Source organism: Sus scrofa, chromosome 2, assembly GCF_000003025.6.
Source record: "Sus scrofa isolate TJ Tabasco breed Duroc chromosome 2, Sscrofa11.1, whole genome shotgun sequence".
NCBI classification, from domain to species: domain Eukaryota; kingdom Metazoa; phylum Chordata; class Mammalia; order Artiodactyla; family Suidae; genus Sus; species Sus scrofa.
This window is the reverse complement of record NC_010444.4, coordinates 17436765-17719932: the sequence shown is the minus strand read 5'-3', so window position 1 is coordinate 17719932 and position 283168 is coordinate 17436765. Positions and strand designations below refer to the sequence as shown.

The following is a 283168-nucleotide window of genomic DNA, read 5'->3' as shown; positions in this document are numbered from 1 at the left end:
AAAAACAAAAAAAAACCAAGGAAGGTAGGGGTTTGGAGCCCGAGCCTCCTGACTCACATCCGAATCCAGCACTCCTTCTCCTGACCACACTGCTTTTCTGGCTGCTGACCAGAGGCGGGTGGGACCCCCAAGAAGGCTAAGCTCATGGTTGGTGAAGAGGGGCCCTCCCCAGGCAAGAGCCACACGTTTAGCAAGGTCTCTGGTCATTGAAGGCTTCCCGGGGCTGAGCCAAAGCAGGAGCCTGTGGCTGGGGCTTCTGGTCAACCCTAGAGGGAGGGGACTAGAGTGGGGTGGCCCCACTCCAGCGGGCTCGTCACTGCTGACAAGTATGGCACCCTCTCTGGGGACCTCATATAGTTACTCTTCAAATTGGATAATCCTAGAACCAAGCTCGCAGGCCAGCGGCGAGGATGGAGTGGGATGAAGCCAGAGCCCTCAGCTCCGAGTGGGGCACAGATGCTCCTCTCAGCTTTAGGATGAGGAGGAAGAGCGTGGCTACTAGGGTCGTTCCCTCACCTCCGCCCTGGCCTCGTCTTCTCCACAGCACCATCAGGATCCGACATTCTGCCTAGTTTACTCACCTCTTTCCCACCTCTATCCGCAAGATAGTCCACAAAGCCAGGGTTTTTTTTGTTTTGTTTTGTTTTTCTTTTTATGTTTATTTTGTTGTATTTTATTTGTCTTTTTAGGGCCGCACCTGAGGCATATGGAGGTTCCCAGGCTAGGGGTCTAATCAGAGCTGTAGCCGCCGGCCTACGCCAGAGCCACAGCAACGCAGGATCCGAGTGGCATCTGCAACCTACACCATAGCTCATGGCAATGCCGGATCCTTAACTCACTGAGCGAGGCCAGGGATTGAACCCAAGCCCTCAAGGATTCCAGTCTAGTTTGTTATCATTGAGCCACATTAGGAATTCCAAGATTTTTAACTGTTTTTCTTCACTGCAAATTCCCAGCACCCAGAGTGATGCCTGGCACAGAGGAGCTGCCTTGTGGACTTGTAGAGTGAATGAATGAATGCATGAATGAGCAAATGAACCAAGCATTTCAAGTTTGGAGCTTGAACACGCCACCCATCGCGGCTCAGGGAAAAGCTGTGGACCGAATGAAGGAGGGAGTGGGAAGGACGGAATTGAGTCCGCCCAGGAGAATGTTAGGGTCTAACCAGTCTCCTGGAAGGTCTCCAGCTCCATCAAGGGGACAGGGATCCGTCCGAGTGGAGGAGCTGGGGGAGGGGCTCCTGGTGTCCAGCTAGGTTTCCAATTAGGTCATTGCCTGGCGGTGGCAACAAGCCCCAGAGTAAGTACCCCTTTCCACAGAACCCTGGGTCCCAAATGGGGAACCACCCTGGGAAGGCTCTCTGCCCTCTGCCCCCTGCCCCCTCCCCGTCCCCCACCCCCCGCCCCGTGCCCCCAGATCCCCTGTGCTTCTGGCTGCCCCACCAACATGACAGCAGACCCCCACGCTCTGGGTCTTTCTCATGGCTTGAGGGCAGGGACTAGGGCAACCAGGTCCTAGCATAGAGTTGAGGCGTCCCTGCGACCCAAGGCATGTTGGAGGTGTCAGTGGAGCAGGGAAGGAATAAGCCCCGCCCCCCCACATGTCCCCGCCCCCGCCCAAGATGGCGGCCTCGGCACCTGCCGCCCGGCCCTTGCTCCCCGCCTCTGGGGTCACGGCCACTCCCTCGCTCAATGGGCAGCCTTCGGGAAGCTCACAAAGCCACATCTGTGAGCACAGTCCCTGCCTCGTCTCCCCTGTCTTCCTCCTCCCCACCCCCAGGCCTGGTCTCAGCCCCTCCTTCAGCTCCCATTAAAAACAACAGGCCTTTAACGGGATTTCCTCAGGGCGCCTCCTCCTCCCAGGGAAGCCCCAGCCCTGGCTTGGAAAACTGCCTTCCCACCTCTGGGTTTCCTTTTCCTTGTCCTTTGCCTTTTCCTTGCTGGGGGGTGGGGGTGGGGAGACCCAGCTGGGCCCTTCCAGCTGTTTCCTCAGCAGCCTGGAGCTGCTTCCGAAATGAGGTGACAGCCAGCACCCCCCCCCCCCCCGCCCCAACCCCCTGCAGGCAGGCAAGGATTAAGTTAACAGACTGCCAAAGGTTTGGGGCGCCACCCCTGGCCCCTGGGCTGGGCCGCTCGCTGGGGTCGCCCAACTGGTGGAGGGGGAAGATGGGAAAAGAGGGGAGTCCGCTCCCATCCGGCAAGGTACCCAAACATCCCAGAGCAGGGCTTTAGGGGCTTCCTTCCAGCTGTTTCCCTGGCCACCCCCACCCTTGACCTTGTTTCTGCTGCCGCTTTAGTCACCAGGGCGGCTGTGCTGTGTGGCCTGGGCAGACCTCTAATGTCTCAAGCTGCCCATTGACCTTCTAGAAGGTGGGGCCAAAATAATGAGACTGAGAGGTCATTGGACCTCCCCCACTGTCAAAGTCCCTTGGGACTCTGAGGTCCATCCATCCATTGCTGGCTTCACGCATTGGTTCATCTAGCAAACATTTTCTGGGCCTCAGAATGTGCCAGACCATGCGGTAGGTAAAGCAAGGGTGAACAAAACACAGAGCCAGCCCTTGGGGAGGCAGGAGGGGAAGAAACGCAGAGAATTCAGTGCTGCAGTCAGGACTCCTGAAGGCGGGGAGGGGGCACCGAGAAGGGTGTCTGTTCCTGGTGTGAGATCAGGGAAGGCTGATATTTGAAAGACAGTCAGCAGTAGCCAGTGGGACAAAGTCATCATGGGACCTAAAACCGCCCTGCCCTGTGGCCGGGACGCCCCTGTGGCTTCTCAGCAGGGACCTGGGCTTCCCGGTGTCCATCTTGCCGGAGGAACTATTCCTGTTACAACCATCTGTCAGCTTCTTTGGGGTCTTGAACGCCTTTTTGCCTGCGTTCTCTGGAGAAGCAGAACAAATAGGAGATAGGTAAAGAGAGAGAGATAATAGATTTACTACTTAAGAATAGATTTACTAGTCTTATTTACCAAGTAAGAATAGATTTATTATGCTTATTTACTATAAGAAATTTGCTCATGCAATTACGGGGGGCTGAGCAGTCCCATCATATGTCATCTGCAAGCTGGAGACCCAAGAAAGTCAGTGGTGATTCGGTCCAAATTTGAAGGCCTGAGACCCAGGAGCGCTGAGAGCAGGAGCTTCCCAGCTGAGCAACCCGGCAGAAAAGGCGGAATTAGTCCTTCCTCTGCCTGTTTGTTCTCCTCTGGCCCTCAGGGGCAGACTGGGTGCTGCCCACCCACACTGGCCAGGACAAACTGCTTTAGGGAATCCTCTGATTCAAATGCTCATTCCATGCAGAAACACCCCCACAGACACACCCAGAAATAATGAGTAGGCAACTATCCAGGCACCCCTGATGGGGTCAGGCTGACATGTACCATGAACCATTTAACCCTTCTGTTTACTTCCTTTCTCGCAGCCACCTCCTTCCTCCCTTTTCTTCCGTGTGCAATTTAGTATTCTCCATGGTCCACCCTTACTTGACCCTGGGGGGAGTTCTTGAATCCCCCTTTCCCGTGTATCTTTTGCACCCACCTGCAACATTCCGACCCTAGATGAGTTCATTCTCAGCTTCCTCTTTATCTGCACCAGACAGAAGGCAGACATCCTCTCCTAGGGCGGGCTGTTCCCACTGCAAATGCAGGAGCCTCGTAATACCCACTAATGCCCTCGTGTATCTCTGGACCACTCGTGCCCCCAGCCCTGTCATGTGTATTCCAGTTCCCACTTGCAGCATACCCCAATCGCCCAAACTCACTGGCTTAAAACAATAACATTTATTGAACTCACACATCTGCAGTTTGGGGCAAGGCTTGGCTCTGCTCCCTCCAGCATCATGGGGCAGCTCACTGGGGACTGGAGAATTCATTTCCGAGGGACTTAGTCATGCGACTGGTAAGTTGGTACTGCTCTCAGCTGAGAACTTGGAAGAAAGTGTGTGTGTGTGTGTGTGTGTGTGTGTGTGGCGCGGCGCGCCGCGCGCGCTGCGTGTTGGGAGGTGGGGGTGGGGAAGGAGGGAGGGATGGTACAGCAATGGGATTAAATGCTTCCAATAAGTGGAACAGGTCTGTGAACGCTCTTGGTACTAGCTTTATTATTACAACTTTTTTTTGTTGTCAATTTGATGTTATTTCTGCATAAAGGGTTAAGAAAATAAAAGTGTATTACGTAACTTCTAAACCTTTGAAAATGTTGCAATTATCATAAGTGATTTCACTATGGTCAAAGACCAGTTTGTATTCTCTACTGTTTCCATCTTTGGAAGTTTTTTGAAACTGATTTTATGGCCCAGTAGAATCCTTTTGGCAAATTCCACATGCTTTTGAAAGTAATTCTGTTACTATTTGATGTATTTCTCTTTATATTTCAGACATTGCTTGTTAATTCTGTTAGGTATATCATCTACGTACTTGTTGATTTCTTTGGCCACCCTGCTTTGTGAGTTACTGAGGAGGGGGTGTTAAAATCTCCCACTAAGGTTATTGACCTGTCTATTTATTTTCATAATTCTCTACTTTTTGTTTACATATGACTAAGTGCACATAAAAAACCAAACAGATGTCAACAACAAAAATAATTCAAACAAAGCACCTTCCCTCCCCTGTCCTCGCTTGCTTCCCTCAGCCAATCAATCTTCTCAAAAGACTTGTCTACTGCAGTGCAGCTCAGGGTGGTCTGAGGACCAGCGGCAGCAGCAGCAGCTGGGAGTTTGGCAGAAAGGCGAGTTTTCTGCTCAAGACCTGCTGAGGGAGTTCCCATCTTGGCTCAGCGGAACCGAATCTGACTAGGAACCCTGAGGACGCAGGTTCGATCCCTGGCCTCACTCAGCGGGTTAAGGAGCCAGTGTTGCCGTGAGCTGTGGTGTAGGTCGCAGATGCAGATCGGATCTGGCATTGCTGTGGCTGTGGTGTAGGTTGGCAGCTACAGCTCCTATTCAACCCCTAGCCTGGGAACCTCCATATGCTGTGGGTGCAGCCCTAAAAGGACACAAAAGAAGACCTGCTGAATCAAACCAAACCCTTGTAGGTGAGCCCAGGAGTTGTCTGGACAAGCTCGGGGTGGTTCCTAGGCATGTTACACATCTGAAGCACTCGGCTTCCTTGCTCGTCTTGTCTTCGCCTCCCATTCATTCCTCTACCCACCCAACCTGTCTCCTGCCCCTCCCTTCTCTAAAATGATGGCTTCCATCAGGCCCCCAAATGACCTCCTAGCTACTAAATGCTGGGGAGTTTACCCCTCCGCAGGGCGCCATGTTGACCATTTCCTCCTTGACTTTAAAGAAAAATTCCTTGTTTTCTGTGAAAAATAATGTATATGTTTGTTATAAAAATGAGTTACAGGGAGTTCCCTTCGTGGCTCAGTGGTTAACAATCCGGACTAGGATCCATGAGGATGCAGGTTCGATCCCTGGCCTCGCTTAGTGCGTCAGGGATCTAGCATTGCCGTGAGCTGTAGTGTAGGCAGCTTGGTTCCTGCATGGCTGTGGCTGTGGCTGGGATGTAGGCCAGTAGCTGTATCTCCGATTCAACCCCTAGACTGGGAACTTCCATATGCCACGGGTGTGGCCCTAAAAAAAAAAAAAAAAAAAAAAAAGTTACAGAATATCGACCTGAATCATGTTAAAAATAACCCCAAATCCCGCCATCCAGAAGCAACTGTTATTAACATTTGGTTACTACAGGAGTTCCGGTCGTGGCGCAGTGGTTAACGAATCCGACTAGGAACCATGAGGTTGCGGGTTCGATCCCTGCCCTTGCTCAGTGGGTTAACGATCCGGCGTTGCCATGAGCTGTGGTGTAGGTTGCAGACGCGGCTTGGATCCCGAGTTGCTGTGGCTCTGGCATAGGCTGGCAGCTACAGCTCCGATTCGACCCCTAGCCTGAGAAACTCCATATGCCGCGGGAGCGGCCCAAGAAATAGCAAAAAGACAAAAACAAACAAACAAACAAAAAAACAAAAAAAACATTTGGTTACTACAATTGCAGACCTTTTTTTATTCATACCTATGGAGAGAAGGATGAGATCCAGAACTTTCACTCTCAAAGACGTTACGAATAAGCTGGGGAGCTGTGGTGTAGGTTGCAGATACAGCTCTGATCCAGCGTGGCTGTGGCTGTGGTGAGGCCGGTGGCTACAGCTCCAATTTGACCCCTAGTCTGGGAACCTCCATTTGCTGCAAGTGCGGCCCTAAAAAGGCCAAACAAAAAACAAACAAAAAAACTGAAAGGCTAAAGAGGAAACACAATACACAGACACTATATGTCACTAATTTATTTCCCAGGGGGTCTGGGTTATTCATTCTCTGTACTAGAGGTGTCTGCAGCCACCTGATTCCTTCCATTCACATGACCTGAGATTTTTACCTTGATGCCTGTGTGATTCTTTTTTAGCCTGGAGTTTAGTAGTCGATTAGAATATCATGCTTGATGCTGATGATTCTGGATCAGTTCTGTAACTCTGTATTCAAATTTTTTTTTGCTTTTTAGGGCCACACCTAAGGAATATGGAAGTTTTTCCAGGCTAGGGGTCAAATCTGAGCTACAGCTGCCTGCTTAAACCCCAGACACAGCAACGCTGTGTATCATGTGTAACATGCCTAGGAACCACCCCTGAGCAGGGTCTGTGAACTACCCCACGGCTCATGGCAACACTGGATCCTTAACCACTGAGCAAGGCCAGGGATTGAACCCACATCCTCATGGATATATGTCAGGTTCTTGTTTTTTGTTTTTTTTTTAATTTTATTATTTATTTATTTATTTTTAGGGCCAGACCTTCGGCATATGGAGGTTCCCAGGCCAGGGGTCAAATTGGATCTGTAACCACTGGCCCACGCCCAAGCCACAGCAACGTGGGATCAGAGCCGTCTGCGACCTACACCACAGCTCACAGCAACACCAGATCTTTAAGCATTGAGTGAGGCCAGGGATCAAACCTGTGTCCTGATGGATGCTAGCCAGATTCGTTTCCACTAAGGCACGACAGGAACGCTCCACTATGTCAGATTCTCAGCCCACGGAGCCGCAACAGGAACGCCTACATTAAAATCTTAATTTCAGGAAAATTTTTCCCCGTCATGTCTGAATATTTTTCATCATCATTCCATTGGGTCTAGTTTTTCTTCTCAGGAACACCGATTGTGCCAACGTTGTATCCCTTGGGTCTGTCCTCCACATCTTTTCAACTTTCCTGTAACTATTTGTTATGGGCTGAGTTGTATCCCCTCAGGAAGATATACTGATGTCCTTCCCCCCAGGACCTCAGGACGTGACCTTGTTGAGAAGTAGGGTCATTGCAGATGGAATGAACCAAGATGAGACCACACCGGCTTAGAGTGGGCCCTTCCCGCAGTATGACTGGTGACCTTAAAAGACGGAGAGAGACCCAGAGACAAGACCAGCGTGTGTGATGGAGGCTGAGACTGGCGTGTGTTACAGCCGCAAACCAAAGAATAGCAAGGATTCCAGCTGTCCCCAGGAGCAGGAGGACAGCTGTGGAACAGAGTCCCCGCAGAGCCTCCCATAGGAGCCAGTTCTGCTCAGACCTGGGTTTTGGACTCTCAGTCTCCAGAACCATGGGAGACATTTCTGTTGGACACCCCATGGGTGGTACTTTGATACAGCAGCCTTTGGAAGCGAATGTCCTGTATCTCTGTGTTTCTTTGTGCTTTTCCATTTTTTGTGTTTTCTCCAGGTACTTTCAATATGTGCCCTTTCTTGGCTCTAGGTTTCTGTTTGGTCTGAGCTGTTTTTCTTCTTTTGACTATGTCTTCTTAATTTCTAAAGGTCTGTAATTGCTGCTCCCCCTTCTTTCCCAAGTGCCACCAACTCACTCTTTCTGTCTGTGACCTCACAATCGCTTTAAGAAACCTGGACATCTCTTAGCTCATTCAGAGTGGTCAGACTGCCTGCAACCTGAGTCTTTGGAAGGCTGCGCCTGAGCTCCGTTTCTGTCTGTTAAATAATTCCTCTTGTGATGTCAGCTCCTGTGCCTTTAGCTTACCTCCATTTCCTCTTTTTCCCCTCCCCCAGTCCCATGATGTTCCTTTGTGATTATTATTCATCTTGGAACAAGCCAGCAGTTTGTTGAAAGAGGCAGGGTAGGGAGTTCTGGAGTGATGAGGCTTTTTGCTCTCCAACGCACTCCTACCAAATCCTTCCCCTCCTTTTCCGGCAGCACAGTCTCTGCCCTCATGGCTCTCAGATGCTCAGCAAAGGCCTCTGGGCTGCCAGGCTCCAGAGTTGCAGTCTTTGGCTTCTAGCACCTTCCCTCCTTCTCCATCTCACCCCAGCAGACTCCTTGTCGTCGTGTCGGGTGGTGTTGGGTGCTGGGCCGGGAGAGTTGGTGAGTCAGCAAGCTCCCCCCCCCCACCTCACCCCACCCCAGTCCTGTGGTATTGAGCTGGGTCTGGTCAAGGAAGCAGCAGAGGGCTGCATGGCCTGTACCCTGTCCTCCACTGAGCAGACCTTGCAACTGTGCCATCTGGAGAGACAACCACTTTCTCCTTGGACCTCTGTGTCCTCTCGTTTGCGATCATATTTCAGAGCCTTCCGTAGGTATACTTTCTGCCTTAGTAAAAAATGGAGGAGTTCCCATTGTGGCTCAGTGGGTTAAGAACCCAGCATAGAGTCCTTGAGGATGTGGGTTCGACCCCTAGCCTGGCTCAGTGGGTTAAGGATCCAGCGTTGCTATAAGCTGCAGGGTAGGTTGCAGATGCAAACCGCATCCCTTGTTGCTGTGGCTCTGGCACAGGCCTGCAGCTGCAGCTCCGATTCACCCCCTAGCCTGGGAACTTCCACGTGCTGCAGGTGTGGCCCTAAAAAAGAAAAAGAAAAGGAAAGAGAAAGAAAATAACGGATCTCCACAAAGTCTAGAAGCGTCGGCAATAAGGATATGTGTACATACACATATTTAACAGATGACTATGTCCTCGCAACTTTCTGTGGAGTTACAGATGCTCTGTACCATAGAAATGCATCCTGCGATAATTTTCAAAAAAATGTTTGCATGCTTCTGTTTTGATGATAAAATCTAAGAAATGGGTTCCTATACCTAAAAGATCGAGAATTATATCTGGCACATGGTAAAGGGAGTTATTTTTAAGGAGAAAAAAAAAAGGGCTGTTGCTTTTTCTCAAGACCATCATATCTCCCCTCTGCAATGACAATTTACAGTGAAACGACATTTTCCTCAAATGTGACTTTAGTTCTTCGGCCAGTATGTGGCAAATAGGGACCTGTGGCTCTTAGAATCCCCAAGGTGTGGTTTCTCCCATCAAAGGGCCTATGATATAGTCAAGCCTAAATGAGAAACGCAGGCTCAGAGCCCTGGAAAGCGGGGGCCGTGGGCTCCCTGTACCTTCCCCTCTGCTCTCCCGGCTTCCCCGCAGCCGGGATGACTCGCTGATTCCTGAGGTTGGCGGGGACCTTGGAAACACACGTACCTTTCCTGGGAAAATGAGTCCCCGGGGAGGCCTCCCGGCCCACAGGCGCGCTCCGGCACCTGTGTCCTGTAACGCGGGCCTAATTGAAATCACATTACCATTGTGATTCCATTACGGGGAACAGGAGGCTGGCTGCAGGAACGTGCCCCGGGGGGCCTAATCAGCTGGACTGGATCGTTTATAAAGGGCTGTGCATCTGCCTGGAGCTTGTGTTAAGGAAGGCAGACGGGGGCCTATTCATTATTAACAAGGCTTTATGTCTTTGGCCAGGCAGAACTACAAGGCTGGCCCGGAGGAGGGTCTGACTGCAAACGCCCCAGCCGCCTTGCCCATCGGTGGAGCCCAAGATGCGTAGGTGACTCCAATCCCCAAAGCCTTGCCTGTGGCAAGCCCTCCTGTGGATGGGAGAGCCCGAGTGACCTGCCTGGGGTATCAAACTATTGTGTGATCGAGTCAGAATTTGAATGCGGGCAGGCTGGGTCCGGAGCCCGCAGGCTTAGCCAAGCTGCCGCACACTGTCCAGCCCTTGGCAGGTCACACTCCTCCGGGCTTGTGGCATTGTGCCACTCAGGGTGCAACTCCAGATCTCTGAGGTTATGATGTAAAGGAAGGGGCGCTGGAAATCAGCACAGAAAGTCAGCAAGTACGATTGGAGGTTCAGCCTTTCTCCTTGCTTCTTCACTGCTCTAACGCTGAGCACCAGAGCCATGACAGGCCCTGCGCTCAGAGCCACAAGTAAAAAGGTGAGTGACACCCAGTCTTGGTCCAGAGACGCTCAGAGCAAACTGCAAAATAATGTGTAGAACCCATAAGCAGAGAAACTAATGAACTATAAGTGTTCCACTGTAAGTATATACAATTAAATACTAAATTAACTAAATATGCCTGGAGGTGACATTATATGATGGTTGGAAATACAGGTGCTGGACTCTGACAAGACTCAACTTTTTTTTTTCTTTCTTTTAGGGCCACAGGTGCGGCATATGGAAGTTCCCAGGCTAGGGGTCGAATCGGAGCTGGGGCCGCCGGCTCCTTAACCTCCTGAGTGGGGCCAGGGATTGAACCCCCATCCTTATGGATGCTAGTCAGGTTCGTTTCCACCGAGCCACAACAGGGATTCCACAAACTTCAAATCTAATCCCAGATTTGTTGCTTAACCATTATGTTGACCCTGACCGTGTCACTTCAGTGCTCTGGGTTCACCTGCTGTCTCGTGGCGTCCTGAGTGTGGGGGGTGAGGGGGAGGGGCCGTCATATGACATCTTGTAGGAAGGGCCTTGTGTCGTATTTACAGCTTTGGAGCTAAGGAAGGAAATATTGCTCAGCACAGCGTGATGGTTGAGAATATGAGCTTTAGAGGGTCTAGAAGGCTCTGATTACTGGATCTCGTTCCAACACGTGGCTCTGCTTAGGAGGCTGTGCAACCCTGGGCAAGTCCTGCATTAGGCATCTCGAAGGAATCTCAGTTTCTTTTCTTTCTTTCTTTCTTTCTTTTTTTTTTTTTTTTTGACTTCTTTTTCTTTTTGCGGCAGCACCTGCAGAATATGGAAGTTCCTGGGCTAGGGATAGAATCAGAGCTGCAGCTGCCAGCCTTCACCCCAGCCACAGCAAAACCAGACCTGAGCCACATCTGCAACCGACACGGCAGCTTGTGCCAACACTGGATCCTTAACCCAGTGAGTGAGGCCAGGGATCAAACCTGCATCCTCACAGAGACAACATTGGGTCCTCAACCCGCTGAGCCACACGGAAACGTTTTTACTCACGAAGCACTTCTTCTGCAGGTGCTACACTCTGCACAGTCTCACTGAATCCTCGGAATGTTCCCGTGAGGGGGTACTCCTGTTACCCCATTTCACAGATGAGGCAGTCGAGGTTCTACAGGATTAAATGGCATGTCCCTAAATGCACAAGTGGCAGAGCTGCAGCTCAAACTGCCTGTTTTCTGAGGTCCAAACCTGCAGTCTCCACCTCCCCCATCTACATGGGAAGGGCTTCCAGAGGCCTTTCTCATGCTGGGGTGGCAGCAGGGAAGCTCCTGGGGATGGGACAAAGGCGGCCCCACAGGGAAGACAGAGGCAGAGCCTCCTTTCAAAGCCACCCAAAGCACCCAGCTGTCTCCACCCAACTGGCCCTGATTAAAAATAGAGCTTGTGAGCCTGGCTGCCCAGCAGCCGAGCCGAGATCAGAAAACATTTCCAGCAAGCCTGGGTCTTTCAAGTTACTTATCTGTCTGCATTTTTCATCATTTGCCATTGATTTGCAAGGGCCCTTCCTGCGAGCCCTTCTGGTGCCTGCCTGGCAGGGTGGCTGGTTTTTGCCTCCCTCACCCCTGGGTTCTCCTGCTTTCCTGCGAGGCAGCCTGGCACCAGCTGCCAGCTCAGTGGCCTCCTGCACCTGGGTTCTCCGTAACCAGAACCACCCGGGGCCGGGAGGGGTCTTTGGCTCCCCCTCCTCCCCACCCACACCTCACAACAACAGGAGGCTGGGGAGTTCCGGAGCAAGTGGATCTGAGCCAAAAGTGTCTCCAGCCCTCCCCTCTGGCACCCCCCCCACACACACACACCTCCAGGCTGTGCCCCTCCCTCCTGGCCCCAGGAGGCCAACCTCTAAGGAATGCATCTCCCAGCTCCCCTACTCTCTCCACCATGGGTGGCCTGAGGTACTGGGAGACCCTGGCGGGAGGGCAGAGTGGGAGGAAAGGGGGCATTTCCACTGAGGGCTTGGCTGTTACTTCTGGAGAGGCAGCTCGGTGGGCGGCCTCTCCTTCACCCCAGCCCTACCCTTTTCCTGGGTCATGGGCGCCTCTGAATTCCCTTCGCCTCGGTGCACAGCTCTGTAAAGTCCCTTCATTAAATCCTCCTCAGAATCCTCTCCGATATGATTTCTGCTTCCTCCCAAGATCCTGAGTGATCCAGGAAACTCCTGGCTCCAAGAACTGGAAAGAGTGGACAAAATACAAGCGCTCAGGGTAGCGTTGCCAGCGACCCCGGAGAGACTCACATTTATCCCCAGTTAGAGGACACAGGTCTCCACGCACCTTGGGTGGGATGTCTTCACTTCTCTCCCTTTTTCTCCCTCTTTCTCTTCTTGATGGATAAACAGAGAGGCTCTGTTTTATCAACACGCTTTTGATAGCTGCTTTGCCTAGAAAGGTCTGAGACTGGATTCGCACCTCCTGGATGGAAGGGTAGAACCTCCTGATGGGAGAGTGGGCTTGGGCCACAGAGCTCCCCGACTGCGCTGTGGCCTTCCACTGTCCCTGGCCAGAGCATGACTTTCGGCAACTCCAGCAAAGACCTCCTGGACAAGTCATTTGGCACGCTTTGCCTGCAAGTGATAAGCCAACAGAAATAGCTTGGATCAGGAATTCCCATCATGGCTCAGTGGGAACAAATCTGACTAGCATCCATGAGGACTCAGGTTCGATCCCTGGCCTTGCTCAGTGGGTTAAGGATCCGGTGTTGCCATTAGCTGTGATATAAGTTGCAGACTCGGCTAGAATTCTATGTTGCTGTGGCTGTAGCATAGGTCAGAGGCTACAGATCCAATTGGACCGCTAGCCTGGGAACCTTCATATACCATGGGTGTGGCCCCAAAAAGACAAAAAAGAAAGAAAGAAAGCTTGGATGTATTGTCTCACAAGATGTCTGGAATGAGTGGTTTCAAAGTTGGTGAGGTCAGCAGATCAATGGAAGTAGGACTCTTACTTGATTTCTTGATTATGCCCTCAGGTTCCCCCCCATGGCCACAATATGGCTGCCACAGCTCCAGACATCACAGCAGGATCTAAAGCAAGAAAACCCTGTATCAGGTAGGTCAGCTACTATAACAAGATCCAAAAGAGCAGTGGGTTAAACAACATAGAAATCTATTTTCCTGTTTCTTTACAGTCTAACACCTGTTCAAGGTTAACATGGCAGCCAGTGGAATTGAAGCCTAGATTTTTCTACCTTACTGACTTTATCTACAAGGCTGAAGATGACTCATTATCCGGTAAGTACTCTAGTCATCAGGAAGGAAGAGAAGAGGGATGTACCTCTTACACACAGAGCCCCAGAAGTCTCACACATCACTTGTACTTGTATCATTGGTTAGAACACAGCTACATGGCCAAGTCTAGCTACAAGGGAGGCTGGGAAATGCAGTCTTTGGCAGGACAACCACGTGTCTAGTTAAAAACTCCTCCTACATGGAAACGGGGTAAAACATATAGAGGCAGATAAACTGTCTCTTCACAGGCCTGTCCTATGTCACCTTTGAATAATAGAGAACCCCCCGCCAGCCCCAGGTATCCCCTACCCCCACCATCAGATTCTCCCTCCATCTCATTGGCCAAGCTTCATGCTGGACTAATTGCCTGTCTTTAAGGAAGCCTGATTGAGATATGATTCTGCATTGCCATGAGCTGTGATGTAGGTCGCAGATGTGGCTCGGATCCGTAGTTGCTGTGGCTATGGCATAGGCTGGCACCTACAGCTCTGATTAGACCCCTAGCCTGGGAACCTCCATATGCCTTGGGTGTGGCCCTGGGAAAAAAAGAGAGAGAGGGAGAGATTCTGCCAGGAAAAAAAGGAGGGCAAGAACTGGAAGTTCCCTTGTGGTGCAGCAGGTTAAGGACCTGGCATTGCCACAGCTGTGGCACATAAAACAGCTGTGGCACAGGTTTGATCCCTGGCCTGGGAATTTCCACATGGCATGGGTGTAGCAAAAAAAAAAAAAAAAAAAAAAAAAAAAAAAAAAAGGCAAGAATGGCTAGTGAATGGTCAACTCAAATTGCCTTCCCAATGGCACAGCTACAGCCTGGAAAACAGCTTCATTCTTGTGTTCTTCCCTACCTCCTCCTCCTCCTTTTTCTTTTCCTTGGTCTTTGTGGCCAACAGCAGAAACTGGCTCTGCTTAGCTAGGCCGACAGAAGGAGGAGTGAACAAGCAACCAATGAGAATGGTTGTCCCTGGATCTCGGGGACCAGAGCAGAAAATCAAATGCCACAGGGCTGTCTTTTCTCTCGTTGTGGGCTGTGCTCTTTTCTTCTTGCAGACCGAGTCGTCCACAGGCCAGCAACACAGGCAGCCAGATCTCTGGAGTTACATCTCTTGGTCCCCTCCCCAAGGAGGAGCCCTTCCTCCCTGCCAGGGCAGAAGCAGCACTCTGATTGGCCCAGCTGAGATCAAATACCCACCAATCAGCAGCCATCTAGGGATCACTGATCTGGGGCCCTAGAAGAAGAGGGCAACCCCTCCTCAAAGCCAGAGACAGACTTGGGAGAGGGCAGGACCACCAGAAAGAAGGGTCAGGGTGGAGCCTGTACTAGGCAGAATAGGTGAGCATTTCCATCCTTTACTGAAGTTAAGTGGGTGCAGTGAGGTAGCGTTGGGGGTGAGGTGAGGATGATGGGATTTTAGAAAGCTGCTGAGGTCCCCGGAGGTACCGTCCCTGCTTAAACTTTATGTGGGTCATTGTTTTCATGTATATTCTGGTTCAGGTACAAATAGCATGTGGAGGATTGCCTGGATACTGGTTCTCAAACTGTGCTCGGAGAAACTCTTAGAAGCTGGAAGTCAGGGATGGCCTCACTGGAGCTAGAGAGGCAGTGCTGTTTTTACCTGATTCATCTGCTTTGATGTCTGCATCTTTATTTTTATTTCTTTCTCTGGCCACACCTGTGGCAGACAGACATTCCCAGACTAGGGGTCAAACTGGAGGTACCGCCAAGGCCACAGCAACGCCGGATCTGATCTGTCTCTGTGATCTACGCCGCAGCTTGCGGCAATGCCGGATCTTTAACCCACTGAGGGAGGACAAGGATCGAACCCGAATCCTCACAGAGTTAGCATTGGGTCCTTCATCCACTGAGCCATAATGAGAAATCCAGTTTCTCCATCTTTAAATTGGCAATAATAATAGTAGCTACATACCCATCAGATTATTTTTAGGATCAAATGAGATAATCTGTGTGAAGTGCTTAAAAGACAGGGCCTGACGCACAGGAAGTGCTCACACCTTGTTGGCATGTGTTGTTATGATTTTCTGTTTTGCATAAGATAAACTGAAATACGGGTTCTGTGATAGAGGAATTGGAAATGACTGGTCTATTAGACCAGAGAGTGTCCAGGGGTCCGAAGAACTGTGACCTGTCAACTGAGTGACACAGGGCACACCTTGGCCTCCTCCAAACTGGACCTTCCCACTCAGTGCCCTTGTGCCACCAGGGAAATAGGCCCCTCCCACCCCCAACCCTGCGACACGGCCCCGGGCCAGGGCACGAGACAGGTCAGCCCCCACCTGCAGCTTGAGGTGGGTGCCTTTACTCAAGGCAGAGCCTGCCTGTCCTTCCGGCCTCAGTCTCCTGTTGGGTTAGGTGGGGGGGTCCACACAGCGCCCTGCTTGTCTATCAGAGTGGTCGTGACTGACGAAGTGGCAATGACCATTCCAGGGTTTCGAACCTGCTGTGTCCTTGTGAGGAGGAGTGGAATGACAGCCACGGTGAGCTGACAGCTGGGAGTCACAGGTGACGGGTGAGCAGGAGCCCCGGGAGGCTCAGCCAGGATGGGCCCTTGCCTGACCTCTGGGAGAGGCGTCGGGGAGTGGTCCATCTGCCACCCTCCGCAGGGCATCACCCCAGGGATGACAGACCCTGCTGATCGACTGGTCCCCAAGCCCCACCTGCCGGGGCCTTTCAGATGAGGCCTTTGACCTCGCGTTCTGTCCGGGCTGCCAGACAAGGGGAGGTGCAGGGAAGGGAAGCGGGACCTAATGGCATGCAACCTCCGCCAGCCCAAGGCAGCCTCCCACCCGTCCCCCACCTCCGAGGTGACGTCCGTCACAGGGAGCCCTCCTTCCCTCCTTCAGGAGCTGCAGCTTTATAGATGTCGGACAGTGTTGCCTGCTACTTTCTAGCTTTCTCTAAGTTCTTTCGACACCCCACTGTAAGATTTTCCGAACGAGAATCACCCAGGACACGTGACAAAAGTACAGCTTCCAGAGCCTCGTTCCCCTTGCACTCAGACCTAGTGAGCTGAGGCGGGGCCCCGGAATCTGCATTTTACCAGCAATAAAGTTGGAGAGTCACATCGCCATTGCGATGAAGGGGGCAGGCTATGGCTCATCCCTTCTGACCTGAGTTAGACGCTGTGTGATCTTGGGCAAATGACTTAACCTCTCGATGCCATCTGAGACAAGATGGGGACAACAGAGTACCTACCTGAGAGGGTCATTTAACACCTGAGACCAAGCAGAGAGATCTTTTGTTTATTTATGTGTTTTTTTGCTTGTTTGTTTTCATCCTTCCTTCCTGACCACACCCAGGCATATAGAAGTTCCCAGGCTGGAGCTTCCCAGGTTGAACTGGAGCTGCAGATGCCAGCCTACACCACAGCCACAGCAGCACCAGATCCGAGCTGTGTCTGCGATCTATACCACAGCTCACGGCAACGCCGGATCCTTAACCTACTGATCGAGGCCAGGGATCAAACCCGCATCCTCACGGATACTAACCCATGGTTCGTAAGCCACTGAGCCACAACAGGGACTCCCGGAGAAATCTTTTAGAATCTACCCGCTAAGCATCAGCTGATGGTAGTGCTCATTATTCTTTTTGTTATTATTATTAATTTCATACCGATCCTCTGCCTGAATAAGGACACTGTATCTCTTAAGTGAAGGGGGTGGGGGCCCACAGGGCATCTTGCCTCTTCCCAGGACTCCAGGATGGGACTCAGCCCTGTCTGCCCTTAGGCTCTGTTAATACCCTGAGCTCTCTGGCCACACCCGCCTCCTGCCGCATTCAGCGCCTCCCCCTCCCCAGAGCCCTATCAGGCTGCCCGCCGGCTTCTCCCATCCAGGCTAAGCCCCTCTGCACCTTGGGGTGGAGGGTAGTCATTCAGTCCCACTCTAGGTCCTGAATGGAGAGCAGCCCCAGCTGGGGGCTGGAGGGGATGTGGGCTGGGTAGGGAGTAGGTGGGCGGCCGAGGGCTCCACTGGGATGATCTTCAGTTCAAGGTCAACCCTTGCTGGCTGGCCTAGCCGCTGAGCCCCACACTCTTACCTGGGTGGTACAGAGGCTGGGACAAGGTGATCTAAGTGGAGGGGAGCCAGGTGGGGGGGATATAGAGTCCCCCACAAGCCTGTGCCCCCTCTTCCCTCTGCCTGAAGATGTGGGGCCCCAAGATCAGAAACCAGATGTCTTCCCCTGTTACACGGCGCGCTCCGTCTCAGAGGAGTCACCTGCCATTCTCTCACCTCCATAGGATTTCTGGGCAGGTCCATCAGAATTGAGGGCCTCCAGCCCCTCGTCCCCACCTCAGCCGACGGAATGGGGATGCCCCGGGGGGCTTTGGGTGAGTTGGTGGCTGCAGGCTGGGTGGACAGGGTCCAGGGTTCAAGTCTGATTCCTCCATCACTCTCTCAAGGCCTTGCCCACCCTGTCTCATTTAATCCTTGCTGGACTTTGTGCTGGAGGCTCGCTAGTACCCTCTTACTGCCCAGGCAGCCAGAAGCTCAGGGGCTAGAAGGGAGCCGCTCAAGCTCACACAGCTAAGTGGATTCAGGCAGAGCTGCAGGGTTCTAGAGCCTGGGTTCTAGAGCCAAGGTGACTTAGGGTCAACTTGACCACCATGTTGACCTTATGTTGGGGAATCTGAAGCCCAAGGAGACTGGATTCCCTGTCCCCTGGGTCACAGCCCAGCTCTGAGATGCCATCCCCAGCCTGCCCTGCCCGCTCAGGCAGACCTAAGCCCCTCCTCTCCAATTTCCTAACATCTGTCGCTCCGTGTCCTCATCCCACATGTAGACGGACGCAGGGCCCACTGAGGAGCTGGTGACAGCTGAACTCAGGCTCTTACCTGCGGATGCTGAGTGCAGTGGCTGGCACAGGGTAAATTTGGTAAATCCTTAGCACATGAGGATTTTTTTTTCAAGATTACTGGAGTTCCCTTGTGTCTCAGCAGGGTAAGAACCCGACATAGGGTCCATGAGGATGGGTGTTTGATCCCTGGCCTCGATCAATGGCGTAAGGATCCAGTGTGGCCGCAAAAACCTGCAGCGTAGATTGCAGATGCAGCTCAGATCCGGTGTTGCTGTGGCTGTGGCGTAGGCCTCAGCGGTAGCTGCAGTCGGACCCCTAGCCCAGGAATTCTATATGCTGCAGGTGGGGCCATAAACTTTTTTTTTTTAATTTAAAAAATAAAAATAAGATTATAATCTTGCACTGTGTTTCTCGATCTGCAATATGGGAAGAACTGAGCCTCAAATGAGCCAAAGGGCGTATCCATGCTTTAGAAATCCTAAGATTGAAACAGTCCCCGAGAGAGACTTCCTACAAGCCAGTGCAGTGGAGAACACAGACCCTGGGGCCAGCTGGGGCCCCAGTCCCCACGCTGTTACATAGAAGCATCTTGGGTGAATTCCTTAACTTTTCTGTGCCTCCGTTTCCTCATCTGTAAAATGGGGATAATAATAACAGTGGCCACCTCCTAGGGTTGTTGATAGTATTTAACAAGTTCACCTCTAGGAGTTCCCTTTGTGGCACAGCAAAAACGAATCCGACTCACATCTATGAGGATGCAGGTTCCATCCCTGGCCTTGCTCAGAGGGTCGGGGATCCGGTGTTGCTGTGAGCTGTGGTGTAGGTCACAGATGAGGCTTGATCCTGCCGTCGCTGTGGCTGTGGCTGAGCCCGGCTGCTGTAGCTCTGATTCAACCCCTAGCCTGGGAATTTCCATATGCTCTGGGTGCGGCCCTAAAAAAGGAAAAAAAAAAAATTAAAAATTTTAAAAAATGAAAAAAAAAAGTTCACCTCTTTGTGAAAGGCTTTAAATGATAGGGGAGTGGTTAAGGGCTTTGTAAAGTGTGAGCTTGCTACCTGGAAGTCTGGTTATTAACCTCTCTTTCTAACTGATTATAGTTACAGTATTAAAATAGGAAGCAAGTGGTATTAATCTTGGCAATATAAGAGTAAAATCACACAGCCAACACAGCTTAGGGATAATTTCCTCACCTTTCTTGGAAGCTCATCAGTTAAGATTCCCTAAAAAAGAAAAGTGGAGGGAGAAGAACATATTTTAAAAAGTTTAGTTCAAAAAAAACAAAAAGCAAACTTGGAGTATTTGGGGAGATAGAGAAATTTACTTTTTATTATTATTATTTTTTACCATATGCATGCATTCCTTCTATGAAGGGGGGAAAAAAACATTTAACAAAATTTCAAGGCCGAATGCATGAAGTACATCCACAAAATGACAAGCAGTTGCTCTGTATGTGCTGCCTTGGAAAGTTTCCTCAACACGATATTTGGTGCAAAAACAAACTGCAGAAGATTCGATTCAATATGATCTGGGTTTTGTAAAGGAAAAACACAATTTTAATGAGTGGATTGAGTGTCTGGCAAAAATATGGAGAAAGGCACATGCTCAATTATTAACGATGCCTCTGGTTAGTAAGAGAGCACACACAAGACAGCATCCCCGCACCGCCTGAGACGCTTGCCTATAAGGAGAAAATATGTCAAGAAAGAAAAAAATTTGAAGCAAACGTGATTTTTTTTTTTTTCCCCCTTTGGTCTTTTTAGGGCTGCACCTGCAGCATATGGAAGTTCCCAGGCTAGGGGTAGAATTGGAGCTGCTGCTGCCGACCTACGCCACAGGCACAACATCTTGGGATCTGCAACTTACACTACAGCTCATGGCAATGCCGGTTCTTTTAACCCACTGGGTGAGGCCAGGGATCGAACCCACGTCATCATGGATGCTAGTCAGATTCTTAACCTGCTGAGCCACGGCAGGAACTCCACACGTGATGGTTATTCCCAGCAGGAAGGAACGTGACACCCAGAACCATCATGACATCTGCCCGGATGTGATGTGATGGGCAGGAACCCCCACTCACATCCCGGGGACACTGCAAAGATCCGGAAGGTGGGACAGCACACCTGGTCCTTTTCTGGCTGGGACTTCAAGTCCAGGTGGCTTCGGCTCAGGGACTCTGTAGATGGAGCTAAAGTTATCCCGAGCAACTCCCTGACCCCGCAAGGAGTTGGCCACCAGGACAAGGAAGCCTTGTGCTCAGCTGGCCCCACAGAAGCTCCTGAAACTGGGAGCACACAGGCAGCCCAAGCCAGGGGTAATAAGAGGCACACCAGAGCGCCTCCTTCAACAACATGTCACCAGTCATGCGTATGTTCACCCACCGAATGGGTGCTGGGCCCCTGATGATAATCTGAGTTCTGACGGCTTGATGAGTGCTCCCCGTTCCCGGCTCTCAGCCCTCTCCCATGATGCCTTCTTTATGTTAACATGTGTAACGTCCTCTTTAGTACTCCGAAATGAACCCCACGGATACTGTAGCCTACCTGCACACTCTCAAAAAAAAAAAAAGAAAAATCTGTATATAAAGTCCCAACTGGAAGGTAAAGCAGAAATGGAAAGAACTTCATGTAACATAAAACCTGCACGTGTAAACCCTCAGCTGCAGCTGTTCCAGAAGATGCGGTGAACGTGTCAGGAGCTCGGGGTCCCTACAGAACCACCAGGAAGGTGGCAGCTGTGGATGTGGGGTTCAGGGCAGAGACCCCAGCACCCCAACAGGGTCACTGCCCCAAATCGTCAGCAGCTCCTGGCATGTTCTGAATAAAACTCAATGTAGATTTCTCTTGTTTTTGTCTTTCGCTAGTTGCACCCCTGGAAAACTCAGTGTATATTCAAACGGCAAAAATGCTTTCTATTTACATGTAGAGCAGAGTTAGTTAAAGTCTGGACTCATGTAATTACAAACATCTTTCCTCCCTACGTGAAAGTCATGTGGATTGTGGGACATTTCTCACTGAGCATGACCGGCCCATTTTTCGCTCACCACCTGCCCCTCCCACCTGTTAACTAGAATGGTGCTCCTGGCCTGCCCCCAGCTCTGTGACCATCCAAAATGCCACTGTGCATTTCCAGAACACCCCCTGGGAGCAGTGCCTTCCCATCAGCCACTGCATCCTCTCAACAAATTGATGTAAGAGGCACTAATATTATTCCCATTTTATGGAGGAGGAAACTGAGAGCCCCCAGGTAGGAGGGGCTGAGCCAGGACCCTCACCTGAGCTTGTCTTGAATCCACCCAGTGGGCTACACTGCCTGCCTTCCTCTCTGTCCTGCCTGGGCTGGCACGGGGGGGTCCAAAAATGAGAAAGACATTCCTCTGTGAGCGATTTCGGAGGTGGATGAGCCGGGGGGAGGCGGGGAGGGTGTTCCTGGCAGGGGGAGCTGCATAACTAAAAGCATACGGGACGAGGGGCATGGACAGCTCCTAGAGTCAAAGGCTGGTACAGGGACACAGCCTGACAGGTATGATGGGAGGCATCCAAGAGGATGCAGTGTGGTTTTGGTTGGGTGGGCAATAGGGAGCCACGGGAGGTTGTAGAGCAGGGCAGCTACATCAGGGGGTTGGTTTAGCACAATCCGTAGGAGCAGGGAGGAGGCTGAGCTGGAAGGCGGGGAGATGAGCTATGGGACCAGAGAAGAGGTGTCTCTACAGTTCAGGCTGGGGATGGGTGCGGAGGGGAGAGTGATGGCAGAACCATTTCAGAGGCAGAAATCTCAGCCTTCTGACAGGATGCAGGGCCCTGTGATGAGGCGCCTCAAATGACTTGGGAAAGCAGGCTAATAGCCGGATGAAACATGTCCAAGTTTTTTTGAGGGGGAGGGTTTTTTTTGTTTTTTTATTTTTTTCTCTTTAGGGCCACACCTGCGGCATATGGAGGTTCCCAGGCTAGGGGTCTAAACGGAGCTAGAGCTGCCGGCCTATGCCAGAGCCACAGCAACGCAGGATCCGAGCCGTATCTGTGATCTACACCATAGCTCACGGCAACACCGGGTGCTTAACTCCACTGAGTGAGGCCAGGGATCGAACCTGCAACCTTGGTTCCTAGTCGGAATGTTTCCACTGGGTTGGGAGATTTCGATGTGGAACTTTCTCCCACAGCATCTCTCCACCCGCTGCTCCGTCTACCTGCAACTGTGTCCCCCAGTTTCCACCATGGCTGGAGCTGTTAAAGTTCCGCTCTTGAGAAACACTGTCCTGACCACCCTGTTTAGAGAAGCCACCATCATCTCCTGCCTTGGTGCTCTGCTTGCTTCCATTATAACACTCACTCCAATCAGTAATTAATACTATTTTTTTTCTTCTTTTTTAGCACTGCAGTTGCGGCATATGGAGGTTCCCAGTCTAGGGGTCCAATCACAGCTGCAGCTGCCGGCCGACACCACAGCCATAGCCATGCGGGATCTGTGCCATGTCTGCAGCCTACACTGCAGCTCACGGCAATGCCAGATCATTAACCCACTGAGCGGGGTCAGGGTGGAAAACATTTGTTGGGCGAAAACATGAGATACCGGAAGGCCATCAGGAGAGAAATGCCCAGAATCACTCAGAAATGCCGCTGCAGCCTGCAAGCCACATTTGGGCTCTTTCCATGTCAGCCCAGCCCTCTCCTCGCCGCAAGGTCCTTTAAAGTCACAGAGGAGGATGCCGGCACTTCCTCTAAGCCACACCCCTGGGAAGGGGTGTATCAGGCTCTTAGTGGAAGCCTGGGATGGAGTTTCTGTGCACCTTTCTCTCACCTGTCACAAGAGGAGCGAGAGGAAATTCCCTGAGTCCCAGCTCGATGTGTGTGTTGGGTTGGGGGGTGCGGATTGTGAGGGGTGGGGGCTTAGCAAGCCCAGAGCCAGGAGCCCAAGTCTTTCCTGGAAGCCAGAGGCAGGATGCCAGATGTGGGCATTTGCAAGCAATTCACGGACTCCTTCCGAGATGCCCCATTCTCTTCTTTTGAGATAGAAATTAAGCATCCTCGGTCATGCTGTGGCTTCCACTGTCTCTCTTCATTCCCACCCTGGGCTCTGGGAGACGGGCCCCGTCACCAGCCCCATCTCACAGGTGGGGAACCTGAGGCTGAAGGGGGCTCTGACTCAGCAGAGGCTGCAGAGCCCAGCGGAGGGAAGTTACGTGCTCTCAGCCTCTCGCAGCATGCGCTGTCATCACCACCCCAGCCTCACATGTCGGTGTCCCACACATTTGTTCGCCCATCGTTGGCCTTGGAAAGTGGCCTCAGGTTGCAGGGGTGGCCTCTGACCTAAGCAGATCCCTCCCCACTGGAGCCTCTGAGAGCCTTGCTCCTGTTGTCACAAACCCTCGCAGGAGGGTCTGCCTGTCTCTCCCTATCTCCTGGGTCAGGAAACGTGCCAGGAGAGATAAGAAGGAAAGAAAGGAGGGGGGAGAGGCCTCTGTGGAGGGGGGGCTGCTGCCTCCCCATGATCAGGGCAGAAGAATGGAAGGAAACGCCCAGAGAGAGGCAAGTGTTAGCTTGAAGTTGCCGGGGGCGGGGGGAGGTTATCAGCTATAAATAACCCTATCTCAGGCTCCCCGGGAGAAGGGGGAAGGGGTTGAGGTTAGAGGGTCTGGTCTCTGTGCCGGAGGCGGGTGCAGTGGTCATTAGTGTCTGTCTGGGATTCAGATCAAAGAGCCGGGCTTGACCCAGGACCCACCCCCTAGCTTCCTGCTAGAGATAATGCTCCGACCCTATAGTGGGCCAAGCGGGTCACGTGTTTTTGCACCTTCTGTGAGTTCCTGGACCCATGCATCCACCTGCCCGTGCAATCAGTCATCCATTCACCCCACCTGCTGATCTGTCTCTCTACCCATCCTCCCCTCCTCCTTGCCTCTGAGCCTTCCTATCTGCTGTTCCTCCTGTTCACAACACTCTTCCTTCCCCCTTCGCTTTGCTAACTTGTCCTTTAGGTCCCAGCCTAGCACAACATCCTTCAGGAAGGCTTCTCAGACCCCCAAGTCCAGGGTAAGGAACGTAGCCCATCAATTCCCACCACCCTGGTCTTCCATGTCTGTGGCATTTATCACAATTGTAATTTCACGCTTGCTTCCATTTCCCCAGCTCTCTGAAGGGGCTTGCAATTCTGCAATACCTAGAACGATGCCTGGCACATAGTAGATGCTCAGTAAAGACATCTGGTGTATTTATGTCCAGATCTGTCCTCTTTCTCCTCCTTCCTTCCCTCCTCCCTTTAAGGCTTCTTGAGCCCTGACTTTCGGAGCCAGGTCTGACGTTTGCCACTGCCCTGGTGGAGGGCAGAGCCTGGTGTGGGCATAGAAGAGGGGGAGGAGAGGGAAGGGAGGGTTCATCCACGATCACATGACACAGGTAGAAAGAGAGAGGGGGACTCCTCAGACCTCAGGGGAATAAGTTACCAGGAAGTAATGAAGGTGGGCTTCAAGGAGGAGGTGGCCCTAGAGCCAGGACTTGACTGTGTGGACAGGGCAGTGGCAAGCTCAGCTGACCCAGGAGACATAGAGGTGGGGAAGTGCCGGGGGCATCGGGGGGGGGGGCGGGGAGGCGTCTGGAGGAAGCCTCCTGAAGCAGGGAGAGCAGAAGGGAGTAATGAAGCAAAATGGGGGGGGGGTGAGAGAGGTGGGCTGGAGTGGGGGCGGCGGGGGGGTGGAGACCACAAGACAGTATTACCCAGAGAGATAGCAACAGAATGAGAGATGACCCGAGACCCCCTTACAGGTCAGGGTACGTGCTGGCGGAAGCCAGATAATGGTCCAGGTGCCTGGACAGGGCTTGTCCTGCTTCCTGCGTCTGAGAGAGGGGATGGACGGCTGGCTCCTAATCTCCTCTAGAGAAACGGTCATGGTCATGCAGCCTTAATGGAGCCGATGACTCACGGCTGGAGTCTGCCGCCTTGTGCGCCTGTGGCGGGGGGTATGGCCCACACAGAGAACAGAGCCACGGCAGCGCAGGCTCCAAGGACGGAATGTTGGAGCCAAGGCCGGCTGCCCTGGGGTCCGCCTACTACCTGGACGCCTCTGCCTGGTGGAGCCCAGTTCTGAGTCTCTGGCTGGGCTGCACCCTCCTCCCACCCCCAGCCCCTTCCTCTCTGGGCCTGGTCTCTTCCCTAAGAGGACTGGGCTTCTGCAGGTGGGGCCATGTGGGCAGAAGCACAAATCCCAGGTCACTCTGGGTGCAACTGGTCCAGGGCCCAGCGTGGGATCTGCCGTGTCATAGATGTCAAGGTGACCAGGAGGCCCCGGAGCGGGGCAAATCGAAGCAGCCAGGGATATTCCCGTCCTTGGAGCAGGAGGGCCAAGCCTGGCCTTTCTAGACCCAGAGCTTAACAAACCCATGTGTCTTTCATGCTTGAAGTCCAAGGAGTACAGGTTTCTCATTTGCCCTCGGGGAGAACTTCTTTATTAAAGTGAAGACAGGGAGTTCCCATCATGACTCAGTGGTAACGAACCCAACAAGTATCCATGAGGATGTGGGTTCGATCCCTGGCCTCGCTCAGTGGGTTAAAGATCCCATGTTGCCCTGAGCTCTGGTGTAGGTCGCAGATGTGGCTCAGATCCTGCATTGCTTTGGCTGTGGTGTAGGCCGGCAGCTGCAGCTCCCATTCGACCCCTAGCCTGGGAACCTCTGTATGCTGCACATGCAGCCTTTAAAAAATAAAGAGAAAAGAGCTACTCCTATTTATTGAGGACTCACTTTGCATCAGGCTTGTGGCTACATATCTTATACGGAACATGACATGTTCCAAAACCCCTGGCAGTGGTGCCCACAAGTATTCTGGCCTGTGTTAGTTATGTATTGTTGGGTAGTAAATTACCCCACATCTCAGTAGCTTAAGAGAAGATACATTATTGTCTTGTAGTTTCTGTGGGTCAGGAAGCTGGGTAGGACTTAGCTGGACCCTCTGCTTTAGGGTCTCTCCTAGGCTGTCAGCTGCGGCTTCTGTCTCATCTGAAGGCTCGACTGTGGAATGGGTCTCTGTTGCCACTCACTCGGTGGCTCTCTGCAGAATTCAGCGCTTTGTGGGCTGCGGCCAGAGGCCCCCCTCGGTTCCTTACACATGGGCTCCTCTCTTCTTCAACGTCTGCAAGCCCAGAAGGCAGTTTCCTAGCAAGATGGAACTCATGTTCTTTTCTCACGGGATCAGGGACACGGCATTTCTCGGTGTGGCCCCTGCCTACGGGTTAGAAGCAATTTACTCAGTGCTGAGGATTATGCAGACCACAAACCCCAGGAGGCAGGGTCTCGCATGCCATCTCGGGAGGCCAACAGCCACACTCCCGCGTTATAGAGGCAGAAAGGGTGGATATGCAATGAGGTCCTGCTGTATTGCACAGGGAACTCCATCCAATCGCTTGTGAGGGAACTTGATGGAAGATATTATGAGAAAAGGGATGTATGTATATGTATAACTGGATCACGTCGCAGCGCTGCAGAAACTGACAGAACATCATAAATCAACTGTAATAAAAAAAAAAAAGAAATGGAACCATGAGAAATGAGTCATCCAGAGTCACAGCTAGTAAGTGGCAGGGCCAAGACTGGGATGTGGGTCTGTGATCTCCAATCCACAGGGATGTCAAGCCCAGGCTCTGCAAACAGCCTGGCTCCCCCCTTGCTCGTGGTTGACTTTAGCCCAGCAAGTTACCGCACAAAGCCTCAGTTTCTTCTTCGGTAGAATGGGAACAACAACAATCTTAATGGAAGAAAGTCTCAGATGGCACGTCCTGTGAGAAGTGTATGAAGCTTCTGGGAAATTAATTCACTTTCTTCTTCTTCTTCTTTTTTTTTTTCCTTTTTTTTTTTTTTTTTTTTTTTTTTTTTTTTTTTTTGTCTTTTTAGGGCCAAGCCCGAGGCATGTAGAAGTTTTTAGGGCCACACCCATGGCAGGCTAGGGGTCAAATCAGAGCTCCAGCTGCTGGCCCATGCCACAGCTACAGCAAATCTGGATCCTTAACCCACTGAGCAAGGCCAGGGATCGAACCTGAGTCCTCATGGATATGAGTCGGGTTTGTTACCGATGAGCCACGTAGGGAACTCCTGAAGTCACCTTACCCCTGCAAACACCATGCGGTATGGGCCCTTCTGTTCTGCCCACAGCAAACTGGACCACGTCGTCCCCCACTCACACCTGTCAGTGGGTTCTCTTCCCACTCCAAGTGAAAGCCCAAGTCTTCACCATGGCCCCCAAGGGCCCCCTGGGATCCTCACCCACCCACCCTGGCTTCTGACTGCCTCTCAAACACGCCAAGAGCCCCTTCTCCTCCTGGGGCTCCTGCATGCACTGTTCCCTCAGCTTCGAGCTCCCTCCCTTCCCGCTCCTCCCTAAGTGTCATCCCTCAGGCTCCGCTGGACCCCTGATTTAAACACCACTCTCTCTCCTCTTCCACCCCCTTACCCTGCATCTCCTCTCATCATGGCACCTGACCTGACCTTCTACGAATACTGGTTGGTTTATGCATTGTCTCTCGTCCCCCCTGGATTGTAAGCTCCATGCAGTCAGGAGATGGTTTTGTTCACCACTGTCCCACTGGAATCCAGAATAGTGCCTGACCTGCCTAAAGGCGCTTGATACATGCTTGTTGAATGGATGAGTGCCCGGATGAGTCACTGATGGATGATTGAATGAAAGCATTTGGCCTGGAGAGGCAGAGCCGTGAAAGGCACCTCTGACCCTCTGTTCATCCTGGCTGCACCTCCCCCTTCATTCCTTGCCTTCTCCCTTCCAGAGACCAATCAGGGTGAGAAGTAATCTTCTGGAAATAGCTGAAAACAGCTCAGAATAGGGACACAGTCTACCCCCCAAAGGGCTGTACTCCAGAAGATCCTTCTCTTTCTTAAAAAAGGAAGAGCAGGAGGAAGAGGCCCGCTCTCTTCAGGTCTGTAGACGTTGTTTGAGCGTGTTGTACCTGGAGCTCCTGCAGCCATTTGGATCCATGAGGCAAGCAAGGATGGCTGAGCAGGAAAACGGAGGAAACCTGGGCTTTTGATGTCATCACTGAGCAAAAATTCTGTAGTCTACTCTAGTCTGCGACCTACTCCACAGCTCACGGCAACACCGGAGCATTAACCCATTGAGCAGGGCCAGGGATCAAACCCCTGTCCTCATGGATCCTAGTTGGGTTTGCTTCGGCTGAGCCACAATGGGAACTGCAGTCTTTTTAAACAGCGTGGTCACCGTCCCAGCTGCTGGGGAGCTTACTTGTGTGTTGTGATCATTGCCTCTCCCCCCGTAAGAATATAAGCTCCCTGAGAACAAGATGCTGTTTTGTTCACTCAAATCCCCCAAATGCCTAGAACAGTGCCTGATGCATCACAGGGACTCGAGCGTCACTCATTGGACGAAGGGCTTGGACAAGAACCTGAGAGGCCACCTAGAAGCCGCCGTGGTTCCCAGAGCTTTGTGGCCCAAACAAAGTTCCCATAGAAGGGATGACGAGAGAGGATATTATGGAGTTAAAATGGACAGGAGGTTGTGGCTCTTAGATGATTGAAAAATGGGTGTCGGGAGAGGGGGTGGATGAAAGGATGGGTCATTCCAAAATTTTCTAATCTCTTTCTGGCTACTCAGTGTCTCATGGCAGATACTGCTGGTTAACTCCCCCAAATCATGCCCAGCCCCCCTCTTACCACCAGAGGGGAGAAGTCAAGAGAATCAGAAAGGCTGGCAGCCCTGATGTTGCTGTGACATTAACACAACATCAGCCATCCCTCCCCAGAGACCTCTTCCTGAATCCCAGTTATGCCTGTGGGGTTTCTTTCTTTCTTTTTTTCTTTTTTTTTTCCTATTTTCTAGGACTGCACCTGTGGTATATGGAAGTTCCCAGGCTAGGGTTCCAGTCAGAGCTATAGCTTCCGGCCTACGCCAGAGCCATAGCAATGTGGGATCCAAGCCACGTCTGCAACCTACACCACAGCTCATGGCAATGCTGGATCCTTAACCCACTGAGGGAGTCCAGGGATCGAACCCAAAACCTCATGGTTCCTAGTCGTATTTGTTAACCACTGAGCCATGACAGGAACTCCTCCTGTAGGGTTTCAATATACAACATCACAGAGCTGCTTTGCTACCTGAAACAAATTCAGTATACCTCGGGGAGTTCCCATTGTGGCTTAGCAGTAAGGAACCCAACTAGCATCCATGAGGATGTGGGGTTGATCCCTGGCCTCCCTCAGTGGGTTAAGGATCCAGGGTTGCCGTGAGCTGTGGTGTAGGTCGCAGATGTGGCTCAGATCTGGTGTTGCTGTGGCTCTGGTGTAGGCCGACAGCTACAGCTCCAATCGGACCCCTAACCTGGGAACTTCCATCTGCTGCAGGTGCAGCCCTTAAAAAAATAAATAAATAAATTCAAGAAATATGTGTCTGGATGAGGGCGATCAGAGGCAAGGGTGTGATTTTAAGTTTGGTGACTGTTATGAACGGTGTCCTCTCCACTAATTTCATTTGTTGAAGTCCATGCATCCCCTGGAACTTCCAAATGTGACCTCGTTGCAGATGTAGTTAGTTTAATTAAAAGGAAGTCAGAGGGAAGCAGAGATCTGTCTATAAGCCAAGGACTATCAAAGGCGGGCAGCCAACCACTCAAACTAGAGAAGAGCATGGAAGGGATTCTCCCAGGTTGGCAAAGGCCAACCCTGCTGACACCTTGATGTTTGGCTTTTAGCCTTCAGAACTGTGAGACAATAACTTGCTGTGGTTTAAGTCACCCAGGTTGTGTCGCTTGGTGATGCAGTTCTAGGAAACTAGCATAATGACCAGGTAAGCCTCATTGAGATGATGACATTTGAATGAAGAGGTGATAGAAGTGGGCGTGAAGACAGTACTGGGTACGTGGGGGAACAGCACACAGGCAGAGGGAACAGCCAGTGCAAAGGCCCCGAGGCAAGTGCTCACCTGAAGTGTTTGAAGAAAAGAGGTCAGAAGGTAGTGAGGGAGGGGTGCGGTGTTGCAGGAGAGGAGATGGGACAAGGGGTAGATCGTGTAGGGTCCTTGGACCATTGCACAGACTTTGGTTTTTACTCAGCATGAAATGGACCCGGAGCAGAGTTTTGAGCTGAAGAGTGACGTCATCTGACTTCCTTTTTAATAGAAGCACTCTGGCTGCTGTGCAAGAAGAGACTCCAGGGGGTGGAGGGAGAAGAGAAGAAGGGGAAACAGAAAGTTAGGGGGTTTGCAGCAGCCCAGGCGAGAGATGCTGGTGTCTTGGATGAGGATGGTGGTGCCGGAGGCGTGAAGAAGTGGTTGGATTCCAGGCACATTTTGAAAGTGCAGCTAACAGGATTTCCTGACGGATCCAATGTAGGAGGGGAGAGAAGGGGCTGAGTCAAGGATGACACCAGAGATTTTGGCCCGAGCAAGTGGAAGGATAGAGTTGCCATCAGTGGGGCAGAGAAAACCATGGGGCTTCCCGCTTCCTGCAGGCTTGGGGGGAAGTTGGGGATGATTGAAAGTTCAGTTCTGGGGAGTTCCTCTTGTGGCTCTGTGGGTCGTGAACCCAGCTAGTATCCATGGGGATGCAGGTTTGATCCTTGGCTTCAATCAGTGGGTTAAGGATCTGGCGTTGCCACGAGCTGTGGTATAGGTCATAGACACAGCTCGGATCTGGCTGTGGCATAGGCTGGCAGCTATTGCTCTGATTTGACGCTAGTCTGGGAACTTTCATATGCTGCAGGTGCAGCCCTAAAAAGCAAAAAAAAAAAAAAAAAAGTTCATTTCTGGACCTGTCAGGTTTACAAGTTCCAATTCTTATTCATCTTCAAAACAGTTGCCAGAGTGAGTGATGGTTCTTTAAAAAGCAAATAAACAAATGAATGAATAAGCAAACAAAAACTCAAGGGGGCTAAGTCCTGAAGTCCCAACTCCAGCATGTATGGAAGAAGCTTTAATAACATCTGACCAACATATCTTTGCAGCTCTTCTCCCTCGACCTCCTTCATGCTCCTTACACATCTGGACTCCAGTGAGCCTCCGACAGCTTAGTCATTCATTCACTCATTCATTCGTTCCTTCACTCACTCAGCGTTTGCTAAGCATCTGCTCTGCCAGGCACTGGATTAGACATCAAGGCTACAGCCTCGTGGAATCACGCCATTCTATATACCACAGCACCTTTGCACAAACTGAGCCATTTACCTCAAATCCAAGTCACCCTCTTTCTCCTACCCCTATTTACCTTCTAAGGCCCAGTTCTTATCCTTGGAAACTTTTTGATGTCCTAGACTCAAGGCTGTTGGTGCTTGCAGAGTCCTCTCTCCCGATCATATGCAGAGTTTTCTCAAAGGCTGGGACCTGTTTTGATTCATTCTTCTATCTCCAAATGTTTGAATAAATGAATAATTGAATGAATTGTGTAATTAAGGATTCCAGAGCTTTAACCTTGGTCGGACCCACACTTGGCCAATGGCATCCTGGTCATGAACTCAGCTGAGAGGAGCTAGCCTTGGGTCGAACATCTGTTTCCAAATGAACTATCAGTTATGTCCTTCTGAGACCAGAAAGGCCTCTTAGAGAACTACAGTGGCTTCTTTAGGCTGGAATCCCTTGGACAGGAGGATAGAGGCCAGTTAAGGAGGGACACGGGAGCCAGAGTGGTGTTTCTGGTCCCAGCTAGTCCAAGCCACCAGCGCCAGCCATCCCCTCGGAGGAGAGCTGAGGTAACCATGGCAACCAGGCACCCGAGCCCGGAGCAGAATGGAGCCAGGCCGGGCTCCGTGGCCACTCTGTGCATGTGTCAGGTATAGGAGGAAATGCCAGGGTGCCCCAGAGACAGGGGGTGAACCAGCGGTGGGAAAGGGGGGGATCTGTAAGGCCCAGATTCAGGGCTCTGAGCTGATTAGCCTTCCTTACGCTTCATACAGGGCAGGGTTCTCTGGGTCTCAGCCCCCTTCTCTGAGAATCAGGAAAGATGGGGTGAGAGGTAAGGAGATGGACACCGGGAAAAGAGAGGGAGAGATGCAGGGAGCCCGACACTGAGAGAGGGGAGGGGGGCTGGAGGGACAGATTATTAGGTGGAGGAAAGGCAGAGAGAAAGGGCAAGCAAGAGCCAGGCAGAGTCCCACCAGGAGAAGGTACTGGCAGGAGACAGAAAGGAAGACAGGGACGCAGAGACTGAGAGACACGCAGCGAGGGATGGATGGAGAGGCAAGGGGAAAAATGCTAATAAGAGTCAGAGACGGGAAGAAAAAAAGAGAAGGTGAGACAGGGTGAGGGGAGGAACTAGGTACAGGAAGCAAGGGGAGGCGGGAGAAAAACCGGGCGGAGTCAGAATCAGCAAGAGGGTAACACCGAGAGAAGGTACTGCGAGAGACCAGCAGAGAAAAAGAAAAAGAGAAAGCGTCAGAAATAGAGAGGTGTGGAGTTCCTGTTGTGGCTCAGCAGAAATGAGGCTGACTAGCATCCGTGAGGATGCAGGTTCAATCCCTGGCCCTGCTCAGTGGGTTAAGGATCCAGTGTTGCTGTGAGCTGTGGTGTAGGTGGCAGGTGCCACTCAGATCTGATGTTGCTGTGGCTCTCGCGTAGGTCAGTGGCTATGGCTCTGATTCTACACCTAGCCTGGGAACTTCCATAAGCCAAGGGTGCGGCCCTAAAAAAAAAAAAAAAAAAAAAAGAGAGAGAGGAGAGCAGCAAAGGGAGAGGGTGGATAGAGGCTGGAAGACGATCGGATTGGCAGAGGGTGCCCAGCCTCTGCCCAGCAGGATCTGAGCCCTCATTCCTCGAAAGTCCTGCAGGAGAAGGGGGAGAAGCCCAGCAGTCTGCTCCTGGAAAGATCCCCAGGACTCTGCCCCTGGTCCCGCCCCAGGAGAGCATCCAACCTACTATCGGTGTCCTGAGGCCCAGAGGCGACAGTCCGGGCTATTCATCGGGGACCACAGGAACAGTGGTGGTGGAGGTACAGCCGCAGGTTGGCTGCAGAAGTGTTTCCGGGCAGCGGCTGCAGTCCCCGAGGCCTCCATATGTCCTATCCATATGTTTACCAACCTGCCTCCAAACTGGGAGCTGTATTTACACCCAGGGCTGGTGACACTGTATTGTCAGAGCAAAGAAGCTGGCAGTGTTTTACATTTCAAGGTGGTGTTGCCGTCTTTGCAAGTTGGGGTTCCCAGGCAACCTGCGGTGCCTGCTTAGTGGAAAAACACGACCTACTGTTTTGCTGCCAGGAGAGGAATTTTTCCCAGACGGTGGTGCCAGGAAAGAGATTTTTCTCTTTTGAAGAAATTAATGTGACTTTTTTTTCCCTGAAAATAAATGAGAGCTACAGAACCCAGTGTCTCCTTTTTGCCTTGGCTGCTGGGAAGCTCAGATGGAAATTGTAGTAATTAAAGCATTTATGACCAGTTTTACAACCAGGGCTTCTTAGCTTGAAGTTTATGGATCACCAAGTCTTTCTAAAGCCCCTGACACTGTATGCAAAATTATTTCATTGGCTTGGTAACAAAGTGACGAAGCTTGGGTGGCTGGCACAGCATACTTTATTTTTCACAGTTCTGGAGCCTGGGAAGTTCAAGATCAAGGTGCCAGCATATTCAGTGTCTGGTGAAGACACCTCCTTCTGGCTTGCAGGTGGCTGCTTTTTCCACTTTGTCTTCACCGTGGAGAAAGGAAGTTCTGTCTCTTCCTCTTCTTGTAAGGGCTCTGATCCCATCATAGGGGTTCTATTTAATAAACCTAATAACCTCCCAAAGCCCCACCTCCAAATACCATCACAGTGGGGGGCAGGACTTCCCCTTACAAATGTCGGCAGACAGGTTCAGTCCATAACAGCTAAATGTATGTATATTTTTCAGGGGAGGGCTCTTCAGCTTTCTCAACAGTCTCAGAGATGTTCATGACCTTTAAAGGGTTTAGAGTTCCCTGGTGGCGTAGCAGGTTAAGGATCCTCCATCATTGCTGTTCACAGGTTCGATCCCTGGCCCAGGAACTTCTGCATGCCTCGGGCATGGCCAAAACAAAATAAAACGAAACAAAACCATGGGAGCAGCCAAGGTTTGGCTTATACTGTCCATTGGACAATCAACCCTCCCTTCGATGCCACAGCATCTATGAGGGGGGGTCTCACAGTCGGAGTGGCTGATAGGAATTGTCACAAGGCTTAAGGGAGCTGACACACATCGATTGGGGCAGAGTGATAGGAATTGTCACAAGGCTTAAGGGAGCTGACACACATCGATTGGGGCAGAGCCTACTAGGTCCTGATGGCCTTTGATTGTCCCTATTGTTTTACCAAGTTGCCTTCTGATGTGACATCTAGCATGGTGCATTGTATACAGTAGGTGCTCAATAAATGTTTGTCTGCCTAACTCGCTAGCTGAGCTTCTCAGTGTCCCCAGTGCCCCTTCTGGGCCTCGGTAAACATGGGCTGAATCGGAGGAAATTGAGAAGAAAGGGCAGGTATAAGAAGACTTAAAAGAGGAGTTCCTGTAGTGGCAGTGGTTAACGAATCCGACTAGGAATCATGAGGTTGAGGGTTCGGTCCCTGCCCTTGCTCAGTGGGTTAATGACCCGGCGTTGCCGTGAGCTGTGGTGCAGGTTGCAGACGCGGCTTGGATCCCACGTTGCTGTGGCTCTGGTGTAGGCTGGTGGCTACGGCTCTGATTTGACCCCTAGCCTGGGAATCTCCATATGGGAATCTCCATATGCCATGGAAGCGGCCCTAGAAAAGGCAAAAAGACAAAAAAAAAAAAAAAAAAAAAAAGACTTAAAAGAAAATAAATCCAGGTTCCACCTAAGCCCCTCTCACAAAGGGACACCCCCCGCCAGGCCAAGCAAGCTCACCTGCCTGTCTCTCTATCCTTTCACTTACTGTACTGGGAACTTGAACCCAGGTAAGCAGACGAGGTCCCCTGGGAGCAAGGGCTGGGCTGCCTCCCTCTGCCAGGAACACTGGAACCAGTCCTCAAGCAGAGGCATTTGTGCTTCACGATGGTGGTGCCTCCTTCCCAGGCAGAGGGAACAGTGGTGCAAAGGCCCTGGGGTGGGAATATGTCTGGCCTGCCGGTGTGGGAGCAGAAGCGGGGACGTGGTGGATGGAAGGGGGGAATACAGGCAGTGGGTGGGGAAGGCCATGTTGGGCCCCGCATGTCATGGTCAGAACTGCAGCTTTTACTCTGAGAAGCAGCAAGAACAAATGCAGGCCTGCCCTTTGGTCAGCATTCTACCCTGTTCTCAGAGGTCTGTGTCGGGTCGGGGTGCTCTGTGGGAAAACCCCTGGTGGAAGCAAACCCCCCACGGATGACAGAGAGAAGGGGCCTCGAACACAGTCTCTGGCAAGCCACAGGATGACCAGGTGTGCAGAGGCCGGGGTCTACCTGAGCCTGAAGCCCCGGTGCTCCCGTGCCTCTGGACCCAGCCCTGGCATCTTTGCCCTTGGACTTGTGAAGGCTGGAGGTTCCTCCCAGACAGGGGTTGGCTGAGTGTTTTGGGCTCGATGTGGCCCGGGCTCCCCTAGGAAACTTGCATTTGAGGGCAACCGCACACTGCTGAGAATGACAAGGGACAATCCAGGCAGGATCCTGAGCAGGGAGGGGGATGATGGGTGGAGGAGTACGGAGGGCAGGGAAATAGAGGTGTTTGTGCAGCCGCAGGCCATCTGAGCTGGAAGGGACTCAAGGCTCATCTCATCCAACCGGATGAGACAGAAAGGGCAGGGCTTTGGCCAGGCCACCAGCGTGTCACTAGCAAAGCTCCAACTAGCGGCTTGATCTGCTGATGTCCAGCGTGGTCAACCCCCCTCCCCCACCCCACATGCCGCTGTCTCCAGGTACTGGGAGTATTTGGGGCTCCATGGAGCCCTCTTGAGATTTAATTGTTCCCTTGAGTTCTTGTTTGTTTGTTTTGGGGGGTAGCAGTTCTAGGCAATAGAAAGTGAAGGACAGATTGCATGGTGGGTTTTTGGTTTTTGGTTTTTTACAGCTGCACCTGTGCCATATGGAAGTTCCCAGGCAGTTTCTGAGCCAGGGGGGCAAATCAGAGTTGCATTTGCTGGGCTGCGCCACAGCCATAGCAATGTGGGATCCAAGCCACGTCTGGGACCTACACTGTCCTTAACCCACTGAGTGAGGCCAGGGATAGAACCCGAATCCTCATGGACACAATGTCAGGCCCTAAACCCTCTGAGCCACAGCGGAAACTCCCTGCACAGTGATGTTTTTTCTCTATTAATAAAATTCTTGAGTAGCAGCAGTGGGGTGGCGTGGGGGTCACCCTCTAGTCCCATAAGCGGGCTTCGGGGTCTTTCCCAGCTGTGGAACCTGAGGAGGGAGGGGGGCCACTTCTGCACTCACAGGGCAGCCTTGCGTCCAGCAAATCCCAAAGTTGACCGCTTTCCCCCTGATCTGTGAGCATCACAAAAGCAGAGGCCACATCTGTCAGAGTCACGGTGATATGCCCATGCTGATATGCCCTGGCACCCAGGCAGGACTCTAAGATATTGACTGGATAATGAAACCTCTGAATTGAGGGATCCTGTCCCAGAATGCAGCAGCATGTCTCTGAATTCAGGGGGCTCAGAGGCACAGATCATCAGAAAACAAGATTTTTTTTGGCCAGGAGGAATATGCTGTTTGAGTTTCTCCCTTTAGAGGATTTAATCTCGTAATTCTACTTTGCTAAAGCCAATAATGATTTTATTTTATTTTGTCTTTCACTAGGGCCGCACTAGCAGCATATGGAGGTTCCCAGGCTAGAGGTCCAATCGGAGCTGCAGCTGCCGGTCAATGCCAGAGTCACGCAGGATCCGAGCTGCGTCTGCAACCTACACCACAGCTCACGGCAACGCCGGATCCTTAACCCACTGAGCGAAGCCAGGGATCGAACCCACAACCTCATGGTTCCTAGTCGGATTCGTTAACCATTGAGCCACGAGGGAAACGCCTAATGAGCAGTTATTTGTTTCACTCCTTCTTTTACTAGGTATTTATTGAGCCCCTACCAGGTGCCAGGTGCTGTGAATAATGATCGGACAAAGCCATCCCGAGGTGGCTGCTTCGCGCATCCTCCATGTGAACCGCTGCGATCCGCCGCGGTGCGACGGTCTGAGTGGACCCCGGGTCTTATCACAAAGGTCAGCCTCTTAAAAAGTGGAACCACAGACAAAAAAAAAAAAGAAGGAGTTCCCGTCGTGGTGCAGTGGTTAACGAATCCGACTAGGAACCATGAGGTTGCGGGTTCGGTCCCTGCCCTTGCTCAGTGGGTTAACGATCCGGCGTTGCCGTGAGCTGTGGTGTAGGTTGCAGACGCGGCTCGGATCCCGCGTTGCTGTGGCTCTGGCGTAGGCTGGTGGCTACGGCTCCGATTCGACCCCTAGCCTGGGAACCTCCACATGCCGTGGGAGCGGCCCAAAGAAATAGCAAAAAGACAAAAAAAAAAAAAAAAAAAAAAAGTGGAACCACGATGCAAACATTCTGGGGGAGGTTTGTGGAGTTAAGCTTTTTATGCTGGGGAAGCATTTCTACAAACTGCACATGGGGTCTTTTATCCACCTTATAATTGGCTGGGGCTCCTCTGTAACTGGGGAAAAACCAGGCATAAGCCTGTCTCTAGGTTTATTAGAGGTTTACATACTTGGAATGAAAAGTGCGGGATCTGGCAGGCAGTAGCAAAGAAAGAGGAAAACCGGAAGGAGAAGTGGCCAGCTGGACCGGGGGTCTTGCCCCCAGTTCTGCTGCAAATCAGTGGGCGACCTTGGCGGCTCTTAATCCCTGTGATCTGCGGGCTTCCTCATCGGCACAGAAGGTCGATTGGGTAAAATCACTTGTGATAAACGGTGAGAGTCGGAGTTCCTGCCGTGGCGCAGTGGTTAACGAATCCGACTAGGAACCATGAGGTTGCGGGTTCAGTCCCTGCCCTTGCTCAGTGGGTTAATGACCCGGTGTTGCCCTGAGCTGTGGTGTAGGTTGCAGACGCGGCTCGGATCCTGCATTGCTGTGGCTGTGGTGTAGGCCGGTGGCTACAGCTCCGATTCAACCCCTAGCCTGGGAACCTCCATATGCCACGAGAGCGGCCCGAGAAATGGCAAAAAGACAAAAAAAAAAAAAAAAAAACAAAAAACAAAACGGTGAGAGTCTTCCTCTCTTCTGGGAGTTTTTATTCCCCATCTTCCTTAGCAAGCTCTCATACTTCCTCTTTTGTCAGAATGCTAGACGGAGGTCAGCAGAGAGCACCTCGAAAACCAAGAAAAAGTCAGAGACGAGCTGATCACAGCCTCGTGTCTGTTAACTCAGGAAGGAGCTCCCCTCCGTATTTTGTTGGTGGAAGGGCCTTGAGGGTCAGTTCACATATCAGCACATGGACTAGCTATTCCCATTGAGTGAGTCAGTCAAAACGTGAACCTTAATTTGAGTCAGGGATTCAGCCTCTCTGGAAAAAGAAAAAAAAAAGATGCCATTAAGCAGTGTGGACTGTATCAACAAACACACACACAGACACAGGCACAGACACACACACGGATACACAAGCACAGGCATATACCATCACAGACACGGACATGTAAACACGCAAGTACAGACACGCACACACTCAGCAGAGGGCTAGCCAACCATCCCAGTTCCTTCCAGCACTGAGGTCCTGTGAGCTCCATGGTGGAAACTGGGATCCCAGTGCTTGAAACAGGGCGTGATTGTCTTCCCGCAGGTGTTAGCTGTTCCCATTTAACAGGTAGGGAAACTGACACTGCGGGATCAAGCTATCAGAGGCAGCGAGATAAAGTGGTTAAGAGCTTGGATCCAGGAGCCAGATTGCCCAAGTTTGAATCCCAGCTCTGCCACTTGGCTGTGCAACATTTGTCCACTTACTTAGCCTTTCTGTGCCTCGATTTTCCCATCTGTGAAATGGGGATAACGATCGTAGTAAACATTCAGAAAGCTCTTAGATGAGCACCTGGCACATAGCAAGTGTCCTGTAGTATTAGTTAAATCAGGAACCTGTTTCCAGGGAGCAAGAGAAGCCTCTGGAGCTCTACTCTGCTGTTCTGGGGACCGCAGGCACGGAGCGCATTTGTCAGTGAGAATGTGATGTACGATCTTGCCTTTTGCGCCTGGCCACCCTGACTGTGTGTGCTCAGAATATTCAGGCTTGGGTGTCAGGGGCGGGGGGAGTAGGGGCGGGCAGTGAAAAGAGGATGCATATTCATTTGCTGGGGCCACCATAACAAAGAGCCACAGACTGGGTAGCTTAAAAGAACAGAAAGTTCTTACCTCTGTTCTGGAGGCTAGAAGTCTGAAATCAGGCTGCAGGCAGGGCCACACTCCTTCTGAGATGTTGGGGAGAATCATGCCTTGGCCCTTGCTCACTGCACCTGCGGCATATGGAAGTTCCCAGGCCAGGGCTTGAATCAGAGCTGTAGCTGCTGGCCATAGCCACAGCCGGATCCTTAACCTACCGAGCGAAGCCAGGGATCGAACCGAGTCCTCATGGTTACTACTTGGGTTCATTACTGCTGAGCCATAACGGGAGCTCAGGCCCTCCCTCGCTTCTGATGATGGCCAGAGACCCTCCCTCAGCCCACTTTGGCTTGCAGGTGCATCCCTCCAAACTGCCTCCGTCGTCACCTGGCTTTCTCTTTGTAAAGACTCACATTATCTGTCTCTGTGTCCAAACGTTTATTAATTTGTTTATTTGTTGGTTTATTTACATACGAACCCAGTCATATTGGAAGAGGGCCTACCCCAATGACTTCATCTTAACTGGGCATCTACAGAAATACTATTTCCAAAGACGGTCCCATTTACTGGGGGTTAAGGCTTCAGTATCTTTAGGGAACACATTCAACCCATAACAGAGGGAGAGGGAAGGAAGGGGTGAGAGGGGGAGGCGAAAGGTGGAGAGAGCAGGGGAGCAGGAGCCATCCCGGGCTACCTAGGTAACAGGAGCAGGGCCTGTGCTGAAATGCAGCCCTGTTGTGGTGACAGGTGCCCATCTGTCCCCAAACTCAGAGTTGGCCTGGCAGGGAGCCAGGTTTCTCAGCCCTGCTCCCTGCGGCTATGTGGCACCCCAGGACATGGTATGGGCCTCAGACTCAATGACCACGAGGTGGCTTGGTTTCTTGTCACCACACCCAGCACACCCCCCCCCCCAGTGGCCTGAGAGTCCTCATGACTCCTGTGGAGTCACTTAGCTTCAAAGCAGGCAGCTCTTCCTGGCTACAGGGAACTTGTAGGCCTGTCACCTGCCCTCTGTCACAAAAGTCAAGGCCATTGCAGTCAGAATATCTGGGTTTTTTTTCTAGTTCTGCTGCTGCCCTGCACGGTGAGTTATTCCACCTCTTTGAACCTCACTTTGCTCATCTGTCAAATGGGACAATATTAATAGCCACAGGCTTATTGGGAAGAACAGACAGATAATGGGCACGAAGCAGAGAGTCAGGCTGTAAAAATTGGGCTCTGGAATAGGACTGACCGCCCTGGGGTTCAAATTCCAGCTCTGCCACTCATCAGCTAGTATATCAAGGACAGGCAACTTAATCTCTTTGAGCCTCAGTTTTCCCCTCTGTAAAAGGGGGATAATAATAGGTCCTTCCTGCGAAGTATTTTTTTGGTGGGAATAAATAGAGATACAGCGTTTGGCAAAGTGCCCGGGGTTATTAGTAAGAGCTCATTAATGTTCTTAGCTGTGACCTTTGTGGTTTAGCCTTCCTCTAAGCACACAATAGGCTCTCAATGCTTCATGTATCAATGAGACTTGGTCTGTAAACAGGTAGAAGAGGCTCGAATACTAACCTGTGCCCTCCGAAAGCACTTTACATGCGTTATGTCAATGAACCTTCCGAAAACCCAAGGCATGGTTACTATCTCCATTTTGCAGAGAAGGAACCAGAACTTCAGGGAGGTGAAGTCACAGCTCAGGTCTAGGCTTGGGGTCCAAGGGCGGCACTATTCTAACACTGCAAGAAAATGGATTTTAATCCCCTTGACTTTTCTGCTGGATTGGTGCCCCTGATGATGGTCCACTGCCCAGGGACAGAAGAGCCCTTGGTCATAGATGAATCTCTAGGGCTTTTTCTGGGACAACTCCTGGATGTTGCCTGAGGCCCCCGGTTGATTAACAGCATGCATTGCCAAGTCCTTCTTTGGGAGTTGTTTGCATCAGAGTGCAGAAAGGGTGGATGCGAGGTCCTAGGTTTAGGGAGCAGAGGTGGGGGGGATTAATAGTTCACAGAGGGGAGACAGTATCCACGAGCAACTGAGGCTCGGAGAGCAGAAAATGAGGCAGGTGGTTTGGTCAAAAGAATACTGATTTGGAGTTCCCACTGTGGCACAGTGGGTTAAGGATCCAACTGCAGTGGCTCGGGTCACTGTGGAGGTGTGGGTTTGATCCCTGACCCTGCACAGTGGGTTAAGGGTCCAGCGTTGCTGCAGCTGTGGTATAGGTTGTAGCTGTGGCTCAGATTCAATGCCCAGCCCAGGAACTTCCACATGCTATAGGTGCAGCCAAAAAAGAAAAAGAAGAAAAAAAAGAAGATTTTTTTTTTTTTGGCTACACCTGCAGCATATGGAAATTCTTAGGCCAGGAATCAAATCTGAGCTGCAGCTGCACTCTGCACCACAGCTGCAGCAATGCCAGATTCTTAACTTCCTGTGCCACTGTGGGAACTCCAAAAGAATACAGATTTGAGAAGCAGGACCCAAACTCCACTCAGCTCTGAAGTCACCTTACAGGTAGATCTTGAATAAGTGGCCCCTGCTCGCCCTGGGCTTAATATCATTGTCTTTATCTGTAAAGTGAGAGGGCTGTTGCATGAGATGCGTCTTTAAAAAATTCTCTAATTGTGCTGATTATTTCCCATCAATCATACAAATGAAGGTAGGGACCTATTCTTACTCAGGTTTGGGTGTCCAGGTCTGCGAGGAGGTTCTGGGCCCACAAGTGCACCTTCATAATTGTTTATTGCTTGACTGAATTGTACCAGGGGACCCTGGGTTCCCAACTTATAATCTCAGCAGCTAAATACAGATGCTTGGAGTTCCTGTCCTGGCGCAGTGGTTAACGAATCCGACTAGGAACCATGAGGTTGCAGGTTCGGTCCCTGCCCTTGCTCAGTGGGTTAACGATCCGGCGTTGCCGTGAGCTGTGGTGTAGGTCGCAGACTGGGCTCGGATCCCGTGTTGCTGTGGCTCTGGCGTAGGCTGGTGGCTACAGCTCCAATTCGGCCCCTAGCCTGGGAACCTCCATATGCCGCAGGAGTGGCCCAAAGAAATGGCAAAAAGACCAAAAATAAATAAATACAGATGCTAAAGATGATTTTTTTTTTTTTTTTTTGGAATCCGAGTGCCAATAATATGAATTCATCAGGACAAAGCCTTCTGGTGAGGTTCCTTGGAAGGATATCAAGGTGCCTATTTATTTATTTGGCTTTTTAGGGCCACATCTGCTGCATATGGAAGTTCCCAGGCTAGGGGTCAAATCAGAGCTACAGCTGCCGGCCTACCTCACAGCCACAGCAACACAGGATCCGAGCCACATCTGCGACCTACACCACAGCTCATGGCAATGCCAGATCCTTAACCCACTGAGGGAGGCCAGGGATTAAACCCACATCTTCATGGATCCTAGTCAGGTTCATTAACGGCTGAGCCACGAAGGGAGCTCCCAGATAAAGATGATATTAAAAAAACAAAACTTAGATTCGTCCTGTGCTCTTTGCGTTTCAAAGCTCCTTTGCAGATGTCATCACCTTTAGTGTTTACAACTGCCCTGTGGGATAGATGTTATCAGCTCCCTTTGCAGAAGAGGAAGGAGGCTCAGAGAGGTTAGGCCACTTGGCCAAGGTCACACAGCCAGAAAGTTCAATGCCAGGATGGCCCCAGGCCTCGTGATCTCTCCCCTGCCCACCACTCTCTTCCTGTCTCATGAGCATATGGTCCTAAAGGCAGTGAAAAGAGAAAGGTCTGAAGCCCTGTTCTTTCTCTTCAGGCAACAGGTCTCTGAGCTTCCCTCTCTGCAAAGCCCACTTCCTAGCCATCCTTAAATTTTTGGCGGCTTAAGTGAGCTGGTGCTTTAACAGCCTTATCACAGTGCCTAGCATACAGCATCCATCCCTCATGGTAAAGATTCAGCGTCTAAAGCTCAGAGAGGGAAAGTAACGTGCCAAAGCCACACAGCTGGTAAGCAAAGGAGCCAGGCTTGGAACCTGGGTTTATCTAACCTCACCACCTGAGCGTCTACCCAAGTAAGCACCCCCAGGAATGGCAGCTCTTAGTACTGAATGATTTCCTATCAGTTTATAGAGAAAATGAAGGTGAATGATGAAGGTTCAGAAGCAGCCTCACCTGGCAGGACCTATTCCGGGGGAGCTGCCTTCTGGAAAGCTGGGCTGCAAAACACCCAGGGGAAGCTTGGCCCTGGGCCCCTCCCAGCAAAACCATCCAGAATCCACCTCTTTTCCTGCAGAGGGTGGGGGGAGGCAGGGCACTAGTCCCTTTCTTTGCAGCTCCCGGCCAGCGGCATTCCTGGGGGCGGAGGAGGGCCTTGGCAGGCAGGCCCTTGGGTCTGGTGCTGAAAACACTCTGAACGGCTGGCCAGTGTCTGTGGGTAGTTTGTTGGAGGGAGAAAAAGAGAGAAAGAGGAGGGGACCCTGTAACTGGTCCAGGCCCAGGAGGGTCAAAATCATATTCATCCAAGCCCCAAAGGACGTTCCTAGGATTTGCAAATGTATTTCTATGACAATCACAGCAAAGATAAACAAGTTCGATCACACTCAGTTGGTTGTACGTTTAATGAACTGTCATTTCTGGGGAAATGATTGCAAATTACATATAAAAAGAGAGACAATTCGGGGAAAAAATCAGAGAGGCAATGATTAAATATTTAACAGGGCAGACTGCCTTGGAAAAACTCGATTTTAAGGTTAAGATGCCTCCTGGGGAAAGGACCTCGCCTGGCAAGCATGTGCCCAACCATCCGTGCACACATTAGGCTCACCTTGATTGAGCATTTATTATACGCCAGGGCCTTTCCGCGAGACTCTCACAGCCACCCGATGGCAGAGGTGCCTTTATATTCCCGTCTAGACAGGCGTCAGCTCACTGAGCCTCCGAGAGTGTATGTGGGCAGCTCAAGGCAGCACAGTTAGGAGGTGGCATCTACTGTTCCCTGAGCACCAGCTCTGCCAGATGCCAGAGACCCAGAGGTGAACTCGGCAGGGCCTCAGTACTTGAGGGGCGGGACCACAGGCTAATCGGCCGTAAATTTATAAATGTTAGGAACAAAAGGTCAGCCCTTCTAGTGATTTCGAATTCCTTTGACGTGAAGGAGACTTTCTCCTTGAGATCTTATGTAAGACACTAGCGTACAGAACAGATGAAAAGGGAGCTGGCGTCTGGCTACACTGAGAAGCTGAGAGGGACGTTTCCTTCTCCCTTCCACGCTCCTAGGTACCCGGGAGCGGGAACTGCCAGCCTGATTTGAAATCCATGGAGCCCATCCAAACATCCCATTTTACAGATGGGGACACTGAGGCCCACAGAGGGTAGGGAATGGTCAGGTGGCCTGTCCACTTGGGCCTGTGACTGGTGGTGTGGGGCTCTCTGGTCTGCATTTGTGTCCCCAGGATGCCAGGGTGTGGCTGTGCCCCGCAGGCATCCCATGTCCAGGGACTCCCGCTGCTCAGCACTGACCACGCTCTGGCGGGTTGGACGCTTTCATGCCAGTTCATCACTTTTTTCCGGCTGACAGAAAAAAATGAAGTCCGAGAGCCCCTTAGAGGAGTGGGGAGTGCAGGTTTTTGGAAGAAACATTTCTACGAGAACCCCAAACACCAGGGGAGGAACAAGGGCCCTGGCCCTGGAGTCTGGAGGCCTCCATCAATGCCCGGGAGCTAGTCAGTGATTCTTCCTCAGTTTCCCCATCTTGAAAATGAGATGACTGGATGACAATGAATTCTCCACAAGATTCCTTCCAGGGTGGGCAGGTGGGGACTCTAGAACCTTCCAGGCCAGGCCCCTTCTGGGTTTATGACAACCTAGGCTCCAGTCGGCCAGCAGTGGCCTCAACCCAACCTTCACTCTCTCCTGGGGACGGCTGACTCGGGTCCATCCTCTCTTCCAACATTTGTCCCCCTTTCCAAGCCTCCCCCACCCCCCACCCCTAGTAAGGTGGGAGCCGTCTCCCTCTCTGTTTCGCAGCAAGCCACAACCTTGGTTCCTTTCTTGCTTTTATCAAAGGCTGCCAATAGGGATCCTAGAAGCCATTTGCCCTGGCTCCTCGTGGAGACACGGAGGCCAGACAAGGCAGGACGTCCCCAAGGCCAGCCTGTGAGAGGGAGGGAGGCCAGCTCGCTGCAGTCCGGATTGCCTTCTCTTGCCCAGGACTAAATTCTTAGGGTTCCTGACCCTTGCCAAAAAGGACTTTTTGCCTTATTCATTTATTTTCCTTTTTAGGGTCTCGCCTACGGCATAGGGAAGTTCCAGGCTAGGAGTCAAATCAGACGTGCAACTGCTGGCCTACACCCGAGTCAGAGCAACACCGATCCCTCACGCACTGAATGAGGCCAGGGATTTAAACCACATCTTCGTGGGTACTAGCTGGGTTCTTAACCCGCTGAGCCACAGCAGGAGCGCCTTACCTAATATATTTAAAATTGTGTTTCCCAATCGTGGGACATCAGAGAGCTTCAAGGAGGTTTAAGGCCCTTCATCCTGGGACCTTCCCCCACCCCGACCCCCCACCCTCACTCCCCCACCCCCGGGAGGAGGAGGATCGGGGGTGGGGGGTCCCTCTCCAGGTCTCTCTCAGCCCTTTTGATCACAACTTGGAGTCTCAGTTTATTGCTGCTGTGTCCTTAACACCTTTCTGTCCTCGTTAAGCTCCCTTTTCCAGAGAGAGTGGGGCCTCTGGCTCAACACCTTTCCCAGGCGGCAGCAGTAGCTCCTCGGAATTTTTTTTTTTTTTATTGTGGTTAAATATACATTGCTAGAATTTAATAACACTGTTTTATTTTCATGGTATTCATTTTTATGGTTACCTTCTATTTATAGTAACACGGTGCCAGTTTTCCATTTATGGTCGTGATATAACATTTCTTTGTCAAAACAAGTGAATCTAAGTTAAAAAAAAAAAAAGATAAAACAAACAAAAAACCCCAGAGTTGATTTAAAGAAAGCTATTAAGCAAATGGTTTTATCTGGCGTGCAGATAGGGCCAGATTTTCAACAGAGGCTGCAGAACGGCTGAGGTCTGGGAAACGCTGACTTGGAACTGAGCTGTCCTCCCAGCTGGGTGGCTGGACTGTCCAATTGACCTGCTCTGTCCTCATCTCCCTGGGGTCCCTTCTCCCACCTCCTCCTGCCTGCTCCTGCCAATCCCCTGGACCCTCAGAAACTCCGTCCATCCCTCCCAATGCCTCTGGCCTCCACCTCCCAGGCCCCCAGCACCCTGCCTGTGGCTTCATGATTTTTTTCCCTCCTTAAATTTACGTGGCGCCTTGCATCCAAAGAGGCCCACACAGAAGGCCTCTTCCAGCAGCATTCCAGAAACGCAGAGCCTGTGGGGCTTCTCGGCAAGAAGGGTCAGCCTCTTCCCCAATCCTGTTTTGGCAACTGAAGAAGCAAATATGGAACCTGAAGCCCTTTCAAGTTTTCTTTGTCCTTCTTCTACAGAAATTGCACGGATAGAGACACCCCCCCCGGGGGGGGGGGCAAGCACTGCTCCTGCTGGGTCCATTTAAAACCTGTGGATTCAGGGTTTTTTCTCCCAGTCACACTCTGTTAGTCCCACCTCAATTTACTCAGTGAAATGCTTGAAAGGACCAGACATCCTCGAAGTCTTAGAAGGATATCTCCTTTTCCGGGAATGTGGGCAAGGAAAGGTAGCCACTTCCTGCGCCTGCAAACGCTGCCCTGTGGCCTGACATCATGAGCATTCCTATCCAAGGCTGCAGTACTTTCAAATCCTATCAGTCATTCACTCCTTAGTGAGAATCAGTCGACCAAAGGAGCCTCCTGCAGAGCTTGTGTGTCTTTGAGTGTCCCGGCAGGCGGGCACCAGAACTGGAAGCTTCAGAGCTGGGACTCAGACAGTTGTTGTCCAGGGAACAGGAGTGGGCAACCCGAGCCCCTCTCCTCTGAGGGGCTAGCAAGCGCTTTCACTTGGGCTGTCTGCTTTGATCTGCTTACTTGTCCATTTTGTCTGGGGCGGGCGGATGGAATAGCTGCTTCACAGAATAGGTTCAGAGGTTAAATGGCTCGGTGAAGTCATGTGTCAGTGGCTGGGGAGGGGATGTGTGACTGAGGCCGAGGGACAGAGATGAAAAGATAAGGTCTGAGATGGAGACACAATCGGGTCATCTGCATCTGGCCTGAAGTTGGCACCCCCCCCCCAGCGCCCCCCACCTCCTGCTGCAAACCCCTTCAGCATCCTCTATTATCTGCGACAGTCCAAAGCAGCCCAGGGAGGGTGAATCCCGCTGGCTTTCAACAGGTACTTCCAGGGTAGCGGGAAGCCGAGGACCAAGGTCCAGATGGAGGATTATCCCCCCGCGGCCCCATAGTCCGGTTATGGAGGTGGGGGCAGCGTGGAAGTTCGCCTGGAATAAATGTTCCGATCTAGCCGGCCCCACTCCCCACTTCCCCACCGGATCCCCAGAACTGACCCGAAGCGAGGGCCAGGGAGCAGAGCGGGGAGGCGGACAGAGGAGAAGTTAGGGGAGAAAGGCAGAGGGTGGCTGGCCCCAGCGGCCCCCGGAGCGAGGCCTGGTGGCCGGACTGAAGGCGGAGACCGAGGCAGGGAGGGGGCGAGGGGCAGCGGGCCGGAGGAGACGTGCCTTCACGGCGGCCGCCACGGCAGCGGTGGCGGCGGCGACTGGAGAGGGAAGGGGAGGAGGTTTGGGGAGGGGAGGGAGCGCCGGGGGGGGGGGGAGGAGGGAGGGACGGAGCGGTGGCGGGGAGGTGGGGCCGGCGGACTGGCGGGCGGGCGGGCGGCTGCAGCTGCCGCCGGCGTCTCGGGGACTCCAGGCTGCAGGGCGGACGCAGCGCCGAGCGATCCACCGCGGAGCCGCGCGAGGCCGCCCGAGCCCAAGCCCCGGCCCCGGGCGAGCGCCGCCGCCTCCGCCTCGCGCCAGCGGGTCTCCGGACGCGCCGCCGCCGCCGCCGCCGCCACCGCCGGGAAGGCAGCTGGCGCCGAGCAAGTTGCGAGCGCGCCTCTCCTCCCAGGGAAAGTTTCCCCCGCGGCCGCCGAAGGGAGTTGGCGCGGGGTCTGGCCGCTGCCGCTGGAAGGTAGGAGCTCCGCACCTCCGTGACCTCCGTGCACCCGGCCGCCGCGCCCCCGGGGATTTGAGGACCCAAGCGCGCTCCCCCTGAGAGACTGTTGGGCGCGGTGGGGGTGGAGTGGGGGGACCCCAGGACGGTTCTGGGGAAAGCCGGGAACCAAGTTCTACTTCAGCTAGCTCGGGGAGGGGGCAGGAGAGACGTGCTCGCCCCCCCATTCCTGCCCCGAATCCGCCGAGGGCCAGGGGCTTCCCCCGGGACAGGTGCAGCGCCAGCCCAGCGCTCCCGGCGGGTGAATGGGGGGCGCCTGCAGAATGGCGGGGTGGCAGGTGTGATTACAGGGTTGGGGTCTCGGCGAGCGCTGCGTCCTGGGGTGGGGGGAAGCGTTGCCCCGCACCATGCCACTCTGGAAGGGGGCAGGCTGGGACTAGGGATTACAAAGGAGGATCCGGGCCGGAGGATCGCCGGGCCCAGCAGGAGCACTGAGAACCGGTCGCCTTCGGGGTCCCAGGAAGCGGGGCGGGGCGGGAGCGCCACGCTTTCCTCCGGGGCCCCCTTTACTCCGTACGCGGTGTGTGCGGTCTGGGGAAGCGGAGATTCCCTTGGGGGCTCGGCGGATCCGAAGCTCGAGCAAGTCCAGGTTTAGGGGGCGCCGTGGGAGTCCGCTTGCCGGGTTGGCAAGGGTGGGTTCGCGCCGGCCCTGGGTCCCGGCTGAATTGAGGTCAGTTGGATCCCGCCAGGGGGCGCCCTTCCCTGGCCCTTTCGGCCACAGGAAGACGAGCCCCGGTTCCTGAGAGACAAATACATCGAAATCCAGAACAGATAACCGCAGACTGCCCCTGTCCCCCCCGCGCCCCAACAGGCGCTGGGCCGGCCCTGAGCAGCAGCCACCCCCAGCCGGAATCGGGGAGAGGGTCCGAGTGGGAGGCTGGGACCCCCCAGTTATAACTGTGCTGTGTACTGGAAAGCTTGGCCGTCAGGAGTTGGTTTTTCTTGGGGGAGCTGGCAGGGTGTATGGGTGAATAAAAAAATTCACCCCCAGAAAAACAAAAAGGAAGGGAACTTAACGTCAACAGCGAATTGCTGTGGAGGAAGTGGATGGGAGAATGAACTTTTTGAGGTTTCTTTGGAGTCTGAAACCCAGCCTGCAGAATGTGCCTCTTTTGTAAAAGTCCTACCTTTGTTCCACGGATCTGGCCGGATCCCCTTCTCGTGTGGGTGGGAAGAGGGTCTTGGGCTGTGTCCCCTCCTCTGGGTTCAAAGAAACTGGGAAGCACAGGGCGGGGATGATGGGGGTCCCTTAAAGACTTTAGCAGTCCAGGCTCAAGTGATAAATAAATCTCTTAGTCAACAAGAGCCCCTCCTCCTGGGGTCTGGGGTCTGCAGGCCACATTCATCTGGTCACTTCATGGTGACTGGTGGAAACCTGCTACCGGTCCCATTGTGTGACCTCAGGGGCCCTGTGTGTTGAGTCTGTGCATCCATGCCGAAGCCTTGGGAAGCCAGGCTGCTGGCGTTTATGAAGAGCTTCATCTTGTCATGCATGGGGCTGTTCGACATTGAAGGGACACTGAAGGGACTGTGGCCTCATCTTTCTAACTCCTTCCCTCCTCCTTGCTGCACCCCAAGTGAGTCCAAATGTGCAAATCAAAGAACGCAGGCGGTGGCCTCATAGGGGCCAGTGGAAGTTTTCCTCTTTCTCTGGGCTGCAAACCTTCGCCCCTTAGGTTGCCCCCGCTTCCTCCCATGTCCCCCGAGTCCCCTGCAAAGGCGATGGAAACTGGGTGGCCCCTGAAAGAGAGTTGAGGTTCTTGCTTTCAGTGTAGCCCTCAGCTGTGTTTGTTGGATGCTCTAGGCCAAAAGTTGCCGTAAAAAAAGATCAGCATGCTTTTTATTTCGAATAGAATAGGACGAGTAGGGAGGAGACAGCGGAAAGGGTGGAGAACCCCTGTCTCTGGATTTGTCTTCAAGACATTCCACGGGGCCAGAAAACAAAAGGAGTTGTCTGGAGGGTTTTTTGGTTTTGTTTTTATTGAGATTTTCTTCTGAGGGAAGCCTGCCCCCAACCCCTGCCCTGGGAACCTGGGCGTGGGTGGGGTAGGGTGGGGTGAGGCCTGAGGGCTGGCATCTCTGCCCCCCACCCACACCCTACCTGCCCCGAAGAGAAGATGGAATTGAGACCCCGAGGCCTGCTGATGTTCTGTGGATTTGGAACTTCATGTGTGAACTCACACAGCTCGCAGGCAAATTCTGAGATCTCTGATGCAGCAATATTTCCAGTCTTGGGCACCCTGTCTGCTGGTCCTTCTGTCCCCCAATCCATTCAAAGGACAGGCCCTTGGGATATCTTTATCCAACCCAAGGCTGAAAGGGTGGTATTTCAGTGCAAGTTCCAGGCCACGTTCTAGTAGCATCGATTCAACTGGAGTTGGATTTAAGACACCTTGCATGGATCCTGGAAGTACCCCGTCTCCTTTAAAACCTGCCCTTGTCAGCCTGAAAACAGCTCCCTGAATTACTGAATGAGTTTTTAATGGTCTGGGGTGGGGTGGGGGTGGGGCTGGGTTGGAGGACTGGGTGCCAGGCGGGGACAGGTGTGTGTGTGTGGGGGGTCAAGGTAAGCGAGCATGGCAGGGGTTTGTGGGAGGGGTTGGGAAGGGAAGGAAACAGCAGATTTGTGATCCAGCTCTTTGGGGTTCTGAATGTGGTTCGAGGCGAGTCACTTTTCTTCTGGAACCTGCTTTCCCAGTCTGTAAACTGAGGGGGTCGGTCTGGGAGATTCTGGGGCCCTTGCAACTTAAAGTCAGGAAAGTAAGGTTTTAGGGCCCTAGGCAGCCCTGCTCTGCTTTCCGCCTCTCCTTGCTCTGCCCCAAGCAGCCCTTACACTGCACGTGGACCAGGCACCCACCCTCCGTCGGACCGAGAATGGAGGGTGGTGCGAGTGAGCTGTTCCTGCTGGGAGCCCCATTTCTGTCTCCAAACTTGCACCTCATCCTTTTTCTGGATGCCCATCTGGCCCTGGGAAGAGTAAACGGTGGTGGCTGGGCTGCCCCTTTAGGGACCCCTCTTTGCAAAGGGCTGCTCTTCTGGTCTATTTCACCAGCCATTGGGAAGGAAAAATCAGGAACATTTGTTCATGCTCAGCTGGGACACAGCAAAGGAGGCGGGGGCTTGGAAACCAGCACTTCGGTCCCCCGGAGCAGATGAGCAGTTGATGGGGTATTTTTGCAATCTGATGCCGTTCAGTAACCCGCCAGCCTGGGCTCCTCCTGCTGCACGGGCTGCCACCTTGGACCCGCATCAGCGCTCCGATGGAGTGTGAGTGTGTGTGTGTGTGTGTGTGTGTGTGTGTGCGCGTGCACGCACGTGCAGATTGTGAAACACTTATTAAAAAGAGGGGGAGAGGAAGATGAACCCCAGTGTTTGCATCTGGCAAAGCAGGTCTTTCATCTCAGCACTTGTTATCTTAAAGTCCAACCCTTGCCCCTTGTCTGCACCCAAGACTGCTGGTTTAATTAGTAATTAAACAACTCAGAGAGGACAGAAACATGTTCACTGGTCGTAAGTGTGTACACGTACTGATTGGCAAGAGGATGGAGTGGAAAGGTCACTGGACCCACTGGATCAGGAGAAGGACGCTTGTGTTCTAGCCCCGAGTCTGTGGCAAGTGGAGCTGTGAGACCTCGAATGAGTCACTGCCCCTCTCTGGGCCTCAGTTTCCCTCTTTCTTTAGACGCAGCCTTGTGAGGAAGCCGGGCTTCCTGGGTTTGAGTGTTGACTTTCTCCCACTTATTAACATGTAACCGTAGACCATTCACCTTCTGGTGCCTCAGTTTCCTGATCTGTAAAATGGGACTAATACCACTTCATCAGATCGTGATGAAATGGCAGTGCAATTAAACATGTGGAACACTTAGCACAGTGCCTGGCAGGTAGTAAATGCTCAACAAATAGTCGCTATTATCACTGTCATTATTATTATTACTGTTATTGTAAACTGGGAGCGATCAACTACCACCCTTTCCAGGTCTGGTATTCTGGGGCTCTGTGGGTGGGTCTGCTTTTGAGATGAAGACAAGGGCGAGTGAAACAAATTGCTTTCCTTGTTTTTGTTTTATTTCCCCCCCTCCCTTCCTTTCCCTGCCTCACAGAGGGACTCCTGAGTTAAAATCTTGCGAGTGTGCTCATGATAGCCCCATCCTTGTGGCAGGAAGCCCAGTGTGACGTCACTGAAAATATCCTGGTTTCTGGCACTTGAGGGATGATATTTCATCAGCTCGTGTTTGCCCATCCTTTCCTTTCCATCCTTTGTTTCCTACCCTTAACCATAGTACGAAGACCATATGTGTGGATAATGAGTTTAAGCTGATAAACAACTCGCAGATTCACCCAAATAAAAGGCCGTCCTCCTGCAAGACACTTTCGACTTTAACATAAATAATCTGGCTCCTTCGCTGCATTGCACTGTGTCTGGCTGGCCCTGCTTCCCTCTCTGGGTTCTGCCCCTTGGTCTGTGGCAGGTCTGCGGTCTGGGCTGTGTCAGCCAACCTGGCTGGGCAGCCTCAGGCTGCACCTCCAGCGAGGCCGGTGCTCTGGGCCAGTGACAGACGATTTGGGGAGTGCTCCCCATTGGCTGGGAGCCAGACCACGCCTGTCACCTCCGCTCAGACATTATCCCCATGTTCCAGATTAGGAAGTAGGGCTCAGAAAAATCAAGAAGGTGACGGGTGGGACTGCAGTTTGATTCTAGGTTCATCTGATTCTCCAGCCTGGGCTCAAATCCAGTCTGTGATATTTCCTCTCCTATCAAAACACCCTATGAGCCCAAAGCCCTAGGAAAAACTTCCCTAAGATGCCATCAGGCCCCTTCCTCCCTGCCTTTGCTCATCTTCCAGGTGCAGAGTGCCTTATGAGATTCTCTTTTTCCATCCTGCATTGATTACTCACCCATCCTGGGGACACTGAGGGGTAGGAGATTTTGGGGACAGGGTTGCTTACGGGAAGGGAATGATTTTATTAGGCAACAAAAGGTTGTAATTAAACAAGGATGCATGTTGGAATCACAGATGTGAACTTGCATCCTGATTCTGCCATGTATTGTTCCTTTATTTGTAAAAAGCAGAATAATTACAACAATAACATTGTTAAGTAACACCAGTAGCCACAGCAGGCAACCCCAGACTCTCAGTGGCTCTCAGATCCATCAGTATGGATCTCTGCTCCACACAGTAACTCAGGGACCCAGGCGAATGGTGACGCTTCCATCTTTGTAGCTGTATCTCCTGGATGATGTGATATCCATGGTTACTGCAGGGGGGAGGGAGAGAAAGATGGAAAAGGTGCACTAATGCTCGACTGCCTCAGCCAGGAGGTGACGCACATCACCTCAGCTCTAGTACCTTGGTTGGAACTGTCACATGGCCCCAAACCAGCTGCGAGGGAGGCCGGATGTTTGCTGAGCATTAACACCCTGCCTTTATATTTCCCGGATAGAGTACTTTGAGGATTAATTGAGATGATGCATTTAAAGCTTCTGGCTTAGACCTGGCACAAAGTCAGTCCTTAACTCATGGAAAGTTACTTTCCTTAATGATCCCCGACGTGCACTGATTGCACTTTAGAGATTACAGGCTGTGTACATGGCAATGATCTCTGGACAGACCATAAAGTGCCTATAGTACACTGGAAGGAGGTGAGCTCAGAGAGGCCAAGGGACTGGCAAGTGAGCGCACAGCAAGGGCACGAAACCAGGTGCTTGACCTTCAGCCAAGGGCTCCCTTGGCTTCCTCTGCTTTACTGAAATGTACTGCTCTGGGAACATCTTCCAGAACCCTCCAGAACCTATTTCTGGTCCTATCTCCTTGACCTATATCCTAATGGGGTGAACCTTCCATATTCATCCTGGGTGTGCGTATGGGCAGGGGAGAGGGCAGAGGAGGGGGAGCAGGCTGGGCTGAGGCTGCAGGAACTATCTGGAAGCTGGAGAAGCAGTGTAGGGGCATGAGAAGCCTTAGATTTAGATATTCAGAGTGAAAGCCATAGGAATTTGGGCCCCACATTCACTGCTTTGGGAACTGCTGTGCATTCAGGCATTGAGGTGCCTTCAAATGACTCAGAAGAGTACCTGGTGTTTTCTGTCCCACCTCTGTAGTCCCTGCTGGCCCCTCTCGCTCCTTGTGGGATTGGGCAGGTAAAGAGAGGGGAGCTGATGAGGCTTTTCCAGCCCTGTTTTCCGAGATAGTCAGATGGTCAGACCCAGGTTTGAATCCTGCCTCCTCTACTTAGCACTCCATGGGCGCTCTGGCCTCAGTTTTCTCCTCTGTAAAATGGGAACAACGAGGAAAGCTATAACGCTGATCAAGTGCCCAGCAAGTGGTAGGTGTCAATGTGTTTGCACATCTCTCCCCGCCTACTTGAGTAAGAAGGCAGAGATTGCTTGGCAAGCGGCCAGCACCTGAGGCCAATACTCCGTCGCTCGGGGGTGGGGTGGGGTGGGGAGGCTCTGGGTCCCCATCCTGGGTGGCCTTGGGCTGGGCTCTCATGATGAACTAATACTAATATGGCTTCCATGTGAAATGGGAGAGGAATCTGGAGCCCTGGCCCTGGGATGCAGTCCCATCTTTTCATGTCTCATTACCACTGTGGGCTTGGGGCCTGGGGGCGCTGCTGAGAGCGCCCCCCCCCACCTCCTGTGTTGCTGGGACAGATTGCAGTGCTCTCAACCTCCTGGGGAGCAGCCCGCCACCACCTGGCGCCTGACATTTGTGGCGAGCCCAGGGTACTCATCTCGTCTGAGATTTTAGCCCCCAGGGGAATGAGGGGCTTCCAGGAAAAATACAGACACCCCTGGAATAATGGGGATTAACTGTCCCCCCATAAGACCCCACAGGGATAGCTGGCAGTCTGGACACTGGGGCTGAGGGGGCTTTGAGAGAGTTTGGTTCCCCAAGATGGGGTTCTGAGGGGGCCCACGGCCGCCCTGGGCATAGTGGACACTTTTCCTGGGGCACCGAAGAGAGTGGCCTTCCAGTGCAGCTGCCCACTAGGGAGGCATGCCGGCTCCTGGCTTTTCCAGGAAGCACTGATGGAACGCACTGATGGAACTGGGCTGCGTTAGGCCTATGAGTTGGGCACCATAGGGTCCCTCAAACACATCTCATTCGCTGCTGCCCCCTGACCTCAGCTTCTGCAGGCCCCCCCCCCCACAAGCCAGGGAGCTGAGCTTTGGATCCGCTCAAGGGCCCCCTAGGGTGGTGAACCGGTTTCCTAGGGCTGCAGCAACAAGTACCATTGACTGAGGGCTTCAAACAGCAGACATCCATCCTCTCACAGGTCTGGAGGCTGAAAGTCCAAATTCAAGGTGTCGGCAGGGCTCCAGGGGAGGGTCCTTCCTTGCTCTTTCTTTGCTCCTAAAAGCTTCCTTTCCTTAATGAGCCCTCGTGCGCACCGATGGCTCTTTAGGGGTTACAGCCCATGTACATGGCAGTGATCTCGGGACAGATCGGGTAGTGCTTACAGTACTGGGGGGAGCTGAGCTCAGAGAGGCCAAGGGGCTGGCAGGTGAGCGCACAGCAAGGGCACTTAGCCAGGCCCTTGACCTTCAGCCCAGGGCTCCCGCGGCTCCCGTGGCTGTTGGCAATCCCTGCTGTTCCTTGGCTGTCTCTTCCTCGGTCATCACAAGGTGCTCTTCCTCGCTCTGTCGGCTTCCTTCTCATGAAGACACCAGTCATGGTGGATTAGAGCCTGATGACTTCATTGGACCTGGATGATGTCTGCAGAGACCCTGTTGCCGGATAAGTGCACGTCCACATGTATCATGGGTTCGGATGTCAACATAGCTTTGGAGGGCACGCAATTCAGATCCTAACTGGGTGGGTCCTGTTATCGCTCCCTTGTACCACCAGCAAAACCAGCCCGAGAGGCCAAGTCATTTGCTCAAGGCCATACAACCATACACCTAATGAGTAACTGGTACATTAATCTCTGCTCATTTCAGTTTTCTTATCAATCAAATGGGGATTTATGCCCGTCTCGTGACCTAGTTATGAGCATCACATGAAACGTCTGCATCCAGCACACTTTGTCCACAGCTGACATTTATCAGATGCTGTCTTCTCTATTTGCGCCCTCCCAACAGCCCCGGAAGGGTGCTAGGTGTTCCGTATGTGGTTAAGACACATCGCTGCGTGTGAATTGTAACCAATTGCAGGCAGATGTTTTTGTAGAAATACTGATTTGAAATGACTGCCCGAAAGTTTTTTCCAACGTTTCTTTCTGAAGTTGGCGGCCCTCGCCCTCTCCTCTCAGACTGAGAATATCTGGTCCAGATGAATGGTTCTAGCAAACCTTTAGCCCTGGAACCACTGTGACGTTTGCAAGGTGGGTTCAGGAGGACATGTTGTCCTCCCTGGGGACAACATCTGGGCTTCTCTGCATGGGGAGGGGGCTTAGGAGGGAAAAGCACAAGGCTCTCTGCTTCAGGGCCCATCCCAGAGAGGCCCGGGGAGGTTTGGAGGCTCAGCCGTGGAGGCCAGGGGTTCAGATGCACAGCCTCACCCCCATGCCCTGAAAGCAGAATGGGCCACACGCCATCCATAAAGGCTCAGGTTCAAGTCCCAGTTCAGCCACAGTCCATGGCCTTGGTTTAGCCTTTGACAAAATACTTAACTTCTCTATCCTACCATTTTACTTCATGAGGTTTTGGGTTTTTTTTAACATTTTTTTAATAATAGTTGATACACAATGTTCTGTCAGTTTCTGCAGCTCAGCAAAGCGGTTCTGTTGTATATACATTCTTTTTCTCATATTATCTTCCATCATGCTCCATCACAAGTGATTAGATGTAATTCCCTGTGCTGTACAGCAGGATCTCGTCCCTTATCCACTCCAAGTGCAATAGTCTGCATCTAGTAACCCCAAACTCCCAGTCCATCCCCTCCCTCCCCCTTGGCAACCACACGTCTGTTCTCCATGTCCGTGAGTTTGTTTCTGTTCTGTAGATGGGTTCATTTGTGCCGTATATTAGATTCCAGATCTAAGGGATAGCATACGGTATTTGTCTTTCTCTTTCTGACTGACTTCACTTAGTATGAGAATCTCTAGTCGCATCCATATTGCTGCAAATGGCATTATTTTGGTTTTTTTTTTATGGCTGAGTAGTATTCCACTGTGTATATGTCCCACATCTTCTTAATCCATTTATCCGTTGATGGACATTTAGGTTGTTTCCCTGTCTTGGCTATTGTGAATAGTGCCACAATAAGATTGTTTTTTAAATTGAGGAGTAATTGCATAAAACATATTCATTTAGGGTATACAACATAATTATTCAATATTTGTGTATTTTGCAAAATGATCACCTTCAAAATGTTTTATGAAGGTAAAATAAGATTAAAATGCCTAAATGTGTCTTTGAGGCTTGAGTGTGGCACTTCAAAAGTCATCCATGAATGTTAGAGTTATTCTAATTATTTTATTTATGATTTGTTTCCTTCAATGGAATGAGGGCTGAGGCCTGCCTGGCTCGTTCTCCCTGGAGCCTGCCGTGTGCAGCTTAGCCCCTGGGGTCGAATAGATGTTCATAGGTGTTCAGACATGCTGAACGAATGAGTGAATGAGTGAGTGAGTGAATGAATGAATGAATGCTTAGTCACAGCTTCTTTGGGATCACACCCTTCTTTGCTATGCACCATGGCCTCTACCCCAAGCCCCCTTATGTGAGGACACGAGGGATAGCTTGAGGACAAACCCGGTGAGGAGCCAGAGGGTGGCAGGACAAACTCATGAAGGGCCCTTGCATCCAGGGGCAGGGGCAGGGAAGGCCTCCCCATGGCAGTAGGTACAAGTTGAAGCTTGGGAGAGGAGGACGAGCTGGGAAAGAGGAGCCTGGAGAGTTGTGGTCACCAGGACTCAGGCTGTGGTGGCCCCATGGGGAGAGTCAAGTCCTTGGTGTCAGGTGTCCCCACGACTTACGGGGGAACAGACGGCCACGGCCAGCAGAGACACTCGCCCACCCTGGGTTTATTCCCGAACAGACGTACCTCACTCGAGGCGGCCGGCCGGATCTCTGAAAGTGCCAGCTGGATCGGAGGATCCTCGTCCCATTTACAGACAGATTAACTCTCAGATTCCCCTCCCTCCTGACTGCCTGAAACCTAAAATTCAATTTACGGAGGTTCGACTTACACTTTTTAGGGAAAACATCTGTTGTGTAATGTGGCCATGCTGGCCACCTCGCTCTCACAAACCCTTCAGTAAATTCTCGCTTGTGTTCCAAAGGCCTTCTGGCAGCCTCTGCCCCCCCCCGCCCCCCAGCCCTGCCTCCCTCTGCTCCAGCTCCACCCCCGCCCCCCACCTGCTTCCTTCTCTTGCTCCCACCCATCTAGGACGGTCCTGCACGCGCTCTCCTGCAGTGCTTTCCCTCCTTCTTCAGCTACCCATACCCAATTCCTCCTCCTCCTCCTCTCGAGTCCATCACCTCCTCCCGGAAGCCCTCCTTGACTCCCAGGTGGGCCAGATTTCCCAGCTATGAGCTCTGATTGCTCCACCATCCCCTCCTTCATGGGAGTGTGTCACCATTGGCCCATTGTTGACTTCTCTGTGTGATTATTTAATGCCCGTGTCTCCCCCACTCCAGTGTAAGCCCTGGAGGGCAGGGGCTTATCCCAGGCACCTGGCAGCTGCTCCCAAGATGCTGCCCTCCATTTCTCCCTCTGCAGATCCGTCATTCTCAGGGTGTTTTGGGTAATGAGTGCTGCTAACATGTCCTCATCCCTTCCTGGGTGCCAGGCTCTTTGGGGTCTGATCTCATCAGACAGAATGGTTTACAGCCCCAGCTTTACCACTCCCCAACTCTGCAGCCTTGGGCAAGTTACTCACCCTCTCTGTTCACCCATTTCTCGTCCATAAAATAGGACTAAAAATAATATCTACTTTCTTAGGTTGTTCTGAGGATTAAATAAGTTAATTCTTGTCAAGTTTAATTTCTCATAGTTTTGGAGCCTAGAAGTTCACAATCAAGGTGCCAGCAGGTTCGGTTCTTTCCGGGGTCTCTCACCTTGGCTTGCAGAAGGCTGCCTTCTCATTGTGTCCTCACAGGGCCTTTCCACTGTGCACGTGGTACCTCTGTCGTCCCCTGGGGGGTCCAGATATCTTCTTATAAGGACATTAGTCAGATTGGATCAATTTAATGTAATCTTATCTCTTTAAAGACCCAAGCCCACTCTCAAGCATCACACGATCTGTTCCCTGACTCTGCTCCTCTGTGAGACACCAGGATCTTCCCTGTTGGAGCCAGTTCAGGTTTTTGTGGTTTTTTTTTTGTTTTGTTTCTTTTTTTTTGCTTTTTAGGACTGCACCCACAGCATATAGAGGTTCCCAGGCTAGGGGTCAAATGGGAGCTGCAGCTGCTGGCCTACACCACAGCCAAGCAATGCGGATCCAAGCCATGTCTGTGACCTACACCACAGCTTACGGCAAGGCCGGATCCTTAACCCACTGAACAGGGACAAGGATTGAACCCGTGTCCTCATGGATACTAATGAGGTTTGTTACTGCTGAGCCCCAGTGGGACCTCTCCCAGTTGAGGTCTTAACAGCCAGAATGGGAGGTGATCAGAATATGGGATCTTGGAGGCATCTCACCTGGCCCTTTGCTCCCCTCTAATCCCCCGTTTGGTGGCAACTGCCAACGTTGTAAGGGAATTGGGACCTATAGTCTCAGCATGTGGCGGCTGGGAGGGAGAGAGGCCAGGAGGGAGGCCAGGCCACGGGGAGGTGAGAAGGAAGTAGGAGGGTCCTAGGAAGTGCGAGGGATTATCGAGTCTGGGCTTTTCTCCCTCTCTAGAGGGCATTTGATTTTCCAGGAGTTATCAGAGGCTCTTTGAAATGCATCACCTTTTACTTGTGAAAGACCTAGGGAAAAAAATAACCAGAGGAAACCTAGTAAGAGAATATGGAAAGAGAACAAAAGCAGATTCAATGGAAACTGAGTCTTAAGCCAGTGTCCTCATCCAGAGACAGTCAGTGTGAGCAGCCCCCTGTCTCTGCTGAATTGTTCTCCCAGAAAATGAGCGAAGCTGGGCAGATGGCACCCACCGCGCCTACATCCCTGATGGCCTTTCATCCCTTCTACTTGGCATCTTGTGTTTTTCCCCATGTTCTGTCGTAGCACATACGCTTCTGTCTTGGTTTAGCTGGGTGTCTCCAAAAACAGACCCCGAGCCAGGGTTTGGTACTGTAGTTTCTATATGCGGTGGGGGGGCATTGAGGGTCCATGTGCTAATGAGCTGCCTCCCACTTTGGGCACCTGGGGACCCCGTCCCTCGGGGCCTCTCCCCGGGACAGTGTGGAGCACACCTCAGCGTCAGCCCAGTGAGGGGTCACCAACGTCTGTCTGTCATTGGTGGAGGGTTGCTCCTGGCGACATCAGCTTCTGGAAGCTTCCAGTCTGTCTTCAAGCCAAGAGACTGAAGGGGGTGCTTGAGTAGGGGCCCCCGGAACTGTCCCCTGAAGCTGTCGGGGGTGTCTCCAGGGTGGACCACGGGGTATGGGAGAGGCTTGGCTCACGTGTCAGTGACTTACAGCATCCTTTTGTGATGGGTGCCTAGTTTATCCCTGTGTGGACAGCTGTGATGCTTTTGCCTGGTCCCCACCGGTGAACTGGCCGCTTTTCTGGAACACACCTCTTTCCCGCCACTCCATCCAGCAGACCGAGTGTGGAGTGGCCAGCTGGGTCGGTGGCCAAATTCTCTCTCCCATGGTTGCGTGGCCCTCTCTGGCCTCTTCCTGCTCCCTGCCCATCCCCGCTCGGTCCCCACAGAGGTCATTTTGACCCTTTCCTCTCATGGGGTCCAGGAGCCTGGGTGAGGTGGGGTCTGGGAGAGACCCTGGGGCCCTTGGGAGAGCACTTGTGAGAGGGAGGCCAGAGGTCGCTGCAGAGGGTGGCCTCCACCTTCCTCCAGGGTCGGTCGAGGATGTCTGCTGGCAGATCAAAGGGCTTTTGTTGTTGTTTTATTTTCCTTTCCAGCAGTTTCTTGCTGGGGAAGCAGGCTGTGGAGCCAAGGCAAACAGCACCCTCTGAGCCCGCTGCCTGCTGGTTCTGCGAGGCTGGGGAGAGGGAGGCTCTGCAGCTGTGGCCGGGACGGGCTAGCTGGGCTGCTTTCCCGGGGGGCCTTTCCCTCTCTGAACCCAGAGACCGAATGGCAACGCTGGGGGCTGAGCTCAGAGCCTGATGGGCCCAAGGAGGCCTGAGAGTTGGGGGAGCAGGGCAGAGGCCCCAAGAGGGCTGGACCGCAGACCAGACTCAACCCCTGAATTGCCGTCCTTACTGCACCCCAACTGAAGAGATGGGGAGAGCCCTGGCCTGGGAGTCCAGAGAGTCAGGGCCGCCGGCGCCAACCCTGTTTGCCTCGTGTCCCCTGAGGACCTCTGACATCATGTCCACACTCTGGGGAGGGGTTGCTCCCTGTCCCCCAGTCTCCTTCGGAGTCTCCAATGCGGAATAGCCTGAAAAGCCTTGAATCCCCTGGAGAAAAGCACTCAGGAAGCTGAGGCGCGGTTGTTGATGAAAGTGGGGGTGTTGTTTAAATAAATTAAAAGTGCAAGAGGAAAATCCATCAGCATTATTCTCCGTCGCTGGGATGATATGCATAGCATTTCCTCCCTTTCATTTGCTCATTTTCTCAAAGCAGTGTGAAGAAAGAAAGTGTCTGATGATTGGCCGCATAATAAGCTCAAATAAAAATCCTCTTTTTAAAAAAACTGGTTGCTATGTAATTGAATCGAAATAATGGGCAATTTTTGTTTTTAAGTAGCCCTACCACTCACAAAGTTCTATTCAAACCTGTTGGAGAGATACGTGTGTGTTTGCACGCAAAGAAAAAAGATCTCACTGATAGAGAATCTTTGGAGCAAAACAATAATAACGATAACAATATTATTTAAATTAAGTTGTGGGCCTATCTGCTGGGGAGGAAGGCATGGGATTAAAATCAAATGCTCTTCTAGAAGGAAGATTTCCGAAGGCAGCTGTGGAGTCCAGGTGGCATTTGAATGGGGCTATAGGTGAATGGGAATTGAGTTCAAATCCTGGCCCAGTTCCTCACCAGCTGCATAACCCAGATAAGTTCTTCTTCTTCTTTTTTTTTCTTTTTTTGTCTTTTTTAGGGCTGCTTCTGTGGCATATGGAAGTTCCCAGGCTAGGGGGTGAATCAGAGCTGTAGCCGCCAGCCTACGCCACAGCCATAGCAACACAGGACCTGAGCCACGTCTTCGACCTACACTACAGCTCACGGCAACGCCAGATCCTTAACCTGGTGAGCAAGACCAGGGATTGAACCCTCAACCTCATGGATACTAGTCAGATTCGTTTCCGTGGCGCCACGATGGGAATTCCATTGGCAAGTTCTTGATCCTAACTGAGCATTCCCCATCTGGAAAAAAGGCACATTTTCCTCATCTGGAAAAAAGGCACATCCAGTCCATCCCTGGGCTGGATCCAGAATGTGCCTCGGTGCTGGGCATGGAGTGACCTGCCATGTTGGCTCTCTTTCCTTCCCTTTTCTCTCCAGAAGCACAACAGAGTTTTCCCATGTACCCAGCAGACCCATAGATGTAATCTCATTTGATGCTCTGTAGGCTGATTGGAGTGAGATTTAAAAAAATTTTATTTTTGCCATGCTCGTGGCCTGTGGAAGTTCCCTGGCAAGGGATTCAACCTGTGCCACAGCAGGCCCCCTCTGTCCCTCCCTCTGAGGACACAGAATTTCTGCTCTCTTGGTCTCAGCTGGTGGATGCCCGCCACTTCTATGGGTGACTCAGGCTTGGTACTGCTGCCACTCAGAGAGCGATGGGAACACAGCCTCTCAGGCGTTCAACGCACCCTCCTTTCCTGCCATACAGGGTCGCCCTTTGCCAGAGACGCTTTCTTACTGGACCTGGCTCGGCTCCTGGCCCTCACGCTCCTGATGCTGCTGGATTCTCTGAGATTGGCTTTGCCTCGGTTCCTGGAGGTTCTTGAGACAACAGTGTTCTTCAGATCCCTCCTCGTGCCCCTCTGTAATCTTGTCTCTCCTGTCCGTTAACAGGGGCCTGTGAACAGAAACAGCACTCCCTGCCCCCGCCCCCCAAGAATTCAGGAGCTGGGGAATGTCTGAATATGTACACACACGTGCCCTTGTGTGGGTTCTGCTGGGCCATGAACTTGGGCCTCAAGGCAACACCAAGGGCCGTGTCAGACAGAAGTGTGACACTGAAGGCAGCTGATGACCATATCTTTGGGGTGAAGAGGAACAGGATTGGGGCAAGGTCTATTCCGGCCAGTTCAGCAGGTGATGGGAAGAGAGCCTTGGGGTGGGGGTGGGGGTGGGGGTTAGACCCTGGGCCTGGGGTGTCAGGGCATCCTGGCCCTGCCACTTCCTGGTGTGGGTGACCTTGGGCTGGTTAAGTCTTGATACTTCTTTCCGTCCTGCGTGAAGCTAGATACCAGCAGTGCAAGCTGGTGGGAGACAGAGGGGCCGAGCTGGGCTCCGCCATGGACAAGAGGCTGCAGATGTCTGGGGAGAGGCGTGCGCAGGAGTTGAAATTCCCCACATTTCGAGTTGCCCTTGGGTCCTTTTCCCTGTCGCATTAGTCCTGCCACCTCTGGGAATGGTGAGAAGTCTCCTACATGCTGTAGCCATTTCTGGTCCTGCCTTCACTTCCCGCCGTGGACGTGGACGGGCGTGCTGGGCGCCTTCCTCTGCTGTCCCCCCGAAAGCCCCAAAGCCCCACGGAAGGCAAAGACTTTGGAGGTGAAGATACAGCTGTTTCCAAGGGAGGCGATGCTGCTGTGACACAATCGGAGGACTCAGTTTCGGGCACCTGTGACTAAAAATGGCCTCAAAAGGCAGCTTTGCAGATGTTAGGGAACTTCTGGTATTTTATTTATTTTTTTATTTTTTTAAATTTATTTTTTATTTTTATTTATTTTTTATTTTTTGGGGTCTTTTTTGCTATTTCTTTGGGCCGCTCCCACGGCATATGGAGGTTCCCAGGCTAGGGGTCGAATCGGAGCTGCAGCCCCTGGCCTACGCCAGGGCCATAGCAACGCGGGATCCGAGCCACATCTGCAACCTACGCCACAGCTCACAGCAACGCCGGATCGTTAACCCACTGAGCAAGGGCAGGGATCGAACCCGCAACCTCATGGTTCCTAGTCGGATTCGTTAACCACTGCGCCACGACAGGAACTCCAACTTCTGGTATTTTTGAGCTTTAAAAAAAAAAATTCTAGTATGAGCGTGGGGAGAAGAGCAAGAAAGAGCCATCTGTCCTGGTTGAGGGGAGAAAATGAGATGGCTTGGTTTTCATTTGCAGCAAGGCACACTGTAAGTTTTTCTGCAAATGTTAATAAAGACGGAAAGCGATGGGACAGCCCAGCCCCGCCCCCCAACCACTGGGCTGGGAGCCCCGCCCCAGGTTTGTGTTGTGTGTGTTACCGCTTTGGAAAAGGGCAGTTTCCCCTGATGTCGGATCACCAGTCTCAGGCGCATTAGGGAAAATCTCTTGGAGCCCAGGGATCAGCATGAGAACGGCTCTTGGCTCTGGCCTTGTCTCTGAGCTGAGAACCCAGCCCGCGGCCAGCTGGGCACTGCTTCCACTGTTTACTGCTTCTCTGGGGAGACGCGAACCAGATGTGATTGGTTTGAGATGAATGAGGTTCCCATCATGTTTCTGGCTTCTCCAGTAGTTCCCCTGGAGAAGAGTGAAAGAGCCTTGGATCAAGGTCCCCTCGGGCAAGGCATTAGCTCTCTCTCTGGGCTTGTGTGCCACCCTTAAAACCTGTAGCCAAAACCGCAAAGAAACACCCCAGAGCAGAGATAAATTATCTGCACAGCAAGCTTCTAGGGTTGTGTGGGAATCACAAGCACATGGGCTGAAGAAGGGGGCCAGGCTTGGGTCTGGTTCTTTCTCTGCTTCTTACTCCTCCTGGGTAAAGCGTCAGGGACCCATTGACTGAAACCACCCACCTTGGCCAGGGACGATAATAACTGCTTGCATGAGTTGTCCCACAACAGGAGGCCCTGAGAAGGAACATGGTGCTGCCCTGAAAACGAACTGGGAGAACTGGGGAGGGGCCAGAAGGAGGGAGGAGATGACCCACCTCCCAGAATCCTTGGCGCTGGAGTCCATCTTGGCTGAGAGATGAGCCGGCCACCAGGAAGGGCTCTGAGTCAGAGCAGATATGGGCCAAGCAAGATGATTGGCCAGAGACAACCCGGAAACTAACCCTCTTACCATAAAACTGGAGGCTTCTCGCCATGGGGCAGAGCCATTCTCTTGGGTTCCCTTACCTTACTCCCCGCCACCGGGCGCCCCTTCCCAATAAGGTCTTTTGCTTTGTCAGCACATATGTCTCCTCGGACAGTTCATTTCCACGTGTTAGACAAGAGCCCACACCGGGCCCTGGAAGGGGTCCCCCTTTCCTGCAATCCAGGAAGGTTGAGCCACTTAAGAAAGTAGCACTGGTTTCTGGGGGCCAACCCCGAAGAGCAGGAGTGGCCTGATGTGGTCCCTCAGTGGCAAATGCTTTTCATCTCAAACGCTGACTCTGATCCATTGGTAGGGCCTGCTTGAGCCCAGCTGAAGGCTGGATGAGGCTGGGTTATTTGGGCTCAGCAGGAAGGAGTGCCAGGATCAACTATTGATGTCTGTTATGGTTGGAGGAGGGTGGAGGCTAGCATCAGAGTAGGTTTGGGCATCCCTGGGTGCTGGGTAGGGCCTAGTGGCTGAGAAGTTGGGTGCTCTGCTGTCACTAGGTTTGGGCAGACTGACCTTAGGCAATGGTTCTTAATTGGGCTATATTTCAGACGAATCATGCCTGCGTGCCTGCGTCCTCAGGACGTCTGGTTAGTGCTCTGGGGTTGAACTAGTACAGTGCTGGGCATGCGTATGTTGAAGAGTCTGCTCGCGTGATTTCAATGTAATTTCACCCTGATAGAGATGAAGCCATTGACAGCTTTCTTAGGCCTCATTCACACATCCGTTTGATGGGCAGGATTAATAGAATTTTCCCTTCGATATCATATGAATTTGTGAGACACCAAGGAAGATGGTCCAGCCAGTGGCTAAAATGAACCAAGCTCACAGGCCAAAGATGCAACGTGTAGGCCAGATCCAAGCCAAACATGTGTTTTGTTCAAGGTGCATAATTAAACACGAAACTGACCCAACATTAAAATATTGGGAAATGCGACCAAAACCTCCACTTACCATGTGACCCAGCCCTTCCACTCTTCGGTAAATATCCAAGAGAAAGGTGTACGTACGCTCCCCAACAGGCACGTGTAAGACTGTCCATAGCTTTATTCTCCATGTGAGGCAATACCTGGAAACAACCCACATGTCCATAAATGGTACCATGGACAAGGGAGTACTATGCAGCAGAGATGAATGAACTCCTGCTGCTGATGGCAACCTGGGGTGGGGGTGGGGGCTGGGGCAGTCTTGGAATCTTCAAGTTGAGCCAGAGACACCAGAGGTGAAAGTGTATACACAGACTGATTCTATTTGTGTAAAGTCCAGAGTCAGCGAAGCGAAGCTGTGTATCAGAAGTCATGACAGTGATTGCGTTTGGGCAGAAGGCGGGGAGCGCCCGAAAGGGAACACAAGGGGCTTCTGGGTGCTGGATGGTTCCTTAGTCTACTTGGTGGTTTTACAGGTGTATCCAGTTTGTGACGATTCATCGTGCTGCCCATCCCAGATCTGTGTACTTTTCTGTATGTGTTACATTTCAATACCTTAAATTTTGTTAGCAAAACAGAAAACAAAGAGAATCCTAACCGGTTGTAAAAGGGATGTAGCATAAAATTCTAGATTTCTGCTTTTGGGAACAAATGGGCCCCTATGTGGCAAGAGCAGGCTGGGGGTGAGCAGCAGCTGCCCCTTGGGGCAGCTGTGCACCCCTCTCGCCTTCTGTCCCAGGCTGTTTGTTGGGATTTGCCTTGGAAACTCAGAACAAAACGCTGCCCTTGGAGTTCCCTTCGTGGCTCAGTGGTTAACGAACCCCACTAGGATCCATGAGGATGCGGGTTTGATCCCTGGCCTTGCTCAGTGAGTTAAGGATCTGGCCTTGCCATGAGCTGTGGTGTAGGTCACAGGTGCGTCTCGGATCCGGCGTTGCTGTGGCTGTGGTGTAGGCTGGCGGCTACAGCTCCCATCTGACTCCTAGCCTGGGAATCTCCATATGTTGCAAGTGCGGCCCTAAAAAGCAAAAAACAAAACCAAACCAAAAAAACCCACGCTGCCCACCAGGACTCCCAACCTCCGTCAGAGGGAAGGGCTATGTGGGTGTGTGATGGGTGAGCTAGAAGGAGCGGGGTCTCCTTGTCAGGCTGGGTCCAGTTCTGACTCTGGATACGCTTAGAATTTTGGAGATGTGGTGTGAGTTATTTAGTTTCTCTGGGCCTCGCTTTACCCATTTGTAAGGCCACAGAGTAATACCCACAACAGAGGATTGTTTGGGGGTTGGGACAAGATTAGGACTAGAAAATGCACAGTGCCATCTGCCTGCTCCCCACAGCCGGCCTGGTGCCATCCCCTCGTGCCCACTTGTTCCTTTTGCTGAAGTTGAGGTGGGAGATGGGAAACCTGTTCTTTGGGGCCCTGGCGGTGCCCTCCTCCCTGGCCCAGTCCTGTGCACCAGGGCCCGGCTTGCATGGAAGGGCAAGGCCTCCTCTGCCTGGTCAAGGCCAGCCGCCCAGGCGAGGTGATGTCCACAGCTCCCAGCTACTAATACTGCCTGAACCGGTGCCAGGCTGGGCACTTCCGCAGAGGCAGGCATCTGCTCTGCCTTGTGGGGCAGCTGGGGACATGCCCTCTTCACTGCCTCCTCTTCAGTGCCTTGCTTCTCCAACCTGCTTGTAGCCGCCGGAGCAGCCCTGCCTCAAGGGGATGGTTCTCAGGACAATGACACGGCGCCTCCAGGAGATGCTTGCTGGTTGCATCTCTGCTGCCTGCCAGGCTTCGTAATCCCAGGAATCATCTGGGCAGGAGGTGTAGGGACCAAGTGACTTCCCTTCTCTAAGCCTCAGTGGCCTGATCTGGGAAATGGGCATGGACCATACCCGCTCATCGTGGCTGCTCCAGCATCCTAAGTAAGGCTGTGAATGCTACAGGTATTCATGGTGAGAAAGCATCGAGTGGGCCATTGGGGGTTGACTTTGGGGTAAAGGATGTGGTTTGAAATGGCCTCTTTGTCTCTTAACAATCCGTTTTGATTTGTTTGACGGTGGGAATTTGAAAATGGCTCAAAGGCTTTTCCTCCTCTTGTTGTCTCTGTCCCTCACTCGGATTTCCTCTCATTCACGCACTGCCCCCCTCACAGGGCTCTCGCTCATAGTTGTTCACACTTACCTTCTCACACTCAGCATGCAGGCGGGACGTCAGATGCTCCCTAGGTTGTGCCTTCCTCCTCGGAGGCTTACACTCTCACAACTATTTACATTTTCCCACTCAAACTCCCCTACATCCCCTCCACAGGCCAGCAGGGCCGGGAGGTCAGGAGACCTGGTTCTCATTCTCAGTCTTTCACCAAAACACTGTGTGACCTGGGCCAAGTCACTCAACCTCTCTGGGCCTTGGGTTCCTCCCTCAAAACCAAGGCAAAGCTACCAGTTTACATGAGAGTGGGCATCTCTTTCTTCTGCGGGATCTCAGATGCTGGGAGATTAGCTTCCTTCCACACGGTAAATCCCCTGACTCGGCAAAAAGTGAGCTGGCTTTCCTTAGGCAGACCGTGTGCCAACCTGAAATGACTTGGTAGCCTTTTCCTGGTACTGAAGAGACCTCATTTTATTTTGAGCCAGAAATGAACATGAGGTCAGGAGAAACTAGAACGTTCAAGAGGATGCTTCTTCCCTCTTGACTTTAGAGAGACGCGATGTCATAGGGTCTCCCTGGGTCCCATCCCTCTTCCTCCCGGTGTCCCCAGTAGAGGTGACTCAGGAAACAGGGATGAAGGTCAGTTTGCCACTGCTGGTGGGGGAGGGGTGGTGGAATCCAGGACAAAGACCCCGTGGGACCTGCAGCAAGTCCACAGAAGGACCCACTTTATTTTGTGTCCCTGTCCCTGCACTGGGTTCTGGCTCTACAAGAATACATGGCATGTGCTGGTCTACTGAATCCTTGTAGCAGCCCTACAGGTTATGTATGAAAATCATTCCTGTCTTGAGGATGGTGTGACAGGTGTACGGGAGGCTGAGGGTCACGCAGTGTATCGGTGGCACAGCTGGGTCTGTAAGTGGGCAGTGCTCTGCACCTGTGCTCAGTGTGATGCCAGAGCATGCTGTCCTGAGCAGCCCAGGGGTACCAAGGTGCAGTGCAAAGGCATAGGGTTTCAAGACGGCAGTCTTAGTTTCCATTCTGCTCTACTGCAGACTCATTATGAACTTTGGGTCAGTCCTATACCCTCTCTGGGCCTCGATCACCCATTGTAAATTGGAAAAGAGGGACCTGCTGATGCCCAGGTTCCTTCCTGTATGCTATTTTGTGGCTGTCTGGGGCGGTATATGCAGTGATTTCAGGCAGTGACTAAGAGACAGGGTGTTGAAGTTAAAGCTGGGCTAAGGAGCTGTGTGACTTTGAGTAGGTTACCCAACTTCTCTGATGCGCGGGTCCTCCATCTGCAAAGTGGAGAGAGGACCAATGCCTGTTGCATGAAGTTACCATGAGGACTGAGAAAGAATCTGGAACAGTGTAAGTGTTCCCCTGTGTGCCAGCTCTTACTGTGGTTTTATGATCCATCTTGGCAGGCTCTCTGGCTGGGGGCGTGGGCTTGCTACATGGCATAGGGAGCCCACCCCAGAGGCAGAGGCATTCCATCCCCCAGTGACGTTGTATATGAGTCGCCATGATGCCTTTGGATAAAAACCACTTGATCATCAGAATGCCTTGGGGTTTCTTAAACGGGGTGCCATCTTGGGCATCCCACATGCTAAAGTGAAGACAATTTGGGATGACTTAGTCCCGTGGCATTCAACTTACTTGTAGTCACAGCCCTCAAAGAAAGTTCAACATGGAGCCTCCAATGTGAAATAACTCCAAAGGGAGCTGCCCTGTTGAAGAAGGCATCAGGGGCTGCTCCCCTGCCCCCAGTTCCCCCTCTACTTGGGTATCTCCTGCAGAACCCCTGGGAAACCCATTCGAGAGCCACAGGGCATTAGGTGATAGATGATGAAACTGAGACCCCAAAAGGGGGCAGGAACTCACCCGGGAATCAAAAGCGGGCCTGTCTGCCAGATTCACTTTCATTAGCAGGATTCTTTCCCGTTTTTCTAAGAGGGCTCTCCTGTGCTTCTTTTGGCCATTGATCCTAATTAATCACCTAGAGACGCATCGTTCAATATTGACACTTACCTAGCAGCTGACTCTTCTGAATTATTCTCTCTCCTGCCTTTCTCACAGCCATAGGTAGAGGCTAAATGGCTATTTATTGTTCGATCAAGGGAAATGGGGCTTTTCATTGGAATCTTTGGAAACGTAGTATTTACCCAAACAGTCACACCTGCCTCTGCAAATGTATTGGACCAAAAACTAAAAATAAATAAACCCGCAGATGGGATGGCTTGTAGGGGCTTTCAAGAGCCCTGCCTGGATGAAGCATCTCTCCCGACTCCCCACGCTCCCCCCTCTTTGCAGCCCTCCACCCCAATTTGGTTTTCCACATCACGAGGTGTTCCTCCCTCAAACCTAATTTCCGCACAGATTTAACCAGCGGTGACCTGCCACGTGAAGAGCTTTCGTGAGAATCAATAGGCATGGGTCTCTGGTGCGGGCTCCACGCCTGCTGCATATAAAACACCCCGGCAGGGATTGATGCTGGCAAAACATCTGGGGCATCATAGCACACTGGGTCCCCCTGCCCATGTTAAAGGTGAGGTGATGGCCCAGAGAGGCGTCGTCATTTGCCCAAGGTCACACAGTGACTTTGAGGCAGAACCCATGTCCTCCAGGGTTCCCTGGGCCGGAGCTCTTTCCAACACATCAAAGCCCATCTTTGCTGAAGCCAGGCTACCCTTTGCTCTCTGTTCTAGGTAATACACCTGTCTGCAGTGCCTGTATGGGCAAAGGGAGAGATGGAGTGAATGAATGCTTACAGGTTGGCTTTTAGAGTCCCTGAGCGGGCTTAGCGAGAGGAGATGGTCTCTAAGCAGGAAGAGAGGCGTTCTGAGCATTTGCTGAGCTTGTGATCCCAGCCCAGCCTGATGAGAGGTTCAAGAATGGAGGAGTTCCCATCGTGGCACAGTGGTTCACGAATCCGACTAGGAACCATGAGGTTAAGGGTTCGATCCCTGGCCTCGTTCAGTGGGTTAAGGATCCGGTGTTGCCGTGAGCTGTGGTGTAGGTCGCAGACGCAGCTCGGATCCCGTGTTGCTGTGGCTCTGGCGTAGGCCGGTGGCTACAGATCCGATTGTACCCCTAGCCTGGGAACCTCCATATGCCACAGGGAGTGGCCCAAGAAAAGGCAAAAAGACAAAAAAAAAAAAAAAAAAAGAAAGAAAGAAAGAATGGAGAAGAGGGGGTCCCTGCCTGCAAGTGTGGGAGAGACACATGTGAATTCAATTCAAGACTGGCTAGTGCTTGGCTTCCCAGCACGCTGTGTGCTTTGGGAGCGGGTGGGAACACGGTCTTCTCCAAGCCTGACCCTGGCAGCCCGGCAGATGTGTTTATTTCTTCCTTCTCCACTTGGGAGGCAGACGTCTGGCAGCGTGGTTAAGCAGGCGGCCTGTGAGGCCAGGCTGCCTGGGGTTCAGATCCTGGCTCTTGTGGATCCCTCATCTGAGGCTAACTACGTGTGTGCTTTCCTTTCCGCATCTGTAGAATGGGGAGAATAACAGCACCTTTCACGTGGGATGGGGTGGTCTTAAGGTGTGGTCTTGCTGAGCTAGATAGTCCGCTTAAGAACTCAGATCCCCACCTACGCTAAGCAAGCAATTTGTATTAGCTGTTAGTTTGGGGAGTCTTAGAGGGGTGCGTGTTGCTCCGTTTGAAAAATAACGTTTATATGGGGTTCCTGTTGTGGCTCAGTGGTAACAAACCCCACAAGGATCCATGAGGACTCGGATTCGCCCCTGGCCTCACTCAGTGGGTTAAGGATCCAGCGTTGCCATGAGCTGTGGTTTAGGTCGTAGATTTGGCTCGGATCTGGCATTGCTGTGGCTGTGGCGTAAGCCAGCAGCTGGCGCTCCAATTCAGCCTCTATCCTGGGAACTTCCATATGCCACATATGCCGTGGTTGCAGCCCTAAAAAGACAAAAACAAAACAATACATCAACAACAACAACCCAGAAAATAATGTTTATCACTTTTTTCCTGATTATAAAAGTCACTCATACACACATACCAGCTACCTGAAGGTACACATTGGTGACATTTTGTTGTATATTTTTTTCATTTTTATTCCTGTGCATTGCATATGTGTGTGTGTGTGTGTGTGTGTGTGTGTGTAATTGGGTGTGTACTGTCAAAGTAATTTTCTTTTTTTTTTTTCTCCATCTTAAGTGGTCTTTTTTTTTTTTTTACTCAAATGAATTTATCACATCTGTAGTTGTATAATGATCATAACAATCTGATTTCACAGGATTTCCATCCCACAGCCCAAGCACATCCCCCCACCCCCCAAACTGTCTCCTCCAGAGACCATAAGTTTTTCAGTGTCTGTGAGTCAGCATCTGTTCTGCAAAGAAGTTCAGTCTGTCCTTTTTTCAGATTCCACACGTCAGTGAAAGCATTTGATGTTGGTGTCTCATTGTATGGTTGACTTCACTTAGCATGATAGTTTCTAGGTCCATCCATGTTGCAAAAAATGCTGGTATTTCGTTCTTTTTAATGGCTGAGTAATAGTCCATGGTGTATATGTACCATATCTTCTTGATCCACGCCTCTGTCGATGGACATTTAGGTTGTTTCCATGTCTTGGCTATTGCAAATAGTGCTGCAATGAACATTGGAGTACATATGTCTTTGTGAGTCGTGGTTTTCTCTGGATAGAAGCCCAGGAGTGGAATTGCTGGATCAAATGGTAGTTCTATGTTTAGTTTCTGAGGAATCTCCATACTGTTTTCCACAGTGGTTGCACCAATTTACAATCCCACTAACCGTGTAACAGGGTTCCTTTTTCTCCACACCCTCTCCAGTACTTACTGTTTGTAGACTTTCTGGTGATGGTCATTCTGGCTGGTGTAAGGTGGTATCTCAGAGTGGTTTTGATTTGCATTTCTCTAATAATGAGTGATGTTGAACATCTTATCATGTGTTTCTCGGCAATCTGTATGTCTTCTTTGGAAAACTGTCTGTTTAGATCTTCTACCCATTTTCTGATAGGCTTGCTTGTTTTTTTGGTATGGAGCTGCAGAAGGTGTTTATAAATTTTGGAGATTAATCCCTTGTCAGTCGATTCACTTGCAAAGATTTTCTCCCATTCTGTGGGTTGTCTTTTTGTGTTGTTTAGGGTTTCCTTTGCTGTGCAGAAACTTTTCAGTTTGATTAGGTCCCATTTGTTTATTTTTGTTTTTGTTGTGAATACTCTGATAGGTGGATCTGAGAAGATGCTGCTGTCGTTTATGTCAAACAGTGCTTGGCCTATGTTTTGCTCTAGGAGTTTGATAGTGTCTGGTCTTATATCTAGGTCTTTAATCCATTTGGAGTTTATTTTGGTGTATGGTGTTAGGGAGTGATCTAATTTCATTCTTTTCCATGTGGCTGTCCAGTTTTCCCAGCACCGCTTATTAAACAAGCTGTCCTTTCTCCATTGTATATTCTTGCCTCCTTTGTCATAGATGAGTTGGCTGTAGGGGCGTGGGTTTAATTCTGGGCTTTCTATCCTGTTCCACTGATCTATATTTCTGTCTTTGTGCTAGTACCATGCGGTTTTGATGATTGTTGCTTTGTGTCAAAGTAATTTTCAAAACACTATAACTTCTGTAGAAGCACATGTAAATCTAGAATGAACATGGGTCAAAGACTGATTTGACTCATGAAGGAGGGAGCCAGCAGGAGAAGCTTATTGGTAAAGCTGGTTTCTCAGGAGACGTAGAGAAACAGCGGTTATGGAGTTCCCTGGTGGCCTAGTGGTTAAAGATTCGGTGTTGTCACTGCTGTGGCTTGGGGTTCTCCCTGGCCTGGAACTTCCACATGCTGTTGGTGCAGCCAAAAAAAAAGGAGAGAGAGAAACAAGGGTTCTGTTGGCCTGAGAGAAAGAAGGCGGAGAGGATGCTGGACTGGATCCTCAACTGCTTAATGCTCAAAGGGCAACAAAATCCTAACCTTGGGGTTATCTTTTCAATTATAATTTTTTAATTTTTTAATATTTTATTTATTTATTTTGCATTTTTTCTTTTTAGGGCCGCACCTGTGGCATATGGAGGTTCCCAGGCTAGGGGTCCATTCGGAGCCGCAGCTGCCAGCCTACACCACAGCCGTAGCAACACGGGATCCGAGCCGTGTCTGCAACCTACACCACAGCTCATGACGACGCCGGATCCATAACCCACTAAGTGAGGCCAGGGATCGAACCCGCAACCTCATGGTTCCTCGGATTTGTTTCTGCTGTGCCACGACGGGAACTCCTGATGTTGATCATTTTTCTTAAGTTTCTAAATATTCGTTCTGCTCATGCACTAGAAAGCTGCACACTTGCCTTCTAGGCTTAATACCGCATCACCCTCATTTTTCAAAGAAAGTTTTGAAGAAGGACCAGGAATCCCCCAGGAGTGTGACCTGCCCTTCCACCCAGCTTGACTGAGGTGCCCTCCACCTCAGGGTCCCGGGGCGCTGGCCCTGGCCTCAGTCTCCCACCGAATTTCATTGTGTTGGTCAACTTCTCCATCTCTCTCCGTAACCAGACGAGTCTCTTGAGGTCCGGGATTTGCTGAGCTGAACTGTCCTCCTGATCCTTCTGCCCATAGCGATTCCTTTCGAGATGCTCCTCCAGGGAGCCAACAGTGCTGATAAGAGGCCTGGCCTTTGTCGCTTAGGAAAGATGAACCTAGCACTTCAGAACAGAGCTGAGCTCCTCCCGGACTGGCCTTGTCCTGCTGTTGAGTCAAGGACGCTCCAACCCCCACACAGTGTCACGGCCTTTGTCCTGCCCCCGCCCCTGATTCTGCTGTTTAACTGTGATTGGAGAGCTCTACCCACTCCGTCTAGAAAACCCGACTGTCCTGTCTCTTCTCTGTGGGACCCTTCAGACGGGGCTTCCTGAGTCCCTAACTTTCTTTCCCAATTAAGGTTTTTTTTTTTTTTTTGGTCTTTTTGCCATTTCTTGGGCCACTCCCCTCGCATATGGAGGTTCCCAGGCTAGGGGTCCAATCGGAGCTGTAGCCACCGGTCTGCGCCACAGCCACAGCCACGCAGGATCCGAGCCGCGTCTGCGACCTACACCACAGCTCACGGCAACGCTGGATCCTCAACCCACTGAGCAAGGCCAGGGATCAAACCCTTAACCTCATGGTTCCTAGCTGGATTTGGTAACCACCACCGCGCCACGACAGGAACTCCCAATCAAGGTCTTAAAGGAGGAAAAAGTTCTTGGCTGCCTCCTGCTGCGGAAGGAGGGGGTGGTGGAAGAATAAATCTCTGCCTTTGAATTTTAAAGCTCTCTTGTTCCAAGTGTTGGGAAAACCCATCAAAATGCTAATGGATCTGCCGTCTTACCTCCCGCAGACCCCGTTCCTGCGTCGTCGGAATATATTTACATGGACTTGAGCAGAGCAGAATTACAAGGGCTTGGGGTGCCCTTTCCCAGATTCCACCGCAGCCCGGTGGGTTATAAAGTCTGAATTAATGGCCCCGTGTTGCGGAGGAGAGCTGTGGTTGGCTGTGGGGTCGGCTCTTCACTTATGAGTTCTCAGCTTTCGCTTCCTTGCTCATGGCAGGGCGGCCAGTTTGGCAATATCTCTATTACTGTCATGTGGCTTTTTAATACTGCTTTCTTAGGGCACAGTACCCTCTGACGGGCGTTCCCTGCGGTGAAAGACTGCGCAGCGGATCCCCATGAGTTCAAGGCGTGCGGTGGGTTGAGATGCAGCTTCAGCCTGACACCGACTCTGCTCTTCTAAACCGTGGGCTAGAAGCCCCGGGTTCTTCTTAAAGCTTTGAAGCCCCAGATATCTTTATTGAACAGCCCAATGGCTGAGACCGACATTCGGTGGTTAGCCTAAGGCAGACTGGACTTGGGTGAAGGGGCTCGGGGACTTTGGCTGCAGACAAAATCATGGGTTCTGGTCCTCCCAATGCCTGGTCCAGCCCTGTGACTGCAGATGAGCTGCTTCACCCTCTGAGCATCACTTCCTTCCTTGGCTAGTGACGAGGAGGATGCTGGCTGCTGGGTGCAAGAGTTATGGGGTCACATCTTTCATTTCTTTTTTGGGGGGGCGTGCCCATGGCATGTGGGAGTTCCCCAGCCAGGGATCCACAGATGACACAGTGGAGCCAGGGCCAGGCAGGCCAGGCTCCATCATCAGAGATAAGTCCCTGAAACCATTAGGGCTCCCGGATCCCTCTGGGACCAAATGCTGGGTGCTTGCCTGGCAGGTCTGCTGGGGCTCCGTCTCCTTGTGAGGAGTGAGCCTCCCTTAGCAGACACTCTTGTTGATGCTTTTCCCCTTTCTCCATGAACCAATGTTTAGTTACATAAAAACGCTGTGGCTCAGACTCAGTTTCCTCTGCTGTAAAATGGGAAGAGTGGTACCGAAGTGTAGTGTGGGAGGAAGAAGGGTGACCATCCGAGGTCAAGTCAGCTCCAGGCCTGGATAGCCCTCATCCTTTGCCCCTTCAGGTACCAAGAAAGTGTTTCCAGACAGGAGTGACAGGGAGCAGATGCAGACCAATGCCTGCTGGTGATGGGGCCTCTCACCAGTTCTCCTTCCTGCTCCGTCGAGCATCTTGGCAGTGGCGTCTGCTGTGTGCATGCGGGTGCTGGCGGGGGAGGCACGAGAGACCCTGGCTGGCAGGTGCAGCAAAGCCCCAGACCAAATGGCAGGTGCAGAGGAGATGATCCCTAATGACAGCTGTAATGAAAATAAGCATCTTCACATATTCATTTATAGGGTTGGTACCTCATTCCTCCTGGGCCTTTCCACCCTCCCCAAGCCACCAAGAGCTCATGGGCTCAGATTGGAGTCCCTTGCCCACAACAGGGCAGAGCCCTTGCTGGCAGTGCCAGTGCCCACTGCACCGTGCCCGTGACAGGTAGGGAGCAGCCCTCTACGCTCCGAGCAAAAATAAGCCATAAATCCCAATCATTCTGAGGCTCTCACGGCTCCCCTTCAGCTCCACTGTGACCCTGGGGCACACTTAGCAGGCTCATCCAGGGACTTCTTATGGCAACAGAGGGTAATGGGGCTGAGCGACAGGACGGGCAGCTCTGGGAAGCCCTCCCCCCTCCCCCTGCGTGGCCAGTGCAGGTGGAGAGACAGGCAGAGACGCAGTGCACTCAGGCAGCTTCATTAAGGGCTGCCCGGGGGAGGGGGATCTGAGATGCTGGACGCAGCAGGAACTCATCCTGAACAAGCCTCGGCTCCTCTCCCTCTCCTCCACCCCTACCCCCGCCCCCTGCGTGGCTAATTTAAAACAAAGCAAAATAAAAGCCCAGCTTTGCTTTGGAGCTGCAAACTGCAGAGCTTTTATCCGTCAACTGGGGAGGCATTGGGCTGGCAGTGGCCCAGCCTGGATCCTGTGGCCTGGCATGGGGTGGGGACAGGGGACCCAAGACCAAGACGCCTTGTAGTCACAGGACTCAGAAGGATGGCTGGTCCACCTAGGGTGGCTAGAGTGGAGAGGGAGAGAGAGAGGAGAGAGAGACAGGGAGAAAGAGAGAGAGACAGAGAGAGAGATCTCTAGCAGGACGTAGACAGGGAAAAGCTCATCATTGAGCTGATCGGCTTCCTCCCTCCTTGCTGCCTCTTCCAGGAAGACTGCCTAGCTGTCCACTTCCTCTGAAATCCTACTGACGAGATTCCAGGATATCAAGAGGCTCTAAATCAGTCATCTTTAACATGATCTGGAAGCTTAACCTAGAAACGACCACAAAGTCCAGCTGTTGTGAATTAAGTGGCAGGAGGCATATGGGGGGTGGATGCCCGCTGCGGTGTGGACCCCTGAGGGAGAGAGGGAAGGGTCCGAGCAGTAGGACTTGGAACCACTGATCTCGGCCGCTCCCGTTTGAACAGAAAAGAGCAGGTTCGACCTGACATAATTCCTGCGGCCTCTGAGAGCGTCTCCTGGGCTGGGCCCTGTGGGAAACCACTTACAACCCAGGGTTCATCTAATCCGCAGCTCAGGCCAGTGAGGCAGGACTATGATGGTCCGACTCTGCAGGTGAATAACCCGAGGTTTTAGTGGGCTAAGGAGCTTCCCTGTGGGCGGCACATGACACAGCCGAGATTCACCCCCAGGCCTGTGGGATGGGAAAGCCTGCTCTCTGGACCCCAGTGCTCCCTGCCATTCGATGCTGAGGGCTCCCCACCTGCCACCTCCCCTGCCCCATGTGGCAGAGAGGCAGCAGGGTCTCATGAGGGATTTGTCCCCCACCAGCCCCTCACAGGAGACCATCCAAATGGACCACCTGGCCTGACCCTCCAGCCGTTTTGGGGTCCCCTCAAATGGCATCTTGGCAGAGGAGCATGGACCTCCCCTCTGCAGCTGCCCATCTGCCCGAAACCAGGCAGCTGGCCTAGAGCAGGCCTATCACAAATTGGCCTGTTGCATACAGTTGGCAGACCAACTGGCCTTCAGACCGGGCCTTGACTCAGACACAGGGAAATTTGCATCTCCTTGGGGTGCTGTTCTTCCCCACAGGCATCAGCCAAGGCCAAGGCCAGAGGTGAGTCTGAACCCTCCTTCGTGAGGCCACACCTTGTAGATCCATAGCCAGAGCAAGTGTCAGATAGGGTGGAGCAACAGACAGTGTTGACTGAGTGGTCTCTGCTCAGATCTGCAAGGACTAAAGTAGGGTACGTTCATAGATGCAAAGCCTCAGCCTCTTGGGGTCCAGAGAAAATTACACAAGTAGTTGAGAGTCATTCCTTCCCCTCTCTTATCTCCAGGAACCTAATTCTGCCTTCCCACTGTTCGTTGACCCCATTCTTTCATAGCTCTTTCCCTTCCATCTGTACTCCTGTTCATCCTGCATTTATCCATCCCCGAAGTCACCCTTCCACCCATGCATCCATCCATCCATCCATCCATCTCTGCATCCAGGCATCCGCGCACGCTTGCACTCATTTATTCATAGATTTCCGCAGGCATCCATTCATCTTTCCATCCCTTCCATTATTTGTCCATCCCCACAACAAACTATAGCCGGGTTTCTCTTTTCCACAATTCAGTTCTTGTAGAGCCCAATTCTCTACGCATCCATCTATCCATCTAGCATAGCAAATATCCACCTAGCATAGCTGTTATTTGCTGAGTCGAGAACTGAGGCCGCAGAGGGAGTAAGACATTGTCCCCATCCTTCAGGAATTCATAGTCTGGTGGATGAGAACAATCACGTGAACAACAAATATACTGTGCTATGATGCTGCCTTTACAACCTGTACACACAGATAGTTATGGGAGCTCAGAGAGCAGTGATGAATCATGCCTGTGGAAGTCTGGGAAGATTTCTCAGAGGAGGTATTGAAGGGAGGTTTTGCAGGCTGCGTAGGAGTTTGTCAGGTGGTTTGGGAAGTGTGTTCGGGGGTTGCGGCTCAGGACCAGGAAAGGACGAAGGGACTTCTGACAGAATGAACAGCAGTGAGGGTGGGCTGAGTGTGTCGGCAGGCCGTGTGAGTCCAGGTGGGTTCAGTTTGACCGGGCACCTGTGTGTCTTGCGAGGACCTGATGGTGGGCCTGGAGAGGCGACTGGGGATCAGATGATAAAAGGCCCTGTGCATAGGCAAAGGGAGGCCAGGGAACCCACGGAAGCAGGAGAATAAGACATGGGCTCAGTCTGACAGTAAAGGAGAAGGCAGGTTGGAAGGACCAGGGGCCAGAGACTGGCAGACCAGCCAGGAGCTCCTTGGCAGCAAGCAGACAGGCGATGATGAGACTGAGTCCAGACGAGGTAGCGGGGGCAGGGAGGCTAGAGAGTCAGGGACGATTTGGGAGACATGGGCTGGGAGAGAGACAGTGGCTGGAACAGAGGAGCGTCTGATCCGGGTGTCCCATGACCCAGGGTGCTCTGTGAATATCCAGTAGGCTGTGTCCTCCTGGTGTGTACAGCATGGTATGTATATGTTCTATTTCAGTTTTAGAATAGAGTTAAGAAACCTCGGGTGGGTATTTATGTCTTTCATCTGGGTCTTATCCGGACACTGAAGTGGCTGTCAGAATTTTTCTTATACATTGTTGAGGGCTGGTTTCCCCACCGCATGAAGACGTGCTTTCCTTGGAAGAAAGAAGAGGAGAAAGAAGATCGGAGGTTTGAACTAGACCTTGAGTGGGAGGACTTGGCCAATAGCCCTCACACTCACTACCATTGATGAAGCTCTTAATACGTATTTGATGAGGTCTCAGGCCCACTTTTTTCTATGCATATTTTAAGGCCTCTGAAACTGGCTGGGATGCATCACACAAAAAGTGATGTGTTGGAGTTCCCTTGCGGCTCAGCAGGTTAAGGATCCGGCATTGTCACTGCTATGGCTCTGGTTACAACTGTGTCGTGGGTTTGATCTCTGGCCCAGGAATATCCAAATGTGGCAGGGGGGGCAAAAAAAAAAGTCATAATTAATTAAACAGACTGTTTTTTTCCTTGAGAAAAAAAATAATGGTGAGATTATAATCCCTGGAGTTTTAAATTCAAGAAATAGGGTACTGTAGGCTAGGCTCTCAGCTAAGTCCTGTGTGTCCATGGGTCATATAGTCCTCACGACATCTTATGAGTCATCAGCTGTTATTAGCCCCATTTCCCAGAGGAGGAGTTGAGGCTTGGAGTAGGACCGTCACTTGTTCAAGGTCACAGAGCTAGTTAGTGGTGGACTCAGGATTTCAACCTGTGCCACTTCAAACCTGGGGAGATCTTTGCACAAAGCAAGAGCAAGTCTGGGGCCAGGACAGTGGGGACCTCTCCTTTCCAAGGCACGAGACAACCCAGTCAACAGTGACCACTCCACTATGGCCCAGCCCACCATCTTTTTTTTTTTTTCTTTTTCTTTTTTTGGCCCCCACCCCGGGGCATATGAAAGTTCCCCAGGGCCAGGGATCAGATCCAAGCCGAAGTTGTAACCTGAGCCGCAGTTGTAACCTACACTGACACTGCGGCAATGCCAGATCTTAACCCACTGTGCCAGGCCAGGGATTGAACGTGTGTCCCAGCGCTCCAGAGATGCTGCCAATCCTGCTGCGCCCCAGCGGGAACGCCACCATCTTTCAATGCTGCCTCTTGTCACCAACCCCTTGTCCCTGTTCTCATCTTGGCCCTAAACCCTGGGATTCTTTCCTCCCTCCTGGGAGAGCTCTGAGTCTAACATCTGTAGTGACCTCCCCCCACCCCAGAGAGGAGGGGCTGGAATGAGGGGGGGGGGAAGGGGAAGAAATTCCGAGCCCAGCTGGTTTCCCTCACACAATGCAGATTTGCTTAAATGGGAATTAGGATTAGTGCTGGATTTTGCCTCTCCTGGCAGGCTGGTAATAAACTAATCTCCTCTTAGGCTGCAGGAAGGCAGAATTCCATCGAAGACGGGAGACAGCTTCAGGCTCAGGAGTGCAAACCCTGAAAAGTAATTTTGTCATTGACAGGCTTTGCCCGCACCGCCTGACATGCAGCCGGCAGCTCCTTCCCAGCGTGGCTGCAGCCTTTAATTTTGTTAATGTGTGACATTCACCCCGGATGCGTGGCTGACGGGCACACTTGACGTTAATACATGTTCCTCTCGGTCCCCAGAGCTCATAAAACCTCATTATCGGCTCTGAGCCCGTAAATGTAGTTCCCGGCTCAGGTGGGCTGGGGACTCAGAGATGCCCGAAGGAAGTGGAGCAGTGGACATTTCGCAAACTCCTTCTTTGTCCGGGGGACTCGGGAGGTGAGCAGAAAAGCAGCTGTGTAGGCAGAACCTGGGTTCAAAAATTGCATCCAAGAAAAGGGGCTCCTTCTGTCCTGTGATTTGAGGGGACTTGATCCAGCATTTGGGGAAGGCAATTTGTCAAATGTGACGTGTGCAGAGCCTCTGTCCAGCGGTCCTGTTTCTAGGAAGCGGGCTTTGGAATTGCATGAACTTTTCCGTACAGAGAAGTGGGCACCAAGGGAGACCTTGCCACAAAGTGGTGAGGGCCAGACATGGAAACGCCCCCTCATCTATGATGGGAAGGGTGCGTGAATTGCCGGGAACTGCGCAGCTGTGGGAGAGACTCCAGAAGATGCGTGCATCCTCCCTCGAAAGGATGGACGTGGTATCAGTGGTAACTGGGGTTGTAGGACATGCGTGGTAAGATCCCAGTGGTGTGAAAAGTCGCACTGTATGTGTGTGGGGCCCAGGGAGCATGCCCCCCCCCCATGCCCACATGTATGTGATTGCATAGAATGAAGTCTCGAGGGTCATATTACAAAGATTCTACAGTGGGTCTATCCATTACATAGGATGAGTGAGAATGGAAGAATTTTGACTTTTGTAGTTAAAAATGCAAATTACATGCATATGTATATGCATGTAATTTACATATACATATATAAATGCATATATACATATGGATATGGACGTGTATGTGTACAGATAGGGCTGTATAGGTAGATGTATATGCTTATGTATCATGGACTCCTCTGACTAGTTTAGTCTGGTCCATGACACAGGAGGTGGGCTGACACTGCCTGGGTGGATGTCTGAGGCTGAGAAAGCCAAATATGACAGGGTCCCATCCTCCAGCCAAGCCCTGCTCCCCATCAGTTAGCAGAGAGTTCTCTTTTTTTTTTTTTTTTTTTTTTTTTGGTCTTTTTGCCATTTCTTGGGCCGCTCCTGCGGCATATGGAGGTTCCCGGGCTAGGGGTCGAATCGGAGCTGTAGCTGCCAGCCTACGCCAGAGCCACAGCAACGCAGGATCCGAGCCGCGTCTGTGACCTAGACCACAGCTCACGGCAACGCCGGAACTTTGACCCACTGAGCAAGGGCAGGGATCGAACCCGCAACCTCATGGTTCCTAGTCGGATTCGTTAACCACTGCGCCACGACGGGAACTCCAAGCAGAGAGTTCTGAGAGCTATGCATAAGGTGCCCCGGCGCTGGGATCTGCAGGGTAGACCTTGAACTCATTGCTCTCCTGCGTGCACTTCTCTCAATGTGGAGCTGGCATTTGCAATGGACTTGACTTCCCGTGGACCTGAGTTCTAGTCTGGGCTCTGCCCCAATTCAGCCATCTGACCTTGGGCAAGTTAACTTCTCTGAATTTTCATCATGGTCCTCATCCCTAAAGTGGCCATACATTACATCGCTGAGGGCATCTAGATTGTTGTCATTATTATAAGAGACAACATGAAACGTGACCAGGGCTTCTATTGTGCACAGAGGGATGGGGAAGCTTGGCCCTCCCCGCTCCACTGTAACTTTTGCCCTTTTGTTGCTCAGCTGGGCATGTGAACAAGCTAGTCCCCCTTGGCTGGCCCTTGGCTGGCAGGTATGTGACCTGGACATGGTGAATTTGATCCTTTTCCTGTGACCTGGGGGTTCTCAAACGGACAGAAGAGGTGGAGGGTGGGGGGTGCGGGGTGGCAAGGCTGGGCTTCTGGCCCCTGTGCTTGGAGGCTGTTTTTTCACCACCAAAGATTTCTCTGCTTCTTACTTATCTCTTTCCAGATACCAGATCTTGAAAGTATTGGTCTGCCCCAAAGCCTGCATTCATTAAGCAATGATTAATTCTCTTTTGCATTTTCAAAATTACTCAGAAAGCCTTTTTTTCTGCCTGAGGAAAATGGAGTTCCCACACCAAATTGATAATATTCTAGCTGGAAGCAAAGCAACGCAACGTGCCACTGTGATTAGCCCACTCCATGGCATCACAGGAACATTGTTCAGGCTCCCGGGCTGATTTTGAAAGACCAAAAATATGCCCCAGTCCCTAGGGCCCTGGGGACCCCATTCTGGGACCCTCTGTGAGGCTGGGTGCTTGCTTCTGTCTTTCTGGCCATGGGGGCCTGTCTGGCTTCTGCACCTGCAAAGATGGGAGGACAGAGCGGGTGCACCTCTGGACAAAGTGGCCCCCAGAAGCCCCATGTACCCTGTCTCTTGCCTTTTTTTTCTTCTTATGGCCACACCCGCAGCATATGGAAGTTCCCAGGCTAGGGGTCGAATTAGAGCTGCAGCTGCCGGTCTACACCACAGCCACAGCAACACGGGATCCAAGCTGCATCTGCGCCTTATGCCACAGTTTGTGGCAACCCCCTGGATCTTTCACTCACTGAGCAAGGCCAGGGCTTGAACCTGCGCCCTCATGGATACTAGTCAGATTTTTTTTTTTTTTTTTTTTTTTTTTTTTAATTTTTAAGGGCCACTCCTGTGGCATATAGAAGTTCCCAGGCTAGGGGTTAAATTGGAGCTGCAGCTACCGGCCCACACCTCAGCCACAGCAGTACCAGCTTCAAGCCGTGTCTGAGACCTACACCAGTTCTTAACCCACTGATCGGGGCCTGGGGTCGAACCCGCAACCTCATGAATACCAGCCGGATTCCTTACCACTGAGTCACAACAGCAACTCCCTTGCCTTTTTAAAATGTATTTCTCTCTCTCCTCCTTCTAGAGTTTCTCCCAACGCCACCATCAGAAAGAGAGCTCAAGAAAATATTGACACCCCTGAAAGGAAGAAACACCAGTTGAAAGAGGTATGATTGGCAACATGCGGGCATGGCTCTTATTCAAATAAGAGGGTCTGACCGTCTCTCCTCTCCCTGCCTTCCAGAATCTTCGCTGCAGGGTGCAGGGCAGGCAAAGGGTGGCTTTACTCTTGTCCCCACCCTAGCTGTTTGTTCAGGGATGGGGAGCAAAGGTGATGGGTGAGGGGAGAGAGGCTGATGCCACAGTGGGGTCTCACCAAGGCTGGAACTGCTCCATTGATGGGGTCGAGGGTCATGGCTGGTCCTGAGTTGATCCAGGAAGTGAGGGATGAAGGGCTGGAGGCAGTGGCCCTCGGGGAAAGCAGAGCTCCTGGGGGCTCAGAGAGGGTCCTGCCTGCGTTAAGAACCGCCCCCTGACCCCACCATGGTCTTGGGACTGTGGGAAGGAAAAGTCTACCTAGGAGGGTTTTTTTTTTTTTTTTTTTTGGTCTTTTTAGGGCTGTACCCACAGCATATGGAGGTTCCCAGGCTAGGGGTCTAATCAGAGCTGTAGCCCCCAGCCTATGCCACAGCCACAGCAATGCCAGATCCGAGCCGTGTCTGCGACCTACACCGCAGCTCACGGCAACGCCAGGTCCTTAACCCACTGAGCGAGGCCAGGGATCGAACCTGCAACCTCACGGTTCCTAGTCGGATTCGTTTCCGAGGCACCACAATGGGAACTCCCCTAGGAGGATTTCCACCCCACCCCTCCCCCCTCTCCAGACTCCGGATAAAGTTTAAGTCCACAAGGACTAGGATCCATCACTACATCCCATGATGGAATGGGGAATGGAAAAGCCTTGATCGCTTCTCGGGTTCTGGAAGCTTCTTGGGCTGCCCATGACCGCAGGATGGGTGAGGGGCTGGGTCACCTCTTGAAAGGTTCCTGAATGAAGAGCCAGGATGTCTGTCCTCTGGCCCAGATGGTGTCACCACTGGGGCCTCATGAGTCCTTACAAGGCATTTCCCTCATTGGGCTTCCTTTTCTTGTCTGCAAAGTGGGGTGGCAGTGCCTCGAATCTGTTTCGGTCTGCGAGTCCTCAGTTGCTGATGATCTAGGAGCAGGGCTGAGCGGCTGAGCCAGAGGAAGGCATGGGGTGGGGGGTGCAGCAGGGAGGCAGAGATGGAATGGGGGGCCGGGGGTCTGGGCAAGGCTGGGGGGGTGGGGATTCGAAAGCTCTGAGGAAATTCCATTGCCAGGATTGGGAAAGGACGATCCGGAGCCTCTCAGTGAAAAGACCACAGGGTCTGAGGTGCACATGGAACCAGGTTTGAGTCCCAGGTAATCGGAAGCGTCAGATTAACCGGCGTTGACAGAGGGCTTCTCCATGCCAGCTGCAGGGCTAAGTGCGATCCTGTGCCAGCAGCCCTGTCATCACCTCCATCTTAGAGAAGAGAAAACTGGGCTTCAGAGAAGTTAAGTGACTTGCTCCAGGTCACACAGCAGTAGATAATGTGGCTGCATTTGGGGCCCTTGCATGACCGTTCTTGTGCCTTTGCTCACCAGCTCTGTGACTTGAATCATAAGGCTGAGAAATCCTTTAAGCCAAATCACCTCTCTGAAATTCCATTTCTTACGAAGATATAAAAATGATTTATTTCCTTGCCTGAGAATTTTTTTTTAAAACTCGGGCCTCTCCATATATTCTCTGGGTTTCAGTTTTCTAATCTCTGATATGGAAGCATCATACCTACAGAGGGGGTTGTTGGGTGGGGGGGAGAAGATGAAATGAGGGAGCTGAAGAAAGCGCCCCGCACCATCCCGCCTTGCACACACAACTCCCCTGCCCCCCAGGCAACTATGATGATGGGTGGGAAGGACACACTGTAAAGTGCTGCGCCCAGCTGCCTGGTGGCATTTGCCTGATGGCATTTGCGATCTTGCCTGCCTTTGCTGCTGTGGCTGGGAAGCACTCAGCTTCTTTTCTAGTCACTGATCTGATATTCGCCTGGTCTCCAAGCTCATCCTTTTAAGTATGGAGTGAGCCCGCTGGCCGGCCAGGATTATTTTTGGTTGGAATGCAAGGCAGGGTGGCCGGGTCCTAGCAGCAGGTAAGGCAGGGCCAGGTCAAGGCCCACCCAAGCAGACAGTGGCGGAGGGGCGGGGAGCATCTGTGTCCCGCAGCTCACCCCATTCCGCCAGCCTCCTGCGCCCTAATCTTCATTGTAAGCCCCTGGCAGCGGCTGCCCTGATCCCTGCAGGAAGCTCTCGCCTTAACCCAGAGCCTGGCCCCAGGAGAAGGCACTGAAGCGAGTCGGAAAAAGCTTAACTTCCTCAGGATCTTTCTGGAAGGGATGTCTCTCCATCAGGGGAAGCCGTGGGGCTCAGATGAGAGGGAAGAAGCACTTTACGTACGGAAAAAAGCAGCAAGGGGGCTGTTGTCCTTGCTTTACCTTCAGGGGCATTGCCGAGGGGGCAGCGTGATTGAGCCTCATCCCCGTTGTTAGCCCGGAAACAGAGACGAAGCGTCACAGGGAAGATAGAAGGAGGATCACGAGCAGTGGGCCGACGAGCATGAGCTGTTTGTGGGCAGTTTGCTGGGGTCTGGGAGCCGGGCTGGTGGAGGCTGAGCCCCAGCTCTGCCCTTCAGGAGCTCACTCCATGAGACTGATTTGTTTGCTCGGAGCCTCAGTCTGCCAATCTACAAAATGGGCAAATAGCATGCACCCATCCCCCCCCACACACACACCCCTGGGTGGCTGTGAGGACAAGGACATGCTGGTGAGATGTTCCTGTTTGCTTTGAATGAGGGGAGCCCCTGGAATGGTGTGGCCTCCCAAGGTGACCTCCTTAAAGAGGCTCGGGCTCTTGGGCTCTAAGAGCTGGGTGTTTGTGACCACACAGCGGGGTTACCCTGGAGACACATACCTCTTTCTGCGCCTGGTCTAAAAACGGCCTGAGAGTAAGGGCCTGGGTTGTGTCAGCAATCTCTTCTGACACCCCCAGGGCATGGGGCCAGCTTGGGTGTGAACAGTTCTTCCTGAGCCTTCATCCCAGGGTTTACACTTCACTCCTGCTGATTCTTCCCGGACCCTTTCTGTAGCTAATCACTGTTCCCGGCCCCAAGGAGGCAGGGATTAGAAAGCTCTTTTTAAGTGATGACAACTGGGGTTCAGAAGAGTTATTATTCCACGGGTCACCTCTAAAAAGCAGCAGGGTTAGGACCTAAACTCGGGGCTCCTGTCCTATGGACAGTATGTTTGCTGTAGCACCCCACAGCACCCACAGGACCTCGAAGGCACCCCTTTACTCCCACAGAGGCACCTGTGTATGTCCCTGGGAACACCCCACAGCACTCCAGCGCTTCCTGTGGTGCCCATTGAGGCACCTAGGGCATTCAAGACGCATCCCCCGGGACTCACAGCATCACCTGTGGCATTCATGTGGTCCCCATGTGTCCACAGAGCACCCTGTGTGACACTGCCCCCCTCCCCCAGCTCCCACGGTGGCCCTGCTCCACCCAACCTTGCCCAGAGTTTGGAATTCAGACGGAAAGGGAAGTCCCGTGCTGTTTTTCCTCCCCAGCCAGCCCTCTACAGCAGGCCGAGCAAATGAGTGAAGGCATTTTCTAGGAGACCTCAGGCTCTTCCTCCTGCTGAGATCTGACAGCGGGAAGCAGGTGGCCAGTAGGGGTGGGTGGTGGCGAAGGAGCAGAGCCAATACCTCCTTATCTATTTTTCCTTCTGCTGCTTGTGCTTTTGGTGTCACCTCTAAGAATCCATTGCCAAATTCAAGGTCATAAAGATTTACCTCTGTGTTTTCTTCTGAGAGTTTTAGGGCTTTAGTTCTTAGATGTAGGTCATTGATTCATTCTGAGTTAATTTTTGCATATGGTGTGAGGCAGGGGTCCAATTTCATTCTTTGGCACGTGAGTATCAAGTTTGTCTGGGACCACTGTTGAAGAAACTGTTCTGTTCGCATTGAAGATTCTTGGCACCCTTGTTGAAAACCCATTAGCCATGATGTATAGGTTTGTTTCTGGGTTCTCAAGTCCATTTCACCAGTCTATGTGTCTAGCCTTATGCCAGTACCATGCTGTTTTGTTTACTGTAGCTTTGTGTGTAACTCGTGGAGGACTATTAGTATATTTAAAATCTGCCCAAAGGATTCCAATGTGCAACTTAGATTAGACACTACTGGCATTTAGAGGAAGATGAGGCAGAGTTAGGGAGGCTGGATGGGAGGTTGCCGGAATGATTCTGGGCAGGGCAGGTGGAGAACGTGTGACCCTGAGCTAAAGGTTCAGTCATGGGGACAAGGAGACCATGATGGAGTCAAAAGAGATTAGTGAGGGGGGGGTGTCCTGATTCTCCTTTATTCCACCAAGGCTTCGGTGATGCCAAAGGTGGGAACAGAAGCCAGTGGTCCGGGTGAGCTCGATTAGCCTCCTACCCACCCCCAGTGTGACATGGAGGAAGCCCCTGGGTCTCAGTCCAGCTCTGCTCCACTGCGTGACCTTGGGCAAGTTGTTCCAGCTCTCTGAGCACCTTCATTGCCTCTGTAAGGTGAATCCATATTCTCTGGCTACTCATGCAAAGGGTTGGACAAGGGTCAGACAGGTCAGCTTCTCCGAGGCTGGAAGGGGCTTAAAGGCAACTGACAGAATGCTTGGCAGATTCTCTGCCCCAGAGTTCCTGCCAGGTGGTTACCAGTAGCTGCCTGTCTCTAGGGACTTGCGCCTCGTGACTTCTACTGCAGCCTGCGCTGTCTTGGGCTACCTTGGGCTGTCTCTAACAAGTGAAGTCCAAGTGTCTCCTTGTGCTGCCTTGAAATCTATCTTCTTGTCCCCCCATCCACTTCCCCCAAATCTGCTCTGTGGGGCTGCACAGAACAAGCACCACTCCTTTACCTCGAGACCCTTCTCCTGCACCCCACCCCCCAATCATACCTTCTCAGCTGCTGGCTGCAAGGGCATACTCACCTCCACCCTCCTCTGGGGATGCAGGTCTAGATCCTCTCTGGACTGCCTGCTCTCTTGACCCCCACCTCTGGGAGGACTCTAGCCTGAACTTGGCACTTTTATAGTCCAGCCCTCAGAGCTGAGGCCAGAGCTCCAGCTGTGTGCTGAGCCCAGCCAAGGTGGGTGGAACCATCACCTCCCCCCATCCAGACCTTTTATATCTGTTCATAGAGCCAGTGTGGTTTTGGGGTCCCGTGACTCCCCCATCCTCGCTGGATTCAAGCTGCCATCTTTTTGTTGACCAGGTAGGAAAGGGATTCAGTCTTGCTACAGCGATCACACTCTCCCCTGTGTTATTTACAAGTCACAAAGCAGGTTCGCCGAGGGGGAGAGCATAGCTTTGGTATCAGATGAATTTCGGGGCAATTTTTTAGCTTCGGGGCAAGGGAACTCAGTTTAATCTTCTGTTAGATGAAGACAAATTGCAATTGGAGGCTTCATGGTCAAGATTACATGAGATGACGGATATCAAATGAGTAGCCCACTGCCTGGGAAGGAGTCAGCCTTCCAGAAAGCGGTGGATCTCATTCCCTGGGACATCCCAGTACCGCCCTTGTTTTTTGTCCAGTTCGGACTGGTGGGGCGCAAGTCTGAGTTTACACACAGGAAGGAACAGCAGCCCCAGGCCTCATCTCCCTCCTGGCTTCCCCCTCACTCTCTGGGACACGTTTGTGAGGAGACAGGGTGACAGGTTCTCACCACCCCAGTTTCCTGCTTACTCAGCCCACCGTCTGCCAGAACTTCCTGGCCTCAGGCCAGTGCTGTGTCCACATGTGACTCATGACAGCAACCTGGTCCTCCTCTGCCCTCGAGGCTATCGTCCATCCCGAACCTTTTCCTTCTTTTCTTTTTCAAGCCGTTTGACGTGTGCGCGAGAAGGTCCATCCCAGGACCACATCCCCATTGCCCGACGGGAGCTCAGCCGGTGGAGGTTTTCCCTCCGCAGGGCACCCCCCTCCCTCCCGGACCTGGCTGGCTCCCTCTGTGGGGGGACCACTTCTTAACATCGAGGAGAGATTAATGATAAGTCTAAGTTTCCTCATCTAAAGAATGAGCAAACTATTGCTTTTCCATTCGTGCAGCAAAAAGTAGAAAAACATGCCCTTAAAAGGCTTTCTTCTGTTCAGCACAGGGAACTATTTCCAATCTCTTAGGCTAGAACACAATGGAAGATAGTATGAGAAAAAAATGTATATAGATGATGCATGACCGGGTCACTGTGCTGTACAGCAGGAATGGACACAACGCTGTCAGTCGATGACACTTTAATAAAACAGTTTTAAAGGCTTTATTATAATTTTCTGATAATGACATATATCCACATGATCAATCACAGCTAAAGAACTTCCGAACAGCCAGGTGCGGCAGAGAGGGAGGGGGTGGAAACCCCACTTCCAGATGAATGTCAGCATCAGAGAGGGTGAGTGACTTCTTCGAGGTCACACAGCGGTGGAAGGTAGAGCGGGGTGTAGTCTTCGGGGCCTTTGAGTCTTCTGACCTGGGCTGGTGATCATCCTGCTGCAGCTACCGCCTCTTTGACATGAGAAGACATGAATGAGGCCATTCCCTGTGGTCGAAGGTTCTCCAAGGCGTCTTCCCTTTCTGGGCCATGGGTGGGGCTATGTTATGCGAGAAAGTCACTGTGGGATGGAGGATGGAGATTGGGCTCTGGACTCTGAAGCCTTTTTTTTTTTTTTTTTTTTCCTTTTTAGGGCCCCATCTGAGGCATATGGAGGTTCCTAGGCTAGGGATCGAATCAGAGCTGCAGCTGCCAGCCTCCACCACAGCCACAGCCACTCGGGATCTGAGCCACATCTGCGACCTGAGCCACATTTGCGACCGACACCACAGCTCATGGCAACACCAGATCCTTCACCCACGGAGCGAGACCAGGGCTTGAACCTGCGTCCTCATGGATGCTCGTCAGATTTGTTTCTGCTGAGCCACGACGGGAACTCTTTTTTTTTTTTTAAAGAAAAAAATAGACTTATTTTCTAGAGCAGTTTTAGGTTCACAGCAAAACTGAGGGGAAAGTAAGTACAAAGCGTTCTCACATCCTTGCTGTCCGTACACATCCCTACACACGCGTACAGCCGCCTCTGCTGCTGACATCGCGCACCCAGCGGCACCTATATTACAGCTGATGAACCTACATTGACAGGCCGCTGTCACCCCAAGCCCACCGTTTACACGGTGTTCTCTGTTGGTGCTGACCATTCATTCTATGTGTTTTGACAAATGGATAATGACGTGGATCCACCATGATGGTATCATACAGAGTAGTTTCACTGCCCCAGCAATCCTCTGTGCTCCGCCACTTCATCCCTCCCTCCCCACTGAGCCCTGGCCACCACTGATCTTTTTACTGTCTGCATAGTTCTGCCTGTTTCTGCCCGTCCTAGAGTTGGAATCACACAGTACAGAGCCTTTTCAGATTGGCTACCTTCACTTGGGAATATGCATGGAAGGTTCTTCCATGTTTTTTCATGTTTTCCTAGCCGAACTTCTTTTTTCTCCTATTTTTTTTAATGGTGGTAAAATATATATAACCAGCATTTATTGTTTTGACCATTAAGTGTATTCATATTGTTGTACAACCATCACCACCATCCATCTCCAGAACGCTTTGCATCTTGCAAAACCCAAACATACCCATTAAACAATCACGCCCTATTTCCCCCTCCTCCCAGACCCTGGCAAACCCCACTCTACTTTCTGTCACTGATTTTAACTCCTCTAAGAACCTTGCATCAGTGGAATCGTACTTTACTATTTTTTTATTGGCTTATTTCACTTCGCGTAAAGTCCCCAAGTTTTACCCATGTTGTATTACTTGTCAGAAGTTCCTTCCTTTTTAAAGCTGAATAATATTCCACATGTGGCGTATCCATTCATCTGCGCAGGGACACTTGGATTGCATCCACATTTTTAGCGATGGTGAATGATGCTTCTCAGTTCATTTCTTTTTAGCCCTGAGTAATATTCCATTGTCTGGATGAACCACGGTTCGTTTACCCATTTTTTGCTTCTAAGTTTTGGCAATATGGATAAAGCTGCTATAAACTTCTGCAGTTTTGGTGTGGATCTAAGTTTGTAGCTCATTTATGTAAATACCAAGAAGCACAACTCTTGGATTGTATGGTAAGAGCTGTGTTTAAATGTGTGAGAAGTTGCCAAACTGTCTTCCAGAGTGACTACGTTTTGCATTTCCACTAACAATGAATGAGAGTTCCTGTTGGTCCACATCTTGGACAGCATTTGGTGGTGTTAGCGCTTTGGGTTTATAGGTGTATTGGGTATTCGATCTTATTTTAATCTGCAATCCCCTGATCACATATGGTGTAAAGCATCTTTTTATATACTTGTATTCCATCTATGTATTTTTGATGAGTTGTCGGTTCAGGTCTTTTGTCATTTTTAAGTTGGGTTATTAGTTTACTTATTGTTGAGTTTTACGACAAGTTTACAGATTTACACGTTCTCTATATATTTTGTATAATGGTCCTTTATCTTTTCATCTCTTGCAGACATTTTCTCCCAGTCTATCTATGGCTTCTTCTTGTCTCTCTCTCTCTCTCTCTTTTTTTTTTTTTTTTTTATCTTTTTAGGGCAGCATCCATGGCATATGGAAATTCCAAGGCTAGGGGTCAAATTGGTGTCATAGCTGCCGACCTATACCACAGCCACAGCAACACAGGATCGGAGCTGCATCTGTGACCTCTACCACAGCTCATGGCAATCCCAGATCCTTAACTCACTGAGCAAGGCCAGGGACTGAACCTGCATCCTCATGGATACTAGTTGGATTGGTTTCCACCGCACCACAACAGTAACTCCCTGGCTTCTTATTCCCTTGGTAATATCTTTCACAGAACAGAATTTTAAAATTTTAATCAAGTCTAGCTTATCAATTATTTCTTTCATGAATTATGATGTTGTTGTCTAACGAGTCATCCAGATCTTTCTCCTATCTTATTTTCTAGGCATTTCATAGTTTTATATTTTACCTTTAAGTCTGTAATCCATGTTGAGGTGATTTTTGTGATGGTTATAAGATCTGTGTCTAGATTTATTTTTTTGCATGTGGCTATCTAGCTTGTCTAGCGTCATTTGTTGAAAAGACTACTTCTTCCCCTCTGTACTACCTTTGATCCTTTGTCAAAGATCAGTTGGCTGTATTATGTGAGTCTATGCTCTTTATTCTGTTCCATTATCTAGTCAGTCTTTTCCTTTCCAGCACTTGTCTTGATCACTGTAGCCAGAGAGTAAGTCTTGAAGTCAGGTGGTGTCAGTCTTCAGACTTCGTTCTTTTCCTTCAGTGTAGTGTTGGCCATCCTGGATCTTTTGTTTCTCCATATAAACTTTAGAATCAATTCATTAATACCCACAAAACAGCTTGCTGAGATTGATTGAGGTTGTATGGAATCTATAGATTAAGTTGGGAAGAACTGACGTCTTAACAATATTGAGTCTTCCTATCCATGAACATGGAATAGCTCTCTAATTATTTAGCTCCTCCTTGATGTTTCTCATCATAGTTTTGTAGTTTTCCCTCATATACATCTTATACATTGTGTTAAATTTATACCTGTGTTTTGTTTCTTTTGGTGCCAATGAAAATGTATTATTAGATGAAAATAAGACAGGAATGTTCTGCCCAGAGGCCAAATGTCAGCCTAAAGTAAATGCCTGCTGTTCTGGATGTGTGATGTTGGCACAGGAGGAGAACCCTGTGTTCTCACCCCTCCTGTGTATTTGCTTTGATTTAGAAAGTGGTTATGTAATTTCTTAGTTCTTTATTCTGTTGCTTACTCATTATAGTAAAATATATGTGGTAAAATGGGATATGCTTCTTTGTTGCAGTAAAATATCCTTATATGGACTTTCAAATAATTCAGGATTTTAAATAATTATAGTTGATTCATGCATTCAGAATCTAAATAATGGGGAAGTTCAATTGCAAACTTTGGCCACATTTCATTAATTAGAGAGATGATAATTCTAAAGGGAAATATATTAGGAAAAAAGAAGTCAGTACAGATTGAGATCACCTCAGTGTTGTCTGCAGAAGTATGTTGTGTTTATTAAAATGTGCATGAAAGTACGAACCATTGAAAAAAAAAGAAAATGTATTATTATTATTTTTAATTTCCAATTCCACTTGTTCATTGCTGGTGTATAGAGAAGCAGTGAAATCTTGTACACTAAACCTGTATCCTGCAACCTTGTGTTACTATAAATGCTTATTTGTTCTAAGAGTTTTTTGGGTCACTTCTTTCAGATTTTATACGTAGACAGTTATGCATAGAGTAGATGTCATATGTGAACAAAAGCAGTTTTATTTCTTCCCTCCCAACTATAAAATTAAAACACATGTATATATTTACAGAGCTTCCTTCCAGATCTGTGAAAGTGAAAACTATGTCCTATTGAATCATCTAGGACTATCAGTACAGTACTAAAAAGCGGTGGTGAGAGGGGATGTTTTTGCCTTATTCCTAGTCTTAATGGGAATGTTTCTAGTTTCTTACCATTAAGGATGATGTTAGTTGTAGGTTATTTGGTAGATATTCTTGTTCAAGTTGAGAAAATTCCCCTTTCTAGTTTGTTGAGTTTTTTTTTTTAAATCATAAACAGGTATTAGATCTTGTCACGTGTTTTTCTGCATCTAATACAATCATGTGATTTTTTCCCCCCTTCTTTAGCCTGCTGATATAGTGGATTACATTAGCTGACTTTAAAGTTGGGCCAGTCTTGCCTACCTGGGGTAAATCCCATTTGGTCATAGTGTATAATTCTTTCATACTTTTTTTCAATTCTATTTGCTAATATTTTGTTGAGGATTTTGCGTCTATGTTCATAAGAGATATTGGTCTTCAGTTTTCTTCTAATGTCTATTTTGGTTTTGGTATTAGGTTAGTATTGGTCTCATGGAATGAGTTATAAAGTATTTTTTTCTGCTAGCATCTTCTGGAAGACACTGTTATGAATTGGTATTCTTTCCTTCTTAAATGTTTGGTAGAATTCACCAGTGAGCCCATTTGAGCCTGATGTTTTTCTTTTTTAAGGTTATTGATTATCGATTCAGTTTGTTTAATAGATACAGGCCAATTCAGATTTTCTATTTCTTCTTTTTTTTTTTTTTTTTTTTGTCATTTTTAGGGCCGCACCCATGGCATATGAGGGTTCCCAGGCTATGGGTCTAATTGGAGCTACAGCTGCCAGCCTACACCACAGCCGCAGCAACACCAGATCCAAGCCTTGTCTGTGACCTACACTACAGCTCACGGCATCCTTAACCCACTGAGTGAGGCCAGGAATCGAACCTGAAGCCTCAAGGTTCCTAGTCAGATTCGTTTCCACTGCAACACGACGGGAACTCCTTTATTTCTTCTTGTTTGAGTTTTGGTGGATTGGTCTGTTTCATCTAGGTTATCAAATTTATGGGCATAGAATTACTCATAGGATTCTTTTATTTCCCTTTTCATGCTCATGGGGAACTATAATGATGTCGTTTCTTTCATTTCTGATATTAATCACTTGTATCTTCTCTCTTTTTTTCATAGTCTAGCTGGAGGCTTTTCCATTTTATCAACTTTCTCAGAGAAGAAGATTTTGATTTCGTTGATTTTTTTTCTACTGATTTTCTTTTCTTTGAAGCCTATATATTTATTTATTTATTTTTTTTTTATTTTTTCTCTTTATAGGGCTGCACCTACAGCATATGGAAGTTCCCAAGCTAGCGGTTGAATTGGAGCTGCAGCTGCCAGCCTACACCACAGCCACAACCACAGCAACACCAGATCTGAGCTGCATTGCTTGCAGCAACACTGGATCCTTAACCCACTGAATGAGGCCAGGGATCGAACCCTCATCCTCATGGATGCTAATTGGGTTCTTAACTTGCTGAGCCACAATGGGAACTCCTGAAGCCTCTATTTTAATCATGGATTTGTCACCAGCTATCTCAGGGGTCTTGAGGGTAAATCTCTTCCATTCTCTGAGTCTCAGTTTCTGCATTTGCAGAATGGCGTGGTGGCAACAATATCCAGCCCAGAGTTGGTTTGACAGCAGATGTCAAGTGTGAATCCACATTCACTGATTCACTAAGTGTTTGTTGAGCCACTTCTAGGTACTGGGTTCTGCTCTATATGCTGGAAATATCATAGTGAACGGAAGAGCCAAGTCCCTGCCCTCGTGGAGTTTGGTTTCTAGTTGGAGGAGACAGACTGAACACATAAACTGAGCGTCAGGCAGTATTAGAGGCAGGAAGGAACAGGGAGTGGCCAGGAATGTGCTTTTGGATGGGGGACATCCTGATCAGATGTCCTGAGCCAAGACCTGCAGGCAGTGAGGAGCGAGCCTTGACTTCAGCTGCGGAAGAGCCTTCCTTGCGGAGGGAACAGCAGGAGTAAGGGCTGTTAGGCAGGTGGTGGCTGGCATGTCAGAGTGCCAGCCTGGAGGCCAGGGTGCTGGAGCAAGGGAGGTAAGGAAGGACAGGCCGCAGGAGGGAGCAGCCAGCCGGGTAAGGACTTTGGATTTTGATTCTTTTTTGGGGGGGCCATGCCTACAGCGTGTGGAAGTTCCCAGCCAGGGATCTTCACAGCAGTGACAACATCAGATCCTTAACTCACTGAGCCACCAGGGAACTCCCTGGATTTTGCTCCTAAATATAATGGGAAGCCAGTGTACAAGCAAGAGACGGGATCAGTTGTACACTTTCCCAAGATCACTCCGGCTGTGGGATGGAGGACAGACTGTATGGGACTGGAGGCTGGTGTTCGAATCCAGATGGGCGATGCGGTGGTTTGGATGGGGTGGAAGAGAAATAGAGGCATCCAGGATGACTGCAGAGTTTTGCAAACGGAGGAGCCTGGGTGAGCCAGGCTGTGATGGAAGGTGAGGGGAACATACTGAGTTCTCTTTGGAGGCATTTAAGTGGAAACATGTATCCATCCAGGTGGAGGTGGCAAGAACACGGATGCAAACCAACCCGGAGTTCAGGGGGGAGGTCCGGGCTGGAGAGACAAATCGGGGAGCCATCAGCTTATAGAGTATTTCAAGCCTTACGCCTCAGTGAGATCCTGGGGGGTGAACGTAGATGGAAGAGATCAGGGGAGGCAGGATCTCGGAGAACCTGCGGAAGATGCCCACTACCAGAGCTGCCCAGGGCGCAGTGCATTCAGGACAGCAGAACCCACAGATCTTATTTCTGCACTGTCCTGGGAGCTAGCACAGAAGAGAAGTCAGATGCAGGAGCAGACCCGGGGCTTAGCCTGCCCTGAAGGTGAGCACTGTTCAGCTGTCAGTGCCCCACATAAAATAGAAGAGAACAGAGTTCCCGTCGTGGCTCAGTGGAAACGAATCCGACTAGTATCCATGGGGATATGGGTTCGATCCCTGGCCTCGTTCAGTGGGTCAGGGATCTGGTGTTGCTGTGAGCTGTGGTGTAGGTTGCGGACGTGGCTCGGATCCCATGTGGCTGTGGCTCTGGTGTAGGCTGGCAGCTGCAGCTCCCATTCAACCCCTCGCCTGGGAACTTCCATTTGCCACAGGTGCGGGCCTGAAAACGGAAAAAAAAAAGAAAAGGAAGAGGAACAGCAGGGCACACTAGGGTATGCAATGCCTGGGGACGATGATTTTAATACCTGTCGTCTCTATACAACAATATCATTTTCAGTAATAGTGATGAAGTACAGGCTCATAATGGCCAGAAAAGAAACTCTGCGAAACCCTCCTTTTGGTGAACGGGGTCTGTATCACCAAGCAAACAGACATTACAGCACAGAAAAGGGGGGAGAAACGTCATGGCTTCATACTTTTTAACTATATTAATGGATATTTGGGGGAAAACAAGAGAGAAAAATACCCAAAGTTCTAAAAGAGTCAAACCCACAAGGTTGGGAGGATGAAAGGAAGCGGCAGCGTTGCCAATAATCCGTGCCTGTCTCCGCGGCCTTTCCGTCGCGGTGCTGTCGTTGCCTGGTTCACATCTGCTATTTCAGTGTGAGCACATCCAGCGGCGCAGGGGCTGCAGATGGGAACTGTGCACAAAGGGAACTCAGGCAGTTCTGAATCCTTCTCGCCTCGAATGTGTGCAGCAGGTTCGGCTTGCATCGGGCTTGTGTGGGGGTCTGGCTGTACTAGCGGGGGGTCTCCCTATGAACGTCTATGTAAACACAACATTTATTAAAGGTTAAGTAATAAAAATGTGCTCATTTGAAGCTTCCGTTGGTATTATTAGAACGCAACCGTGATTACAGCGATTGTTTAGAACTTGGAGCAAGAAGTTTTTTTTGTTTTTTTTTTAAGGCAGAGCGTTTTATCGACCTCATTTAGAACTGTTGGCTTTCGGTTGGATTTTATGTTTGTTTTTAAATTCCCTGCAGGTGGCTCATGGTTCATCCCCTCTTGCCCATACCCTGCGTGCAAACGGCTCCCACTGTCCTGTGCTTGGGTTTGGTTTCCACGGAGGTTGCAGCTGTGGGGTGGAGGGGAGGGGATGGGAGAGTCTGAGGAGGGGACCCTGTGTGCGACTGACCCTGCAGTGTGTGACCAGCTGGTTACCAGCTGGGATGGGTACAGAAAGGCTATCTCAGCATCCAGTATACACGGAGGAGGGCAGCAGGACGGAAGCTGGCATCCCGGGCAGGGGGGTCTGAGTAGGTAGGCATTAAGCTCCAATTCCTAAAGGTCGCCCTGGGTCTGAGCACCGTCTGTGTGCAGTGTCTGGCGTTATGGAGAGTCGGGTACCCAAGGCTTCATGGGGGGGGGGTTGGCAGTTTGCCCTCGTGGCTGTGAGGCTTCCTGCCTCCTGGGGAAGCATCCAGCCCTGCTCAGTGGGATCGCTGCCCTCCCTCCTTCTCTCTCCTTCCCTTTCCCTTTCGGCAGAGCAGTCGGTGAAGACAGCCGTTCTAATGAAAAATCTCATAAATACCAGGAGATCAGCATCCAGGACTTTGGGGGTTTTATTTCTGCTGAGACTCCCGGAGAGCCGTTTTGGTAGGAAAATAGCCCCCTCGGAGCTGAGATGTTTCTCCCAGGCTTCAAAGACGGGGCTAGCTTCTTAGGCGCACAACATCTGTTTCAACTGAACTTGAACCAAGAGGCAGGCGTGTCCCGAGGGAGAGGGACAGGGTCGGGCAGGAGGGTGCAGGATCTGCTTTCTGTCTCTGGGAGAAGCTCCCCGAGCCTGTTCCTGCTTCTGGCCTGTGTGTCCCCTTGCCAGGTGGTGGCTGAGTGGGAAATGCAAAGCCTCGGCTTCGGGTGGGGGAGGGGCGGGGGGGGTCTCAGGCTGGAGGCTGGGCTTTGTGCTGCCTGCTGTCCCAATAGCACCCAAGCCCTTGGCTGCTGAGGCCTCGGCACCCAGGAAAGGGAGCAAGGAGACCCAGGGTGATAGAGTGGCTCCTCCAGCCTGGGAGGTCCTGCCGGGCCCCAGAAGCCCCTTTCCAAGTTCGGCTTTCCGAGCCCTTGGTGCTTAGACCAACAGATCCTCCCTCCCGCCCTGTCTTCCTTCCTTTTTTCCCTCTGTCATTCACTGAGCCTCCACTGGGATGCAAGGATTAAAAATTCCAAGTCCCCAACTTCAATGAGCTTGAAATCTAATAGAGCAACCTGATGGCTCTCGGAGATAAGAAAAGTCGAGCCCTTTGTGCGCCCGGGCGTGCGTGCCAGCGCGCCCTGTTATTGTTAAAACGATAAAGCAACATTACAGAGAGCTTGGGGAATGGAGGGAAGAGAAATCATTCAGTCCCTTTTTCGGGACCAGAGGCCCATTCGTTTCCTGCTTTTGTTTCCACTCAGGCACACGTTCAGCAGAGATGCCTCCAGAAAGTCTGTTGAGTTCGGCTTCCTGCTTTTCTTTGCCCGCCAGCTCCCGCTGCAGGACAACCATGCCAGGGGCCCTGGCTGGGGCCGGGCAGCTTGCATCCAAGATCCCCCATTAAATGCTAGATGCCAGCCTCTTGGAAAGGGTTGCTAGTTAGCAAATACAACCCCAGGACGCTTAGGTAAATTTGAACTTTGCATAGACAGCGAATCTTTTTTTTTTCCTGGGCAAGTATGTCCCGTCGGTATTGGTCCCATGGACCATTTGGAACATAAGCTACAACATTATTTACTGTTTACCTGAAATTCAAACTTGACTGAGCATCTTGGATTTTATCCGGCAACTCTGTGCCTGGAGTGTCTTGTCCCATGTGTGTGGTCGATGCCGATTTGTTTCATGCTAGAGAAAACTGGCTGGCTGATAACTTTTCTTTCCCATTGCGTGGGCAGCACCCTCGCTGCCTTGAATCCTAGCCCTTCTCTTGATCGTGCCTTCCCGACGAGACAGCTCCTCTCTCCACCGCGCTGTGGCTTAGCGAGCTTGGAGGTTGAGGAATCCAGCCCTTCTGGTCCCTCTGAGCATATCCTTTCACGGCCTCTTCGGGGAGCTTCCAACGACTGCAGATGTTTGGTTTGCTCCCGGGAGGGAGGAGGAGGGGCTCGTGGGAGGTGAGAATTAGCTCTCCCCCCTGGACCCATGGAGTTGCTTCTTCCAGAGCCTACCAGCAAATTTGGCAGCCCTGGATAGAAGCAATGTGCTCGCCTGTGCCCTTTTGGAGAAAGCCAGGGGTCAGGATGTGGATCCGGGGCTGCAAACCCACAGAGGTTGGGGACCTCTTTCTCTCCATCAATGAACTGATTTTTCACGCTAAGGCAGCTTCAGGGAATAACACTATACATCGAAGCGACAGACAGTAAAGGAAAAAAAAAAATGATTGACTGGAGAGTGCGAAGACAGAGCGATGCCTTGTGGTTAAATGGATTTTCTGTTTAACTGAGGGTTAAGTAGAAAACTCGTTTTGATCCATCCTCTGCTGTTGCAAATCTTTCTGAAATGTATTAGCCTGCTCCCTGGGTTTCCTAAGTGCACCATAATGACCATAATTGAATCTCTTTGCTGGCAGTGCAGCCTGGCGGGAGTCGGGGGGCACCGCTGTAAATGTCAGTCCTCTAGGTACGGCCAGGGCTTTGGGCTTTCGAGCCGGAGGCATAGGCTGTGCTGTGCGGTGGCCCTTCCTTCACATTCGCTGCTGACTCGCTCCACCTTCCCAGCCACCCTGGGCCGGGGCTCAGGTAGGGATGTGGAAATGGAGGTCCCCCAGGTGACGGACTTGCTCCAAGTCACGCTGGTTGGCAGAAGCCAACCAGAGAGGCTGGGCCTGAAGCCAGGAGACATGGTGGTGGTGAGTTGGTCCAGATTCAAATCCTGGCTCTCACTTCCTGGCTGGAAGAAGACCATGGAGCTTTATGAGCCTCCGTTGCTTCACCTATGAATCGGACCCAATACCCTGTCCTTCCAGAGCTGTTGATGAGATGAAGTGAGGTCATCGTGCGGGCAGGCTGTACACCTGGGCCTTCATGTATTTAAAAGAAAAATGGCACATACACCCCCTTCCTCAAAAAGTCACACAACCCTGGTCCTGGGACCCCGACTCCAGCTTCAGTCCACTTTGCTGGCCTCCTTCCTCTGTACCCTAGTAGTTTGGGGAGACTCAGAGCCAGAAGGTCTGGGTTTGAATCCTGACTTCATCCTCCACTCCCTATGTGCCTGGCTCTAGTTCTGGGCCTCAGTTTTCCCATCAATAAAATGGGGATGATAGTAACCTGCCTCCTCGGGCTGCCATGAGGATTAGAAGCAAGAGAGCTGGTCCTGGGGCCAGAGCCATGAAAGGATTTGCCATTGTCAAGTGAGTCCAGGTTAACAAGCTTGGAGGATTTGGTCCATATGCCGAGCATGGTAACAGGAGTGGGCTTTGGGCCTAAGCTCCCTGTTGGTGCCCCCCAGAAGTTTGCAGCCTGGGGAAAAGGCAAGAGCCACCCTCTCTTCTTGCCCCTGGAGGCTTATGTTTACCCCTCCCCAGGGGCTCAGAGGACACCAAGAGGAGCTGTGGGTCTAACTTCCATCCTGGTCGCTGGATGGAAGACTTCAGCCCTGACAGGCCCCCTGCCCAGGCGTGGTCGGCCCTCCAATAGCCTCTTTGTTTGGGACCTGCTGTGCTTCTCCCTGTGTCATGGATTTCGAGCAAGAAGGCATTTGTTTTTCTCCTTATCGAGGGATTGGCTTGGAGCACAGAAGCCCATCTGTGTGTGACCTCTAGACCCTCCCCTGGGCTTGGGGTGGGGGGTGGGGAAGACACTTTGCCAAACCAAATCCTGGCCGGTGAGGCTACCTGTTGCGGCCTCTGGGCTGCTGGGTCCACAGCTCCCCGGAGCTTCTAGGCGCATCACTTCCAACTCTAGAGGAACCAGCGCTGACTTGTGCCCAGCCAGCCCCTTGCCCTGGGAGCCACCCACTTCTGGACGCCCCCCCCCCGGGACTCTTTGGGGGAGGGGTGCTGTAGCTGACTAAATAATCACCGCAGTATTTTAGGACAGGAACAAACAGCCTGTGTGCAAAGCCCCGGGTAGGCTGGTTTATTTATGCATTTCTCTTTAATGGGAAGGCTGAGAGAAATTGCGTGGTTTGTGAATATTTACAGGCAAATTACTACAGGGAGGAAATGAATTCATTCTCTCTCCTCTCCCGCTGTTAACAGATCTCACCGTGGTTCCCCACCGCCTGCCTTCCACAGCCCTCGCTTTTCTTTCTTGTAATTCCTTGTGGTCCTCACTCCAGCTCCAGAAGGAGTGGCCAGGCACACGTATCAGTGTAATGTACCATGCACTTATTGTGCGCCTACTGTGTGCCAGCCCCGGTTCGGGTGTTGGGGATGCCCAGGGGAGCATTGCATCTGCTATCTCTGGCCTCCTTGTCCAGGGGGCAGGTGGATAAAGAATGCCAGTGTCTATCGCAGGAGCCAGGGAAAGGCAATGACTCTGGGGAAGGCTGGGCAGAAGGACCACAGCTTATCCTGGGCCTGGAAGGATTTTTTTTTCCCCAGCAGAAAAGAGCATGAAGCCTTGGCGGTGAAAAGGGCGGCACTCCCTGGGGTACAGGGACTCTTCTGGTGGTTTTGAGCATAGCACCTGTGGAAGGATGGGGGAGCAGGGGCAACTGGCAATGTGGGTTGGGCTGGACCATTTCTGGTTTTAAGCTGGGAAGGGAAGGTACTGACAAGGGAAGAGGCAGCCCAGGGTTGACCTGTTTCGAGATGGTCGGGCTGAGCATCCTCCTGTTTTAAGGGACTAGGTTGGCAAGTAACAGCCTCTGTTGGGGGGGCGGGTTCCCCTCCTCCCTCCTCCCTCCCTTTTCTGGGCATCACTGATGGATTATGGCACTTTCAATGGACACCAGAACCCTTCGTAATGCCAGGGAGGCGGGCACCTCCAGCCAGTGCCAACCAGCCCTGCTGGAGGGGGTTGGAGGCCTCACAGGGGATGGCTGGACCTTAGGGTGGCCACGGCAATGGGTAGGTGATGAGAACATTGCTTCTTCTCTCCAGGCCTCAGTGTCCTCCCCTGTGAAATGGGGAGAGGGGTGACCCACGTGATGTCTAAGGAACTTCCCAGTGCCAGCCAGCCAGCATTTGTCAGTCCACAAGTCTATTCATTCCCTCCACGTTGCGTACCCACCTTGGCTGGCCCTGGGGAGGGGGTTCCTAGGAATATGCTGGTGAGTCGGGCGGTCAAGACCTGGTCTCGGTCCTGGGCTGAGATGACAGTCCTACGGTCTGTGGTTTTCAGGATCTCAAGTATTGAGGTCAGCTGTGACCACCAAAGGGCTGGTCTCGATTGTTCCAGACAGAGGGCAGTCTGTGCGGCCACCTGTCCAGTGGCCAGAGGGCATGGGGGGGTCCCTTGGGATATTGGGCTTGGTCCCTGGGCCCACACACCAGGCATCCCCAAAGCAATTGGTCAGATGCCATCAAGTCCATTCTGTGCAGTAAGAACCTTGGCCTGGGCTGCGGGTCCTGCTGCGTTGAGGGAGGAGCCGGTCTGGCCACTGGGGCCTTGTGAGGGTTGCAGGCCAGGCCAAGTGTGTTTGTCCGGGGATGGACCCCTGGGCTCTTTTCATCAGGGACACCCTTCCACGGTGCTCAGTTTCCTTTAGGCTTTGCTTCTTCTTCTGCAACCCTCCTCCTCCCACTCCCCACCTGCTCCCACCAGGTTCCCTGTTGGCTGTGTCCTCAGTTGACCCCAGTCTGGTGAAGTAAGACCAGCCCTGTAGCCTCAGACTTCTGCAATGGGAAGGAAGGAAGGAACAGAGATTTCAGAATATTCTAGGGCCTCTTCTGGCCTGGCACAATCAGATGCTAATAAAAGCTCTGTGCCCCTTTTGTGTTCAGGGACGGCCCCCCTACCTTGACCTGCCTCGGGCAGGAGGGAGGCAGTGGGGCAGGCCAGCGGAGTCAGAGCCTCAGGAGGGTTGATGGCAAGCAGTAAGCTTCCCAGGCTAGGAAGCTTTGGGCTCAGGGCTGTGGCTGCAATCTGTCCTCCCCGGGAGCCAGTGGAACCTGTCACCTGGGCTTTGTTAAGACACAGATCATCCTTACCTGCTGCTAATGGGCACCCACACCTGCTGTATCCACGCCATCACGCTCACCTTCCCCAGCACACACCTCCCACGTACCTGTGCATCCCCACGGCAGGCCGATGGGTGCCTACTCACTCCTGCGCACTCAATGGACCCCTGCACGCGCCCGTCCTTGCAAACGCTGTCACAGCCCTGCACATGCCTCTCCTCCAGGCCCACCCCAGCTCCCACTCCACCCCTCTCAAGGCCTTCCTATGCACACACGGTCCTTCCCGCAGAGTCCCCTCTCCAGACACACCATTCACATGTGCACTCATACACACACACACACACACACACACACAGGTTATGACCTTTTATTTTATTTTATTTTTTTGGTCTTTATAGGAGGGCTGCACGCACAGCATGTGGCATATGGAGCTTCCCAGGCTAGGGGTTGAATCGGAGCTGCCTCTGCAAGCCTACACCACAGCTACAGCAACGCCAGATCCTTAACTCACTGAATGGGGCCAGGGATTGAACCCATGTCCTCATGGATACTAGTCGGGTTTGTTAACACCGAACCACAACAGGAACTCCCTATGACCCCTTTTTGATCTTGTTTGTTTCTCAGCTGTCTGCCTACAGAACCTGGATTCTCTGGCACCCTTTTACTTGATGCCGAGCCCAGCAAGGGCTCCAGGATGAGTGGGGAGGTTGAGACAGGGAATAATTCTGGGCCCAGTGCACGTGCTCTCTGAGGCTTGTGCATTTCCTGACTCCTCCTGTTTCATCCATCCAGCCATCTGTCCATGCACACCTGCATTCACTTATTCATCCAGCCATCATTCATTCCAGCACATACTGATAGCAGTGAATCTGGGCGTTTCCTCCGTGGTTCTGAGGTTTGTTAGGAGAAAATGCCCTGGGGCCTTGGTACTTGTTCTTGGACCCAGAAACTCTGGAATCCAGTTTCTGCCACTCTGCTAGCTGCGTGACCTTGGACATGTCCTATCATCCCTGAGCCTCAGTTTCCCTACCTGTAAAGTGGGATCATGGTGCCTCATCCCGGGAAGAGCTCTGAGCCTGTGAACGGCAACCATGAGCACCAGCCTGGGGACTTCTGAATCCATCATCGAAACCCTCCTTGAAAACCCTCATTCGAAAAGATACATGCACCTGCTGTATATATAGCACAGGGAACTCTGTCTAGTCACTTGTGATGAAATATGATGGAGGATAATGTGAGAAAAAGAATATATATATATATATATATATATATATATATAGTGACTTTGCTGGATAGCAGAAATTGACAGAACATTGTAGATCAACCATAATAGAAAAATAAAAATCTTTTCTTTTTTTTTTTCCATCTTTATGTCTTTTCTAGGGCCGCACCCATGGCATATGGAGGTTCCCAGGCTAGGGGTCCAATCGGAGCCACAGCAACACGGGATCTGAGCCGTGTCTGCGACCTACACCACAGCTCACGGCAACGCCAGATCCCTAACCCACTGAGCAAGGCCAGGGATCAAACCCGAAACCTCATGGTTCCTAGTCAGATTCGTTAACCACTGAGCCATGACAGGAACTCCAAAAAATAAAAATCTTTAAAAAAAAGAAAAAAAGACACACGCACCCCCATTTTCATGAACTGTTTACCATAGCCAAGACATGAAAGCAACCTAAGTGTCCATTGACTGGTGAATGGTGAATGGCTACATATACACAATGGAATTTACTGAGCCATTCAAAAAATGAAATAATGCCCTTTGCAGCAACATGAAAGATTCTTATACTAAGCGAAGGAAGCCACACAGAGAAAGACAAATACCATATGATTTCACTTCTATGTAGAATCTAAAATATGACACAAATGAACTTATCTATGAGACAGAAACAGACTCACAGACATAGAGAACAGACTTGTGCTTACCAAGGGGTGGGCGAGGGATAAATTAGGCATATAGCCTTAATATAGACACTCTACTATATATAAAATAGATATATAACAAGGTCCTGCTGTGTAGCCCAGGGAACTATATCCAAGAGCTTGTAATAAACCATAATGGGAAAGAATAATATATATACAAATATTCTATATGAATAGAATATACTATATATATAGAATATAGAATATTCTATATTCTATATATATACATATATAGAATATAGAATATTCTATATTCTATGTATATATGAATCCCTTTGCTGTACACCAGAAACTAACATAACAGTGTCAATCAGCTGTGCCTCGATAACAAAATAAAAAAATCAAAGCCTTCCTTCAAACAGGAGGCAAAATAAGCTCCCGGCAACCTGCAGGTTCCAGGGCTGGAACGCGAGGAGGGCAACAAGTTTCCAAGTCCTGTTTGGGTCTGTGGGCCCAACTGTGGAGACTTACTTTTCAGTCGTCCTTTGTCCGTTTCTTTTTTCTGGTCCCTTTAAGGGAAAGTGATTGGGAACGGACTGGCTTATCACCCGCATTAAGGACATGGGATGCCCTATAGGTTTCTGCAAAGGGCAGAAGGAGCAGCCAGAAACCGGTGGCTTAGTCATCGTGTGGCGGCACTGGAGGGTCCCCAGCCAGCCTCGTTGTCTGAAGAGCTGAGATCGTGAAGCCTGTTGAAGGCTCGGGAAATCTCGCTGGCGTCTGCATGTAGGGCCTGGCTGGAGCGCAGCCCACGGTCACCAGATCCCACTGAGAGACCCCTCCCCTCCTCCCGCGACTCCCCTCCCCACCCCCTACCCCTGGGCCTCCCGGATGCAGGTCCTGATGTTGGGGCTGCCAAGGGCCTGGGGGGATGACGAGGTGGCTGAGTGGCTGTTTTGTTTTTTGTTTTTTAAATACTATTGCACTTGTAACTGGTTATTGGAAAATGTGATGGCTAACTTCTTGAGAAGCGACACACACGCCCACATAGACACACACACACACACACACACACACACACACACACACACACACACACGACTATCGTCAGCTCCTGGGTGGATGGGTCCCTAGCTTGTCGGCCTTTGTTGCTCCAGAGGCTGTAAGAGCACACAGTCGTGGTCCATAGGTCATTGTTAGATGAGGAATGAATGGAATATTCCAGCAGCATGCGCCTGCCTCCGTCTCTTCTCCCCCGTGCTTGGCACATTTGGTAACAATGCCAGACCATAGAGCCTCTAAAAAATGGGAGAATAGGAGAGATGTCGGTCAAGGGGGCAAACTTGAAACAAACAGACAAATAAGCCCTGGAGAGCTAATGCACAGTCTAGTGAGTATGAACAAGACTGTTGTATTAACATCAGTAAACTTGCTAAGAGACCAGATCTTGATTATTCCCAGCTCAAAAAAGAAATGATAATTATGTAATATCATAGAGGTGCTATCTATTGCTATAATGATAATCATTTACAGTATATGCATATGTCAAATCAACATCATGGACACCTTCAACTTACCCAATGTTGTATGTCAAATATATTTCAAGAAATAACTCCATAAATACACTGCCTAAAAAAATAAATAGTTGAAAGACTTATATAGAGATTTTCATCCAGCAACTTTTGTTCTTTTTCCCACGAAGAATCACAAACTTTATTGAGGTACAGTTTATATACGATCTATATCTAAAGCGTTCGATCCATTTTGACCTTGTTTGCACTCATGTGACCCATCTTCCCACCAAGACAGAAAACTTTTCCATCAGCCCAGAAAGTTCCCTCTTGCCCCTTTTGAGTCAACCACTGATCTGCTTTCTGTCACTGTAGGTTGGTTTTGTCTGTTCTAGAGCGTCCTGTAAATGGAGTTCTACAGGACTCTTGTGTCTGGCTTCCTTCACTCAGCTTAATGCTTCTGAGATTCATCTATGTTTTTGCCCATATGGGGAGAGCCCATTACTTTTTATTGCTGCATAGTATTCCACTTACGTGTACATACTATCTTGTTTATCCGTTCATCCTTGGATGGGCATTTGGAGGTCCCTGATTGGGGGCTACTATGTAATCAAGCTACTATGAACATTTCAATACAAGTCTTTTTGTGGACACTTGCTTTCTTTTCTCTTGTCTAAGTACCTAGGAATAGAATGATTACATTCTAGAGCCGGTGTAGGTTTAATTTATAAGAAACTGCCAAGCTGTTTTCTAAAATGGTTGTACCAGGTTACACCTCCACTGGCTGTGTCTGAGAGTTCCAGTTCCTGCACAGTCTGCTCAACACTTGGTATGGTCTACACAGCTTTTTGATGTTAGACATTTTTGTACAGTTGTAGAGTGTGATCTCATTGAGGTTTTTTGGCTTTTGTTCTTTTTTAATGTATGACCTCACTTCTGTGTAGAATCTTTTTAAAAAAAACTGTTCTTGGGGTATAGTTGATTTACAATGTTGTATTGGCTTCGGATTTACAGCAAAGTGAATCAGTTACACATATACACATGTCCATTCTTTTTTCCCGTTAGGTTATTACAAAACGTTGACTAGACCTCCCTGTTCGATGCAGTAGGTCCTTGTTAGTTACCCATTCCATAGATTATGGTAGGTATGTGTTAATCCCATTTTCCCAATTAATTAGCCCCCCACCTGCCCCTGGACAGTTTCCCTTTAGTAACTCTAGGTTTGATTTCAAGATCTGTGAGGGTTTTTTCCTTCTGTTTTATAATTAAGTTCTTTTGTGTCATTTTTATTAGATTCCACATATAAGTGATATCGTATGATATTTGTCTTTGTCTGACGTGCTTCACTTAATATGATAATCTCTTGGTCCATCCATGTTACTGCAAATGGCATTATTTCATTCTTTTTTATGGCTGGGTTGTGTGTATATGCACCATATCTTCTTTATCCATTTCTCTGTTGGTGGAGGTTTAGGTTGCATCCATGTCTTAGCTATTGTAAATAAGTGCTACAGGGAACACTGGGGTGCATGTATCTTTTTTGGGTTTTGTTTGTTTTTTGCCTTTTTACTGGGGTTGCACCTGCAGCATATGGTAGTTCCCAGGATAGGGGTTGGATCAGAGCTGTAGCTGCCGGCCTATGCCGCAGCCACAGCAATGTCAGATCCGAGCAGTGTCTGCAGCCTTACACCACAGCTCACAGCAATCCCAGATCCTTAACCCACTGAGCAAGGTCAGGGATCAAACCTGCATCCTCATGAATACTAGTCGGGCTTATAATACACTGAGACGCAATGGAAACTCCTCCGGGGTACATGTATCTTTTTCCAGTATGGTTTTCTCCAGGCATATGCCCAGGAGTGGGATTGCTGGGTCATATGGTAGTTCTATATTTAGTTTTTTAAGGAAGTCCATACTGTTTTCCACAGTGGTTGTACCCGTTTGTGTTCCCACCAATCGTATAGGAAAATTCCCTTTTCTCCACACTGTCTCCAGCATTTATTGTTTGTAGCCTCTTTTTTTTCAATTTTTTTGGTCTTTTTGCCTTTTCTAAGGCCGCACCTGCGGCATATGGAGGTTTGCAGGCTAGGGGTCGAATCAGAGCTGTAGCCACCGGCCTGCACCACAGCCACAGCAACGTGGGATCCGAGCTGTATCTGTGACCTACACCACAGCTCATGGCAATGCCAGATCCTTAACCCACTGAGCAAGGCCAGAGAGCGAACCCACAACCTCATGGTTCCTAGTCGGACTCGATAACCACTGAGCCACGACGGAAACTCCTGTCTGTAGCCTTTTTGATGATAGCCATTCTGACAGGTGTGAGGTGATACCTCATTGTAGTGTTGATTTGCCTTTCTCTAACAATTAGCGATGGGGCGCATCTTTTCATGTGAGACTCATTGTGGTTTTAATGTACACTTCTCTATTTGGCTGGTGAAGTTGAGCGTCTCGTCGTGGGCTATTGTCATCTGAATATTTTCTTTCGTGAAGTACCCATTCAAGTATTTTGCCCATTTTTTCATTTGGATTGTCCTTTTGTTATTGCGTTAAAGGAATTCTTTAATTTCTCAAAGGAAACATGGGAGAATAGCTTCCTGACCTTGTAGTAGGCAGAGGTTTCTTAGATGAGACATGCAAAACATAAGAGTCATGAGAGGAAAAGTTGATGAATTACACGTCCCCAGCATTTTAAACTGCTGCTCATTTCTGTTAAGAAAATGAATCAGAAAGCCAGCGAGTGGGAGAAGAAAGTCAGAACACGTATATCCCGGATGCAGCACAGTCCTTTATGGGGACCTGCTTACCCTCGGCGCTTGCCCCATCCTGTGAGGTCCTGCAGAGCCTGCTCCCCCAGCAGCCAGAATGTTCTTCGTTGAAACACCGATGCGATCAGGGCGCGCCTCTGTTGAACTTCCAGCGCTCATGGGACAAATCCCAGCATCCCTCAAGGCCCTGTCCCCTCGCGCTGGTGTCTCTCCAAGCCCTCCACTCTTTCCCCCGGGGTGCTGCCGTCACAAAGCCTGTTCCTCTAGAATCCATTTTTCCTGGCTGTCCACGCAGCTGCCTTGCCTCCCTCTCCAGAACTCACCTCTAGTGTGTCTGAGGGGGACATCCCCGGACCCCAGAGGTGCAGCATGGCCATTGTCGGGGCTTGAATGGGAAGGGAAGGATCAGGGTACAGCCTGCGTTGCGGGCTGGAGGGGAGAGATTACGGTGACTTAGAACCTCATCGTTTGACTCAGGGGCTGAATTCCAACTATTCAATGACAGGGGGCTGCTGGCCCTGACCGGCCAGAGTGGTGAATCCCAGAGGTCTCTGCAGGTACAGACGTTTCCCCCTTTAGCTGCCAGGAAGGGGCTGCGGAGGCTGCGGGAAGACTTCAGAGCCCAGAGCAAGAGTGAACTACCAACCAGTGCCAGCGAACTGCAGGACTGTGTTCTGGTGTGTTCTGGTGTGTTCCAATGTGTGCAGGCGGGCTCTTGGCCCTGCTCCGTTGGCCTTCTGTTCCTGGCTCATGGTCTTGCTTTTACCCTGTTTTCTCCAAAGCCTTTTTAGTCTCATCTTTACGAGACTCATGTCAACCCCTTACCTTTCCAATAAGACTTGAGATCACGAGAGGGTGTTTGTGCGCTAAGCCCCCCGCCACCCTGCTCCGCTTCAGACCTGTCGAACCCTTTGCCGTAAGCTCTCTGGGGGCCCCGTGCTACCACTTCTCATAGTCCTCTCAATGTAACAAGGTACTATTATAATATTCTTTGTCCACTGTCCCCATGCCATGTCCCCAGTCCTCAAGGCGGAGCCTGGCACACAGAAATTGCTCGGTGAAGACTTTCGCAGGCAACAGGGGTGAACAACCAACCACCCGGCCAGACAGACAACTAGGTACAACCGTCCATTGTCCCAGATGGGAGAGCGAGGCTCCAAGAAGCTCAGTGCCCCGTTCAGGGTCCCACAGCTGATAAGAGGCAGAGGCGTGAGTGAAAGCAGATCTGGTTTCTAACATTTTCTGCCCTACAGCGGCTGCATTCTTTCCTTCTAAGTTTAAACCCAATAATGCAAGTGGCGAATGCTATAAATATGTGGAGGGTTCTCTAACTAAAAGGCATCATTAAAAATGTCGATGGGGATTTTAATCATCCCCAACCACAATAAGGAGACAAAGCATCATTCTAAATATGGGCAGGGCGGGGGCTGAAATCCAGATGTTTCTTAGAAGCTTGATATAGTTCTCGTGTGAACGCTTCTGTTGAATGTGCATGAGCTGCAATGAATATTTCTCACACAAAGGTAGGGAATGGGTAGAACAATAGAGCCAACCCACAGGGACCTGCCTGACCCAGAAACACCAAAGACCCCACCTGGCCTGAGCCCACCTCTTCCCACCCTGGATTTTGCATTTATCCCCACTCTTGCTTTTCTTTTCTTTGCTTTTTTTTCCCCCATGGCTTTTCCACATCTGTCACTGTCATATGTTCTCTGCATCGATATATTTATGCAGCACATGCTTTTAGAGCTCTGCTCTCATGGGGAGCGTTGTGGAGTTTCCAGCCCCTCCCCTGCAGTTGTTAAAAGGGAGGTGGGATAGGTGATTTTATTTTCCCTCTGACCAAAAAAAAAAAAAAAAATTCTTCTGGTGGTACGTGCGCCCTGCCCCCCACCACTTCCTGAAGCCAGCTTTTCCCCTCAAATGCCTCGTTTGCGTTTTGGCCCACACTGCAGCCCCCTGTGAGTTTTTCCCTACAAAATATTTGTGGGTCTGGCAAAGTGGTTTATGCCATTAATACATAGTATTCCCTTGTCCGGAGGTTTCTGCATCTCTGTTCCACTTTGTGTGCATTGGGCCATGGACCGGACCTGGCAAAGCAGAACGTGGCTCCTGGGTCCTTTCTCTCTTGCTTGCTATTCATCCTTGGTGGCGCCAGGGCAGCTTACTGGGATGGCCAAGGTCAGAGGGCAGGGGTGGCAGGTGCCCACGGCCGCAGAGGCCTTGGAGAGAAGGTCATGAACACTTGCCCCTTTATTATCTGCATGACCTCGAGGAACTCACTTAACTCTGAGCATCCCCCGTCTGCAAGGTGCGTAGGACAATAGTGCCCACGGGCTGGGCTGCCTCGAGGATTGGGCAGGCAAGTACTGACCATCCAGTTAGCTGTTCTTGTGATCGGTTGAGATGCCACCCACAGGTCTAAACAGTGTCTGACCGTCTGGGGTTTGCAGACCTTGGCACAGCCGCCGTGCTCGTTCAGGCTCTGGATGCTGGGTCAAGGAGGCTGGGCCTGTGTGAGTCCCCATTTAGTGAATGAGCAGACTGAGGCTCAGAGAGGGTGGGATTTGCTTGCAGTTTCCTGCTGGAAAGCGGCAGAGCAGAGCTGGCGCCTCCTCTCTGTGCCGTGCCCACCCTACCCCTCCTCCTGGCCACGGGCTAAGTGAGCATCAGGGGCTGGGGTAGAGGGATAGTCTGGCAGGGAAAGAGGCTCAGTGGGTCTGTGCCATGAGACCTGGCACTGGGTAGTTCAAGGGTGAAATTTGGTAGCAACCTCAGAGTACCTTCCCGCCAATTCTGTGGCATCTATTACCCTAGGGGGCGATGGTTAGGGCCCCGCTGGTGGCTGGAAGTTGCACAGGGCTCTGGGACAGAGTCAGCACCGTTGGCACTTCCCCATCACCTGCACAGGGATCGTTCACATGTATTTTTAAGCTTTGCTCCATTTCTCTCCGTCGTTGTTTAGGGTCATGTTAGGAAGCCAAGCCATTTTTCACTATTAGCCAGAGCAGGGCTTGATTACGAAGATGTATATATTGCTACTTGTAGGGGTGGGGACAAGACGGGGTTGGGGGATTCCAAGGAGAGAATGGATTCTGAAGCTGAACAAATTGGGGCCAAAATTTCAACTCTTAGGGTTCCCGTTGAGGCTCAGTGGGTGAAGAACCCAACTAGCGTCCGTAAGGATGTGGGTTCAATTCCTGGCCTCACTCAGTGAGTTGAGGATCAGGCATTGCCGTGAGCTGTGGTGTAGGTCACAGAGGCAGCTTGGATCTGGCATTGCTGTGGCTGTGCCTAGGCCAGCACCTACAGCTCTGATTCGACTCCTAGCCTGGAAACTTCCAAACACTTTGAGAGCCAGGGATCCAGCCTGAACCATAGCAGGGACCTAGGCCACCGCAGTGACAACACCAGATCCTTAACCACTAAGGTCACCAGGGAACTCCACAATGCTTGAAAAATAATGGCATAAGCAACCTTTTTTGAGTACTTCCTGCATGTTAAGCTAATATCATCTGCACCTACTCCTCATGCCGCCCCTGTGCTATGTGTACTTTTGGGAATTCCCATTTTACAGATAAATGTACTGAGGCTCAGAGAGGAGAATGAACTCTTGTGCAGTCAGTGAAGGACGCATTTGGGATTCAAAGCCAGCCCTGCTGGATTCCAGACGTAGCCCCTTCCCCACCGGCAATTCTGATCTTTGTGCAGCCGCGGGCGTGCAGAGCTGACAGAGTGCCCACAGTGAGCCCCGGCAGCAGTCCTGTGTGCCGGCTCACTGGCTGCCGGAGGTTCAGGAGGCAGGATGAGGGAGCCAATGAGCCCAGGGGGACGAGCCAGACTCCCTGGCTTTCTTAGCTTCCCTTCCTCGTATGTAAAATGGATATTATAATCTGATTTTATAGGTGTGTGTTTTATTAAGAGTTAAAGGATGTAAAACTTTCAGCCCCTGGCTGGGTCCAAAGCAAACATTGACTAGATATTGATTGGCAGGTGTAAATATCACGTCTGACCAGACAGAATCCAGGGATCAGGCTGACCCGTGCTCTAGCTCGTTGGAGATGCTTTTGGAGTGGTCCGTAATTGCCCATTCTTTGCTGAGGCTACTCTCTTGAGCTCTCAGAAGTCCCCCAGTTTCATCTGTTAGCCTTTCCCAGGCCCAGCATCTGCCTTAAAGCCCCTCATTATAGCCCAGGGCGGGCGGTCACAGGGGGCCCTGCCAGGAGCCTGGCTCAGGTCCCGTCCCTTCTGCCCACTCTCCCTGGCGGAGCAGCAGCATTTACCCCCATTTTGCAGATGAAGAAAAGGTTGTGAATCCACAGTTTGGAAGCAGGCACTGGCTGGGTGTCCTTTTTCATGCCTCTTCTTTTGTGGAGCACGCAGGGGCCCAGAGACCCTCTGTAAACAGCTGGCAGGTTGAGGCTTTCCCGGGACCCTCGCTTCCCAGACGGCCGTGATGTTGAGCAGCGTGTCTGCCACAATCTCAGCAGCTCTTGCGGCGGTGCTGTTCTGTGGAACTTTCTGTGAAGCTGGAAATGTTCCATGGATGCGCTGTCCACCATGAGAGCCACATGCCGCACTGGACCCTGGAGGTGTGACCAGTGCCCAGGAGGGACTGGCATTTTCCTTCTATCTGCTTTTGATGGAGTTAAGTTTAATAGCCACAGGTGGCTAGTGGCTGCCGTGGTGGAGAGGGCAGGTTGGAGGAGGGATTTCCTGCAAAGGCAGGTGTTTGACAAGAGCTGGTGGCCCCTCACTGGTGGCTTTGTTTCTCCTGTACCTGGAGAAGCTGCCCAGGACTGGCAAGGTCACATGGCAGAGTTGATGTCACACTAATTCCTTCCCCGCTGCTCCAAGCAGAGGAGAGGCCAAGAGAAGGGAAGAAGCCACGCAAAAGCCACCTGCACCTTTCTGCCGCTGAGGCCATCAGGGCTCCTGGGCACCCAGAGAAGAACAGCAATAGTGACGGAAGGGAGATGTGCCCATTTTCCCCGCGTGGCAGCCTTGTAATGCCATCCTCCTGGATTTCATTCATCCAAAAAGAGAGTGTAACATAAATTCATCAATGAATTCTTTTCACAGCTGACAAATGTTTACGCCAGGCAAGGATCGTCAGAGAAGCTGAGGTTCTCATTTCCCAACAGAAATAATTCACCGGCGGGGGAATAAAACAATCACCCAATGGCAGATCTTGTAGGGTTCGTCCCCTCTTTAGCTGTCATGGGGATTCAATTGGCCAATGTGAAGCCTTGGGAAGGAAAATAACTCTATTGGCTTTTCCACCTGCTAAGAAATAAGCTTTTCATGATTTGTCTAGTCCTTTGTGAACTTGCTGTGTGGCCCTAGACAAGTTGTTTAACCTCTCTGAACCTCGATCTCCCCATCTGACAAAAGCAAACAATAATACGTTGCAGGGGGCTTATAGGAATTTGCCGAGACAAAAAGCAGGGCTGTGATATGGCAGAGGGAGGTGTGCTCGTGAGCCTTCAAAGTTAGTGACACTGATCCAGGAGCAAGTCAGGGGTGGATTGTGCGCCGGGAACCCAGAATTACGGTATTCATGGCATGAAAACAAAACAAAACAAAACCTCGCTTCAGTGAGAAATGAGTCTTTATTTTCACAGTCTGTCAACAGGACACCTCAAGCATCGAAAAAAGAAAACCAGCAGTAGAGTCTGTTTGCAAAATACGGCCCTGGCCCCTCCTCCCAACCACATCTGTGGGACTGTGCAGGACGCACGGGCTAAAAAGCTTCCTTCAGGAGCCCAGGACCTATGCCTTAGCCACGTTTTGAGTGTTTTGGGGGTCCGGGGGATGCTGGCTGCTATTCCAGGGAGCAGGGTGTCTTGGGATTTCGTGGGCTGTCAAAAGGACACTCGTCACATCCTCATTTCTGTCCCTGAGTCCAAGACCTCAGACGTCCCAGACTCACTGCCCTTGGTCAGTCACTTGGGCAGCAATTTCACTGCTGGTCTCTGAGGGTCAGGAAGGCGCTTGGCTGCGCGCACGCGCACGTGCGCGTGCGTGCATGTATGTGTGTGTGTGTGAGCATGTGCCTGTGTGCGCACTTGCTCTGGGCTCTTGGAGAACAGAGAAGGAGATGGGATGGCAGATGCCTAAGGACACCTGGAACCTGGTCAAGCAGAGTGAGGTACCCCAAGCCAGGGTGCCCAAGTTTTAGAATCCTGCATTTCCCCCTTGGAGCCTCTGCTTCCTCATCTAAAAAGTGTTGGCCACTGAAAGCTAATTCACAGGGATAGGGAACAGGTCTGGGGCAGGCCAGGTGCACAACAGTGGCCGGGACTGGATGGCCCGGTAACAATATCATCCTAAAGCGGCTTCCTCTTGTGGATCCCTTTAGGAAAAGGCATTTTTGTGCCAGACATAGGAGGTTTTTTAGTGTATCTAATTTTCTCCAGACCTGCAGAAAATGAAGGCTGCCCTGGTCTGCAGAGCGAACCAATCAGCCCTCTGCAGCCCCAAGCCCAGAGCGAGTGACAGCTTCTGTCCTGCTCTGTTCTCCATGCGCTTTTGGAAACTGGACCTGGGGTGGCCTCTCCCTTCCTCTGTCTCCTCTCTCACCGCTGAAACATACAACAGGGATGGAAGGCGAGGGCGCCGGAGATGCTGCTGGGCTGAACGCTCTCCTATTGGCTGACGGGGGCCTGGCAGGTGAGCAATAGGACCAGCGTCATTGGGCCCCTGTTCCTCCCACTTTGGTTGGGGGAGAGGAAGGTGTGCCCGAAATACATCCATAATTATGTGCATTCAATCTTTTGAGCTAATGGGCTCATATGTTCAATGAATAAAGGACATATCCGGGGCCCTGAAGAGGTTGGGGAGCTTTCATCTGGACCCCAGTTGGAGAAGCCGGAAGCCTCGGCCATCATTAAGGAGCTGGTGGGGAGTGCCCGTCGTGGTGCAGCGGAAACGAATCTGACTGGGAACCATGAAGATGCAGGTTTGATCCCTGGCCTTGCTGAGTGGGTTAAGGATCCGGCGTTGCCATGAGCTGTGGTGTAGGTCGCAGACGCGGCTCAGATCCCACATGGCTGTGGCTGTGGCGTAGGCCGGCAGCTACAGCTCAGATTCGACCCCTAGCCTGGGAACCTCCATATGCTGCGGATGTGGCTCTAAAAAAAAGGAGCTGGTGGAATCACTGCCCCTGCCTGTACCAGCCCCACTTCCTCGTGGCTCTGAGAGGTGCTCAGAGGCAGTCCACCTGGTCCCCACTGTGACCTCTAGAGCTGTGTCCCCATCACCAAGGTGTAGACACCTGCTCTGGAAAGAGGGGACAAGCTCAGGGCAGCATGTAGGGTGTGGCATTGCTGGCAGGGTTCACAGTCAAGGCTGGCAAGCAGTCAGGCCCTAAGGCTGTGGAGCTCAGGGCACCCAGGGTTGGTGAGGCCTTGGGCAAGTTACTTCATCCAGGGAGCTCCAGTGTGTAATAGTGATTACATCAAAAGACTGTTTCGCAGCAGTCATTTAGGGGCTGGCACTGTGTTCATTCATTCAAAGATATATTTTGAGCATTTACAACACGCTGCAGTCACTGTTCTGGCTACTGGGGTTACAGCAGTGAGTGACAGCCCCTCCTTTGTGGGCCATTTACTCTAGTGGGAGAGACAGACACCTAAATATAGGGCCAGTGAGACCTGATGGCTATGTGATATAAATATTATGTATTTAATTGTATGCATATCATCAAGTATATATTTATTATAGGCTCATGCATATAAACAAATCTATGTTTAAGGTAGTGAGAGACTCAGTAAACAATGAGGGAACCTGTGTTTTTTTTGGTTTTTGTTTTGTCTTTTTTTTTTTTTTTAGGGCCACACCCACGGCACATGGAGGTTCCCAGTCTAGGGGTCCAATCAGAGCTCTAGCCACCGACCTATGCCACAGCCACAGCCACACCAGATCTGAGCCATGTCTGCGACCTACAGAGCAGCTCACAGCAACGCTGGATCCTTAACCCCCTGAGTGAGGCCAGGGATCAAACCCAAATCCTTACAGATACTAGTTGGGTTCATTACCACTGAGCACAAGGGGAACTTGGAGGGGACCTGTTTTTAATAGAGGAACCAGGGTGACATTGACATGGAGACGAGAGAAAGGAAGGAAAGGAACACGCCCCGGGCTTCTAGGGCCAAAAGAGCAGCAGGCAGAGGAACCGCAGGTAAAAGGGGCTCGGGATGTGAGGGGCTTCGGTGTCTGAGGACTGGAGGGTGAGTGGGGGCGAGTGCAGGGAGGTGGGGGAGGCAGCCGGGGCGTCACAGAGGCCTGGCAGGTGTCATGAGGACCATGGGGCTTGTCTTACGGACCCCTTGGCACAAAGTAGGTGCTACCTGTGGGCTTTTCTTCGCTCATTAAATATTTGTTAGCACTTTCTCTGTGACGGTCCCTGAGCAGGACGTGAGGATGCGGAGATGAAGGCACAGTGCCCGCCCTCGGTGGGTGGGGGGCTCACAGCCGGCTCTGGGACACAAGCACAACCTCTCCAAGATGGGGCTTTGTTAGAAGTGACGTAGAGGAGGTCGTGGGCAGTGGAACGATCGATAGGAACAGAGGGGGGTTGCCTTGCCAGTGGGTTACGATGGGTGCGGAGCTGGGTGTAGGTCGAGACGGGGATCGGTTGCTGTGGCTCTGGTAGGCGGTGTACAGCCGATTAAAACTGGAACTCCATAGGCAGAAAAAAAACAAAAAAAAAAAAAAAAAAAAAAAAAAAAAAAGTGACGTAGAAACAAGGCGGTTCCTGTGCCTGTCAAGGGGATACGCCAGCAGCCCTTGCAGGGCTCATGGACCCCAGCCTGGGGAAGCAGCCTGGGACAGAGGCGCTGAGCACTGTTCACAGGCCAATGGCACGTGCCAAGCCCCCGAGGTTCGGGAGAGCATGGCTGTGGGGAAAGACTGCCTTTCAGTGTGGTTGGATGTCAGGGTTTGTGGGGCCAGAGGAGTGCTGAGGGCCAAGGCTGGACACTGGGGCAGCTCCAGCATGAGCTACGGTGTGGCCAAAGTCAGGCTGTCCCAAGAGCAGAGCCTCACAGGAGGTTCCTGCGCAAGTGCTTTGTTCAGGATCCCCTCCCAGGGGAACTGTGGCAGGAGGGGAGGGGAGGACGCCGAGCCATGGGGATCCCAGGCAACGTCCTGTAGAAGGCATCTTTGGCCCCACCCCACAGGGGAGCGCCGGGCTTGTCCTGTCATTGGCATGGAGGCATGGAGGTGGGGCACTCAGAGCACTTCTGACCCTGCCAGGGGCCAGAGCAGCACTGGCACCCAAGGGCCGTCTGTGAAGAAGGGTCACAGGTGCAGGCGGTAGAAGCAAATGCACAGGTAGTGGACCCACCATCCCAGTTTTCCGGGGATCGAGGGATTTCCTGGGATGCGCGACTTCATGTGCAAAAACCAGCATGGTCGGTCACCCGGAGCAAGCAGTGGCCATACTGTGACCTCATCTCCTTGAGCCTCAGTTTCCTCTTCTGTAAAATGGGGGTCATCATATTGCCAACTTCCTGGGGGTGCTGGAGAGATACATCACAAATAGCCCAAGCAGAGCCCATTGCCCTGCCCAGAGCCACTTGAAGAGGGTCTGGTCTCTGAGCCCTCCCCTCACTTGCTGAGCACCAGCTGAACCTGGGCTGGAAAGAGATAAGAGCCGACATTTCCAAAGGCGGGGTCCTCCTAGTTCTTTGCCCACCCCTTGCTCACCTCCTACCTGCTCCTTGACAACGGCCCGTGGACTAGGGCCCCGACGACGAGGAGGAGGCTGTGTCTTTAAGTGTTTCGAACAGCACTGAAATGTTATGACAGTGCATCTCACAAGGGATGCAGTTGCCACGGCAACCCCACACTAAGATAAGCAAGCCGCCTGTATATTTTTTCCTGAAAGGTTCGGGAACAGGGGGGGAATACAGCGATCTGTCAGCGGGTGGGACTTGAAAGCAAGAGCCACGTCCATTAATCCTTGAGCTCTGATTGCATTATCCAGAAATGAAGCCCTTAGAGGAGGGAGAAGCGGGCCCCCTCCGCCTGGCACCCCATCTTATGGGCCAGAACAGGGGCTGCCTCTGGACATGCAGCAAGAGGAAGAAAAAGAGCCATGGTCAAGTTTTATTGGAGAAATCATAGCCCTCTAGATTCTACCAGCTGCACCCCCACGGAGTGTTTCCTAGTGTCCAGAGAGTTTTGAAACCCAAAGTGTGTGTGTGTGTGTGTGTGTGTGTATAGCACTCAGGGGAGGTTAGTTAAGGACTCAATCTCTGCATTTACACAGACATAGTTTCAAGTTCTGGCTCTGCCAGTGGCTGGATTATTGACAAGTTCCTTCCCCATTGGAACCTCAGTTTCTTCATCTGTAAAATGAGATAATAACAAAAATACCTGTGTGTTTTTGTAAAGAAAATCATGTCCTAAGTAAAACTGTGTCGTGAGGCAGGTGTGAGGATTTAAGGCGAGAATGAATGTGGGTAACAGTGCTCAGCACAATGCCTGGCACACAGTAGGTGCTTAATAAATGCTAGTTATGAATATTTATATTTATTAGCTGAATCAATGGAGGTAAATGACACCCGTTTGGTTGATGCATGAAAGATGGGTCATAATTGGCTTTGGGCAGAAATGGATATTATCCAGGGCCATGCCTAAGAGTTGCTGCCACATCTGCCATTGGAACCCTCCCCCCAACCGCAGGGTCTTCCCATGATACTTGAAATCAGATCTAAACCCCTCCATCCATCAGGCTGGCACCTGCTGACCTATCTTCCCTCCCTTCCCCCGGCTCACGCCACACCAGCCACCTTGGCTTCCCTGGGTCCCTTCAACACAACAGGCCAGGTCCTGGCCTTGGACCACCTGCTTCTCTGCTGGGACCACGCCTTCCTCACTGTGTGAGGTGTTTGACGTCATCCAGCAGACACCACTGCCCAGTCCCCTGGTCCTGATCTTGGTATCAGATGATGTGTAAGCCGCTTGCTCTGGCGTCTTCCTGCCTGAGTTCAAATCCACTGTCCCATTGCCTACCTCAATAAACATGAGCCAGATCGTTTCTCTAAACCTCAGCTTCCTCATCTGTAAAATGGGCACAATGATAGCCTTGCTGCTATCCATTCATTCATTCTTCTAAACACGAGGGCAGAGGCGCAGGAGACTGGGCAGGTGGCTACAGCAATAGTCCAAGCAGACAAAGGTGGTGGCCTCCTGTGGCACCCAGGAGTGAGGGTCTAGCGTGCCCTAAGCTTCCAGTGCCTTCACACCCAGTAACTGCCACCCCCTTCCTCTTGCCACTTCTGGCGATCTGGGTCCCTGGGGCCTGAGACCAGATTTCCTGGGATACAGGTAGATGCTCTCTCACCAGATCCCCTGGAGAAATCAGTCTTGGAATCTGGTTAGCTCGCAGGTGGTTGGAGCCTTAGTGTGCAGCTGTGGGAAGCACCTGTTTCTTATGGAGGCACATGAGACCACCTCCGTGGCCTGAGTCCAAGGCAGACTTGGTCCAAGGGCCTTCTGTGGCTCTGGAGCGAGCTGGAACTGACCAGAACCTACCTGCTGAGCATGGAGTCATAGCCCGCAGGCTCTACCTGTCACCTGCACTGCCCACCTCAAACTGTGTATGCACCTGCCAGGCCTTTCCTGTGCCCACCAGCCCCCCTCAGATGCCCCCTCAGGCCCCCTCCCCATCGCAGCTGCCTCTCACTCACTATCTCAGTGTCCAGGAGACCCTCTGCCTGTAAGCATCAGCTTTCACAGAGCAGCCAACTGAGAGCTCACAGGATGGCAAGGCGGGGGAGAAACGAGGCTCCTGGTTCTTTGCTAATTTATTTTGACAACTGTAATTTCATTTTAATTATTTATGCTCATGCTTCAGAGTTCACTGGCAAATGGCCGGAGGTGTGTGTTTCGTGCTGTGGAGGAGACGTAAGAGATTTGTTTCATAGGTTCGTTTTGCTGATTCGTGGGAAAAGGACGTGGGCGGCCTGTCCCCACCCTCACGCCACGGGTTCCCCGCCATCACTGGAGAGGTATTCTGTTTTCACACCATGGAGCCATAAAATAAAAACCCAGCACTCGGGGTCACGTGGGCTGGCTGGGCCCCCATTTCTGTCTTGGGCTGGGCTCCTCCTCCTCCTTGGTCTTCATCACTAGCCCTGTGGGGATGTGGCTTATTCACGGGGCCCGTGGTGCAACCTGGAGTATCCGGGTGGGCGGAATGTTGGTGATGACTGGTCTTGCCCCCTTGTTTTGTGCACGAGGGACATAAGGACCAGAGTGGGACAGGCATATCCTCAGTCACACAGCAACAAACAAACCCCAGACCTGCTGACTCCAGGCCAGCTCAAGCCCCGCCCCCCCACTCCTCTGTCTGCCCTTGTGCTTCTGCCTGGCTGTGAGAGCAGCAGCAGCAGCAGTGCCGTTCATTCATGCGCCTGTTCCTGGGTCCCCAGCCTGAGTCCGCAGGGCTTTCGCAAGCAAATGGTCCCCCTCGAGACACTGGCTTGGGGGATGTGGGCAGGACTGGACTTTCATCGGGGCCGTGGCTGACGGGTTTCTTCTGTTACCTGCTTTGGGTGCCAAGGATAACTCCCTGCCTCCACTCTCATTTCATGTGTCACCAGACCTGACATGCTACCACGGGAGGGTCTTTGGGGATAAGCACTGCCCTGGGTGCTCCTAAGACAGATGCCCCTGGGATGCGTTGCTCATTACAGCCCTGAGGGGTCTCTAATAATAACCATGTCCTCTGAGCATGCAGCACCTGACGGCACATCTGATTTCTCACCCAGGGAAGCAGACAGCCAGGCTCACTCTGCTCTGCCCATTTCACAGATGAGAACCTGGAGGCTCCAAGCAGCTGCCAGCAGCTCACTCCTCCCAAGACACACTGCCAGTGGGTCCACAAACTAGACTCTGGCCGTTTGAGCCCTGCTGTACCCTGATGGGGGTGGGTGTTGGGAACAGAGGAGGAGAGGCTGAGGGAGGCTGATGGGGGAGAAGTGAGGAAAGGAGAGGCTTTGGTGGGGGCCCCCATGGCCACCATTCTTGCCCTTCCCATTTTGGCAACTTAGAAGATCTATCATCCATCCATCCATCCATCCATCCATTCATTCCTTGCAGCCTCTAGTGTGACTAGTTTTGGAGTGAAAGATCTGTTATTGATCTGCTGTTTTCCAGACTGGCTGTGTGATCTTAGCTGTAATCAGAGGGCTGAAACCTGTCTCTCAGTGTTGGTATGAAGGGGTTTTAAACTCACCTCCAGGGTGTACAAGTGCCTAGCACAGGGCTTGGCACAATGCCTGGTCTCAGCAATCACTTTCCAAGTGGGACAGGCTCCTGGCTGTTAGCCCAGGACCTGAAGCCCAGGTCCTTGTCATCAGGTCTGTGGGGGATGATGCGCAGGTGTGTTTTCCCAGTTGAACCAGGACCAGCGAGCATCCTTGGCGATGCCACAATCAGCGACTGTCTGCATACCCTCTGCTGAGCCTTCTCCCTCACTCCTCCTCTCAGCCAGTGCTGCTGGAACACCTGCTGTGGCTAAACATTCTGCCGTGTACTGAGGCTAGAACGAAGCGTAAGGGAATCCCCTGCCCTCATGGCGCTTCCTACCTTCCAGTGTAAGAAAAGAGAAAAGAAACCTGCAAACGAATTAACTATAAAACTTTCAAATGGAAGTAGTGCTGTGAAGGAAACAGGAAAACGTGATAGTGATCATGGGCCGTCGGGATGGGAGAAGCTACTTTGGATGGGGTGGTCAGGGAGGGTCTCTGAGAAAGCAGATAATTAGGCAGACTCCTAACATCTGCATGAAGCTCCAAATATGAGCATTGCCGGAAGAGGGACCAGCAAGTGCAAAGGCCCTGGGGTGAGGTCTGAAGGAAACTGGCACAGCTGGAGGACAGTGAGTGGCAGGGTATATTATGTGCAAGTTGGTGGGTAAGGTAGGATTTGGGGGGGGCTTTTTATTTTATTTTATTTTATTTTATTTTTTTTATTTTATTTTTGAGGGTTGTACCTGTGGCATGTGGAAGTTCCCAGACTAAGGGTTGAATCAGAGCTGTAGCTGACAGCCTACACTACAGCCACAGCAATGCCAGATCCAAGATGCATCTGTGACCAAAGCAGCAGCTTGCAGCATTGCTGGATCCTTAACCCACTGAGTGAGGCAGGAATTGAACCCGTATCCTCGTGGATACTAGTTGGTTTCTTAACCCACTGAGCTGCAACAGGGACCCTGTGGGGGACTTTAGAAGGCAGAGCAAGGACTTTGCGTTGGGTTTGGTGTGAGATAGTTTTAAGCAGGGAAGTGGCATGATCTGATTGCACTTAACTCTGTAGAGAAAAGACTGTGACGCAAGAGAGAAGGGAGACCAGTGAGGAGGTAACTGCAGCAGCCAGGTAAGAGAGGACAGGGACTGGACTAGTGCAGTAGTCGTTAGAAACGTTGAGCCATGATTAGATTTGGGACGTACCTGGAGTATATCCAGTAGGGCTCGGTGATGGATGTGAGGGATGATGCGGAGGGGCAGAGAGTGGCTGAGGGTTGGGGCCTGAGCATCTCGGAGCAGAGTCCTGTCATTATCAAAAAATGGGGGAGGGGTGGACGCACCTGCAGTGTCTCCCTGATGCAATAAAAAGACTCCGAAGGACTGTTTCTGTACCAGGTACCCCATTTTTTTTTTTTTTAATTTATTTTATTTATTTTTATTTTTTATTTTTATTTTTTTATTTTTATTTATTATTATTTATTTATTTATTTATTTATTTATTGTCTTTTTGGTATTTCTTTGGGCCGCTCCCGCGGCATATGGAGGTTCCCAGGCTAGGGGTCGAATCGGAGCTGTAGCCGCCAGCCTACGCCAGAGCCACAGCAACGCAGGATCCGAGCCGCGTCTGCAACCTACACCACAGCTCGCGGCAACACCGGATCGTTAACCCACTGAGCAAGGGCAGGGACCGTACCCGCAACCTCATGGTTCCTAGTCGGATTCGTTAACCACTGCGCCACAACAGGAACTCCCCAGGTACCCCACTTTATCCCCCTTCTGCCTAGTGCAGGGCCTGGCGGGATGAGTTTCTCACGACTGGTTTGTGTGTGAGGAATGATGGCACAACGGCTCGCGAAGACGGGAACTGTGAATAAATGAAGCAGGAGTGATTCACACTCCCAAGCCCAGGGTGGAGCAACGACCAGCCTTTCCCTGAGTGGCTGACACAAAACACTAACCCTTGGCTCTAAATGATTGTGCAGCAGAGGGTTGGGAACCAGCTCGAATTGTGCCTCCCCTCCTGGAGATCTGAGATGCCTACTGGGTCCAACAAAGGCGCCGATAAGTCCCCCATAAAAGATCCTATTTAACGTGGGTTAAGCCAGCCTTTCCCGGACGTCCCTGATCACAGGGCTGGTGCACTTAACATCTGAACGCCCTTCAAGAAAGGCTCTTGAGGCCAGCCCCTGTCATCTCGCTCGGCTCAGTCGCTGGCTGTCACTGAAGAGGGTCAAGGGGCACAGTGCCCTCCCACCCTTAGCTCTTGGGAAATCACTCCGTGTGGTCGGGGATTATTCTGAAGATGGCGCCGTCATTAGCATCACAATAATGGCCATTCCTTCCTCTCGCTCTGGACCAGGCGCTCGCTCTTGTAAGCTGTTCCCAGGCATCTTTCATTTAAAAGCTCTTAACAGCCTTGGGAGCCAGATACCCCCCCCATTGACATTCTCATCCTCAACAGACATCCTTGTTTTGCAGATGGGGAAAGCCAGACTTGGGAGGATTCAGTGGCTGGCCCAAGATGGCAAAGCCAGCAAAGTAGCAGAACCAGGATGTGGTCACAGGAAGGTCTCAGAGCGTCCCTTCCCCCAATCTGACCACTATCCTATCCTTCTAGGGGCTGGCCCCTCTCCCCCATCCACCCCAGACCCTGGCCGAGCCACCCTGGAGGCCCCCAATTTGGTGTCTGCATTGCTAGCTTGCTGGGACGCCCAGCCCCCGCCCTGCCCCCAGCCATCCCCCAGCTGGCGTTGAGCATCTCAGGAGCCCATGGAATTGGAGAATTTTAAACAGGAAACTGGTATAATTTTGGTCAGGAGCTCAGGCAAAAGGGAGAATTCTGCCAGGTACAGCCACATCCAAAAGAAATAGAGAGGGAAGGTTTAGGGTTTCAAGTTTGTGCATTTAAGGGATTTTAAGACAAATAAAGGACTTTTATTCAGCCCCGTCCAGGCTTGGCCGTCTCCTGCTTTTCTAGGCTCCCCCACCCCTTACTAAATTGAGGGAGGCCCTGTTGACCGGGGAGCCTCCCACTCTGGCTGGCCTCTGTGACTCCGCATGGGGCGCCCCCTCCCCGCCCCCTCTCCCAGGCTCCGTCCCAGTGCCTCCCCCCACCCCATTCACCCTTCCCCTCCCTCCATTTTTTGTTCCTCTGGGAGCTCCCCAGAGACTGGGCCACTGTGGGGCCTGCCGGTGTGGACGGGACACAATGGAACCCTTGTGAGATGTTAGACCCCTCCCGCCCCCTCCCCAAGGGGCCTGTGGAACATTCCTCAGCCTTGCCCAAGACCTCCCTGAACCTTGTCCCCTTGGAAAACCAGACTGAACCGGTCTGGCGGGGAGAGGGATTTTTCTCAGCCCCAGGAGCCTGTCCTCCACCCTCCCCACCCCACTGCCCTTGCAGGGCCCACGCCCATGGTCCAAACCCCACGATCAATCGCAACTCAGCGCCAGCCTCGGATTTAGTGGTTTTATGAGATCCGCCAGCTCATTCTTCCTTAGGTGTCCCCAATCCCCCTGCAATTGCGTGTCGGTTCCACAAACGTCTGTGGGTCCCTCCAAGTATGAGAGAACAACCACGCGCAAGCCATGGCTCGGGAGTGGGGAGCAGGCACTGTGGTGGGGGAAGGGCAGGTGCCCGCTGCCAGGAGGGTGTGTTATCAGGAGCATTTACTGTGTATGATGTGCCAGCTCTGATCTACCAGGTCACGACAACCCTGGGAGGTAGCTGTGACTATTAATCCCTTCCTGCAGGAGAGGAAACGGAGGCAGAGGGACTGATGCTCCTTGCTCAGGGTTACAGTTAGCCAGTGGCAGCATCGGGATTTGAACCCGGGCAGGCTGCTTTCAGAGTCGCGCTTGTCAGATGCCAGCAAGGGTTGTGAGCCAGACATTGTCTTTGCCACCAGGTAGCCTCTTCCCAGGGCACGTGTTTAAGATTGTTGATGCTCGCCTGGATTACCGCCTTCAGGATGACCATGTGCGAACTAGAGCCCCCCCCCCATTTTTTTTTTTAATTTTACCTGCATCTTCCTTTGTTTTACTTATTTTATTTCATTTTTGTCTTTTCTAGGGCTATGCCCACAGCATATGGAGGTTCCCAGGCTAGGGGTCAAATTGGAGCTGCAGGTGGCAGCCTACCCCACAGCCACAGCAACGCGGGATCCAAGCTGCGTCGGCGACCTACAGCACAGCTCACGGCAACGCCGGATCCTTAACCCACTGAGCAAGGCCAGGGATCGAACCCGCAACCTCATGGTTCCTAGTCGGATTCGTTAACCACTGCACCACGACGGGAACGCCATCCAGTGCCCATGTTGATGATGGAGAAACCGAGGTTCAAAGGGATGAGAGGAATTGCCAGAGGCCCCCGGGTGGATGAAGTCAGCAGTCCTGGGATTAGAACCTCTTCTGGCTTAACTGAATTTCATCTGAGCCCTTTGCTTAGCATCAGCGCCACCTGTGCGCGAATGAAAGTCAAGTGAATGCAGGAAACCAACACCCATCCAGATGAGCCCACTGCCTGTGAGAAGCAGTCACCTGGTCCAGGGCTCTTAGTAACTGACTGATGGACTTGTATTTGGGGGGGCCTTTGGAAAGTGTAGTCGAAAGTACATTTACGACGGATCTCCCCCAATATTCTAGATGGCACCTGCCTGTGGAAGTTTCTGGTTTCCCCACCTGGGCTAGATATCTCCTAGTGCCCCCGGGGTCCTTTCCCAGGCCCCCGGGGGTCCCTCCCCCAAGAAAGCAGCTTCCCAGGCGTGGGTGGGTGCCAGCTAGGATGTCTCAGGCTGTCTGTCCGATCCTAAATTAAGGCCAATGGCTGAGCTTCCCATCACCAGAGGTGCAGTGTTTTCCGGGAAGACTGCCTCCCAGGAAAGGAAATTTCCAGAAGGCCACAAGGCTGTCTACCATGTAGGGACCCTGCCTGGGCTTCAGGGGCTGCAGGGGCCTGACCTACAGCCCCAGGCCACACAGTGGGTCCAGAGTGGCGCCAGGACCAAACCTCAAATCTTCTGATCCCCAGTCTGATGCTTTTTCAATGACACATGCTGATTTATTTCTTTTTAAATAGCATCGGGATAAGAATGGCAGGATTGTTGAGACTGAGCGATGGGTCCACTGGGGTTCATTGTGGTATCTGCTTTGTTTGTATGTTTGAAAATTTCCACCACCATTGGTTAGAAGCATAAACGAAAGTTTTCTCCTCAGAAAGGCCTTCTCTGAATGCAAATATTAGATTGCCATTCTCTTCCACAGACTTAGGACAGCCAACAGCTCTTTTATTATTTGTTTATGGCCATCTCTCCGTGGAGCGTGCGCTCCTGCCTTGGCGTGTTGGCTGGTGCATCCAGCACAGGGCCGGACGTAGAGAAGACACCCAGTCAACACCAGTGCAATGAGACAGCATGCATGCAGCATCTGGAGAAGCCGCCCCAGCTTCGGGATTTGGTGGGGGATAGTGGAGAAAATAATAAATATCTCCACAGACCAGGTGCCTCAGGGCAGTGGCTGAGACTGGGGAAGACAGAGGAAGCCCAGCTTCGGTTTTCCCGTGACTTTGGGGGAGCCTCTGACCTCCTTAAGCCCCTGCTTCTTCACCTGTAGAATGACCAGCCTCATGGTTCTAGGTGCCTGGCACATTTCGAGGGCTGCCTCCCAGGCAGATGTTTAATCTCCCTGGTCCACATCCCCCACCTGTCCTGAGAGCATCATTTAGCCTCCCTGGACCTTCTTGGGCACCTTCGCGGAGCAGGGCTGTGGGTGCCTCAGTTATCGAAAGGAAGGAGCTGGATCTGCCCCCTCTCTGGGTTCCGGGCTTTGAGGAGGCATTGCTTTTCCTCCTCACGGAGGGTGTTGATTTCTAGCTCATCTTTGCCCCAAAAGATCCCCCATGAGGTTTCCCAGAGACCCGGGCCCACCATCTCCATGAACGAGAGAGAAGCTCAGCTGCAGGGATCTGCGGGAAAGAGGTCTTCAGAACGCAGAGCCTGGGCTGGGAGCAGGTGGAACCTCTCAAAGCCGTGCTCCTGGAGCTACCAGTGCCAGGGGTCATCGGCTTTGTCCACACCCCAGGCACTGGACTCCAGATGGAAGCCTGGCTTGGTCTCTTGCTGCCATGGGACTTAGGGCCAATGTCCCCCATGTCCTACTCCCGTCCCCACTGTGTATCTCGCTGAGGACCTTTGTGGTCCACCCAGGCTCTGATGTGGCTGGGAGGGAAGGCAGTTTCATGGTGAGGGAGCCAGCTCTGTGCCAGAGGGATGAGGTCTGTGGGATGGTCTGGGTGCCCTTTATTTTTATCTATTTATTTTTTTTAGGGCCGCACCCGCAGCATGTGGAGCTTCCCAGGTTAGGGGTCTAGTCGGAGCTGTAGCCACTGGCCTACACCCGAGCCACAGCAATGTGTGATCCGAGCCGCGTCTGCGACCTCCACCACAGCCCCTGGCAACACTGGATGCTTAACGAGCTGAGCGAGGCCAGGGATGGAACCCGAGTCCTCATGGATGCTAGTCGGTTTCGTGACCACTGAGCCACAATGGGAACTCCCCCAGGTGCCCTTTAGACCTGAGCTCTTTTAAGCAAGACGCAGGGCCCTGCAAGCTACAGAGAGCCCTGGTCTGGTAGCAATTCTCTAGGGCCTGTAGAACTTGCTGAGCGGGCACAGTGCCCTGTAGGATAGATGGGGCAGTCATCTTGAAGCCCATCAAAGAGGCGCTCCCATCTTTTTTTTTAATTTTATGGCCACACCCATGGCATGCAGAATTTCCGAGACCAGGGATTGAATCTAAGCCACAGCTGTGACCTACGCTATAGCTGCATTGATGCTGAATCCTTTAACCCATTGTTCTGGGCTGGGGATTGAATCTACACCCCTGCAGGGGCCCTAGCCGCTGCAGTCAGATTTTTAGCCCCCTGCGCCATGGCAGGAACTCTGCTGAGCTCCCATCTTTCTTCCAGGTTTATGCATGAGGAAACCGGGGCACAGAAAGATGGAGTAATTTGCCCAGACTACACAGCTAGTAAGCAGTAAACCTGCGATTTGAACCCGAGTGCCGGTGGCCAGCATGAGACTTGAAAAACCTTTTTTTTGTTTGTTTTTTGTCTTTTTAGGGTGGCACTCATGGTATATGGAGGTTCTCAGGCTAGGGGTAGAATCGGAGCTGTAGCCACCCGCCTACGCTACGGTCAACTGGTAGGCCAACCCCTTGGTGGTAGGGGACAGGGGTGGGAACTGTGTGGAGAGAGGAACAGCAGTGATAATTTAATTTCACACCCATTTATTGAGTACCTGATGTTTTCTGGGCCCCCGCTGGGCGTGAAAAGGTGTTCACTGGTCCATAAGACTGGTTTCTGCCCTAGGAATCCAGCCTCGTAAGAAAATAAAGGGAGTAATTACAGACTAGAACACTAAGTAGGGTATGAATGGTGCCAGGAGCAAAATCCACAAGGACAGTGAAGGCTTTTAGAGGACGAAAGTGAGAGAGGAGTTGAGAAAGCTTTTATTGAGTTGCCTTTAAAGGATTGGGGTTGGGAGGATGACATATCAGGCGGCAGGGCAATGATTGCCAATAAGCATGGGTGTATATTTTTAGCAAAGAAGGGACCATCCTTTTTGGTGATAATTCTGGGAACATGTAGAGTGGTAAAATATTAATTTGGAAAGGCAGGTTGGAGCCAGATTACAGAAGTCCTTGAATGCTGAATTTGGACTTAATTCAGCCATTCGGGGGTGGGGGGTGGGGTTGAAGGTTTGGGATTAAGCTGGGGGTCCTGGGTGGGGGTGGGGAGGTGGTCTTGCTGTGATCGGGGTGTAGAGGATGAACTACTGAAATGAGCCACTGGAACAACCTGTCTACTGCAGTAGTCCAAGCAATTGAAGATGTGGATGTTAAGTGGAGCAGGGATGCTGGGGTAGAGATATGAGGGCAGAGGCAGGAGGTGATGGGAAGGCTGTATATGCCTTTGGAATGAATTAGAAGGGGCAGGAGCAGAAATGACAATGTCTCTGAGTCTTTGACCTGCGGTGCCTAGGAGGTAGTTGCGACTGCTAAGAAAAACGATGGGAATTCAGAGGATGGGGAAAGAGCTAGCTAGAGAAATGATGAATGCAACTTCAAGCAAAGAAGTTATGATTCTTTCTCAATCACCCTTCCTATGTCAGAATTCCATTCCAGCCGTATTCTCTCAGCACTGAGATGGCAATTGGACCAGCATTTATTAAGACTTGAAAATAAGGAGAGTGTGTTGCCAGCCTGGAGCCTGTCTGTGCGGTCTTTATCAGATTACCTTGCTAACTCACCTTTCCTGTTTCTTTGACTCTTTCTGCTTCTAGATGTTGAATTCACTTAGGGCCACAAAGTGGGGGCTGCATCCCGTGGACCCAGAATGCCTCCTTGTGCGTGTAATAGGACAGTTGAGCAAATGTCTGTGGATGGACGGGAGGGAGGGAGGGGAGGAGGGCGTGATGCCTTATTCATCTCAGTTCAGCACGGAGCCTAGCCCTCGTCCGAAGCCTCTTAACTGCTGTGCGTGGGACAGGGTGCCGTGGAGGACCGCTTCTTTGCAGGCTGAGGTTTCAGCTCTCCTCTGGCAGCTGCCATGCTTACAGTCAATGGTGTGTTTATCTTTCAGGTTTGCATCTAAGTTTTCTTTTCAGATCCAAAGGCGTTTACAAACCCTAGCCTAAAACAACATGTGGACTGCATTTCTGAGGAGGGGCGGGCGGACGAGGTGCGGGGGGGGGGGGGGGGGGGGGGGGGGGGGGGGGGGGCGGAGAGGAGAAAACAAGAGATCTTCTCCACCCCCCCAGACCCCTGCTGATTTCTGGGCTGGAGGTTAGAGCTGTAAAAACAGCCGGGGCTGTTTAAGTGGAGGGAGCAACCAGCCCAGCCTCGGGGGCGCCTGGGAAAGATTCAGGGGAAGAAATCAGTTTATGGAGAAGTAATAGACCTTCTCCTGGCTGGTTGTGTTTAGCAGTGAAAACCGCAGCCGCCCGGGGGGAGGCCTGGGGACTTGCCTGTCTGGCATCTCGGTAGGGGAATCGGGTTTTCCTGACCACGGCGGAAGCAGCCCGACACTGTCCACCCAAAAGGAAGTGCTCTGGTTATTGCTTTTCATATAAAAGTTGGGTCTGATCAATGCCTGGGTGGGGCTGCTTTGGCAGAGTCAAAAACCAGCTCTAAGTGGGAGCTGCAGATGTGCACATCTGTCCAGACAGTCCGCGAGAACAGGCGGAGAGACTTGGCTAATGACAGGTGGCATTTCTGGCCACTTTTCACAGCTCTTTGGGATGCGAAAGTGAAAAATAGTTGCTTCCACGGAGCCACAAGCAGTCTCAGGGATTTTTTCCCCAGTGTTTGAATTAAGCGAGGGCAGCTTGTGGGTAGAATCCGCCTACCTCGGATGCTGGCTGCTGGCTTCTAGGAAACTACTGTTCCTCTCAAGGTGAGCTCGAGAGCCCAGCCTAGGAAGCTTGAGTTCCAGTCCCAGATCTGAGACTAAGTAACTACAGAACCTCTGCTCAGCTGTTCTCTCTGGGTCTCTGTATTCGCCTTTTGTATTAGTCCACAGGCTGCTAGAATGAATGACCACAAACTGAATGCCTTAAAAAAAAAAACAAACAAACAAACAAAAAAAACCCAAAACTGTCGTCTTTCACATTTCAGGAGGATGAAAATCTGAAACCAAGGTACCGGCAAGAGCTATGCTCCCCCTAAGGCTCCAGGGAAGCCTCCTTCTTGCTTCTTCCAGCTTCTAATGATTGCTGGCAATTTGAAGTCGTTCCTTGGCTTGTAGCTGCATGAGTCCCATCTCTGCCTCTGTCTTCCTTCTGTGTGTCTATTTTCCTGTGTTTCCTCTCCTCGTATGAGGATGCAATCATTGGATTTCGGACCCTCCCTAAGCCAGGATGACCTCATGCTCACTAATTATATGTGCAAGGACCCTTTTTCCAAAGAAAGCCAGGTTCTGAGGTTACAATGGTCATGTATGGGGGAGCTGGGGGGGGACACGATTCAACCCCAAACATCGTCCTCCTTTAAAGAGTTGCTGTACTTTGCGAAGTTCAGCAGATATCGTTCATAGAAAATTAAGCGCCTGTGGAGTGCAGAGCGCCGGGGAGAGGGCCTCCAAAGAGGAAGGAGACACTGCTTTGGATTTGCCAGCTTCATTCATAACAAACCCATGTCAGCTGAGTTTGCACTAGGCTTGTTGGGGGCTGGGCAGGTTCCAAGAAGCCAGGGCTTTTCCCCAAGAAGTGTCTCCGAGTAACTGCAACACCGGTGGGATTTGCATTAAACAACCTCAAACTCCCTTAGAGGTCTAAAGAAAATTGTCAGAGCTCTCCTTTTCATGTCACTTGTTCCACTATAAAAATTTGTCTAACTTGTTTGGGGCTGGAAGAACATTTTCTGATGCCACAGAGTCTCAATCCAACAATTGCTGGAATATTGGCGGGATAACCTAAGAAGGTTTGGGCAGATCTGAATCAAACAGGACTAGGGGAGCCCGGTTCCTTCAACACTTCCAGAAGTACATCGGCAATCAGCAGCCTGTGACATGTTCATGATGTTGGGTTTAACTCCTATGATTAGAGCTTTTTTTTTTTTTTTCTCATTTTAATTATAATAGAGTTCGAATGAGTATTTGGTAAAGTAGATCTAGAACATCCAATTCACCGTTTCCTGTATAGTATTGCTTAAGACAAGGTAAAATTTTTAAAAAATGGATTGGGGAGTTCCCATCATGGTTCAGGGGGTAATGGACCAACTAGTATCCAAGAGGACGAGGGTTTGATCCCTGGCCCCACTCTGTGGGTTAAGGATCTAGCATTGCCGTGAGCTGTGGTGCAGGTGACAGACATATCTCAGATCTGTCATTGCTGTGGCTGTGGCTGGCAGCTGCAGCTCTGATTAGACCCCTAGCCTGGGAACTTCCATATGCTGTGGGTGCAGCCCTGAAAAGAAAAAAAAAGGAGTTCCTGTCGTGGCACAGTGGTTAACGAATCTGACTAGGAACCATGAGTTTGAGGGTTCGATCCCTGGCCTTGCTCAGTGGGTTAAGGATCCGGCGTTGCCATGAGCTGTGGTATAGGTCACAGACATGGCTCGGATACCGAGTTGCTATGGCTGTGGTGTAGGCTGGTGGCTACAGCTCTGATTCGACCCCTAGCCTGGGAAGCTCCATATGCTGCAGGTGTGGCCCTAAAAAGACAAAAGATAGAAAAGGTGGGGGGGTTGGTTTTAAGTCATTTGAAAGAACAGGATTCAGTAAAGACTAATACAGGTCGGGTGTCATGAGTGAAAGAAGGTTGTATGCAGTAGGTGTGGATATTTCAGACATTGTGATGGGGTTATGGGAGCCAGTCCTGTTTGGAGAACACTGATTGAGTGGTTCGACAGGTTGGCCTTTACAGCTGAGTTTGACTCTTCGCTGTACCACTTGCTGGCCTGGTAGCCTCAGGGAAGTCACTCGATGCCTTCAGGCATTGGTTCCCCCCATCTGGTGGCTCAGAGGGGGTCATCCCTGTGGAGCACTGGGCACAGAGGGAGAGTGACATGGGCTGGAGGAGACCCCTAGAATGCGACTCTGGGGAGTGAGCCTGGGAGGCGGCCTCCTGCAGTTCCAAGGCTGGAATGGAGCCCGGAAAAGAAACTAAGTCAGGAAGCTTTGGTTTGATTTTTTTTTTTTTCTTTTTTAGCTCCTACTGTGTGCCAGATGCTTCACTTGAATTTTCATTACTCCTGCACTTACCCATAGGTAAAGTGATATTATTCCTGAGAGTTCCCACTGTGGCTCAGCAGGTTATGAACCTGACTAGTATCTATGGGGATGAGGGTTCGATCCCTGGCCTCATTCCGTGGGTTAAGGAGCCAGTGTTGCTGTGAGCTGTGGTGTAGGTTACAGACGTGGCTCGATTCCCGAGTTGCTGTGGCTGTGGCTGTGGCTGCAGCTCTGACTCAACCCCTAGCCTGGGAACTTCCATATGCCACAGGTGTGGCCCTCAGAAAAAGAAAAAAAATTATTCCCATTTTACAGATGAGGGCACTGAGGCTCAGAGAGGAGATGAAGTTACTTGACTAAGGTCTTTTAACTAGAAGGGGCCGAGGGAGGGTTGGAAACCGCTGTTGTCTTGCTCCAGCATCTGTTCCTACCACTCCAGGGGTGGGTGTTTCTGACACTGGACCTGGGGAGCAGCTGTGGGGAGGGACTGACCTGGTACAGAAGAGACGGGAAATTGCCCAGAAGATCCCACACCTCTTTGTACATAAGGATCCTCTGAGGAAAGGCAGCCCACAGGCTCATGCTCTTCATTTCACCTGTCTTTCTAGCAAGGATTATCGCCTCATCTGTGGCTTTCACTTTTCTCTGCAGCACGGGGGCCAAATTGTCCCCTAGCGACCACGGGGGGTAGTGGGGGATGCAATCTCACGGGATTAAAAAGCAATTTGAACATGAAATGACTCCCCAGGGCCTGGCAGCTCTGCCTGGAGGGAGCTATAATTTGACATTTCTTGGAAATTGATATTCTCACGTCCCCGTAGATCTGAATTTGTGGAGAGTCTCCCGGGCGCCGTCTCTCTCACCATGGTTGTGATAACTGCCAGTGGTCCTTTTTCATTCAAGACTCTCATTGGCACATGGACTGTCCCTTGAAAACAGGCCTGAGTTGGTGGGGTTCACCGGGCGTCTGTCTGGACTTCGTGCATCTCCTCCTCCCCAGGGCTACGCTCTGCACCGCAGAGACCAGGGGATAGTAATGAGTTAATGCTGATCATCCAGTAAGTGCCTCGTGCCCGGCCTTGTTCGAAGCACTCCATGTGTCCCCAGTCATTTAATTCTTGGCACAACCCTTTGAGGCAGGTACAAGGCACCTCGTTTTATAAATGAAGCCCAGAGAGGTTAGGTGACTTGCCCCAAGTCACACAGCTCAGCTGTGCTAGCAACAGGATTCGAATCGGAGTCTGTCTGCCTCCTTAATGCTTCGGCAAAGTGAGTTTCCCCTGAGTTCCTGAGACACACAGTGAGCGTATCCCAAGAAGACATCTACCGTGGAGTCTATGATACGTGGCACTTCTTGTTTATTTTCCTGTTTTTCTCCACTGTGTGTTCTTTGACGCTGGGGCCAGGGCTTACTCAGTTCTGCATCCCCGGGACCCAGCATGGCGCTTGGCACATGCAGAGTGGTCGATGATGTTGTTTTTATAATGAAAGGATTTGAATTTAGTTCACTTTCAGGGAAATTCACACCAGTGGAAGCCGAGAAGGCAGGAAGAGCTGTCTGAGGGGCGAGGAGCCAGAGGCCCGCAGAGGCAGCTGGCTGGTGAGACGTGGGACAGGATGACCCAGCTCCTTGCTCCACACTGAACGTTTGTGTGCAGCGGAGGCTGGTTCGCACATCTGGAGGGGTGAGGCTTGGTGTTTATCTTGGGATGCTCCGAGCCTGACTATGGTAGCTGGTTGACCCAGGTGAGGTGGTCGTGGTTAGAGTACCCTGGGCTTGAATACTGGGTCTACCTCTGACTTTCTTTGCCTCTCAGGTTCCTCATCTGTAAAATGGATTTGTTTGAGGATTAAATGAGAAAAAAACAGTGATAAATGCTCAGCACAATAGCTGCCCCTATGCCCTTAATAACTGTTCGCTCATTACAGCTTACGTTTTCAAAATCAGTGTCCCATCTAGCACCTGCTGTGCCCTCACCTGGCTTGGCAAGGGCCCATTCTATAGAGGGGAAACCTAAGGCTGAGGGAGCACAGAACTGAAAAGTCTTGGGTTCCAGGGTTAGAAAAGGTTGAGATGAGTTCCCTGGTGGCCTGGTGGGTTAAGGACCTGGTGTTGTCACTGCTGTGGCTTGGGTCGCTTCTGTGGTGCAGGTTTGATCCCTGACCTGGGAACTTCCACATGCCATGGGTGTGGCCAAAACCAACCAACTAACCAACAACCCCCCCAGAAGGTTGACAAGTGTAGCTCCAGGGCTCCTGACTTGTAACCTAGTAACCCAGCATCACCTGCCACCTTCTGATCATGTTTTTTCTCACATTACCCTCCATCATGCTCCATCGCAAGTGACTGGATATAATTCCCAGTGCTGTACTGCAGGATCGCATTGCTTATCCATTCCAAAGGCAATAGTCTGCATCTATTAACCCCCGATTCCCCGTCCATCCCACTCCCTCCCCCCCCTCCCCCTTGGCAACCACATGTCTGTCCTCCAAGTCCATGAGTCTCTTTTCTGTGGAAGGATTTATTTGTGCCATATATGAGATTCCAGATAAAAGTGACATCATGTGGTATTTGTCTTTCTCTTTCTGACTTACTTCACTTAGTATGAGAGTCTCTAGTTCCATCCAAGAGCTGATCACTTTTTAAACACAAGCACGCGTGTGCGCACGCGCACACACACACACACACACACACACACACGCCTGAGCCTTCTCCCACTGTAGCCACTGCTTTCCACTGGTTTCTGTCCACCTGGGAGATCTTGTCTCTGATGATGTTTATTGACACAATCTGATGTTTGGAGTTGTAACTGCGTCCATTAGGCATTCAGCACCACTCAAAGGATGTGAGAAAAAGAGAAGGGGGGAGAAAGCACATTCTCCAATGAGTCTTGGAGATGGAATCAGAAATACAAGTCATCTTCCAGTGACAAACTCCTTGATGGCATCTGCCATAGTTAACACTTTTCAAAAAACGTTTTCATTAGCTTCAAGTGGAAGGTTGGGGCTCTGCAACCCTTGTTCAATGAGTGAATCACAGCGCTGTTTCGATATGCTGACAGGTGCCTTACTGAGGACAGCTGTGGGTAAAGAACCCACCCAGGGGGCGGATAGAAGGGTCAGGTCACTTCCTGGAGTGACAACCGCCAGTGGGCGGGGCCAGCAGCACCGTGAGCCGCCCCTGGGGGCAACATCCCTCTCAGTGGTTTATCAAAACAAGCCTCCTGGGTTGCCACCAAATGGGCCTCCAGGCTGGGGAACATTCTGCCCTCCATGGCCAGGCGGGACTTACCAGGGCAACGAGCATGTGCTTTGCAGATCTGTGGACCTGCGTTCAAATTCCTAACCTGGCCACTTCCTGGCTGCGTGACCTTGGACAAATGACTCAACCTCTCTGAGGTTATAGTGACCATGAAATGAGCTTGAGCTGGAAATGTGCTTATTGTAAGGGGTCTGGCGCACAGGAGGGACTCAGTTCTGTGACTGTCGTTACTGTGCCCTTTCCTGCCTCCCTCCAGGCTCCAGACACTTTCTGTTTCCGGGGTTTGACAGACGCTGTGGCTCCTCTGCTCTACGGAGGACAGTCCAGTGGGATGTTAAACAAGCCGAGAAACGAAGGATGCACCATGTGCTGCTGGAGCACAGGGTGGGAGCAGCAATTCTGCTGCGGGACGTGGACCTGTCTTCTCTCCCTGGTCCCTAGAGCCTGAACAGCTGTCTGGCCAATGGGGAAGGTGGGCTGCTCTTCATTCCCAGTGAGAGTCCAGCCTGGCCAGAGGCAGGGAGGTATCTCAGAACAAGATAGGAGTTTGGTCTGAGGTTAGGTGGCTCAAGGTCTCCAGGTGTGTGTGTGTGTGTGTGTTTAAGCTGAAATCTGATCATGTCTTTTTGCATAAAGCCTAAGGTGGATTAGAAGTTAGGGCTGGAGGAGTTCCCGTTGTTGCCTAGCAAGTTACGAACCTGACTAGTACCCAGGAGGATGTGTGTTTGATCCCTGGACTTTCTCACTGGGTTAGGAGTCCGGCGTTGCTGTGAGTTGTGGTGTAGGTCACAGAGGTGGCTCGGATCTGGCGTTGCTGTGGTGGTGGCTGCAGCTCCGATTCGACCCCTAGCCTGGGAACTTCCATATGCTTCAGGTGCGGCCCTAAAAAGCAAAAAAAAAAAAAAAAAAAAAAAAAAAAAGAAGAAGAAGAAGAAGAAGAAGGAGTAGTTAGGGTTGGAATTAGGGTCTGTCTTTGGTGTGGGAGGAGCAGTTATTGTGACTTCTGTACCCTGCAGAACTAGCTGCTCCCAGCTCAAAGAGGAAATTCAGAAAAGGGAGGCTGATGGGAAATGGGGGTTGTGCAGATGACAGGACACCCCTTCAGCTGCCTTTATCCATCCATGAAGGACGTGGGGCGCTGCGATCATAGAGGCAACAAGCCAGGTTTATGAAATAGCCTCACTGGGCTGGTGGGTTCTCAGCCAAAGCGCATGTCTGAGGGAGGGAGATGGGGTGCTGGGGTGGCCCCCCACCCAGTGACGCGGCTGCTGTTGGCACCCGTGGGGCCTCTCATGTTCCCTGGAATGCCAGGACCTGTCAGTACACACACACACACACACACACACACACACGCAGAAAACACAAGAGGGCACAAATGTCTTGACAGAGATAAATGCTCATTGGGCATGAGTTTAATTAATGAAATGACAGAGCACAGCCACCATGTCTCGCTGTGTCACTCCCCAGCACTAGGCTTGCCCTTTCAGATGCCCCCCTATAACCTTCCCCTTTCGGGGGGCCTGCTGTCCCTCTGTGCTCAGCTCCCAGTCTCACCCTGGAGCTTTGATATCTCCAAGTCCCTGATTTTCTCCAGCTTCTTCTGGCCTCAGTAGCCCGGTGCTTCCTGCTCAGACAGACTCAGCCAGGCTGCTTCTAGAGAGATGACGGTAGGCAGAGGAAGGCCAGCTGAATGCTCCACAGACAGGGACCTGTGGCCACACCTTGGGGACAGACAAAGAAAAGAGGGTGCGTGTGGAGCAGATTCGGGCCCCGATCCCGGCTCGGCCACCTCGGACTCCTAGTGTGATCACGAGCAGTTCCCAGAACCTCACAAGCCCCAGTCCACAGCTGAGCGCAGAGCTGCTGACACAGGCTCGCATCTGTGGTTGAATGATGCCCTGAAGTGCCTGGCACAGCCCCAGCACTCCACGCCCGGGATTGTGAGCACACGGTGAGTAAATTGGAGACAGACTTAACAGTGCTCACGTCCGTCCGGAATGGGCTGCCAAAGGGCTCTTGAAATTTCCGCTCAGCAGGCACTGCTGGGAGAGAAAGCTCTAAGAGCTGGCTTTGTGCCTTTCTTTGCTGTGTGACCTTGACCAAGACATGGGGTGTCTCTGAATGAGGCTAAAAATGGAGGTCAGACAACCCCTCCCGGCACCAGCGCCCCTGATGCGTCCAGCGCAAATACGCTTCAAGTGCGGTTATTTAGTCTTTTTTCTCAAGATGCACAAAACCTGGCACAGAGAGGCCCAGGCAGGCGTGCGGACCAGAGGGACGTGGCTGCTGCCAGACCAGCATGGCCGACCGAGCTGGACGGGCCAGGGCCCTCCTGGCTCCTCTGGATAGTCATCCCAGCTCTGCAGGCCTGGGAGGCTAGCACCCCTGGACTTGGAGAAAAGTCTGGGCAACGTAGGGGCCGAGATGTGACAAGATCAAGGGTGCGGAGACCAGGAGAACAGGGCCTTGGAGATGGAGCCTTCAGAGAACCTCCAACTTAAGAAGCAGCACACCCACTTTTTTCAAAGGGTGCCCCAAATAGGAAACAGACAATAGCAAAGGCGTCCTCGGGCAGTTTAATTCTTTATTGTTGGGGGAAAATATCTCATTGTTGGCGGCTTGTCGGCCAAGCACCAGGGTGGAGGGGCCCAGACTTCCCTGTTTCCTTTACCAATAAAATTATCCCCCCCAAAGAAAGTCAGGACTGACAGCTGCATCTGGTTGACCACCTCTTCCTGTTGCCGAATAAGGATGCTAAAAAAAAAAGAAAAAAAAAAAAGACAGCTACCATCTCCCATCATGCTTATTTCACAGAAGAATGATTTGCTCCCTCTGCACCCTGGTTAGGAAGGACGAGGCTTTACAGAAAAGATGTTTGGTTTCCAGAAACCACACGGCCTCATCCTGAGGTTGCTCATTGGCCCCTTGAAACTGTAGCAGCCAGGCAGCCAGTGGTAGCCACGTCCAGAGGGTTTCTGGCCACATGGTTTGAAGACAGTTGACTTGTCCTGATAGCTGTGGAAACAGAGGCCCTGAAAACAAGACAGTTCCTTCCCTGGATAACACTTAAGAGTGTCTGTTCCATGCAAGGCACCACACCCAGACTGGTCCTGGGGCTTCAGAGAGCAATTCCATCCAGGAGGACTGGATGCCACAGGAAGAGACATTCATTCATTGATTCATTCATTCATTCATTCACCAGTAGTTTACTGAGCCACTGTAATAGACCAGCCAATACTATGAACAGGGCCATTAGGTACCGTCTAATAGGATTTAATGGCTGATGGGGCTGATGGATAAAAGGAAAACTGAAACAAGCAAATAAGATGATTTTAGGAAGTGAAAATGATACAAAGATAATGGAACGAGATAACAGGAAAGCGGTGACAATGGGGATGGTCAGATGTGCCTCTGATGAGGGGATATTTGTGTAAAGACCTGAGGAGGTCCCCTTGTGCCTCAGTGGTTAACGAGTCCGACTAGTATCCATGAGGACGTCGGTTCAATCCTGGGTCTCGCTCAGTGGGTTAAGGATCCGGCGTTGCCGTGAGCTGTGGCGTAGGTCGCAGATGCAGCTTGAATCCCGAGTTGCTGTGGCTGTGGCTGTGGCTGTGGTGTAGACCGGTGGCTGCTGCTCTGATTAGACCTCTAGCCTGGGAACCTCCGTATGCTGAGGGTGCGGCCCTAAAAAGACACACACGGAAAAAAGACCTGGACCATGAGAAGAACCTGGCCAGGCAGAGAACTGGCAGAGGAACATTCCAGACAGGAAATGTCAAAAGCCAAGGTTATGAGGTGGAAATGGGCTTGGTGTGTGGGAGCAGCGGCACGAAACTTCCAGAGAAACAGTCGGAGGTGGTGAGTTAGGAGAGGAGAGGAGGGAGGGGGTGAGAGCAGGTGCAGAGGTCAAGCTGCTGACCCTCGGGGAAGAGAGCCCAGGGCGGGAATGCTCAGGGGGCATGAACCTGGGGCTCCCACAGGCCTCACACTGGGGTCTGCCCATGGTTTGGCCAGCATGGCCACCTGGATTCTGGTGGCACTCTGGGGTGGCACTTCTGCGGGGCTTCCTGGGCCCCGCTTGGGACCTGCCTTCTCTGGCACATGACCCAGGTACAGAGTGGGGGTGAACCAAAGCCTGGGAACAGCTGCATCGTTATCTCAATGTCCTTCTCAACCCATCCCAGTCTGAAGTAAACCCGTCCCTATTCCCAGAAGGTGGCTGAGAATGAAGAGGCCAGAAGCTTGATGTCCCAGCACTACTGCCAGCCAGCCTCTCTGCAGGGGCTGCTGGACTTGAGGGGCTCCCGTCAAGTTAGGGTGTGGAGTCTGGAGCCTGCACAGCTGAGAGTGTGTGTGCGTGTGTGCGTTGGAGTCTGGGTGGCTGGGAATAGATGAGATTCATTCAACAAATATTTATCAAGGAGTTCCCGTCGTGGCGCAGTGGTTAACGAATCCGACTAGGAACCATGAGGTTGTGGGTTCGGTCCCTGCCCTTGCTCAGTGGGTTAACGATCCGGCGTTGCCGTGAGCTGTGCTGTAGGTTGCAGACTCGGCTCGGATCCTGCGTTGCTGTGGCTCTGGCGTAGGCCGGTGGCTACAGCTCCGTTTAGACCCCTAGCCTGGGAACCTCCATATGCCGTGGGAGCAGCCCAAGAAATAGCAAAAAAAAGACCAAAAAAAAAAATTTATCAAGCACCTACTCGATGCTGGGAATTGTTCTAGGCCCTGAAGATGCCATGGTGCTGATGATACATGAAGAAAAGGAGGTGATAGAGCAAGAAGAGGGGGTGGCTGACGGGGCAGGTGCTTCAGAGTGAGGAATCGGGGAAGATTTCTCTTTGAGGACAGGCTGTTGAGAGTTGAACTCGAGAGCCCTCTAGCCATGGGACGAAGGAGGCAGAGGGCCCAGCAAAGGTGCCGCGTGGGGACAAGATGGTGTGTTCCAGGAACATAAAGATGGCTGGGTGGCTGGAGCAGAGAAAATTGGGGAGCGGCGAGTGGCGCAGAAGGTGGAGGGTCTCCCTGAGCCTCTTCACAGGTCAAGACCGAGGAGACAGGGAGGACCAGTCCCTTCCTTCCCCCACCCCATATGTCCTGAAAACAAAACCGGGGTGAGTTGGCAGAATGCTAACGAGGTGGGGAAAGCACCGGAATACAGAACCCTGAGCGACTGCTGTGCCTCCCTGTGTGACCTGGGGCGAGTCTCTTGCCCACTCTGGGTTTCTGCTCTGTAAAACAAGACAGCCGGACTAGACCAGGGGTGAGAAATAGGTTTTATGGTTAGGGTCAATTCAGACCCGTGATAGCAGCGGCCAAGGCACTGGACTGAAAGGATTCTGAGGTCTCTTCTGGGCTGATCAGCAGAGTACTGTAATCAATTAGTGATGTCTGCCACGGGTGGGAATTATAAGGTAGTTGCACGCATGCCACATGTTTGCCATTCTGCACGCTTGTGACTACATTGGCTGGAGACTGCCTTGGATATGATTGTGCTGGTACCCATCTTCAGCATCTGTGTATGTCCCCCGCTGGTTCATCAGAATTGAGTACATGGGTACCCACTGCTGGCGCAGACCAATATCAGAGAATAGTATTAGCTAATGTGTTACGCTGCCTTAGAGTTTACACTGGGCCCTGGGGTGCATAACCCGTGAAGTCTGCCTAGCAACCCTTAGGGGTGGGGCTTAAGTCTTTTCTCCCTACACTAGGTTTGGAGGCCCAGAGAACTGATTTTTGGCCCTGCAGCCGAGAAGAGGCCTGGATTGGAATCTTTGTCACTGCAGACACCACACTCTTCCTGCTGTGACAGCTGCCTTCTCAGAGAAGGGGAGGGCCCTGCACATGTCTGGAGACTGTGCCCTGACTCACTCACGTGGGGAGTGAGTTCAAGAGAAAAGAATGCCACTGCCTGCTTCTCCTGTCCCTCCTGCTTACCCGGAGCCTGCTGTCTCCGCTGGAGCCTGCCTCCCAGTTAAAGTGAATGTAGGGACTTCCCGTTGTGGTTCAGTAGTAACAAACCCGACTATTATTCCATGAGGATGAAGGTTCGATCCCTGGCCTCGCTCAGTGGGTTAAGGATCCAGTGTTGCCGTGAGCTGTGGTGTAGTCGCAGACGCAGCTCGGATCCTGCGTTGCTGTGGCTGTGGCATAGGCTGGTAGCTATAGCTCTGATTCGACCCCTAACCTGGAAAATTCCATATGCCAAGGGTGCAGCCCTAAAAAGCAAAAAAAAAAAAAAAAAAAAAAGTGACTGTGGATTTCTTAGAAGAAGCTGGCTCTCTGGCTGCCAGCTGTCTGGGTGCAGGAAGTGCGCTGGCCCTGCAAGAACCCAGCACCTTTCTCTCCTGACTGCTCTCTGCTTTCCCTCTTCCGGCATTTCACCTCGGTCTGGCCCTGCCAAGGGAGTGGGAGAGGGTGAGCTGTTTGAGTGCCCAGTCCTGGGTGAGGGCAGGGGATCCTGTAGCCGGCCGGGCTTTGACCCCAGAGCTGTAGCTGGCAGCCCAGGTGCAGGCTGGTGGGGCTACTGTAATGAAAGCCCCCGAAGCGTGAGGCTGGAGGGGCAGCTGTTAGGGTCTGCTTGGGGGCAACCCCTTCAGTGGTCACCTGGCAAACATCACTGCCGTAGCGGGCTGTCCTGGTTTCAGCCCTGGCTTTGCTACCTGCCAGCATCCTGAGCTTGAGCAAGTCACTTAACCTCTCTTTCTCATCGTAAAATGGGAGTTGCATTCGTTATCATCCAAATAATGCCACGTAGCAAAAGACCCCAAAGCTGAGGGGCTTAAAGCAGCACTCATTCTCACGTTCAAGGGCTATGGGTTTACCTCACCTTGGCGGGGCTGGCTGAAACTCCAGGCTCTGGCTGCAGATTGGGTTTAAGTCTGTTCCACGTGTCTCTCGTCCTCCTCGGACCAGGAGCTGCTGGGGCCTGTGGTCTGCTCTGTGCATGTTGCTTCCGTGGTCCAGGCTGCCGAGACCTGTTCTCCTCCCAGCACTTGACCAGAGAACGAGAGAGCCCTCCCAGACACGCAGGGACATCCACGCCTCTGCTCTGACATCCTATTGGTCAAAGCAGGTCTCCCATTCAGTCATAGGATGGGCGGTCACTGCCCATGTGAGGCTGTGGCGAGGCCGCAGATGAGGAATTCTATGATGGGAGGCAAAAGACTCGGGAAATCGAACTTGCGCTGCGACCAAGGGGCCGAAGGATGCACACACCACCCCTGGCTCATCCTCGCCAAGCATCCACTGTGGTGCAGGTGTGGTGCAAAGGGTCTCAGGTGCCTCACCTGTGTGGTTGCTGTTTCTCCTGCCCCGTCTCCTTCACAGACGGGGAAATCAGGCCCCGGGAGCTGAGGTCTCACGAAGCCGCCCTTCCCTGGGTCCGAAGCCTTAGTCACCGTGCTCTAGGCACATCCCCTGGTGCGGATTCACTTAGATCCAATCTGACAATGATCCCCAGAGGTACCTGCAGTTACTCCTGCTTTGCAGACGGGATGTCTGAGGCCCGGTGGAGGGGGGTCTCCTAGCTGAGTTCGCCCATTCGTCCAGGAAGCCGGAGAGTCTGTGCACAGACCTCTGATTCTTTCCATGCTGAGTGCTCATATCTGCTGCTTTTAGACTTAAATATTTATTAGATGAGGAGGGCAGGGAGCAGGGGCCTGCAAGTCAGGATATCCACATTTCGCCCCGGCTAGGTGTGGGATGGGGCCAGTCTCTGTTGTTTGAGTTGGCCTGGGCAGAGCAGACGGTGAATGACAGGAAAGCCCATTTCCCTGCGAGGGCCCTGCCCGTGCAGAGGGTGCTATTTCTATACATCCTCCAGCACACAGTTCTCCTGGGCCCTGACCCTGACCTTCCTCTGCCCTGGGCTCTGAGGCCAGGGAGAGCCTGGGCCCCAAGGGCCGGAGGGTTTCCTGGCCCAGCCCCTCCAGCTGGCCAGAGAGCGTTCAGCAGGGCCCCACCCAGGCTCCTGGCCAGGGTTCCCTGTTTCCAGCGGATCAGGGCAGGTGGGGAGGGTGGCATGGGTTCTTGAGGAATGACTGGCCAAGCGGCCTGCATTTGGCTGAGGCCCGGCTGGGACTCGAGATCTAGGCTGGCGTCCTGGCCCTTCCACTGAAAGCACATGCCCTGAGCCTGTTTCCCTGTTTGCCAAGTGGCCTAGCATCTGTCACAGCGCTCCTGACCCTAATATCCCAGAGATGGGCCTGACAGTCACCTTTTGAACAAACGCTGGAGGCTCTTGCCTGTCTGAACAGGGAGAACCATCTCAGACCCAGGTGTTTTGTTTTTTTTGTTTTGTTTTGGTCTTTTTAGGGCCATACCCATGGCATATGGAGGTTCCCAGGCTAGGGGTTGAACTGGAGCTGCAGCGGCCGGCCTATGCCACAGCCATAGCAACGTGGGGTCCGAGCTGCATCTGCGACCTACACCACAGCGCACGGCAATGCCGGATCCCGAACCCACTGAGTGAGGCCAGGGATCGAACCCGCGTCCTCATAGAGACTAGTCTGGTTCGTTCCCGCTGAGCCACAACAGAAACTCCCAGACCCAGGTTTTTGAATTGTTTAGAACCTTCAGGCTTCTAGATGTGAATCTGGTTCTGAAGATGGAATTACCTTGTTCTGAAAGTCCTTCCTTCAGTGTCTCCTTTAAGGCTGACTCTCCTCCTGCGTGGTCTGGGCTGGTCTTGGCAGGGGCGGGGCTCTAGACAGGACAGCCCTGCGGCTTCCTCCAGGCTGCTGGTCTGGGCTCCTGTGTAGGAATTTGCACCCCGATGTGCGTCTTAGTGCTGATTGGAGACCCGGGAGGAGCTGGTTATTATAAGGAGTGGGGTTGGTGTAGCTTGACATCTGGTGGGGGAGGGGTGGGGACTGCAGAGGCTGCTGCATTTCATGCCAATCACAGGGCTCCAGGGAACCCGGCTGCTGTGTGTGTGTGTGTGTGTGTGTGTGTGTGTGTGTGTGTGTGTGTGTGCGCGCGTGCGCGCGCGTGCACGTGTGTGTTGGGTTCTTTAAAACTGCTAATTGTCAGGGTGAAAATATTTTCACACATTTGCTCCCCGGGAGAACATTATTACTGAGCCCACTGGCAGCCGCGTTGAAGTCAAACGGCCACCGTCAATATGAAAATCCTAATTAATAGCCGCTCTTGCTGCTCTTGGGCGCGGCAGCGGAAGTAATTATCATCATTTAATTGACTTTTCTCCCCTCTGTTATGCACTCTGCTTTTTCCATTTTCTTGAGCTGCGAAGGGTTTTTTTTTTTTTTTTTTTTTTTTAATCACCTTCTTTCTCTCTCTCCCCCTTTTCTACAGACGGTCTCTCACACCAGTGCTCCGTGTGTCAAATCCTATTATGGTAAATATTGTGACAGCGCAAATCTCTATATTACAGAAAAGTCCAGAGCCTGAGCCAACGGCTTACTTATTTAGGAGCTTATTGATTTTGTAAAGGTGCAGCCAGACCCAGAGAAGGTGTCTGACAAGCAGAAAAGGAGCTGATTTGCTCAGAGGTGCTGGTTTCTGCCAGCTCCTTGGGACGGTGGGGGACAGAGGGCCACAGGCACCAGCGCTGCTGAAGGGAAGTTGCTGTCAAAACACATTCAGGGAGTTCCCGTCGTGGCTCAGTGGTTAACGAATCTGACTAAGAACCATGAGGTTGCGGGTTCGATCCCTGGCCTTGCTCAGTGGGTTAAGGATCGGGCATTGCCTTGAGCTGTGGTGTAGGTCGCAGACACGGCTCAGATCCCACGTTGCTGTGGCTGTGATGTAGGCTGGCAACAACAGCTCCGATTAGACCCCTAGCCTGGGAGCCTCCATATGCCGCGGGAGCGGCCCTAGAAAAGGCAAAAAGACAAAAAAACAAACAAACAAACAAACAAAAAAAACAAAGAACAATAAACAAACAAACAAAAAAACACATTCAGAGTTCAAGGAAATCCAAGGGCCAAAACTGGGCCACTTCGGAGCTCCTAGAGCCAAAAAACCATCTATCTCAAGAGTTCTAAACTCTGGTCAGGCCCCCTTAGGGCGGCTCTGTGCACACTTGAGTTTGACTAATAGGGTCTGTTAATTTGGACTCTGACCCTGCTGAGTGGACCTTGGGTCTCATAAGTTTCTGTCTCATGGCCAGTGCCCTCGTAGCCTCCCTACATGAGCCTGAACGTTTTCCCCACCAGGCCGTGTCTTACGCTGCCCAAGGTCAAGGGCTGGGCTGCCCTGGGCGCAGGTGTACTCCCTGGTCCCTGACAGCGGAGCAGGGTTGCATGATCTGCTGTCCACTCCTCAGGAGCTATGGGCAGAGCCTTTTACGAGTAGATGGGACTGTGGCATGTGCCCACGTAGCCCTTGAGAGCTTGACTGCTGCTTGGGTTCGAATCCTGGCTTGGCCACTTACTTGCTGTGCATCTCTGGGCAAATTAAACTTGCTGCGTCTCAGTGTCCTCATCTATCAGATTATAGCCCTTACTTCATGAGGTTGTTATGAAAGATAAATGACTTCAATCTTGTGACACACTAGATAAGCACTTAATATAATGTTCACTTATCAGTAGGGGCAGGCGGCCAGGGGAAGCAGCGCCCAATATCTGATCAGCAAGTGAGAAAATCCTAGAGTCACAGATATTCAGAACTGCAGTGAGCCCAAGTGACTAAGTCAGACCTCTCATCATACACAAGGGGAAACAAGCAAGAGAGGGGTTGTGACCTTGAATAACTTAACTATTAGTTAAATAATTTTCACTGATATGCTATCGGGCTATTTGGCATGGAGCTAAAATTAAGACTAAGGCATTTCCTTAGGTCTCATTGGGGATGCTTAAGAGTGCTTGACTTTTATGAGAACATTACAGGTAATAAAGTAGAAGAGAAGATGAACCTGAAATTGTTTCTTTTCTTTGCTTCCATTTGGGAATTCTCTGTGTTAGGCTCTTATGAGGGTTTTAATTTTTGGAAGGAGGCACATTATCTTCATTCATCTTCTTTTTCAGGTGATTCCTGTGTTTTGGGTCAATGGGCAAGAGCCACCAATCAGCTCTATTATTTTAGACACTGAATTTTTCTGAGCATCAATTTCCTTATCTGAAAAATGGGGTTTTTCTACCCTACCTTGATTAAAAGCTTCTCAAGGGAGAGACGGTTTCTTTTTCACCTCCTCTTTCCCTCCTTAGAAGGTTGTCTGGAACATAGTCTATAGCTGCAGAAATTTCTAGGAATGAGCTGAATGCAGGATTTGCGGTTTCCAGAAGTCAGTATTCTCCAAACCGTGATGGGTGTAGAGAAAGGGTGACTTTGGCTGGTTCTGTTTCTTCGGACAGTTGGGGATGGAGGCCAGACTGGAGAGGGTTGAGAAGTGAATGGAAGATGTAGAAATGGCAACAAGAGGTGTAGACAACTCCCGAGAGACGTATGGCTGTGAACAGCAGGAAAGAGAGGGTCATTGCTGTACATGGCGGTGGAGGTAAAGGGATGGGAATACCAGGGAACTTTCACACATGGGTGAGACCGGACCCGGTGTGGGGAGTGCTCAGTAAATATTTCCTGAACTAAACAAACTTCTCTCTGAGCCCTTGGTGTTGCCCAGGATTGTAGAGGAGATGGTTGTAATAAATGAGAACCCAAGACTAGTGTATTGGTTAAGGCCGTGTTGGGTGCCCTAAGAAGGAAAACCTACCGAGTTCCCGAGGTGGCGCAATGGTTAACGAATCCGACTAGGAACCATGAGGTTGCGGGTTCGATCCCTGGCCTTGTTCAGTGGGTTAAGGATCCGGCATTGCCGTGAGCTGTGGTGTAGGTTGCAGACGTGGCTTGGATCCCGCATTGCTGTGGCTGTGGTGTAGGCCGGTGGCTACAGCTCCGATTGGACCCCTAGCCTGGGAACCTCCACATGCCGCAGGAGCGGCCCTAGAAAAGCAAAAAGACAAAAAAAAAAAAAAAAAAAAAAAAAAGAAGAAGAAGAAGTAAAGCCTAAATTTCAGCGGCTTAATGCAATGCAGATTTATTTCTCACTCAGCTACAGTTGGATGAAAGGGGAGGGAAGATTTCCATACAGTATTTAGAGCCTCTATTTCCTTTCGCCTTTAATATGTGGCTTCTAAGGTCATCATGGAAGGAGGAAGAAAAAGTAGAGAGGGTTCATCTGCTTCACATTGGCCTGGGAGGGCTCACAATACTCCCACTCCCATTGGTCACAGAGCCATATAGGTGCAAAGGAGGCTGGGAAATGTAGTTCCTGGCTAAACCGCCCAGGGAGTGTTGGGAGCACAGCCAGCCTCTTGGGCCTGGAATCACAACCCCTTGCAGCTGTCTGAGGAGCACTTTCCAGCAGCCTTAGGAGACCAAATCTATCTAACAGAGAAAATGTTAGACCTCAAATTAAGACCAAGCCCTGGTTCCGTGGGCAAAGGAGACAAATCATTGATCTCGGCCTCAGTTTCCCCAACTGTTTAATAATAAGTCCTGCCAGACCAAGTTAAGTGGATTATAGGAGCTGAGGTTTGGCATAAGCAGGCAGAACTGGGTTTGAGCCTTTCATCGTCCAGCCACTAGGTCTATGGCTCTGGGTAGGTTTCTAAACTTTCTGAGACAGAGTTCCCATCGTTGCTCAGAGGTAATGAAGCCAACTAGGATCCATGAGGATGAGGGTTCAATCCCTGGCCCCGATCAGTGGGTTAAGGGTCTGGTGTTGCCCTGAACTGTGGTGTGGGTCACAGATGCAGCTTGGATCCCAAACTGCTGTGGCTGTGGTGTACGGCAGCAGCTGCAGCTCTGATTTGACTCCTAGCCTGGGCACTTCCACGTGCTGTGAGCGTGGCCCTGAAAAGACCAAAAAAAAAAAAAAAAAAGACATAAGCTTTCTGAGTCATTGTAAAAATCTTTCTGAGTTGCTATGAGGATCAGCAAGACACTCCTGGCAAGTGGCCGCCCTCACTAAATGTGAGCTGCTGCCATTCATGTCCATGTCATCTCTCCTTCATTCCACCACCAGAAATAAAAGCTCATGACTCAGGTTTAAGGGCAAAATGAGTAGAATTGATATTGCTGGGAGATGAGGCGCTCTTTGGAGTCAAGTAACTGGAAGAGGAGAAGGAAGAGGAAGAAGTCAGCCACTGAGAGTGGGGTCTCTCTGTCCCCCTCACACCGGAAGGCCAGGATCAATGAGGCTTGTTTCTTGCCCATCTCTCACAGCTACTCGAGTTCTGCTCAGCTGCCAGCTGCCGTAGATCAGTTAAAAAGACAGGAGTTCCCATCGTGGCGCAGCGGAAATGACACAGACTAGGAACCATGAGGTTGTGGGTTCGATCCCTGACCTTGCTTAGTGGATTAAGGATCCAGCATTGCCGTGAGCTGTGGTGTAGGTCACAGACGCAGCTCGGATCTGGCATTGCTGTGGCTGTGGTATAGGCCGGCAGCTACAGCTCCGATCGGACCCCTAGGCTGGGAACCTCCATATGCTGCAGGTGCGGCCCTAAAAAGACAAAGACAGAAAAAAAAAAAAAAAAGAAAGATAAGGCTTGATGCTGTCCCTCACCTGGCCCTGTTTTTGGGGTCTTCCCTCGGTGCAAAAGCTGCCTCACCACCACAGTTGAAAGTCTGAAGTTAAGGCCTTTAAATTTCTCCAGGCTCAGCCGAGTTCTAAGAAACCCACAGGCTCCGGGGGCTTTTGCAAGCCCTCCTCCGTGGATTCCCCCTCTGCCGGGAGGGCCAGCATCATGCCTGGTTCCATGCCCTCCTAGCTGCCATGATTTAGCGCTCTAGGTGACCGGCCCTGGTTACTTCCTCCGTGTGGTGTTTGGTAGCATCTTTCCCACTTCAGCTATCAGCTGGCTTCTTGGGGCCTCCGACCACCAGCCAGTGAGGGAGGGGCCAGGGCCAGGGCATGTGGTGGATCCCGTGTTTCTGAAGGCAGAGGGCAGCGGGGGGTAGTCATCCCTGGGAAAGGGATGTGTGTCAATAGGCCTTTCTGCTCTACCTTGTACCATCAGGACCACTCAGTGACCTGAAAACAAAGCCAGGCCCTTGGCCTGGGGCTGTGGGAAGCCAGGCGGGGACAATGGGAGGAAGGAGAGAGTAGGGAGATAAAGCCCAGGGCCCTGGGGTCTGTGCCTGGGGTTCCGGAGGCGGCTCCTCTCACCCCAGGGAGAGCAGGCTGCCCTGTAAACACGGCTGGGCTTCCTGCGGTTCCAGGGCCCGTGCCCTTTTGACTGTGCTCTGATCCGTTGAGATCATGATTCTGTTTCAGGAGAGGCCTGAGCGGGGACAGACTGCCTGTCTGATGCTTCCGCAGGGGCGCTGCCATCATTCATTCATTCGCTCTTGCCACGGACGTTTATGGGCACCAGCCAGGTGCCAAAGGTTTTGCCTGGTGCTGGGAATATCAAAATCAGCATCTCGCCACCCCTGTCCTCAGGAAACCCTTCTCTGGTCCTGGGCAGACACCAAACAGATCCTCGTGGGTCAGGGTAGCCAGTCAAAGAGTGGGATGCACCCAAGGTTCAGAAATGGTGCTGAGAAGTTCCTGTCGTGGTGCAGCGGAAACGAATCTGACTATGAACCATGAGGTTTCGGGTTCAATCCCTGGCCTCGCTCAGTGGGTTAAGGATCCAGCATTGCCGTGAGCTTTGGTGTTGGTCACAGACGCGGCTCAGATCTGGTGTTGCAGTGGCCCTGGTGTAGGCTGCCAGCTATAGCTCCGATTGGACCCCTAGCCTGGGAACCTCCGTATGCCGCTAATGCAGCCCTAAAGAAAAAGCAAGCAAGAGAAAGAAAGAAAGAAAGAAAGGAAGGAAGGAAGAAAGAAAGGAAGAAAGAAAGAAAGGGTGCTGAGAGTGAAGCAACGCACTGCCTTTCAGGGGTGGGCACTGGTCAGGGCCCGGCTGGGAGGCCAGGGGTGTTCTGACCCGGGCACCCTTGATGCCTCCTGATAGCGTAGGTGGATTTTTTGTTTGTTGTTGTTAATGGTTGTTTTTGTGGTTGTGGTGGTTGTTTGCCGTGCCTGTGGCATACGGAAGTTCCTGGGCCAAGGATCGAACCCATGCCACAGCAGCAACCCGAACCATAGCAGTGACAACACCACATCTTTAATCCACTGAGCCACCAGGGAACTCCATCAAAGGTGGTCTTTTGATCTCTTTTTGATCTCCATCTGACTCCAAGCCAAAGGACTCTTAGAAGGCAATTGATTAGAGGGCCGACGTTTATCCAGCACTTTCCCCGTATGAGAAACTGTTGTGGGAGCTTTGACAGACTATTGCCCCAGTGATCCTTTAATCCTCAGGACACCCTCCGAGATAGGGCTTTTATCTCCATTTCACAGATGGGGACACCAAGGCCCAGCCAGGTGAAGTTCCTGGCCCAGTTCACATCACTGAACGTGGGTGACAGGGTGGGAGCCTAGGGTCCCGTGACTCCAGGGCCCCCACGCTTCTCATGGAGTCTCCTGCCTTTTGTAAACCTAACCCTGTGTCGGGTGCTCTACGCAGGGTTCTCAGGCCCTGGCAGAGGCTGAGCCCCTCTTAGGACAAGGCTAGTCTTACCTGATTGAAGCACCCAAGAGGAATCCCCTCCAGTGTGGGGCCTCCTGGCAGACCTAAGCTGGGAACAGGAGTTAGGGTCTGCATGTCTCTTTAAAGGTTTCCGGAAGGTCTCTGGTTTAGCCTGAAAGAAATGGCTCAGGGAGAGTTGTCTGTGGTTTCCACTTCACCTGGGGCCTCTCTTCTTTTACGAGGCCATTCCATGGATTCTCAGCTTCCCCAGTTTGCACACAGAGACCCTGAGGGGCTTGTTTTTCCATCAGTGTGTTTAGAGGCGGATACTTCTTAAAGCACAAGCAGGCCGAGGTAGCCTCGGACATCAGGCTGTGTGCCCTCGCTCTGCTCCTTTTCTGGCTGTGGGGCCCTGGGCCAGGAACTTCGGCTCTTCCAGCCCCCCGTTTCCCATCATGAAAATGCAACAATGGTAACGTCTCCCTTAACAGGCTGGATGAAAGATGGTGGGAGACAGGGATACGAACACTCTTTACATTGCAAAGTGAGAGGGATGCAGTAGAAAGAAGGACTTTCCTGGCAGAGGGAAGGGCAAAAACAATTGCACCCACCAGTGCCTGAACTGCAGGCATTTTTAGATTGTCTCTGCATCTGCCGCCTGCACATATCAATATTAGCACCAAAGCTTCTGTGTGCCAGATGCTGCGCTAAGGACTTTCCTTGCCTCATCTCCGCTCACAAGGTGTAGAGATGAAGAAACTGATGCACAGAGTGGTTAAGTAACTTGCCCAGGGTCACACAGCTAGCAGGTGTTTGAGCCAGAATTTACAGCGAAACATCTGACTCTAGAGCTCAAGTCCTTCCTGCCATGGGTCTGCCTCGTAACGTCGGGATGGCCTGTGGCAGGACACACGCAGGTGCTCGTGTTCTAAGCGTTGCACGAGTCAGCCATGCTGTGGGGCAGTGCTCTGGGAGTCTAGGGGAAGGGCACAATTTTACTCTCTGTATAATGTCATTTCTCCTGTCTGCCTTTTTGAAAAAAGCCGTTGGGATCCACCATGCCTCTCCCGGTATTCCCACTTCACTAAGAATAAAACCCCCTCTCTTGTGATGGTCTGCCCCTGCCGTCCTCCCCAGGCACATCACCCACCCTCTTCCCCTTGCCCACCAAACCATCCCCACCAGCCTTATTTCAGTTCCTAGAACAGTGCGAGCCCTTTCTGTCCTCAGGGATCCAGCACAGGCTGTTCCCTCTGTGTAACACACTTGTCCAGCCTCTGCACCTGGCAGGCCCCTCTCATTCTTCAGTGTTCAGCTCAGATATGCCTCCTCGAAGAGCCCTCCTTCCTTCTCTCTCTCATTCCACCCTATTGATTGCCTTTGTGCCACATATATCAAGGTGGATTTACAGATTGATTTGTGGGATTATATACTTAATAACAGTGGACAAGTGCCATGTCCATTTGTGGTTGACACGCATCCAAGGGTCGTACCCAGCACTTGGCATAAAGATGTTCTCAGTATTTATTTGCTGATTGGAGAATGAATGGCTGGCCAGTTTAGCTGGACAGGAAAAGGACGAGGAAATGTCTGTGGAGCATCGGTTTGGCACCAGTCATAGTCTGGCCACATTCGTGTTCTTTTACCTTCTTTGATTTTAGGAGAAAAATCATCTGTACTTTAAAAGTGAGGAAACTGAGGCAAACGGAGCTTAGTGATCAGGGGTCATTCACTTTCTTATGTGGGCTAAACAACTAACACAAGTAAATGAGTAGATTGAGTGACAGACAAACCAAGACTGCAAGCTCAGTGATAATGGGCATTTCAACCATGACTTGATTGTCTGGGAGACACCAGGGAGTGGTGGGGACTGTGGTAAAATCCAACACACATTCCATCTATTTTTCAATTACATCTAAGCTACTTTTTAGCTCCAGTATTTTCAGACCTCTGAAATTTAAAAAAAGAAGTCAAAAATCATATTTTTAAAGAGATATTTTCTATTTTTTTTTTCTTTTTCAATGGCCATACTTGCAGTGTATGGAAATTGCCAGATTAGGGGTTGAACTGAAGTTGCAGCTGAGGCTGATGCCACAGCCATGGCAACACCAGATCCCAGCCATATCTGTGACCTCTGCCACAGCTTATGGCAACACTGGGTCCTTAACCCACTGAGCAAGGCCAGGAATCGAACCTGCATCCTCACGGTCACTATGTTGGGTTCTTAACCTGCTGAGCTACAGTGGGAACTCCCCAATTGTTAGATACTGCTGATTTGCTCATATATGTATGCGTATGTGTATATATATTTTTTAAATGCTGCTGCGTTCTTACTGTGCTAAGCCCGTGGAGCTGTGGTTCACCAGACACTGGTTTTCCACATTGGCTTAGAGTATGGGAAGTAGAAAAGCAGGAGACTTCTGGAAATCCCAGTCTGTCCTGCCCAGTCAGACCTGTTGAAAGGCTCTCTTCTGCCTCAGGAACCGATGAAAAGATAATGCATGCTCAGAGCCCTGGACTCAGAAGATGTGGAGCCCAAAGAACAGATGTCAGGACTTGATGGTGGGCTAGCGCCGATGAGTGGTGTTCCATTTCTTTGTTCATTGCTTTCAAGGTCCTTCACTCAGGCCTCTACCAGCCCCAGGGACCCCAGAACTTGGCTTTGGAACAAGCAAGCCCACACATCCAGACCCGACCACCACTGTACTCATTCACACAGCCCGTTGACCTGTCTCTGGTCCTGCTGGAAAAATCTGGGTTGTCAGAGTGTCTGAGTCATTTTTTGTTAATTTATTTAACTAGCATTGATTTACAATATTGTGTTAGTTTTAGGTGTACAGCTTCAGATTCTTTTCCGTTATAAGTTATTATTACAAGATACTGAATATAGTTCTATGGTCTATACAGTAAGTCCTTTTTGTTTCTCTATTTTATATACAGTAGTGTGTATCTGTTAATCCCATACTCCTAATTTATTCCTTCTAATCCCCTTTCCGCTTTGGTAACCTTCAGTTTCTTTTCTATGTCTGTGAGTCTGTTTCTGTTTTGTAAATGAGTTGATTTGTGTTATTTCTTAGATTCCACGTATAAGTGATATCATATAATATTTGTCTTTCACTTATTTCACTCAGTTTGATAATCTCTGGGTCCATCCATGTTGCCCCAAATGGCAATGTTTTATTCTTTTTCATGGCTGAGTAATATTCCATTGTATGTATAGACCCCCATCTTCTTTATCTATCCATCTACTGATGGACACTTAAGGTGCCTGCATGTCTTGGCTATTGCACAAATGTGTGTTGATGTCCAGTCTGCACTGGATGATATTCTCCGTGCTGCACAAATAGTGCAGAAAGTCTCTATCTCCCTGGAGCTCTCCTTCAGGGAGTGACGAGTAGGGGAGCTTCCCAAAACGGTGTGGTCCAGGAAGGCCTCTTGAAGGAGGTGACATTTAAGTAGAGGCCTGAATGAAATAAGGTGCTTCTTGAGCGAAGATCCATGATAAGAGATTCTTAGGGAGTTCCCTGGTGGCTTGGCAGGTTAAGGATCCGGCATTGTTATTGTCACTGCTTTGACTTAGGCCACTGCTATGGCGCAGGTTTGATCCCTGGTCTGGGAACTTTTGTATCCCATGGGCAGAGTCAAGAGAGAGAGAGATTTTGAGCAGAGGGAGCCCAGTGCCCAGACTGCCTGAGCAGAGCAGGTTGGGGTGTCCAAGGAATGGTGAAAGGGCCATTGATCAAAGAGGGTGGGGACAAGGACAGGGGAGAGAATGGCTCGCTCCCCTTACTGAGTTAGATAGATTCTGGCCCCATCTGAGCTCTTGACCTGTATCGCATGTCTCTCATTCGATTCCCCACCTTCTGAAATAGGCATCATTGTCCGCACTTCTTCACACAAGGCATGCGAGCACAGAGAGGCTAAGTAACTTGCCCAAGTTGGCATCCATCCTCAGTGGCCAGTTTGTGGGATTCGAACCCGCGAAGCCTGCCTCTGAGTCTCTTTCTTTGCATAAGCACAGTTTCTGCATCTTGCCAATGACTATACATCCACGACACAGCGCAAGTCCTAGCAGAGTCCGTGCTGTGGATGGATGGATGGATGGATGGATGGACAGGGGATGCTTGTAAGTTTTCCTCTCAATGAAGAGGAAGCTTCATTTTTATCCCCAGTTCCCCTCTCTCCTTTTTTCCCTCATTCCCCCTACTCCTTCTGTCCCTGCACAACCCAGCTTCCATTTCCACTTCTCAACCCAGGACCCCCAACTTCCACACCGGGAAAGCTTGGAAAGAATCTTCCCCCCTCTGAGCTGCTTCTGTCCACTTTGACGGCTGAAGCACGAGCCCGGAACAAGTCTATCCTCTTCCCCTTGAGCCACCACTGTCCCCGGAGGCATCTGTTTCTCTGGAGCATCCTCCTTCTCCCAGGGGTCCCAGGCAGGAGCCTCCTACCTCCCCTTCTTCTGGCCCCAGAGCCCAGGATTGTTGGGCCGCCCCTCCTCGTGGCCCCACTGCCTTGGCCCCGCTGCTCTTGCTCTTCCAGCCCTGCAGCAGCCTGTGTCCCCAGGAGCTTCAGACACTCACTTATCGAGAGAAAGCTCCCAGGGCCAGTCTTCACGGCCGTTTCAAGGCCTTTGGCAGAGGATGGGCCTGGGTGTCCTGAATATCCATGGGACTTCTTTTTCCAACAGTGCCCCTTTTCCGTCTACCTGGTCAGGCTGTTCTCTGATACCTTTCTGCACTCTCTCTCTGTGCCTTTGCCCACACGGTCCCCTCCACCAGGAGCGCCTTTCCTCCCTTCCCTGCCTGCCTAAAGCTTCTGCATTTGGAGGACACCTCCTCCAGGAGGCCTGCCTCCACTGCTCCAGCAGAAACACCCTTTCCCAGTTTGAAGCTCGCCAGCTCATTGTCTGCCCCTTACTGTCCACTTCCGTGCCTGGCTATTCTTGACTCAGGGCACAGGGTCAGGTCCTGGACGTGTACACCTGGGTTCAAATTCTAGCTTTCCTTCCTGTTGGCTTAATGACTTTGGGCAAGTAACTTAACCTCTCTGATCCCATCCTTTCATCTGTAAAGCGGAACAAGGACGACCTTGCTGGATTCGTTTAATGATTAGAGAGTAAGTACAGCCCCCAGCTCTGCGTGGGCATACCTCAGATGGTCGCTGTTGTTTCTAACTGCCTTGATGCCAAAGTAATACCTTCCACCTCCTCCAGGAAGCCCTCCTTGACCTCACAGGCTTGGTCCTTCCTTCCTCTTATACCCCCAGCACTAAGTTAGCGACCACTGTTTTCCACTCAGAGTGGGTATTGAATGATCTTCTCTTTTATGCTGGATTAGGCTTATGAGGATGAATGACATGCTCTAATGTCAAGGAGCTTCGCTGCGGTGGCCAAGTTCACTGTGGATCCTTGTAAACCCAGAGGGGTGGCCAGCAGGAAAGAGGAGCCAGGAGCAGACAGGCCACCCTGCCGAGCAGAGAAAGCGCTGGGTGCAGGCATCAGATTCGATCCACACCTCACCTCTGCCTTATTTCTCCTTCTTAAAAGTCACCTGGGTCTCTGGGATCTGGGGACACACAGGGGAATAAAGACACCTCCCAGGAGTTCCCGTCATGGCTCAGTGGTTAACAAATCTGACTAGGAACCATGAGGTTGCGGGTTCCATCCCTGGCCTTGCTCAGAGGATTAAGGATCCGGCATTGCCATGAGCTGAGGTGTAGGTCACAGATGCAGCTTGGATCCCGCGTGGCTGTGGCTCTGACCTAGGCCGGTGGCTACAACTCCGATTCGACCTCTAGCCTGGGAACCTCCATATGCCTCAGGAGCGGCCCTTGAAAAGGCAAAAAGACCAAAAAAAAAAAAAAAAAAAAAAAAAAGACACCTCCCCCCAATTCCGGACCATCTGCAATTGAGTGCTCACTCCCAGCCAGAAGAGGTGGCTGCTTTGCCCACAACCTGCCCAGGTGGGGCCTGCTGGGCAAGTAAATAACACACAGAAGAGGAAATTCTGAGGACAGCTGGGAGATCGTCACTTACCGCTGCCCCCTGACATCCCTGCGCCCCACCACTTGCAGGCCAGGGATCAGCCTTGGTTTCCAAGGTTTAAACCCAGGCAGGGGCTGTGAGATCTCCAAGACCAGGAGCAAATGGGGACCCTTTTATGATTCGTTCTTCTCCCTTTCAAACGGAGGCGGATGGCTGGGGGTAGGGGGTTGAGGCTTTGAACAGGGAGTCATTAGAGCCTTTCCAGCCTGTACCTTGGCTGCTCTGGCACAGGGACCCACCAGCTCCCCTGACTCCCTGGAGCCTCCCTCCTCTGCTGAGAAAACAAACCTCTGCCTGGGCTGGGCTTTGCCCTGGCTCAGAGGGAGGGAGGGAGCCATGCGGGTTCCTTATGCGGGAAGGGGAGAAGCAGCCCCAGGGAGCTGACAGCTTGAGCTTCAGATCGCACTGGGTGCCCGAGTTGGCAAATGATGAATCTATTTTATTTTTATTTTATTATTATTATTATGCTTTGATGAAACCCAAGACCCCACAACGAGCTTTCACCTGTTGTCCTTACTAGATACCCGTCCCCTGCACTCTTCTTCCATTTTCTCACATCTCCAAGGAGCCGGGGAGCTCATCCCACACAAAGGAGGCTGGGTGTGTGGCTTGGTGTCAGGCTGATGAGGGCTCAGATCCCACTTGGCTCCTTACTTGCTCTGTAACTTGGGTCTATTGCTAAACGCCTCTGGCCTCAGTTTCCTCATCTGAGAAATGGGCATCATCACAACACTCACAGCCGAAAAGGGCTGCTTTAAATGGATAACATGTACATCATAGTCTGGATGCCCCCAAACGTAGACTCCAAGACCAGCGTTTGAGGATAAGGGATTTATTAAGGAAGAAATCAGAAGAAATCCCTAAGAAGTAGGGGGAGCAGAACAGGGAAGGAGAAGATGCCAAGAAAGGCAGCCACACCAGGCTCGGTCCTGCCGCGGCTGCTCCAGCCTGACCCCACCGGGAACTCTGGGGCGTGAGTTGCATCTCTGAGTTTGTCTCAACTTGAGACAAGAGACATTCTTGTCAACTGCTCCCGCCCTCCAACATTGGCTAAGGGCTACCCCGAGCGTGGGGGAGGGATGGAAGCTCCCAGGCACTTCTGGCTCCCTGGACACGGGACAGAAGGCTCCAGCAGCCTCTCATGAGACTGGCAGGGGCAGGCCCTCGGAGGAGGAAGCCTAAAGGGGAGCGCCGGAGGAGCCCTGACAGGGCCGCAGGTGGTGGATGTGGAGCTCTTGGCTGGCACATAGTGAATATGCCCCTTGTGGTACCTGGGTGCAGAGTCACTGGACAGAAGGGCCACAGAGAGTTTAGGACCTTGACCTGGAGATGCACAGCGCTTCTGTGCAAGGGCAGGAATCGGTAAATCCTTTGTCAGACGTCATTGTCCTTTGGAGTTCTGAGCTGAGATCTTGTCTCCTGCGAGTCCCTCTGTGCCTCCCCTGGGGGTCTGGGAAGCTCCCAGGGGCAGGATTCTGCTGGCAAAGGAGTCTGTAGCCCACCTCTGCTCAAGCTCCTCCTTGACCCTCTCTTCTCGTGACTGCATCGTATTTCACCAGGTGGGTGGTGGCACCAGGACGTGTCCACTCCCCTGCTGATGTGCATTTGGGTGGAGGGTAGGCAGGATGATGGCGCCCAAAGATACCCACATCCTACTGCCAGCAACCTATGGATACATGTTCTTATATGGCTAAGGGACTTTATGGGTGTGAGTTAGTTAAGGACCTTGAGATGGGGACATTATCCTGGATCATCCAGGCGGTCACAGTCTAATCACATGGGTCCTTAAAAGAGGCAAAGGGAGGTCTGACGACAGAAGGGGAGTGTCGGGGCGATGCAGCCTGACAAGGACCATGACAATGGGGCCAGGAGGCAAGAACCACGGGCAGCATCTAGAATCTGGAAAGGGCGAGGAAAGGGATTCGCCCCCGTATTTCTGAAAGGAATATAGCCCTGCTAACCCCTTGATTTTTGCCCACTGAGTCCCATTGAAAAGGACTTGTGGCTTCCAGGACTGTGGCGGAAGAACGGTGTGTTGCTTTAAGCCCCTGCAGTTGTGGTAAGTCATTCCAGCAACCAGAGGAAACCACATTAGGTGGTGTGATGTGTCCGCCTGGCAAGGCTGTGGTACCCAGTTAGCGAAACAAACGCCAATCGAGGGGTTGCCCTGAAGGTGTTTGGTAGACCTGGCTACCATCTGCAATCCGACGATTTTCAGTATGTAGGAGGGACTTAGCCAAACAGTTAAAAGCCATTAAGAGGAGTTCCCGTCGTGGCGCAGTGGTTAACGAATCCGACTAGGAACCATGAGGTTGCGGGTTCGATCCCTGCCCTTGCTCAGTGGGTTAACGATCCGGCGTTGCCGTGAGCTGTGGTGTAGGCTGCAGACGCGGCTCGGATCCCGCGTTGCTGTGGCTCTGGCGTAGGCCGGTGGCTACAGCTCCGATTCGACCCCTAGCCTGGGAACCTCCATATGCCGCGGGAGCGGCCCAAGAAATAGCAACAACAACAACAACAAAAAGACAAAAGACAAAAAAAAAAAAAAAAAAAAAGCCATTAAGAGCAAAAACTGAGATTTCCCAGGAAAGAAGGAATTCTATCTCAAGACCACATTGACTCCTGTCTGAGTTTCCAGCCCATGGGCCTGCCTTGTGGATTTGGGACTTGAGCCTGACAATAGCATGAACCAGTTCTTAAAAACATTGATACACATGCATGCACACAACAGATTTATCATATCATACATGTGATATCATGTATATTACATATATGTGTGTGTGTGTGATACCATACTGGGTTTATTTCTCCAGAGAGCGGACTGGTATAGGCGGCTTCTGCTATTTTTGACCGTACAGGCAGTGCTGCTGGGAGCATTGTGGGGGACACACAAATGCGTTTCTGTTCATTTTACCTCCTTGGGGAGCTACCCTGTGGCTCAGAACATAACACACACACACATATATATGTAATATACATGATATACCCCAGAGGCCACCTCCTTGCCCTCCTGAAAGAAGCCACTTCCCCGATACCCTCTGGGACAAGATTGAATAAATGAGCCTGTGTCCACCTGTTTCCCTCTGTCAAGTTTCTCTCTCAGGCTCATTCTTCCCTTGTCCGGGGCCCCTGGGCCGTCTTTCCTCCTCCCATGGGCGCCTGGCATGTCCCGGGATTCTCTCCAGCTCCCTTGCACCTCTTTCCAATCCAGATCCCTCTGAGTTCTCCCCTCTCACCCAGCCGGCCTCCTCTCCCTCCCTCTCTCCCCACCCCCGCCAGGAGTCTCGGCCCCCGGGGTCTCTCTCTGCCAACTCCTCCCCCCACCACCTGCCCTATCTCTGCTTCACCAATCGCGGCGTCTAATTGCTTTCTGGAGCCAAGCTAGGCATCATCAGAACTGAGCATGCGGTGGAGGGCGTGGGGGAGGAGGCGACAGGGTGAGGGCCCTAGATGCTCAAGGACCATTTAGGCTTCAGCAGAGCCTTTGGCCAGTGGGGACTAGCCAGAGGGGAGGGGGGGCCAGTGACTCTCCCCCTAGAGGGCCCGAAGACGTGAGCATGATGTGTTGATTCTCCAGGACTCCCAGCAAGACAGCTTTCCTGGGGTCCAAGGGCGGGTCCATCCCCCCCACACACACCTTGTTCTGTGGACACGCTCCCAGGTGCCACATTCAGGGTGGGTGGCTGTGCTCGGCCCCTCACAGAGCAGAGCCCACGGCCAGGACCTCCTCCAGTGCAGGGCAACCTCGGGAATGAGCAGGTGGCCAGGTCGGCCTGAGCCTTGTTCTGCAGGAAACGAAAGTGCCACCTTGGCCAAGTCCTCCGTGGGGAGAGTTCACCACTAGGACCATGGTACCTTGAGCAAGGTTGGGCTCCGTTTACCCACCTATAAAAATGGGCTGATGGTGATGCAGGACTCATTGCTAAGTGCAAAATGGGACTGGTTGGGAGTGAGGACCCCATAAGATAGCCAGCGTTGTCACCTGGGAGTGGGGGAGGCAGCTTTGAATGACCTTGCTGCATTCCCCAGGGAAAGTGTCTTTCTCCTTCCTTGGGGAGGGTCGGTACAATCAGAGCTAGAAGCCACCAGGACATCAAAAGCCAAGCAACATCTCCACTGTGCTTTGGAAGGAGCAAAGCCCTTTTCAGAGGTGATCTTGCTTAATGCTCCGAACAGCCCCGAGGGTGAGGGCATTAGTCTTCTCATTTTACAGAGAAGACTCAAGTTCAAAGGCGTGAAGTAACGTGCCTCCAGCTCTGGGATGGAGCAGGATTCCAGGTCGGCTGGCTCCAGAAGGCGCTCTCTCCCCTACTTGGCAGCCTCCTGGAGGGCCAGACACAGACAGGCAAACCCAACCTCAGGCTGTTTCCCTTTCAACATCAGTGCTGCCTGATGTTGTGCGAAGCTGCCTGCCGGTGTGCGAAGCATAGTACCTTAATTATCCCGCCTGATCCTGACATGGCTTGCAGTGCAGGCGGGAGATCTTAGCCCAGCTTTACAGACAGGAAGAGCACAGCCTGGAGGGTTGGGATCACATGCCCGCAGGTGGCACAGAGCCATCTGTCTCCAAGCTGAGGGCTCTTGGTATGTGACCCTGGGCACATCTCTCACTGCTCTGAGCTTCAACTACCCAACTAATCTTATCTCCCAGGGTTGTAACAATTAAATAAGGCGAGGATGCAGAGAACTTGGCATTGTCGCAGCACCTGCTGGCTCCTCTATACCTGGACATTTTCTTTCTTTGGGAACTTCTGACATGGGCCTCTGAGGGTAGCAAGAACTCTGCCAGAGAGGATGGAAAAAGGCACAGATATTTACTCTCTACTGCGCCTATGTCAAAAGGTTTAATGGGACAGACATAGTGGCTGCCTACATGGAACTCCATTGCAGAAGACGGAGAAGCCTCGGATTCATCTAATGACTGCACATGTGTTTTGAAGGACTGCTTATCTGGTCAGGGAAGACCTTTGAGGAGGGAACCTCTGAACCAGTGCCCTAAAGCAGGCAAAAACTGGCCGTGCAGAACTGGGGAGAAAAGGGTTGAGAGGGCAAGACGTGCAAAGGTCCTGGGGCAGGAGTGTGGAAGGATGGCAGGAAGAGCACTATGGCCAGAGCCTAGTGAGAAATGAGGGATTGATTTGAGCCGAGGATGGACCTGACCATGAGGATTTGGTCATGGGTTTGGACTTTATTCTAAGTTGAAGAAGAAGCTATAGAGGAGCTCCTGTTGTGGCTCAGCAGTAACAAACCAGACTAGTCTCCATGAGGACGCAGGTTCGATCCCTGGCCTCACTCAGTGGGTTAAGGATCCGGCGTTTCTGTGAGCAGTGGTGTAGGTCACAGACGTAGCTCGGATCCCGCATTGCTGTGGTTGTGACATAGGCCGGTGGCTGCAGCTCTCATGTGACCCCTAGCCTGGGAACTTCCATATGCCTCGGGTATGGAAAATGTAGATAAGGTTTAAAGGGAATGGGTGTGCTTTGGACTTTAAGAAGTAAGCAGTTTCTTAGCTGATAAGCAGTTAGAGTTGAAAGGATCTCTAAATGTGGTCTGGCCCACCCCTTTCTAGGGCAGTGGGGAAGCTGAGGCCCCGGAAGTGGGAAGCGGGTGGCTAATGACATACAACACAGCAGGACCCCAGCTTCCAGCTTCAGTGCTCCTTCCTTGGAAAAGGCAGCAGAAGCCCCGGCCAGGCACTGCTTCTGTCTCCTTCAAGGATGAGCCCGATAATCCGAGGGATCGGGCCAGCAGCCCTGCCTTCCCAGGTCAAACCAGTGGCCACCCCCTTCCCATGAGGACTTTTGTCCCATGGCCACCATCTTAGGTCCCTTGGCGCCAAAGAAACACATGTAGGCCAAGTTCGAGTTGGAAACCACACCCTCGCATTAGGAATTGCAATTCCGCCTGGATGTACTTGACCCCATGCAAAGAGACATCTGCTAGCAATTCTGGGAATGCACTTCGCATTTTTACTCTGTGATGCACAGAGCGTTTCCCGTGCATGACCGTGTTTCTCTCTCTCAGAGGGGAGTCCTGGCAGCAGGACCCTCTCTGCAGATGGGGTGATGAGGCCAGGGGAGCTGACTGACTTACACAAAGTCAGGGAGAGAGGGCGAGCCCGAGAAGGGGCCCCTCTCCAGAAGGGGAAGGGCAGGGAAAGAATTAAATGAGCACACAATCACAGACTTGCGGCATTAGAAGCTAAGGGTCGTTCTCTAGGCTCGGAGAATCATACAATGATAGGGCTGATAGGCCTTAGTGATGGCTTGGTCCAATTGATCCTCTGGGAATTAAAATAAAATCCTATTTAGGAATAATACCTACGCAGTAAAGTCCATCCGTCTCCTGTGCGCAGCTCAGTCGTTTCTTTTAATGCACCGAGTGCGCAGATAAAAATGTAGAACCCTCGCATCCCATCATCGCAGAGGCTCTCCTGTGTCCCATCCTAGTGGATACTTTCCTTTCCCCACCCCCTTCCTCCCCAGGTAACTACCGTTCTGGCTTCCATCACCGTCAAGCTGCTGTTCTAGTTCTTGAACTCCGTATAAATGGAATCGTACAGCGTGAACGCCTCCCAGCCTGGCCTGTTTAGTTCAACACAATGATTTTATGATCCTTTGATGTGGATGCACATGACAGCAGTTTGTTCTTGTTTCACTGCTGTGTAATAGTCATTGTGTGTGTGTGTGTGTGTGTGGTGTGTTTAACACACCACACACACACACAGAGCAACTGTTATCCACTCTTCTGTGGGTGGACGTCCAGTTGTTTCTCTTGGTGCTTGTGACTAAAGCTGCAACAGACATTGTGGTTCAGGTCGTTTTGTGGGCATATGCAGGCATTTCTCTTGGGCGTGTAACCAAGGAATGGAAACGCTGAGCTGTCATGGATTTAACTTTAATAGACAGTGCCAAAGAGGATGGTTGTGCCACTTGATGGTTCTGCCAGCAGTGTATGAACGTTCTAGCCTCTCCACCTCCTCGCCTATGCTTAGTGTCATCCTCTGTTCAGTTTCGGGCTCTGTATCTCTTTGGTTTTGTTTGTATTTCCCTGGTGAGAATGATGAATGATGCTGAGGCCATATGCATATACTTCTAGGTGGTTTGAATATCTTCTTTGGGGAAGTACCTTTTCACATCTTTTGTCTAGTGTCAACTGGGTTGGTTTCCTATTATTGATTTGTAGGTGTTCTTTACATATTCTGGCTACAGGTCCTTCGTCATACATATGTACTGCAGATATGTCTTTCAGTCTGTGGTTAGTGTTTTATGCTCTTCATGGCGTCTGGGGATAGTTTGAAAAGGAGGAGAATAAATACTTAGTGGGAGTTTCCTTCATGCCAATCAGATGCTCTGCATGTCTGACTAGCTCACCTTTCCTGATGCCCAGCATCACTCAGGGAGTCAGGCATTGTCACCCTCCATCTCTCCACGCCCCCATGCCACCTGACCATAAGCGATTTAAGGAAGAGGCCCAGGATGTCAGGGTTGGCTACTGACTGGGCTGGATTTCTCTGGTCCTAAAGCTCCCTTTCTCTGCTTTGGGTGTCAGTGGAGAGGTAGTGATCCCCCACCCTCACCCTGCCGCATCTTTAGCCTGTCTGACCATCAACAGCCAAGTCGAGAGAAAGATCAGTGACCGGCTTGTCTCTTTGCCTTCCTTGAAGTGAGGGCTTCCTAATTTGGCCACCTTGCTTTGTTCGAACTGAATTTCTTGGCATCTTTAACTCACATTCCACTGCAGATTCAAAAGAGCTTCCAAAAGCGTCTTGAAAAGGTTGGCGCTGTCTGGTGTTTGGGATTATTCTTAATGCCAATACCTTAAATGTATGTAATTCCTTTCACTTGTAAAGTGCTTCCATGATGAATATCTTATTGCATATTCATCAATTAAGCCAGGGAGGGAAGCAGGCAACAATTATTAGAGAGATCATGTGTAGTAGACTTTTATAGAGGCCAGACTTCTGATTTTTTTCCTGATCTGCAGAACCCGGAGCTGGAGGTGCCTCGTGGTGCAAAACACCACGACTCAGTCGGGGCCTGGCTGATCCAAGAAGCCCCAAACATGTAACAGAAGCAGCCGGCTCTGGGTGTGTGCGTGCTGGGGCCAGCCCGGCAGAGAGGAAATGGGGTTGTATTTATTCTAAACTGTGAACCAAGACAGGCTTCCTGCCCAGCAGGAAAACAGGTAGGAAAGTGCCTGCTGGTCCAAGAATTTGTCTGCCTCTCTCCTTGCCTTCCACGATTGTGTAAGGACTTCCGCTGGGAGCAGGGCCTGTGCCAGGGAAGCAGAGATGAGCCAGCAGGTTCCAGCCCTTTAGGAGTGAACCCAGCCCTGTTAACAAGCACCACTGATGGAGCACGCACTGCATGCCAAGCCCAGAGCAGAGAACGCCAAGGGCATTCATATGACCTCACCCTTACAAGGCCCCTGTGAGTGCGATGACCCGCTCAGGCTGGGGGGCAGCGAGGGGGAGGCCTGTGCACCGCTGACTTTCCCCAGGAGGCAGGAGGCAGGAAAGCTGGCCCGGGCAGGCGGCTCCAAGTGGGAAGAACCCTAAGAACATCAGGAGGGCTTCAGGGAGGAGGTGGCTTTTAACCAAGGCCCTTGAAGAACGGGTAGGATTTTAAGAGTGGAAGTGGGGAGAGGGGGCCTTGCTGGCTGAGGCGACAGAAGAGGCAAAGGCCAGAGATGCGAAAGGCAGAGCAGGCAGCAGCGGGGTGGCCAAGAGCACACCCTGAAGTCAGCAAGACCCAAGTGTGAACCTGGGCTTCCCTCCCCGCCCGATCTTGACCTTCCATGAATTCCACTGCCCCCCCCCCCCAACTTCACCCAGCCTTTTTAAGTTGAAATGAAATTCACATTACATAAAATTAACCATTTTAAAGTAACGATTCAGTGGCATTTAGCACATTTACAGTGTTGGACAACCACCTTCTATTCAGAATGTTTTCTTCACCCCAAAAGAAAACCCTGCACATGTCAACGTCCCTCCCCACAGCTCCTGGCAACCACTCATTTGCTTTCTTTCTAAATGGTTCTACCTATGCTAGAGATTTTTATCTAGGTGGAATCATACAATAGTGGCCTTTGACACCTGGCTTCTTGCACTCAGCATTGGAGAGTTATCCATATTATAGCATGTGTCAGGATGCCCTTCCTTTTTGCTGAGTGAATAATATTCCATTGAGTGGATATATTACATTTGTTTGTCTATCCGTTCAAATATCGATGGACATTTGGCTACTGTGAATAGTGCTACTATGAGTGTTCAGGTACAGATGTCTGTTTAGCCCCTGTCCTTGGTTCTTTGGGGCACAGACGCAGAGTGGAATTGCTGGGTCCTATGGTAGTTCTGTATTGAACTTGGGGATACATCTATAGAATGGGCATGATGATGACTGCTCTCTCATACAGGGTAGACGGGAAGGGGTTTTTGAGGATTACATGAAGTTCAATGCCCAGGTTTGCAAGGGTTCAAGGTACCTTGGGAGAGAGTCTGTTCCAGGGGCCTGACGGTTGTGAGTGGGAAGGCTGAGGGGGCAGGGTCACCTGTGCCTGGCTGGGCTCGCTCTGCCCCCAAGTGGGCTGTTTGAGGTGTCCTGTCCCTTCCTCGCCAAGAATGGGGCAGGGTGAGCAGGTGCCTGCTGCTCTGGGAACCAGTTCCCCTTCCTGCTTTTGGATCCAGGGAGGCTAGCCTCCCCGGGCCCCCACTGTGCCAGCCTCACCCAGGGGGCTGGCTGTCGCATTCCCACCAGGAGCCCCCCAGCGACTGCCGGGGGGTGTAATTCTCCCCCCACCCCCGTTTGCTGCTTGGCCTGCTCCCTCCTCTCCTCCTTTCAGAGCCCGCTGTGGAGCTGTTCAGGCTTGGCAAGCAGCAGGGGTTCAGAAACCAAATTAACAGGTAAAAATTCCCATTCTCTGCCTGTTACCTGCCTGGCTGAGCCACACGGTCTGTGACATGACAGGAATTGGGGGAGGGTAGCTGGGAAAGAGCCAGATCCATGAAAATCATTTGAGAGGGAGAACGCCCAGGCTTGAGATGTGGGAAGAGGCCAGAGTGGCCCTGAAGAGGCCCTCACTGCCCACTCCCTCTCCTCTTTCTCAAAGCTGCCTCCCCCAGGCTGTGGTCCCTGAGCCATGGGAGGGGGGTATCCTGTGACAGTGAGCTCTGCCCCGGGCAGCATGACTCTAACCACTGGACAGCCCCACCCTCCATGTCTGCAGCTGAATTCGGGTCGCCTTTGTTAGTGGGAGCCAGGCCCTGGGGGACCCAGCAGTCTGGCAGGGCTGAGGTCAGATCCAAGTTCGGCGATATAGACGTAGCAAGTGACCTTGGACAAATTTTAACCTCTCCGAGCCTCAGCTTCTTCATCTGCAAAAAGGGGAGCTAGCAAACCCTCTTGGCTGGATTTTTGCTGGTATTCAGTGATATCGGGGGCAGGGGATGGTGGCACAGCGTGTGCAGAAGCTCTGGATGTTAGGTCTGAGGTGGGTGGGGGTGGGGCAGAGGTCATGGTTGAAGGGACCGTGTCAAATGCTCTGTGTCTCCAGCGTGAGTTCTGCTGGGCGCGGACTCCCGAGATGGCAGGAACCGTGTCTGTCTCTTTGGTTGGCTTCTCTAAAAACAGCACTTGAGCAGGGATGGTTGTGCAAGTGAGTTCTTGCGGGAGGTGTCTTGGGACCAGTGATGGGAGCAGGATAAGGCAAAGGAAGAAGCTAAGCAAGGATGGGGTTCAAGAGCCCTCTGGCCTCAGCCAGACCCCAGGAACTCCGGAGCGTGAATGAATGACATCATGGAGTTTGTGTCCAGCATCCTCTACTGGGGGCTATGGGCTACCCTGGGGGTGGGGACAGGAGTGTAGCCTCCAGGGCATCTCAGGGTGACGTTGCTCCAAACAGCCAGGGCCACAATCCCCCGGAGAAGGAGCAGGTGGAGCTTTCCGCAGCCAGCTCTGGAAACCTAGACACCCCGTAATCCCTTCTTTGAGGAGGGAAACACCCCCTGTGGCACCTTCCAGACCTGGGTGTGAAGCCCCTTCCTACGCCTTACTAGAACCATCGACCCCCTTGGGTCTTTGTTTAAAGACCCCCTCCTGCATAGGTCCACAGGAGGACGCATCGGCTGCCACGTGGACAGCGGCTCCCTGGAGCCTGGTGCACAGGAGGGCTTCAGCACCTGCTGGGTGAGTGGAGTCAGGCGTCCTGCTCTCCTCATCTGCGTGGAGGCCATCCCAGGACAGGTCTCTCCAGCCTGGCCCGGCCCTCGCGAGCACCTCCCCCTCTGCAGACAAAAGCCGGGCTAGTGATCTCTAGTAACCCCTGTCCCCAGGGCCAGCAGAGGAGAAGGCCATTGTTCTTGGCTCCCTTCCTCCAGGAATGAGAAACACAGCCCGGAGCCTTTAGCCTTGGGGTCGGCCAAGGCCTGTGATTTCCCCAGAGATGTTTGTCCCCAAATGACTGATTTATTGCCATTGTTATTTAGCAAGTGATACGTCCCCCTTATTTTAAAAAAGATACTGGAGTTCCCGTCATGGCTCGGTGGTTAACGAATCCAACTAGGAACCACGAGGTTGCGGGTTTGATCCCTGGCCTCACTCAGTGGGTTAAGGATCCGCATTGCCGTGAGCTGTGGTGTAGGTCACAGATGCGGCTCAGATCCCGCGTTGCTGTGGCTGTGGTGTAGGCCGGCGGCTACAGCTCCGATTCGACCCCTAGCCTGGGAACCTCCATATGGCGCAGGTGGGGCTTAGAAAAGACAAAAAGACTAAATAAGTAAATAAATAAATTTTTAAAATTAAAAAAAATACATTTCAGGGGAGATTGGAAGCCCTCGTGCCGGGTTCCTTTCCCCACTGTTTGTCCAGAAAACTGATGTCAAGTCCAAGGCCATGTCTGCGTGTGGCTGAAATGTGGTCAGGAAAGCCCCCTGCAGGGTGGGGCTGCCAGGGGTCAGGGAGGGACCCACGCCATCCCAGTGAGGACCAGCCACTTCCCAGGGTCCTTGCTGACCCGAGGAGGGTACAGAGCAGTGAGGGAGCTGTGGCGGCGGGAGGGTCCCCCAAATGTGGAGGAGGTATAATTGTAATACTAATGAGAGCTTCCAGTACTCAGCCTTACACGGCCCGGACACCGTGCTGGGCAGTGACCTGTCTTCTCATTGAACTCTATAAATGACAAGTGTCATTGTCCCCACTTTACAGGTGAGGAAATGGAGGCCTAGAGGGATTCACGTAAGGTGCCCAAAGTCTCATAGCCAATGGTGGGCCCCGCGTTTGACTTCAGCCTCACTCACCCTGAGGCTGCAGGAACTGAGGTTTCTGTTTCGTCGGTGCCTGGCGGGCTTGCTCCCAGTACCGGGTCTCTCGTCTTGGAGACTCAGGCTTCTCACGTTCCTTGTCACCTCACTTTTGCCCATCTGTGGGGACCTAGCCCCCTTCCTGTCACTCGAGCATTGAAGATCATTGAGAATCTGTGTCTCATTTTGTGCAGGAGAAAGTAGAAGCCCAGAGAGGGCGCGTGACCTGCCCAGGGCACAAAGCTGTCCCAGAGCTGTGACTAGAGCAGAGGTTTCTACCTTTTGGTCAGCATTCTTGATCTTTTACCCTTATTGCTTTTCTTTTTCCTTTTTTTTTTTTTTTTTTTTAGGGCTGTGCCTGCGGCCTATGGAAGTTCCCAGGCTAAGGGTCTAATCGGAGCTGTAGCCACCGCCACAGCCAGAGCCACAGCAACGCAGGATCCAAGCCGCATCTTTGACTTACACCACAGCTCATGGCAACACCAGATCCTTAACCTGCTGAGCGAGGCCAGGGATCAAACCCGTGTCCTCATAGATGCTAGTCAGGTTCGCTAACCCCTGAGCCACGACGGGAACTCCTTGACCTTATTGCTTTAATCCAATAACAGACTTTGCCGTGCCTGTGTGTGTGCACGCCTATGCATGTGTGTGTGATGTGTGGTGTGTGAGTGTGTGTGTGTGTGTGTAAACTCCTTTGCTCGGTCACCTCCACTTGTACAGCTTGGGTGCACGTGCAGGCCAGCAGAGAGCCTGCCTGGCTCTGAGTGAGAACTGCATCCTGGCCTTGTGTGACCCTCCCTGTGTGTCTACCTGGAAAGAACAGCTTCCTGTTTGTCATCTGGATTAGCACTGCATCCGAGGGGGTTGGTGGCTGGAGCCCTGTGGCTGAGCAGGGAGCTTTAGGTAAATTCAGGCAAAAGAAATAGAAGCAGCGTCCCCCAGAAACACTTCCATCAGCCTCCTGGGAGGGGCTTCAGAGCTCCAGAGACCAAGGCTTGAGCTCCAGACCAAGCAGGAAAAAAAACCCAGGACCTGAAGGAGCCCCATCGGCCCTCCCGGAATTTCCTTTGGCTCCCCACTGGCCCAAGCCCTGTCTCAGTACTGGGGACCCGCCACCTCCCTCTCCTCTCCCCTTTCACGCCTCTGCCAGAGCACCGCCTGCTGGCTGCTCCCGCCCGCTTCATGCAAGCCGAGCCCCCTGAGCCACTGCCCTGGCCATGCTGTCCGCTGGATGGCTTTTCCCCCTTCTCCTTCTCCTTGGACTCGAGCATACGCATCTAGGAACAACTTCCACGTTTGTTTTTTAAGTATAGTTGATTTACAATGTTGTGCCAATTCTGCTGTACAGAAAAGTGACCCATTCATATATGTATGTGTGTGAGTGTGTGTGTGTGTATACACATTCTTTTTCTCATATCATCCCCATCATGATCTATCCCAAGAGACTGGGTATAGTTCCCTGCTGTGCAGTAGACCTCATGGCCTATCCATTCTAAATGTCCCAGTTTGCATCTACTAACTCCGAACGCCCAGTCTCTCCCACACCCTCCCCTCTCTCCCTTGGCAATCACACGTCTGTTCTCCATATCTGCAAGTCCGTTTCTGTTCTGTAAATAGGTTCGTTTGTGCCATATTTTAGATTCCACATCTAAGTGATATCATACTGCGTTTGTCTTTCTCTTTCTGACTTCAATTTGTGTGAGAATCTCTAGTTGCATCTGTTGCCGCAAATTTTCATTTTTATGGCTGAGTAGTATTCCGTTGTGTACATGTACCATATCTTCCTAATCCATTCATCTTTTGATGGACATTTAGGTCGTTGCCATGTCTTGGCTATTGTGAATAGTGCTGCGGTGAACATACAGGTGCGTGTATCTTTTTGAATTGTAGTTTTGTCCAGATATATGCCCAGGAGTAGGGATGCTGGGTCATATGGTAGTTCTATATTTAGTTTTTGGTCCTGCATCTTCAGCCGTGCTGTCATCTGTTCAACTAGCCCCCAGGGGTGACAGGCAATTTCAGGCTTGGAGGGGACAGCAATGGGTGCTTTCAGACATTCCCCAGCCTCTGCCCTCTCCCAGCTGCTCGTAGAGTGTAGGTTCTACTCTGCCTCACTGCAAAAACAGAGTCCTTCTGCCCTCCCGCAGCACCTACAGAGAAATTCATACAGCAGCACTCAGGGCGTGTTTGCTGAACGAATATATGAATGACAAACAAACATCACCTTATCACCTTGTTTTAATGTTTTTGCAGGGACTTTTCCACCCATTGGTCTAGTACTCTATGCCACGTTCTGCTTTAGGATTGAGTTTCTATGCTCCCAGGCTTTATTCATTCTTCTCAATAATAGTAATAACAAAATAGCTGTCTCTAGTGGGGGCATCTGTGTTGGGGTTTATCACCGTGTCCCTTATGCTCATCTCTTGAGCAGACCACACAATGGCCCGAGGTCTGAAGGTCCTTATGTAGTGTCTGTGCTCAGCTGAACCCATGGTTTCTGTGCCTTAAAAGATGGGGCATTCTTCGATGCAGCTGGTCTGAGGGAGATTTTTGTCCTGGGAAAGGGGAGGGAAACAAACTGGTCTGGAAGCGAACAGTGAGGGGTAAACCCCAAGTTCCAGGATAAACCCTGACTCTATGGAGATACGCAGGCTCATAAAGTGCTCTGGGATATCTCACCTTGGTGGGTGTGTGTGCCTCTCGAATCTAGCGGAACAGTCATTCATTCATTCATCATCAAAAACAAGTGATGGGGAGTTTCCATCCTGGCTCAGCTTACCAACCCGACTAGTATCCATGAGGATACAGGTTCGATTCTTGGCCTCACTCGGTGGGTTAAGGATCCAGCATTGCTATGAGCTGTGGTGTAGGTCACAGACATGGCTCGGATCCCGTGTTGCCGTGGCTGTGGCGTAGGCTGACAGCTGCATCTCCGATTCGACTCCTAGCCTGGGAACTTCCATATACCACAGGTACGGCTCTAAAAAGAAAAAAGAAAAAAAAAAGAAAAAAGAATGATGATGGTGGGATTTCAGAAAAAGAAATGAAGGTAGAATTGGGGGCATTAGAGTTCTTCCGGCAGGGGGAGGTAGACCTTGCTGCACAGGCAGTGGGGAGCTACAGAAGGTTTCTGAGCTGGAGTGGGCATGGTCCCAGTTCTGCTCCTGACTCTCTGTCCCTCTGCCCAGTGAAGGATGAAATGGGGGGGCACCAGGGAGACTCTATGGAGGCGAATGGCTGTGGCCAAGTGAGAGAGGGTGAAGGCTTAGATTAGGGAAGGGGGGCCATGGAGCTGGCAGGTTCAGGGGAGGGGGGCGGTATAGGGAGATATTTCCAGGCAGATGGGGCTGAGCTGTCTATCTGAGGGATGGAGGGTGGAATCCAAAAACCTGAATGTCTGGGAGACTCTGTGATTGCGAGGATTCCTGGAGGGGCCATTTCTGGGTGAATAACAGCAGGAATAGTTATAATAGGTATCACTGGAGCCTTACTCTGGGGCAGGCCCTGTGCTAAGGGCTTTTTCTGCTTTCAGCATATGAAATACTCAGAAGAAACCCTCAAGGTCATTCCCACGATCACCTCCATCTGGCGCCTGGGGACACTGAGGCACGAAGCACATAGTCAGTAGCTGGGAGAGCTAGGATTCAACCTCAGGCAGCTGCCTGCAGGGCGGCCCCAGGTAACCCCTTCCTGCCTCTCCATCTGCAGCCCCGCAGGAGGCCGGCTTCATTTCTGGAAAGCACGTGCATGTCCAAGCCGGAGAGCTGAGAGGAGAGGCCTGGGGTGACTTAGGGTCACTGATGTGAGTGCAGTAGGGGCCCCTTCGGGAGGAGGTCTACAGTCTGCCTGGGCTCCCCATTCTGTGGGGTGGGGACAGAAGATTAATGAGACGGCACGGGTGGGAGAAAAGGAAGGAAAGGAAAGAAGAAAAATCGCTGCCCGTTATACCTGTCCTTCGGCAAGGCCGGGTAATTAGCAAACCCTCGGCAATAAAATATTTCGTTTAGGTGTAATTGCAAAGTAATTTTATGGTATGGGCTGTGTATTAATCGTGTTGATTAATAATACTCAGGTAGTAATTAAACATCTGCTTCGTAATCGAGTGGAAGCTGGAGCTGAACATACACGCGAGCCTGCACGCGTGCGTGCCTGTGCCATGTGCAATGCTTCTTCGTCCCCGGGGGGTGTGCGTGTGTGAGCGAGACAGAACCGGGCTGCGCTGGGAGACCCCCTCCCCTCCCCACCATGCGATGAGGCCTTTGTGCCCCCAGCCCCCGTGGAACACGGGCAAGGATTGACCTGCCTGGGCTGGGCCAGCTGTAGCCCCTCTTGGAAGAGAAGCCCAGGACCCCGGTGTGTCTGTCCTTCCCTGCTGGGCTGTGGGCAAGTGGGGCAGACAGGGGGACTCAAGGGCTCCCTAGGCGGCAGTGTGCAAGGGCACCTTAGAACGCCCTTTGCTATCACCTGGGACTGTTGGACTTGGAGGGTCCTTTCTTAGGCAGATGACTTACCCCCAGAGCTGGAGAGTGTTCTTACTATAAAGCCACCAGGGCTAAGGCTCAGGTGACACCCCTGCTCATCCAATTAAGACTGGATTCAGGAGTTCCCGTCGTGGCGCAGTGGTTACCGAATCCAACTAGGATCCATGAGGTTGCGGGTTCGATCCCTGCTCTTGCTCAGTGGGTTAACGATCCGGCGTTGCCGTGAGCTGTGGTGTAGGTTGCAGACGCGGCTCGGATCCCGTGTTGCTGTGGCTCTGGCATAGGCCGGTGGCTACAGCTCCGATTCGACCCCTAGCCTGGGAACCTCCATATGCCACGGGAGCGGCCCAAGAAATAGCAAAAAGACAAAAAAAAAAAAAAAAAAAAAAAGACTGGATTCAGTGATCTGATCCCAGACACTGCAGGGACCAGAGCAGGTTGCTGACCTGGGTGCCTGGAGCCCTGCTTCCAGCTTGGCCCCTCCCCTTTCTTGCTGTGCAATCTTGGGCAACCAGCTTGCCTTCTCTGTCCTCGGGTTCCAGGTCTATAAAACAAAGACAACTGAGCTTGCAGGTCTCCAAGGGCCTCTCCAAATCTGCTGTACTCAGGTTCTAATTTGGTTTGTACTAATTAGGAATCGGAGACAATTTAAATTCAATACATAGGATCCTTCGCGAGTAAACAATTGGAAATAATTCCTTCCTTTATGACTTCTCAAAGGCTCACTCATGAGCAATGAGAACCCAAGCTAAAATCAATAGCTTTCTTTTTCAGACAGAGAAATTGCAGATTCCTTGAGCTGCTGGCCATGGCAATTCATTCTTCTATTTTAAAATTTTATGTTTATGTTTATGGACTGCTATTAGGTAATATGGATCCGTCCTGAAGGTTGATTTTTTTTCATTAACTTAACTCATTTTCCTTATTAGTTCACATTTATAGCTTGGGTTTAATAAGCGCGTGGTGCAAAAGTCATAAAACAGCCCTTTTCTTTAGCAATATTTTAAAATCAAGACTCATCTCTGAGTCATCCCACGTTTATTTGCTCATAACTTGTTTCTCCTGTGATTTAAGGCCCAGCACTGCCAATTCCAGACACTCATTTGACCTTGAACTTCAGTGTCCTCACTTGTAATAGAGGAAAGTCACCACTAATTAATAAAAGCAATAAATGCTTACATTTTGGGCAGCAAGCATCCAACAATCACTTACTGCGTTCAGAGTGCTTCTCATATATTATTTGGCTGACTCTTGCATCTCTTCGAAGTGGCCATACACACACACACACACACACACACACATATTTGTTTTTTCTTTTTAGGGCTGCACCCACGACATATAGAAGTTCCCAGTCTAGGGTCGAATAGGAGCTGCACCTGCCAGCCTCTGCCACAGCCACAGCCACGCCAGATCTGAGCTGCGTCTACAACCTACACTACAGCTCATGGCAACACCAGATCCTTAACCCACTGAGTGAGGCCAGGGATCAAGCCCACATCCTCATGGATCCGAGTCAGGTCCATTACTGTTGAGCCACAATGGGAACTCCAGGCTTTATATTTTTTACTTTATAGTGGAGGAAATGGAGGCTCAGAGGAGTAAAAGGACGGACCTGAGGCCACATTTGGTGACAGTGCCAGAGCGGGGTTGCAAACCCAACATGTCTAAATCCAGTCATTATCTTTCCTCCCCCAGCCTGCCAGTTTCAGGACCCCCCTCCACCCCCACTTCATCCCTTTATCCGCCCTCCACCCCCATCACCAGGCTTTACCTGTCTTCCATCCTCTCATCATCTGTTTCCTCCTGCTCTGTTGCTGCTTTTCAACCACTTGAAGCACTTCTCTACTCTTTGACCTTCTGTGGCTCCCCATTGCCCACGCATAGCATCATCCTTGGCCTGGCATTCAAGGGCCTTAATCATCCAGCCCCTTCCTGTTTCATTTCCTGTTCTGTCCCTCCGGGCAGCCCTGCCTCCTGGTCCCAAATACCTACCTCACAGGCACAGGCACCTCCATGCCTTTCCTCACCCTGGTCTCTTTGCCCACAGTGCCCTCTTCTCATTGCCATACATTCAAATCTGCCTCCTCCTCCAGGGAGCCTTCTATGGGGCCCAAGCAGGAAGGGGCTGCTCCCTTCTCTGAACCGAAAGCAATGGGATGAGGCCCCCCCTAAGTCACCTGAACTATGGAGACCAGGGCATGGTTGCTTTTCCCTGTACCAGGAGTCCCTTTGAAGGCATAGGTGCCTTCACCCATTCCTGGCAGCCTCGGATTCCCAGTACACAGCAGGTGTTCAATTAGTGCTCATCAAATGAGTGCATGTTCCTGTTCCTTGAAGTTCCGGGAAATGGCACCCCTTGTGTTTTTCTCTGTGGCCTTCAGGGCCAGCACAGGGCCACCCTGGGGAGAGAGTGTGTCCAAGTTCTATCAACTTCCAACATCTCTGCCTCCCTCCGTTCCCACGAGCTGCCTTCTGTCTTCCTTAGAATGAGCGTATTCCTTCTGGGTCCGTGACTCCAAGACTGAGAACGTGAAACCATGTTGCTCTCTCTTTTCATCAAAACCCGCCCGTCCCGGGCCCTGTCATTCTGCTTACTGCTGCATAAATGGGCTTCTGGTTTCTGGCAAATGAAATCCAGCAGTGATGTTAATAGCAAACCATGGTGAAGGAAACTAGACATCAAGCGCTGAGCGCTGCTCTGTATCTGAGCTGGAGGACCTTCCTCTTACAGATGGAGAAACTGAGGCCCAGGGGAATTACTTAAGGTGTTGGCTGGATCTGTAGAGAAGGCTCTCTAGGGAACTCGACTACTTCCTGGGTTATCTCGGCCGCTGGGATTAGAACCCCAGCCCTTGTCTGTGGGCACAGCATCTTATCGTTTGCATGCTTTTCCCGTAGGCAGTCATCTTGGCAGCTCTGTGAGGCTTCACTGAGGCCCAGAGAGGCAGGTTGCATGCCCCGATCACACAGCCGGTGGCTAGTGGCAGGACTGGGGCTAGAATTCAGGTCTGGCTGGCCCTTGGTGGGGGGCAGGGGCACTCACTGCTGGCTTCCCAGCCCACTGGCAGAAGCCCCTCGTGTATGCTGGGCTCTATCTGCAGGATCTGTCCCTGGCTGGGGGTGGGCAGCCTGAGGGACCATGGGGGAGGCTGAGTTTAGGAAGGGGCAGAGGACAGGACAAGCCACTCTTCCAGGAAGCAGCCAGGGGAGTGTGGGACCTGGGGACAGGTGATGCAGGCCAGGCCCATATGGTAGGACCGATGAGCATAAGCCCAGCTCATGGCCCCTGGAGCAGGGCTTCCTGGCAGCTGCAAGACGGCCAGGACCATCTGCCGGGCTGCTCCCCAGCCCTGTCGGCCACTCGGCCACGCCCTCGCCATTCAGCATTTCTGGGTCTGGACTCGGGGCAGCAGCTTCAACTCGGCAGTGACTCAGCCACATGTACAGTGTGTACGCGTTCACACACGCAACTCGCCCACCCCTCCCACATGGACGCAGGTGAGCTCACAGGCGTTGATGGCACAAACCCTCCTGAATCTCTCTACTTCTATTTTAATTGGTCTAGAACAGCGGCATCCCACAGCAATCAAGAGCTTCTGCTCTTCAGTCAACTCCAGGGTTCAAATCCAATCTATGCTATTTAACGGCTGTGTGTCTACTGACTGACTTCACCTCTCGAGCCTCAGTTTCTCATCTGTAAAATGGGAACGTGAACACTGTTGGGATTAAATGGGGAAATGCGTGCAAAGCTCTGACCACAGGATTCTTCCATCTCATTTCCCACTTCACCCGCTGGGCAGCCTTGATCCCACATCCCGCTGCTGCCTATCTCCACACCTTTGTTCACCCGCCTCCCGCCCGCAGCGCCCTGCTCTTGTCTCACACACACACCTGCCCCCTCCCCCAGGAAGCCTGATGACATCAGTGCTGGTGTCGGCAGGACATTAGAAAAGAGGGAGCCTCCCATTGGCATCTTTGCCTGTGGGTTGGGGTTTGGAGTGACCCCGAGAGACTGTTGGGACTGAGGGTGTGTCGGACGCCCCATTTCACAGATAGAGAAACCAAGACCCCACGAAGGGGAGCATGTGCCTGAGTGCTCCCAGCACCTTAGTGTCGTGCTGGGGCTGGAGCCCAGGGCTCCTGCCTGGGATCCGTGGGTTTCACTGTTGCTACCTCCTCCTGGGAGAGAAATCCCCCACTGCCACTGGGTTTTGTGTGTGTGTGTGTGTGTGTGTGTGTGTGTATGTGTGTGTTTTAATGGCCACACCTGCAGCATATGGAATCCCCCAGGCTAGGGGTTGAATTGGAGCTACAGCTGGTCTACACCACAGCCACATGGATCTAAGCCATCGCTGCAACCTATACCACAGCTCATGGCAATGCCAGATCCTTAACCCACTGAACAAGCCCAGGGATCGAACCTGCATCCTCATGGATACTAGCCAAATTTGTTTCTGCTGAGCCACGACAGGAACTCCCCCACTGGGTTATTGATTAAGGGGGTGGTTTGCTTCTCCTGGCAGGTTTGCTGGAACGTGGGCTGCGGTGGAAATGAAAGGTGGAGGCTGTGGGTCCCCAGGATGAGCCCCTTCATTGGCTGGGGGGTTGGGAGGGGTGGGGGGGGTGCGGGATCCGATGCAGGCTGAAGCCCCTGCAGGCCGCGGTGAGCCGGTGACAAAGGCACAGCCCCACAGCGTGCTGCTACCACAGTCTCGGTCCTCGTCTTCTTCTTGCAGCCATTTATTTATTTCTTCATCATTCCCAGGTTGGAAACAGCCTTGAACGCCACCCCTGCAGGGAAATTCGCCCCCCCGCCCCCTACCCCTCCCAGTCGCGCGCTGGCTGCCGTCTGGTGACATTAGCTCACCAGCTTGCAGAGTGCTGATGACATTTGCATTCTGCTGGCTGGTGAAATGTGGGCTGGGGTGGGGATCCCATGGGCAGGTGGTGGGAAGTTGCTGCCGGGAGGGAGAGGCAGGTATGCTGGGCTGGGGCCCCATGCCCGCGGTCGAGATAGGCCGAGGCGGGCATGGAAGGTGGGAGCAGAGGGATCGGATCGCTGTGGAATTGAGAGATTTTGGTCTCAAGATTTACCGAGGACACAAAGCAACTCCCATTCCGGCGCTCCAGCTCCCCCTGCCGCACTCACAATACCCTCCGCTCTGTCACCTCCCTAACATTTATTGAGTGACTGCGATGAGCCAGATACTCTGCTGTGTCTTCACAGACCTATAAGGGTCATTGTCACCCCACCCCCACCCCCCGGGCTGCAGTCCTTAAAGAGAGATGCTCTTCGTGTTCCAGCTTTACAGACAGGAGACTGACGCTCTGAGAGGCCATCTGATTCCCCCAGGGTCCCAATCCTAGAAAGAGGTCGCCCTAGCAAGTGGCCGAAGCCCACCTGCCTCCAAGCCCAGGCTCCCGACCACTGTGGGCACCGCCTCCCACACCTGGTCCAGCCTTGAACACAGGAGACAATTCTCCCCTCTGGCCTGTGATCAGCATCCACCTGAGAGGCAGGCAGCAGGCTCCAGCCCTGTGCCCAGCTGCTCCAGAGCTGTGAGTCTGGCCTTGACAAAGGAGGGTGTGGCCCCAGGGAGAGCAGCCAGCCTAGCCAGGAAAGACCCAGGGCCGGGGGCGGGGGGGGTCACTCTGCTACCAAGTTGCTCTGTGACTTTGGACGGGTCACTGCTCCTCCCTGGGTGTCCGTCTCCGCGCGGGTGACTGAGGCCGCTGGGGTGGCTGGATGGAGCATCCCAGGAATGCGTTTTCCCAGGAGGAAGAATCTCTTCCCCAATGCGCTTGACCTCGCGGAGTTTCCTCCCACTCACCCAGACGTATAAAATTAGGTTTCACATCAAAGCAAATCAGGAAACATTTGCCAAGCCTCCCACTCTGCAAAGGGCACCGTGCTAGACACAGTGGGCGTGACACTTCTGTATTTTTATTCCGGACGTGTACACACCCGGAATATGCATCTCTCTGTGTCTTGGCATTGTTTGCAGGCAAACGCAAGTTCAGCTTGGACCTAGAGAATGGTTCCCCGGGCCTGACGCATAAGCCTAGGCTCCTGCCAGCTGCCCCTTCACACCCTCTCCTCCGGGCCTGGAGCGCATTTCAGACAAAAAGAGGAGACCTCAAGCCAAGCCCTGTGAGCTGATGGGATGCCCCCACTAGGCAGTCATGGCTGGTTCTTCTTTTCTCTGACAGGTGGGCATCTGCGGGACAGCCCCAAGCTTGCAGGGACCAGACCTCCGACCCCGTCATCGAAGCAACGGGGACCCTTTGAATTGGAACTAAAAACGTGAGTGCACTCTTTCTCCAGACTTCTCGACGCCGGCTACCTGGGTAAGGGGGTTCAGGCCGTTTAATGTGGGGGTTTATGCTGCCTTTGCTGTTTTGTTGTTGCTAACAGCAGCCATTAATAGGACACCCTATCATTCTTTATCACAGTGTCCTGTTTTATTCCCTTCATTAGCAGGCTTTCAAGTCTAGTAGACCTGGGTTCAAATCCTGAGCCACCAGGTACGAGCTGTGTGACTTTGGGCAGGTTCCTGAACTCTTCTGTGACTCAGCTTCCTCATGGATCAAATGAGGAAGCAACCGCAACCCCCTCTGGGGTGTGTGGTGAGGCTAAAATGAAGTAATAGCCTAAAAGGGTTTAGAACAGGACACGTAGTAAGCTCAGAATGCGATAAGCCTTAGCTGTTACTAATAGTACTCTCAGGACAATCTGTAATGAATTCCTCCTGGCGTTGAGAGGCTGCGTCCTGCACTGGAAGGTGGTCTCTAGGGGACAGGGGTTTGTCTGTCTTGTTCTTAGTTGAACCCCCAGATCCTAGCAGAGTAAACTGGCCACTGTTTGTTGAAAGAGTGAATAAATGAAGGAAGATGTTTTACCTATAGGACATGGAATCCTCAGGACAATCCTTGAAGGTCCTTCCCTTGTCACGATAACCATTTAGTTGTATGTGACAAAAATGCAAAATAATGTTCCCGAAACAAGAGACAGGTTGATTTTTCTCTAAAGAAAATTCCAAGCCAAGGGGATTCTTTGATGCAAAAACATGAGGGATTCTTTGATGCAAAAACATGCAAACATAAGTTCCTTTTGTCTGGCGGCTCTGACCATCTCTTGCCTACGTGATCCATGGTGGCCCGTGACAGTCTCTCCATTCTGGTCCGCAAGAAAACAGAAATCAGAAAAGAAGAGGATGTGCCTTCCTTTAAGAGGGTGTACACATCACTTCCTGTCCTGCCTCATTGGCCAGAATGCAGCCATGTGCACACCGAGCTGCAAGGGATCCTGGGAGTTAGTCTTTATTCGGGGGGGGGGGGAGGGGGGCACCTGCCCAATTATAATTCTATTATGAAGAAAGGAGGGGAAATTGATCCTGGGGGACCCTCTGCCTCACCAGATAAATGATCCCCTCCTTTTTTTCATCTTCCCTCCCTTCCCCACCCCCAGCAAGCAGGGATCTTTTTTACTGTCGCCTTTCTTTTTTGCCTTTGCCAGAATGTCATAGAATTGGAATGGTATAATAGGTAGCCTTTTCAGACCAGCTTCTTTTACTTAGTACAATGCCTTTAAAGTTCCTCCATGTCTTCTCATGGCTTGACAGCTCATTCTTTTTTATTGCTAAATAATATTCCAAGGGAGGTACTGCAGTTTGTTTATTCATTCATCTACTGAAGAAAATTTTGGTTATTTCCAGTTTGGGGTGATTATGAACAAAGCTGCTATAAACATTCACGTGCAGGTTTTTGTGTGGACAGAAGTTTTTATATCAGTTGGGTAAATATTTAGGAGCGTGATTGCTGAATTATATGGTGAGACTATATGTCGCTTTTTAAGGAACTGCCAAGCCGTCTCCCAAAGTGGCTGCACCATGTTGCATCCCCACCAGCAACCAGGGAGAGTTCCTTTTGCTCCATCTCCTCGCCACCAATTGGTGCTGTCCCTTTTGTAGATTTTTGTGCTTCTGTCAGGCATGTAGTATTATGTTCCCCACTCTAAAGTTGAGGATCCTGGGACTTAGGAGGGGGGAGCTTGCCCAAGGTGATTCAGTGAGTAAGAGGTCCAGAAACTTTCCTTGCCTGCTTGACAACAGAGTCCAAGACTTTCCAGTCCCACTCCACTGCCTCTGCCCATGGCAAAGCCGTGGGGTGACTCTTCCCAGCCCACCCAAAGCTCAGGAGTGGCTGGATTCCAGGGCCCCCATTCACTGCACAGTGTCCATTTCTCCCAGAAGTACTGAAGTTCCATGTGCAAGACAGGGAGAGATGGGGGCAGAGCGAGTGGGTTTGAGGCCAGGTTGGAAGGGTCTCACTAGATCAGCCAGAACAAAACCCTAGGAGGGGCCAGACAGCTGGGAAGGCTGGGGTAGAGGTGAGCCCAGCAGGCTGCTGGCTTGTGCCCAGTCCTTGGGTCTGAGGTGAAGGCTAGAGCTGTTGCCCAGGTCTGCAATAACCAATGATGGGCCAGAAGTGAAGGCTGGCTATAGGGAGACATGGTGGGAGTTAGGGAGGGGTGATGAGAGGCCAGGCAAAGGCTGGACTGAGGTCAGATGCTGCATCATTTGGGAGGCAACACTCAACTCAGAACCGATAAAGTAAGAAGACAGACAATTAGGAGTGCCCGTTGTGGTGCAGCAGAAATGAATCTGACTAGGAACCATGAGGTTGCAGGTTCAATCCCTGGCCTCACTCAATGGGTTAAAGGTCCGGCATTGCCGTGAGCTATGGTGTAGGTCACAGACACTGCGTGGATCCTATGTTGCCATGGCTGTGGTGTAGACAGGCCGCTGTAGCTCCAATTAGACCCCTAGCCTGGGAACCTCCATATGCCACAGGTGTAGTCCTAAAAACCAAAAAACAAAAAACAAAAAACAATTTATTTATTTATTTTATTGGTTTCCAATATAGTGGCAATTCGGGGCCTATTTATTAATGTCCAAGGTGCAAACGATGCTCACATCTGTACCTTCTCCTTCCCTCCTTGTGGGCTTCAGTCCCCAGCAAGCACTTCCCGTGGGGCAGTGGCCAGCAGCTCCAGATTACCATCCTGCTCATTGCAAAGCCACTGGAAGCAGAGCTCCTTTTTTCCCAAGAGTTTCTAGGGAAGTCCCAGAGTCGAAGCTTATTGGCTGGCCTTGGGTCACATGATCACCTCTGACCAATCACTTGAAACTTGAAGGAGGCAATGCTGACTAACCAGACTAGGTCAGGGTTGAGTGGTCCATGACGGGGGTGGGGTGGGGTGTCATGAGTGGGAGGAGTCAGCCTGAGAGTAAGAGGGCTGGTACCCCAAAGGGAAAACCCAGGCACTCTTTTCAGAAGAAGGAGGAAGGAATGCTGAGCAGACAGAACAACAGGTGCTCCCTATCAGTGCCATGGCAGGGGGCCGGGAACTGACTTGTCCTCAATAGGTCCTTCCTGTGGCTTAGAGCACAGGGATGGCTTCTCTCTGACACCTCTGCCTCAGTTTCAGTGGATCTGGTATCTGAAGGTCTGATTTACACACACACACACACACACACACACACACACACACACACGCAGGCACGCATCGCACGCACACATGATGTATCTACAGATGACGCTTCACTTTTCAAAGGGATCGTCCCAGAAAATCCTTCCCATATTGAGCCCTCGGCCACCCCACTATTTCAGCCACCCCACATCTGGCTGCTTTGGGTTTTCCTGCGCTTACTGGGAGGGCCTTCTGTTTTCTTTCCATCCCCCACCCCCACCCCCTCATCGCCAAGGGAAGTTCTTGCGCCACTTTAATGTTTATTTGCCCTAAATGGCCTCCCAGAAGATCTGGCCTCTGACAGCCCAGAGCGGGGCCCACAGCCCTCCCCTCAGCCGCCACCTTCCCCGGGCCTCTTGGAGGGAAGGGGAAAGAGAAGAGGCCGTCGCTGGTGGAGCAGGAGGGGCCCCAGGAGGCCCAGGGTTTGCCGGCCAGCCTCGTAGCCCCGGCTGGCGTCCACCACGAAAGTTCTGGTCTGCATTTAGGGTGCGGTGTATGATTTCATTTGAAAAAAAGATTGCTCTGCAGAAAAAAGATGGCAAACCACAGTGTGCGATGCTGCCTCCCAGGCAACTGTGGCCAAGTGCTTTTTAAGATCTGTCCTTTGTTGATTTCGGTCAACCACAAACCTCCTGGCCCTGCACCCGTGCGCCTCTCTCTCTCCTGTGAATTCTGCAGCTCTGACTCACTGAACCACCCTGCCTTATATGGGGTGCTCACTGCTCTTGGGTCAATGTGTATTAATTCATGTCTTTAGCCGTTGGCTCTGAGCTCCCACTGTGTGCCAGCCACTGTTTCTTTGCTAGGGATTGGGAGGGGACAAAGCTGGAAGGTCCCTGTCCCTGAGAATCCCTGCTGTGTCCTCCACGAGGTGCGCTGAGGGCAGCATCCTTCCTCTGGGTGTCTGGCCCCCAAGCCCTCATCCGGGGTCTCGTTCAATGCCGAGCCATAGTTGGACTTGGTGGATATTTGTCACTTAATTATTTTCCACACTATTCTTTAAAGCCCCTACTGATGACTGATGCTGCAAAGATGCTAGAAGGATTTGGTCCTCACCCTCTAGGACTTAAGAGTTGAAGATGCTGCAGCTGGTGAAGGGTCCCGGAGAGGGAGGATAGGCCACGGTTAGCGACCTGTACACAAACCCAGTCAGGGGTGTGCCCCAGTCAATGAAAAGCATAGGCCAACCTCTCCACACCCATCCTGTTCCTTCAGCAACACCTGTCAACTTGCTACTGATGGCCTCAGCCTCCTTGCGCTGTAGTTTGTCATTTGCCAAATGAGGGGTGAGGCCCCTTGTAGCTTTAAACTTTTATTCCAAGTCAGATCAGGGTGCAGATTCCCACTCCGCTAGTACTACAGCCTTGGCCCTCTGAGCCTCAGTTTTCTCATCTATAAATTGGGAGTAATAGTACTCTGTATCTCACAGGATGGATGGGAAGCTTGAATGAAATAACGAAAGGAGGTAACATTGAATAATAGCGCTGGAGGTGAGCCTTTGTGATAGCACGGATGCTGTTGGTGTTATTATTAGTTATATTTTCATTTCCATAACTCCATGGGATGAATCCTCAATAGTCTTTGAGGTATTGGTGTCTGGAGGACAGCCTGTGTCTGTGGTTCCCAAATTGGGTGATGGGACCAAAAGTCACACCCCTCCCATCTCCAAATGCGGGCAGAGCTGCTTTCCTCAAAATCACATTCATTCATTCATCCTACATTTATTGAGCACTTGCTGTGTGCCCGGGACCTTTGAGAGCCACATGGGATCCTGTTGAATAGGACACCCACACTGCCTGCTCTCAGCAGCTTTTGGCCTCCAGCCGGCCCCACCATTGGCCAGAGGAGCTCAGGGCTAGTGTGACTGCATTCAGGTCTGCCAGCCGGGTCCCTGGGGAGAAGTCCCACCCTGTCTCCTGCAGCTCCTGGAACTTTGCAGAACTGTTCCCTTTCCATCTGGGGGCTAATGGATGAAATGCCAGACAATCCACCACACTTAGCTGGCCTGGCATCGAGATGGGTTGCATTGCCAAGAGCAGGCTGGGTGTTATGCATTTTAGGGCATTTGTGAGTGGAAGCCCACCAGTGGGCACGGATTACAGGAGTGTGTTTTTTCCTCTCCACTATAATGCCTGTTTAGCTCCTGAACTGCAGAGGGTCTGGGGTCTTTCTGGAGGTTGCAAAGTGGGCAAGTTCGACGGTGCTGAGGGGTCCCCACCTTGTGCTTGCCTGGTCCTTTGCAGGCTGAAGGCATCGCACCCTCTCCTCCCCAGCCTCCAGCACAGAGCTGGGCTCATCAGGGTTTCAGCTGGGTGGTTGGACAGATGGGCAGTTTATAGAGGATTCACTGTCGTACACACTCTTCTAGCCCTGACCCAAATTTCTGAGGTGTTGGTGTTCCCATTGCGGTTCAGCGGGATAAGAACCCAACATAGTCTTCATGAGGTTGTGGGTTCGATCCCTGCCCTCGCTCAATGGGTTAGGGATCCGGTGTTTCCGTGAGCCATGGTGTAGTTTGCAGATGCAACTCAGATCCCATGTCCCGTGTTGCTGTGGCTGAAGCTCCGATTCGACCCCTAGCCTGGGAACCTCCATGTGCAGGGGGTGCAGCCCTAAAAAGACCAAAAAAAAAAAAAAATTCCAAGGTGGTTGGTGACCCCTGTCTCTGGGTTTGTTTTCCTATGACAATTTAATGTGGGCTCCTATGCAATTCCAGTGAGTTTTCAAGTAGTGGAGTGGAATCAAAACAGATGGCTTTGGGGCCCGTCCATTTCTTGGTTTCGGTTGCAGGAGGCAGCGTGGCGTGTGCCCTGATCTGAGACCTTGCTGTCAGACACACAAGAGTTCAGACCCCAGCTTGGAGCTGGCTGCCCTTGGGTCTGTTATGTCGTCTCGATCAAATTCTGTTTTCTCATCGAGAAAATGCTATAGTGCTAATAGCTTCCAACTCACAGGGCTGTGATGAGCATTGGATGAAATAATGAGCCTTAAAACGCGGAGGAGCGCTCTGGGCACATGGCGAATACTCAAGAAAGGATGATGATGATGTTTTTAATGACCCCTCAAGCTGTTGTCACATCAACTTCTGTCTTCCAAGCAGATCTTTGCAGACTGTGTTGCATTTTTAAGAGAAAAATTGTTTTTGGAAATTATTGCTACCGAAGTAATTCATGTTCCTTAAAAACTCAAATGATCTGGAAGGATTTAAATTTAAAAGCAAATGCCTCCCGGAGTTCCCACTGTGGCTCAGCAGTAAGGAACCTGACTAGTATCGATGAGCAGACGGTTCGATCCCTGACCTCGATCATTGGGTTGAGGATTCAGTATTGCCATGAGCTGTGGTGTAGGCTGGCGGCTACAGTTCTGATTGGACCCCTAGCCTGGGAACCTCCATAGGCCGTGGTGTGGCTTTGAATGTGGAGCCTCCTAGGTCTGAAATGTTTCTCCTTTTTTTCTCCTTATGGGAGGGACAGTGTCCGGGTGGCTGTTGTGTTGAATTGCCATCTAGGCCAAGAGGAAGGAGGCTGGTGCCTCGGCTGTGCTGTTAGAGCCAGCGGCAGCCTGTGTGTCCTTGACTCCGGTTTGTTCTGAGCTTTGAGGGTCTCTAGTCTTCCCTGTCCTGGTGTCCTGGGGCAGTGGCCTGAAGTGCCATATTCAGGCCAGGCTTGGAGAGAGAGACTCATGGACACCATGTCTGGCCGTGTTCCCAGGCCCTCGCTCTGTCCCAGTGCCCCAGGGCTCAGTGCAGCCCAAGCTCCCATGTTCCTGCACTTTCCTGCCTGTGTCCTGTCCTGTCTTCCAGAGGGTTCTGATGCAAGCTCAAGTTTAAGAACAACAGGCAGGCGGCCAGGGTCTAATACACCGTGATGTGGCCACACAGAAAGAAGGGGTGACGGAGCCCACGCTAGGAAAAGGGGAGGTGCTGGGGAAGGCTTGGATTATGAATGACTTAAAGGTGGACAAAGAAATCTGTGTGTGACTTGGGGGAGGGGAGTGATTCCTGGCAGAGGGATCAGCCTGTGCAAAGTCCCTGGGGCATGATAGAGCCACAGCATTAGAGGAGCTACAAGTGGTACTGCTGGGGTGGAGTGAGAGGAGGGTGTGGGGGGAAGGAGAGCATAATCAATAGGCTTCTTGTGCTCTGGGTTTGGGCTTTTCTCCAGGAGTGCTGGGGAGCCATGGGGGAGGGTTAATGCAGAGGAAAGTTACTGGGGAGGATGTGGACCCCTGGACCACAACAGGTGACAGGCTGTCCTTCTGGAGGACAGGGCTGAGCCAGCCTGTGGAGGATGGAGCGACGGAGGCATTGTGGGGCTGAGATACCTTAGATCATGAAGGAGCCCTGCCATGTTTCTAGAACATTCTCTCCGGGGAGCCCCCCAATGGAGTGCTGGAGCCCAGGTAGCCCTCTTTGTCCCTTTCTTAGGAGCTTGAAAGGATGCTGTAACTGTCACGTGCTGCAGTTAGTCTGTGCTTTCATGCCTTCCACCCCTCGAGTCTCCAGTTACTGTGTCCGGGGTAAGGGAGACTGAAGCGCCCCCTGCATGTCTGGGTTCTGGGTCCAGAGTGGAAGCACCACAGAGCCTAAGAGCACAAGCCCAGATTCCCTCTGAGCGTGGAGCAGGGTGGAGGCTGGGAGGGGCCAGGAAGGGCCCTGAGGGGGATGCTGATGCGCCCAGCCCCTCCCCCTCCTCAGAGGCCCCTCCTCCTTCAGAGGCCCAGCCTCCCTCGCTGTCTTCCCAGGGCCAAGCAGGCCCAGGAGAAGGAGCCCAGCATTTCCCGGGCCCAGAGCTCTTGTTTGGGAAGGGGCTTCTGATGAGCTCATCCTATGATGAGACCCGGACTGAGAGGTGGGAACTTGAAAACGGTGGCCAGGATCTTTCATCTTTGGGAGGCTGGAACCTGGGGGACGGGGCGCGGGGGTGATGCCCCAGGGCAGAGATAGGGCAGGGTGGAAACAGGTCACTGGCAGGAGGGTCAGACAGGGCCGCAATTGACCCAGTGGGCAGCAGCTTTGGGGTGGCCATTCCTGCTTCCTGTGTACCCACTCCTGGGGCTGGTTCAGGCTAAAGTGCTATTGGCTTAGAGCCCTGTGGTGCCCGCCCTGGCCTGGCCCGTGTGTATCCCAGGGTCACGTTAGCCCCAGCCAGCAATCAGTGCTGGTGTGCGTGGTGAGCACTCGGAGGAGCTATGGTTCCAGCTAAGGAGGTGCCAGCCAGGCCCTGCCCACTAGGTCCCCTCCCTCACAATGGCTCAGGCTTTCTGCTGTATTCTGAGTCCAGATTTAACTCTCAAGGAAAATGATCACAAGGATTTGTGGCCTCACCAACTAACTGGACTGGGTCATGATCGTTTGTTTTGACTTCTTGAGAAGTATTGATGAAGCCTCTGCTTACATACTTCTAGTGATGGGGAGCTCACTACTAACCAAGAGATTACTGCTCCTTCAGATTGCCCTAGAAGTTATCCTCCTGCTTTGCATAGGCCCTGGGTTCAAATCTTACTTCTGCTTACTTTTGCCCACTGTGTGGCCTCAGGCAAGTGACGTAGCTTCCAGAGCTCTGGTTTCCTTTCAAGTGAAATGGGTTTAATAAATACCCACCTCTTGTTAACCCAGACGTCTTTACAACCATGAGCAAGCCAGATCTTTCCACAGGGCGTAGACCTGGTGCCCAGACAGGCTTCTCTGCTGAGCTGCAAGCCCCATGGCCAGTCACATCACCAGGGTAAATGTCCATCCCTCCCTGGCACATAGTAGGTGCTCAGCTCGTGATCGATAGGCTGTAGCCCCTCCTCCCTCAAGTGGACCCACCAGTGCCTTAAAGACAAGGCCAGGCCAAGTCCTTGGCTTTTATCCTAACTCAGAGACCCTCAAACCACAGGATGCCCTGAGCTGCACCCAGCGCTGGTCTCCAAAAGCTTCCGGGAGAATGGTCTCCTGCCGCCCTCTCCCTCTGGCCGCCCCCTCCTCTGGCTCCTCGCTCGTCCACAGAATCCCACCTCCTTGCATGGCCTGGGGTTCCCTTCAGGCTTTTAATGAGGTCAGCCGGTGGCTGTGTCCCATTGCCTCGCATCTCAGAGCAAAAGATGATGAGTGAAGCCGCAGGTGGGGAAGACTGGCGGTGACCTCCGGCCTGGTGACCTCTAATCTCAGCCTGCCACTTCCATGCTTCCCAGAGGGCATGGGCATCGCCCCCGACCATGCCAGTGGCCCCTCTGGATTCCTGTTTTATGGGCGGCAGTGCTGTTTTGGTTTTGCTTTTCACAGCTTTGCAGAGATACGCTTTATGCACCATGCAGTTCTCTCCCTTCAGGTGTGATTGAGTGATGTGCAGTAAATTGACAGAGTTGGGCGACCATCAATGCAAGCTAATTGTAGCTACTTCCATCACCCCTAAAGGAAACCTGCTACGTATTTGCTACAGCTCCCCTTCCCGCCCCCTGCCCCAGGCAGCAGCCAGTCTGTTCTCTGTCTCTATAAACGTTGCCGTTTCTGGACATTGCGTGTAAAGGGAAGCAAGCACCAAGTGTGGACTCGTGTTTCTTAATAGCCTAGTGGGGGTGATGGAGACTCTGTGGACTCAGTGAGGTGCCCGTCTCCCCACGGCCAAGGCCAGGTCCTAAGTGTGCTTTTTTAGAGTTGGAAGAACGCCCAAGGACACTGGCTGCAATCTTTACTTCAGTGCGAGAAAGAAATCCTCTGTACCCAATCCCACACCAAGACTCTCTGACCCCTGCTTGAATACACCCAGTGTCAGACAGCTCACTCCTGCCCCAGAGACGGAAAGAAACTTCCATATCCTGATGCCATGCTAAGTGCCAGGCTTGCTGATGCCTTTTTTTTTTTTTTTTTTTTTTCCTGCTTTTTAGGGCTGCCTCTACAGCATATGGAATTTCCCACACTAGGTAGGGTCGAATTGGAGCTGCCTTTGCTGGCTTACATCACAGCTCACGGCAACGCTGGATCCTTAACCCACTGTGCGAGGCCAGGGATGGCACCTGCATCCTCATGGACACTAGTCGGATTCGTTTCCGCTGTGCCACGATGGGAACTCCTTGCTGATCTCTCTTGATCTTTGGATCTATCCTCTGAGATGAGGTCACTTAACAGCTGAGGAAACTGCAGGTCAGAGGGGTCGAGGTGCTCCCCCAAAGGTAGGAAGTAGGGGGAAAGCGGGTTAAACCCTGGGTCTATCTGATTTCAGGGAGACAGGGGATACTTATCTTTGTATCAGGGTCAACTCTGTCTCCCTGTAACTGCCACCCTTTGTTTCTAGTTTGGCCAGTAAGACCCACACAGGCCACCAAGCTGGACATGGGGAGGTGGGAGGGGGAGAGAGTTAAGGAAGACTTCTTGGAGGAGGTGATGTCTGAGTTGGGAGTGGAAAAATGGGAATTAACTGGCAGAGCTGGTTGGGAAGAGTGTTTTCCAGGGACTCTTTTAATTGCCAGCCTTTCTAAGATGTCACAGCTGCTTGAGGCAGGAAACAGTTGTTGAAAATACCTACCCTTGCTGTTCATTCTTCCCCAAGCATCACAGAGTGATGCTCCCACAGCAGTGCTTGAATACTTTTAGGAACGGGGAGCTTACCACCTTACTGGGAACCTTTTCCATTGTGGAGCTGCTCTGGCCTCCCTCTAGCCTCACCCAGCTCACAGCCATGTAGAGTGTGGTCAGTCCCTCTCCCCACCACCAGCCTTCAGGATGTTGAGCATAGCAGGCAGGTCTTGGAAGCAGCCTGAAGGTCTTGGCTGAGATGTGCTCAGTTCCTCCATCCATTCTCTTTCATGTAGGTTACCTACCTCTGAGATACCCAGCCCACGCCCTTGAACTTGGAGGCAGGTTCCATGCAATGATAGTGGTTGAGTGTAGACTTGGTCGCCAATGCCTGGTTCCCATCCCAGCTCTTCCACTCAACAGGTGTGCCCTGGGGACCAAGCCCTTAAGTTCATCATGCCTCACTGTCCCTGTGTCAAATGGAATTAAGAGCAGTACTGTGCCATATCAGTCCGCTGGAGCTGCCATAACTAAAGAGCACCCACTGGGGGCCTTACAACAGACATGAATTTTCTCACAGTTCTAGGGTCAAGAAGTCCAAGATCAAGGTGCCAGGAAATTGGAGGCCACGCCTCCTGGCTTGCAGACAGCCACCTTTTCACTGTGTCCTAGTGTGGCCTTTGCTCTGCGTGTGTGCACAGAGAGGGGAAGAGAGAGCACTCGGGCATCTCTTCCTCTTCTTAGAGAGACACCAATCCTGTTGGACGAGGCCCCCCCCCCCCGTTATGACCTCATTTAACCTTAATTACCTCCCTAAAGGCCCCATCTCCAAATACAGTCACACTGGGGAAGTCGGGACTTCAACATATGAATTAGTGGGGACACAATTGAGTCCACAGCAGGCACCAACCTTAGAGGGTTGCTGTGAGATTCACTGAGTAAATGTGTATAAAGCGTTAAGAACAGCGCTCGCCGTGCAGGGACTGCGGTATTAGTGGACATCCATTACTATTGCAGCATTTAAATGCAGGGGTCAGGGAATTCCTGTCGTGCCTCAGCGGAATGGAACCTGACAAGCATCCATGAGGAAGCAGGTTCGATCCCTGGCCTCGCTCCGTGGGTTAAGCATCTGGCATTGCTGTGGGCTGTGGTGTAAGTCACAGTCACAGCTCAGATCCTGCATGGCTGTGGCTGTGGTGTAAGCCAGCAGCTGTAGCTCTGATTCGACCCCTAGTTTGGGACCCTCCATATGCCTCGGGCACGGCCCTAAAAAGGCAGGGAAAAAAAGGCAGATATTTATATTTAGCCATAAAAAGGAAATCCCACCATTTGCAATAACATGGATGAACCTTGAAAGCATTGTGCTGAGTGAAGTAAGTCAGACAGAAAGACAAATACTGTATAATCTCATTTATAGATGGGATCTAGCAGAGCCGAACTTATAGAAATAGCAGATTGGTGCTGGGGTGGGGGGTCAGGAAAATGGGGAGATATTGGTCAAGGATACAAACTCCCAGCTCCAAGATGAATAAGTTCGATGGATCCAATCTACAGCAGGGTAATAACTGCAGTTAACCATTCTGTTAACATATCATACACTTGAAAGTTGCCAAGAGAGTAGATCTTAAATGTTCTCACCACAAAAACAAAACAAAAAAAACCTCCAAAAACCCAGGAGTTCCCTCTGTGGCTCAATGAGTTAAGAACCCGACATAGTGTCTGTGTGTGCGTTCAATCCCTGGCCTCACTCAGTGGGTTAAGGGCCTGCCATTGCCACCAGATGTTGCTCGGATTCGGCGTTGCCATGGTGCATAGACCGGCAGCTGCAACTCCTATTCGACCCCTGGCTTGGGAATGTCCACATGCCACGGGTATGGCGGTTGAAAACACCAAAAATACAAAAAACCCACCCAGCGTTTATTTAAATTATGCTCACTATACCAGGCTCCATCTAAGTACTTTACATAATTGATTTAAGCCTCACATCAACCTTATGAGATAAATATTTGTAGTGTCCCAGTTGTGCAGATGAAGAAGCCGAGGCACAGAGAGGTGAAGTGACTTGCCCCAAGTCACACAGCCATCAAGTCCTAATACGTTGGTAGCATAGATTCGTCATATTCATTAAGGGCCACGTGCTGGGAACTCAGCTGTGTCCTGGGAACTCAGCCCCTGCCCTCCAGGAGTCTCAGAGTCTGGTGGAGGAGACAGACCCATGGCTGGGTAATGGCAGTACCACGTGCTAAGTGCTCTAATGGAGTGAACCCAGGGAGCTGTCACGGAACCCGTGACATCTGGGCTGTGGCACCTAGAAAGGCCCAAGGAGACACCAGGGAGGGCTTCCTGGAGGAAGAAACATTTAAGCTGAGATCAGGAAGAAGGTAGGAAAACAGCCTGAAGGAGGATCTGGGAGCGAGACCATGCAGTTGTGAGTTTTGGGAGCAGTCATAAGCTGATAATTTCCATTCTGAGAGGTTCCAGAGGTCCTGTGACAGCACAGGGGCGCTCTGGTGGCCCAGGATCTCTGATGTCGCAGGGTTCCTACATGGCCTAGACATCCTGGAGCAGCCCCGTCTCCATGGCAACCTGGGGGTTCCATGCTGCTTCAGACAATTATACGTGGCCCAGGGTTTCTTCTGGCATGCTAGGGACCTGTGTGGTCCTGGGGCACTGTGACAGGCCAGGGATCTGGACACTCCCAAGAGCACCGCAGCAGCTTCTGAGGGTTCTAGTCATTTTGAACCCTGAAGATTCTGACAACCCCGGGGGATCGCAGGCATCTCCAGGATCCTGCAGCCCTATTCTTTATGACCACAGAAGGGAGACTATGCAGACTCCTAGAAGACAAAGCCTTTAACTGGAGAAAAGCATGGAAGGGACTGTACCTGGAGGTGCATTTGCAAGGCTTAAGCAGGCGGAAAGTCTACGGACATGTGGCTGGACACTCTCTGCCTCCAGAAGCCTGGGAAAGCTGAGGAGTCTGGATTCCTCAGGGTTTATTTCCTTCTGGAAAGCTGAAAATTAACCACCTAAGGGAGGTCTGCAGGGAGCACTGTCCTGACTTGCAGGCCTGTCACCCGAAGAGGACCAAGGATGCACTCGTTGCCTGGATACGGAGGTACCGCTCCTCAGAGCCCTCGGAGCAGGTGCATCGCGCAGGGCCCAGAGGTTGCAGCTGTTTGGGGTAGGGAGCTGGCACACCTCCACGAACTGACACCAGCATTAGCTCCTCCAGGGATTCCTCTGATCTGAGCCCTCCCAGACCGCATCCCAGCCCCTCTCACAGCTCCAGGTCAGCTGGGGGACTTATCTGGCCTCAATCCCAGGGCTTGCAGAATAGGGGTGACACTCCCACCTGTTTCACGGGAGCTCCAGGAGCCAAGTGGGGTGGAGGAGAACCCTGTATGAAAGCATGAGAACACGCTCCCGCTTCACCACGGGTCCCGTGAGCTCCCGGGCAAACTCCTTCATACCACGGGGCCTCAGCCTCCTCATTTGGAAAAAGGAGAGGGGCCTAGCCCAGTGTAGGACACATGATAGTTTCTCAGCCAATGCTAGCTCTACCCCCCACCCCTCTACCCTCAACCAGAGGCGGCGCCAGCTACTTTGCCTGTGGGGAAGAGGGTGGTTCTTAAGGGGAGGGGCCCAGCTGGCCCCGTGAGAGTCAGTGGTCTTGGTGCCTTTGCCTCTGAGCAAATCCTCCCTTTTTTGACTCTGGGAAGAACCAACATGAGAACTGCCTTTGTCAGCACTGGGCAGAGAGTTTACACCCATGTATGTGGTCCTCCCTATGAGATGGTGGCCTGGTGATCCCATTTTACAGACAGACAAACTGAGGCACAGAGAAGGCAGCGAAGTCACCCCAGGTCATATGATGAGGGCAGAGCAAGCATTCCTACCCGGGTCTGCCTTGATGGCAAAGCCTGCACGCTCATCGCATCTCTTCCTGGGTATCCTTCTAGAAACACTTGGGGGAGAAAGAGGAAAATGGTGAGATGGGAACCAGCTGGAGAACTAGTTGGCCCCTTGGCACTCAGGAGTGGGGAGTACATCATTTGTCCTCCAGGTCTAGGGCTGGCCTGGCTGGCTTCCACCCAGGCTGGCTCCTTGAAACATCTGAGGATCCCCAACCTTCTGCAGACTGGACCCCTCCCCTCCAGGGGCTCTTTTTTAGAGAAACTAGTGGTGGAGGGTGTCAGGGCCTCTGGTCTCAACCAGAACCAGTTCTGCCCGCACCTCAGAGGAAGAGGCAGGAGGGACAAAGACGTCGTAACTGGGAGACAAGGAGGGGGTCTGGTGGCCCACTGACCCATTTTGCTTTTCCAGCCAAGCGGGTGTCGGCATCAAATAGGAGGGCAGGGAGTTCCCGTTGTGGCTCAGAGGGTTAAGAACTTGACTAGTATCCATGAGGATGCAGGTTCGATCCCTGGCCTTGCTCAGTGGCTTTTAAGGATCCAGCATTGCCACAAGCTGCAGCATAGGTCGCAGGTGCAGCTCAGATCTGGCCGTTGCTGTGGCTGTGGCATAGGCCGGCAGCTATAGCTCCCATTCCACCCCTGGGCCAGGAACTTCCATATACCGCACGTGCAGCCCTGAAAAAAAGAAAAAACAAAACAAAACAGGAGGGCAAGGTTCATTACCCCACCCCCACTGTAGCTAGATCTGCCCTATGGCTGAGGTCACAAGCCCCATACAGAAGGGGGACCCTTGGAACCAGCATCCGTGGCCTGGCTTACATTCTCCCCATGGGCCCCCTGCCCAGCCCAGAGCCAGCCTCTCTGATGCCATCGCCAAATACCAGACCACTTATCGGCCTTTTCCAGAGCACCTGTGTCCCCACTCCAAGCTCCAAGCCTGCAATTAGGAAAGCAGCAAAGGGCTTAACTTTCTCTGGGCTGGGAGCTTTTCTGTGGGAAAGATAAGCTTGGTCTGGATTAAGCTGGAGGGTAAAATAATATTTACTCTCAAACAATATTCTCTGTCTGGGAGCAAGTCTGGGCCCTGGGGCTGCCAGGGGTCTGCCATCTCCTGCCAGGTCCCCAGGATGCCTTGCCTCCCTGCCTGCTGTCGGCTGGGCTGGTTCTGCAGCCCGGTTCCCCGCAGTGCCTGCTCTCATTATGAAAGGGAAATGAGATGCTATAATGTGTAGCGTGTTATTATCTGTAGAGCCGCTGGCCTGTGCAATTATCTCCTCCAACCCCCATAACCACCTTGGGATTCGGCTTACTGACCCTCAAATCGATCCAGACTCACGTCCCAGCCCAGTCACTTTCAAGCCCTTGACCTTGGGGAAGTGGCTTCATTTCCCCTGAGCCTCAGTTTTTCACCTGTAAAATGGGCATGCCTATAGCTGCCTCACAGTGCAATCCTGAAGATGAGCCACGGTGTCTGCATAAAATACCTAACTAGGGCCCCCATTCCCAGTAGGGCTTAATACGTGGTCGTTTGTTTTAGGACATATTAGTATTTTTGGGCAAATAAGCCTCAGGGAGGTGGAATCCCAGCTTTTTTTCAGTGGCAAAGCTGAGATTCAGACTGAAGACGGTGAAGACCTGGGCCTGTGTGAGCCTGGCCACCAGCCAGCCAGGGAGGGGCTCCGGGCAGGATCCGGGTGGGCAGGGAGGCCCTGGTGGAGGTGGGGGGATGGCGACCCTTTAGACACAGCCTCAGGGTCCAGAGCGGGAGGAAAGGCCCCATTGCTTCCTGTCCCCGCTCCCCTTTGTGGAACAACAAGCAGACCATTCTCTGCTCCTCATCCCATGTTTCACTCATTTGTGCCCCTGGAGGCTGGGAGAAGAGCACCCTGGCTCATTCTCCAGGAGAACAAAGACAGAGGTCAAGGCTGTCTCTCCGACAGGGCAGGCTCTGGCTCCAGGGAGGGAAGGGCGAACGGAAAATCAAGTTGGGTACCTCCCCCTCCCCCATCCCCCACATCCTCTAAAAGGAGCCCTTCTGGGTTCTGGTGCAGCCCTCAGCCCCCCTGTGACCTAGCTGGGAGGCCCAGGGGGGCCCCTGACCTCCCGCACACTGGGCTTCGTCTTATCTCCAAAGTGAACGTCTCAAAAAGAAATAGAAGGGACCACTGCTGATGCTGGAGAAATCAGGGAAGGCTTCCCGGCTGAGGAGACATCAAGCTGGGCATTGAAGGGTGAGAAGAAATTCTCTCGGCAGACCACAGGAGAAAAGGTATTCCAGGCCCAGGTTGCAATACCTACCAAGACCCAGCAGCTTCAGAGTGTGGAGTTTCAATGTCCCTGTCACGGTGATTTGTTTTAATGATGTGAATGATACATATTCCTTATAAGAAAAAAAATCACCTGAATATAAAGAATAAAAGGAAAATCATCAACTATAAATGTAATAAAATTCATCGAGTAATACTTTTAGAAAAAGAATGGGGGAAAAAAACCAATTCACAAACAGTATCTTGTGATGAAAATAAAAGTTGGGTTTTCTAATATGGAAAAAAAAAAAGAAAAGCAAGAGATATCTGTGCATTAGTCTTGTATCCCTCAACTTAATTCATTTATTAGTTTTAATAGTTTTTTTTTTTTTGGTGGAGACTTTGAGGCTTTCTATATAAAGTATGAGGTCATCTGCAAAAAAAAAAAAGGAAAACTCATCAATAGGCAGTTAGTATTTGATACCATTTCAGCCCTTTTTAATATGATTAAGAAAGGGGACCTTAAGCTCCCTAATATATGAGAATCCCAGATTCCAGGCAGACAGGGAAAGAACAAAGAACTGTCTCCTGGAAGCAGAGCCAGGCCCCAAGCCCTGGACAGACAGAGTCTCCTGGGGCTGGAGGGTGGGAAGATGGCCCTGGGGCAACCACCCAGGCGGACCTGCGGGGAAGCAGCACAGCGCCCCAGCACCTGCTCCCCATGGCCCCTTGCAGTGCAGCGCCTGCAGCGGGACCCTCAGAGCCAAGGAGGGGAGGGTCTTTGTGAGCATGAATGAGGTTTGTGGGAAGGGCCAGCACCTCTGCTTCTGGGACGTCCCCTCGCCTGTCAGCTGGCAAAAGTGCCCATCCCGCCGCCAAGCAGCTGAGGGGTCCTTTTAATGGCTTAACCATGGTTTCCTAAGACGTCTGGCTGCAGGGTACTGCAGGCTGGCGAGGGGGCCTCATGACACCATGAAGTCACTGCTGTGATCTTGCCAGCACGTCGACACCACCTTTAAAATATGGTTCCTCTTAATGGACAAGGGCTAAAAGAGGGTTGGGCAGGGGCAGAGTGGGTGCCCAGGACAGGTGGCCTGAGCTGGCAGCAGTGGGTCAGCATCAGCGTGAGGTGGTCTGTTCACTCCTCGACCTCCAGATCCAAGGCCAAACTTGAGCCTTCCCGAGCAGGTCCACATCAGCCTTGGAGTCCTGCCTCGTCTCTGCCAAACCCCAACACCCAGGCCGACCTCACCTACGTGATGCCGTTAAAACAGCCCACAAGGGAGCCCCGGCCCCCCACTTCCGTTAGACTTTGCTCCTGGGCAGTCTGGGTGTCTGGGGTCCCTGGGGGAATGCCAGAGCCTTGTGGCTGGGACACGGGGACACCGTGGCCACCTGAACCAGCGTCACCTTGGCTGTGAAAACAGGACGGGGTGTTCCATTTCCTCCATGGCCCCTGTGAAGTCTGTTAACAGTAATTATGAAGTTATGAGGAATTCCCAGGCCTCCTAATTAGCGTTAATAGGGGCTGAGCGAGCCAGTCATGGGAAAAGAGATGTCTTTGTTTGCATTCTCGAAATGAGACCACTGAGTTCCGCCTTCAGGTGTGATTCAGCTGCGTTCTCTTCTCTCCAATCCCCTTAGTCCTACGCCTGGTACCCTGGCCGGGCACCCGCTAGCCATCATATTCCCTGTGTGCACACATGCAAACACACACACACACACACACACACACACGCCCACACATAGCCGCCCAACAGACTCCAAGTCTTTGGATGCTGGATTAAGACATCCTTTTGCAAAGCAAGCAGCAAAAACCAAAGAGCCCTTCGGCCAGACTCCCGGCCCTCCTCGGCACTGCCCTGAGACGCCCCCGACCCCATGCTGTACCCCGACCCCAGAGACCCCAGCGCGCCCGCCTCCCCAGATTAGACCGTATTAACAAACCATTCCGTGTTGCAATTAGCCTGGGCTGGCTGAGCAGGGTAATAGTGCTTTCCTCTCGCCGCTCACATGCCGGGGCCCATCTCCACGGGAGGCAGGCTCCCCTCGCCTCTGTTGGAATAATGAGATCTTGGGCAAGGCTCCCGCCATCTGGATCTGGGGCCGTCCTGGAGGAGGTGCCTTTGGACCAAGCAGCAGGGAGGCAGTGAGTGAGGGGATCGAACTACCATTTATTGTGTACTATTGAGCCTGTGCTAGAATCTGCTATCTAGGTTGGTGCTTTTTCAACCGAGTTGTGGGGACCCTCCGGGCCTGGGGTTCTCCTCCCTGAGCCAGGGGTACTGAACATCTCAGAATGTTCCTAATGGGATGTCAGTACTCTTAGAGATTTGGAAGATAATGCCTTTTTTTATTTTTTAACTTTTGGTCTTTTTGTCTTTTAGGGCCACACCCGTGGCATATGGAGGTTCCCAGGCTAGGAGTCCAATCGGAGCTGTAGCCACCAGCCTGCAGCAGAGCCACGGCAATGCAGGATCTGAGCCGCATCTGCAACCTACACCACAGTTCACAGCAACGCCAGATCCTTAACCCCTTGAGTGAGGCCTGGGAGCGAACCTGTGTCCTCATGGATGCTAGTCGGGTTCGCTAACCTCTGAGCCACGACAGGAACTCCTACCTGATTTTTATATCAAAACAACTGTGGATATCTTTTGTAATAAGGTGTGATGTATTTATATGTGGCATGGATCTGTGAGGTGAGGCAGGAGATTTTCGGGCAATTTTACTCTCTCATTTTCTTCTCTGGGCTGGGTCCCCAGATTTCCGGATGTGTGGGGACAGCAGGATTCTTTCTATATCCACTGCAGATTTGTGAGGTTCTAAGCCATAGCTCAGTGCTGTGTGATATTGGGGTAGACGCTACCTCTCTGATCCCCCCACCCCCAAGCAGCACAATGGAAATGGTAATAACGCCTCCTCAGAGCTGGCTTCTGGGCCGTGGGACAGAGCCCTGCATTTGCTTTCATGCTCTGCTGTTGCCATCTTGACATTCCGTTTTTGGTTTTGCTTTTTTTAGGGCCGCACCCGCGGTACATGGAGGTTCCCAGACTAGGGGTCGAATCGGAGTTACAGCTGCCAGCCTACACCAGAACCACAGCAATGCAGGATCCGAGCTGTGTCTGCGACCTACACCACAGCTCACGGCTACACTGGATCCTTAACCCACTGAGTGAGGCCAGGGATCGAACCCGCAACCTCATGGTTCCTAGTCGGATTTGCTAACCACTGAGCCACGACGGGAACTCCAATCTTGAAATTCTTAATAGCTTTTGCATAAGAGACCCCTCATTTTTATGAGGCCCCACAAATTACGTAGCTGGTCCTGCATCTTCCAATAGCGTTTTAGCAAGAGTTAAGTCTGAGTGTGTGAAAGAGGCCCCAAGAGATGATTCCTCCCCCCACCCGCCTCCTTCTTTCCTTCCTTCCCCAAACATCAATGGATGGCAGGTGCTGTCGCAGACACTGGGATTGAGCAGTGAGCCAGAGTCGCTGCCTTCCTGCCTTCAAGGGAAGGAGGCTGAAGACAAACAACCAGAAGAGAACTTTGTTGGCGATAAGTGTCAACAGCAAAGGGATAGATGATGACGGGGGAGACTTTTAAGCTGTTGGGGTGCAGGGTTGGAAGAGCTCCCTGAGGCTTTGATCAGAGACCTGAATGAAGGGAGGGCATGCACTGTGTGGAATATCAGAAGGAAAGAGAGTCCCAGGCAGAAGGACCAGCAGGTGCAAAGGCCCTGAGGTAGGTGTGTGCTTACCCCGTGGCAGAGACCAGTGTGGTGAGAGCTGGCCAGAGGAGGTGGGTGGAGGGAGATGAGCTCAGCAAGGTGCAACAGGGCTTATAAACTGTTGTGAGGCTGTGGTGGGGGTAAGTGAATGACCAGGTGGGTAGAGGATTCCTTCAACCAGAGCTGGTTGTTTGTGGCCCCCTATGCTTAGTACCTGGAGGCCAGAATGGCAGGGGGCGGGGGAGGATGGTGTTTCATTGTCTTCTGGACACTTGGTGACAAGTTGTCCCTGCACAGGGACAAGTGGCAGCCTCAAGCGCGAGCCCTCTGCTGTGGTTGAGGGATGGTTCCTGTCTTAGCTCTCCACCGCCTCCTCTGAAGCCTGGGCCTCCGCGTCTCGACCTCTGACAAGTTGTGCCACCCAAGAGCCAACCCAGGAGTTCCCATTATGGCTCAGTGGGTTAAGAAACCAACGAGTATCCATAAGGATGTGGCTTCAGTCCCTGACCTCACTCAGTGGGCTAAGGATCTGCAATTGCCATGAGCTGTGGTGTAGGTTGCAGACACAGCTCGAATCTGTGTTGCTATGGCTGTGGTGTAGACCGATGAGACCCCTAGACTGGGAATTTCCATATGCTGCAGGTGAGGCCCTAAGGGGAAAAAAAAAGGCCAACCCAAAGGCGCCTGATGATGTCTGTGCCAGAAGAGCCCCCAGGCTGGCCATTGCAATGTGGCTTGGGTGAGCCTTGTTCTCTTTCTCCAAGTGACCTCCGAGATGCATGGTGTGCAGGCTGGGGAGTGGGACGGCCAGGCAGCCTCTGCCTCCAGGTCCCATGGGCAGAGCTGGAAGCTGCTCTGTGCTGTTCTGTGCTTGTGGCTAAACAGAGACCCTTACTCCCAGCCGGTGACCTCAGGGCAGAGGGTCCTGGGGAAAGTGTCCCCTCCCTGGGACCCCATCTCCTCATCTGCACTTGGGGATACTCATTGAGGATTCAGTGAGAAGGCAGGTGAAGCACATAGACTGTGGGAAACCTTCACTCCCTGGGTCCTCGTGGAAGTGGGGACCTGGCCTGAGTGTCACCTCTCAGACCCAGACCCTGGCCACAGCCAGCCCCCTCCCCCCCGCCCCGAGAAATGAACTGCAGAGAGTGAAACAACCAGAACATGCTGTGTGTGACAGGTCCTCGGAGCCACCATCTGTACCATGAAGGGGACGGACTCAAGGACCTCGGGGGCCCCCTCGAGCCTTGAGAATCCAAGATGGGAAAGTGAGAGCCTCCTGCAGGATGATACCACTGCTCCTGCAGACTGCAAGCCCCCATCTTCACCTTGCGGCCCTAGCAGGTCACCCCCAAAAGGAACTGGCCTGCGGGCAGAAGGCTCTGGCTGTCAGTCCTTCTATCACAGACCTGGCCCTCCCGCTATCACACATGGGAGAGGAACCGTGTCAGGCCGTTGTTACAAGCCCAGACTCTGCAGCCAGCCCTGCTGCTTTCTAGCTGTGTGACCTTGAGCGAGTGACGTAACCTCTCTGAGCCTCAGTCGTCACAGCTGAAAAATGGGTATAAAAACAGCATCTACTGCATAGGGTTGTAGGAGCCTGTGAGGACCGTGCGTGGTGCCCGCAGCCCTGTAGACGGGCAACACGTTCCTGTCCTGGTGAACTGGTTCCACAGCTGAGGACGGGGTCTCCTTCCCAGGCCCTGGCTTCTCAGCCACCCCCAGAACCCCTGCCTGAGAACCAGTGTCCTCTGGGAGCAGCTGGGCAGGTGTAACCTCGTGACAAGGACAAGACATCTGGAAAGAAAGGATTGCATTGAACATCGCTGATGATGGGGAGTAGGGGACCCCTAAAGCCGTAGTTTGGAGGGAAACTTGACCTTGAAAGGGTGTGATAACCTAAAAAGAGAGAAGGGCTGAGGCCTGGACCGTCGAACTCCCCCAGGCTGGCTCTGATGCTGACTCCCACTGCTCTCCTGTCCTTCGGAATCTGGTTTCCTTCTCCTGAACCAAGGATATTAGACCTCACAAGCGAGTCAGAAAACCTCAGGGGGACATCCATGAAAATACGTACCCCGGCCACTGTCGGCCACGTGCTTGGCCATCCCTGAGGCCCCGCTGGTGCCCAGCCCTATTCTAAGCACTCCTCATATTTGATTCATCCCCATTGATGGGGAGGCACCGGCTGCCCCCCGGACACAGCAGGGGGCTGGTTTATCCCCGCCTCTGCGGCCTCACTCGGATAATTGATCCAGGCTTTCTTTCCAGCTTATCTCTTGGAACATGGACCCTGGAAAGTCCAATATGAGGCCTATACAGAAGATTCTTTTCCTTCCCACTGGATCTCTTCTCCAATAGCGTTTACTGTCCAGAGTTACACCCAGGAAGAGGCAGCTGGGGGAGCGATGGCCTTGAGGCAAAAATTCAGAACCCGCTTGCCAGCACTCACCTTGCCGCTTACGTCTGTGTGGATGTGACCCAGATTGGCACAGGGGATCAGGGCCCTGGTGGGTCTGGAATCACCTTTAAGGAGCTCAGAGGTGCTTGCTCAGGGTCACACGAGCTAGGCTAGGCTCAGAACGGAGCCCCGGACGGCCTCATCCTAAAGCCTGCTCTATACGCCCGCCCCCACAGGGTCCCTAGGAAGCCCCGACCTTGCCCCTCGGACTTGCTGAGTCTTCCTCTGGCTTCATTACTGGGCAGTGAGGGGGAAATGAAACACCTGCCATGTTCTTCCTCTTCCCAGCAAGGAGGCGCCTCAGGAACCCCCACTCCCAGCAGGACCCCGGCAGTCCTGAGGCTGTCCTGGGCCAGTAGGCTTTGTAAATGGCTCACACATGCAGAGCCTCTAAATGAAACGTGGCCACCACCTGCTGGAGGTCAGAGGCTCATGGCAGGGTTAGGGGATTTATGTCCAGGCCCCCAATGAGGTGCGCTTACGAGAAAAGTCTTCTGGGGGCCATGAGCAGGTAAGCCTTCCACCTCTGCAGGAAGTGGTCACAGTGTATGTGTGTATGTGTGTGTGTGTGTGTGTGTGTGTGTGTGTGTGTGTGTGTGTTCGCACGTGTGCATGTGCCCGTGTGCATGTGCATTCAGGGAGCGAGCACAGAGAGAAGGAGAGACAGGAGACTCAGAGATGGAGAGGCAGAGGGGACGCTTGGCGCACAGGACCCGAGACAGGAGAGGGGCTTGGCCCAGCCACGGAGCTCGCTGGTGGCTGAGTCCAAAACCGAAACCAGATCCCCAGACCTTTTATCCTTACATCCTCTGGAGCTGCAGGAAAAGTACCAGTTTGCCCAATTGGAGCCTGGGCTAAAGCCCTCTCTTATAGCCCTCTTCTGAGCATCCCCTCTAGAGCAAACAGGGGACACACAGGTGACTGGCACCATAGTTCTGTGTGCTCTGCTTTAGGGCAGCTAAAGCATGTGTGAGTCACTGCGCGGCCTCCCTCACTGCCACGCTGAGACACCCCCCACGCACCCTGCGGTCAGGTGTTCACAAGGGGCAAAACCACCTGCCCTTGGCCTCCTGGGTCCCTATTTCCCCTCGGCCTTCTTAAGCCCTGACTCCTTTATTTTGCTAACATTTCTTACTCTAGAGTCCACAGATTGGGGTGTATTTACGGGTTGTTTTGTGTGTGTGTGTGTTTTGTTTTTTCAGGGCTACACCTGTGGCATATGGAAGTTCCCAGGCTAGGGGTCAAATTGGAGCTGCAGATGCCAGCCTTCGCCACAGCCATAGCAACTCGGGATCAAGCCGTGTCTGCAACCTACACCACAGCTCATGGCAACCCTGGATCCTTAACCCACTGAACGCAGCCAGGGACTGACCCCGCATCCTCATGGATACTAGTCGGGTTGGTAACCCACTGAGCCACAACGGGAACTCCTGTGTTTACATTTTTAAATGATGAGAACTGCCCATCCAATATTCAGGCTACAATTTCCATTCCTCAAAGGACAATATGTGAATTCTTTCCACCAGAAGTGGACCATTGAGGAGTTCCCATTGTGGCTCAGCAGAAATGAATCTGACTAGCATCCATGAGGATGCAGGTTCAATCCCTGGCCTCGCTCAGTGGATTAAGGATCCCGCGTTGCCGTGCGCTGTGGTGTAGGTCACAGACATGGCTCAGACCCCACGTTGCTGTGGCTATGGTGTAGGCTGGCAGCTGTAGCTCTGATTTGACCCCTAGCCTGAGAACCTTCATATGCCACAGGGGTGACCCTAAAAAGACAAAAAAAAAAAAGAAGAAATAGATCAGTGACATTTCGAAGTTTGTTCAACATTGGCATTGGGAGCCATGAAACCATGGCTCAGGACTGAGGGTGGATGAGCAAAAGGCGTGGCTGTCAAATGAACAGTGAAAGCTCCCACTTCTAGAGTTTTCCATGCCTAAAGCAATGTGGTCCCACTGATATTCCCAGGACCCTTGAGATTGCAGGGTTCACTGGGCTCAGAGGGGCCAAGGCCACAGGGGTAGCGAGTGGGGGAGACGATGCCAGCAGCCATTGTTATGCTTTTGGCCACACTGCCAGCTCCCCTGTGTGCCACTGCCAGAAGCCCTGTGTGAGGGCGGGGGGGGGGGGGCGGGAAGCGAGTGATTTAATTGACATCACATGGTTGGTTAGTGGCAGAGCAGGGTCTAGACCCTGAGCCCCCCATTTCCCACTGCAATCCTCTTTTCTAGTGAGTTTCCTAATTCTAGGGAGCTCCATGCTTTGCCCCACCAGCTACGGGGCATCTTGGACACCCTCTGAGCCCAGATGCTGGAACCACCTGCCAGGGTTCAAACCTAATAACTGTGTGACTTGGGGCAAGTTAATTCACTTCTCTGCGCCTCTGTTTCCTCATCTGCAAGTGAGCATAATAATTATACCCACTTTGAAGATTGTTGTGAAAATAATGTTAACAGATAGGAAGCACTAAGAACTGGGCCTGGCACATAGTTAGCACCCTGTAGATGTTCATTCTTGTCATTGTCACTACCGCCACCCTCCTGTCCTCCTGGGGGATGCAGAACCATGACGGGGCTCGGATCCACCCACATCACACTCCGGACTCCCTGCCCCTTCTAATCGCTACTGGGCCTCAGCAGAGAAGCTAGGCCTTCCAGGAACAGCGGGCTAATCCAAGGGCACAGGCCTGGCTCCGAGCCCGCTCTGCATGGACTAATCCCAGGACACATGCTTGGCTCATGGTCTGCTCTGCATGGGCCACCTGTCATCCGCTAGAGCCTCAGACAGGGGCCAAGGCTGCGCAGACACCACCAGCCCCTTAGATGTGCAAGGGGGAGATCTCGTCCCATTCCACAGATGGAGAAACGAGAGATGTTTTAAACCTGGAGAAGTTTTACTTTATTATTATTATTATTGATTATCATTTTGTCAAAAGGAAGTAGAAACCCCCTCCTGGAGTTCCGTAAGATCCAAATACTTGCTCATCGCAGCGGCTTCCTGGCAGGACCGCCAGCATCCTTCCTGGCTGGGCACTCAATGATGTTTGGTGGCCGTGGTGACCAGGCTCCTGTGAAGGAGGCTGCAGTGCCTTTGTCTGAGCCTGTGCCTGCCTCCGTCGAAGCCCAGTCCTTTCCCTCTCCACCCCCGCCCCGACCTGCATCTCTCCTGAGGGCGGCTGGGAGGATTTTTTATGGGGAGGAAAGAAAACAGGTTTCTCTGACTCTTGCCTATTCAGGCCCCAGCGCCGGCTCTTCCCTTTGATTCATTTCCTCTCCGGCTTTTCTCAAGCCGGCAGGACTCTCTTGTCACAGACTCTCTGCTTTTCCATTGTTTTCCCTCCATAACTTGAGGTCTAAATACCTGTCATCATTCCTCTTACGGGAAGGGGTCGTGGCCTCCCTAATTCGGGCCAGGTGACGGGAATCAACGGCAGTTGCCTGGGAAGACCCGGGGTCTCTAATATTCACTGCCGAGCAAATGCAAGTGGGGCGGCGCCCCCGTGGGCGTGAGGCTGGGGTGGGGCTTGGTTTCTGCTCCGGTGACCGTTCCTAGTCCCTGGGGAATGGGGGTGGGGGTGGGGGCTGCCGATGGGGTAGAGGATGCGGTGAGAAGAAGGGGAAGCCTCACCAGTCTGCTCTCAGCCCAGGAAACATCATGTCTGGACAGGGGGGATGCTGGTGGCCTCTGGGTGGGGACACTCTAGGCTCATCCAACTTTGGGTGCCCCCCCCCGCCATGCTGCATCAGGGCATCACTCAGGCAGGAGGGAGGGGAGCCAGGGCCAGCATGGTCCCTTCACTGAACAATGACAGGTTGAGATCCAAGAAACTCACTGCAGAGAGGAGAGGACAAAGTGACATTGATGGGACACTGACAGCACCTGGTGGAGTTTAAGGAGCCATGAAATCAGTAGCAGACACCTGGGGTGAAGCCCAGCTTGACCGGGAGCTGTGTCCTCTCAGGCAAACTCCTTAACTTCTCTGGGCCCCCCTCCCCTTGAAATAGTACAACCATCTCTGCTCTGTTGCCTCACTGGATGGTTATGAGGATGAAGCAAGAGCATAAAAATAGGAGGGCTTTGGGAGGTGTGTTGTGATTAATATCAAGCAGGAGGGAATTTGGTTAGATGCCAGGAAGAACTTCCCTACTTAAGGAGGAGACATCAGAATGAGGTTGTGGGAGAGTTCCCATGTGGCTCAGCAGGTTAAGGACACAACACGGTGTCCGTGAGAACTGGGACTCCATCCCCGGCCTTGCTCAGTGGATTAAGGTTCTGGCATTGCCACAAGCTGCGGTGTAGGTCACAGATATGGCTCAGATCTGGTGTGGCTATGGCTGTGGTGTAGACCAGCAGCTGCAGCTGTGATTCGACTCCCTAGACTCAGAACCTCCTTATGCTCCAGGTGCAGCCGTAAAAAGGAAAAAAAAAAGAATGAGGTTATGGGGTTTGTCCTCCTTCCCGAAGAGCTTTAAGAATAAGATCACATCAGTTTGACTGTTTAAAATAGTCTTGAGTGAGTCCCTGGTGGCTCAGCAGGTTCAGGATTCAGCGTTACCACTGCTGAGGCTCAGGTTGCTGCTGTGGCGGGGGTTTGATCTCTGGCCAGGGAACTTCCGCATGCCATGGGCACAGCCAAAAATGAAATAAAATAGTCTTGATATTGGCAGAGGCATTGGCCAAATGACTTTGGGTGTCTTTTCTAACTCTTTCATGACACTGTAGTCAGTTCAACAGGAGGGAACGTGGCCAGAGGCCACATCTGAGTGTGTCTGTGGACATGCGCCTTTGCCTGCATCTGTCTGGGTGTCTGTATGTGTGTCTGTGTTGTATGCTTGTCTATGCGTGTGTTTGTCAGAGTCTGCAAGGCTGTGTCTGTCTGTGTCTTGTGTGTAGAGCAAGTTGATGAAGCCAAAAAATCTCAAGGTGACTCATTTTTATCACTAAGCGGTTGGAAGAACCGCTTGCCCTCTTAGCCATCTTGGGAGAACATGGACAAAGCACCAGAGTGAAAAGAGATCTTCACATTTGATTTTTATTTATTTGTTGTTGTTATACAGCTTTCTAAACTCTAGGAAGAGCGAGACAATGAAGCCCGGCCCTAGAGTCCCCACTGAGGCCTGAATGCAGGCTTCCCTGATTCCCTGTGGGGCCCTCCCCAGGCCTCCGTTTCCACCTCTGTGAAATGGGGGAACAGCGCCTCCCTCACAGGGGCGTGAATTAGAGCCTGTAAAAACCTTGGCACAGTGCCCAGCCCTGGAAAGGACTTCATGCTTCCTGCATGCCTGCAGTGAGAGTTACCAGCCTGGCTCCTGACAGAAGTAGCTAAAAGAACCTTGGCTGTGGAGCCACCTGGGCTTGGGTTCAGACTTGCCACTCAGCAGCTGTGTGACCTTGGGCTAGTCACTTCATGTCTCTGATCCTGATTCTCAGCTGTACATTGGGGATGAGAAGATGCTCGCCTCATAGGATTATAGTGAGGTTCAAAGAAGAGGAGGGAAGATCTTAGCACACAAGAGCCACTTCAGAAAAAGAGTCCATTGGAAAAAGAGAAATTCTGCCTGGAACGCCTCCCCTCCCATCAGCCCCCCCCAGTGGAATTCTGTGTCTCACCCTCTGGCTGGGTTCGGCATTAAATACAGGGACAGAAGCCAGGCGACCGGGGCACCCTTCTCTGATGGAGGTTGTTGGGTGGGGGGGCTGCTCTGGCAGGAGCCGCCAGGGCTGCCCCGCCCCTCACCCCCCCCACCCCCCCCCGCCGCTCAGACCTGTGCCCTTTCCGACCAGTTCCCAGGGCCCCTTAATACCCATGAAGCCATTAAATATTTAAATCTGGGCTGTGTGGCAGCCAGGTTGCCCCGGCAACAGCCCTGCATATTTTGGGATGGATTACCAAGTCTTTCAAAGGGTCTCCTGCTGCTCTGGGCCCTGAGGGGGATGAAACCTGGGAAGAGAGAGCCAGCAGAGGGAGGGCTGGGGGCTCCAGCTCCCCACAGAGGCTTCTAGATGCAGCGGGCTGACCGTGGGAAACAGCCAGACAACTGCGGGTGGGTGGGAGGGGGGTCAGCGGGAGGGCAGGCTTCTCCCCAGTTTTCAAGAGTCTGGACTTGAATCCAAGACGCATGGCTCCCAGCCCATTCTCTTCGCTTGCTTCTGCTTTGGGGGCACATTGTCCGGATTGGGGTCTGAACCCCAGTTCTGCCCTCAGGATGCGGGTGACTCGCTTACTTTCCGGGGCAGCCTCCCTTTCCAGCTGGCTCAGGTGCACAGCAAACCATGAGGAAGGCCGGTTCCCAAGGGGACGAGGCCAGCCCTGCAAGTTCCTTCTGACCTCCGCACGGACCCTGCTCTGTGAAAGAGATTCAGTGGGCAGCCGAGAGGCCCAGAGCCCTCACTCCCAGGCCAGGGACACTTCAGGAAAGCACCTCCCTGCCTCTGGTTTATTCTATCTCAAACCCCCGGGGGGAAGCAGAAAAGACTGCCGCCTCCCACCCTAGCCCCAGGCTCTCTCCAAAGGCCCGAGGTTTTCCAGAGAATTAAAATCTCCACTCCAGGAGTTCCCATGTGGCTGAGGGGAAACAACCCAACTAGTATCCATGAGGACGTGGGTCCGATCCGTGGCCTCGCTCAGTGGGTGAAGGATCCAGCGTTGCTGAGAGCTGTGGTGTAGGTCGCAGATGCAGCTCAGATCCCACGTTGCTGTGGCTGTGGCGTAGGCCAGCAGCTACAGCTCCGATTTGACCCCTAGCCTGGGAACCTCCATGTGCTGTACTGTGGCCCTAAAAAGCAAAATTAATTAATTAATTAAAATAAAATAAAATAAAAATCTCCACGCCAGACACGTGAGGCCAGTAGTGAGGTGGTCCGGTTTTCTCCCCTTGGTGGGGAGGGGGTGAATGGGAGGCCAGAAGAAGGCCACGAACCAAAGGCCAATGTTGGGTAATGGCAGAGAAACTGGGCTCCGCTATCTAGAGTGATGGGGGAGAGACGTTGGGCATCTGGCAGGCAAACTGTCATTGGCTGGTTTCATGAGTGCCCCCCTAGGTGTGGGGGACATAATTTTCCATCTGCCTGAAGCCCCAGCCTCCCAGATAGACCTCAGAGAGCTTCTGACCTTGAGGCCTTTGAACTTGACAGTGTAGACCCTCCATGGTTGGAGGGAAAGACTGAGGGGTGGGCCCCTCCTCGAGCCTCTAGAATCCAAATCTCAGGGCTGAAGCCTAGAAGTTTGAGGGCCTTGTAAGCTCCCCAGGGGTTCCTGAGACCCGCTGGCTCCCCGGCCTCCCCCTCAACCCAAGCCCGCTGGGCCTGCCCTGGGCAGGAAGGTGGCCTGACCCCCCCCCACCTTCCCCGCCCCCAGGGGCCCATTTGCTCCTGCTGCAAGCTTTCTGCCCCTCTGCTTGGGGATGGGGGCTGAGGCCAAGGGCACCCTCTGTCTGGGGAGGGATGGGGACTGCTGAGTGGCAGACTGGATCGATGAGCCACAAAGGGGGTGGCGGGTTACTGTCAGGGATGAACTTTGTCTAAGGCAGGAGTTCGCATCCCAGGGTCCAGGGATCACGTGGAGCTCCAGGGAGTGGTGAACTTGGAAGAAAACTGTCATGTCTTTACTTCATTAATATTTAGCTGAGAGAGCGTTTCCTCCAACCCTGATCCCAGGCCATAAGCCATAGTTCTCTTAGCGGTACCGGTGATGTTGCCATCCATAGAGAGTGAATCTTTTCATATCACCCCAAACTGTTGCAGATGTCTTCACATTACAGTAGTTGTCAAATCCATTGCTAGATCTTGAATTTAATGTGTTAGTAAAAAAGGATTTGCGGAGTTCCCGTCATGGTGCAGCGGAAATGAATCCGACTGGGAACCATGAGGTTGCGGGTTCGAACCCTGGCCTCTCTCAGTGGGTTAAGGATCTGGCGTTGCTGTGAGCTGTGGTGTAGGTTGCGGGTGTGGCTTGGATCTGGCGTTGTTGCTGTGGCTGTGGTGTAGGCTGGAGGCTGTAGCTCCTATTGGACCCCTACCCTGGGAAACTCCATATGCCACAGGTGTGGCCCTAAAAGGACGAAAGATTAAAAAAAAAAAAAGAAGAAGAAGAAGAAGAAGGATTTGCGTGTTCCAGATGTTTTTAAAATATTTTGATAACCATAGTTTAATATAATTGGTTTAATCCTAGGTGTTTTATTTTGTGTCATCTAGTCCAATGTATTTTATTTTATGTAGTTAAAAGGGGGCCCTAGACTACCAGAGGGGTGGGGGAAAGTGAGACCCCCCCAACTCAGAGCTCAGCTTTGGGGTCAGGCCAGGGAGCCCCTGCAGCCTGGCTGAGTGGCCTGAGGCAGGCTGCCCACCGTCTCTGAGCCTGCTTCCATCACAGGTCACTGGGGAGCAGACACACCTTCTGGGATTCTTGTGAGTAGTCGAAGGCCAGGTGTACAGCAAGAGCTAACTCGATGCAGCCTCTGGTTAGCACGAAGTTTCTGGGAGGCGCCCTGGAAAGTAAGGGGACAGTCCCTGCCGGGTGAAGCAGAGGTGTGGCCAGCAGCCGCTGCCTGTGCCGCTGGGTGGGGACCTCACGTGGAGGGGAGGGCTGCCTGGAGACTGAGGACACAGTGACACTGCCCAGCGCCCGAGGAGCCGCAGAGGCTGTCTGATGGTCGATCCGCCAGACCTAGGCCCCCGCTCAGGCTATGGGTTCCCCAAAGGCCAGGGGTACTCACTAAAGCAGGAATGAATGAAGGAACGTAGAAATGAATGAGACGCTTTCTGATGCCAACAACCACAAGAGTAACGCTGGCTGGGAGAGAGGGAGCTTGTTCTTTGGCGAGGGAGGCCATGGGGCAGAAGCTCTCTGGATCCCGTGGGAGCAGCCAGGCTGCCCACCAGCTTTTGTGGAGGATGCAGAACCTTCCCAAAGGCCTTTGCACATGGGCCGTCTCAGGGCAAAGGCAGGAGGACGGAGCCCTGGACCCGTCCCGGAAGGTGTGCAGGATGAGCTCCTTCTATGGCTTGAGTCCAGTCCAGGTCCATGGGGCGGGGGGTAAGGATGGCGGCAAGGGTCACTCTGGGGACCCGCATCCCGGAGTCCCGGGGCCACATGTCTGGAGGACAGCCAGGGCAGAAGGATGGGAATCCGGCTTTGTCCCAGGAATTTCTCCCACCTACGGTGTGAGGTTGGGCCAGGAATTCCATCTCTCTGAGCCTCAGTTTGCTCATCTGTAAGCAGGAGTGCCCGTCTCCTGGGCCAGTTGGGAGGATTCAATGAAATAATGTGCGTAAAATCCTTTCAGAAATCAGAATGCAGGAGTTCCGGTCATGGCGGAGTAGAAACGAATCTGACTAGGATCCATGAGGACGTGGGTTCGATCCCTGGCCTCACTCAGCAGGTGAAGGATCCGGCGTTGCCGTGAGCTGTGGTGTAGGTTGCAGATGCGGCTCGGATCTGGCATTGCTGTGGCTGCGGTGTAGGCCGGCAGCTATAGCTCCTATTAGACCCCTAGCCTAGGAACCTCTATATGACATGGGTATGCCCCCCCAAAAAAAAAGACAAAAAAAAAAAAAAAAAAAAAAGACCAATAAATAAATAAATAACCGGGAACTCATGGTTCTGGCCCTGCTGTGTGACGTTAGGCCAGACCCTGCCCCTCTCTGGGCTTCAGCATCCCCCATTGTGAAAAGAGAGGGTTGGAGTTAGCCCTCATGGAGGCCTGTGTCTTTGAAGATTCTCTGATGGAAAAGTTCCAGGGAAGTCCTAGAGTAGAGGAGGGGGCTTGTGGCAGGGACGCAGTCCCCAGCTCACAGACTAGAGCCCGGCCTTCCCAAATGATGTGGCCACTTTCTGCTTTCTCCACACTCAAGACCCAGTGAGTGTGGGCGCCAGGCAAGGCTGTCATTTAGGAGCCAGTACAGCCACCGCAGGCCCTGCCCCCAGGAGCCTAATTAGATGTTATCCCCCATCAGCTGTGTCCATGTCCCCACGTCCGTGCTGTCACCAGGCACGCCAGGATTTCAGGCCAATTGCTTGTTTATGAGACAGTCTGTCTTGGGATGAGGCCCAGCAGGCACAGCCAGCGAACAAATAAGTTCTCCCCCCTCAGCTTTGAACCTGATGACAGAATCATCGTTATTCTGACAAGCCTCAGCCCCAAGTCCTGAGGAGGGAACGCATGGGTTTTAAGAGTCAGGAAAATCTGGGTCAGTTGTGGCTTTGGGATCTTTCCAGCCCCTCGGAACCTTAGTTTCCTCTTCTGTAAAAGGGAACGATGATAATAGCATCTCATTTGCAGATCCCTTTGGAGGATCGAGTAAGATCATTCTAGATAAGCGCCCATGACACAATGCTTCGCCCTATCACCGGGACTCCATAAACGCTAATCCTGGCCCTGTTCCCCCCCCTCCCCCCCGCTCAAAGGCTCCCCAGCATCTAGGCTCCCCTGCAGCGCCACCAGGCCATCAGCGCTTGTTTCCCGGTCCTGCCCCGCAGGCTCCGAGCACGGGGTTGATGTAGCTGGTAACACTCCTCTCCAAGTGCCGGGTTATTGATCCTCACTAGACTCGAGTGAGTCCTTGAGGGAGGGAAGCCGCTGGCCTCCGTGCCCTGGACCGAGCCCAGTGCTGGCACTAGCAGGTGCCTGGCGCGCACAGGCAGGAAGGAACAGGATGTACAGCCGCTAAAGTGCTTTCACCTACACCGTCTCCTTCGATCCGTGCAGTGACCCTGGGAGTTCCATCTGAGAATCCACATCTCGCAGATGAAGAGACAGAGACGGACGCTCAGGTGCTGGGGACGCCGGCCCAGGTCTTGGGGCTCGTGGAGGGCAGAGCCTGCATGGATAGGAACCTAGGTTGTCCGCGGTGAGGCCCCTCCCCTGGGGCCCCCTGCGCCACAGCGCCCTCACCCGGCCGAAGCGCGCGTACAAGACGTTTCTTGGCTCCCACCAGCCCAGACCTACGTTTGCTTCCTCCAATGGGGGGCTTCTCTCTTGCTCCTGTCCACCTGCCTTCTTTTCTCTCTCTCCAGAAAGCCTGCCCCGGGCTGGGGGCGGGGAAAGTAAAAGGAGTGATTTATGAACTGAACTGTTCTTCTTAATCAGAGAACCCCTCCTGGGCCGGCTCTGTGCAGATGGGACTGAGCCGCCATCTGGGGCAGTGGGAGAGGCAAGATTAATAAAGCTGTCTGGTCCAGGCAGGGGCCTGCAGAGGAGAACCCGGCGGCGCTGCGTGACCTCGCCCGGTCTCTGCCCCTCTCTGGGCCTCAGGGCTCCCATCTGTCAAGGGAATAGCAGGATGGGGTCATCCCCCAGAGGTCTCCAGCTGGCACGGGGGACGATGCTAGCTGGCTCCCTGGGACACTGCTTGGTGGCCTGATTCAGGCCAGAGCAGCACTGGGTTAGACGTTTTGGAGACTGGGCATAGCACTCCCTTCTCCTGGCGTCCTTTTTCTGGTGCCACATCCATGGACTAGTGTCTTAGCAGGAGCTCTTGTATGGGGTCCAGCAGACGTGGGCCTGATTCATGGCCAGGTCTTACTAACCAGGTGAATGAATCCAGGCCAGTTAATTACATTCTCTGAGCCTCGGTTTCCTCATTTGCAAAATGGGATAATAATGATACCTGCCTCCTAGGTGAAGATTAAATAAGAGAAAGCTTAGCAGGGTCTGGTCCTTGATAAATGCTCACTACTAATAGTTATTATTAGGCTCAGTTATCACAAAACTGTGGCAATTAATTTGACTTTGGGACCCTTTAGAGGAAAGATATTTCTGTCCATTCTGATCAAGCCACATGTCCCTGGTCTGCCCCAGGCCCGCCGCCACTGATAACCAGTGAATGTGGTTTGGACCTATTTTCCATGTATGATGATGCTGATAATAACAGCTCCTTATGGGAATAGTGCTTTGCCATTTTCTGAGTGTTTTCATATCGTATCACTTCATATCATGAATTCTTACAACCAACTTTGGTTTCAAGAAGCACAGTTTTCAGAGGAGAACCTGGCATCTCAGGGAGGGTAGTGACTTTCTGAAAGTCTCCACGGAGCTGGCCAAGGCAGGTGCGGTCCCAGGCTGTCCTTTCCCTGCGGCCCCTTAGTGCAGCTCTTCGCTGGGCCCGGGAGGGGAGCATCTTGGTGAAAAGGAGGCCGGGAGATATCAGATTCACATGGATTTCAGCATCTCCTCCCTGTCCCTGGGTGGGCCTTGTGTGTCACCCAGGCCTCTCATCGCAGCCTCAGTGTCCAGAGGGAGGTGGGCTGTGTCACCCTCAGGATAATAGCCGCCCAAAATGCTGGACAGAGAATGATGCTGTGAGGGCTTCAGGGCCAGGGTGGGATGGTGGGGGCGGGAGACAGAGGAGAGAGAAAACGATGACCCCCTCCCTGCTTCCCTGAGCCCTGCCACCCCTGAACTAGACATTGGGGCTTCCTTCCTAAGGCCGTGGAGACCAGAGATGTAGGAAGCTGCCCGAGTTGGCTTCATTTTGCCAGTGAGCCATGCCTGGGCAAAGTTCCAGCTCGAACCTCCTGGGGCCTTGCCTAGACTCAGCGGCCTTCTCCCCGCAGCTGTCCACCCAGATGGCAGTGTCCTGCTGGTAGTGACAGTGTCCTCCCCTCCCCACACCCCAGGGTCAATTTCAGGGCACCTTCCCTGTTCAGATGGGGCTGAGCTTCTGCCCTCTTCCCCCTCTTGGCCCCCAACACAGCTTTTCTAACATCTTGTTTTAGAAAGAACCTGGAATCTCAGGAGGATGCTCAGCTTTGCCATTTGCATCTCTAAGCCTCAGTTTCCTTCTATAAAATGGGGCAATAGTCCGCCTTGCAGGGCTGTCATGAGGAGTCACCATGACGGTACAGGTGGATGAAGCCCTTTCCGTGAAAGGTGGCTTTGATTCTGACTCCCAGGTGGATTCTAGTCCATTGCTTACTGTCTGTGTGATGCTGGACGAGTCTTTTCCTTCTCCAGGTCTCAGTTTCCCCATTATAAAATGGAGTGACGGTATGACAGCCACTTCCTAGGGTTGTTCTTGCCACTTAATGAGCGCCTACATGTAAGCATACAGCCCAGAGCCACAGAGCAGATCCTGAGGCAGGCGAGTGCGTATGTTTGGGCCAAGAGGGGTACCAGCCCCCGGGGCTCAGAGAACTCTCTGGAACGAGACCCCTTCTCCTGCCTTGCCATCTGCCCATCCCCAGCTCCACACTCCCTCAAGACTTACTCCCTTGAACCACCCTCTTCCCCATGAAACCTCCCCGTCTGTCCCCAGCGGAGTTCCACCAGTCTGTCTGCCTTCCTGTGGGTTCCCAGCCCTACTGCTACTCCGTGTCTCCTCCAATCTCCTACACCTCCCGCCACCCAACTGTGAGTGTGTGCTTGTTTTTGCATCTCCATCCCCAAACACGGCAGCCGGCACATAGTAGGAGCTGCTGAGTGGATGGATGGATGGATGGATGGATGGACGGACCGATGGAGAGGAATCTTTCACCTCCCCCCCTCCCTGCCCACTGATGAGAATGGAAAGGAACCTGAACTGGTACCTGAGACCAGAAATTCCCCCTTCCCCCTGCAGCCCAAGCTCCCCCAGACCCCAGATTTTTCCTGGGAGTGTCCTCTAGCCCAGCGTTTAGGAAGAACTCGGCTGTGGAATCCCCACATGTGTGCTAGAAGAGGAGTCTCCGTCTGGGCCCATTTGACTGCTGAAACCCAGTCCTCATTCCCACCGCTGGGAGCTGGCTCACTGAAAGAGCCTTCTGGCAAATCCTTTTGCAAAGCTTGGGGACCCTTCCCAGCATCAAATCTCTCTCCCCTGAGAGTCAGAGTTTCCCAGGAAGGCGGTGCTACCACTCTCTCTGCTGAGACATCACTGCAGATGCCCAGGTGGCATCTGGGTGACATCCAGGTGTACGGGCCACTGTATGGCCCCAATTCATCAAGCCACATACAAAAGCAGAGCAGCAGGCATGAAGCCTGTGCCAGAACCTGTGAGTCTCTTGAAGATGTGGTTCCCCATGAGCCCCAACAAGGGCACCCGGGAGCTGCCATCTGGGCAGAAGGCGGGCACTGCGTGTGGGCCTCTCCAGCTGGGGTGCCCCAGGTGCTGAGAGCTTTTCATTAGCGCTAATGGGCCCAGATCAGCAAGACACTTGTCCTGAATGTGCCCGGCCGAAGGGCGGCTGTTTATAAACAGTTCTTGAATGTGGCTGTTCCTTATTGGCTTCCCGAGTAATTGCGTATCTTCTCTCACAGGACGAGCTGGGCCAGTAAGGAAATATCCAGGAACCCCTCTGACCAGGAGACTCCATCCTGCTGACATCGAAAGAACTGCCCAGGTGACAAGTCAGCAGTTGCTCCCCTCCCCCTCCCACGCATCTCTGCCCCTTTTCCTGCTCCCCCCGTGTTTCCCCATCAGATCTTTCTCAGTCCGTCTGTCTGTCCTCTCCCGTTCCCCTTCTCACTGTCTCTCTTTCTCTGTCTGTCTCCTTCCATCTTTCTCCATCTTTCCTTCTCTTTTCTTATTTCTCTGATTTGCTTCGTCTCTACTGTTCTCTGTCTGTTTTCTCCTTTCCCCCTCTTCATTCACTCATTCATTCATTCATTCAGACACCCACATGTGCCAGGCACTGCTCTGGACACTAGGAAGATGGCAGTGAGCAAAGCAAAGCCATGTCTTTTTGTTGTTGTTGTTGTTATTTAGGGCCATTCCCGTGGCATATGGAGATTCCCAGGCTAGGGGTCTAATCGGAACAGCTGCTGGCCTATGCCACAGTCACAGCAACACCAGATTGTTAACCCGCTAAGCGAGGCCAGGGATCGAACCTGCAACCTCACGGTTCCTAGTCGGATTCGTTTCTGCTGCGCCACGATGAGAACTCCGAAGCCATGCCTTTCTAAGCCTACATTCTAACAAGGGAAGGTGTGTGCTACCAAAATAAAGAATTAAGAAAATGTCGTGTGTGGAGGGTATCTGCAGGGCCTTGGCCTGGGCTCCCAGAAACAGGACTCCAGGTCTGGACCCCTCACTAATTGGCCCAACCTCCTTTCCCTTTGCAACCTCAGTTTTCTCATTTCCACAGTGAGGGTGTTGGGCCAGATCAGTACTGCCCTGCCTTTTCACGATCAAGAACTTCTTTGGAGTTCCCTGGTGGCTCAGCGGGTTAAGGATCTGGTTGTTTTTTGTTTTTTGTTTTTTTTGCTATTTCTTGGGCCGCTCCCGCGGCATATGGAGGTTCCCAGGCTAGGGGTCGAATCAGAGCTCTAGCCACCGGCCTACGCCAGAGCCACAGCAACGCGGGATCTGAGCCGCGTCTGCAACCTACACCACAGCTCTCCGCAACACCGGATCCTTAACCCACAGCAAGGGCAGGGACCGAACCCTCAACCTCATGGATCCTAGTCGGATTCGTTAACCACTGTGCCACGACGGGAACTCCAAGGATCTGGTATTATCACTGCTGTGATGCAGGTTCAATCCCTGGCCTGGGAACTTCTGCATGCATGGACACAGTCAAAAAAAGAAGAAGAACTTCTTTTATTGAAATGCTGGTGATAAAAGTTATACAAGGGCTGGATTCTAAATCAGTGCTTCCACAAACAGCAGTGTCACATCAAAGTTCCCCTTAAATCCCCTTAAAGCCCTTAAACACCTAGCTTTGTTATACATGTAACAGTCAGTTGCACCCAGGCCACAAACGATAAATCACTTCCTAAGCCCCACCCTCACCAGCCAGGGGCACTGTGATGGCACAGGAGCCTTGAGACAATGAGACCCAGGGCAGCAAGCCAGGGGACCCCCACTCAGGCTCATCCTGGGGCAGACGCCCACGTGGAAGGGCAGCTGGACCCTTTGCACCCAAACTGCCCCTGTGCCCTTGGGATTTGAATTCACACGAAGTCAAGCTGGCCTGTGACGCAGACCCCTTCAGGTCATCTCTCTAGTCCCTGAGATTAAAAGGATTTTATCATCCAAACAGCACTTCCTTTTCCAACATCATTTATGGAGCATCTATTTCTTCTTAGTTCATGTACTTCCAAGTCATACCTACCAGGTAGTGAGAGCTTCTGAACAACCTAAGAAATAGGATTTCCACCCTGGGGTGGTTTAATTGTTCCGAAACCCAGGGCTCTTGCCCCTTGGGCCAGCTGGCCGTGAGGGAATGATTTCTGAGATAGTATCTGAAATCCTGAAAATAGCTTTAGGCGATTACTAGCCTCGGGGAACCCAGTCTGAGAACCTCTGACCACACGCATTCTCCCGGCTCTGAAATCCTCCGCTCCTCCTCCTAGGAGCCCCGCCCCCGGGGAGGAGGAGCCGCCTGGGGGCTGGGCGGTGGGAGGGAGGAAGGGGCGGAGTCACCGTGTGTCCAGCCGGCGGTAAGGAGGCTCTCCTCTAACGCTCAGTCCTTAGGATTTCCTGAGCAGGTCAGCGCAGGTCAGCGTTCCTGGCCCCATTTTGCAGATGAAAGCAAAGGGGAGGTTATGTGATTTAGCCACTGTCGCGAGCCTAGAAGGAGGTGGCTCTATAGGTTGGGGAAGCCCCAGGGGGTCTTTCACCCCTGGCCCCGGGGGCGTGGCATTTCTCTTTAGCTGAGAGGCGCCCCTCCTCCCCCACCGCTTTCTCCTTCCTAAGTGCCTTTGGACCACCTTTTTTGAGGAACAGTTAAGCCTCTGGCCCTCATGGTCCCAAGTTTCTTCTCAATCCACCTTCTAGAGACTTCGTTCCCACTCTCCTTAGAGGTAAATTTGGGAACTGTGAGGCGATGGGCTTCTCTTCCGAAAGGTGCTGTGGGTGGGTGGAGCTAACACCCAGGTCCGACAGCGATTGGAGACGCCATGTGTCTGTCACTCTTGTCTGGCCAATTGGCCGTAGAGGTGTGTCCTCATATTTCAGAAGCCCAGTGAGCTGGTGGAGCGGGCAATTCTTGGTCTTTTGACTTTAGCCTGATGGTGGGTGAGGACTCTGGAGGCCGTCTCTTCTGGCCAGTGGGAGATTGGCATAGGAGGTGTGACGATAGGCCTGAATTTTGGAGGAAAATGGATGAATGGGGCAAGGGAATTGGCATTCCTTAAAAATAATGATTAAGGCCTGGGTTCAAATCCTGGCTCAGGCACTTCCATGCTGTGTCACCTAGACAAGTATGTCCACCTCTCTGAGGCTCAGAGGGGTTCCCTTGCCTGAAAAAGGGGAAATGACCTGAGTTACATCCAGGCGCTTTGTAAGGATTAAATGAGATTGTCCGTGTTCCTTGGCACATGGTAAGAACTTCAAGGAGAGCGAGCTGTTACTCTGTTGCTGTTATCGGCTACCATGCTCAGTTGTTTCCATATATTATAAGGAAGGCATTATTTTTATGCTGATTTTAAAGACAAGGAAACTCAGATTCATGCAGTTCAGGATCTTGTCCCAGACCACCAGCTAAACCTGGCAGGGCTGTGATGTGATCCTCTGTCAGGCCTCAAAGCCCTCTGTCCACACTGCACCCTCCCTGAGCTGGAATCCTCACTTCCCTGTCTCCACCGGCCCTCCAGCTCACATCATCTCTTTTTCTACTGCCTCACCTTTTCGGATGGCAGACGCTCTTCCCAGGAGACATGTCTCCTTTTGTTGCGTTTGGTTTGGGAGCCCAGCACTCCATAAGCCTCCCATTAGTTGTAATCTCTAATGAATGTGGTACATAATAAATTCAGGTAGCCCGTTTATGAGCTGCCATATTTATTATGCCCCTTAATTGCCAACAGCCAGAGCCAGCTGAAGCCACGTCCGACCCTAGAGAACAGCTTTTGCCTAAGTAGGCAGAGGAGGGGGCCCCAGAGCCTGGCCTCCTGCAGAATTCTCAGCATCTCACTGGGGTGGCCCCTTCTGCTGTCCAAAGGGCCACCCAAGTCCAAGCCTGATGGCAGAAACTGACAGGCCGTCCAACTCCATCTCCATGGCTTTGCCTGTGAAGACACGGAATCCAGAGAGAGGCAGCGGCATGCAGAGTGGGACACTGGGGCTCCAGACTCCCAGGCCAGTGCTCCTTCTGCCCTGCTGTCTTCCCGAACAGTGGCCCCTGGAGCAGGTGGAGCACAGGGTCTGGAGTGGGCTGAGGGGTGTGCTTACAAGCTCCAGGATGTTGGGCAGGTCATTTCACCTCTCTGAGCCTCAGTGTCCTCATCTGTAAAATGGACACACCGCTTCCTGCTTCATGGGAGCATTGAAAGATTCAAAGCAGTTGCTTCATGGAGCTGGCATGTGGCTGGCGAATAGTCGGTCCTCAGCGAATGACCCCATTCCAAAGAGCACAGGGTCTTAGCAGATGTGTGGTGTTGCCTCAGCCAAGCGCTCGAGGGAGCGGGGTCAGCATGCAGTCCCCCGGGTGCAGGCCATTGTCCTGGGGTCCTGATCTCAGGGGCAGGGACAGCCCATCGAGTCCCCCATGACTGTAAAGTTAGGTGTGTTCCTTATAAAACTGTCCACCCCACTAGGAGCCAGGTGCTGTTGGAGTCCTTGTGTGAGATGCCTCATTTAATCCTCATAACACACCGTGATGCAGGGCATTAACGCTCGCTTTTACAGAGGAAGAAATTAAGGCTCTAAGAGGTTAGATCCCTTACCAAAGACACAGGGGTAGAGAGGTGTGAAGAGCCGGGATTGGAGCCCAGGGGTGTCTGTCTTCAGAGCCCGTCCTTGAAACCACCATTTTCCGATGCAGGTTAGATGCTGCTTCTAGAAGGTCAGAGAGAAAGGAGGTGGAGGAGATCTGGTGGCTTGGCCGGGGGACCTGTTTTAGCCCGGGTTTGGGGATGATGCAAGAGACAAGGATGACCTATCATCAAGGATGATGGTTTGGGAGTGGGCGGGTGTGGCATAGACCTGGAGATGCTAGCAAAATCGGCCCACCGTACCCACAGGGCCCACTGAATCTCAGCCTCCTCTGCCTGCTGGGAGCATGGAGCCTGAAACAAAGGAAGGGGTAGGTCCTCCTGGGCCTGTCAGTCCTCTTCCAGGGCTGTTGGGAAGGAAATGTGAAAATATTGAATATTGTGTATTGAATATGACCGCGGCTTGTGTACCTTGAAGGCTGACTTGTGATGGCAGATGCTGTCTGTTTCCCCCAGGGATGGGGAGGGCAACATCTCGTTTTCAAGCCTTAGTGTCAGGCATCAATAAATGTTGGCTGAACAGAATTGTACTCAGTGACCTGCTCCATGGACATATTCTTAGGGACAGGGAGAGTCCAGGGGACGTGGGATGCTGTAGGTCTCAGGAAGGAGGGAGCCAGGGCGGGGGGAGGATCTGGCCCCAGGAGCAGCGTTTGGAGCCCTAGGTTGGTGCCTGTGCCTCCTTCCCCCTCCAAACCCCTCCTCCCTGGGCAGTCCTTTGGCCAGAGGGCATGTGGGGTGGTAGGAAGTTTGCCAACCCTGGATCCGAGCCGGCTCTGTGACCTTGGCAAGTCCCTCAAGGCTCTGAGCCTGAGTGTCTCCTCTCCCAAATGTAAGGCTCACGTCTGCCAAGGCTCACGTCTGCGTTCAAGTCACGTCATGATGTCGGACGGCTGAGCACTGGCCACGTGGTGCTAAGCACATTTCTGTGTTCTTGCAGGGAAGCCTCCCACCACTGCTTGGGAGGGAGCTTCTGTTTTTAATCTCCACTTTCAAGCTGGAGAGAGCAGGACTCAGAAAGGTGGAGTCATTTGCCCAAGATCACACAGCACAAGAATGGTGGAGAACCCAGGCAGCCTGGCTCATGGGTTCTCACTGCTGCGTCTGGCCCCACAGGGCAAAGCACCTGCCCTGTGATGACACGTTGTTATCAGCTGCCCTCTCCCTGCCTCCAGCCACCAGGGCAGGCTGGCCACTGGGACACCCCAAGGGGGAGGAGGGGCAGGGCTTCTTTCAGGATGGGGGTCCCCCAGCGGGAGGACCGAGGGGACCTTGCTGTTTTGCAGGTGGAGCACCATGGAAGGCGACTGTCTGAGCTGCATGAAGTATCTGATGTTTGTCTTCAATTTCTTCATATTTGTAAGTATTCCCAGAACACGCCTGGGATCTCCCCACGCCTCTGTGGGGTGGGTGGAACTGGCCGCTGAGTCCCAGGGACAGGGATGGGGCCAGTGCTAGAGGCAGCCCTACCTGCCTGGCCAAGAGATCACGGCGGGCAGGTGCCCAGCGCACTCCTAGCACCCACCCGCCTGGGAGAGACGTTTTGCACAGGCCTGGGCTGGTTCCGCTACTTGACAAAGGCTGGGGGCCTTCGTCCTGGCTACAGTCTTGGGATCTGACCCTGGTAGGAAGTGGGGGGGAACAGTTGTGGGCATTGGAGCTGGATGGGCTGAGCTGGTGTCGCCACCTGAGGAAATCTGAAACCTCTCTGAGTCTGAGACCCGGGTTCAAAGCCCAGCTCTGCATCTCACCCGCTAATGCGATCCGAAACACATTTCACCTCTCTGACCCTCTGTATCCTCATCTCTTAATCACCTACCTCAACAGGTTTTTTGAAAACGAAGCAAGATTAGATTAGGAAGTATCTGGAATGTGTCAGCTTCATCCCCAGCCAAGCTGTGGGGTCTATAGGTGAGAGGACAGGAGCCCTGAGGGCTCAGGGGGCCAGGCTGGTGCCCCGCAGCACAGCCCACCTGCTCTGCTCGGGCCCCCTGGCCTCCCCCAGGAGCAGAGCCATGCTCCTCCCGTGAGCCCACCCCAACCTTTTTTTTTTTTTTTTTTTTGTCTTTTTTTTTTTTGTTGTTGTTGTTGTTGCTATTTCTTGGGCCGCTCTCACGGTATATGGAGGTTCCCAGGCTAGGGGTCGAATTGGAGCTGTAGCCACCAGCCTACGCCAGAGCCACAGCAACTCGGGATCTGAGCCGCGTCTGCAACCTACACCACAGCTCACGACAACGCCGGATCCTTAACCCACTGAGCAAGGGCAGGGACCGAACCCAAAACCTCATGGTTCCTAGTCGGATTCGTTAACCACTGCGCCACGACGGGAACTCCCCACCCCAACCTTTGACCTTAGTGCAGCCAAGACCTGGATGAATAAACATCCAGTGACGTCCCCCGGGTGGGGTCACGATGAAAGACAGGTCCCTCTGGCCAAGACGGCTCTGTCTGTCTGTCTCCATCTATGCTTTTAAACATTTCACTGAAGATACATTTCAGCAGCTCTCCTGGACTCCCTCCCCTGCCTCTAGTCCTGAAGAGCAGGGAGCCCCACAGACTTGGGGGAGCCAGACCCAACTTTCAAGCTGGCTGACCCTGGGCAGCCTCACTGTCCCCACATGAAATGGGACTAGTTCACCCTGGACTTCTCAGTTCATGTCTGGGCCCCCTTGGAACAAAATTCAGAACACAAATTTTTTTTTGTTTCTTGTCTTTTTTGTCTTTTTAGGGCTGAACCTGTGGCATATGGAGGTTCCCAGGCTAGGGGTCTAATTGGAGCCACAGCTGCTGGCCTACAGCACAGCCACAGCAACGCAGGACCCAAGCCATGTCTGTGACCTACACCACAGCTCACGGCAACACCGGCTCCTTAACCCACTGAGCGAGGCCAGGGATCCAAGCTGCAACCTCATGGTTCCTAGTCAGATTCGTTTTCGCTGTGCCACGACGGGAACTCCTAGCACTCAATTCTAGGAGCCCCCAAACTTCCAACAGCTGTGAGGAGGGACACAGGTTTCCCTGGAGGTTTGATGAGAGTCCCAGGAGAAGGGCGTTGCGCAGCAGATGGTAAAGATGTAGATTGTCGTTGGCTGTCCCTGCGTCCCTCGGCCACCCCGCCCCACCCCTCCCCCAACTGCACCTGAAAATATCACCTCTCAGCTCAAACCATGCAGCTCTCACCCCAGCTTACAGACCCCTCAGTCCTTCCCCAGGGCCTCCCACCACATGGTGATTCCAGACACTGCCCAGCTTTTCAAGTCTGGTTTCCCCCGCAACAGATCCGCTTCCAGTACTTGTTTGTGCTCAAGACCAGTGGAACGGAGGTGTACTGAACCCCGCCAAGCACGTTCACGTCCGTTCTGTCCTTTCTTCCTCCGGGCCACCTTGGGAGGGGGGAACTCTTTTAACCACAAGGAAGCTAAGGCTCAGAGAGGTTAAGCCACTTACCCAAGGTCACACAGCTAATAAGTGGCACAGCCCTTTCTCCGCTCTAAGCTGCCTCTCTCCAAAGATAAGTCAGGCATGGAGAGGTGGGCTGTGGAGAGGAAGACATAAATAAGAAGGCTTTCTGCAAGCCCATCTGAGAGTAGGGAGCCCAACCCAACCAACAGCTCCTGTTGAGGACAAGGAGGATGGCTTTTTTGTCACTGTTCTCCCAGGCGCCTAGCACGATGCAGGCACAGTGTAGGTGTCAGAGCATGTTGGTGTCTTTGGGGAGGGTCCTGGGGGTTGGAGTCAGGGAGGCCTGGGATTCAGCCCTGGCTCTGCCGTGAACTTGCTGTGTGACCTTCGGCAAGTCACTGGACCCCTCCGGGGCTCCGTGTGGAATCAGAGGGTTGGACTGAATGGCCTCATTACCCAGCAGCACTGACAGCAAGGAGGATATAAAAGTGAGCGGCAGAGAAGCTCTGCAGGACATGGTTCTCCGCAGCCCGAGGTGGGGTGTGGGTCAAAGACTGGATTTAGAGGGTGCGTGATGCGCCTCCGGCAGGGTAAGTAGGGAAATTGGAAGCGGAGGAAAGCGCTGCCGGGACGTTGGTTCCGGCAGCAAAGGGAGTTTCTGCCCAGTTCACGGGCACTCTGCGCCTCGGGGCCTGGAGCTGGAGCAGGAGACGGTGTATGCACGGACTAACCTCCGGGTCTGCCTCTTTCTCCTCCCCGCTCCTGACCCACCGGAGCAGCTGGGCGGGGCCTGCCTGCTGGGCGTGGGCATCTGGGTCATGGTCGACCCCACCGGCTTCCGCGAGATCGTGGCTGCCAACCCCCTGCTCATCACGGGTGCCTACATCCTCCTGGCCATGGGGGGCCTGCTTTTCCTGCTCGGCTTCCTGGGCTGCTGCGGGGCCGTCCGGGAGAACAAGTGTCTGCTGCTGTTTGTGAGTACCCCACCCCCACCCCACCCATAGGTGTCCTAGGGCAGGCTGTGGGGATCCTGGGTCCACACTGCAGGGGACTCACACCGAGGTCTGAGCCGGGTGGGCCAGGAGCAGGAGGGCCACCAACCCTTCCTATATGCATCAGTGGCCTCAGCTCCTGGAGCCCGCTCTTTGCCCTGGACCCGTGCCTGCTGTGTGGGCGAGCTGCCCCCTGGTGGAGGGTGGCCTTGGCCTCTAGGTCTGAAGAGCCAGGATTCGCCAAGGCAGGATCAACTGAGAGTGTTGACTCTTGATGCTTTTCAACTCACTTGCTTTTAAGAGCTAAAATATATAACTCCTTGGTAAAAGCTAAGATGGCTATTGGATAAATCATTTAGCTTTCACATTTCTACTTCCAAAATAGAAATGATATGATCTCCGAAGGGCTTTTATTCATGAAATAAATAGCGCTCCATCTGCCTTCCAGGCTGCATAGTTCACTAGCTGCCGTAGATGCATTGAGGGCCAAGAATGGCCACCCCTCCCTGGAAGATGGGCTTGTGGGAAGCAGGCGAGTCCCCGAGGATGATCTGGGTGGGCCTGGGTTTGTGCATGTGCCCTGCTGTAGTCTAGTTTCTTTCTTTCTTTCTTTCTTTTTTTCTTTTTGGGGCCGCACCCTCAGCATAGGGAAGTTCCCAGGCAAGGGGTCAAATCAGAGCTACAGCCTCCAGCCTACACCTCAGCCACAGCAAGGCCAGATCCAAGAAATGTCTATGACCTACACCACAGCTTGCAGCAACTCCAGATCTGTAACCCACTGAACGAGGCCAGGGATCGAACCCTCACCCTCATGGATACTAGGCGGGTTCATTACCGCTGAGCCACAGTAGAAACTCCTGGTCTAATTTCTTAACCTCACTGAGCTCACTGTCTGCTTGTTAAGTGAAGGCCCAACCAGTTCTGCCGTGAGTTACGAGCTTGGATGTCCTGTTTCACTGCTCTTCTGCATTCACATGGGCTGTGATGCTTTGGGCCTCTGCTTACTCCCCGGGCTTTGGTGATGGGGCTTCCTCCCCTACAAGGTGCTGTGCCCCCAGGGCTGGGAAAACTGAGTTGAGGGCAACCCTGTTAGAGGGTAAGTTAAAAACAGCCCAGCTTAGAAAAGTGTGCATGTGGATGGGCCGACTTGCAGACACTCCTCTTGGCCAAGTGGGTGGGTGGGTGGGTGGGTCAGGAGTTAAATGATAGGGAGATGTGGGCTGGTCGGTGACATGGGCTGATCAGCTGAGGGATTTCCTGGCCAGGCTTCTGTCCGCTCCTGTCATTGAGCCAGCAGCAGTGGCTTTGGGAGGCAGAGATCTGGCACGGTGCCTCCTCCCCAGCTTGGAACAGGCAGGACAGCCCCCATTCGTGTCACAGAGAGAAAGTGAAATCAGCTGTGAAATGTGTGGCTGGGGAGCTCTGGGTCCCTTTGGCCTCCGGCAGCAGCGTAAACACTGCAAACTTTTCAGCTGGAGAGAAACAAAGAAACCCGTGGGCGCCCCCTGGTGGAGGGCTCTGCACAGCATCAGATGGTGCGTGGAAAGGTCTGGGCTCGGGCTGCCGGGGATTTTGAAAGGAGCTGAGTAGGAGGAGTCCCAGGACACAGCAAACCTCCCAACCCCTGCCCTGCACCTCGGCCCTCGGTTGAGGCTCAGTGTTGGGGCTCATCCAACATTAATGGGCTCATCCCTGAAGCCAGGACAGGAAGCCAGGCTGGGGCTCCGGGCTGGGAGCCGGCTCCAGGTCTCGCAAGCCCTCTCTAGCTGTGTGGCTCCTCTGAGCCTGCCAGCTAGAAAAGGACACCCTCGCTCTCCTGGCACTTAGGGGTGAGACCAGGGGCCAGAGGCGGTTTGCCTCAAGTCCCAGCTGCGGCTGAACCTTAAAGCCCCCCTTCCCACCACCTCTCTCTTCTGCCTCCTTCCTCCTTGTTTGTCTCTGTTTCATTATGTCCCTTTCTCCCTTTCTTTTCTATTTCTCTACTTTTGTCTCCTTGTCTATCTCTGCCTTTCTCCTGATCTTTTGGTTTCTATTCTTGCTGCCTTGCCTCTGTCCCCTCTCCCTGCCTCTCCCGCTTTCTTTACTTTTTCTGCTTCCCCTCCTCCCTCCCCTCCCCACTCCTGCTCCCTCTCTCTGTCTCTGTCCCTCTCTCAGATGCCCAGCACACACAATCCTGAAGTCACAGTTCAGGTCAAAGACAGGGCCCTCGAACCCAGGTCTCCTGTCTCTCAGACCAGGGTCTTATCCAGGGGCTTTTGACCTGGAAGGGACTCAAGTGGTTCAAAACTCACCCAAAATTAGGTGCAAAATATCATGTCAGGGCCTCTGTGTGCGTGTGCGTGTACATATGTGTTGCATGTGGAGGGGGGGCCCACCACAGCTTCTGGAATGTTTTCAGAAAGACTCATGATCTAAAAACTAAGAGGATCTCCTGTCTCTTCCAACCTGGACCTGGCCATGTGACGGTTCTAGCTGAAGAGGGGCTCCAAGCCTCATTGCTGGCAGCCCCTGGGGTCCTTTAAGAGGTCTGAGCCACCTCCTCAACCTTTGGGCAGGGAGGGGAGACTTGTCTTGAGAAGGGCCAAGAGGGAGCAAGTTTAGGCACCTCTGGAACTTGCCTCAGAGGCCTGCAGAGAGCAGAGGCTTGGGGATAGGGGTTAGCCAGGCGTGCCCCGCCCCTGCCCTGAGGCTAAACCCTAAGGGGGTCCGGTGACCCTCAGCCCAGGGACAGTGAGCCTAATGTCCATGTCACCTGATGATCAACTTCTCTTTTTTCTTTTTTTAGGGCCACACCCATGGCGTATGGAGGTTCCCAGGCTAGGGCTGCAGCTGCCAGCCCACGCCACAGCCCCAGCAACACGGGATCCAAGCCGCATCTGTGACCCATGCTGCACCTTGTGGCAATGTGGGATCCTTGACCTACCGAGCAAGGCCAGAGATTGAACCCACATCCTCAAGGATACTAGTTGGGTTCTTAACCCACTGAGCCACAACGGGAACTCCATGATCAACTTTTCTAAAGAAACATGTCCCAAACGTTCCCGCTGATGAATTTCACAGCATTTTCCTGAACAACAGGACAAGGTCAGTCTCTTAGGGACATTCCGCGTCATCCCCTTTTTTCCTAGTCGCTCATCCATGAGTAGTTCAGGGGATGTTTTTAGCCCGTTTATTTAAAGATTCACATTTTTAAAATACTTGATAACAAAGGCTTGCTAAATTGGAAAGAACAGCAGAAAGAGATGGGTGTAATTTCAAAGCGACAAATGAGCTGAATTGCACATGAAGTCTGGGCATTTGGTAAATATTTATTAGAAATGAGAACGAAGAGCAGACGTGCTGTAGGCAGATGGGTTAGAAAAGCCTGGAGATGCTCACACGTAGGCAAAATAGCAGTTTTTACCCCTTTACGAATTCTCTGATCCTTAGCAAAATGATGTACATTTACTGTTCAGCAATTCCTGCAAATGTGTCCTTAGGCAAATAGGATGAGGTCAGATGAGGCGAGCAAACCCTAGGGAAGGTCTCCGTTAGGGGGAGCCCCGGGAAGCGTGGGGGGAACTTCCCTGATAGCCAGTGGCCGCCCTGTTAAAGCAGGGGGAAATGACTTCATGCCCTAGAAGTTGGGAGAAGTGACCCTTCGCTTTCCTTCAGGGGATGCCCCCTCACATGCCCAAGTCCCTATATTTGGGGAGTCCTGCTCCAGGAGAGAGCGATGGCCAGGAGCTGGGCAGACCCCCTTCCTCTGGGGAGGCCGGCTTTCCCCATCGAGGTGTGACCAGGTTCACTCTTGCATTTCATCCCATGAATCGTATGCTTTTCATCCCATGAATTTCATTTCATGAATCCTAAATCTTGCCTCAATGGACCCTCCATCAGGATGGGGACCACATTTCTGCCTTGTGTGTCCCTGCTGGCAGGTAGCACAGTACCTGGCACAGAGTAGGTGCCCAATAAAGCCCTGGAATGAAGAAACGGAGAGGAGGTGGTCTGGAAGGTGTAGGTAAGAGCGTGGGCTTTGGAATCAGAAAAGCCTGGTTCTAATCCCTGCTCTGCCAGTTTGTGGCTGTGTGCCCTGGGGCCAGTGACTTAACCTCTCTGAACTTCTGATTCCTCATATGTAAAAGGAAGGTAATAATACCTCCTTGCCAGCCATAGTGTTGTGATCAGGACTCAAGAAGAAAATGGGCGTCTTGCTTAACTCTGGTCCTGGCACATAGGAGCATTTGATAAACGGGAAACTAAACGGATGGCTGTCGATCCACAAGAGAGCCTGCTGGCCAGCTGAAGTCTTCAGACCTGGAGGCTCTTCTGGGTTCTGGCATAACATGGTCTTAGGAGGCTGTGTTCCCATGTTTATCCCAACTGTGCCACTTACCAGCTGGCCCAGCTAGGTCTTCTACCCTCTCACAGTCTCAGTTTCCTCATCCGTAAGACAGGTGCCGATGATAACAGCAGCTGCTTTGCCAGGCTGCCCAGAGGGTTCAGTGACATGATCCGTGTAAGAGCCACAGGGCTCAGGTGCTAAGTGCTCCATCGATGGAGCTCTTGTTATGTTTCCCAAGTTTTCCCACACCAGCGCTTGGCTTCTGGAAGGCTGGGCTTCCTCTTGGTGCTGAGCCACACCTGAGCAGTTCTCTCATCCTGCCAGCCTAATGCACAGCGCTTCTGCCTCATGTCGCTGAAGTGCTGCTAAGTCCCCTGGAAAGCACGCAGCACGCTCCCAGAGTGATGAGCACACGGAGGTCGCAAGTACTGTCTCATTCATAGTTTATAACTGTCTAAACCGCGATCGATAGGCAGAGACAGCTCAATTGGATCGCCGGGTTGGAAACCACTTCTGAGGCTGCTCTCAGCCAGCCTGAGGACTTGCCAGCAACTCCACCGAGAGGGCAGAGGGCAGGACGGGGCTCTGCGGAGGCCATGTGGAACAGGACCGGATGACCATCCGTCACCGGCCAAATGGAGGTGCCAGGAGCCCTGCCAGGCCCTCCGTCACTGTCATGGGGATGGGAGGCTGTCAGTGGGGAACATGCCTCTTGGCTCAAGGACCAGCTGGCAGAAGTGGAGGAGGGTGGAGATGGGTATCGAGGTGGGGGTGAGCCTGCCCAGGGTGGGGGGCGGGGTACCGGAGGCCCTGTCACTCTCCTCTCCAGCTGGGGAGCCCTGCCCCCGCTCCTCAGTCCAAGGTCGCCATGCACAGCCGATTGCAGCAAGGCTGCCCCGACCTGTCAGCACCAGGGCCCCCGGGTTCAGAGGAGCCACTGCCAGGCCAGGCCTGAGCTGCGCTCATCAGCAGAGCCAGAAAGGGTAGCGAGGTGCTCTGAAAAGAGCTGGAAGCAGAGGACAAGATTTCCTCTCAAAATGTTTGAGCTGCGCACCTTTGGAGGGCAAGCCATTCTCCTTCTCGGGCTTGTGTCCTCCCCTCTGGACGTGGAGGCTAAGCAGAGAAGAGACCTTGGGGCAGGCATCAGGTTCTGATGCCAGGCAAGCCTCTAGGAGACCTGAGACCATGAGCTTGAACCCGGTGAGACACCCCCCCGCCCCCCCCGCATCCCACCCCCACCCTGTGATGCATGCCTCTCGAATGATGCATGCCTTGTGCCAGCCGATCTGGCTGAGCCAGGGGCTCTCCTTGGATTTGGACATTTAAAAACCAAAGCATGCGTTCCTGTCATGGCTCAGCAGTAACAAACTTGACTAGTATCGGTGAGGACATGGGTTCGATCCCTGGCCCTGTTCAGAGGGTTAAGGATCTGGCATTGCTGTGAGTTGTGGTGTAGGTCACAGATGCAGCTCAGATCTGGCATTGATGTGGCTCTGGTATAGGCCAGTGGCTATAGCTCCAATTCAACCCCTAGCCTGGGAACCTCCATGTGCTGCAGGTGCGGCCCTAAAAGCATAGATAGATAGAGAGACAGATAGATGGATAGATGGGTAGATAGATAGATAGATAGATAGATAGATAGATAGATAGATAGATAGATAGATGGATGGATGGATGAATGACAGATAGATGATAGATAGATACCAAGGCAAAGCTTTGGGGCAGGTCTAGGAGATATTTCACGTCCACACCCTGGACAGATCAACTTGACATCCATCCTAAGCGCTTCCGGAAAGTGGTCCATAGCCCCAGGAGTTTGGAGAAACCTCCACACCTGGACTCAGCCACTGTTGACACTGCAACATCATCGAGGGACTAGGACTAGGTCTCCTCGGGGTGAGGCTAACGGGACAGAAGGCTTTTGACCAGAAGAGAGGTGATCCGGGGAGAGACACCCAAGGGCGTCATCCGCACCCACAGAGTGTCTGTGAGGGACCGCGTGGGGTGTGCACCACAGCCAGGCTCCTTCGCGGGTAAGGGCCTCAGCGATGGGTTCTGCTCATCCGCGTGGATGGCACGCAGGACCCTCACCTCCGCGACGGCGTTATTCCCTCCCGTGACCCTGGCAAGTAGGGCGTTGTTATCCCCGTTTTACTGATGAGGGAACTGAGGCTCGATGGGGTTTGAGTGGTCGTCCCAAGTCACATTAAGGGAGGCGGGGTGGGCGGAGGTGTCCAGAATCCAAGCCCAGGACCCTTGCCCCCTTCCAGCCCGGGGGACACAGGCTGGTGATTCCGACGACCGTGACCCAAGCAGCTGGGTAGCTGGTCACAGGGCAGCCAGCTGAGGTGGCTGGTCTCCGTGTGCATGGGGAATTCAGGCTCCCGCTGGCGGTCTCTAGGTGAGGTGACAACTCCAGGACTGTCACAGACCGTCAGTGCAGGGGTGCAGGCCGTGCCGTGTGCCGAGGCCACAGCCGCTTCCTCTTTCTTCTGCCTGAGCCGTGAGCCCAAAACAACGACCACACAGGTCAGGGCCTGAGAGGTAGCAGATGGCGAGGCCATTATGGTGAGGCGGTCTTCATGAGTTCATTCACTCATCTGATACCCAGGTACCGAGCCCTGTGCTGTCTGGGCAACAACGAGAAATGCAGCAGGTGGAGCAGAGGGGGCGATGTTAGACTCCACACTCCCAGCCCCGGGGTTTTCTGATTTTGATAGACACCCCACCTTCCCCCAAGTCTTGCTCCTTTATTGCACCTGAAGATGAAGGTCAGCTCCTCACTTCCCATGGGAATGAGAAGCAGCAGGGCCGAAGAGGTGGCCCCGGGGCTGGTGGAGTGGGGACAGCCAGCCAGGGACTCCCAGTGACCGCAGGATTCCCACGGTTCAGAAGCGGTCTAAGCAGGTTTCAACATGGATCTCCTTTGAGGGTTGCCAAGGAGGGTTATCCAGACTGTACACTGCACAAGGGGCCTCGTCTAAGGGGTGCCATTTGCACAGAAGGCATTATGTGTGTTTACTTTTTCCATATTTGTAGTACAACCTTGTTGGCCCCCAAAGATGGATTGTTGGCATGCTGATGATGAAAAAATGACTGGCTTATGGCAGTTAAGCTCCTTCGTCTTACAAAATCTGTGTGTTGCATCAGTTGTGTGACAGATGGAAGGGCACCTCGGTGAGCGGTCGCCTGTCCGCTTCCCGCTGCCCGGGGGCTCACGAGGCTGCCTTCCTTCTCTCTGCAGTTCTTCCTGTTCATCCTGATCATCTTCTTAGCGGAGCTGTCGGCGGCCATCCTGGCCTTCATCTTCAGGGAAAATGTACGTACCGGGCCCCGGGACCCCGGCCCGCGCGACCAGCGAGGGGTCAGTGGCCATTCAGGGCCAGCGCCTCCCTCCTCAGAGTCAGCAGCCTCTCATCCAGCAGTTTCAGCCCACATCATGACCCACCACCCCAGCAAGGCCCCACAGCCCAGAGACAATGGCGAGCCTCTTCCTGCAAAGACTTTTCCAGAAAGAGTCACAGGGCCCTTAAGAGTCTCTGCTGTTCCCAAGCATCTGGCGCAACCCCACACTGTATTCCTGAATCTTCCATTCCACTCCTTGCCCAGCAGTGACCCAGAGATTTTCAGTTGACCTTCTGAGGATAGTCGGAGAGACTGTCCTGCCAGCACAGAATGTAGGCGGCCTCCAGTGAGGGCCTGGCTAGTATCCAGTTTGGGCAACTTGCCCCCATCGACCTTCTTACCCTTCCAGCCACCCAGGGCCCCAGCTCCCTCCCTGAGTTTGTAAGAGCCAAGTTACACAACCAAGGGGGCCCTGGGAACGAACGCAGGGCAGGGAGGAAGGCCAGGGGGCCGGAGACACATGCTGGCCCAGAAGGCTGAGCAGGAGAAGACACAGAGGGGAGCAGCCTTTAGGCAGAGAATCGTCTCCCTCTGCAGGGCACCTCCCGGAGCCCGCCCCTTCCCTGCCGGGGAGGAGGGTGCTCAGACCTACAGGGAATATTGGAGGGTAGCAGCAACTTCCAAGGAAAGTTCTGGAAAATGCGGATGCGCAGAGACACCTGCCCCCACCCTCCCCAGCTTCTCCAGGACCTGGAACCCAGTGCGTGTGCTTGGGTGTGCCTGAGGAACAGCTCAGAGTGGAGGGGGTGGCAAGAGGGGCAAGTCCCCAACGACAACCCCCCGCCCCTGCCCCGACCATGGACGAGCCCTTCCTCTGGGAAGAGCTGCAGGGCTGATGGAGGCTCCCAGGCTGCCCTGGCCTCAGGCTGCCAAGGGGTATGTGCTCAGATTGCCTTTTCATGTTGGGGATCTGAGGATACAAGGAGGCCACAGCCCACCACTTGGGGTGATGGGCCACCCCAAGTAGCAGCTATAGAGGATCCCTGACATCAGGGCCAGAGGCCTCCCCCTCTGTTTCCCCCAGAGCAGATCAATGGAGGGGCCAAGAAGGGGGGCTGCACCAAGCTGCCCTGGATCCCAGCCCGCCCTCTCTCTCTGCCTCCAGCTCACCCGTGAATTCTTCACCAAGGAGCTCACCAAGCACTACCAGGGCAACAATGACACAGATGTCTTCTCTGCCACCTGGAACTCCGTCATGATCACAGTGAGTGGCCCCAGATGCTGTGAGCATTCAGAGCCCTGCTGCCCAGGAGAGCCAGTGTCTGGACTCCAGCGCCAGCCTGACTCATGTGCCTGTGCAGACATCAATAATCAATCAGGCACTGATCCATCCAGCCCAGACCCAGCTGCAGAACCTGTATCTGTACAGCATCCTGGGCAGCAATGGCCCATCAATCACAGTCCAAACTCAAGAGGAAACCTGTGGGCTTCCCCTGTCTTGAGTCCTCAATCAATTGCAACTGTCCTCAAATACAGTAATCATACCAATGGTTTACTGAGTGCTAAGTACCCCGCGAAGGAGGAACTGTTACCACCACCCTCATTTTACAGATGAGGATGCCGCAGGCTCAGAGAAGCTGAGTGGCTTTCCCAGGGTCACACAGGAGGAGCAGGTGGAGCCAGTCCACACCTGGGTCTTGACTCTGCTCCACCACACTGGAGACTCACGGTGGCCTTTGGAGGGGCCGTGTGTCTGTCTCGTGTGCCGCGTGCCTGGGTCCAGCTCCCATCCCCCCTTCTCTTTGCTCCCCTAGTTTGGTTGCTGTGGGGTCAACGGGCCTGAAGACTTTAAGTTTGCATCAGTTTTCCGACTCCTGACTTTGGACAGTGACGAGGTGCCTGAGGCCTGCTGCCGGAGAGAACCCCAGAGTCGGGATGGGGTCCTGCTGAGCAGGGAGGAGTGCCTCCTGGGACGGGAACTGTTCCTGAACAAGCAGGTACCGGGCCCTGCTCTCTCCAGGCAGGGGGAACCAGTCCCTCATGGCTTGGGTGGCCAGAGTCAGGGCGGGGGCGGGGGGGTGCTGGCAGTGTGAGCCCGGAGGGTCTGAAGGCACTTGGGGAGTCAGATGGAAGTGTGGGCTACGGCATGGGACTCCTGAACTGGGGCTGGTGAAGGCTCCACCCCCGCCTCTGAGATCCAACCAGAGCGGGGAAAGGATGAGGATGGCAGACAGTCTAGGGATGGCAGGCTAGAAGAGTGGGCATTTTGGCTGGGGTACAAGGGTGAGTAGGAGTTTTCCAGTCTTCCAGCAGAACGCTCCCTGAGCATCTGGTAATGCAGATCTCAGGAACCAGAACCAGAATTCCACAGTGGGGGCCCCTCCTCAGCTGTGTACTTTATTGGGGGAAAGGCTCACGTTTGCCTTGGGGGCACACCTCCAGACCCCAAGGGAGCAAGGATTCCCTGACCTTGTCCTCCAAGATCAGGGAAGCTCCTAGACGCCCTGGTTTCTTTTACAACCCAAGGACTTCATCTCAGTCTCAGACAAAGTCCCTTCTCTTCCTACGTGTGCCACCTCTGAGAACCTCAAGGGCCCCACCTTGCCCCTTCTCTGAGAGACAGACAGTGCCCTTGTGCTTGGCCCCTCAGTCCCCATACTCTGCAGGTGTGTGTGGGGAGGGGACAGTGAGGATGCTCTCACTCGATTGGGCCTTGAATGAGGACCTCGTGGGAGAGTTCCAGATGCAAGGACCACGGCAGGGGACAAGCAGACCAGGTCCCTGCTCTTGTGGGGCTCAAAGTGTAAGCAGACAAAGCAGATGAGAAGCAAGCAGCAAACACATAAAAAGCCCTAATTTCCCATGAAATAAAAACTTCATTATGAAGAAAATAAAACTAGATGATAGGCCGAAGAGACTGGGGTGGAGGCGAGGCTCAAGGCCAGCCTCCTAGAGTCCCAGGGGAAGGGAGGGTCGGGCTGAGGCCTGACCCCACCATCTGATGCGGAACCCAGCACCCCATCACCGCACCTGCCCAGGTCACGTCAAAGCCTTTAAGGCCCCGAGAATCACGTTTCTCTGCCCCTCATGGTCTTGCCTCCCTGCAGTGGGGGAGAGAGGCCCAACTAAAGAAATGAAGGTCCTGAGATCAGCTTGGGGCAGAGACAGCCACCCCAGGAGTGAGGTCTCAGCCACGAGGAGAGGCTGTGGGATGTTGGGGGGAGGGGGCTTCAGGCTGTGATGCCAGGCAGACCCGGGCTGTTAGCAGCAACGTCACCGTGGCCGAGACATGCTCTCCAGACCTCAGCTTCCCGATACAATGGCAGAGACTGCTTGCTGGCTGCCCCCATGCTCGGTTCCTGCTTTCCTCTCGGAGAGATGGCGTTGATAAGGCCCTGTGACCGCCAGGTAAAGCTCCCTCCCCAGCCTCTTGCAGCTAAGCCTATGACCAAGTTCTAGCTGAAGGGAGGCGAGCAGAAGTGTTGTGCAGCTGAGTCACGTCCTTAAGAAAAAGGATATGCTCACCCCTCCCCCTTCCCCCTCTGGCTGGGGGTGACAGCCATGGTGACAGCCATCTCAGACCTGGCAGAGGAGGGTAGCTCCCTAGGATGTCAGAACATCAAGAGAGAAGGTGCCCCAGAGTTTGCTTGTGGCATAGCAGGTGAAGGGTCCAGCGTTGTCACTACAGTGGCGTAGGTCACTGCTGTGGTGTGAGTTCAGCTTCTAGCCCAGGAACGTCCACACACTACAGGACGCAGCCAAAAATTATTAAAAAAAAAAAAAAAAAAAAAGTTCCCATTGTGGTGCAGTAGTTAATGAATCTGACTAGGAACCATGAGATTGTGGGTTCGATCCCTGGCCTCGCTCAATGGGTTAAGGATCCAGCGTTGCCGTGAGCTGTGGTGTAGGTCACAGACGCGGCTCAGATCCTGCATTGCTGTGGCTCTGGCGTAGGCCGGTGGCTACAGCTCCAATTCAACCCCTAGCCTGGGAACCTCCATATGCCGCGGGAGCGGCCCGAGAAAAGACAAAAAGACACACACACACACACACACAAAAGTACAAAGAGAGAGAAAGAGAAGGTGCCTGGGCTACAGACAACTCCATGGAGCAGAGCAGTCAGCCCAGCTAAGGAGTTGAGAAAGACAGAAAAACTACCTTGAAGAAGCTGCTGTTGGGACACCTGCCGTCCATAGCCAAACCTCTATCCTAAGGCCACTTGCAAATTGTTCAGGGAGGCTTCTCACGGGCCCTGTTCTCTGAGGGCTTCTTCCCCACATGCTTTGCTGTTCCGGATGCGTCCTCTGTTAGGACACCTCCTTCCGTCTCCCGGGCACGGCTTTGAGATCAAAGCTCCTCAGAGGTCCCCGTGCAGCTGCATTAGCTCTTCATGCTGAATGTCCCCTCCCTCCTGAGGATTCCCGGAGATTGGCTTCTGGGATTCCTTTTCTGAGATACTCACACCCCTCCTGAGCATTCTTCCCGTTTAAAAGCCCCTGCTAAGGGACTGTCTCAATTGGCTGTTTCTCCAAAGCCCACTTCCTGAAGCCCAGGATGCATTTCTGACTTCACTTCATAGCCTCATCACAGTCTTGAGTCTGGGAGCAGCATGTTTGATTCCAAGTAACTGAAAATCTAAACTAAAGCCTCTTAAGCACACGCCTTTGTGTTTCACACATGGCAAGAATTCTGGAAGATGATGGCGTCTCACATGATGGCTCCATCATGTCAGTCAAGGCTGAGTCGCTGTGATCCTTGTGGCCTCTCCGTGTGCTTAGCACTTCATGGTGGCAAAGTGGCTGCCGTGGCTCCCAACATCCCACCCATGTTCAAGACCGAGAAGAGCAAAGGGTGGCACCAGCTTCTTTCCCAGAAACCCCCAGCAGATTTCTGCTTAGGTCTCCCTGTCCAGGACTTGGTCACATGGCTGGCTGGAGCTAAAGCAGAGGGCACTCGTCTAGGGGTGTTGCCTTAGTCCATCAGCCCTGTTTACTTGAACTCTAATGAGGAGTCATGAGGAAATCCCCAAAGAAGGTGATCCATGATGAATAATTGGGCTCCTCCGTTGGTATGAGTTGAATCCACCACGGCAGCTTCTCCTGCCCATTCCTCACCCTGCCCTGCATCAGGATGGTCACCCAGGCACGTCAAGAAAGTGTTCCCCTGCTGGAAACAATCAGGGGGTCTGTTTGTTAGACCTTGCATGACCTTGACTCCAAGCCAGTAGGGTGACCACCAAGAGGAGACCATCTAAATGTTCCTGTCATGGCGCAGCGGAAACGAATCCGACTGGGAACCATATGGTCGCAGGTTCAATCCCTGACCTTGCTCAGTGGGTTAAGGATCCAGCATTGCCATGAGCTGTGGTGTAGGTCACAGACGTGGCTTGCATCTGGCGTTGCCGTGGCTGTGGCATAGGCCGGCGGCTGCAGCTATTAGATCCCCTAGTCTGGGAACCTCCATATGCTGCGGGTGTGGCCCTAAAAAGACAAAAAGACAAAAAAGAAAAAAAAAAAAAAAGAGGAAACCATTCAGTTTCCCCACTGTTCAAAGTGGTCTAAAGTCTTCTCTCCCCACAACACCGCTGTTCCTCTGCTTTATCCTCAGTGTGCCCCCCCACCCGACCAGGGAGCAAAAGCAGCCTGTGCAAAGGCCCTGGGGTAGGAGGGAGCATAGTGTGCTCCAGGAACCAAGAGAAAGCCCGTATGGCTGGAGCACAGTGAACACGGCAAGAACTAGCTCAAGGTGATGCTGTTTGCTGGGTCAGACCACGGAGTGCTGGCGGGCCCATGGCAAGGATGCTAGAAGAGCAAAGAATTCTGTGTCAAGTTCTACTTGGGGTCGTGGCCATGGTGGCACTCTGGCTGCTCAGTGGCCAGGGATCAGAGGTGCTCCTGAAGGCACCGGAGGGATTTCTACACTGATCCCAGTGAGAAACAGTGATGGGTTAGACTGGGATGATGGCAGTGGCGATGCAGGGAGGCTTATGGGTCTGAGAAGTGACTCCGAATGTAAAACAGTGGGAGGTTGGCTTCTGGGAAGGGAAAGGAGGATGAGGCGGTGCTGAGGGTGACTCCATAGGTTCTGGTTTGAGAGGCGATCTCAGATCTGGTCTGGGGCATGTTGAGTCCTGTGGGTGGCCTTTCTGGTGGCCCCTCTGGCTTAGCTGCCCTTTGTCAGATTAGGTTGTAGGCCGGGGGGCAGTGGGGGGGAGCGGGTGGGAGGTGACTGCAGTCAGGAGCCAGGGGTCGGGGGATGGTCCCTCCCTGCAGACAGGGAGGATGGGCGCTGACAGCCACACGGCTAAGGGACCCTCGGTCTGCGGGGGCAGGCTGGGGAGAGATGGTGCCCTGCACCATCTCGCTGGGCGGGCTGGGGCTCAGGGTGGCCTTACATCCTGAGCAGGAGGAAGAGTGGATACCCAAGCTGCCAGCAGCTCTGGACCCCCAAGACAGGGACCCTGCGTGGTGAGCAAGAACCAGGGCTTCCTAGTTCGGCTGGTGGGACTTGCACTCCCCTCCGTATAACTCCTCCTCCCTGCCTCTGGGTGTGACCTTGAGCACGCGTGAGGCCCCAGCAGAGTTCTGGACAGAGCGAGCAGACACTCACTCGGTGTTGGTGGCATCTTCCGTGCACCCCATCCTCCCTGCTCCCTCCAAGGGCATCTCAGTCTCAGGGCTTCCAGCAGCCCAGTCTGCTTGGTTCGGCCCAAGGACCCAGAAGATCTTCGGTGACAGAGTCCAACAGAGGGCAGATGTGCAGTTACGGTGCCCTGACCCTGAGCGATGTATGTCAAAGTCAGTTTCATATTCAGGAAGGGGAGTGTGGCTTCTCCTGCCCCCCTGTGGTATAGGTGCATGTGTGTGCATGTGTGTGTGGGTGTGAGAGAGGGAGAGAGAGCTGCACAACCCCTGGGGCCATAGAGGGTAAACCCACACACCCAACTCTGCACTCAGGCATTTCTCAGCTGCCAGGTTGCGCTCCGAGAGGCCTGGGGAGGGAGCAGGGCCCCAACAGGACTGGGGCCAGCTCCCTGCCAACACTGTTCAAAGTGTCTCATCCACTGCATCTCACTTTATCCTCAGGACAATCCTATGATGTAGTTAGCCTCCACAGCCCTAGTTTATGGATGGGGCAAATGAGGCCTAGGAAAAATAAACTCAGGCACACCTCAGAGATGCTGCGGGTTCGGTTCCAGACCCCCCCCCCAATAAATCGACTCACATGAATTTTTTGCTTTCCATTGCATGTGGAAGTTCTATTTACATTAAACTGTAGCCTCCTAGGTGGGCAATAGCTTTATGTCTAAACAAACAATGTAAATACTGTAATTTTTAAATGCTTTTTTTCCCCCCACTTTTTATGGCTGCACCCACAGCACATGGAGATTCCCAGGCTAGGGGTTGAATCAGATTGAATTGGAGCTGCAGCTACCAGCCTACACCACAGCCACAGCAACTCGGGATCTGAACCACGTTTGTGACCTACACCACAGCTCATAGCAACACCGGATCCTTAACCCACTGAGAGAGGCCAGGGATCAAACCCATATCCTCATGGATACCAGTCGGATTCGTTTCCGCTGCACCACAATAGCAACTCCCTTAAAATGTTTTGTTAAAAGTCATCATCTGAGCCTTCAATGAGAGGTAATAGTACATCAGAGATCACTGGTCACAGATCCCCGTAACACGTGTAATAAGGAAAAAGTCTAAAATAGTGGAAGAATTACCAAAATGTGACAGAGACATGAAGTGAGCAAATGCTGTTGGAAAAACGGTGCCAAGAGACGTGCTCAACACAGTGGTTGGGCTGCAAACCTCCAATGTCTTGAAACAAAACAAAAAAAGCACAGTATCCATGAAATGACAAAATGGGGTGTGCCTGTAAGTTCACCCAGTAAGCAAGTGGCAGGTTGCAGCCCCTCTCCCCATGTTATTGCTGCTGCTTCTCTGGATGGCCCCTCAAAGGGCATTAAAACCTGGGCTGCGTTGGGGTAGGGGGTGGGCTGGACTACTGGGGGGCGAGTGGCAGCCTCCCTCCCAGGCTTCTCCTGTCCCCTTCCCTTTGCCCAGAGCAGGCTAGCTTGTTCTACGTGTTAGGGTTCAGATGCTTTAAAAAGGAGCTAAGGGGAGTTCCCGTCATGGCTCAGTGGTTAACGAATCCGACTAGGAACCATGAGATTACGGGTTCGATCCCTGGCCTTGCTCAGTGGGGTGAGGATCTAGCGTTGCCGTGAGCTGTGGTGTAGGTTGCAGACGCAGCTCAGATCCCGAGTTGCTGTGGCTCTGGCGTAGAGCAGCAGCTACAGCTCTGATTCGACCCCTAGCCTGGGAACCTCCATATGCTGCGGGAGCGGCCCTAGAAAAGGCAAAAAGACAAAAATAAAATAAAATAAAATAAAATAAAATAAAATAAAATAAAATAAAATAAAAAGGAGCTAAGGGAGTTCCCATTGTGGCGCAGTGGAAATGAACCCAACTAGTATCAACGAGGATGTGGGTTTGATCCCTGGCCTTGCTCAGTGGGTTAAGGATCCAGCGTTGCCGTGAGCTGTAATGTAGGTCGCAGATGCGGCTCGGATCCCACGTTGCTGTGGTTGTGGTGTAGGCCAGTGGCTATAGCTCCGATTCAATCCCTAGCCTGGGAACTTCCATATACTGCGGGTGTGCCCCCAAAATGCAAAAGATGAAATAAGATAAAACAATTTTAAAAAAAAGAGCTAAACAGAGTGAGGGGTTGGAAGTTTGAGGGCTGGTTTGCATGCAGATCTAGGGTGGCCCCTGGCCTGGCTGGTGGAGGGACCTGCCCTGCCAGCTCTGAGGCCACCTCCAACCATGCCAGGTTCCCAACCAGCCAGCCTGTGGCTGGGCTCCCAGTGGCACAGCTGAGATGAGGCCCCAGGGTTCAGCTTCGGACCTTCTCTCCTTGTATCCTTGCCAGGCCTGGGGTGTCTCAGAGCCTGGCCTTGGCATGGGCGTTAGAAATCACCGCGGGGCATTTGCCCACGATGTAGGTTCCTGGCTCCACACTAGATTCCCTGATCCAGAGTCTTGGGGGCCAGGCCTTAGTGTCTGTGTTGCTAACCCCCTCCCAGACAGTTATGACACAGTGTCAGCCCCAGGAGCATTCCGGATCCAGGTTATTGCGCTGGAGGGGTCTACTTACCTGGGTAGATCCTGTTTGCTCCGGGGGCTCAAGGGAGAGCCTGTGCAGGCCTTCCCTGCCCAACCCCCATCAGCTTCCAGCAGGCAGGTCCCCCGCCATCCACCTGCCACTCTGCCCAGATTAGGCTGCTGTCCATCTGCCCAGGTGCAGCCTCACTTCCACTTCCGGTCAATGAGGCGGGGCTTCTGGGTGATTGACAATGTGTGTGATCACCAGAGAATCAACAGAGCCCAGAAACAGCCAGCGTCACCCTCCAGGCATGATGCCACCCCAAGCGGGGGGCTCCTTCCCTTGTACGTCCTCTGGCTGGGCCCCCAGAATATGCCAGTTCTCATAAAAGAAAGTTCTCCTCCTTGAAAAGTACATTTCTTTCAAAGCAACTACCACACATCAGTCGCTGGTCAGTAGGATGCTGGGGGAGGGGAACGTGGACCTCAAGATGACCAAGGCGTGGGGCACTCCGGGTCAGATGGGGCAGGGGTCACGTGCCGGCAGCGCCTGGCTGTGCTCGCACACACGCACATGCCATCCTCTCTCTTCCTGTCCCACTGGCCCCATCTCCATCTCTGTGTATCCTGAGGATTGCTTGAGAAAGCAGTCCTAGCATAGGAATTCAGTCCATTTAGAAAGGGCCCTGTGAGAGCTGGGCTGGTCATGGAAGGCTGCCTGGAGGAGGTGACGTATGTGCTGGGTCTTGAAGAATCGGCTGTGTTTCCTTAGAGCAGAGGCTGCAAACCAAAATCCTTCCCCTGCCAGACAGCTAATGGGAATGAGGAGAGGGGGTGGGTGTGGGGCAGTAGGGAATGGTGGGGACTGTGGATCGCCAGTACTGCCATGTAGAAATGATGGTTTACCTTGCTGGCTCTTCTGATTTATTTTTTCTTTCCAGGGCTGCACCTATGGCGTATGGAGGTTCCCAGGCTAGGGGTCGAATCAAAGCTGCACCTGCTGGCCTACACCACAGCCACGGCAACACAGGATCCCTGCCATGTCTGCAACGTACACCACAGCTCACAGCAATGCCAAATCCTTAACCCACTGAGCAAGGCCAGGGATGGAACCCACGTCCTCATGGATACCAATCGGGTTCTTAACCCACTGAGCCACAATGGGAATTCTTGGATCTTCTTATTTTTTTGAGAGCAGCAGGGAGCCATATATTGATGGGAAATTGCCCAATATTCCAACCACTGTGGCAGCTGCATAGAAAAGGCCTGTGGCTGATTCGGTGGCAGTCAGGCTGCAGTTTTCAGCCCTGCCTTAGGGACCAGAGGGCCCAGAGGGTCTTTGGGGAAATGCTGCCACATTGGTGTGTTGATGGGCCTTCTGCCTCCCACCACCTCCCCACCAAACTGTCCCAACAGTGCTGGGACAGGGTGGGCTGAGCTTTGGGGCCAGATGCCAGCACCCAGGCTTCACACTCTCGTCCTGCGACTGGCCCCTGAGCCCTGTCCCTCCTGGCTATGGCTTCACCTCTGGTCCTTCCTTCCCAGGGCTGCTACACAGTGATCCTCAACGCCTTCGAAACCTATGTCTACCTGGCTGGAGCCCTCGCCATAGGGGTGCTGGCCATCGAGGTAAGAGCCCCCACCTCAGCAGCTCCCTAGAAGCAAGACACCCGCACGGGGTCTGGGCCTGCGTCCCCAGGCTACCTCCTCTCCGACCAGGTCCTTAACCCAGGACCCAGGGGTCCCCCACTGTGGGGACTATGGGGTGTCTGCTGCCTGAGTCACGCCCCCCGGCAACCCCACCCGAGGTCCAGAGTGCACTCTGACTGAAGGGTCAACACAGCTGGATGGAGGGAGGGACTACAGCCCGTGCTTCTAGATCAGGTCCTTTTTCTGGGGGAGGTTCAGGGCCCATGGGGCCTTGTTAACCCCACAAGCGTAGTCTGAGTCCCAGCAATAAAGACCGGAAGGGCCCCGCGCTCCCTCAAGAGGAAGGCGGCTGCAGACTCACGAAGCCACCGCTAGATGGCGCTTCAGTAGACGGGGCCGAGCAGCTCCCTTTCTGGTACCAACTCGGATCTGGAACCTGCTGCTCAGGGAGCTTGGACCGACAGCGTTGCCCACACCCTCCCTTCTCCAGAAGGGGGCGGCTAGTTATGGACGTGAAATCGGGCAGTGGGGTCCCCAACCTCTCCCTCCCACCTGCACCATAAACGTGGCCCTGTTTAGCTTCTTACTCTCCCTACAGGCCTGCTTAAAGCAGTTTTGTGGATACTGATAATGAAGATGGGGAGATGCAGGGGTCATTCATTCATTCATTCATTTACTCATCCAGTGTGGATGGAGCCCCTACTGTGTGCCAACACCGTTCTAGGTGAACAAGTCCTCTCCTGGGGAGAAGCAATGAACAAGAAACATAAATCTGTACCGGCTCCCCCTGACCCCGGAAAATGGCAGGCCTGGGTCCCCTGCAGAAAGATCACAGGCTCTTAGAGTTCAGCTCCCACTCTGCCTCTATCACACACAGGATGCTGAGCCACAGTTGCCTTATCTACAAAATGGTGTTAAAAGCCTGCTTCCGGGGTCTTATAGGGATTGCGGGTGATGGGAACTGCGAGCCTGGCACACAGTAGGAGTTCATGAAGCAGTGTCTGTGTTTCTGACCTGCTGTCCTCACACCCAGCCCCCCAGCCCAGCGGTGGCCCCCGCGGGAGGCAGAACCCAGCTCCGAGATGGGGACTTTCATCGTCTGTCTTGTTTCCCTCATCCCACAGTCCCTCCTGGAGATCCGGCCTTGGGCCTGTGGTCTTGCGACTGTGTCTTAAGCTCCCTGCAAGAAGCACTCTGGCTTAGGGGCATCAGCCAGTCTGAATAAACGGACCTCCCTGGGTCAGGGTCTCTGCCCACCCCACCACCCAGGGCCCTCGGACAGGTGTGCAGGGATCGTGCTCCCAATCTGGGGGAGGGAGGCTTCTTCCGCCTGTTAATAATGATCCTGGTAACTTTTAATTAAGCCTCTGCTATCTAACAGGCCTCATTATGTTATCATTTTAGGCTTCAAGCTCACCTTCCTGTGAGCTTGACGTGGGGTGGTGGGGGAGTGCAGGGGCTATGAGCATGGCCTCTGGAGTCAGAATGCCTCCCCTCCAACCCCGGATCCCTCGCTGGAGCTGTGTGACCTTAGGCAGGTTATGTGACCTCTCGGTGCCCCGCTTCCTGGTCCCTGAAATTGCTTCTGAGAAAGAACTGGGAACTGTGCCTGCCACAGGCGAAGCTCTCAGTACCGACTCAGGCCCAGAGGAAGGAAGTGTTTGGCGCAAGTTTGCTGCTGGCACATAGAGGAGCTGGATTTGAACTCATGTCCAAAGCCCCCTTCTTTTCATGACTACACTGCATGAAGGTGACAGTAGCCTGGCTAGTGGGGCTTGCCTCCAGGGCAATGTCATTAGTCCCTGCAGTGGGAATGTGCTAAGAGGGATGGGTGACACCCTCTTCCTGTCGCAGGGCAGGCAGCTCCCTGGAGGGCTGTGGGCCCAGCCTGACAAACCAACGCCTTTCTTTGCAGCTTTTTGCCATGATCTTTGCCATGTGCCTCTTCCGGGGCATCCAGTAGAGGGTGTGGCCTGCAGCCTGAAGACTCACCCCGCCTACCACAGCCCAGCACCCAATGCCCTCCCCTTCCCCGCACCCCTGCCTTCTTGGCCCCCCCTGGGGGGAGGAGGTGAGGCCATCGTGAGTGGCCAGGAGAAGGGCCGGGGGAAAATAGCTATTTTTTTAACAGAACAAAATGAAGACAAAAATATGGACTGATGTAGCCCGTCTGGACTCCAGAGTGGGCGCCACGGGCTCTGCGCAGGGGCCTGGCACCTGAACCTGGGATGCAGTCTGGACTAGAGACCAAAGCAACACGAGGGCCAGGCCGTGCCCTTGGCCCACAGCACCAGGCCTGGGCCCTCGACTCATAACTTCAGGACCTGGTGCCAAGAAAATAAGGATTTAGGCAAGAAGGAGGCGAAAGGAAATTTGTGGAGAGAGGTTGCCAAACCCCAGCGACCCCAAGGAGGCCCTGGTCCTCCAGGGATGGAATTGTCCCTGCCTCAGGCTGGGGCCAAGAGTGGGCTGCAGACACTGGATCCAAGAATGGCCCAGCTGGTAGGGTCCATGCTTCCCCATCTGTTGGGCCAGATAATCTGGAGCACCCAGAGAGGGCCAGTTTCTTATCCACACTCACACAGCACATGCACGACAGTTCTGACCAAGAACCTGCCATCCGCAGGCTGCCTGTCCCTCCTTCCAAGACTCTGTCGGTCCCAGCAGGCATGCTGCTCCCACCCCTCTCTGGCCTCCGCGCCCTGGTTTCCGCAGAAGAGAGAGGGCAGGCTGGTCAGCAACTGCCTTTTCCCGGCTCCATGGCGAAGACAGTTCTGGATTCTGCCCTCCCTCCCACCTCCCCACGCTTTCTGTCAGTCCCAGGAACACACCCATGTACACACATCACAGCCTCTTTTTTCACACCGCCCCCCCTCCCTGTTCTCCACTAACTCCCCGGCTCCCAGGACTGGAAGGAACCCCCAAGGTCATCTGGTTCTCCTCTCCCCACTCAGAATTGCAGCATGGATGTCTTCCGCAAGATCCCCGCCAAGACTTCTCCGCCTTCTTCTTGCACATCTCCAAGGACAGGGAGCTCACTACCTCCCAAGACAGGTTTCTGCCTTTGGACTGCTCTGACTTGAGCATCAGCTCGATACACGGAAGAGGTTTCTTGTTTTCTGTGGCTCTGTCCATGACATCCCACGTGCTCGCTCTTCTTACCGAAATGTTAAGGCCACACATGGTCCCCTCTGAGTCCCGTCATCTCCAGGTCAGAAAGCCCCGGGGCCTCTCATCCTTTCTGCTGTGTCATGGTTTCCTGTGCTTTCACTGTCCTTAGCACATTTCTGAGTGCCCCCTCCAAGATCTGGCAGGGAGAGGTTTCCCCACAAACTCACTCACACCCACAGAGCACCCACAAATCTGTCCCTCATACACAGGTCTCAGATTATAGACCAGTGTTAGCAACCGTATTACAAGATGCCGCAACCTTGATCAATCAGGAGTGGCTGCCGGAGGCTGTGCCAAGGATCTGAGGTTTGGTCTGGGATCCAGGGAAGAATCCCAGTGTTGTTTCGATTAGTGCTGTCTGCCGAACAGCTCAAACTTGATTGGTAATGTCTGCCCTAGGCGTGGGCTGGGAGATCAGTATGGTACCTGCTCTTCTCTTTACATTGTCCTTCTTCAGAGTCTGGGAGGAGCCCTCTGCCAGCTTCCAGCCTCCCCTCCAGCTTTCCAGCCACTGGGAGACAGAGCAGCAGCTTAGAGCCCAGTGCTCCCCTGCTCTGCCACCTTCCCCCTTCTGAGATGCAGCCAGAGCTCTGTGCCTGCTGCAAAGATTCGGTTTGACCCTCCTCCCACCTCTCCCCTTCCCCCTCGCACCCTCCTGCTGTCCCGTCCCCACCAGTCCGGCCCTCCCTCCTGGTCTCCGAGCTGGGTCTTTCCACATTGTCCCTGTATCCACCTGCCTTGGAAATTCTGTAAGTAATGCTGTGAACTCCCCAGCTACTGGGCATCCCAGGGACCCAGGGGGCTGTGCAGCTTGTACCCCAGCCCAGCCTGAGAAGGGCCTGAGGCTTACCCCTCTCTAGGCCCATCCACAAGCTTAGCTCCAACTTCCGGGCAGAGGCAAAGGGCTGGAGTGAGGGTGACACCCTCCCCCCCAAAAAAATCAGGCTGGCTAGGCAGGACTTAGGGTCAAATTGGGCAGCTATGGGGCTCCAGACTAGGAGTGCCCCAGGCTTCAGAGCCCTCTGATCCCCAAGGCCCAGAAGAACCTGGGGCCTTCGAGGTAAGAAAAGCCAGGCATCTTGTATCACCCCTTTGGGGACCCCCTGAGAGGAGGGGCTGGTCAAAGGGGAACACTGGGCGAGGTGGGTTCAAGGGTAGATGTGAGACTCATCCTTCTTCAGAGCTCTCCAGAAAGCGGCCAAGGAGTCCTGATCTGCCCTGAAGGACCACACTGGGGCTGGAGACGGGGAAGCAGGCTGGTAGCTATTTGCAAGCCTGCCAGAGGGGGCGCCGGAAGGCAAAGCCCAGCCCCAGTCGGGCTGGAGCCTCTCCCAGGCCCCACCCACAACCGCCCACAACAGGTGCTAATGGCAGTTTGGGGCTGCTGGGCGAAGGGGTGCTGGGGAGCAGAGTAAGTCTCCACTGGGATTTTTCTCTGCCAATACCCCCCACCCGGCCAGGGAAGACCTTACACTTCGTCACTCCGCCCTGTACCAAGGCCACCTTCCTGCTGTCTCTGGGAGAATTCTTGGCCTCTCCCCAGCTTCCCGTGTCCCCTCTGTCCTCTTCATGCCTAAGGGGCCCAGACAGGACCCCCCCCCCCAAAACCTTCCGAGGCCCTAGCAACCCCCTCTCTCCAGAAGCCCCTTCTTGCCCTCCCCAGTGGGTCCTTTGTGGAAAATCTATTTTGAAATCTGTAAATGTTCCTTGCAGGAGAGAGCAGAGCTAATTTATCGTGTTTATTGCCCGTGAGCCCCTCCCCTTTTATATTATCTATCAAGAAGGAGTTTTTGTAATATAAAACAGGACACCCACACTGATGGTTTTGCACTGGTTTTTGTGACTGTTTCTTACAAAAAGAAAAAGGAACAAAGAATAAATAGTGATCGTGAGGAGAGGTGGTCTTGATGTGGGGGCGGGGCTGGGGCAGGAGCCTGGCAAGTGCGAGCCTGGGAACAGGCATTCAGGGCCTTCCCGAACCGTGGGGAGGGGCGGCTGAGCCCTCACCGGGCCTCCGTCACTGGCTGTGGGTCAGGTTGTCCCTTTGTCTCTGCCTTCTCCCAGGCCACCACTCTGCCTCCGTGTGCCCCCACCTCCCCAGGCTGAGTCTGCCTGCCAGGCCCCCTCCCTCCAGGCCTCACTATGCTGCTTTGTGCCAGAGCCTGGACAGCGCCGTCCCCATGGGCCCTCATCACCACCCTGTGGGGTGAGGCTGTGACAGGGCCCCCCTGCCCCCCAGCTTGGCTGGCTCAGCCCCAGAAGATGCCCAGTGCAAAGCTCCTGCTCTCGTCCTGCCCTGGTGAGGGGAATCCATCCATCATGCCCAGCGGTTATCAGAACGGACCATCCACCACATGTCATCGCATTAGCCAGGCCTCAGAAAGTCTGGGTCTGCTGAGGGGACATGGCCTTGGCCTGGGGACACTACCCACCAGCCCCTGCTACCACTGCCCAAAGGTTCGGCGGCAGGGGCAGGATTCTGCGGGGAGACACAGGCTTCAGCAGCACGAGATGGAGGCCAGGAAAGTGAGTGCCCTCCCCAAGGGTCCAGGCTCCCTTCTGCTTCCCCCACCCCACCCCCCAACCCCGGTACCAACGGCACAGCCTGGGGCACACAACCCCCTGGCCCTCTCTCCTCCACTGTGAGCAGTGGTGCCACCATCTGCTGGGCAGAGGCCATGTCACTGGGTGTGTGGCCGCAGGGGCAGCTGGACACAGGGCAGGGCAGGGTTCCCAGCAGAAGCCCACGTGGCAGCAGCCACGCTGGGTTGCGCCTCTGAACCCTCCACCCCACCCCCAAACACTCTATTCCAAGATGGGAAGCAGGGCGGGGGCCTGGGCTGCTGCTTCTCTCCACATCTGTCCCCAGGACTTGGGGGCCACCATCCCTGGTGTGCCCGAGGGAACGCGGGTAAAGGAAACTGGGGGACACACAGGCTGAGCCTGCAGGGGGCTTGGGCTCTGAGGGGGCCAGCGCTCCGCCTCCTCCAGGGCATCTGATGCGGGCTGGGCCTGAGAGGAGGTGGCCTGCTGGAATTTGTTTTTGGCCATGCCGCCGCCACAACCAGAAGTTCCTGGGCCAAGGACTGCATCCAAGTCATAGCAGTGACAACGCGGAATCCTTAACCCCCCAGCCACTGCAGAATGCCGTGCTGAAATATTTCTATTTTTCTCCCCTGTCGAGCTTGAAGGGTACCCAGTGCTGCCTGGCCAGGCCTCAGAGGCCACTCAGAGGAGGACCAGAGGGCAGCACCCTGGGGATGGGGCCAGGGCGGATGAGGGGACCCTGGAGGACGTGCCAAGGGACAAGGAAGTGCTTTTCTTTCTTCCTCTTCCCCAAACGCCAACCCATACAGGTGGCCTCCATCGGGGGTTACCTGGGCATCCACCTGTCACGGCTGGCCTGTGGCTGAGGCCTGCGGCAAACTTGGACCCAGGCCAGGTAGGGGCAGGAGGAGCCCAGGAGCTCCCAGGAACTGGAGACAGAGCAGCCAAGAGCTAGGTCCTAGAAGAGCCTGTGGCGGCCAGGCCTGTGGCTGGGGACAGGGCTCTGGCTGCCTGCAGCCCACTTCACAGAAGGCTGAAAGGGACATGCCAGCTCTAAGACGGCCAGCCTGCCTGCCAGCCTGCAGCTGGGCTGTTTAGGGGGCAGAGGGGCCCCTCCATGTGGAGAGGGCCCGCACTGAAGGGTAGGAGCCCGGGGTCAAGTTCTCAGGTTTTCCAGCAATGGACAGAAGCCACATTCAGCTGCTTGGGCATTAGATTGGCGGGGGGGGGGGGGGGGGGGCGGGGCGCGGCAGGTGGCAGTCCACTGCCTCTTCTAGAAAGAAGAGTATCCTGCCCCGTGACTTAGCCTCTTCCGTGGGTGTCTGCCCGGGGGATCCAGAGGCCCAGAGACCCAAGAAAAGGAGGCAGGACTTGGGGGGAGGAGGGCGGGGTGCAGAGGCCCCAGCCCTCCCCAGACCTGAGGGCCCAGGTGATCACAGCATTCGGGGGGTGCCCAGGAGGAGAGCAAGGCGGCCACCCCCACCTGCTGGGCCCTTCCTGCCTCCCGGAACCAACGGGAAACTGAGGCCTCCAGGCCTCCCTGCCCCAGAGGCACCCCTGGCCCCGCCGGAGGCTACACTTTCTTGGGTTTTCGGCCGACTTGGTAATAGTAGTAAACGCTGATGGCGACAAAAACGAGGGGGCTGGCCAGGAGCAGCAGGATCCCCAGGGACACGAGGCCCGTCTCGGGTAGCGTGGCAGTGACCACTGTGGGAGAGAGGCCGGTGGGGGGACAGTGGTCAGAGGACAGGATATTTCTCCCTCCCCCCATGGGGAGACCCCTCCACCCTGAGCTGGGATGTCCTGCCAGCTGCCCGACCCCACTGGCGTGTCGGTTGTGATGTCCCCCACGTGGCAGGGATGGGGGCGAGCCTGTGGGCAAAACTGGACGTGGGCCATCACACCTGGGCCGAGGACACAGGGGAGCGGTGGGCTGTGGGAAGCTGCAGGTGCAGGAAGATACAGGTACGTGTCGGCTGGGTGAGCACAGGTGCGCAGGCGCACAGGTAAACACTGCCACGCGAGCCCCTCCCCCTCCCGGGGTTTCCTCACTTTGGGGAAACCAAGGGGCAAGAGTCGGGAGGCCAGGGGCCACGCTGCCCCCACCCCGCCCCCCATCAGCTCCCCCGACACCGCCCACCTCAGGACTCACCCAAAAACTGGACCCCGAAGTAGCAGGCTTCGGTGAGCAGAGTCCACCGGATGATAACCTTCTCAGCCGTGTAGAAAGCGTTCCACATGATCAGAGAGATGCCTGGGGCCAGGGACAAAGAGCCAACGGGTGGGGGGAGGGGGCTGATCCACTGGCCCCCTTGGGGCAGGGGCAGGGGACCCGGTCCCCCTCCCTTCAGCAGCATCCCAGACGCCCCCTGCCCCCACTCACAATCTTCAAATTGAAACTTACCCATCATCCGCCCTGGCCCATCGTCCCCTAAGGCTAGCTCTGCCACTATGTGGCTGAAGGGCCCGAAACCACCCCAGTCCCCAGCCCACCCCCAACCCCAGAGGTTCCGGCGCTGGCCCTTAAAGGCTGAGCAGTCCCACGTTGCTGTGGCTCTGGTGTAGGCCAGCGGCTACCGCTCCAATTAGACCCCAAGCCTGGGAATCTCCATATGCCGCAAGAGCGGCCCTAGAAAAGACAAAAAGACCAAAAAAAAAAGGCTGAGCAGAAGTGCAGTTGGCACAAGACTGGGGGAACCCTGTGCAGAGGCACAGAGGCCGGCTGAAGCTGGGGGCTGGGCCTCATAAGGTGCAGCTGGAGTCCGGGGCCCAATGTGGATGGATGTGGGAGAGAGAGGTTTGAGAAGGGAGGCTGGATCCAGCTCATAGAGACCCTGAATGCCAGGGACGGGAGGAGCTGGGGCTTTTGTCTGCAGGCATTAGGGAACCATAGAATGTTCTGGAGAAGAGAAAGGACACCACCAGGGCCGGGTTTTTTGTTTTACATTTTTTTTCTTTTTTTTTTCGGCTATGGCCATGGCATGCGGAGATGCCCAGGCCAGGGACTGAACCAATGCCACCGCAGCAACCTGAGCCACTACAGTGACAATGCCAGGTCCTTAACCCACTGCACCACCAGGGAACTCCCCAGCACTGGGTGGTTTTTTTTTTTGTCTTTTTGCCTTTTCTAGGACCGCTCCTCTGCTCCTGCAGTGTATGGAGGTTCCCTGCAGCTCATGGTAACGCCAGATCTTTAACCCACGGAGCAAGGGCAGGGACCGAACCCACTACCTCAGGGTTCCTAGTCAGATTCGTTAACCACTGAGCCACGATGGGAACTCTGCGCTGGGTTTTGAATGCAGCGCCTCTTAATAGGCACTGCTTTCTCTAGTGACTCCGGTTGGAGAGGAAACAAAAGTGGTTCAAAAATTAGTGTTTTACAGACACTGTGTTGACTTTGCCTCCTCCTCCTGACTCTGAGGCCCCGGAGGGCAGAACCCGGGCCTCATGCATCTCTGTACCCCGATGCCCAGCTGGTGCACTACACACAGCACTGAAGTGCTTTGTCCCAGACGAAAGCAAAGACAGAGCCTCGATCCCCAGGGACATTCCACCAGTGGCCACAAGATGGCAGCACACACCCAGCAGAGACAGACATCAGCTGAAGAGAGGAAGCCCTTGCACAAAGAAAGGCTGGCCACGTTTCTCTCAGCCTCCATTGGTCCCCTAGCTGCCATCACCTGCCCAGAGTGCGCCTCAGCAATACTCACTGAGCAGGGCGCCTCCATAGAGGCGGATGGGGGTCTTGCTGGTCACATGGGCTGCATCAAAGACTGCATGGTAGAGCCGGTCAGGAAAGGCGAGGGCCTGCGGACAGCGGGCAGGAGGCCCAGGGTGAGGGAGTCACTGCTGAAATTTGCCCTGGACATCTCTTCCTTCCCCCAGCAGCAGTCCAGGGTCAGGACACTGACTGCCCCCGCCCCTCCAAGCCAGGACAGAGGATCTGGGCTTCCAGGGACGAGGAGTCTGGACCATGGACCACGGGATCTAGGATGCTTCAGGGCAGGGCACAGGTGGGGATGGATCTCAGGAGAACAGCTCACGGAGGCAGCCAGAGAGCCTGGACAGATGGGGCCTCGGCATGATGGCCAACGGGGGGAGCGGCAGCAGGGGTGCCGGGGCAGGGGAGGGGGCCGGAGCCCAGGGGTGGCGCAGGGACTCACCATGATGGCAATGCTGGAGAAGAGCACAGCAGAAACAAACTGCCAGACCCTGGGGAGACGTGGAAAGGAAGGTCACAGCCACACCCCACGGGACCCTCCCCCCTCCAGCCACGATGGCCAGGGATGACCGGTCTGGGGGAGGGCATGAGATGGGGTGGTACTGAGGACAAGACGGCACAGGGGCGGCACAGGGGCGAGGCTAAGGAGATGGGGTCTCATGCAGCCCCTCCCCGCAACCCCGCCCCCCCCACCAAAATCCACACGTAAATGCTCACCTGAGCCCCAAAGGCTCCCGAACCGCAAACTTGATTTCATTGCCCAGGACCTGGCTGATCTGTGGACACAGAAGGGTCAGAGGCAACCAGGCTGGGAGGGTCACACTGAAGCCACACACACCCCCCACCTGCCTCCTCTTGACACCAGAGCTTACAGGAAGCCGAAAATGCTTCAAGTACAGCGGCTGAGAAAGCAAGCCCGGGGGGTCTGCCAGACTGGGGGGGCCTGGCTGCAGCACTGAGGGGCGTGGCCAAGGGCAAGTCCTTCATCTCTCTGAGCCTCAGTTTTCTCATCTATAAAAGGGGTTAATAACTGAAACTCCATCTCCCGGGGCCAGCAAGAAAATTAAGTAATGCTTACAAAGCAGCTGGTACCCTAACAAGTTTACAATAAGCACGCAACTCATTCTAACGACCTGTTTTCATTATTGCTACTATTCCCCTGATGGTCCATTAAATGTCTAATAAAATGAGCTAACTCCTGGGGCTCCCTGCATCCATGTGGGTCTCAGCTACTCTTCTCCCCAAAGGGCGGGCCAGAATGGCTGCCCCAAATCGGTGCTTAGAGGCGGACCCCCCCCCCGCCCCCCGCTCCCCCGCCGGTGGCCGGCTCAAGGCCCCTCCTCCGAGCTGGGCCCACCTTGGAGCGGTGGACCTCCCCGTCGTCGTCCTCCCCGCCCACGCCAAGGATCTTGCGGGTCTTCAGGCGGCTCACAAGGTCAGTCTGGCTGTGCTTCTTCATGAGGGGCGGGGGCTGCTTGGCTGCCATCTCGTCCTGAGCCCGGCCTCTGCGGGAGGCTGCAGGGAGACACGGGCCTCAGCCTCTGATCCTGCCCAGCTCCCAGATCTCAGGGGGTGGCCAGACTCCAGCCCAGGGCCTGGGAAGGCCTCCTTATCAGCTTGGGGCAGCAGGTGCACACAGGAGGAGGACGCCGAGGGCCCAGGCTCAGCACTGGGCACTATTTGCACCCATTCTACAGATGAGGAAACTGAGTCCCATGAGTTGCAACCACCCAGCTGTGTGATGAAAGGGGGTAGGTCCCTGCCCTTTCGTGGCCTCAGCTTCCTCATGTATAAAATGGGTTAGGGCAGGTGTTCCTAAGGCCTTCCAGCTGGGATGTGGCCCCTCCCTGGGGACCTGGCAGGAGAGCACTTACAGGCAGCCCCGGAGGAAGGGCGGCCCCAGGACAAGGCTTGAGGCCTGGAGGGGGACCACACCTACAGGTTCCCGGGGGGCAGGGGGTAAACCGGGGTCTGGGTGGGTCTTGCCACAAGAGGAAAGGGTCTCCTCAAGCCTGGGTAGGGGCTCCTGAGCTGGGGGTCCAGGCCCTCACTGAACTTTTGTCCAGATGATCCTTTCTGGCCAGCAAGCCCTCCCCGCTCCCCCAAACTCCCCAGATGACCTCCATCAAACCTGCCAGCACTGAAAAGGGGAGGCGGTGTCCACAGAAGCCGGCTGGGCCAGAGGAGGGACGGCCAGGGGTGCTGGCGGGACTCTATGGCAGCTGGCTTGGCCTTGCCCCTCCTGGCCACCAGCACCCAGCACCTCTCCCCACAGCCCACCCCGTGTCTGCCCACGATGCTGGCCGGCCTCCAATCCCAGCCTCCCCCCAGCTCCACCTCAGGCCATCTCTTGGACACCTACTGTGGGCCGGGCACTAGGCTGGGTGACGGTGAGTGACGCTGAAGTGAGTTGAGTGGCTGTCCTCGCCTTCAGCCAGCACAAAACCTGTGTGGAGGAGACACAGGGTAAACCACAGTGAGGTACAGGCTTCTGGAAGCTGGTCCTGGGGGCGGGGATGCTGGGCTCCTCGGATCACAGCCCCCCCTGCAAGACGGGCACCATTTACACCCATTCTATAGATGAGGAAACTGAGCCCCATGAGGGTCAACAGAGACTAGGTGAATAACGGTAGTAACCCCACCTCCACCATGGGCTCCACCAGCTCCGGGAGCCTTCCGTATTCCCGCACCTCATTCCCACCCGCAGCCACCCTCCAGCAAGGCAGGAAAACAACCCCCAATAACAGGCTCAGAAGTTGCTGGCCCTTGGCAGCAAGGTGGGCTTGCTGGACGCCCCCAACAGGGCCTCAGATTCAGGTCTTCCTGTGCTGGGGCCCCAGGCAAGTCACCCTCCCAGCCCCAGCCCCGGGTGCAGGTGTCCCCACGTCACTTTCAGTTCTCCAGCCTCCCAGTATCTTCAAACAAAATAAAGCCCCCAGCAAAGAAATGTCAGAACACACACACACACACACACCCCGGGGAACAGGGCATGGCTGGTAGTGCTCAGGATGGCAGCTCAGTGCCAGATGCAGGTGAGCCGGGGCAGGGGGCAGCCAGAATTTAACTGCCCTGCTCCTCAAGGATGCACACCTCAGCTACTTGTCACCACCTTCTTGCGAGTCCAGGTAGCAGCTGCAATCAGCCTGGCATCCCTCCTGCTGCCAGGGAGAGCACCCAAGGCTGCCCACAGGGACCAGAGAGCCACTTGCCTCCACCAGGGAAGCATGGGGCAGCCTGGCCGCCACCCTTCCTCTTCCGGCCTCCCCTCTGGCCTTTTATTTTTTAATTTGCATACAGCAAAAAGGACCTTTTTTGCGGTTTAGAGTTGTATGAATTTTAGCACATGTACAGATCCGAGTAACGACGGCCAATCAGGACACGCCCAGTCACACCCTCCCCTCCCCCCTGGCAACCACGATCTGTTGTCCGTTGCTATAGTTCTGGGTTTTTTCAACTTTGTGACATCCACGGAATCACAGCATACAACCTTGGAGACGGACTTCTTTCATTCAGACACCTGCCTCTGAAATGCATCCAGGCTGCTGCGTGACTGGCGGGGCCCCTTCCCTTTGGCCACATACACCAGCATCTATGGACCAGTTCGTTCACCATGTGACTCACTAAAGGCAATCTGAGTTGTGTGTGGAGTTTGCCAATTAGGAATAGAGCTGCTGGAGTTGCCATCTTGGCGCGGTGGTTAACGAATCCGACTGGGAACCATGAGGTGGCGGGTTCGATCCCTGGCCTTACTCAGTGGGTTAAAGATCTGGCGTTGCCGTGAGCTGTGGTGTAGGTTGCAGACGCGGCTCGGATCCCACGTTGCTGTGGCTCTGGTGTAGGTTGGTGTAGGTTGGTGGCTACAGCTCCGATTGGACCCCTAGCCTGGGAACCTCCATATGCCGTGGGTGCGGTCCTAGAAAAGACAAAAAGACAAAAAAAAAAAAAAAAAGAAAAAGAAAGAAAGAAAGAAAAAAGGAATAGAGCTGCTGCAAACATTTGTGTACAGGTTTTTGTGTGACCAGTTTTCATGGCTCTCAGGTAAACACCCAGGAGTGGGATTATACGGCGGTAGACGGCAAAGCTACCTTTAACTCTAGGACAAAGGGCCAGACTGCTTTCCAGAGCAGGAACCATTCCTGTCCGCCCATGATGCATGATTCCTGTCCGCCCATGATGCATGAGTGGTCCCTTCTGTCCCCGTCATCACCAGCACCAAGTACGCGCAGGCTTTGCTCGAGTCCTTCATACAGGTCTCCCCGGCCTGTTAACCCTTCAGACCCAGGCCAGTTGGGCTGCCTGGCTCAGTCCTGTGTGCGTCTTACTGGCTGTTGAGTGGACAAGTCACGTCACTGCCCTGAGCCTCGGTTTTCCCCATCTGTGAAATGGAGCAGTAATTCCCAGCGCCTAGAGGTCTAGGGGCAAAACGAGAAGCTTGGTCAGAGCACGCAGCATGGCACCTGCACACGTCAATGAGAGGGCATTTAGTGAAGCAGTGCTGTGAGCCAGGGGAGGGACGCGGGACCCCACCCAGCAGCACAATACCCCCCACCCCTGATCTGTTTGTGAACTTGTCTCCTTTTCAAGGCCACTCCAGGTGTTTCTGTGCAGACTGGCCCCACTTTAACCTAAGAGGACAGAGGGAGCCTCCCCGACGCCCTCCCTTCACCCCAGCTGAGCCCTGGCTTTGTGCCACCAGACCTGGGTTCCAGTCCTGGCCCTGCAGGACACTGTAGCTCTCCCAGGCTCAGTTCTGGCCCCGTGCAACGGGGCTGGTGAGAAGGCCCACCCTGCAGAAGTGCTGGAGGAGGGAGAGGAAGACCGGCCTGCCGCGGGGAACTGCCCTGCCTGGGGCCAGTCCTGGCTCAGCAACTTCTCCTTCCCTCTCCTCATTCAGGCGTGTGAGTGGAAAAATCCTGCTGTCACAGCTGTCATGCTTCCTTTCCCAGGGCCCCTGCTGCCTCCTGAAGGGCCCCCAGGGCTCCCCCGGGGTGCCAGGCTGGTGCCAGACTGCCCAGGGCCAGGGGAAAGGGCGGGAGCTCGCTTGGAGGCCCTGCCAGGCGAGGAGGGCAGCAGTGGCTAACAGCCCCCAGCCTGCGCTCGCGCCCCTGCGCCCCTGCGCCCCTGCGCAGTCTGCCCCAGGCCAGCCTCTCTGCCCTCGATTTCCGATAAACTGGCAAATCACTGTCCTTGAAGGTGTTCCCCCTGTTGAACCACGACTGGACCGGATAGCCCTCCCTGCCCTCAGCCCCCCTACCCACCCTGTGCCCCCTGGTTCCTTGGGGTCTTTGCACCATGCCCCTCCCCCCACTCTCAGTGGCTGCCTCGGCCGCTTCCAGCCCATCCTCCTCATTTCACGGCCAGCTGGCCTCCCTGAGACCCAGTGATCTGAACCAGGGCTGATCCTGTACCCACCTGAGACCCTCCCCCGGCCCCGGGACATGGAGGCACTTTGTCAGCACAGGTGCGTGAGGGGCGGTCAGGCCAAGGGAAGCGGGCCTCTTTGAGCCCACCTAGAACACACCTGGTTAGACCTGGCAGCCCGGAGGGTAGGCTTGGCTCCAAACACGCACCGGACAGGGCTGAGCCCCAAAGCGGGTGGGCTATGCTGGTGGCAGAGAGCAAGGAAGGGGCCGTGAAGTCAGGCAGAGCTGGGTTCCAGTCACCACCTCCTCTGGCCAGGTGGCCTCGAGCAAGCAGATCAGGGGTGCTGAAGAATCCAAGAAGGGGGGGCCTGACATCTGGGGTGTCAGGAAAGGGATGGAGCTGAGTGGGACAGGGGGTGAGACCTCCCCATCTCAGAAAGCCACAGCCACTGCTGTGAATGGAAGGTGACAGCCACGGGGCAGGGGTTACTGATGGCCCGGACAGTTTAGGGCACGTGAGGAGCTCAACAAAAACTGGTGACAAAGTAAAGTGGGAGGAAGGATTTTTCTTTCTTTCTTTTTTCTTTTCTTTTTTTTTTTTTTTTTCTGTCTTTTTAGGGCCACATCTGTAGCATATGAAGGTTCCCAGGCTAGGGGTTGAATCGGAGCTATAGCTGCCGGCCTACACCACAGCCACAGCAATGGCAGATCCAAGCCGCATCTTCGACCTACACCACAGCTCCTGGCAACGCGGGATCTCACTGAGCAAGGCCAGGGATCCAAACTGCATCCTCATGGATACAAGTCGGATTCTTTACCCCTGAGCCATGACGGGAACTCCTGGGGGAAGGATACCCAGGCCTCCTGATGGCCAAGGTCTGACTCCCCTGCAGCCCCCTCCTCCTTCCTCATCTGAAGCCAGAAAAAAACAATCCCAAAGAGCTCCCAGTGGGGGCACGGCGGAAGGGGTGAAGCAAACCACCCCCCCCCCCAACTGAACCAGGCCAGGAAACGAAGGCGGAGAGGCGGTTACGTGAGTTGTCAGGGAAGGATGGGGGCGACCGGCTCCTTAATGACTGGGCAAACTTGGGCCCAAACCCCAGCCCTTTCTCTTAATCGTTCTTTGACCTCAGGAAAGTTACCTAACGTCTCTGAGCCTCCATTTCCTCATTTGTGAAACCACACGAGGACCTGTTAGCTCACAAGATTGCGATCAGACAGACTGAGAAAAGGGTGTCGGAGGGGCCTGGCCCCTGGGATGTGTTCCCTAAAGGACAGCAATTAACAACACTAAGAGGGTAGCTGTCCAAGCCCTGCCCTGGCAGCAGATCAGATGGGGCTGGGGCATCATTGCCCTGCCGGTCCTAGAGACCTCTGCCAACCCCCCTGTAGCCCTCCCAGGAAGCCTGGTTTCCATAGAAACAGATGGACTGCAGAGCTGTCCCCTTCATGGAGACTGTGCCCTCACGAGGGCTAGCTTAGGAACCCAACTGGGGAGGGGGGGAGAGTGGAGGAAGGGGCCTGGGGCCAGAACATCCACCAGCTGCCGAGCCTCCCGTGCTTCGGGGGGGTGTCACTGCTGTTGAGTGTCACAGCCAAGAACCCCTTCCTCTGCAAACAAGACCCTCTGCTGGAGGGGCAGCACACCTGTCCCTCCCCATCTGCTAAGAAGAAATGCCCCCACAACAGCCACCCCAGGAAAGGAGGCGGGAACAAGTACTTCCAGACCAGGAAATCCCTGTAACCCCACAGCCCCGTGAGGATGGCGATAATAGGACTCCCATTTTACAGATGAGGACATGAAGGCCCAAGTGACTCAGGCAAGTGGTGACTCTTGGGGAAAGTGGCAGAGCTGAAATTTGAACCAAGTTACCTGTACCTAACTGGATATTCTGAGGGGAGCTGGGGGGGGGGTGTGTGCCTGGTGAACCTGACCTCTAAAAAAAACACTTAAGCTCTAAGTTGTCTTCCCATCCCATCTCCCCTTGAATGTCCCTGGCGGCTTGCCAGCATCTGCACTCCTCCCTGGGGTCCAGCCTCCTTTGGATGAAGGCCCTGTGACTCCAGCAGGACCTGGAAGGGCTACAGGGAGACCCATTGTTCTGTTATCACGTTGGTGCAAAAGAGCTGGAAGCAGGGTCTGGGGCATGCAGCATAGGAGTGGGGGCAGTGACAGCTGGAGCCTGCAGAGGGGAAGGGGGGGGCTGGCCAGAGAGGAGGGGAGGCAGGGCGAGCCCAGCAGGCAGGGGCGGGAGGGGCGGAGCCTCCATCCTCTTCCCGGGGTCCCCTTCTGGGGCACCATCCTCCCCTTAGAAAAGATGGGACCTAAAGACCTACGGCCCAGAACCCTCCACCTGGGCCCTCAGGCAGAGCGGCTCTCAAATCTCCAGGGTCCCCGTCTCTGGGCTCGGCCTCATCCGTTCTGTGCCTTTGGGCAGATGAACTTGCCGGGGGCTCCCCTCTTTCACCGTAAATGAAGGTGACAATGCTGCCTTACTACACTGTCAGCGGGGTTGGACTAAAGGAGGAAGTCACAGTGGCATCGCAGACATCATCACGGTGGCCTCTGGGGTGCAGGTTTGGGGGGCGGGGGGTTTCCGCGGGGCATGCAGGCTAAGGGAGAAGCCCAGGCGAGGCTGGCGCAGGCCGGGCCTCCTCACAGTGTGTCCCTAGAGAGCCCAGTGTAATTATCTAAAGGCCAGCCTGCCTTAGGCGGCCTTGTCTCTCAAGTAGCTGGTGAGCCAGTGGGGGGCGGGGCCGCTTCATCACGTCTCTCGCTCCAGGACCAGCATCACTACCGGTACCAGCATCCCCACCCGGCTCGGGGCCCTGTGTCAGGGTCAAGGGTGCTGCAAAGGGCGAGGATGACAGAGCTTAACTGGCGGGGGTGAGCAAAGAACACGATATGAATTCTGCTAGAGCAAAAACTCATCCCCATGACAAAGCTGTGTCGTCAAGAAAGGGATTCCACGCCCCATTTCCAAGAACCTCCAGGAACACGGGAGCTGGCAGCCGAGGGTTGGCACTGAAGCTGGAAGGCTGGCGGGTAAACCCTGAGTCACTGGGCTGGAGACAGGACAGCTGAGGAGCACTGGCAGATCTTGCCATCAGGATAAGCCAGGGCCCCCGACTTTGGGTCTCAGTTTCCCCATCTAAAAAACGGGAATGTGGCTAACGTATATGGAATAGATGGTCAGCAGGGACCTGTTGTCTTGCGAAGCGAAGTCTACTCAATATTCTGTGAAAATCTATAGGGGAAAAGAATCTGAAAGAGAACGCGTACGTGTATAACTGAATCACTTTGTTGTACAGCAAAAACTATCACAACATTGTAAATCAACTCCACTTCAATAAAAAAAATTTTTTTAATGAAAAGAAAAGGGGGGGGGAGTGTAGTCTCCTGGGCCCCGCCTGGCTTCAGTGTTGGTGATTTGGCTTCCAAACCCTGTCCATCCCCAGCCACATGGCCAGCCACGTTCCAGCTCCAACGACCCCAGCACTGGCTGCCCCGCCCCCAAGTGCCAGCCCCTCTCTCCTTGGCTCCCGAAACACAGCCTTCCCATTGCTCTACTAGTTCTCTTTCTTTTGAAGCTGCCTAATTTCCAGAAGGACTTAGGAAAGCCCAAATGTTCATCATCAACAATCATCCCCAAACCCTTGGGAACAAAAAATAAACATTCCCTGCTGTATTGGAGAGGGTGAGAGGGCAGGGCAGGGCGAGGGGGTGAGGAGGGGACATCCCTGGGGGCCTCAGCCAGGCTCTGAAACCACCGCTGTGGGCCAGCGGGGGTCCAGCCCTCTGATAGCCATCTGTCGCCACTCAGAAGTCACTGAGAGGGGCTTCCCTGTCCCTCCTGTCACCCACCAAGGGACACAGGACACATGGAGCGTTCCTGTCCTTTTCAACCCAGCCTCCCCTTCAGCCCAGCGACCACGTCAAGGTCCTCGAAGGCAGCTGGCGCTTCCAGAGCCCACGGGGCCAGAGTTCTCGTGAGAAAAGAGTGGACACATTCCCCCTCCCTTCCCAAGCCTTCCACCCCCCCAACCCCCCCACCCCCACCCACCCCTGCGGATGCTCAGAAACTTGGAGGGGAGGAGAGCAGGGCAGGAAGAGAGATTCCCCCCCAGGAAGAGATGCCCCGTTTTTTTGAGCCAACTTTTTCATAAGCGAGTAGCTATTTGCCCTTGGCGGGGGGGAGGCTGGGGGAGCCATGCAGAAGGATCCCTGTACTTTTCCCAGGACTGTGATGGGCCAGAATCAGTTTGGAACTGACAGTCTCCCCCAGGGTTTGGGGTTCTAGCTTAGTGGGTAAAGGAGGAAGGTATGACTCAAATGGCCTGTGCCGATATCCTGGCTCCACCACTTGTTACCTGCATGGCCTTTGACCAGTGATACCACCTCTCTGGGCCTCAGTTTCCTCATCTGTGAAATGGGTGTAATAATGACACCCACTTCCCACAGATGAGAAGATGCCCAAAGAGCACCTAAAACAGTACCTGTTTATAGAAAATGCTCAAAAATCATGTTGCTATTATTTTTCAGACTGGGACGCTCACCTTCTTTGCCTCAGTTGCCCCCTTGACCACATCAGCTTCAGAACAGGTCCCATTTTAGGGGCCTGGATACAGAGCAGGATGCTTACAAGGGGGTGACCAAAAGAAGGAAATGGGACGAGAGAACAAGGGACACTCTGGTTCAGGAGGAAGATGCTGCCCTGAGTACACTGATGACAGGTGGGCAGGGAGAAGCTGGGGAGGGGGCTGGCAACAGGTGGCAGAATATGGAGCCCTTGGGGCACTAAGCCTGGCTGGCTCCGGTCCAAGTCCTCAGCACTCCAGCCAGGCCTGGCCCTGGGAGGGGCACAACCATTGTTGTGGATAAATGGTTGAGATGCAGGGTGTAGGGAAAATATGGGCTGGGAGTCAGAACATCAGGCACCCCACCCTGCAGCTGCTGCCACTCCCGAGTGGCTTCCCCTGGAGTTCCTTATATGCCATCTCTGAGCATCGCTTCCCTCATGGGTGACCTGGGGAGGCTTATCCCTTTCTCAGCCAGCCTGGTCTCCCATCTCTTCCCCACCCCAGCCCCACTCTACCCTAGCTGCACCTGCTCCTTACAGTTCCTCAGATACAGCAGGCACATTCCAGCCTCAGGACCTTTGCACAGGCTGTCCCCTGCGGGCTCTTTAGTCCCTGAAGCTAACCCCACAGCTCACTCCCTCGAAATCTTAGCTCACACATCACCTCCTCCGGGAGAGCTCCAGGAGCACCCTATTTAAAATGGCAACCCCGCCCCTGGCCTCAGCATCCCCCCAACATTCACCTGCTTCCTCTCACCTCCCAATACACTATCTGTTTATATACTTTCTTAGGTATTTTTCCCCCGCTTTAAGTGTCAGTTCCCGGAGGGCAAGCATCCTCTTATTCTGTTCACAGCTGTCTCCCAGGGCCTAGAACTGTACCTGGCACTTTGTTCATTACACCATTTTTGGCCAAGCCCTCGCAAACATTTCGTTCAATAAGTGAAAGAAAGTAAAGACGGGTCCAGGGCTGTGTGAACATTGCGAGTCACTGTTAATTCCACTCCTCCTCCCATCCCCCACCCGGGAGGGGCCGGTGCTCCCTCCAGCAGAGGGAGGGGAGGAGAATCTGGGGTGGAGGTGGAGCACCTGTGGGCAGGGCCCTGCACTGGTCCAAGCGGTGGGTCCAGCAGGTGCTGACAGCCAAACCTGGGTAGAGGGCTTTGGGCCTCAGCCTTCCACTCAAACTGACAGCATGTGCGTAGAAACGGAGAAAACCAGGGCGGCTGGTTCCCAAGACAATGGAGCAGAAAGGGGATGGGGGGGGGCAAGGGGCCCATTTTACAGAAGGGATAATAGAGGCTTGGAGGATATGCAGTCTTATTTCTTACTGACTAACAACCCAACGAGAAAAATCTTTGTTCCCTCTGGGCTGAGGGTGAGTAAGGGACGGCTAAAGAATGGACTCTGCCCCCTCCCGGCTCTCCAACAACCCTCCCTCCCCCTCCATCTCCCTCCCAACATCCCCTCCCACACCCCTCCCCCGCCCCCCGTGTCCCTGGGATCTGCGGGCTACAGGAAGATAGGGTATCAGCCCCCTCTCCACAGGCCACCAGGGTTGGAGATCCAAGACCAGGGCTCAGGTGGGGTGGGCATCCCCAGGGCCTTCTCCTCGCAGGACGACCCCACCAGGAAAGTTTGAAGGAAATCAACCAGGAAGTGCGGGGCGGTGGGGCGGCGAGGCGACCTCGGCTCTCGCCGCTGGGCTGAGAGCTTTGGAGAAGCCTTGGAGTTCTCGGCCTCCACCCTCCTAGGGCTCCCGCCTCCGCCCCCTTAGCTCCCACGTAGAAACCCGCTGTCTGTCCCTCCCTGGGGCCCCGAGGTGGAGGCGGCGGGAGCCCAGGACCGGGTGGGGGCAGGGAGGGAGGAAGCTAAGCGATCGCCCGACCGCGCCAGGGGCACCGGGGGTGGGCGCGGCGTTCTGCGGGTTCCTTTACAGATCACCGCCTCCCCCCCCGGGAGGTGGGTGCGAGTATACCGCCCAAGGCCGGCAGTCCCAGCCCACTCTAACCCGGGACAATGGCCTCGCACGGCCCGGGTGCCGCTGAGCTGCACGATCTAGAGGAGAGTAGGGGGCGTCGGTCTCCACCTGTGCTTCCCCTACCCGCCCCCAACAGCTAGGGCTTAGGCGCGGCTTCCGCTTCTGCTCCCCCCGCCCCTGCAGCCTAGAGCCCGGGGTCTCCCGGTCTCGTTCCCCGCCCCCCTCTAATGGGGCCTTTCATCTCCCAGTTCCAGGCCCCCACCCACTTTCTGAGACCCGGGTCTAAGGGCTGAGAACCCCGGGCAGGAGCCGTGGGCCAGCACCCCCGCCCCCACGGCCCCCCGAACCGTGGTCGGACCAGAATTGTGGGCAACGGCAACTCCGCCACCTCCTTCCGCGACCCAGCGGGGGCGAGGACGCGGACTCGCAAGTTTTTGCCGCACACTCTCCGGACCCGGGAACAATGGAGGGAGGGCCGGGGCAGGGATGGAGGGGGTGGGGACAGAGAAGCGAGCGCGGGGACAGAGTCAGACCCCAGGGAGGGAGACACTGCTTTCCGCTCCCTTTTTCTCTCTCGCTCCGAGGCGGAGAGCACGAGCCGGAGAGGGGGAGGCCGAGGGAAGAATAAACAGCCCAAGAGGGAGGAGGCGGTGGAGGCAGGAAGCCGGCGGAAGAGAGGGAAATCGAGTCCGAGGAAAGGGCAGCGTGCGGAGAGCTCGAAGGAGAGGACCAGAAGGGGCTGCGGGACGGCGCCTGGGAGAGCCGAGGAAGGGGGATCCCTGGGGTCCCGGCAGAACCCGCCGGCGCCAAAAGGTGCTGGGGCGCCCGGCTCGCGCGCACGGGGTCCTCACTGTCCCCCGCGGTCCCTGCGGCCGCAGGAGCCCCGCTGGGCTGCGCTGCGCAGGCACCGGCCGGCTGGCGGCGGGAGGGGAAAGTGCGAGGCTCCGAAGCGGCGCCGGGGAGCAGAACTTACGTTCCTAGCGCCGCTGGCGCCGGCGCTGCGCGGAGCTGGCGTGCCAGGGGGACGCTCGGGCCCTCGGGCGCCTCACATCGCGCCGCCAGCGCGGGGCAGGGCAGGGCGGGCTGGACTGCGCGCGGCGCCCTGCGCGGCCGGGGTTTGCCCGAGTCTGGCGGCCCGCGCTGGTCCCTCCTCTCGGTTCCGTGCACAAGCCAATGGCGCGCCGTCCCCTCCCACGCGCCGGGCTGCCTCGCCCCGAGGGTGGCCGCCGGGGCGGGCGGGAGAGAGGGGTTGGGGGACTGAGCCCCCCGGCTTCGCAGCCCAGGCTTTCCCGGCGATCGCCTGCGGGGGGCGCGCTCACGCCCAGAGGGAATCCAACCAGAGGGCCTGCGCCGCCCAGGAAGACTTTCGTGGCGAGTTCTCAAGACTGCGCCCCATTCGTGAGACTCTCAACACCCCCATAGGTTGGCAAGCCACCTTGTCTTAAATATCCTTGGGGTATCCCCTGGGGCCTAGGCCAGTGTCTAAAATGGAAGGGACGGACTGCTTTGGCTGGTAGCTACCCAAGTGTGTAATAACACACGTATACAACAGTGCTCCCATCTGCTGAGCGCCCGCGCCGTGCCAGGCACTGTGTGCTGAAGGCATTACAAGTATCGAGTCTCAGTGATTCTCACAGCAGCACCCTGTGAGCCGGGGATGACTGATCGCGTTTTACAGAGAGCGGTCATTAACGTTTGATTTGATTTAGCCTTCTGGCTTCCAGCCTAGGCTTACCCTTCTCAGCCCCCCTTGCTTGGCGTGACTGTGTCAAATAACCCGACACCATCAACCTCACCCCCCCACCCGCGCCCCCTCCCGGCAAATACACACCTTCATCCTCCACCCTAAAATCCAGCCTCAGCCATGTTGCTATACATTTCACAAAAGATCTTATCCGGGGCTCCCTGGCACATGCGGGAGGGAAGGAGGCACAGTGGTAAGACCTTTTATGTCAGAATAACCTGTGGGGGCAAGGGAGGTAAGAATGGATTTGGGGGGTTCCAGAAGGTCTCTGGGAGCCTTTCCACGGAAAACAACTGGACTCCTACAGAAGCACACCCCCCCCCTGGATTCTGGGCTCATTTCAACCCCTTGTGACCCACCCCAACTCCTACCACCCTCCTTCTTAGAAAAATGCCTGGCATCTCTTTATCTTGGCTCATGGTCACAATGGGAGGGAGGTGGAAGGAAGGGGAAAGTAAGGTTGATGACAAGCTCCATTTCACAAGATAAGCAAACGGGGCAGAGAAAGGTGAGTGGGTCCCTAGGCTTCTGGCGATGGGCATTTTGACTCCAACTCAGAGTTTTTAGTGCCCTCGTTCCTTAAAAGTTGATCAAGCCGGGTCTGGAATCAGACTGCCCAGGTTTAAATCCTGGTTCAGCCTTTTGGTGACTTTGTGGCTCTGGGCAAATTGCTTAACCTCTAGGTGTCTAGTTTTCTCCGTGTACAAAATGGGGGGACAATGGTAGGAACTGCCTATGGGTGTGGAGATTTCAATGGCAGCAGCTCACTCGTACTGGGTATGACTGTGTGCCAGGATCTTAGGGCTGGCGTGCCAGGCAGACTCCCACTGCCCGCCCCGGAGCGGGGACTGGGCAGGAGAAGTTGTGCCCTTTACACGGAAGTAAACAGGAAGTGTCTGGCGGATGGTAAGGGTTCAGTGACTGTTAGCTGTCTTGATTACCAAGGTAACAACTCTGATTCTGAGGCACCGCTGTGACCTACAGTGCCACCATCCTTGCTCCCTGGAGCCACACACCTGGCCAGTGATGGCCAAAAATGAATGAATGAGTGAATGAACGAATGTGAGGACAGATCAGGACTGTTCCTAGCTGTGCTGGGTGAAGCACAGACCCAAGATCCACCTGACTTGAGTCTCAGGACTTGATCGTAGTCTTTGTGACAATCCCGAGTCACAACACACCACCCTAACAAGGCGGGCTCAAATGGGGATGATGAATTCATTTGTTACTACTTCTGCCTTCCCACCATGCAGGGCTCCTCATTGGTGTGCAGTGACACCCCCTGATTGTTCCTCTGACTTGGAGGAGCTACTAGAGCTCCCCTAGGTGTGACCACTGGATATACTGGAGATCCTGACTTACATCAATAGAGGGAGGAACTTAAAACAATCGCCCCAAGATTTCCAACAAAGAAAGGGCTGCTTTAATAGTAGTGAGCATCCTGTCACTAGCGGTATGCCAACAGAAGCCAGGGAAGAGTTGATGAGGGTGCTAGATGAGGGAGTCACACCTTAGGTGGTGTTTGATGTGGGTAAACCTTGAGCCCTGGGTATCTATTTTTTTTTTTCCTCAATCACCTGAAAAAGATTTGATTATATTTGTTTTTCTCCATTTAAAACTAAGAGAAAAGCAGGTTACTGCATTTAGCCCCAAACATCAAAACAACTTGGTATTAGTTCCAACATTGACTTATTAGGTGAATTTTAGCAAGTAATTCAGCTACGGCAGAAGTAGAAATTATAGCAGTACAGACCTCAGGCAACTGGCAACAATGTACGTAACTGGAATTTTTTTTAATATTTCTAAAAATTATAGTTGATGGGAGTCCTTGTTGTGGCGCAGCAGGAACGAATCCAACTAGGGACCATGACGTTGCGGGTTCGATCCCTGGCCTCGCTCAGTGGGTTAAGGATCCGTCATTGCCATGAGCTGTAGGTCAAGGATGTGGCTTGGATCTGGCGTTGCTGTGGCTGTGGCATAGGCCGGCAGCTGTAGCTCCGATGAGACCCCTAGCCTGGGAACCTCCATATGTCGTGGGTGCCGCCCTGAAAAGACAAAAAACCAAAAAAAAAAAAAATATATATATATATATATAGTTGATTTCCAATGTTGTGCCAATTTCTGCTGTACAGCAAAGTGACCCAATCATACATATATATACATTCCTTTTCTAATATTATCTTCCATCATGGTCTATCCCAAGAGGCTGGATAGAGTTTCCTGTGCCGAACGATAGAGCCCTGGGTGTTGTGATTCTGTTTTCTCAGTTTCCCAAGCCCATGAGACAGGAGGCTGGGAGCACAGGCCGTCCCACCATCCTTTGCACTGGGCGCTTCCTGTGTGCCAGGCAACATGCTGGCTGCTAGGGTCCTGGTCTGTCCTTGGGGAGCCCACAGCTCCCGGGAGACAGACACACACACGAATACGCAAGAGCAGCAATGGAAACAGCTCACAGGAACAGCCAAAGTGCTTTGGGGGCTCAGGGCCGGGGGCAGGGAGGTGTGGAGAAGGAGGAGACACTCTCCATTACCCGGCATCCACTTTCCCTAAGGAGCCCATTAGGAGCTCTGTTCTCTTCCTTCCTATACAGTTTTCTAAAAGTGATGGGCTTCTACTTCAGCAACACTCTTTAGACTGCCGTTCTGCCCTTCCCTTTTCTGAGTTACATCATCTTTACATTGAATATAAAAAAAAAAGTTCACCTCGCTGGGCTGCTGTCAGGATGAAAACTGACGCTCGTAAAGTGCTCCCCAGATCTGGGCAAGAATGGGTGCTTGACACGTGGTAGCCATGAGATGTCATCATTCACAGGGCAGGACCGCGAACATGAACTGAGAGGGCCACAGAAGGCGGTTAGGACCCCGCTTCTGCTCCTCACCAGATCCGGGACGCTCTGCTGCTCCTGAAAAATGGCAATAAAAAAGATCTGCCTCTCAGAGCGTTGGAGAGGTGATGAGATGAAAAAGGCTTGCAAACTGGAAATGCTGGTTCCTATTATTACCGTTATTACTGTGATGCTCACTTTTAAGAAATGTTTCCCTCAAAGCCCTGAAGGGTAGGGGTGGGGTGGGGGTGGAGCCTAGAGCCCCGTGCTGGGCTGGGGGAGGGTGACCCCCCTCCAGCCTCCCACAGGAGCCTGGGAGCAGCTGGGCCTCCATCTGCCCTGGTCCCAGCCAGCAGGGGCGGCAGCACCTCCTTTGTGCCCGTGGGTCTGTGTGTGTCTGTGCAGGTGGGTGTTGGAAGGTGGCGTGGGAGCCAGGGAATGCAGCGTCTGTGGCTAGAAATCACTTGTGGATTGTGACTCCCCAGGGAAGAATGCAGCTGCAATTAGATTTTATTGTTTATTTATTTATTTATTGTGTCTTTTTAGGGCCGCACCCACGGCATATGGAGATTCCCAGGCTAGGCGTCCAATCGGAGCTTTAGCTGCCCGCCTACGCCAGAGCCACAGCAACACGGGATCTGCGGCGACCTACACCACAGCTCACGGCAAAGCCAGATCCTTAACCCACTGAGCAAGGCCAGGGATCAAACCCACAACCTTACCATTCCTGGTTGGATTCTTTTCTGCTGCACCACGATGGGGACTCCCTGCAATTAGATTTTAAAGCTGCCTGGCAGTGGGACCAGTGTTGGCACCCAAGACATGAGGAGAGAGGCTGGGGGTGGGGGTGGGGCTTGGGCTCAGCTCTTCAAGACTAGGGACTGGGGAGGGGTCTCACCAGTGACCCCCTCCCTGGGGATGGGGGGCATGTAGAGGACAAAGATGTTGACAGAGGCCCCTGGAGGTTGAGCCTGGGAGTGGGGGTTGGAGCTAACAGACCTGGGTTCAAATCCTGGGTACGGGCCAGTGATTGCATTTCTCTAAGCCTCAGTGTCCTGGTCTGTAAAATGGGGATGATAGTGGAGCCTACCTCCTAGGGGTTATTGGGAGTTTAAGCGAGAGAACGTGTGTTAAGCCCTTAGAAAAGAGAAGGAGCCTGGTAAACTGTCATTGCTGATGTTATTAGTAGGACGCCTGGAACAAGGAGGGAGGGAGGGAGGGGGGCCTGGGAGGTGCCCGTGGCTTGTAAACTGTAAAAGGTAGCTCTGTGGTGAAACCTGTCAAGCCAGGGGGTGGTGGGAGCTGCCACAGGAGGCATCCTTTTAGCCCAGGCCAAAAAGGCCACGGTCCCAGGACACTGGGAGTGAGGCAAAGGAACCAGACTTTCATAACTCCGGCCGCTTCCCCCTCCTGGTTCCCCTCACTTCCTCTAGAGCTTCCTTCCCTGTGAGCCTGCCTGGTAAGATCTCCGGGTCTTTGCTCTCCACACGCACCCCCCCCCACCCCCCTCGGCCAGGCTGAGCACAGTTTTAGGGACTGGAAGGAGCAGCTGGGAGCTCAAGGACTCTGAGACAGGCTGCCCCCACACTGGCTGCCCGCACCCCCCCACGCACCGCCTCCAGCGAGGGGACACTGCCCAGGCCTCCTTCCCTCCCCCTGCTCCCCCACGCCCCCCTCCCTCCTATGAATCATCCTCAACGCTGCTGCCGCTGTTGCCGCTCCGGACCACAGACTGTCAAGCAGCTCCTCACCTGTGGGAGAGACAACCCATTAAGATGGGGGCGGAAGCAGCGAGGCTCCGCCCTTCTAAAGGAAGGATGTGACAGCTCGGGGCCAGAGGACCACAGCCTACCCTTTCCCCTTTCCCCCTTTCCCCCTTTCCCCTTTCCCCCTGGGGCAGGGTGGGGTGGGGGGGGGAGCTTAAGGGACAGATGAGAGCTGGACTTGGGAGTGAGACCATCCTGGATTTAGAGTCAAGGCCTCAGTCTTCCGCTAACGAAGTCTGCGCCCCTGGTGAACTCAGCCTCTCTGAGTCTGTGTCTTCATCGGTCAAATGCAAAGAGGAGAATCATGATGCACAGGGTACTTGGAGGGTTAAGTGAGGCTCTCAGCCTGTAAGTCCTGAGCTTGGAGCCTGGCTCATAGTAAGTGCTCAGTTAATGTTCATTGCCTCCTGGAGTTCCCGTCGTGGCGCAGTGGTTAACGTATCCAACTAGGAACCATGAGGTTGTGGGTTCGGTCCCTGGCCTTGCTCAGTGGGTTAAGGATCTGGCCTTGCCGTGAGCTGTGGTGTAGGCCGCAGACCCGGCTTGGATCCCACATTGCCATGGCTCTGACGTAGGGCATCGGCTACAGCTCCGATTGGACCCCTAGCCTGGGAACCTCCATATGCCGCGGGAGCAGCTCAAGAAAAAGGCAAAAAGACCCAAAAAAAAAAAAAAAAAAAAAAAAGTTCATTGACTCCATGAATGAATGAACATGTGGAAATGGCAGTAAGTTGCGGGGGTGGGGGGGAGGGCACGCAACTGACTTCCAGAAAGCCAGCCTGCCTCCCCCCACTAGGGGTGGAGGGGTGGGAAGAGGGTGCTCTCCAGGGCCCAGGACACCTGTGGCTCTGTGCTGGTATGAAGGAGGTGGCTTCCCAAAACTCAGACAGAAGAGAGGATGGGCCATCCGCTGTGGGTTACAGCTGACACTCTTGCAAGTGGAGTAAGAGCCTCGGGCTGGTTGAGACTCCCTGAGAATGCTGAGCCCTGCCTGACCAAGAAAGAATTACTATTGGGTGGTGGTGGGGTGCGGGTGAGGGCAGTAGATACTGGATCTTTGGCCTGGGAGACCCGCCCCCACCCCAGAACCCCTTTACAGTGATAGCATACAGCAGCCACTCTGGGCTGTGAGGTCAGGACCTTGGACCCTGGGTGCCAGCTAGGGCCATGGGCTGCTTCCTCACCTGCTTCCTGTCCAAGAGATGCTAGGCCACTTGGCTACCACACCCAGAGAGCTCAATCATCATCTCAATAGATAGCTTTCTGAGCCCTTACCACGTACCAGGCCCTGGTCTAGGTGCTTTACATGTATTCATCTTAATAAATCTCATGAGGTTAGTACCGTTATTAGCCCCATTTTATAGATGAGGAAACTGAGGCCCACGGAGAAACATAATTTGTCCAAGGTGGTACCCCAGAGAGCAGGGAGGTTGGGATGGGAACCTCAGATCCAGTGCCTGAGATGGCTCTGGCTGTGCTGCTGACAGGGCAGGGATGGCTGATCCTCCGGCAAGGCTGAGCCACTCCTTGGCCCGCCCTGTGCCCAGGGTAGGCATACAAGTTTGGGGCAAAAGCATCCCCTTTACATTCATAAAGGTGGCTTATTGGCTGTTGAGCAGTGGTTTTCAAAGCACAGTTACAGGAAACACGTTAGAAATGCAAATTCTTTTTTGTTTGTTTGTTTTGCTTGTTGGTTTGGTTTTTGCTTTTTAGGGCCCCACCTGAGGCACATGGAAGTTCCCAGGCAAGGGGTCAAATTGGAGCTGCAGCTGCTGGCCTATACCACAGACATACATCTGAGCTGCATGTGCAACCTACGCAGATGTGAGATCAGTGCGGCAAGGCTGGATCCTTAACCCACTGAGCGAGGCCAGGGATCAAACTTGCGTCCTCATGGATCCTGGCTGGGTTCCCTACCCCTGAGCCACAATGGGAACTCCAGAAATGCAAATTCTTGGTCCCACCTCAGACAATGCAGAATCAGAAACTCTGAAGGGAAGGAGTGGCTGAGGCAGCAATCTGCATTTCAACCAGCCATCCCAGGAATGCAGATTCAAGCTCAAATTTGAGAACCGTTGCTTTAGCAAACTAAGTTCCTAGATTCTCATTTAAACTGACTCTTTGATATAATTCCGCCCATTTTACAGATAGGCTGTCACCTACCAGGGAAGTGGAAGAGAAGGGCCTGGAACGCACAGTTTTTGGTTCTAGTTTTGGGCTTTTGTTTTCGTTTGGTTGCGTTGCGTCGCGTTTTTTTGGGACCAGACTGCTGGCCGAGGTGAGGAGGGGGAGGGGCCCTGAGCTGAGTGGCTGGGGGTGGGGTGGGGGGATCCCGCTTCCTTCTTTCCCGGGGAGGGGGCGGGCCGTGTTGATGATTCTTTCGGAGGTGCCCCAACCCAAATCGACATAAATAAAGCTCAGCCTGGCACGCTGAGTGATCGGTTTATTAATACTCGCGGGGCGCTGCCGAGGCGGATCGCAATCACAAAGGCGGCCTCGTCGCCGCGCACCGCACGGTAGGCATCCTTATGTAATTGCTCCAAGGAGGAGAGCAGGGCCGGGCGTGCCCGAGGCTCCTGGCGCCCGCGGCCGCGCGCACGTGGCGGGCTTGGGGCCCTGCCCGCGGAGAACTCCGCGGGCGGGGAGGCTGCGCTCAGAAGCGCCGGGCCCCCGGGCCGGGCGCAGAGGGAGGGAGCACCTGCCAGGGAGCCCTCGCCCTGTGCTCGCCTCTTCCCAAGCCGGAGGAGCCTGCGGCTGGGAACAGCCCTGGGCTCAGGGAAAGGGGGGGCCCCAGAGGCAGATCCCCAGTCCCAGCCCCCCACCCCGACCCCCAGGCTGAACCAGGAACTCCCCTGCCCCCAGTCACTGCCGCCCATTCCTGCCCCACCCTCACTCAGCGTTGGGAGAGAGGGAGAAGACAGCTCCCTGGGCAACCTGTGGGTGCAAGACTCCTGCGGGACATATCAAACCTCTGGCCCATTTTCCAGATGGAGGAGACCTGAGGCCCAGAGAAGGCTGGCTTCATGCACCAAGAATTCCACCCTGCCGATCTGCCGGCACCAACACCCACAGTTTTTCTCTGGTACCCCACAAGGAGTCTTTATAACCACTGTGGATCAGCTGTTACCTCTGTTTCCCTATTTGGGCTCCACGTGCCAGGATGCCGGGCATCAGGCGGATCTCTCCATCAGGAGCCCGGGGAAGGGGTTCCGCACAGGCAGCTGGGATGCCATGCTGGTGTGCATGGAACAGATGATGCGAAGGTCACACTGTGACTGTTTGGGTGAGTGGAGATCAGCACACGAGGCCCTGCCTCCACCACCACCCCCAGACCCTGAGAACCCACCCAGCCATACCCCCGAACCCTCCAGTGCTTCAGCTCTCCTAGCCTTTGCCCAGGGTGGGCCTTCTGCCAGGAATGCCCTTCTCCCAGCCCCCAGGCAGGCTCATTTCTAAGAGGTCCTTCCCTGCGCATCCCCTACCTCCCATCACACAGGTACCAGGAAGCCTTCAAGGTTGTCTCAGCCCAGGGAGAACCTGGCGACTGCACCTGACACGCTATATTACAGGGGCTATTGTTATCTGTCTGCCCCCATTAGGCCGTGCCCTCAGGGATGGGGACTCTGTTGCTGGCTCGTGTTCACAGCTGCACCTTTGGGCTGGCACACAGTAGGCCTCTCCTTGTGCCTTTGAGGTGAAGGGCGCAATCTTTAGATGGGTTTAATGCTTGGTGACCATCTTCAGATCCTGGTTTCAGAACTCCACAGCCCTGCCTCTGGCTCTGCCAACTTCCAGCTGTGTGGTCCTGGGCAGATCTGTAGCCTCCCCAGGCCTGTGTGTCCCCAGGAGTATAGAAGGATAGTGGCAACCCCAGTCTCATGGTGCTCGTTAGTGCTTCCTGAGCACTTACGCCTTGGACTCTGTATTGTCTCTACTGTGTAGAAAAGTAAGTCTCCACGTGGTACATGTATACAGTGGAATGCTACTCGGCTATGAAAAAGAACAAAATATTGCCATTTGCAGCAACATGGATGCAACTAGAGATTCTCATACTGAGTGAAGTAAATCAGAAATAGAAAGACAAGTACCATATGGTATCGCTTATATGTGGAATCTAAAATATGGCACAAATGGGAGTTCCCATTGTGGCACAGTGGGAACGAACCCAACTAGTATCCGTGAGGATGCAGGTTCAGTCCCTGGCCCTGCTCAGCAGGTTAAGGAGCTGGCATTGCTGCAAGCTGTGCTGTGTAGGTCGCTGATGCAACTTGGATCTGGTCTTGCTGTGGCTGTGGCGTAGCCTGGCAGCTATAGCTCTGATTTGACCCCTAGCCTGGGAACTTCCATATGCTGCACCTGTGGCACTAAAAAATACAAAGAAGATAAGATAAAATATGGCACAAATGAACCTATCTACAAAACAGAAACAGACTCAGGGACGTAGAGAACAGACTTGCGGTTGCCAAGGGGGAGGGGGGAGGAAGCGGGATGGACGGAGATTTGGGGGTTGGTGGATGCAAACCTATATTTCGAATGGGTAAGCAAGTAGGTCCTACTGTATAGCACAGAGAGCTCCATCCAGTCTCTTGGGATAGACCATGATGGAAGATAACATGAGAAAAAGAACATACATATATATGTATGACTGGGTCACTTTGCCGTATAGTAGAAATTGACACAACACTATAAAACAAATAAAATCTAAAAAAAAAAAAAAAGTAACTCTCCCTAGTCACCAGCTGATACTGAACAGAGCCTGGCTTCAAACCCTTGTCTCTAGTTCTGTGTTTCTAAACTCCCTCTTACAGAATCATTTTGACTATTGGATGAGAATAGTTAAGGACCGGCATACAGTAGGTACTCAATAATGTGCATGTCTCTCCACCCTAACTCCCAGGGGGCTCTCCCTTTGCCCACTGCCTCCTGGGGTATTCTGGGAGCCCCTCTGCAGGGCTGGGGCTGAAGGAAGGGGTTGCAGGAAGAGCTCGGCAGAAGCAAGTGCTTTGGTTTCTGAGGGTGGGTCACTTACTGTTTTCTGTCTTTATCTTAAGGGTGTCTTTGCCAATCTAGGCAGGTTGAGCCGTAGCTTCCCTGTGCTTTGCCTATTGCTGAAATGTGTTTTCTGCGCAGGGCAGTAAATAGAAGCCCACGCTGCCTGGCTGCTCCCGCAGAGGGCAGGGGCAGCTGACCCAAGGCCTACAGAGCGGGAAGGTGGCCTGGGGATCCTGAGGCAGGGCAGAGTTCCCGTGGGGCCCCTCCAACTCTTGAGCACTTCAGCAGGACCCTTTACCTCTCTGAGCCTCAGTTTACACAGCTGAAAAATGGGCTTATTAACCAGTGCCCTGCCCATGTCACAAGGTGAGAACAATGACTGGAAAAATGACCGAAAAAGTGCTTTGTACTCAGGAATCATCTTGTTGTCATTATTGTTGTTGTTGTCACTCATATTGAGAGCAATGAGAGCACCCATCTCCATTTGGCCTCTTTTTTCATTTTTTTCTAGTGTCCTTTTAGGGCTGCTCCTGTGGCATATGGAGGTTCCCAGGCTAGGGGTCCAATCGGAGCTATTGCCCTGGCCTACACCACAGCCAAAGCAAGGCCAGATCCGAGCCGTGTCTGCGACCTACACCACAGCTCACGGCAACGCCGAATCCTTAACCCACAGATCGAGGCCAGGGGATCAAATCTGCGTCCTCATGGATACTAGTCGGGTTTGTTTCCACTGAGCCTCAGTGAGAACTCCTGCTTGTGACTTTGAAGGTGTGGAGTAGCTGATGGATTTGAGAGCTAGGTTCTGAGTGCCTGAGAGCTCCTTCGGGGCAGGACTATGTCTGTTTGCTGCTGTACCTTGGTGCCCCGCACAGTGCTGGCACCTGGTGGGAGTCTGAGGAATGCAGGGGGATGAGGGGGGGACTGTGAGAGCCCCCCTCCTAGCCACACACCCAGGCCTTGACCGCTGGAGTCCCAGAAGCCTGATTAGAGCCTCTAGTGGGCGCCCCCACATACCTGCTGTCACCTCCCGGCCCCTCTCCTATCACCCCCTGACCCCCCACCTCCACCAGGAGTCCAGAACAGCCTGGAAAACCTAAGAAACCCTGCAGCCACCCTGGCCTCTCTGCTCCGTCCAGCTCTACCCATGCCTTCTCTCCTTCTTTCTTATCCTTCTGCTTTGCTTCACACACAGCCCCTTCCCCGCAGCCTGGTGAACGCAAATTGAAAAGAAAACAAAG

The 283168-nt window shown here is 53.0% G+C and overlaps 2 protein-coding genes and 1 long non-coding RNA gene across 6 annotated transcripts; 2 read left to right on the top strand and 1 right to left on the bottom strand.

The window, feature by feature from the left end:
- On the top strand, window positions 13081-16681 carry LOC102166729. Its single transcript, XR_002342101.1, has 3 exons — window positions 13081-13257; window positions 13337-13439; window positions 15880-16681. It is a non-coding gene; the product is annotated as an uncharacterized LOC102166729 (long non-coding RNA).
- On the top strand, window positions 48196-254309 carry TSPAN18 (tetraspanin 18). 2 transcript variants are annotated; one of them, XM_021083155.1, is made up of 11 exons: window positions 48196-48483; window positions 85218-85299; window positions 184611-184704; window positions 222015-222097; window positions 227696-227768; window positions 230591-230785; window positions 238375-238449; window positions 239641-239739; window positions 240290-240472; window positions 249137-249220; window positions 251157-254309. In XM_021083155.1, exons 5-11 carry the CDS (start codon window positions 227706-227708, stop codon window positions 251202-251204), a joined length of 747 nt encoding a protein of 248 aa, XP_020938814.1. In that variant the 5' UTR covers window positions 48196-48483; window positions 85218-85299; window positions 184611-184704; window positions 222015-222097; window positions 227696-227705; the 3' UTR covers window positions 251205-254309. The 2 variants fall into 2 exon arrangements, with proteins under 2 accessions (XP_020938814.1, XP_003122898.3); XM_003122850.6 differs by lacking the exons at window positions 48196-48483; window positions 85218-85299; window positions 184611-184704 and adding an exon at window positions 184730-184748.
- TP53I11 (tumor protein p53 inducible protein 11) lies at window positions 254230-271877 on the bottom strand. Of its 3 annotated transcripts, XM_021083156.1 has the most exons (9): window positions 271578-271763; window positions 262766-263092; window positions 261043-261126; window positions 260038-260195; window positions 259398-259456; window positions 259123-259171; window positions 258670-258766; window positions 257112-257213; window positions 254230-256666 (listed from the first exon to the last, which is right to left on the bottom strand). In XM_021083156.1, exons 4-9 carry the CDS (start codon window positions 260164-260166, stop codon window positions 256533-256535), a joined length of 570 nt encoding a protein of 189 aa, XP_020938815.1. In that variant the 5' UTR covers window positions 260167-260195; window positions 261043-261126; window positions 262766-263092; window positions 271578-271763; the 3' UTR covers window positions 254230-256532. The 3 variants fall into 3 exon arrangements, with proteins under 3 accessions (XP_020938815.1, XP_003122897.3, XP_013849838.1); XM_003122849.6 differs by lacking the exon at window positions 262766-263092 and having other exon boundaries at window positions 271578-271774; XM_013994384.2 differs by lacking the exons at window positions 254230-256666; window positions 257112-257213; window positions 262766-263092 and having other exon boundaries at window positions 258145-259171; window positions 271578-271877.

Excerpts from the sequence above, each read along its gene's own strand:
- TSPAN18 (XM_021083155.1), top strand. The coding sequence starts at position 227,706 with ATGGAAGGCGACTGTCTGAGCTGCATGAAGTATCTGATGTTTGTCTTC. Across the intron at positions 227,769-230,590 it reads TCTTCAATTTCTTCATATTT|CTGGGCGGGGCCTGCCTGCT; the intron begins GTAAGTATTCCC and ends CCACCGGAGCAG. Across the intron at positions 249,221-251,156 it reads TAGGGGTGCTGGCCATCGAG|CTTTTTGCCATGATCTTTGC; the intron begins GTAAGAGCCCCC and ends CTTTCTTTGCAG.
- TP53I11 (XM_013994384.2), bottom strand. The coding sequence starts at position 260,166 with ATGGCAGCCAAGCAGCCCCCGCCCCTCATGAAGAAGCACAGCCAGACT. Across the intron at positions 259,457-260,037 it reads GGGAGGTCCACCGCTCCAAG|ATCAGCCAGGTCCTGGGCAA; the intron begins GTGGGCCCAGCT and ends CTGTGTCCACAG. Across the intron at positions 259,172-259,397 it reads CGGGAGCCTTTGGGGCTCAG|GGTCTGGCAGTTTGTTTCTG; the intron begins GTGAGCATTTAC and ends ACGTCTCCCCAG.